Genomic DNA, 277565 nt, shown 5'->3' on the forward strand with positions numbered 1-277565 from the left:
CTTCTGATGAGGGCCTCAGAAAGCTTCCAATCATGGTGGAAGGTTAAGGCGGGGCATGCATGTCACATGGTGAGAGAGAGAAAAAGAGAGAGATGGGGGAGGTCCCAGACTCTCTTTAAGAATCAGATCTGGCTGGGTGCGGTGGCTCATGCCTGTAGTCCTAGCACTGTGGGAGGCCAAGGCGGGTGGATCACCTGAGGTTAGGAGTTTGAGAGCAGCCTTGCCAACATGCTGAAACCCATCTCTACTAAAAATACAAAAGTTAGCTGGGCATGGTGCCTGTAATCCCAGCTACTCAGGAAGTTGAGGCAGGAGAATCGCTTGAACCTGGGAGGTGGAGGTTGCAGTGAGCCAAGATCGTGGCATTGCATGGGCCTGGCACCAGGCAAGAAAGAGTGATCAAATAAAAGTTTTCTGTACCCCGGCCAGGTGTGGCTCACATCTACAATCCCAGCACTTTGGGAGGCCATGGCGGGCAGATCACAGGGTCAGGAGTTCGAGACCAGCCTGGCCAACATGGTGAAACCCCCATCTCTACTAAAAATACAAAATTTAGCCAGGCATGGTGGCTCACACCTTTAATCCCAGCTACTATGGAGGCTGAGGCAGGAGAATCACTTGAACTCGGGAGGCAGAAGTTGCAGTGAGCTGAGATCACGCCACTACACTCCAGCCTGGGCGACAGACTGAGACTCCATTTCAAAAAAAGAATCAGATCCTGCAGCAACTTATGACCACAGAGAGGGCACCAAGCCATTCATGAGGGAACCAAGCCCCCATGACTCAAACACCTCCCATAAGGCCCACCTCCAACATTGGGGATCATATTTCAATGTGAAATTTGGAGGGACAAATACCCAAACCATATCATGCTATAATTAGATGTCCGAATCCCCCTCTACACATAATCCCCTCCTAAGCTGTACACTTCACGAGTGCAGAAACATTGTCTGTCTGGCTCACTAATACGCCATCAGCACTTGGCATGTGTGTTCTTAAATATCTGATGAATGAGCGAACACCTCTACTGAGCTCCCAGTGTTTTTCTTATTGATTTTTGCAAATTCTTTATATGTTAAAGATATTAACGCATTGCCATTGCCTGGGAACATTTTCCCCAAGTTATTTGCCTTTTAATTTTGGCTTTTTTTTTTTTTTTTTTGGCAGGGAGGAGCATAAAGAAGCTTTACATTTGAATGCGGACGGATCTATTGATCTTTTTCTGTTAAGATCTCTTCAAAATGTTTCCAAGTATAGAAAGTCTCTCCTTTGCTAGATGTGTAAAAAGTGTTCACTTCTATTTTTTATGCACACGGCTATCCATTTAATCTTCCCAAAGCAGGGCTCTGATCATTTCTCTCCTCTGCTCAAGAATGTTTAACCATCTCCTTGGAGCCTTTAGAATAAAGTCCAAATTCTTTAACTCGCCGCCAATGCTTTTCAGGATTTAATCTGAGGCTGCCTTTCCAGACTTTTTTTCCTGTCCCCCAAATGAGCCTGAGCTCCTGGCAAAGTGAGGGGTGTTCCTCTCTGTCTGTGTTGTGCCTTTGCACCTCCAGGCCTTTGTACCTGTTGGTCCCTCTGCAGGGAATGCCCATCCTTCAGTTCTATATGGACTTTTTTTTTTTTTTGAGACACAGTCTTGCTCTGTTGCCCAGGCTGGAGTGCAGTGGCATGATCTCTGCTCACTGCAGCCTCCACCTCCTGGGTTCAAGCAATTATCCTGCCTCAGCCTCCCGAGTAGCTGGGATTACAGGCGTGCACCACCACGCCTGGCTAATTTGTGTATTTTTAGTAGTGACAGGGTTTTTACCATGTTGGCCAGGCTGGTCTTGAACACCTGACCTCAAGTGATCCGCCCACCTCAGCCTCCCAAAGTGCTGGGAATTACAGGTGTGAACCACGGCACCCGGCTCTATATGGATATTTAAATCCTATTTATTCTTCAATCCCTACTTTCTTTAAAAAGCTTCACCTTACCCTTCCTTCCTCCTGAGGCAGTGAGTGGTGGAGCTTTGGAGTCAGACAAACCTGGGTTAAAATCCGAGTTCCTTTACTTGTTAGCCATTGGCCAAATCCTTGAACCTTTCCAAATCTCAGTTTCCTCATCTTTAAAATGGGAACAGAAAGCAATGAAGGACCACCAAGGACCGTGGGGCCTCTGCGAGGATGAACGGAGTCTGAGATTGCACGTAAAGATCCCAGCACAGTCTCCAGTTCACCCCACATTCTGCCACCTTGGAAGGGAGTCATCAGCTCTCTGGGGGTCACACCCTCCTTCACTGGTCATGTTTCCCCCTCAAGGTTTCTGGTGGATTATCTGTTCTCTAATAATTCCAGGAGGTGGCTGAGCTTTCCTTCTGAGGAGTTGAGAGTGGGCGAACAGGTTTCATCTCTAGGAATTCGGCTCAGGCCCCAGGCATCTTGGTTGGCCTCCCACGCCCATCTGGGCCCAAAGGAATCCCCTCCTTCCTTCCTTCCTTCCTTCTTCATTTGAGGTCAGTTTCATTACCGGGAAATGTTGAAATGTTGACATTTCCAAAGGGATTCACCAGCTCCTCCCGCCCCTCACCATCAGCACCCCACAATATGATAAGTCAAGTGGAACAAAGATAATCCTCCCAGGTTTAAGGTGGGTAAACTGAGGCTCAAACTAGCTTCCATATATTTGTGTCTAGAACTCGTGGGTCTTTGCAGCCAGAGAAGGGATTCGTTTCGCCTGAGGGGCCTGGGCAGCTGTGGTGGAGAACTAGGGGAGCTCTGGCCCCAGAGCAGGAGATGGACCAGGAATCCTGTCTCTCAGGGCCTCTGCCTTGTCCTCAAGTAGGTTAATGCCAGTCTCTCAGAGGCTGGCCTGGAGCTCAGTGTCGGTGCTTGCTTTGTGAACTGACTTTGGGAGTAGATTATTTTGCCTGCATCATTTGGGAAAGGAGCAAAGATGAAGACTCACTGGCTGGGGCTTTATCTCTGGGGCTGAGAGTGAGGATGGAGACTTCCTGGACAGTGAAAACAGCAAGTTTAGCTTCAGGAGGCCTGGCTGCCAGCCCAGCTCTTTTCCCAGCATGCTGTGCCACCTGGGACAAGTGCCTGCCCTCTCTGGACCCCAACTGCCCTCCCTATAACATGGAGATGGTGGTCGAAGGAGGTCTGTTGTGAATCTTAGTGTTCTCAAAGTCCTGGGCTGAGCCCCTCCCTGAGCCCAGACTGTCCCTGGGGCCTGGCTTCACCAGGTTGGCCTGACCAAAGCTGTGACCCCATTCGGTGCCTCCACGCCCTCTGTCCTGCCCTTCCCTGAGGGGCCTGGGTCTGGTCTTGGTCAGGCCTAGGGAGAGAGCAGGGAGCCTCCAGGCCCGAGTTTGACCTCCTGAGTCGCCTCCCCTCTCCCTGGAGCCAGAGCCAGCGTCCTCTTTCCCTCCTGCCTGAAATCTGAGCTCAGGGATCCAGGGAGGACTTTGGCTGCAAAACATTCCATCCCGCTGTCCAAACACGCTGCACAGCTGGCGGAGGGAGGGGCAGCCAGAACCGGCTTTCAGGAGCCCTGGGGCTGTTGTGTTCATGGAAATGGGGGAACCCTCACTCTGAGGACCAGCGCTGGCTGACCTGAGGAGGTTCACAGGGTCAAGGAAGGGTCCACCTGCACACATGTTCCTGGGGCTTACTGCAGTGCCCAGCCCTGCAGGGGAAAATCCAGTTGCTTCAAAGTCTGCCAAGCCAGGTGTGCGTGGCTGCCTCGAGCCTGCCAGCCGGGAGGTGTCTGGGCCACAGGCAGGCGGATGGTGGCCTTGTGAGCCTCCCCTCGTGACTGAGCTCTGTGCAGAGGCAGGGGAAGGGCAGGCAGGAATGACGCTGAGATAGCAAGCAGGGGAGGTGACTTCAGGCAGCAGCTTTTACTGACGAGATGTCCCAGACTCAGCTGCTTCTTGCTGTGACTCACCAGTGACCCTGAATGAGCCTCTGAGCCTCAGTTTCCTCATCTGCAAGAAGAGAGGATTGGGCCTTTTCTGGCTCTGCCTTTTTTCTAAGAAGTTACAGCCAAAGACAAGATCCTCACAGCTTCTCATCCAGTCCAAGCTGTGTCTAAATGTCCAAAAACATAACAGTTTTTCCATACAGTCTCCAGCAACTCTGACTCAGTTTCCCCTCTCCCCCCAACAAGAGGCTTGTGGGGCCTTGGCAGGGAGGGAACAAGTCCCACCTACATTGCCACCAGTCAGGCCAAGCCCCTTCCCCTCCTGCCTTGTTGGGGTGATGGGGAGATGCCCCCCTTCACACATCCTGTTTTCCATTAATTGTTTCCAGGTGGGCCCAGAGGTTGCCCAGCAGAGGAAGGTGGGGACACAGGAGAATTGAGCAGGGGGATCAGAGAGGAGCAAAAACAGGAAGGGGGTGGGAGCAGGCCATGGAAAATTCATTGCCAGGAAAGGGAGGCCAGCATCTGGTTTGCATTAGGCTGAGAGAGCTTCGAAGCCCAAAGCCCAAGTGGGAGATACTGTTATCCGCTGGGCGGGGCGGGCCGGGGTGTGAGGAACTGGCAGCTTCTCCCCAGCAGGGACTCAGAGGCTACCAAGAAAGAAGAGGGAAGTCCAGGGAGAAGGGAATAGGAAACACTTCTTTCAGTCCACACTGTGGCAGACACTTCACAAATGTTATCTTCTTTTTTTTTTTTTGAGACAGAGTTTTGCTCTTGTTGGCCAGGCTGGAGTGCAATGGCAGGATCTCGGCTCACCGCAACCTCTGCCAACTGGGTTCAAGCAATTCTCCTGCCTCAGCCTCCCCAGTAGCTGGGATTACAGGCATGCGCCACCACGCCCAGCTAATTTTGTATTTTTAGTAGAGACAGGGTTTCTCCATGTTGGTCAGGCAGGCTGGTCTCAAACTCCCAACCTCAGATGATCCACCCGCCTTGGCCTCCTAGAGTGCTGGGATTACAGGCATGAGCCAACCCCTGTGGCTTTCTTCTTTTTTTAAACCTTTTTTTTTTTTTGAGACGGAGTCTCACTCTGTCGCCCAGGCTGGAGTGCAGTGGTGCAATCTCGGCTCACTGCAAGCTCTGCCTCCCAGGTTCATGCCATTCTCCGGCCTCAGCCTCCCAAGTAGCTGGGACTACAGGTGCCCTCCACCACACCCGGCTAATATTTTGTGTTTTTAGTAGAGACGGGTTTTTGTTTGTTTGTTTGTTTTTAATAATAGAGATGAGGTCTCAGTTTGTTGCCTAGGCTGGTCTCAAACTCCTGGGCTCAAGCGATCCTCCCACCTCGGCCTCCCAGAGTGCTGGCATTACAGGCGTGAGCCACTGCACCTGGCCACAAATGTTATCTGCTTTAATACTCACTACTTCACAGGGGAGAACTGTTCCCATTTTATATAGATGAGGAAACTGAGTCCCAGAGAGGTTAAGTGACTTGCCTGAGGCCACACAGCCAGCGAGTGGCAGAACTAGGATGAGAATTCGGGCCAAATGAAGACAGGGTGGCACATTCACACCATCCCACAGATGGATGGGGTCTGTGTACCAGGCAAGGGGACACTGAGAAGGGTGACGAGGATGGCCCAGCCTCTGCGCAGAGGGCCACTCAGTTCTTGCGGGAGTGTGCACCAGTTCCGTGGGGTGTTTGTCATGTGCAGGGCTAACCATGTGTCTGAGGGCTCTGGTGTCTGCAGAGGAAAAAAGTAACCCACAGGGGAGGGCTTCCTAGAGGAGGGGGTATGAACAAAAGAGAAACTTACCAGCAGAGGCAGGATGCAGTGGAGATTGCAGACAGGTGGGATAGTATGTGGAAAGAAGAGGAATGGGCACATCTGGGCAGTGGCAACTGACCTGGTGTGCTTTGGAGGGTGAGAATCCATTTCATAGTTGGAGAAACTGAGGCACAAAGAGGCTAACGTGCTCAAAGGCACACCGTCTGAAAGTGGGGTTGAATCCAGCCTGTCTGACCCTGGGCCTGTGCTCCCAGCTGCTACCACTGAGTTGTTCCTGGGTGGTGGCGGTGAAAAGTTTTAAGGGTAGCGAGACCCCGTCTCTCCAAGCAAAAAAAAAAATTTAAGAATTAGCCAAGCATGGTGACACATGCCTGGAGTCGCAGCTGCTCAGGAGGCTGAGGTGGGAGGATGGCTTGAGCCGGGGAGTTTGAGGCTGCCTTCCAGCCTGGGTGACAGAGTGAGACCCTGCCTTAAAAAATTAAAAAAAAAAAAAAAAAAAAAAAAAAAAGACAAAACTAGGAATCTCAAATCTAAGAAAAAGAATTAAAAAATAATAATAATAACAGTTTTTTGTTTGTTTGTTTGTTTTGTTTTTTGAGATGGAGTTTCGCTCTTGTTGCCTAGGCTGGAATGCAATAGCACGATCTCGGCTCACCGCAACCTCCGCCTCCCAGGTTCAAGCAATTCTCCTGCCTCAGGCTCCCGAGTAGCTGGGATGACAGGCATGCGCCACCATGCCTGGCTAATTTTGTATTTTTAGTAGAGACGGGGTTTCACCATGTTGGTCAGGCTGGTCTTGAACTGCTGACTTCAGGTGATCTGCCCGCCTCGGCCTCCCAAAGTGCTGGGATTACAGGCGTGAGTCTCCGTGCCCGGCCAATAACAAAGTTTTAAGTGGATATTCAGGCTTGTGGTCACAGTCGGGAGGGCCTGTCAGGGCTCCACAGCCAGCTTACGACAGCTATGACAGGGTCAAGGCTGGACAGGCAGTTTCCAACGCCCCAGCCTGTGTGGCGAGGGGACAAGTAGACCATCTGGGAGCCTGGCTGAAACACGGGGCCTCCTCTTGAGGTGTCTCATCTCCCCTGGCCCAGAGCCCAGGAAGGAGGGCCCAGTGTCTTCTGCTGCCTGAGGAGCCACAGGAGTTAATAATTACGGGGTTGAAGGAGATAGCGGCTGTCCTGGGAGGTGGTGCCTCCCTCCCAGGCTGCTGCTCTGAGGAGATAGCAAAGGTTAGTGTGAGGCCCAGCCTAGTGGGGGGAAGAAGGCTCCTGCTACCTCCCTTCCCAGCACCCTCCAGAGGGACCCTCAGTCTGGCCTTCCAAGCATGGACTCTTCTGAGGAGCACGCCAGGTGCCCCGCCCGAGGGACATGCCCCGTGTTCCTGGCCATGAGTGCAGGGACTGTCCGCTACGCCCCATTAGGCCTGTGCCCTGCACTTGAGGGGAGCTTGAGAGAAGAGCCCTGGGGCACAGAAAGGTGAGCTCAGGACCTGCGGCATGGAGGGGAGGGGGAATCTTGGCGAGCTTCAGGGCAGCCGGTGTGAGAAGCTGGGCTCAGAGAGTCCTAGGGAATGGCTCTGACTATCTTGTCCAATTTGGTGGCTGTAGAGAGGTGGAGACTGAAGCTCAGATAGGGCAAGACACTCGTCCTGGGTCACACAGTGAGCTGAGGTCAGACCTGTAAGTCCAGAATCAGGGCCTGGGTCATCCAGGCTGACTGTCTCCTACTCCTCAGCTGCCTTCAGCCAAGGGTCTGTGGTCAAGGCTGTCAGGCTTGGGATGTAGCAGGCAGAGGGGGATAGAGGGAGGGAGGGTCAGGAGGGCAGTGGCTTGTGGGCAGAGGACACAACTTTTTTTTTTTTTTTTTTTTTGAGATGGAGTTTCGCTCTTGTTGCCCAGGCTGGAGTGCAATGGTGCGATCTCGGCTTACAGCAACCTCTGCCTCCCGGGTTCAAGCGATTCTCCTGCCTCAGCCTCCTGAGCAGCTGGGATTACAGGCATGCACCACCACGCCCAGCTAATTTTGTATTTTTTAATAGAGACAGGGTTTCTTCATGTTGGTTAGGCTGGTCTCAAACTCCCGACCTCAGGTGATCCGCCTGTCCTGGCCTCCCAAAGTGCTGGGATTACAGACGTGAGCCACCGCGCCTGGCCCAGACACAACTTTTATTTCTCCCTTCCCTGCCACTGGCCAGGAACCCATAGCCTGTGCTCAGGAACCTCTTGCTGCCTGGCTGCACACAGCTGCAGCTGCCAGTGAGCTTCTAGTTTCTGGATGGTCTTTTTGGAAAACTGGTGTAAGAGGACTCAGCCCCACTGCCCCTGGCTGTGTGATATCTGGCAAGTTCCTTAACTTCTCTGAGCCCATCCTTTTTGGCTGAGGAGCAAGTTCAGCTGAGCAGTAGGGTCCTCCCTACTGGGGGAGGCAGTGAGGCCTAGGAGTCCATGGTAGCAGGAAGCATGGATGACAGGCTATTTTTGGTTAGAAATTGAGTGTCGATGCTTTCTGAGTGGTGACCACACACTTGTCCTTCGAGACCTCGCTCAAGGGCCTCCCCAGTCCACCAGCTGTCCCAGGCTGAGTACTCTTCCTCCAGGGACATAGCCCTGAGCTGACGCCTCCTCCACCCACTTTATCTCCCACTGGTCTGGGTTGCCATGACTTATCTCCTCCCGGTGCTTGTGAAGACTTGAGGGCAAGGGCCCTGTGCTGGGTTCCTTTTGTGTCATTTTCTCCTCCTTCTCTAAATAGTGAACAAAACAAGGCCAGGAAGACAACAGTTGCTCAAGACCTACTGATGAGGGATTCAAGCCAGCAAACACATGTGGACATCTGCTTTGGGTGGGCCAGACCCTGAGCTGGGCTGGGGGCGGGGTGAGGGAACACAGCTCCAAGAAAGAGAGAATCCCTGCCCTCTGGAAGCCATGGCCATGGAAACAACTGCCCTGCTGCGTGATGGCTATGGGACGCCTGGGCTGAATGATTCTAGAAAGTTGGAAGGGATGCTATGGAGAACTGCCAAGGTTGTTCACTGCACAAAATGCTGGCCAAGGGAGCAAGCAAGGCATAGAATCCAGCCTCGCCTCCACTCTCCAGATTCCCTACCTTGTTGTGCACTATGCCCAGTGGGGAAAGAGCACTGTTGTCTATTTGTACTCTGGACATGGAGGTCTTAGAGAATACCTCCCTCATCCTCCATCCTCCATCATGGAGCCCCAGGAGGGCAGAGCCTATGTCTGCACAGTTTCCTTCTGGGTCACCAGCCCTTGCATGGCCCATAGACTATGCTCAGATGGAGTGGCTGAATGTATGAATGAGTTGAATGAATGAATAAAATGTGTCCTCAAATGAAGATCTGACTAACTTGAGCCTGGGGCCTGAGTCAGTGGGCCTGGAGGGGTTCAGCACTAGGACCTCTGGTAGCACCTAGAAGGGCAAGTACCTCCCCCCAAGCTCCCAGTCCTCCCCCAGACAGGGAAGGTGGGAGCCATGGTTCCTGGTGGGAGAGAAGAGGGGTTCTGCTCTTACTGGTCCAGTCCCAGGCTGAAGTTGAGAACAATGATCAGGACTCAGAATGGGTGGGACAGAGGAACTGAGGGACAGGTAGACCAGTGGTCTGGGATTCAGGGAAAGGTTTCACGGAGGATGAGGAACCAGACAGGTGTGCGTATGTGTGTGTGTTGGTGGGGGTGGGGTGGGGAATACTATCCAGAGGGCAGATGGTGGATAAAGGCAGGGATGGGTACAGTGTGTTAAGAGGCAGGAGGCTGGGTGAGGAGAGTTGAACCAGAAGTGGAAACTCCTTCGGGGTAAAACTCAGAGAGTAGGACTCAGAAAACTTGTTTCGGGTTTGTCCCCTCCCCTTCCCAGCAGGCAGGATGTTGCACAGGGACAGGCACTAAGTAGATAGACTAGGGAAGGAGTGCCGGTGAGGATGGGGGAGGGTGTCTGCTGGCCTTAAGTGACAATCTGTGTGAGAATCCAAGAGCTGAGAGCCCGGGAGCCATTGTAGGTTCTTGAGCAGGGGTGGCCCAAAGTGGGTGGTGCAGAGGGCGATTGGAGAGGACGAGTCAGCTAGGGAGTCTGAGCGCGGCGCGGGCCGCGGGATGTTGGGGGCCGGGTTCCTTCCCCGCGCCGCGGTCTCCTTGTCCCGGCGCGGCGGGCCGGGTGGGGCCGGGCCCTGGGAGCGCGCGCCCGATCCCAGCGCCCGGCCGGCGAGGGGCGGGGCCGGGCACGTGTCCTCGGGCCGCCCCCCTCCGCCACGTGACCCGCCCAGGGCAGGGTCGGGGCTGGGCTGGGGGCCGCGAGCCCAGGCAGCTGAGACCTACTGACCGGCCGCGGGCTGGGCTGACAGGCGGTGGGGCGGCTCGGCCCCGGGAGGAGTCGGCGGCGAGCGGGGACGCGGCGCGGGGAGGACGCGGCGGCGGCGCTGGGAACAAACGCCCGGGCGCCCCGAGGCGCCGGGATGTGGAGCGGGTAGGTCCGCGCGCGCTCGCGGTCCCGCGCCGGGTCTGGGCCGCGGCTGCCTCCCGGGACAGAATGATTGGGGGGGGGGGTCCCCGCCGGATCTGCGCCGCCACCCAGAGGTGCTGTGCGCCCCCGCCCTGCCTGCAGGCGAGCCGACTTGCGGCCGGGAGACTCCGGGGGAGGGGTCGGGAGTCTCTCTCGGGGTGCAGGATGCGAAGGGTGGGCAGCCGACCGTCCCGGGGTGACAGCGTCAACTCCTCCTAGATCATCAGGAGCGCAAGTGAGAAGAGTCGGGGTATGGGGAAGAGTGTGCACGACTCTGGGGCATGCACCTAGAGGAGAGACCCCCAGTCCACCCTCGCAACCCGTCCCTCAACCCCCTCGGCTGGATGAACTCTTGGAAAGCAGTGTAGCTGGGAAAGAGGGGCTGGGTCTCTGCCAGGGCGGCTCCCAAGTTGAGGGCAGAACCTCCTTGTGGGGCTCCCGAAGTGCGGAGGCTCTCAGAGGTGTGGAGTGGGATCGCCCTGCAGCCTGGAGTGGGGTAGCACAGATTCCGGGTTCTGGATTAGTGGCCCCTGTGGCTATGTCTGTTCAGGCCATTGGTTCTCAGGGGCAGTTGCAGTTCCTGGCCCATCTGATGTGGCACCCCCTCCCTGTATGTGCAGAAAGGTTGTGTTTTTGTGGAGTTGGCCAAACACTCCCCAGTGGCCTGGAAAGACCAGGTCCTGGAGGAAATGTGGCCCGAATGGGTGACAGGTTGTATTCCTGTGCCCCCTGGGTCAGATGAGTGGTCCCAGGAGAGGGCTACTGCCCAGCTACAGCTGGGGAGTGAGCAAAGTCCCCCCTGGAAAGGCAGGCAGGATCCACTTCACTCCATGGCACCTAGCAAAGGCTGAGCTGCGATGCTAGGGGAGAGATGGCCTTTCATCCCCAGCAGGGGTTGCAGAAGAGAGTGGGCTCCTGGTAGGGGTGAGGTGTTTTTGAGACGGAGTCTTTCTCTGTCACCTAGGCTGGAGTGCAGTGGCGAGATCTCAGCTCACTGCAACCTCTGCCGCCCAAGTACAAGCAATTCACCTGTCTCAGCCTCCTGAGTAGCTGGGACTACAGGTGCACGCCACCACACCTGGCTAATTTTTGTATTTTTAGTAGAGACAGGGTTTCATAATATTGATTGGGCTGGTCTCGAACTCCTGACCTTAGGTGATCCACCTGCCTCAGCCTCCCAAAGTGCTAGAATTACAGGCTTTCACCACCACGCCCTGCCCTAAGGCTTGAGACTCTTAAAGGGAGAGAGTTGAAGGCCACCAGTGTATTCCTTGGCATTGTGCTGGGAGGAAGGAGGCTGGCTTAGGAGAAAGTGCTTGATGTGGGTTTGTGATACCTGGAGAAGTTAGGGCAGTCCTGCCTGGGGTGAATTGTGTTTGGGGAGTAGCTTCCTCTGCAGGAAGCCTGTGTCTTGTGCCGGGTGGACTCAGGCAACACAGCCACTGAGTTAGTTGCTGTGTGACCTTGAGAATGTGGACTTCCTTCTCTGGGCCTTTAGGTAAAATAAGTGGTTTCTGGGGGTGGGAATGATCTCAGGTCAGAGAATGTCCTTCCCTGGAGGCATCCAGGCCAAGGCCAGACACAGCTGAGAGCCATGAGTAGATGGATGGTTGCTTCGAGGAGAGTAGGAGAGCCTTAAATCCTGGGCAAGGACCCCTCCCCCCCATCCAGCCCCCCTGCCATATTCCCAGCGCCACTCTGGATGAGCCAGCTGCCAGGCTGACCCCCACAGAATCCTCAATGTGGCTCACTTCCTGCATGCACCCCTGCACCCCCGGGGGCCTAGCTGGGTGCTGAGCTCATATCATAATAGGTGCTTCATAAATGCAGATGGAAAGGATGAGGGGCAGTGAAGAGCTGGGGGAAGGGGTGAGGCAGAGCTTGGGGGTTATCTTGAGCTCTGTATTTCAATGGCCCCCTATATGGGTGTGGAAACAGGAATTTAGAGTCAGGGGCCAAGCCGCCAGCCCCCACTGGGTGCTTGGTGTCCTAGGAGCTCACCCAGACCCCAGCAGCAGTTGGGAGGGGTCCTGTTCAGAGTCGTACTTGCCAGGTGACTGACCAAGCGATGACAGCTCTGGCAGGTGTATATTTGGAACTGCTGATCTAGAATAGGAGGAGCTGGGATTAAGAGTTGGTGACCAGGGCGGGGTCAGTGATGTTTCTGGGCTTGGTTTCCTCACCTGTGAAATGAGCTGAGCTCTGTCTCTTGGTGGCTGTGCTTTGTTAATGGCCGGGTCCTGGTCATGGCCCCAGCCCTGGGCTGCTCTTCTGGGGTGGGTGGCAGTGGCTGGGCTCTGCAGCAGCCTGGGTGAGTTCTCCTCCTTGGGACTCCTGAGCCTGGGCCCTGAACTCCAAACCCAGAGGCAGCTCCAGTCTGACTTTAGGTGCTCCCCAAACTGGGCTGCTCCCCTTCCAATTCCCCACAGTTTCACACATTCATAGTTTTGGGTGCCAAGCCTGCTCCAAGGTGACGAGTTGAGGACAGCGTCTTGAGTACTTCTGTATCTAACACAGTGCTGGGCACTTGGGACTTGGCCAGCGGAAGCCAGCGTTCGAGTTCCCACATGACAGTGTTGCAGCCCCCTCCCCCCCGGTCTCAGTTTCCCCAGAGACAGGGCTCATCATGCCTATCTCCAGCCTCCCAGGGGTTGGGGAGCATGGTTTTGTGGCAGGCAGAGCTGCAGCGGCCACCAACTGGCTCTGTGATCCTGAGCAAGTCACTTCCCTGCCCTGGGCCTTGGCTATTCTAAGGGCATGGATCTGTGAGCTCCTGCCTGTAAGGCCTAAGTCACGGGGGACTAGAGGCCATGAGACAGAGTCTGAAGTATGGCCCGAGGGCTCCAGGGTCAGACATGCAGGCCTCTTCATTGGGAAGGGGTTGTATAACCCTTGCTGTTGCTGCTCCCTGGAAGCCCTCCATGATCTAACTGCCTGCCCTACCCCTCAACAGGTGGAGATCTTTCCTGCTGTTCTGTAATCAGGACATGGGTGTTGGGGGCAGACATCCTCATTAGAATCCTGCTTGTCCTAGACCCTTCGAGCTCTGCACAGGAATTATGCCCAGTAGGTCTTGGGAAATGAGGTAGCGGGAGGGAGATGCAAACCAAAATAGGATGTGGTAAGAAGGGGGCCGCCTGGTTGTGCAGATTGGATGGATCACGGCTGGTGGGGTGCCTGGCACATAATGGGTGCTCAGTATACACGCTAGCTGTTGGAGGCCTTCGGTGTCAATTCTTGGACTGAATGGGCAGGGTCACCACAGGCAGATTTGAGGATGTACTGCGTGCCCGGCCCTGTAGCCGAAGAGTAGTGAGATGCGCCCCCACCTAGGCCCTGTGCTGGCTCCGGTGGAGAGACAGGGCTGGATTCCCCTGCCAGGGCTGGGCTGGGCTGGCCTGGCGGCCTGACTCACCTGCTTTGGATGTTCTGGTCTGCCTCCCATCCCCCGCTGTTCCTGACCTTCTCTCCCCCTCCTCCATGGTCTCTACTAGGACATGCTGTTGTGCCCTTCTGCCCACTCTGGCTCCCCCTTCCCCTGTGGCCCAGGCCCTCCTTGGTTCCCACCTGTCCGTTTGTCCCCTCCTTGCTTTGAGCTCATTGGATCCTGGCCCAACTCAGTGAGACTCATGACGATCTCTTTCATCCCCGGGTCCTGGATACTCTTCAGCTCCAGTGTCCAACACTCTCGTCTGTTCTTCCGGCTGGCTCTCAAGCCCTTGTCTCCACTGACAGCCCATCATCCAGGCTCAGGTTGCGGCTGCTTTCCCAAGCCAGTGCCACTCGACAGCGTCACCCCATCCTGCCTATTCCCCCTCAGCTGCCTACGGGACGTGCCACTTCCCAAATGCCTCAGCCACCCACTTTCCTGTCCCTGAAAGACCCCCTCCCAGTTCCTCTTTCCCAGCATGGGCACCACTGTTCTCAACTTTCACCTTTTCCTTAGTTTTGAATTATCTTAATTAATGACTGCTTTTTCCTGCCCCCTATCCAGCTGCTGGTCCTCCCACAATTCCCCCTGCCCATCTTTTGTTTCTGTGTGTCCCCTCTGCTGTCCCCTCCTAGGCCAGGTCCTGCCTGGCTGTACAGCAGTCTTGGGTGGCACCCCTAGTACTTGGGCACTGTCTCAGACTTCCTCAAACCCCATCTGCCTCCTGCCTCACTTCTCCGAAACCGCCATTCATCCCCTTTCCTCTGGGTGACAGGCCACGTGATGCGCTATGCCTGTACTCGGAGTTCAGTTCCCATCCTGCCGCTTCCTTGCTGTGTTTTCTGGCCAGGTTACCATCCCTCTCTGAACCTCAGGGGCCTCATCTGGAAACCAGATGGAGGAGCACATCTCCCTGCAATTGTCCCGAGCTTCCAGGCCCACGACACCTGTGGAGTGGTGTGCTGGAGCGGATGTGGCCAAGCATTTGGGAACCTGACATGCTTGTGGGTTGGGGGCTGAAGACTTGGCTGCTCTTTAGGGGAGCTGAGCTTTGCTGGGCTTGCAGGCTGGCTTGAGAGCTAGCCCACCAACTCTTTCCTGGGACTCCCTTGGTCCCTGGATATGAGTCACATGGCTGTCAGCCTCCATCCCCTCAGCCTCACTGCACAGGCGGAGTGTGAGTCTGAATAGGCCCCTGTGCCATGGTTACGCCCCCAGGAGCCAGGCCCTGTGTCGGGGTTTCTGCAGCCTCCCTCGAGGCCTGGGCCCTGGCAGCACGCTGAGTGGTCCCAGTGTGCCCTCCCAGCCCTCTCCTTGGCCCATTTTCAGAGCCACCCGTGCTGTCCCCTCCCCTGCTTATTTAATGAATCCACTGTGCCCATGACCAACAGGGGTCTTTAGTTCCAGGAGGTAACTGGACAGGGTCATCTTGGGCACTGGTTGAGGGATAGGCTGGTCTGGCCTCTGGCCAGGCCCTGCTGGCTCAGGGAGATACTGAGGGCCGCGGAGTCTAGGTCTCCTTCTTATTTTGTGGGTCGGGGCAAAAGCCCTGCTGGCCGTCCTAGGGCGGGCCTGGTGGGGTGAGGATTGTGGTTGCTGCGTTTTCTCTTAGCTGTGTGTTTCCTGGGGAAGTGACCCAGGGGGCCTTTCCTGTATGAACTGCCCGGGGCCCTCTCGGCGGTGGGAGCTGGCTCTGGGATGGGGGATGTTGGCTGCCCCATCTACCTCTGATCTTGACTCCTACCCTCTGAGCAGGCCCCTTTCCAGAGGCATCTGTGGCTCATCTCAGATGCTGGGCTCTGTTTCCGCAGGGAACGGGGACTGAGGAGGTTTGTACAGAGAGGGGTGGACCGGGACTGAGGAGGGTAGGGACGTTGGGCAGCAGAAACCTAAGTGGTCCCTGCTTGTCCCAGGACTGAGTTCGCCACTGACTTGGGTGTTCACAGCCGGGTTTCCAGGCCTCTGCTCTGGGAGGCCGCAGTGTGTGTGATATCGGAGATTCTGGCTTCGGCTGGACCTGAGGAGCCCAGGGTCCCCTCTTTGAAATTTCTGAGTCTCAGGAGTGGGCCTTGCAGCCCGGAAATGAGGGGGAGGAAGGTCTGCAGATTCCGGCTACCCTCCAAGGGCAGGTCAGGCCCTTCTTCCCCTCCTGCTCCTGCCATCTTTGGCGTTGGGGAGTTGGTGGCTACCAGGTGGTCCCACTGTTCCCGTGTCCCACCCTTCCTGCCATTAGGATTGGGCTTTGGGCTCTTCTACTGGGGGGGATGGGAAGGGTGTCACAGACTCTGTCTCAGGCCTCCTGGACCACTGTTTCCTCTGGCTGCAAAATTGGGCCCTGTCCCCACTCCGCCCCACAAGGCAAAAGTGAGTGCCTGTTGGGAAAATGGCGAGGACAGCCAGCCACACCTCCAGACCGTGTGCTTGGGACCAGCAGGAGAGAGAGTTAGTCTTTCACTGTGGCCAGAGGCCCAGACCACACTGGTGGATGAAGCCCGGCCCCCCGGGGAGGGCCATCAGTCTGCTTCTCCTCGGTCAGGGCGTAGGCAATGGTGAGAGTCTTCTGTCCTGTCCTGTGCTGTCGCTTCTTGCCCTTGGCCTGCAGTGAGCAGCCTCCAGCCCAGCCTGAGTGACTATGGCCATCCTGTCCCACCTGAGGGCTTGGGCCGTGATGATTAAGGTGGGGACACATATCTGTCTCTCCATCGACAGTGTCTATGCCACCCAGGGCTCTCTCCTAACACCCTTGTTTGGGGAAGTCTTGTTGGCAGGGGTCCCCAGGCCTCCAGTTTAAGCCGCGGGACCCAGAGGCCAGGCGGGCTTCGTGGGCGTCTCAGCCAAACATGGCTGTGGATTGAACACGATTCACCCAGCGCCAGGTTGGGACTGCTCTTAGAGCTCTTGATTCTTAGAGCCCCTCCTGCAGGATTTTAGCTCCTATCCCTCAGGTGCGGAAGCAGGTTCAGAGAATTTCAGAAGCATTCTCAGGGGCTCATGTGTACCCCAGCTCAGAGGCTGACGTGGACCCCAGGCTTGCCCCATCTGGCCTGTTCTCTCTGCCACAGCTCCCCCTGCCCAGGCCTTCCCTTCTGGAAAGGGGGTTTCTGGGCCTGCGCAGAGTCTGAGAAGCCAGTTCGGGCCAGAAGTGGGTCAGATTTCCCTACTGCAGCCAAAGAGGAGCCTCCGAGTCCCCCTGGGCCCAGCAGCCCTTCATCTTGAAGCAGATGTGCGGATTCCAACACTCATACTCCCCGCCCACCTGCCCTTCCCCTGCAGTGGGGAAGCTTTGGGCCTGGGCTGAAGACCTGGCCAGCTGTCCCAGCACTGTCACTGACCAGCCGCATGACCCCCAGCAAGTGCCTTCACTCTGTGAGTCTCTGTCCCCTCATCTGTAGAACGGAATGATGCCACGAGGGCCGATCAGAGAGTTTTTTGTTTGTTTGTTTGTTTGTTTTGAGACAGTTTTGCTCTGTCGCCCAGGCTGGAGTGCAGTGGCACAATCTCGGCCCGGCTAATTTTTGTGTTTTTAGCAGAGACGGGGTTTCACCATATTGGCCAGGCTGGTCTCGAACTCCTGACCTCAGGTGATCCACCTGCCTCAGCCTCCCAAAGTGCTGGGATTACAGGCGTGAGCCACTGCGCCTGGTGACTGTTGAGAGAATTTTAAAGGAGACAGCGTGGTTAGAGACCTGGTAGAATCTGGCAGTGTGAGTCCCTAGGGCACAGACCCCAGCCCAGGGCACCACCGTAGCTCTCAGGCTGCGGGGGACCGTTGCCAACAAGACTTCCCCAAACAAGAGTATTAGGAGAGAGCCCTGCCTGGCATAGACACTGTTGATGGAGTGATGGATATGTGTCCCCACCTTAATCCTCAAACCCACATCCCTGTCAGGCAAGACCCAGCCTGAGGAGCCAGAGCGGAGGGCAGGTGGAGCCGGGCAGCTGGACGGATCTGTGTGAAGGGACTCACTGCTGGAAGTGGGCTCCTTGCTGGAGTCTCTGGGGACCCATTTTCTGTGTGTTAACCAAGGGAGAAACTGAGGCTCAGGGGCTGCTTGGTGACCTTCCCAAGGTCCTGAGGACAGGGAGGGGAGACTGGTCCACAGACTTGCCTCTCACTACTCCCTCTGCCTCAGCTGTCCTGAGTCCCACATTCTCCTTGGCCTTGCCTTCCCCCTCTGGTGCAGCCTCCCTGAGCCCCTCCCCCCAACTTCCCTCACTGATATCAGCGGCCTGCCCAGCCCCCCAGCCCCAGCCCTGGCTGCTGCGGCTCAGAAGCTGCTGGCTCAGGAGCCTCCAGCTTTTGCTGAGTGAGCGAGTCCAGAGGTGCTGTCTTGGCACAAAACACCGCTGGCCGGGCCTTCGCCCTCCCTTCCTTCTCCAGGGTCCACTTTGGAGTGGGGGGTGTGGATGGGGGGAGTGAGGCCCCACACCACCTTCAGGGTCTGCAGCTTCAGGGAAGGGAGGGTCCTGAGGCCCAGAGAAGTGGGTGTTTGCCTGAGGTCACACGGCAGGCCAGGGGAGAGCTGGGACTGCTCCCCACCAAGTCCAGGGGGACAGGAAGTGGGTCTGTCTTGCCTAAGATGTTTGCAGAATCTTCCTGCCTCAGCCCTGCCTGCCCTGGCCTCATCCTTCCTCTCGGGTCCACCCCGAAAGGGGCAGAATTCGCATTAACTGTATCAGTGAAGGCAGCTCCTGCTTGAGTGCATCCGAGGTGCCAAGGTTTTACGCACACCTCCTCTGATCATTCAGTGGCCTTTGAGGTAGGACCATCGGCATAGGCTTCACTTTATACAGGTGGGACTCACGCCTGATGCATTTACAGTCGTCCGTTAGACAAACAGGCTGCGCACCTGCTGTGTGCTGCACACCTACTGTGTGCTGAACACCTACTGCATGTGCCAAACGCAGCCCTCAGCCCTGGGCTGGAGGGGGTGGTTGACAAAGAGGAATGAGCCTCTTGCCCCAGGAGACTTTGTGCTTGGACATTTGCCCTTGTAACAACCCTGATGATAGCTGGTAGTGTCCCAGTTTTCAGATGGAAAGGCTGAGGCTCAAGTGGTAGGCACATTGCCCCGGAGTGGTTTCTGGGCTCAGCTCTCCAAGCCTCAGGACCCCACCCTGAACCTGCGGATGCCCTTGTTTGTCTCCAGCCCACCCCAGCCAGACCAGGGCCTCCCGCCACCCCTTGCAGCTGTCCCGGTCCCCTGGAAGAGCACGGACCCCTGCCAAGGCCACAGGGAGTCCCCAGGAGCCCTGGTGGAGACCTCTGCAGGGGAGGAGGCCCAAGGCCAGGAGGGCTCTGCAGCCACCCAGCTGGACGTGTTGCGCCTGCGCAGCTCTTCCATGGAGATCCGAGAGAAGGGCTCTGAGTTCCTGAAGGAGGAGCTGCACAGAGCGCAGAAGGTGGGTGCCTGTAGCAGGCTTGGGGGGCTTTGGTGGGAAGAAATCCGCTTGGGAGAGCTGTGGGCTCTCAGGTGCCCAGAGATGTGCCCAAAGGAGAGGGATGTGCCCTCGCTGAGGCCAACTGCAGGCCAGGCCTGTGCTGGGCACACCGATGGTGGTCTTGACTGCAAACCTGCCCTGAGCTCTGATGAACTGGCAGGCAGGGCTTCAGCTTCATGCTGCGGCTAAACAGAAAAAGCATCATCAACTGTCAGGCACCAGAGGAAGTAAGCTCTGGGCCCCACATCAAATAACCAGGGGATGGAGCCTGGTCAGGTGGGCCTGGTCCCTCCCGTGCCAGGCCTGGGGATGCCGAGGGCCTCAAGTGCCTGCGTCTTTTCCTCCAGGAGCTGAAGCTAAAGGACGAGGAATGTGAGCGGCTCTCCAAGGTGCGGGAGCAGCTAGAACAGGAGCTGGAGGAGCTGACGGCCAGCCTGTTCGAGGTACACGGGCTGAGCAGCAGGAACAACTTGGGGAATGGGTCACCTGGGCGTCCATCAGCTCTTCGCCACTCATGCAGGGACTGCCTTCTTCCTAGGAAGCTCACAAGATGGTTCGAGAAGCCAACATGAAGCAGGCGGCATCAGAAAAGCAGCTGAAGGAGGCTCGGGGCAAGGTGAGGCCCGTCCCCGCCTGCCCAGGCCAGCCCAGGCACCCGCCCTGCCTCCCGGCTCAGCGAACAGTGAGCTTCACTGCCTGAGTGGACGCTCGCCTGGCCCAGTGGGGCCAGCAGGAATGGGTGAACCCAGGCCCAGGGAGGGAAGGGAAGGGTGGGGGTCTGAGATCACAGGGCCCAGTGCCCCGGGACTCCACCAGTGATTCTGCTGCAAGGCAGAGGCTTTTCTGGGGTCGTGCTGGGGCTGGGAGGACCCTGTGATTATTGTACCTTCTTCCCTGTCCTCCCAGCCCCACTTCACAAAGCAGAAAGCTCACTCAGTGTGGCTGTCTGAGCCTGGGCAAGTTGCTTCCTCTCTCCAAGCCTGGTTGCCCATCTGCAAAATGTGAGGCCTGGGCCTTTCCTGGCTCGTGGGGGCCCCAAGAATTCTCATGGGAGGCCTAGCCAGCTCCCAGACACTTGTTCCTAACAGAATCCTGCTCACAGCATGACCTTGGGCAGACCATGTCGCCTCTGTGAGCCTCAGTTTCCCTATGTGTAAAATGAGTGTCTGGGTCTCTGCCACGAAGGCTGTTCTGAGGGTGTCAGGAGGGACTAGGTGCTCATCGCTGCAGGGGTGCATTGTCCTGAGTTGGGCTGATAGGCGGTGGCAGCCAGGATGGCATCCAGCCTGGGTGAGGGTTGACAGCCATCCCATCCCATGCAGATCGACATGCTGCAGGCAGAGGTGACAGCCTTGAAGACACTGGTCATCACATCCACACCAGCCTCTCCCAACCGCGAGCTTCACCCCCAGCTGCTGAGCCCCACCAAGGCTGGGCCCCGAAAAGGCCACTCTCGCCACAAGAGCACCAGCAGCGCCCTCTGCCCCGCCGTGTGCCCCGCTGCGGGACACACCCTCACCCCAGACAGAGAGGGCAAGGAGGTGAGGGCGGGAGGCGGGCTCTGGGTACGGGGAAGGGTGGCAGTGCCTGTGGTAGGCAGGGCCAGAGCCCAGTGAGGACCAGCCTGCCCCACGCTGTGTGACCTGGAGCCTGTCCTGCGACTCTTTGGGATGTGAGGGCTGGGCAGGTCCTTTCTCTCCAACCTCCTGTGATCCGAGGCACTTGGCCTGCAGCCTCCAGGGTGCACCATCTGGGGACCTGAGGCCCCCTCCCTGCCCTGCTGACTCCAAGCAGTAGGTAGTGGTCTCTGCACCTGAGCCTGGCTTTGGCCCTGAGGATCTGGGGCTTCCACTGAGACACACATTTCCTTGGCCTTAAGAGGCCAAGCAGCAGCCACTGGGCCTCAGCGGGGAGGCTGCCTGAACCCCGTGTGGCCACAGCCTTGAGCCCCAGGACCACCTGGTTACAGCCCTGTGCTCAGGGGGTTCCTGGCGCCCTCTGACTGTCGGGCGGAGACAAGCATGGCCTTTGGATGGTGTCTCCATCCCACCTCAGCTGGCCACACCAGTTGCTGGGTCCAGGCTGGGCTGGACTCATGGTCATGGTCCGTAGGCAAATGCGGCCACCCGTCAGCACCTCAGCTTCCTCACCTGATAAATGGGGCCTCCTGGGGCTGCCAGAGGAACCAAAGAGACAGGGACGTCAAGAGCTGAGTTCAGGGCTGCACTCAGAGGGCTGTGGTGCCTTCAGCTTCCTGGGTCCCTGGCACCAGCCCACTCAACTCCATCCTGGCTTCCACCTCTGTCTCCAGGGCCTCCAGGGAAGACGAGCAGGCCCTCATCTACCTCCTGAGCTCTGAGCTTCTGAATGTACATTAACTTCTCCCCTTCCTCCTGTTCTGTCTCTGTGCACCTGTCTACCTGTCTGTCTGCCTGTCTGTCCGTCCATCTGTCTGTCCATCCGGCCCAGCCCGGGCTGGCCCCGCTGCTCTCCCTGCTCCTCTGCGTGGTCCCCAGCAAGGCGGTTCACCTCACCTACGAGCCGGCCTGGCAGCTCCCTCTTGGGGAGCCCCCAGCCCCCGCCTCCACTCCCTCTCCCTCCTTTTCCCGACAGGTAAATGACCCCAGAGAAGGGCCTCCCACTTTGCCCCCTCCCAGCCTCCCTCCCTCTGCATGCGGCCTGGGGTAGGCCAGCAGTCGCCTCCGAGGCGTGGGCCCTGGGCAGCCTGTGTGTGTCCCCTCCTGTGTGCATGTGCCTGTGTACCTGCTGGTACCTGTAGCCTCCTGCCAGTTGCTCTTTGACTTTTCCTCCTCAAGGAGGCAGTGATGGTCTTCAGGACAAAGCCCTGCACCCCACTCTAAAATCCTATTGCACCAAGAAATTTAACGCCGACCTGGAAACAAAACTTGTAGTTCTAAATTCTTTGGTGCAAAGGGCAGAAGGGAGTTCTGCTGCCGCTGGACTTGGCTTCCCTGCACGTCTGCTGGGGACTGACCTGCTGGCTTGCTGGGCCTGCCCCACGCCCTCCCTCGCTCCCCTTCAGCTCAGCCTGCATCTTCTGTGCTGGCCCTAGTCCCCTGACTGCCCCCACCCCGCTTGCCCTCCCCCACAGGTGGACACAATCCTGTTTGCAGAGTTCCAGGCCTGGAGGGAAGCCCCCACCCTGGACAAGACCTGCCCCTTCCTGGAAAGGGTGCACCGGGAGGATGTGGGCCCCTGCCTGGACTTCACCATGCAGGAGGTGAGGCATGGCAGAGGCAGGGCCAGCTGGGGGACCCGCCCCTCCGCCAGGGCCCAGCCCCTTACCACCCTGCCTGCCACCCTGGTCTGCCGCAGCTCTCAACGCTGGTACGGGCCGCCGTGGAGGACAACACGCTCACCATTGAGCCGGTGGCTTCGCAGACACTGCCTGCAGTGAAGGTGGCCGAGGTTGAGTGCAGCAGCACCAAGTAAGCTGAGGGTCTTAGCTCCTTCCTGCCCATGCAGGAAAGCTCTGCCAAGCTGTGTGCTCGCTGCGCCGAGGGGCGGTCAGGATGCAGCAACGCCAATGGGACAGGGACAGTTGCTGCCCTCACAGGGCAAGGAGGCAGTTTGGCAGGTTTTCTGTGAACCTGCAGGCTCTCCAGAGAGGCTGGGAGCTGGGGTCTGCCTCTTCCTGACTGGCCTGCCCTGTGCCCTCCCTTTCTTCTTGAACCATGATTGTCAGTTGCTGGCTCTGCCCCTGCCAATAAATAATGCAGTAGCCCTGGCATTTGTCCTCCAGCTACTCACCTGGCATTGAGCAGGGGAGCAGCGGAACAAAATAGCCAGGGGGAGCAAGGGGCAGAAATTGGGGAGGATTTCACCTTGGCAGCCAAGAGCTGGCTGGGGATGGCTGGTACCCTGGTGGGAGGCTCATCATGGAGAGGGAGCATTTGAGCCAGGTTTTGAAGGATTAATAGAAGTTTGCCAAGCAGGGAAGGGCATTTCTGGCAGAGGGAACAGAATGTGCAAAGGTATGAGAAGCTGGGATATTAACAGAAGCACCACTGGGGCATCTGGCTAAGCAGTGGGGGGACAGGGAATTGGGGTGGAGGCTGCAGAGGCTGTTGGAGCCAGAGTGTAAAGAGCCTTCACAGGTTTGGGCTTTAACCCACCAGCCAGTGCGGCAAAAGTCATCAATAGGCCTGGTGCAGTGGCTCACGCCTGCACTCTGGGAGGTTGAGGCTGGTGGATCACCTGAGGTCAGGAGTTCGAGACCAGCCTGGCCAACATGGAGAAAATCCCATCTCTACTAAAAATACAAAAGATAGCCAGGTGTGGTGGCACATGGCTGTAATCTCAGCTACTCTGGAGGCTGAGTCAGAAGAATTCCTTGAGCCTGGGAGACGGAGGTTGCAGTGAGCTGAGATCGCACCACTGCATTCCAGTCTGGGTGATAGAGTGAGACCCTGCCTCAAAAAAGAAAAAATGTCATCAGTAGCTGCCACCTGAAAAGAGGCTCTCCGGTCCATCAGAGTCCCAGTGAACCAGGAGGCAACAAATGCTCTGATAAGTCCTGCAGCCAAGGAGCTTTTTAAACCTTCTTTTATTTGGGTTTCTCCCTATGTCTTGGGAATTAGGAAAGCAAGAGGGAAAGATGATGGGTTAGACGTGGGTTTTTGGAGGAGCCCCTGGCTCTGATGTGGAGAAGAAAGAGAGCAATGAGGCAGAGAGTTGGCCAGAAGGAGCCGAGGGGATGCAGGCCAAAAGCCCTGCTGCTGTGCCCTGACCTGGGGACCTGGTGAGCAAGCGGAGGGTGAGGAAGAGAGAGCTGAGCAGATCATGGCCAGCAAAGAGCAGATTTGGGGAGTGGGGCCCAGATGGGGGTTGCTCAGGGCCCACAGAGACCCTGCGTGTGGGTGGCTGAAGATGCTGAGCGCAGTCAGGCAGGACTGGGGGAGGAGAGAAGAGGGTATGCGAGAAGGCTCTTAGACGGAGTTGGTTGGCACACAGCTGAGAACCATGGGGGTTAATGGGGTCAGAAGGCCTGGATGGATAAAGCAGGGGAGCCGCTGAGTGTTGGGAAGGGGGAGGCAGCCAGACCTCAACCCTGGCCTAGCTGTGGGGAGGAGTGCCTGGTCTGAGTCCCCAGAAGTGGAGGGAGAGGCATTTGCAGAGCCTGCAGAGGGTGGGGCTCTGTACACCTGGTATGAGATTAACCAATTATCTTGCCCAGTAGGGGCAAAACAAGGGTTCTAGGGGTAGAGCTCAGCTTAGTTCGAGGACTGTCTCGGGGACGGCTGGGGCCAGCTCCCTTCTCTGCCTGGCTCTGGGCTCCTTTAGAAGCCTGGTGGGGGAAGGGAGGCCTGCCCCTCCCCATGTATCCTCTTGGCTGCTGCATCTTCCCTGCATGCAGGAGGGGGGGGAGGGGGGCGAGCCCCAGCCAGCCCTCATGACCCGTTTTGCTTTCCCCCAGCACATGTGCCCTGAGCGGACTGACCCGCACCTGCCGCCACCGAATCCGGCTCGGAGACTCCGAAAGCCACTACTACATCTCGCCATCTTCCCGGGCCAGGGTGAGTCAGCCTTTGCAAGCGTTACTTGGCTCCTTTGGGGCCACCTGGGTGCTGGGACTCTGGGCCCTGGGCCTGGGAGTTATGAATAGCACTACACCTTGATTTACTTATTTTTACTGATTTATTTTTTTGAGACGGAGTCTTACTCTGCCACCCAGGCTGGAGTGCAGTGGCACAATCTCGGCTCACTGCAACGTCTGCCTCCCAGGTTAAGCAATTCTCCTGCCTCAGCCTCCCAAATAGCTGGGATTACAGGCATGCGCCACCACGCCCAGCTAATTTTGTATTTTTATTAGAGATGGGGTTCCACCATGTTGGCCAGACTGATCTTGAACTCCTGACCTCAGGTGATTTGCCTGCCTTGGCCTCCCAAAGTGCTGGGATTACAGGTGTGAGCCACCACACCCAGCCTTACATCTTGATTTACAGAGCAGGGTACAGGCTCAGAGAGGCACAGAGACTGACTTGGGCCACACAGCCAAGCCATGGGCAGTGGTTTGATAGCACGCAGTTCCCCGTGTCGGGAGTCTAAGCGCTACTTACTGGATTCTCTGCTCAGGGACTCGCAAGGTCGCAGTAAGCTGTCAGGGGACTGTGTTCCTTTCTGGAAGTCAGGGTCCTCCTCAAAACTCACACTGTTGGCAGCATTCAGTTCCTTGTGTTTGAAGGACTGAGGTCCCTGTTTTCTTGCTGGCTGCTGGCAGGGGATACCCTCAGCTTCTAGAGGACACCCACAGTCCCCTGCCACATGGCCTTGTTGCACAGGGCAGCTGACTTCAGAGCCATTAGGAGGGCCACTCTCCAGTTGGCTCAGACGCAGCCTTATATATGAAATGTGGTCGTGGGATGACATCGCCCCCCTCTGTCATTCAGTGTCACCTAAGCCAGGAGCGATGCTAGAGTTCCGGGTGAGTGCAGGGCTCCTGACACCCAGACTCAGGTGCTGGCCAAGGCTTTGGAGAAGGTTCAGAGGTGCATCTGGTGCACCAGCCTTATGTCGGCCGTGAGTGCCAAGGGGCCTCTGGGAATCCCAGCTCCCACCCTCCCCTGCCGAGTGACCCAGACCAGGACACGGGTCCTCACCGAGCTGGGGATTGAGGACAGGGATTCCTCTTCCTCTGTCCCGCTGTTGACTCTTAAGAGCATTGAGGAGAATGAGAGAACATGCTTGGAAACACGTTTCCAGTGACACAGTTCGAGCAACCATCTCAGGCCTGCTAGAGGCTCCTCGCGGGGGAGCAGGTCTAAAGGGGACAAACGGTCCCTTTGCTGGCAGCAGACTGTACTGTCCTTGCCAGACTCCACAAGGCCTCTGAGCGTGAGTCCTCCCAGCGTTGTGCTGAGCACCCATTTACTGAAAGGGAGGCTGAGCCTTGGCCAAGGAAAGGGGTGTGCTCAGGGCCACACGGCCGAGACCTGGGATCCTGGCTCTGAGTCCACTGTAGCCCCTACCCTGTGGATTTGTGCCCACTGAGCCTTGTTCACTGGCCACATGTCTCCATCACCCCTTTCCAGGCCCAACCAGGGCTCAACAGCAGGCCACACGAAAGATATTCCCATGCTCAACAGAGTCACCTCTAGCACTTTAAGTCCCTGGCCTGGGTGTCCTGCTGCACTGGGTGAAGCTGGGGGAGGGAAATGAGGTGAGGGTCTGAAGTTTTAGGATGTGGTCCCTGCCCTGAAAGACCAAGACGTGTGGGGTCTACAGGGAGAAGTGTTTCCTCCCCAGCACACTCCCTGGAGAGAGAAAGCCCCCGTCCCTGCTATTCCCTGCTCATGAGCCTCTGTGGGCATCCACTGTCCCTGCTCCTGTCCTGAGCTCTGCCCTGCCCAACCCTCCTGCCGCAGCCTCTCCTCAACCCTCCCTGTGCAGCACTGTCCCTGCCACAACAGGCTGATCCCCCAACCTCGCCCCGCTCTCTCACACCTCCCTATCTTTGCCAGGCCACCACCGTCCTGCCCCTCCCCAAAGCTTCTCCGCTCCCCAGCCTGTGGGTGCCCCTCTCACTCGACGTCCCTCCCCGGGAGTGTTGGACATTCAGTAGGGGCTGTTGCGGGCAGGCACAGCTGCCAGCTACCTTCCACCCTGTCTTAGGCTGGGTTCCATAGAGGCAGAGCCTCACCAGGAGATTGTGTGCAGCTCTCAGGAGAATGAGGGAAGGGATGGGGGAGTCCAGCTAGGACGTGGCCTCAGCCGCAGCCCAGCTTCAGCCCCATCCACCGGGCTCTTAGCAGAGTTCCACCCTGAGGCAAGGGGACTGTGTGACTTCTATCTCCACACAAGTCAGTCATCGACTGAGGTCTACAGGAGGTGGAGGTACGGGGGGGGGCACCTCGGAGCCATTAGTGCCCAGCAGCTGGGAGATGGGGCCCAGGCCTGGGAAGGGGCCCTGGGCCAGGCACCAACAGTACCCTCTCCATGGTATGAATCCTCATAGCAGTGTCTGAGCCAACACAGGGTGCCCAGGGCCTGGCATGGAGCAGGCCTGAGGCTCCAGGGGCCCCGGGCAGCCCAGGTGAGCGGCTTCTGACCCCCTTTCCTTTCCTAATGTTATGAGTAGCACTGGACTGAGGCCTGGCTGGCCCAGACCTCCAGCATCTGGAGCAAGCCGGCCTGTGAGAAGGGTGAGCATAGACTCTGGGACAGGCTGCCCGGTTCATCTCGCAGCTCTGCTGCACGCTGGTTCATTAGCTCCGCCATCTCCGTGATGGATATCAGCAGCTTCCCCTAGGTGGTTCCGCATTCCCCCATGTAAAATGGAATAATAAGCGCGTCTGCTTCATTCGCTGCAGGCGCTTGATGAAATGGTTGCTGCTATTGTTATTATAACGGTGCTAGTCATGCTGTTGTTGATTACTACTTGAAAGCCCAGTCCCAGCTGAGTCAGGGAGCACTGCCTGGCTTTGCGGGGACCTGGGGCCTCCTGCTCTGGGCTCAGATCCGCCTGTCAGGGGATCCTGTGTGCGGGTCTGGCAGGTCACACCGTCCCCGCCTCTGCCCACAGATCACCGCAGTGTGCAACTTCTTCACCTACATCCGCTACATCCAGCAAGGCCTGGTGCGGCAGGACGGTGAGCGCCCCCTGGTGGCCGGTGCAGGGATGGCACACGGGAGTGGGGCTGGGTGGGGAAGCGGCCTCTGGGCCCAGCTGCCCCTAGTGGAGGCGAGACTCAGCTAAGAGGCTGCGGAGCGGGGAGGGCTGTGGGTTAGTAAAGGGTTCACACCATCCTCCTGGGTGCTGAGCTGTGTACCTGAGTCCGTCCGGCTGGTCTTTCTTCCGCCACCAAACCTCTCTCGGTCCTGCACAAGGGGTCACCCCTGTGAATCTCTCCCTGGCCCTGGTGTGGCCGTCTCCTCCTGGTCACCTGAACACAGGCTCGCCCGCCTCCAGCCTTTGATCCCACTCTACTCCATGCTGGACAGGGCCTCCCTCCACCCCCTTCCCCCACAGCCCATTCTGCAAGGCCTGGCTCCCTGCTCCTCCACCAACCTTTGCTCCCTGCTGAGTCTTCTGAACCAGTCTGGCCCCACCCTCTGAGTAAGGAGCCGTCTTCTCTCCATCCTGGGGGTCAAGTCCCCTTGGAGGCCAAGGCACGCTGGGTGTTGACGCCTGTTAGATCCCCGGATGGCCACTGTGGTCCCCCCTTCACTGTGCAGGGTCCTTGTGAGAGGGTCCCAGGGAGGCATCTGTGCCTTGTCTAATGTAGTTCCCAGGTCTGGACCACCGCTGTTGCATGTGACAGCGTGTGCCTGCGTGTCTGCATCGGGCTGTGGGGGTGGCCGTCAATGTGGTGCAGACAGATCCCTCGAGTGTGGTCGACACGCAGCAGTTTCCAAGGCTCAAGAGTGGAGCCTCAGAGAGATCCAGCCACTCGCTGAGGTCATCTGTTTTGGGGGCTGGGGACCCTAGGGTGCTGTGCCAGCTGCCCCGTTCAAAGCCACAGGAGGGGACCTGGCCATCTGCCCGGGGTGACCCTGAGCTGTCCCTGACCTGTTCACCCTCTCTCTGCCTGCAGCAGAGCCCATGTTCTGGGAGATCATGAGGCTGCGGAAGGAGATGTCACTGGCCAAGCTCGGCTTCTTCCCCCAGGAGGCTTAGGGCACAGCCCAGGCCTGAAGGGGAGCTCTGAGACAGAGCAAACACCCATCCCAGAACAAGCCGACACACAGGGAGACGGGCCTGGAGCCAGCCCTGAGCCAGAGGCAGAACGGATGGACAGACAGGCCATGGAGGCAGCACTGAGCCAGCACCACATGTCCATCCTGGGACAGACAGAGGGACAGACGGGCCTGGACTTCACAGCAAGACCCCTCTCTCTTCCCCACTGGGTTCTGCCACCACCAGGAGGATTTCAAGAAAGCACCAAAGACCAGGGAGCTCGGATCCATACTCAGGGGGCCTCAGCCCTTGGGAGGGGACACCTGAGGCAGCCAGCGCCCCCTCCCCAGTCCCCAGAACCGCCTGCAGGTGCCTTGTTGCCGGCATGTCTTCAGAAGGGGACTGTTCGGGGTGGCTGGATCTCCAGGGTACCCTCCGCCCCAGCTGCCAAGCCCTGGGCCAGCGGCGCCCCCTTGTGGCCATCCCATGCCTTGTTCCCGGTGGCCTCCCTATTGGACTGCTGGGAGGGGCTGGCAGGGCCTCCGGAGCACAGAACTGCCCCAAAGCCTTGTTAAGATGAGTCAGGCCCCCCCTCCCTCCCTCCCCTCCTTTCCCCCTTCCTCCCTCCCCCTTCATAAAGGCCTCCCTTGTCACCTTCCCTCCCACCCCATCTCAGCCCTGTGCTCCTGGAGGCCCTGCTCCCAAAACCGCTGGAAGGATTGGGGCAGTTTCTCCCACAGTAGAACACAGACAGGGCTTCCGATCGCCCACGCCTGTTTTCAGCTGTGGGTGGCCATGCAGACACGCGCCCTGGCACGTGGGGCCTGGGTGGGCAGGCAGGACTGGGCCCTACCACCCATCAGAGCCCACTCGGGACCAGGGTTCAGGGCGCCCACCTGGACACATCCCTCACCACGTCCGGATTTCCTTCTTTGGATGGAATGTAACGCGATCTCTATTTAATAAAGGAAGGCTTTGTTGGTACAGGCTGGGTGGCCACGCGCCCTCACTCCTGCACCCTGGGGCTCTGGCCAAGGCTTGGGCATCTGAAGGAATGAAACCAAATCCTTTCCCTGCCCACCCTCGTGCTTGGGATTAAACCCAAATCCTGAAGCCACCCCACCTCCGCCATCACCACTTACTTGCTGTGGGGAGGACTATTTGAGTCCTCCCTTAGTATTCAGAGGGCTGTGGGTTACTGGGGGATGAGCCAGGCCTCCCTCTCCCCGTGGCTGGTGGCCTGCTGTCGGGAAGAATGGCACCAAGGCTGGCTCTCCCGCTGCCTCACTGTGGCACCTTGGGCAGGTCCTCCCCTGGGTCTCCTTGCCTCCAGCAGTGGCCTCCTCCAGTCTCGTAGAAGCCTGCAGCTCAGAGGCAAAGCATCCAGGCCGCCTGGTGCTCAGGGGGACAGTGACAGGATGGATTGGTGATATCTGCTGGAAGTACAGGCAGGGACCATGGAAGCTCTGGGTTTCCCAGCCCAGGTCTTAGGTGGGCTCTCACCAAGGGGCAGCAGTCATAGTTGGAAGAGGTGGGGGTGGCCAGGACCTCTGAGGACCCGGAGTGGGGCTGGGAAGGTGTCTTGTGGTGGCTGAGCCCCTCCCGACCTGTAGGGATGTGGGCCCAGGCCAGTAGGTGCCTTCCTGGGGTGGCGGAGAGCACAGCAGCTTCTGAGTCGGATCAGTGTGTACTGGGCTGGTGACACCTTGTGGGGACTTCCCTATTGGCCTGAGGCTTTGGTGCCACTCAGCTGGTAGGTCAGGCTGGCTATGGACTGGCCGGGACCGCATGAAGCCCTCCACCCATGCTGGGGACACCTGTGCTTGAGCTGAAAGTGTCCGGGGGAAGACTGGCAATCACAAAACATACCAGAACATGCACAGTCAGATGGAAGAGAGGAAAGCAGGCAGGCAAAGGAGGGTGTCAGAAAAGGGCACAAGAGGCTGTGTTCACTGCTGTGATCCCCACAGCCTCTCTTGAGTGGCAGTCACTTTCTTTCCTCTCTGTCAGTCCTGGGTCAGCTGGAGGCCAAAGGAAGTTGGAAGTCTGGGCCCTGGAGCTGTCTAACCTACCCCCAGCTTCTGTGCTCCTGGCCCAGCCATACCCAAGACAGGAGACACCAGGCCACACTCCGGGAGCCAGGCAGACGGTCCCACATCCCAGACCCACGCTGCCTCCCCTGCAATGGCATAGCCTACTGTCAGACCCCAGGTGGGGTCATAAACAGAGAACTGAAATGCCTGAAGCATGGACGCACACTCTCAGCATCTCTCAACGAGAGCTAATAGCTGAGCACTGACTGGGCCAGGCATGATTCTAAAGCCTTTATTTTTTTTTTATTTTTTTTTTTTTTGAGATGGAGTCTCGCTCTGTCGCCCAGGCTGGAGTGCAGTGGCGCAATCTCGGCTCACTACAAGCTCCGCCTCCCGGGTTCCCGCCATTCTCCTGCCTCAGCCTCCCGAGTAGCTGGGACTACAGGCGCCCGCCACCTCACCCGGCTAGTTTTTTGTATTTTTTATTAGAGACGGGGTTTCACCGTGTTAGCCAGGATGGTCTTGATCTCCTGACCTCGTGATCCACCTGTCTCGGCCTCCCAAAGTGCTGGGATTACAGGCTTGAGCCACCGCGCCCGGCTCCCTTAACCATTTTTAAGTGTATAGTTCAGTAGTGCTAAGTCCATTTACAGTGTTCTGAAATATCTCCAGAACATTTTCATTTCACAAAACTGAGACTCTATACCCATTAATCAACCCTCTATTTCTACCTCCTCCCACACCAGGCAACCCCCATTCTACTTTCTATGAATTTCACTGCACGAGGGCCCTCATTTAAGTGGATGATACAGTATTTGTCCTCTCGTGACTGGCTCCTTTCACTTCACATCGTCATATCCTCAGTGCCCATCTGTTGTAGCATGTGACAGGATTTCCTTCCTTTTTAAGACTGAATAATATTCCATTGTATGCGTAGACCACGTTTTATTTTTTATTATTTATTTATTATTATTATTTTTTTGGAGATGGAGTTTCGTTCTTGTTGCCCAGGCTGGAGTGCAGTGGCGTGATCTCAGCTCACCGCAACCTCCACCTCCTGGGTTCAAGCAATTCTCCTGCCTCAGCCTCCTGAGTAGCTGGGATTACAGGCATGTGCCACCATGCCCGGCTAATTTTTGTATTTTTAGTAGAGACGAGGTTTCTCCATGTTGGCCAGGCTGGTCTCAAACTCGTGACCTCAGATGATCCGCTCGCCTCAGCCTCCCAAAGTGCTGGGATTACAGGCGTGAGCCACCGCGCCTGGCCTGACCACGTTTTATTTATCCAGCATCTGTGGATGGACAGTTGTGCTGCCTCTATCTCTTGGCCATTGTGAATAATGCTGCTAAGAACATAGATGTACAAATATCTCCTTAAGACTCTGCTTTCGGTTCTTTTGGGTATATGCCCAGAAGTGGAATTGCTGAATCATAGGGTAGTTTTATCTTTATTTTTTAAGGCATTTTCATACTCTTTTCTATAGTTGGCTGTAGCACTTCACATTCCTACCAACCATGTACAAGGTTCTGCATCATTGCCAACATGTGTGATTTTGTTTATTTTTTGAGATGAGGTCTCCCTCTGTCGCCCAGGCTGGAGTACAGTGGCATGATCTCGGTGCAGTACACCCTCTGCTTCCCAGGCACAAGCGATCCTCCTACCTCAGCCTCCTAAGTAGCTGGGACTACAGATGCATGCACCACCATGCCCTGCTAGTTTTCGTATTTTTTTGTAGAAATGGGGTTTTGTCACGTTGCCCAGGCTAGTCTCGAACTCCTAGGCTCAAGAGATTTGCTCACCCTGGCCTCCCAAAGTGCTGGGATGCCTGGCATGATTTTTTCATTTATGTATTTATTTATTTAGTAAAGACAGGGTTCCTGCTATGTTGCCGAGGCTTGTCTTGAACTCCAGCGCTCAAGCAATCCTCCTGCCTCGGCCTCCCAAAATGGTGGGATTCGAGGCCTTTTTATTTTTTACAGGAGCCCTCCTAACAAGTGTGAGGCGGTACTTCATTGTGGTTTCATTTGCAGCTCTCTGATGGTTAGCAGTGCTGAGCGCCTTTTCCTGTGCGTTGGCCCTTTGTGTGCAGCTCCTCTTTCCCGAGGAGCATTCTGAGGAGCTCCACCTGGCCTCCACAGTGATCCCTTCAAGGAGGACTTGGCCAACAGGACTGTGGTCCCTGCCCTCACTCACAGCTCTTGCACGATTCTGTGGCCCCCTCCTTCATCTTCCCCATCTCTTCTGGGGGCAGCTGGGGAAAGTGGAGGTTCTAACCTATCACAACCCCCAACCACCTCACACACAGGGGCTGAGACCAGGCCAGGGCTGGCCCCGAAGAAGGAGCCCCTGGGATGGCCGCCTCTGACCACTAAGGGCTGCTGAAGGTGGGGCCAGGGCCATGCCCCCAGTGGATGGGGCTGGATTTTGGTGCAGGGGATGCATTCCTCCAAGAGTCTGCCTTCTCCATTCCTGTGCTGTGTGAACATGGCGGGGACCAGGGCCACCAGCCATGCTCTTGCACCCCCACACACATGTGCCAGGTTGGGGTTCCAGGATATGGTCAGTGGGTGCCTCAGTGGAGAGGGGTCCAGGCAGCCCCGGTGCCTGATGACATCATGCACCTTGCTGGATGTCCTGACAAGCAAAGGCAGGAGCTCCTGGTACCAGGGAGACCTCAGAGGCCCCCTCTGCCCTTCTGGGGATACTGGTCCTCTTTAGACCAAGACAAAATATTAGCTTATCAGAGAAATATACTTAGGGTTTTCTAAGTGCATTTCCCCAACCAGCCAGTCAGCTATCGCCTGTGAACTGGCCATGTAAGTCTCTGCCTCCACACCAGACCCACCGATTGACCCCCGGGGTGGTTCTGCTGGAAGCCTTTCAGGTGGTTCTGATGGAAGTCTGACAACCAGTGCTCTGGAAGTAACCTTAGCCTGATTTGAATTCCTTGTTGGTGTGAACGCTTAACTTTTAGGAACAGGTATATTTATCACAAAGAAATCCAAAGCAATAGGGGAGGTACCTATACTTTCAAAAGGACTTGAATTTATGTAAATTTAAAAAGGGGGTGGGGCTCAGGTGCAGTGGCTCATGCCTGTAATCCCAGCATTTTGGGAGGCCGAGGCGGGAGGGTCACTTGAGTCCAGGAGCTCGAGACCAGCCTGGGCAACATGACAAGACCTCATTTCTACAAAAATAAAATAACACCAAAAATTAGCCAGGTATGATGGCGCGCGCCTGTGGTCCCAGCTACTCCTGAAGCTGAGGTGAGGGTATCTCCTGAGCTCAGGATGTGGAGGCTGCAGTGAGCTGAGATCATGCCACTACACTGCAGCCTGGGCGACAGAGTGAGACCCCTGTCTCAAAACAAAAAAACAGAGGCGTGGGGAAGCAGTAACAAGCACAGGTGTCCTCAGCCCGTGGATGGCAGCGCCCACCTCCACCCGCCAGTGCCCTCCTGCTCCCCTTCCTCCCCCCTGGCCACCCCTGGGCATTCCCAGCCCTGCAGCGCCGACGCTGGCTGGGAGGCCACCCGCCCCCAGCGGAGGGCTCCGCGATAGCTGCAGCGGCGGTGGGGGTCCCGCAGACTTTGGGGCCCATGGTTTGAAGGCTGTTCACAGGCACCCCGAGACAGCATCCCCCCTCCGGGCGCACTGGATTTGACATTGCAGGACGCGCTGCTGGAAGCCCCCCAGGCCCCGCAGCTCACAGACCCGGACTCCGCCTCGGGTTCCCGAGGGCGCGGGGAGGCGCTGCGGGACGCCCAACAGGTGCGTGTTATGTCCCCAGGCCCCGCGCTCCGGGCGGAGTAGAGAGCTCGGGAGCCCGCAGCCCGGGGAGAGGGGGCGGGACGGTGCCCCGGGGCAGGGCTGGGTGGCGGCCACCGTCCTCCCGGGCGGGGCGGGCCGCCTCGACGCCGCCCTCCCGGGCGGCCAATGGAGGCCGAGGCCCCGCGCCTGGATTGGAGCGGGCGCGGGGGGTCAGCCAGCCTCGGGGGCCGGGGCCCGGCCGGGGGCGGGGGGCAGGCGAGGCGAGGCGAGGCGAGGCGGGCGCCGTCCGCGCGGTTATAAGGCGGGGAGTTCCCTGCGCCGCGAGCCGGGAGGCGCACGCTCGCTCGTACGGCGGCCGCGGCGGCAGGGCGGGGCCGGAGCAGCGGGCGGCGGCGGAGGCGGCCCCCGGGAGCGCTCCTCGCTTCCCTCGGGGTCTCGCTCGGACCTCGGCCACCGCCTGGGATCCCCAGGACTCGTGCGTGCAGCATGGGCGGCGTCGGGGAGCCCGGTCCGCGGGAGGGATCCGCGCAGCCGGGGGCACCGCTGCCCACCTTCTGCTGGGAGCAGATCCGCGCGCACGACCAGCCCGGCGACAAGTGGCTGGTCATCGAGCGCCGCGTCTACGACATCAGCCGCTGGGCACAGCGGCACCCAGGGGGCAGCCGCCTCATCGGCCACCACGGCGCTGAGGACGCCACGGTAAGGAAGCCGTAAGGAAGCCACCCACCGGCGGGTGGAGCCTGGAGCTCGGTCGTGGGCGTGATGTCCCGCTCCACCTGTGGGGCCTTAGCATCCTCCCTCCCCTCGCTGACCTTTGACCTCCACGCCGGGACCCAGAGTTGGGGTGGACTAGCCAGGGTCAGATGTGGGGTAGGGAGGCCAGTTCCCTGTGTGGAGGACCCGCAGCTGTCCATGGAGCAGGTCTGCGGGGGAGGAGGGGGCCTCAGAGGTGGGTGTGTCATGCTGCAGAGCCTGTCCTCGGTGACGGGCTGCCCTGTTGCTCGCAGGTCCCTGTTTCAGTTCTGCGTCCCCATGCTGGGTGCTTGCTGAGTGCTAGGGGTGGGGCAGGGCAGGGTCCCCAGGGGCCGGTAAGGAGCTGCCATTAGAGGCTGGGGGCTGGGCCGGCCTGAGGTCTGTGGCTTTCCCAAGAGCTTCTGTAAAGGGCTCAGGGACAGTGACTCACCTCTTCGGGCTAGCAGCTGCACGTGGGAGGGCTTTGCCAGCCAGGCTGGGTGGGCCTCTCCGGGAAGCACAGTCACCCCAGGAACAGGCTGGCCCCTGGGGACCCCAACTTCCCAACCCCAGCCCCTGTCTAGACAGGGAGGGATGTAGCCTGGTCCCAGGGTACTGTCTGGCTGGAGTCCGGTGGTGGAGCAGCCGGACCAGCCCCTTTTCCTCAGTTCCCCACCTGGATAATAGGGGTTGGGGCCACGATGCCCTGTCCTGACCATCCAAATTTCTAGGTTGGCCACACTGAGTACCAGGAAGGTCTTCAAGACCCGAGACATGAATTCTGAATGCTGGCGCTTTGGGCAGCAGAGGAGATTCTGTCCGGTCCCAGGACTATCGGTGTCCGTCTTGCCAGGGCCACCTGCTCTCTGCTGATTGCCATCTCCAGCACATTGTACAATCTTCACTGGACTCTTTGAGGAAGAAAGCCCCTCTTTTCCCCTCCACTCCATGAGGCTGAGGAGTGAGAATAAGAATCCTCCTGAAATTCTTAAAAAAAAAAATGAGAAAGCCTTATCCCTGGGTGCTCAGGGGCCAGACGCTGGCCCGAGGGGACAGCACAGCCGTGGGATGAAGCAGCCCAGGGGCAGTGTTTGAGTGTGCAGGTGTTTGCATGTCTGGGTGAGTGTGGGGGGGTGTGCCTGCCTTTCTTCCAGGGCATGGCGAGATGAGGGGCACGGCTTCTCCCCATTGGCCTGGCTGAGCCCTGGCCTCCCTTCAAGGAGTCTTGTGGATGCCTGCTCTGGTCTGTTTTAAAAAAATATGTTTTATTTATCATTTATTATTTGTTTAAAAATAGAGACAGGGTCTCACTATGTTGCTCAGGTTGGACTCAAAGTCCTGGGTTCAAGCATTCCTCCTGCCTCAGCCTCCCAAAGTTCTGGGATTAAAGGCATGAGCAACCACTTCCGGCCTGCTCTGGTCTTTTGTAACCTGGAGGACAGTATAGATACAGAAAACTTTACTCCCCGCACCCCCCACCAACCGCTGGAGAGAGAGGAGTCTTGCTCTGTCACCCAGACTGGAGTGCAATGGCGCCATCTTGGCTCACTGCAACCTCCACCTCCCAGGTTCAAGTGATTCTCCTGCCTCAGGCTCTGAGTAGCTGGGATTACGGGCACGTGCCACCATGTCTGGCGTATTGTATTTTTAGTAGAGATGGGGTTTCACCATGTTGGCCAAGCTGGTCTTGAACTCCTGACCTCGTGATCCACCCACCTCCGCCTCCCAAAGTGCTGGGATTATAGGCGTGAGCCACCACACCCAGCCGGGATATAGAAAGCTTTTATTTCATCACTTTCCTGCCTGATGCCAGGCCCATGCTGGGGTTCCTCCCAAGTGGAATTACTGACTTAACATTTAGCTTGGGATGCTGAGACTTCCATCACACAGTTTTCTCATTGATTCGCAGCCAAGAATATCTGTTTTAAAAACGTCTCAGGCCGGGAGCGGTGGCTCACGCCTGTAATCCCAGCACTTTGGGAGGCTGAAGTGGGCAGATCACCTGAGGTCGGGAGTTTGAGACCAGCCTGACCAACATGGAGAAACCCTGTCTCTACTAAAAAAATACAAAATTAGCCAGGCATGGTGGCGCATGCCTGTCATCCAAGCACTTTGGGAGGCTGAGGCAGGAGAATCCCTTGAACCCAGGAGACGGAGGTTCCGGTGCGCCGAGGTCGCGCCATTGCACTTGGGCAACAAGAGCGAAACTCTGTCTCAAACGAACAAACAAATAAACAAAAAATATCTCTCTGCTCCTTGGGGCTGGGTCCCAGCTCTGCTGTTGGAGGCGCTGAGTGACCCTGAAGCAAAGCAGGCATGTCACGCCTCTTTGCCTCAGTTTACTCATCTGTAAAGTGGGGCGAGCTGGGGCAGACAGTGAGCTGGCTGAGGGCAGGATCATGTCTTCTCAAGTCCATGGCCCAGGGCTGCCATGTAGTAGTTTGTATTCGGTAAATGCTGCTGGCCCCTAAGTATGACTGTGCCCTGCAAACTGCAGTGTACGGTGGGACAGCCCTGCACGGCTACCCCTTTCCTGGGTGTCCTTAGCTGGTTTCGGTCCTATCTGTAGTAGGAAGGGAACACTTTAGGCTGTCTCTTAGCTCCCTCAAGGCCCCACAGCCTGGACTAGAGTTGCCAGAAACACTTGGTCCAATCAGGACAAAGGGACTGAGGTTGCTGGGGCGGAGCAATCAGCCTTTGTCCATGACGAATCCTCAGGGCAGACCAGGGGTTGGGCCAGCCCAGTGCCCTGTGTAGTTGAGCCCAGGCCCCAGGCATCCCATCCTGGGCGGTGGCCTCAGGTGGAGGTGGGGCAGCCAGTTGCCAGGGCTGTGTTCCGGCCGTCACCTCTCACCAGCCCCGGCTGCCCATCAGCTGTTCTCATGTCCAGGCAATGAAGCCTTCCTGCCAGGAAATTCCCAGAGTTTCTATGCCATGAAGTCAGCCTGTGACCATCTTGGGACACAAGGCCGGGTGCCCTGGGGAGAGTACTCTGGGCCCTTGGCCAGGTTTGTCTGAGAGTCATAGGCAGCCTGATACTAGTGGAGCCAGCCAGGGAGATGAGGCCCAGCCGCTGCTGGCCATAAGTATACAAGGGCCATGTGCTGAGCGCCTACTGTGTGCCAGGTTTTGAATTCAGTACTTGATTTATTGAAACTGTCTCTTTTAATCCTCAAAGTGCCCCTATGAGGCAGGTGCCATTTGTTGTTATTGCCACTTGACAGATGAGAAAACAAAGGCTCAGAGAGGCAGAGTGGCTTGAAATTCAGTGATTGGTCCGGGATTTGAATCCACAGCCATGTTCTTAAGTGCATGCTATGCTGCCACCTAGCCTGTTTATTTCCAGCACTCATTCGTTCTTCAATGATTGACTCATTAAATCCATCAGTGAGCATCTTATCTGTGTCACGTACAGTTCTCACCTCTGAAGCTGTGAGCAAAACTTCTACAGGGAATGAGTTCACAGCAGAGGGATCAGCTAGAGCAAAGGCTCAGAGGTGGGACCGTGTGTCCTGTGTTCCAGGAATACAGTGTGGCTGCAGCAGAGAGCAGTGGAGAGAGAGCCTGGCAGTGAGGTCTAGAGGCAGCCGGGCTGGCTCATGCTGGATGTTTGTGTCCTCGGAAGGACTTTGGCTTTATTCTAAAGAGGATGGGGAGCCTCAGAGAGCAGAGCAGGGAAGCCTGGGGAGTCTGATGGACATTTAAAAGGATCCTTAATGGAGAGAGCGAAGGCAGAGCCTTCCAGAAGGGCAAGAGAAGGGAGGATGGAGACCTGCCCTCCCCCAGGGGAGACCACTTAGAAGAGGTAGAGTGTGGCCAGGGCAGAGAGCAGGAGAGGCTGTGGACACAGGCACACTGGTCCAGTGCGAGCCATTAGACATTAGATTTAGCTGCATGTTGTCTTTAGAGAGGGAGCCAGCCTGGCCTCGCTCTATGATCTTGGACACATCCTTTCACTTCTGTTTCTCAGTTTCCCCATTAGTGTGATGAGGATGAGAATGCTTGTGTCCTGGGCACACTGTGAGGGTGGTGCTGGGCACCTGGGTGCCTGGTTACCATGGGCAACAAAGCTGTATTCATGGGTGTGGTGAACGCATTGCCCACAGCTCCTCAGGGCAGATGGGTTTCCCAGCAGCCCCTGGTGCCCTTTCGGCTGAAGCCCTAACTGGGAAAATCCAAGTTCCAGCAGACCCCTGAGCCCTCTGCCTTCGGGCCCTCCTTCTAGGCGGTCCTCTGAGCCTGGCCTGAGCTGGAGGAGGTAGTGGCCAGTGCTGCGCCGGAGGCTGCATCATAGCAATTGCAGCCAACAGTTACTGACTAGGCACTGTTCTGAGGGGTTTAGATGTGGTAACTGATTGAATTTGCCTAACAACTTTATGAGGTATGTCCTATTGTTAACCCATTTTGTAGATGAGAGTTTGAAACTGGGTGGTGTAATGGAACCTTCTTGGGACCCTTGAAGGGTAGGGCCTTCATACTTGGGCCATGAGGGTAGGGTTTGTGTCTGGGTGGGAGCTGGGGAGGGACAGGACTAGGACCGGGCAGATTTGAGGACACGGGAGTTGAGGGGGGTGGCTCCAGAGCCACTCCACTCCCTCCTACCACACTGACTGCCTTGAAAGTCCCCTAATGGCCACTCCCATGAAGTGGGACTGCTCTGGGCCTCTCGCAGGCATTTTCTGCAAGGCCACCGCCCACCCAGGCCCCTTCCCCAGAGGAGTTGCAGTGCCCTGCCCCTTCCTTGTGGAAGAGTTGGCGTCAGCAGGATACTGCCCCTGGGCGTCCCTCTCGGTCTCTTCCTGCGGGTTTCTGATGAAACAGCCAGGCTCCAGTAGTGGAGCCAGAGGTCAGTGGTGGAGAGAGGACCAGGAGCCAGAGGGTGTAGCTGCTTTGGGGCTACTGTGGGGTCAGGGACACCTGTGAGGCCAAACATCCTGGCTGCAAAAGACTTCACATATATGCCCACCCCTCGCCAGGACATTGAGGGGTGCTGGGGGACAGGGATGGCTTCCTGGGGACGTCTGCTTTCGAGTTGGGCTCCGCTACACAGGCCAAATTTGGATGTCCCATGTTTAGAGCTGTGTTTCTTTTGGACGTCTTTGGGCCTCAGTTTCCTCATCTGTAAAATGGGATATTGATAGTGCTTATGGAGCATGGTGTGCTGGGCATGCTCCTGCTCTACCCACCCACCTGGGAGAGGAGAGAGGCAGGAATGTCCTGGGGGTATCCTTTGAGGCATAGCCCTGTCACCCCAACCTCCTACAAAGGCATGAGAAGGCAGGAAGGACAGACCCCGACCACCTGAGCCCTCAGCAGCCCTGCCACACTCCCTGCTTCACCCCCTTCCTGACTGATCTGGAACATTCTGGATTCTTCTAGGGAGTGACCAAAAATCCCTCCCTGCTGTGTCTCTGGGGTGGAAGGAGGCTCCCAGCCCCTGCTCTATCCCAGCCTCAGGCTTGGCCAGGACTTAACAGGCAGGCAGAGAAGCAGCTTCTCCACTCTCTTCCCCGACACCTACAGGCCCCTCCTGCAGGCACTTACCTCTAAGTGGACTCTCAGGAGGAGGCGCATCAGGGCTGCAGGGCTAGGAAAGAGCTGGGCTATGGAGCTCTTGCCAACCACCAGGCCCCTTCTAAGTGCTTTAGTGCCACCGACTCCATCCTCCCAGCAGCCTTGTGAGATGGGGATTTGTGGTTCTCAGTTTACTGATGAGAAATACTGATGAGAGAGGGGTGTGGTCTTGTCTGGGGCTCCCTAGCTCCTGGGTAGCAGCTCAGGTTCCATCCTGGGCAGGCCGGCTCTGGGATCCCTCCCCTTACCAGCTGCTGTGTGGGCTTCATGGTGGGGCTGGGGCAGGGCATGAGCTCTTGGGACCAACTGAGCCACTCTAGGCTTCCAGGGACTAAGGCCAGGCCGAGCTGTCTCTGCGTCCTGAAGGAGCATGAACGTCACAGAAGATAGGCCTGGGTTCGAATCCCAGCTCTGCCACTACTAACTGTGACCTGGGCAGGTGTCCCTTCCCGCTGAGCCTTCATTTCCTCACCAGCAAAATGGTTCGTGCCCCTGCTTTGGGGGCTGTGGAGGGTTGGCTCTTGTTTACTTGTTCGTACCTGCTGTTGAGCAGCTGCTCTGTGCCGGCCTCAGAGGATGCTGCTGTGAACAGAGCCGGTCGCTGCCTGCGGGAGTTTGTGTTTAGGGGTGCCGTGTTGATTCCAGCGCTTTCACCCAGCTCTGCTTCGGTACCCAGTGAAAGACCTCGAGTTCCGCTTTCCCCTCACTTGGGTGTGTGTGGGGGTTGGGGGGACAGGGCTTGGTGCACATACCCCTGGGTGGATGTTCCTGGGTGCACTTAGGGTGGGTGAGGGTGGGACCTCCCACAATTCCCTGAGGCTCCATTGATGAGGCCCAAGAACCAACCACCCTCCTGCGCCCGCAGCCCACGCTCCCAGCAGCTGGCCCTTGGCTTCTTGAGATAGTGACTGGCCTCATGGCAAGGACCCCCGCACCCCACCTAGGAAAACTGCTGCCTCCCCCTCTGGTCCAGGAGTGGCCACAAGCACAGTTTTTCATTTTTTTCACTTTAAGTTCTGGAATACATGTGCAGAATGTGCAGGTCTGTTACATAGGTATTCATGTGCCATGGTGGTTGGCTGCACCTGTCAACCCGTCATCTAGGTTTTAAGCTCCACATGCATTAGGCATTTGTCCTAATGTTCTCCCTTCCCTTGTCCCTCAACCCCCCAACAGGCCCCGGTGTGTGATGTTCCCCTCCCTGTGTCCATGTGTTCTCATTATTCAGCTCCCACTTATGAGTGAGAAGAGACCTGGGCTCTGATCTAACCTCAGTCAAATGGAACTGTGTGACCTTGAAGAAGTAGCTTAACCTCTCTAAGTCTTAGTTTCTGCATGGCCCCCCCACCCATCCTTAAGGAGAGGCCCAGAGAGGACCAGGTCACATGACCTCAGCCAGTTCCAGAAAAGGCTGTTTGCTGGTCTGTCAGGTTTCAGCCTGAGTCCAGGCCCCTGCCCTACTCGCACTCCCTGACAGCATGAGAAGCACAGCCCTGGGGTGCCCACCCAGCCCTGAGAGCCCAGCCTGCTTCTCAGGGAACTGTCACAGCCCCACCTGTCCCTCCCCCAACTGGAGCCCTGTCAATGGCTTTGGGGTTCTCTGACACAGCCTTGAGGGGGCTCATACCTCCCCTTATCATTGCAAGGGATAGATCTGGCTTGAAGACCCTTGGGTGGGCTTGGCTCTGTCCTCCCTGTCAGTGCCTCGACAGGGCTGGCCTGGGTGAATCAGGACCAACGGGAAAGGAGGCGAGAAGACCAGTCTGGACCCAAGATCCTCAGCTCAAGAAGGTGTCCCCAGAACTGACACGGGATGAGAGAGGGAAGGGCTGGGAGGGAGGAGATTCTGGGGCCGCAGCCACAGCTAGCATGTTGTACCGGGTGCGTCTGTGCTTGCCGGCTGCATCTTTGCGTACCTTGTATGCAAGGCTGTGTTTGGCTGAGTGTTCATGTGGGCCGTGATTGTGGGTATGTTTCTGAGTGATGTCTGCTGGGGTGGGCTGGTGGGTGTGTCTGCATGTGTGTGTGCGTCTGGGGAGTCGCAAAGGAGAGAGAGAGACCCGGCATCACGCCGGCTCAGCCTGCAAAAGATAGGACATCCTGGCATGTGCTGCAACATGGATGGACTGTAAGGACACTGTGCTGAGTGAAACAAGCCAGAGGCAAAGGGACAAATGTGATTTCTCCCAGATGAGGTTCCTGGAGGAGGCAGATCTGTATGGACAGAAGTTAGCATGGTGGTTGCCAGGGGCAGGGGGAGGAGAGAATGGAGAATTGGTATTTAATGGGGACCGAGTTTCAGTTGCGGAAGGTGAAAAGGTTCTGGAGCTGGATGATGGTGATGGTTGGGTAACGCTGTGCATGCACTTAATACCACTGAGCTGTACACCTAAGCATGCTTACAATGGTGAATTTCATGTATATTTTACTACAATTGTTTAAAAATTGGCTGGGTGTGGTGGCTTACGCCTGTAGTCCCAACACTTTAGGAGGCCAAGGCAGGAGGATTGCTTGAGCTCAGGAGTTCAACACCAGCCTGGGCAATATGGTGAAACCCCGACTCTACAAAATATATAAAAATTAGCCTGGTGTGGTGGTTTGTACCTGTAATCCCACCTACTCAGTAGGCTAAGGCACAAGAATCTCTTGAACCTGGGAGGCAGAGGTTACAGTAAGCTGAGATCACGCCACTGCCCCCCAGTCTGGGCGACAGAGCAAGACTCTGTCTCAACAAATAAAAAATAAATTAAAAAATTAGAGGCTAGGTGTGGCTCACACCTGTAATCTCAGCACTTTGGGAAGCTGAGATGGGGGGGATTGCTTGAAGTCGGGTGTTTAAGACATACCTGTGCAACATAGTGAAATCCTGACTCTATAAAAAAAACTCAAAAGTTAATGAGACACGGTGGCATGTGCCTGTAGTCCCAGCTGCTGGGGAGGCTGAGGTGGGAGGATCACTTATGACCAGGATTTCAATGCTGCAGTGAGCTGTGATTGCACCACTGCACTCCAGCCTGGTGACAGAGCGAGGCCCTGTCTCAAATAAATTTTTCAGTGTTTTTGTGGGCTGGGCGTGGTGGCTCATTCCTGTAATTCCAACACTTTGGGAGGCTGAGGTGGGGTGGATTGCTTGAGCCCAGGAGTTTAAGACCAGCTGGGCAACATTGCAAACCTCATCTCTACAAAATAATTAAAAATTAGCTGGCCCCAGTGGTATGCACCTGTACCAACAACTACGGGAGAGGCTGAGGTGGGAGGATCACCTGAGCCCGGGAGGTTGAGGCTGCGGTGAGCCGTGATTGCACCACTGCACTCTAGCCTGGGCGATACAGCAAGACCCTGTCTCAAAAAAAAAAAAAAAAGTCACCCAGTGGGGTCAGCAGAACCCCAAGAGTCTTCTTCCCTCCCAGCTTCCCTGTACACCAGCCCCAGCTCCGCAGGTAGCCGGGGGCCCAGACAGCTTCCTGGGGACCCCGCAGCCTTCCCTCTGCCCCTTTTTCTACGAGTTTTGCTGCCCCTGTTTCAGGATTCATGTCCAGAGTGGGTGAGATCTGCACTTATACAGCCCCTCCTCTGTGATGAAGGAGCCAAGTCAGCCCAGGTTATTCTAGAAGGGGCACCCTACCAGCCCCCCAGTCCGCATGCTGCCCTGGGCCTCTAAAAGCAGGCAAGGGGACCCCTAGCAGATCATGTCGGTGTTACCTCTTAGTGGGTGCTGGAGGGACCTGAAGTGCTTTCTTCCCCCAGGGTTGTAGGAGAATGTCCTGGCAGTGACTTCAGGGCCCCGCTGTCACTTCCGTTTTAACCTACACCAGCTGGTAGGCTCATTAGCAAGAGGACAATAGGAGGCCCCTGTCCTCAGTCAGCTTTCTGCAAAGGTGTTTCCTTTAGCAACCGGGAGGCCTCCCTTCTCCAGACCCGTGGGGACAACACCACCCAGCTGCTGGTTCTATAGTCGAGGCTGCTGTATGGCTCTGGCTAGCCCATTCAGAGAGAGACTCTGAAGGTACAAGGAAAAACATCTGTCCAAGACCTGTGAGCAATTAGTGAGCTGATTACAATACCACGACCACTGGCAGACCCGGAGGGCTACAGGAGCCCAGGTGTGAAGTTCAAGCTTGCTGAACTTCTGGGGCCATTTCCTGGCTGGTCTCTTTCCCTGGCCCTTATCTTTTCTTCTGGTCTGTCTTTTCCTCTCACCCTCTTTCTTTACTCTTTCTTCCTTCTGCATTGTATTCCTTCCAGCTATTACACAGAATGGCAAGAATGTTAGATTATTCATTTTATTTATTATTTTTTCTTTTTTGTAAAAACAGAGACAAGGTCTCACTATGTGGCCCAGGCTGGTCTTGAACTCCTAGCCTCAAGTAATTTTTGTGCCTCGGCCTCTTACAGTGCTGGGATTACAGATGTGAACCACCATGCCTGGCCCATTTTATTTACTTAAAAAAATTAGGCTGGGCACGGCGGCTCACGCCTATAATTCCAGCACTTTGGGAGGCAAAGGCGGGCAGATCACCTGAGGTCAGGAATTAAAGACCAGCTTGGCCACCTGGGGTCAGGAGTTTGAGACCAGCTACTTGGAAGGCTGAGACAGGAGAATCACTTGAACCCAGGAGGTAGAGGATGCAGTGAACTGAGATCGTGCCATTGCACGCCAGCCTGGGCAACAGAGCAAGACTCTGTCTCAAAAAAAAAAAAAAATTATATTTTCTACTCCTGCTTCCTGCTTTGTAAGTCAAATGAGTTTAACTGTTCAAGTGTCTTCCTTGCAAACCCCCAAGGACTCAATGTGTGTGGCCCTTGACTGATCCCCCCACCCCATGACCCAGTGATCCTCAAGTTTTCCCACGTACCCTTCACCCACTGCTTATGTTTGTAAAAACGGGGTGAATCAAATGTTTGTGACCGAGATCTTATTCTACATGCAGTGGAAACATGTATGACTTACAGAAAGCTTTTTGAAAAAGTAGAACCTTTCTTCGTGGTTCAAGAAATCGGAGTCTTCCAGGGAGGTCTTTCTGTAAATCCAGAGCTGTAGATGTTTGACCATGTTCAGAGAGGGGCCCTTGTGCTGGGTAAAGCAGATGGAGCACAGCAGGCAATGGGTGAAAAGCAGGACAACCTGGGGCCCTGGGAGGACCAGGGAGGGCCCATGGGCAAGGCGGACCCACTTGGTCCCATGTCTTTGACTATTCATCAGCCGGCTGACTTTCTGTCCACCTGTCATCTGCTCTGCCCATCCATCCATGGTCCTTCCGCCCGTCTCTGCTGGCTGCTACTGTGCTACTCAGCTGTGTCTGTCTGTCTGCCTGACTGTCTGCTCTCCTTCAGGATGCCTTCCGTGCCTTCCATCAAGATCTCAATTTCGTGCGCAAGTTCCTACAGCCCCTGTTGATTGGAGAGCTGGCACCAGAGGAACCCAGCCAGGATGGACCCCTGAATGTGAGCAGGGCCCTAGAGGAGCCTCAGCCTCTGAGGGAGGGGGATGGCTGGAGGGCTGGGAGATATTGTCACATGGCCAGGAGCAGCTCCCTCGGCATTCGCCCAAGGGGATGCAGGGTCAGGGCTGGGCCTCCCCTCCCCTCCCAGGGGGCAGGCAGTTGAAAGTGAAGCTGTAGGGATGCCCTGAGAAGTCCAGGGCTTCAGATCTGGTTTAGCCAGGCACTCATTTGGATCCCGAGGCAAGCTGCCTCCCTCTTGTCACCTAGCATCCCCATCTACAAGGAGGATTTTAATGAGCTGGTTTCCCTCCTGGCTCTAGCGTCTTACCCACCCCATACCTTCTTGGGGGGGAGAGGCGGCTTTGCCACCAGCCAGTGCTCCAGCTCACACCCCGGGCTGGGTACTCTCGACACTTCATTCCCCTTTGCCCACACCCCTTGGGCCTGGTGCTGGGAGGAGTGACTGGGGCTCCAGGAGAATGGGGGTGGGGAGGAATTTCTTCCTTGGCTGATCGACCCTTCTGCTATGGCAGGCACAGCTGGTCGAGGACTTCCGAGCCCTGCACCAGGCAGCCGAGGACATGAAGCTGTTTGATGCCAGTCCCACCTTCTTTGCTTTCCTACTGGGCCACATCCTGGCCATGGAGGTGCTGGCCTGGCTCCTCATCTACCTCCTGGGTCCTGGCTGGGTGCCCAGTGCCCTGGCCGCCTTCATCCTGGCCATCTCCCAGGTGACCCCGGCTCTGTGTTGCAGCCACCCTAACTGCCCAACAGACGTGGGCCCCCATGCACGCGGGCATTGTGAACATATTTGCTAAATGAACGAATGAACCTATGAAAGGATGAATGGATGAATAAACGGATGAATGAGTGAACAGCCTGAAGGCCCATCACGCGTGTCTGTGGGTCAAGCTGCGTTCCAGATGAGCCGAGAAGTTCCTTCTTTAACAAATCCTGATCAAGCACAGGGCCACTGAGCCACAGGCTGCTGCCCTGCAGCTTCGTGACACTTACAAGCCCCCTCCACTTCCCTGGGACTCAGTTCTCACCTGTAAAAAGAGAACACTGGCCCACAAGGATCTTGCAATGGAGCATTAGCACAGGGGTACCCTGCAAGCTGAAAGGATTCGCTGGGGCCCCAGGCCCTGGTGGGCTCCGTCCTTCCCAACAGCTTCTGACCCTGCCTCTCTCCCCAGGCTCAGTCCTGGTGTCTGCAACATGATCTGGGCCATGCCTCCATCTTCAAGAAGTCCCGGTGGAACCATGTGGCCCAGAAGTTTGTGATGGGGCAGCTAAAGGTGAGGGTGGGGTGGGTGGGCAGCCAGGTGCTGAGTGGCGCTGGGTCTGCCCAAGTGTGTGGGCACAGAGTGGGGGGCACAGCCTGCTCCTGAGAGCCCCCTCCTCCTCCACAGGGTTTCTCCGCCCACTGGTGGAACTTCCGCCACTTCCAGCACCACGCCAAGCCCAACATCTTCCACAAAGACCCAGATGTGACGGTGGCGCCCGTCTTCCTACTGGGGGAGTCATCCGTCGAGGTGGGTGGGGAGGGATGTGGACACCCTCTGGCTGGGCCTGCAGCTGAGGGGGAACTGATGCACTGGGTCCCCACTCTGTCCCTGACCTAGCCCCTGATCTAGCCTCCACTCTGGCTGAACCAACCCCTGCCCCCACGTCTTTCCTTCCCACCTGCCGTAGCTGCTGGGGACGACCAGCCCAGTTGTTAGAATCTAGAATTGCCTTTGACCCTTGGCCCCAGCCAGCCCCGTGACCTTGCCCAGGAGGAGGAGGTGGCCTGGAGAGCTGCCGTCTCCAGCCACTGCCTGTCTCCACAGTACGGCAAGAAGAAACGCAGATACCTACCCTACAACCAGCAGCATCTGTACTTCTTCCTGAGTGAGTGTCCATCTGTCCTTCTGGGATGGGGGAGTGCCTGGGCCTGCACTGTCCTCCCTGCTATCCTGGACCACTCCCCGCCACTTCCTGGGGCAGGGGCATGCCTGTCAAGTCTCCCTTGTCATGGCACCCTCCCAGCCTCTGCAGCCTGTACACACTCTCCCAGCACCATGCCTTTGCCCCAGCTGTCTCCCGTGCCTGGGACACCTTGCAGCCACGGGCCATCACAGCCCTGCTGGGAGCTTCCCCAAGCCCCACGAAGAATTTCTTCCTGCCCTCACACTAGAGTGGTCTGGAGCCCTAGAGTCTTTGGGCAGTTGTTGGGGTGGACAGAGCGAGGACTCAAGGCTGGCCCTGACCTGCGGTGAAGGGTGGTGGGAGGTGGTGGGGTAAGGGCAGCCTGAGGAGGCTTAGACACAGGGTTGGGAGTGATAGGGGTCATTCTAGCTGGACGTGACCAGCACCAACATCCCAGGGACATTCCTGGAGTAACAGAGCCCCTCACTCTGCGGCCCACCCACCTGGGCAGTCCAGCCCCACTCCTGAGCGCTCTCGTGCCTCTTCCTGCAGTCGGCCCGCCGCTGCTCACCCTGGTGAACTTTGAAGTGGAAAATCTGGCGTACATGCTGGTGTGCATGCAGTGGGCGGTGAGTGGGGTTGCCCAGGACCCCGGGCATACGGCTGCCGTGGCAGGAGGTGGTGCCTCGGGGGACAGTACCTGCCCATGAAGGCAAACAGGGTGCACATGTGCGTGCAACAGTGGGGCTCACATGTGTGCGCGCAGCAGGAGAGCGAGTGTGCCCGTCACCGTACGTGTGTGTGGGGGTTGAGGAATGGGGGGTGTGTGGGTCTCTCTCGGTGAGGGTGTCTTCCCAGGAGGAATTGCTGGGCCGACTCTGCCAGGCATCTGTGTCCCTGGCAGGGTCTTCCCCAACACACCCTGCGTGACACCTTTGTCACTAAAGTCAGCCTCGTGAGCTGGCAGGGAAAGGACCCTGTTCCTTTACTCAACTGAGAAAACCAGAGGGGGTGGTGGCCTGTCCTGGGCTCTGAGGCAAATCAGGCAGAAGGGTTGGATGCTGAGGTCCCCCTCCCACCCACCAGGCCTCCAGACCTCGGGGCGCCTGGAGACCTCTCGGTATTGCCTCTGCCCTCCTCTGCAGGATTTGCTCTGGGCCGCCAGCTTCTATGCCCGCTTCTTCTTATCCTACCTCCCCTTCTACGGTGTCCCTGGGGTGCTGCTCTTCTTTGTTGCTGTCAGGTATGGCAGGGGGTTCACACACAGGCAACAGGTGACCCCACTGCACCCCCCAACCAGAGCTCCCCTTTCCCGGTCTGCAGAATGGGGCCAGTGGCACTGCCTCCCTGGCTTGCTGGCGGAATCACGTGAACACAAGCGTGACAGGAGCCCAGGGTCAGTGGGTTTAGGGAGCGTTGCCTGGCTTGTAAGTGGCCCCGTGGGGGTCAGAGCTGCTCTGGGCTCAGCCTCACAGTGGACACTGCTCCATTCAGATTCTTTAAACACTGGCAAGGGGGCGGTGACCACACTCCTATTGTATAGATAAGGAAGTCGAGGCCACTTGGAGACAGCTGCCCTCCAGCCTCCACTCAGGGTGCCTAAGTGGTGAGCTGGACCTAGGGCAGTGCCCGAGCCTCCCCACAGGGTCCTGGAGAGCCACTGGTTCGTGTGGATCACACAGATGAACCACATCCCCAAGGAGATCGGCCATGAGAAGCACCGGGACTGGGCCAGCTCTCAGGTGGGCAGCAGGGGTGGGGCTGGGTGAGGCCCGTCCTGGGTGGGGTGGAGGATCCCTGCTAGGAGCCAACTGGCAAAGGAGGGATGAGGCCCTGACGGGGCCGCCAGGTGGAGGATGGCGGGGTCAGGGATCTGCAGCGGCTTTCTCACCTGTGCCCCGCCGGCTTCCGGCAGCTGGCAGCCACCTGCAACGTGGAGCCCTCACTTTTCACCAACTGGTTCAGCGGGCACCTCAACTTCCAGATCGAGCACCAGTGAGTGTGGGTGCTGGGGGCCAGTGGGAGGTGGGGAGTGGGTCCTGGGAGGGGTCCTGGGAGGGGACCCGTGGGTGGGGCCTGTCTCTGGAAGCCTCCCACTTCAGGTGCCAGCACACGCTCCCCACCCCCAGCCTCTTCCCCAGGATGCCGAGACACAACTACAGCCGGGTGGCCCCACTGGTCAAGTCACTGTGTGCCAAGCACGGCCTCAGCTACGAAGTGAAGCCCTTCCTCACTGCGCTGGTGGACATCGTCAGGTGAGGCCGCAGCCTGGCCCCTCTGCTCTGGTGGCTTCCCCAGGGCCTATGCCTGCCCTTGTCCAGGTCAGCTTCCTGCTGAGCCCCCGGGGCCCCTGAGCCTTTCTGTCCGTGTCCCATGCCCTTCCTCCCTTCCCCAGCCTTCATGCACACAGCGAGAATTTCTGGAACACCTGCTGCAGACTCACAAACACAGCAGCGCCTGCGGTGAGCAGGTCTCTGCAAACCTGCCTCCAAAGGCTGAGGGAAAGAAGCTAACAGATCCAGTTTCTCAGAAAGAAACACTTAATAGGGACTTATAAACAGAAGCCATGTCTCAGGGCCGGGCGCGGTGGCTCATGCCTGTAATTCCAGTACTTGGGGAGGCTGAGGTGGGCGGATCACTTGAGGTCAGGAGTTTGAGACCAGCCTGGCCAACGTGGTGAAACCCCGTCTCTACTAAAAAAAATACAAAAATTAGCTGGGTGTGGTGGCGGGCACCTTTAATCCCAGCTACTTGGGAGGCTGAGGGAGGAGAATCATTTGAAACCACAAGGCGGAGGTTGTAATGAACTGAGATTACGCCACTGCCCTCCAGCCTGGGCAACAGAGCAAGACTCTGTCAAAAACAAACAAAAAACCGTATCTCAAGCAGCCAAGAGTTGGTACCTCCCCTCACATGCCCTCCAAAAAGAACCCTCTGTATAGCAAGCTTTTAGGGTGAGCCCCATGCAGGTGGTTCTTATGAACCTGGTGATCACTGGAGACAAGCGTCTACAGGAGGAGGTTATCTATGCCATGAGCTTGGCATTCTGGGTCAAGCATCGGTTATCAGATTTGCTTGAAGATGGCATTGCCCTTGCCATTCGACAGGCTGTTTTCCTACAATCGGAGCAAAACAGGCTCCAGGGAGCTTCCTGCCCTCTTGGAGCTGATGTTCCTTCTAGCAGAGGAAAAGGCAAGCAGTTAAAATAACAAATAAGTACATTACAGGAGATGGGCAAAAGAACAATGAAGAGCCCCTCAGGGTGGAGACAGGGGAGGGGAGGGGGCGGCCAGGCAGGGGCTGCCGTTTTTAATAATGTGGTAGGGTGGGCGGTATTGACAGGCTGACCTGTGAGCAGGGACAGGGAGGAGGGGAGAGGCCTCGACGAGGGACGTTTAGGCAGAAAGCAGAAAGCGCTTGGCCCCGAATGCCAAGCTCATGGCATGGATAACCGAGGCGGGCATGCAGGCGCTCAGGGAAGGGACACGCCCGGCTTGCATCTTGGAAAGCTGCCCCTACTGGGAATGACTGATGGGCGGGAGTCGAAGTGGAAAAGTAGAGCAAAGGACACTGCAGCCATGCAGGCGAGGGGTGATGGGGCTCAGCCCTTGCGGTCACCTTGGAGGTGGGGAACAGAGGCCAGATTCCAGGTCTTTGCACACGCTGTTCCCCTTACTTGGGTGCCCTTCCTTCCTATGCTGGGATTCAGACGCCCACTTCTCCTTCATGATCCCTCCCAGCCTGATGCTGTGAGCCCCTGCCATTTGGCACAGCCCTTTAGAGCGCCTGGCACAGGGCTTCCTAGCAGGTTGTTGACATTTCTGGCTCCACCGCCTAATATCAGGCCCAAGATGGGGTGAGCAGGTTCCACATCCTCTCTGTCCCTGGGTTGCAGTGCCCAGCAGGAGGAGGCAATGGAGAACTCGATGCAGGAGGGACAGGCCCACCCAGGCCCATGCCTGGACTTGGCCTTGGCTGCCCTCCAGCTCCCCTACCCCACACCCCTCACCCCAGTCTAGATTCCATTCCAGAGAATGAGCATTCAGCTGTTCTCCCAACCCACCCTCCGGGCCCACATCACTGCCTGCCCCCAGGGAAGGGAACCCACAGGGAGTGGGGATATCTCCGCTCACACTTATCATGGGGGATACAGGGGTGTTAGGATCTTGCAACTGAGATCCGAACACCCACCGCCACTGCCACCCCCACCTCCCAGATCCCTGAAGAAGTCTGGTGACATCTGGCTGGATGCCTACCTCCATCAGTGAAGGCAACACCCAGGCGGGCAGAGAAGGGCTCAGGGCACCAGCAACCAAGCCAGCCCCTGGTGGGACCGACACCCCCACCCCTCCACTGGCCAGCCTGGCAGTGCCCTGCCTGCCCTCCTGGTACTGTGATCTTCCCCTCAGCCCCCTCACATGTGTATTCAGCAGCCCTACGGCCTTGGCTCTGAGCCTGATGGGACAGGGGTAGAGGGAAGGTGAGCGTAGCACATTTTCCTAGAGCAAGAATTGGGGGAAAGCTGTTATTTTTATATTAAAATGCATTCAGATGTATTATGGAGTGGAGTGGTGAATTTGCATGAGTTTTGAAGCTGGGGTCTGCCCAGACTCCCCTGCAGCATTCAGGCCCTCGGCCATCACTGTGTGTGTTGGGCTGGCGGCGGGGTGAGGGGGAGCGCTAAGGAGCTCCCTTCAGCTCTAGATGCTCTGGGCCTGGGAGCTCATGGCTGCCTGGACTCAGACCTGCCCGAGGGCCTATTCACTTCCTGTTCATGCTGGGCTTACAAGTCACTTGACCCCTCTGCATGATGGGATGAGCAGGCCCAGCAGATGAGGACCCAGGGCTGGGGGCCATGTCTGCAGACGCCTCTGGACATGGACTGGGGAAGATGGTTGTGCCTCTGGACCTGCACTGGCCTCCCACAGCCCTCCATGATGGGGGGCCTCAAAGGGCCCCATGCAGCGGGCCACCTGCTGATCTCAGCACCACACCTGGCATCACACCAGTGGTGGTGGTGCAGCCTGTGCCCAGTGGCCCAAGGAGGCAACGTCGATCTCCCTCAAGCCCACCTGGGACCAGGTGCTTGCCTGTAGTTACTGCAGTGAATAAGCTGGACCCCTGAGGCATGGCCATTCCTGTCCCTGAGTCCCTGGAGTCAGGTCTTAGGCTCCTCGTCTGGCAATGGGCTGGACTGTGCCTGTGGGTTTTGGACAGTTCTGGGGAGGGCTTTGAGTTGCTTCTTGTGGCGCCCAGAATTGAGAAGCAGATCTGGCTGGACCTCTCAGTCCCCAGCACCCACACAGCCTGACAGCTCCAAGCTGAGCTGAGGGTTTCATCTGAAATGTCGGCAGCTGGAGAAAGAAAGTTTTGAGCGAGGATTTCCGTGAGGCCTTTCTGGAGTGGGAGCCGGGGTCGCCCTACCAGCTGCAGGGGTTGCCCCACACTCTTTGGGCTTCCATTGGCCTGGACTGGGTTCTCTTTGGGAGGTGGAAAAGGTGCAAATTCTGCCAATTTTTCTTCAACCCCTCCCAGGCCCATCCTCTGTGGGACAGAGCTGGAGGGGAAGCCCTGCTGCCCCATCAACCCGCTCCCCACTCCACACACACACAAGGTGGCTCTGAGCGTTGCTGCCTATGAACTTCTCTTCCAAGACAGCCAGAAAGCTCCTCAGTGCTAAGGCTGATCACTGTAGTCTTGCACCTGCTTCCTCTCTGCGGGAAGGGGCCGTCACACGTTCCCATGGGCTCTTGCGGCTCTTCCCAGAGGCTCCCCTTCTAGAAAGTTCTCTCTGACCCGCAGGGCTCCTCCCCTTCCCTGCCCAGCCTGTGGCTGGGGTCTCCGTGACAGCACCTGGAATACTGACCTCATTTGCTGCTAGAGGCTGGTGGCAGCCCACAGCCTGGCCCAGGAGACCTTGGTGTGTGTTTTCTGAGAGGATGACAGACAGACAGACAGACAGACAGACAGACAGACAGGGTGTTTGGGTCCTGTTTCCCTCACCCTGACTCCTGGGGCAGGAGAGCACTGGGGACTGGGGGAGGTCCTCCTCAGCTCACATTATCTCCCAGGCCCAGGAGCAGACAGCCCAAAGCTCCCTATGGCCCCCAGCCCAGGACAGTGTCAGCAGAGGCCTCCTGGTAGGGCCAGGGAAGCAGAGGGTGGCAGCCCCTTCAGCTTGGTTGTGCGATACCTGCCCTCCTCCGGGTGCCACCCGGCCCCGCCCTGATTCACTCAAGTCAGACAGACTTGGGGCTGGGGTGGAGTCGGGGCAAGTCCTGTCTGCCAGGACGCAGGCTGTGTGACCTTGGGGGAGTTCCTTGACCCCTCTGAGCAGTAGTACCTAGGGTGGTGGAAGAAAGGCTCTTACCAAAGGGCACAGCAGCAGGCTCAGAAGTTTATTCACAAATTTCGTGCACACAACCCAATTCCCCAAGGTGACCATTTGCTCTGTCACCTGGGACAAGTTCTTTGCCTTCCCTGAGCCTCAGTTTTCAACCGAGGGTAAGACTGGATGCTCCTTGAAAGGTACTTCCTGCCTCAGACACACACACTTCTCATACCCAGGGCGCGCCTTGCATTCAGGGTCTCTGCACAGGCTGTTCCCTCTGCGGGGACTCCCCCTTCCTGTCACTGCCTGTTTAAATCCCGTTGGCTCCTGGTGCCACGCGGGTGCCCTGAGCCAGGGCAGGCTCCGAATGGCATTCCCTCCGTCCACACCCTGGTAGAGATCGCTGTGCGCTGGCTCCGAGGCACTCTCCAGGGAGATGCTAACACCGAGGACCCACAACAGCCGAGCCTGCAGCGCCACCCACGGGCGCCCGGAGCATCTGCGCCAGTGTGGGGCTGGCCGTGCTCCCTGCTGCCCCTGGTAACTTGCTTCGCGAACCCCTGGGAGGCCCCGCCCTCAGCAGCCACGCCTAGGTTTCTCTGGACTGCCTGGGATCCATCACTGGCAGGGGAATCTTTGCTCTTGCCCCACTGGCCCCCATGCTAGATCCCCTGGGAAAAGGTCACCCTCAGTCCTGAGTTGAAGTCCCCCTTCTCCATCTGTAGGTCTCTTAGACTCAGAACAAAGGCTTAGTGCACTGGGGCCAGGTTTGTAAAAGGAAAGAGGCTTTGGTGGAACCTCTGAGCCTCTGAGACCGTGTTCCTTTTTTATTGTCTGTACAAGAGGCATGGGCCCAGAGGAAAAACAGCTCCCGAGGGAAGCTGTAACTGCAGCGTTGGTTTGTTCCTTTGATCATTAACATTTCTTCGGGTCTCCCAGCCCAGGCAGATGTTGGAAATGATGATGCCCAAGAGCCAGCCCCTGCCTGGCATGTTGGGAGTAGCTGGTGGCGGGCAGGGGGTCAACAAACTCCTTTGTGACAGGACAGGCCGTGGGCTTCTCAAGGTTCCTCCCCCCACCGCACTATGTCCTCAGGCAGTGAGCCACCACGAGTACTGGGAGCTTGGCCTATTCCAAGCTCTTGGCTGCTGTCACTCTTTCTCTTGGATACTTGCTCTTGAATGGGACAATGGAGAAGAAAGACCTGAATGCCCTTAAAATCCAAAGCAAAGTGTGATGGTGGAGGACGATGGGGACGTGATCCTGAAATCTCAGCACGGTGGGTGGCTGCTTGTTCTGGATGTGCACTGGCCACATGAAGCCAGTCTGGTTCAGAAAAGGAAAACCAGTCCCAAGGGCAGTGGCGTTTCAGCCTGGGGCAGGCAGCCCCCACGGCACCCCATTTCCCTCTCAGATGTTGGAACAGGGACTCTTTGAGAGGCAGCTTCTTGTCCAGAGGGGCACACCTCAGGGGAGGGTGCAGCCAGGCCAGCTGAGGAGTCCCAATGGGCCCAAGGCACTGTGTCACACAAGCAATGACCAGCCGCTCCTGATGGCAGCCCAAGCCCAGCCCCAGGTGGGTAAACGCTTCCTCTCCCCTCCCAGTAGGCACAGAGGGCTTCAGAGTGTCCAGCCAGACACCCCAAGGATCCGCCTGTGGTGCCACAGCACCACCCCCCGTGCCCACACACACACAGCCTAGGCTTGGGGTGCTGCAGATGCCTCCACCACCCACAAAGCTGATACCCTTTTATCTGTGTAGCTACCCCGCTCTTATCTCCTCCACAGAGACTAACTGCCCTCCACTGCCCCCACCCCTCCAGCCAGCCGCTGGGCCTCCTGGGAGCTGTCTGACATTTGATATGATGGGGGTAGGGTCTGGGAACAGCCCTTTCTGTGCAGGAGAGGTGGCCAGGGGCCTGCGGGTTAGGAGCAGGATCCTGCTGCTGTGTGGCCTCAGACCAGTGCTGTCCTCTCTCTGGGCTCAGCCTCTTCGCCTGTGATGGAGGTGTTGGGGTTTGATCACCCAGGGCCTTGAATATTGGGGCACCATGACTTTGGCAGGGGACAGGGATTAGAAACTCACAGTTCTGGGTGTGTTAGCAAGGGGGTCAGCTGAGTACAGGGACAGGAGGGGGCGGTTAAGCAGAGAGAAGATATGAATGTTCTCAGCTTCTTGACCCAGGGAAGTATTCAAGGGCAAGGTGGGGCTGGGGAAGTCACAGAGAAGCTCCAAGTGCCCGGTGAGACTGGGTCAAGTTTTACCTGGTGTCCTCATAGCCCCAGCGTCCATCTGGCCTTCAGTATCCCCAACTCCAAGCCCCCTGGTTGTTATGGGTGAAGGACCCATAGATTTCCGACTGGCAGGGTTGGGAGGCCTGGGCTGGTCGCCATCCTGGAGGCGGGTCACAGGCACATGGCAGAGGGTGGGAGGCGTGCTTGCCAGGGTCTTGCAACCTTGAAGGCCACCGTCAGTGGGTCCACCAGAGTGAAAGGCCTAGGGTAGGTGGGTATTGAGAAAATGGCATCCTTGGGGCCCCTCTAGCTTGCCCCTGTGGACTGTGGCCCACAGGGCCAGGGAGGGCAAAGGACTCCCCAGAACCACTGTAATGCCAGGCCCTACTCAGGACACCCTATGACCACTGGGGAGCCATACATACCGCAACCCAGTCTGCTGGCTGTCCCTACCCGGCTGGGTTTCGGCCAGGCAAAGCAGGGGTTGGGGGAGCAGGCGGGGGCTGAGGTCTACTCAGGAGCCCTCCCCAGCCCTGCTGGGAGTAGCTACAAAGCCAAGGGGAGGCCCCGAGGTGTTGACTAGCCAGTGCCTCTTGGCCCTTCCTTAGCACACCTTCCCAGGCTCAGCCCTGCCAGGAGAGCCATCCCAGAGACGACAACGGAGCAGCATGGGGGTCCGTGGGAGACCGACTGTACAAGTACCCCTGGCATGTTACTTTGGACTCTTCCCAAGCTCTGGGGTCAGACAGACCTAGGACCCAATCTCTGTGCCCATGAACTGGTGACCCTGGGCTAGGATGATATCAGCCCCCCCACAGCCTGTGGGTTCTGAATGGGCCACTGCATATAGGGGCACGGGAGCCATAAGACAGAATCATCAGCCTCCAGAGCCTTCTTCAGCCCCTTTTAAATTTTATTTATTTATTTATTTTTGAGATGGAGTCTCGCTTTGTCGCTAGGCTGGAGTGCAGTGGCACCATCTCAGCTTACTGCAACCTCTGCCTCCCGGGTTCAAGCGATTCTCCTGTCTCAGCCTCCCAAGTAGCTGGGACTACAGTCACGCACCACCACGCCCAGCTAATTTTCGTATTTTTAGTAGAGACGGCGTTTCACCATGTTGGCCAGGATGGTCTCGATCTCTTGACCTCGTGATCTGCCCGCCTCGGCCTCCCAAAGTGCTGGGATTACAGGCCTGAGCCACCGCGCCCAGCCTTCTTCAGCGCCTTCCAAGGAGGCCAGGAATTGTGTTTGGCCTGGCACTCTGTGGAAGCCGGCTGGCCCAGGGCTGGGAGGGCAGACTGCACTTGGGGAGACGTCTGGGGAGTGAGGATGTTAGGAAGGGTCTCTGCGAACCCCTCCATGCCACCCTCCTCGGGTAGGGTTAGTTGCTGAGAGGTGGCTCCCAGCCCGGTTCTAGAATTGGGTTGGGGTCGGCTGCTGAGAGGAGGAGGACAGGCCAATGGTTTTGGGTCATTTCTACCAAGTTCTGGGCCCCAGAATGAACCTCAGAGGCAGCAGGGAGAGGCGGGTGGGATGGCCACCAGGGAGGGAGGGGATACAGAGAAATACAAGTGTGGGGACCCCTCCTGGTGCCCAGGCCCAGCTAGGAGGGCCTCCTCTATCACCCAATACCATGGCCTGGCATTTGCGTGCAGGAAACACAGGAAGTGAGAATAAAATTACTTATTTTATTTCAAAAAATTTAGGGGTGGGGAAGCAACATGATAAACATTACAATCAGCTCCCTGTGGGTTCATTCTGCCTCTGCGGGGGTCGGGGGCACACAGTAGCTGGGGGCATGCCATTGCCATGGCAACCCAGACGCTTAGATGCAGGTCCCTCCTGGCTGGTTAGAGCTGGGAGAACTAGGCGCCCTCCCCAAAGGCCCCCATTCTGAGTTGTTGGTGCCCACCCCTCCCCTGAATCTAAGAACTGATTAGTGGGTTAGACTCTGCAACAGCAGCTCAGGATCCCCCCAGGACTTCCCTCCCTCCCCTCTCACTTGCCCCTCCGCTCAGCTACCAACACTTCCAGCCCCCACCTCCTCCTCTTCTCAGCTCCACCCTGGTCCTCATGAGGTAACCCCCTCCCCAGCCCCTCAGGGCAGCCTCCTGCTGACACTCCCTCCTGCTCTGCCTCCCTGGCCCTCCCTGACAGTCAGGGCCACAGAGCCAAGGCCATGTGGTGAAAGGCAGATTGTCACAAGGCCCAGGCCTGCTGCCCACTCCTATCAGAACGCATCCTGGAGCAAAAGGTTAAACACAGTGAGGGCAGGTACAGGCAGGAGAGTGCCTGAGGCAGCGCCGTCCACACAGCAGCCCCAAGATGGGGAGGGCTGCAACGAGACCTCCCAGCTCCAGTGCCCTCCTGCAGCCTGCAGGGCCCACATCCCCTGGGGCCAAATGGCCAGGGATTGGCTGGCACTGCCCAGCTGGTAACGGAGCATTTGGAGAAGGGTCGGATTGCTCCAGAATCTTGGACCTCAGGACAACCTGAGGACAAGCTGCGGGTGGGGCTGAGCCTCCAGGCCAGCTGGCGCCTCCCTGAACCTGGCCACTGCCTCTGCTGAGCCACAAGAGACAAGGGACTCCCCTTTGGTCCCAAGGTCACAGGCTCAAGTTGGGGAGGCGGTGGAATGGGGCCCGTGAAAGCCCAGGGTCAGAGCACTCTAGTGATGGGGTGGAGGACTCTTCCAGGGCCTGAGGTTTGGGCTGGCTGTGCCCGCAGGCCCGGGGCCCTGGCCATCTTAAGAGAGGCCCGGGGTACTGATCCCGGCTGCGGGAGGGAGACCCGAGCTTTGTAACAAAGCAGGCCTCTCTACGAAGGGTGGACCAATGGCGGCCGTCAGGGAGAGTGAAGCCAGACCCAGAGGGTCATGGGCCCTGCCCGACTAGGACCTGCCCCCAGAAACCCCAAGAGCATCTGAAGAACTGAAGCAGGGGTGAGGCCTAGTGACCAGGCTGCAAGGGGAGGCTCACAGGCCAGACCCAGGGACCGCTGGTCTCCTCCCACCTTTAGGGGCAGAGAGTGGAGGTAGGACAGAGCCACCCGCCGTGGCCACCAATCTCTGCTCCTTGGAAGAAGGGGCTGGGAGGCCCTGGGAGGGTCATGGCTGACGGCTGAAGGAGGGCAGGCCCCATGAGGGCAGGGTGCTATGCGGGAGACGTGAAGGGAAAAAGGAGAGGAGAAAGGGAGAAAGATCCAACACGGAGTACGTGAGTGGTGCGTACACCAGCCTCTCAGACACCCCTCAGAACAGAAGCCCACCATTCCTCTGGCCATCACCCCACCTGCGCCCCTTCCCCACGGTGTCCGGGGCTGTGGCTTCATTTGTGAAGGTAGGCATCCAGCCACAGCTTCCCAGACTTCCTCAGGGACCTGCGAAGTTGGGGATGGACGAGGGTCAGGGACCAGGACGGGTCCAGCCCCAGGGAGTGCAGGGGCTGAGGAGGCCATCATTAAGGTGGAGGTCCACAGGGTGATCCCAGGGCCCAGCCCCTGTGGACCTCCACCCCTCACCTGATGATGTCCAGCAGGGCCCTCAGTAGCGGCTTCTCCTGGTATTCAATGCCATGCTTGGCACATAGAGACTTCACCAGCGGGGCGATCTTGTGTAAGTTGTGCCGGGGCATGGTGGGGAAGAGGCTGAGGAGTATGTGGGGTGGGCAGAACGTGAGGACTCCAGAGGGCCAGGCTGCTCCCGCCTCCTCCCACCACCTGCGCAGAGGCTGGCTGGGGCCCTCGGAAACCCTGTCCACAGCCAGGACCAGGCTCAAAGTGTGGCTCCTCGTGTGTGCCCAGTGGGGTGCCACGTGTGTGGAGGAGAGGGTGCAGCCCTCCATGAGCAGGAGGGCATTTGTGCTTTACGGAGCTGGGAAGATACTGGGTAGCCAGAGACAAAGTGTCATGTTTTTCAAAAAAGAAATGAAATAGCTGGAGGATGCTAGAAAAAGAGGCAGTGAGGTGGGGCACGGTGGCTCATGCCTGTAATCCCAGCATTTTGGGAGGCCGAGGCGGGCAGATCACTTGAGGTCAGAAGTTTTGAGATCAGCCTGGGCAACATGGCAAGACCCTTCCTCTACAAAAAATAAAAATAAAAAATTAGGCCGGGCACAGTGGCTCACACCTGTAATCCCAGCACTTTGGGAGGCCGAGGCGGGTGGATCACTTGAGGCCAGGAGTTTGAGACCAATCTGGCCAACATGGTGAAACCCCATCTCCATTAAAAATACAAAAATTAGCTGGGCGTGGTGGCACATACCTGTAATCCCAGCTATGTGGGAGGCTGAGGCATGAGAATTGCTTGAACCCGGTAGGTGGAACATGCAGTGAGCCGAGATGGCGCCACTGCACTCCGGTCTGGGCAACAGAGCGAGACTCTGTCTCAAAATAAATAAATAAAAGTAAAAAAATAAAAAACCAGCTGGACATGGTGGCATGCACCTGTAGTCCCAGCTACTCAGGAGGCTGAGGTGGGAGGATGGCTTTAACTCAGGCATTCCAGGCTGCAGTGAGCTAAGAAAGCACCACTGCACTCCAGCCCAGGAAACAGGGTGAGACCCTGTCTCTAAATTTTTTATTTTTTAATAAAAAAAAAAATGAGTGACAAGAGGTGAGGCAAGGACAAGGGGCAGCAGGGCAGTCCCTCGGCCAATGTTCCAGGCAAGCCCTGCCTTGCTAGCCTCACAGGGTCATGAGGTGCATGTGCAGGCTCCATAACTACAAAATCCCAGGCCCACGTAGAGGGAGGTGTTATCACTATGACCAAGTGGCACAGGACAAGGGGCACAGGACGCCCCTCCCGGAGATGGCACAGGGGAGCCCCTCTCCTGACCTCAGCGGGGCTGGCTGGGAGCCTCGCTCTAGATTGGGCAGAGACCTTGTCACAGAGACAAAGAGGTGGCCCCCACATTCTGCGCTCTGCCCAGACGGGGTAGCGGCCGCTTCCCTCCCGCTGTGGGTCTCCCCGCCTCCCCGCAGCCCCGCGCTCACTGGTGCTCAATCTGGAAGTTAAGGTGTCCACTGAACCAGTCGTTGAAGAAGGACTGCTCCACGTTGCAGGTGGCTGTCAGCTGTCAGTGGAGGAGATGCGTGTCAGGGAACAAAGGAAGGCCTAAGGGCCCGGCCTCATTCCCAGGGGGCCCAGCCTTACCCAGGGTCTCCAGGTCACCCCTCCACATCATACCGTCCTGCCTGATGGCCTCAGCCCATCCAGGTGCCCCACCTGTCCCTCCGGGGGACTCCTGCCACCCTTTCTTGCTTAGCCCTGAAGCTCCCAGCAGAAGGACACAGGCAGCCCCGGGAGGCCCAGCACAGCCCTGGATCGACAGATGCAGAGCATCTGGGGCCAGGACATGGACACCGGGACCAGGCTCTGCACAGCTCTGGTGACTGGCCCTGCCTTCCCTACCTGGCTACTGAACCAGTCGCGGTAGGCCTCCTGGTCAATCTCCATGACGATGTGATTCATCTGTGTGACCCACACGAACCAGTGGCTCTCCAGGAACCTGCAAGAGAACACAGCTCAGCGCAGGGGCCTCGGGGGGCCCGGTCATGGTGGGAACAGATGCACTCTCCCAACAGCCCAGGACAGCCCCTGCCAAGGGGCCAGGATGGGAGGTCCCTGGGCAAAGTGGAGCCGTCCAAGCCTCTTCTCATGCCAAAGCCCTCATCGGTGCCAGTGGAAGGCCCAGGGATGAACCAGCAAAGCCCAGGCACCTGATGAAGTTGAGGAAAAGGAGGGCTCCCAGGATGCCGTAGAAAGGGATGTAGGTGACGAAGAACCGGATGTAGTAGCTGATGGCCCAGGCCAGGTCCTGCGGGGAAAGATGAAGTTAGGTGCAGCCTGCCCTCTCCTCTGCCCGGGCACCATGTGCCTGCCCCAGATGTGCACACACCTCACACTCAGGCCTCTAGAAGCTGGACCGCAGCCCACTGAAGCACGATGGGCAATTACATGCAACCTGTTTGCTCCGGGTTTGCATGGCTGCCTTTGTTTCTAGGGAAATGCTGAGTGTTTTAGCATCAGGAAGTGACTGTGCCCTGTTCTTTGGGAGAGAAACGGACTCTCCTGCTGAGGGCAGTCATGGGGTAGGGGTGGGGGTCAGCAGCCCTCTCATGGGTCAGGGGTGATTCTGAAGGTGTGTCCCCAACCCTGGGCCAGGTCCCCAACCGTCCCCCAGTCCTGTCCCTGCGCCTTGCACCTGGGTCTCCTCCTGGCCTCTCCTTCCAGCAGGACAGAGGGCTTGGAGGGGCAGGGAAGGTCAGAGGCACCATCGTCCCTACCTCAGGGCTCTCGCAGCAGAGGCTGGCCTCCCCATGCCCCACTGTCGTCCTGTGCCCCTCCACTCTGCTCTCCTTGCTGCCCCTGGCTGGAGTGGTACCAGGGACTGGGCTTGGACATCTCCTCTCATGTACTGGGAGGGTGACTTCACGGCTCTGCCCTGTCCACTGCCTCTCTGCCACCCAACTCTTGTCTCAACTGGACCACAGCAGCAGCCTCCCACGGTCCCCTGCTTGTCCTCATGGCCACGGCAACCAGAGTGGCCTTCGCTCCAAGTAGGTCCCATCTCTCCCCTGCTAAAGCCTCCATCCCACCCAGAGTCACTCACGGAGCCTCGTGGGGTCAAGAACCTGTCTTTACTCAGCCCCCTGACCCAGCTCACTCCCTCCCCGGGGCCTCTGCACGGCCTGTTCCCACTGCCATGGCGCTCATCCTGCCGTGAGTTTAGGTATGGGGACACGTGCCACGGGCTCGGCACAGGTGTCCGAGGTGGAAGGTGAGGCCAAGGGACTGCCCTGTCTCACGTCGAACGGCTGAAGTACAAGGTCACATTTGAGTCTTAAAATAGATCCCCACTCCCCTGGAGAGGGGGAGACTAGGAGGTTATTCCAGCGGCTCAGACATGAAATGACAAAGGCCTAAACCAGAACCCACAGCGCTGACAAGGAGGTGACAGATTCCAGAACTGTCAGCGGCAACGGTGGCTGCATTTGCGCCTGCTTGGCTGTGGGGAATCTAGGCTGGTCCTAGGTGATAAGGGGTCGGGTGCCAGCAGCTGAACAGGAAAGGAGGAGGGGAGCGCTCAGGAGGGGCTGGAGATGGCTTCAGGGCCAACATTGGCTGAGGACAGGACCTCACGTTCTAATGAGGTGGCCTTCAAGGGGACGAGCGAGGCAGATGTAGCCAGTTCTGCTCCCACTTTCCATCACATTCCTTCTATTTTGTGTGTGGTGCAGTAGCGTGCAGTGTATCTACACATATATGGAAACAAAATGAGGATATGGTTATGGATTTTTTGTTTTTTGGAGACGGGGTCTTGCTCTATTGCCCAGGCTGGAGTGCAGTGGTGTGATCATGACTGTCCCAGGCTCAAGCCATACTTCCATCTCAGCCTCCCAAGTAGCTGGGACCACCACACATGGCTAATTTTTTTTTTTTTTTTTTTTTTTTTGAGATGGAGTCTTGCTCAGTCGCCCAGGCTAGAGTGCAGTGGTGTGATCTCGACTCACTGCAGGCTCCGCCTCCCGGGTTCACACCATTCTCCTGCCTCAGGCTCCCGAGTACCTGGGACTACAGGTGCCCACCACCACCCCTGGCTAACTTTTTGTATTTTTAGTAGAGATGGGGTGTCACCATGTTAGCCAAGATGGTCTCGATCTCCTGACCTCGTGATCCACCTGCCTTGGCCTCCCAAAGTGCTGGGATTACAGGCATGAGCCACCGTGTCCGGCCTCACCTGGCTAATTTTTTTAAAGTTTTTATAGAGATGGGTTGGGGGGGTGTCACTTATTTGTCCAGGCTGGTCTCAAACACCTGTGCTCAAGTGATCTTCCAGCCTTGGCCTCCCAAAGTGCTAGGATTAGAGGTGTGAACCATTGCCCCAGCCCAATTTTTATTTTTAAGAGACAGGGTCTCGCTCTGTTGCCCAGGCTTGAGTGCAGCAGTGTGTGATCACAGCTCACTGCAGCCTCAAACTCCTGGGCTCAAGCCATCCTCCTACCCCAGCCTCCCAAGTAGCTAGACTGCAGGCACGCATCACCATGCCCAGCTTTTTGTAGAGACAGGGTTTCTCCATGTTCCTCAGGCTGGTCTCAAACTCCTGGCTTCAAGTGATCCCTCCCACTTCGGCCTCCCAAAGTGCTGAGATCACAGGCATGAGCCACCATGCCTGGCCTGGACTCTTTTTGAGTGTAGAGGGCAACACATACTCAGAGACCGTTGGTTTCAGGGGCAGGGAGTGCAGGAGATCAGAAGCAGCTAGAGAGGTGGAGCGAGGGGGCTGGGAAGAAGCCAGCAGAGGTGGCTACCTGGAAGCCAACAGGAAGAACTGCAAGCGGGAGTGGCCAGTGGTGTCAGATACAGCAAAATTCCAGGAGGGTGAAGCCTGGGAGCATCTCAGGATCCAGGACGTGGCCCCGGGAACCAGGAAGCTTGCCAGAACATGTAAACCTCCCTAGGAAGCCTCCTTCAAAGATCTAAGGGTTTATCACCTCTTTCCTCTAAGCCAGGGTCCCCCAACCTCCACACTGTTGGCACCTGGGACAGGCTGCTTGTTGCCATGGGCGGTTCTCCAGGGCATGGCAGGGTGCTTAGCACCATCCTGGCTGGATGCCCACCAGATGCCAGTAGCACCCTCCTCTCCTGAAGTTGTAACAATCAGAAGTGTCTCCAGATACTGTCAAAGGGCAGAACAGCTCCCCTGAGAAACAGTGCCCTAGGTCATAGGTGCGCTCCTGGCTCTGAAAGCCCCATGGCTCATCACATTGTCCCCACTCTGCCATCTCCTTTTAGGAACACAGGGTGATTTCTTTTCCTGTTTAATGCTTTGTTCCTTAGGGAACAAGCACAGTCAAAAACAAAAAAAGAGGTTGCTCACTGCAACCTCTGCCTGCCAGGTTCAAGCAATTCTCCTGCCTCAGCCACCACCATGCCCAGCTAATTTTTTGTATTTTTAGTAGAGACGGGGTTTCACCATACTGGCCAGGCTGGTCTCGAACTCCTGACCTCATGATCTGCACGCCTCGGCCTCTGAAAGTGCTGGGATTACAGGCATGAGCGACTGTGCCCAGCAATAGGCCATTTATGAGTTAGAACAGGATTGGATGCTAGAGGCAAGGAGATGGTGTAACATGTATGAGGAAGGAAAAAACATAATGATGCTAGTCTCTAACTTGAGCCACTGGGTGGATGATGGAGCCATTCATTAACATGGAGACCATCAGAAAAGGATTAGGTTGTGGGAGAAGAGGAGAGGACTTATATTGAATATGTTGGATTTGAAATGGCTGCGACACCTCTAGATGGAGTTAGATTGGATATATGGGTCCAAGACTTGGAGATAAAATTTGACTTGGCTGCTCTTAAATTCACAGTCAAGGTGAAAAGGACAACTTCAGTTAGCAAGCGATAAAACAGTAATCAATAGGCCGGGCACAGTGGCTCATGCCTGTAATCCCAGCACTTTGGGAGGCTGAGGTGGGTGGATCACCTCAGGTCGGGAGTTTGAGACCAGCCTGACCAACATGGTGAAACCCTATCTCTACTGAAAATACAAAATTAGCCAGGCATGGTGGCACATGCCTGCAATCCCAGCTACTCAGGAGGCTGAGGCAGGAGAATCGCTTGAACCTGGAAGGCAGAGGTTTCAGTGAGCCGAGATTGCGCCATTGTACTCCAGCCTGGGCAACAAGAGCAAAACTCCATCTCAAAACCAACCAAACAAACAAAAAACAGTAATCAATAAACAAGCCCACATTTGGTTAAGAGAGGAAAAACTTTCCCATAGCTATTGGTTGGAGCATGAGGGGCAAATAGACTGCTTAGAAAGACTGGATTTCAGGCAAGCATTTCAGAAAGTGACAATATAGTCTTTGATAATTGTCAAATAAACAACTTATCGGCTGGGTGCAGTGGCTCACGCTTGTAATCCCAGCACTTTGGGAGGCTGAGGCGGGTGGATCACGAATCAGGAGTTCGAGACCAGCCTGGCCAACATGGTAAAACCCCATCTCTACTAAAAATACAAAAATTAGCCAGGCGTGGTGGCGGGTGCCTGTATTCCCAGCTACTCGGGAGGCTGAGGCAGGAGAATTGCTTGAACCCAGGAGGCAGAGGTTGCAGAGAGCCGAGATCGTGCCACTACACTCCAGCCTGGGCGACAGAACGAAACTCTGTCTCAAAAAAAAAAAAGAAGAAGAAGAAAAAAGATGACGTAATTACAATGGGCCCTAAAGCAATATGAGCAACGTCCCTAGTTTAAAAAAGGAAAATTTTCAAGTATCCACTTTTGGTGAAGAAAAAAGGAAAATAAAAAAATAGGCCGGGCATGGTGGCTCATGCCTGTAATCCCAGCACTTTGTGAGGCTGAGGCGGGCAGATCACTTGAGGCCAAGAGTTCGAGACCAGCCTGGCCAACATGGAAAAAACCCATCTCTACTAAAAATACAAAAATTAGCCGGGCGTGGTGGCCGATGCCTGTAATCTCGGGTACTTGGGAGGCTGAGGCACAAGAATTGCTTGAACCCAGGAGGTGGAGGTTGCAGTGAGCCGAGATCATGCTACTGCACTCCAGCCTGTGTGACACAGCGAGACTCTGTCTCAAGAAATAAATAAATAAACAAAATAATTTTTTAAAGAGGGAAATTTGGACACAGATACAGATACAGATATGCAAAGAGACGATGTACCAAGAGGGAGGGCGAAAACCATCAACCAGCCAAGGAGAAGCCCAGAACAGAGCCTTCCAGAGCCCTAAGGAATCCACCCTGCTAACACCTCGGTTTTGGACTTCCCGTCTCCGGAACTGGGAGAAAACACATCGCTGCTGCTTATGCCGCTCAGTTCGTGGTGCTTTGTCATACAGTCTTGGCAAACAAACACACCTCTCCTCTCGGCCAACGCCCAGCTGCTCCGATTTCTGACCAGGCTGTGGGGCGACCCCGTTCATGGGCCTCAGGGCCCGCAGGGAGTGGGGAAGGAAGATGGCTACACTTGCCTCTCATCATGCTGCCTTTGAGAACTTTCTGGGGGGCTCTACAAAAGCAGGGGCTGCCCCAGTGGACTCCCTGTGTCTGAGGGAGAGTAGAGATCTTTAGGACTGGGTCCTGGTGGCCTTAGGGGGAATCCTTTCCTGAGAGGCAGCTACCCCAGGGAGGAGATGCATAGGGCCCTGCAGGCTCCACTGAGGCACACGAGGAGGCAGCGTAGGGTCCCCAGGTCTACCTGTCCCAGTCACCCTCCTCCCCATGCCAAGCCAGCTGTGTCCCTGACTCACCACCCAGTTCTTGTGCACGATCATGGTCATGATGATCTGGTACTGGAAATACATGGGGATGAGCAGCGGCGGCCCAACTGCAAGAGAGAGACAGGCACTTAGAGGCATCCGTTCACCCCGCCTGTGCCGGAAGGTCGGGGGGACCCGGGCCCAGCACTGATCACAGGGGCCAGCCCTGCAGACGTGAGCAGAAGCAGCCAGGGACCCCGGGGCCTGCAGAGAAGGCTGGGAGCCCTCGAGGATGTGTGTCACCTCTGGTACTCTCTGAGCCTGTGTCCCCACCTGGCCTGTAACATGGGCTGAGGGGGTCTGCAGGGGATGGCTGCTGTGGCCCCTGCTTCTAACAAGTTTAGTGTCACTTTCTGGACCTGGAAAAGATGTCAGGTAGGAGGGAGAGAGACGCCACTCTGGGGGGAGGGGAGGGACCAGGAGTGGTTTCAGGGTGCTGAGCACTCACTCAGGAAGAAGTATTCGTGCTGGTGATTGTAGGGTAGGTATTTCAGCTTCTTCTTGCCGTACTGAGGAGAGAGGAGAGATCATGAGCGCCCAGCAGCCTCAGCTCCCAGCCTCCCATGCTCCTCGACCCGCCCTGCAGCCACCATCCCTTCTCTCTACTCAGGGCATACCACTGTCCCTTTCCTGTCAATCTGCACCCTGGGCCCACCAAGCCTGGGGCCCCTCCAGCCCTCTGGGCTCCCCATTCTGCAGCCAGCAGTGACCAACGCTTCCTCAGCCCTAGCTGAGTGCTGGCCCAATGGCATCAATCCTCCGCAAGGCCGGCGCTTCTGAGGCTGAGGCTCAGCATTAAGCCATGTCCCAAGGCCATGGGAAGTGGCCCTGGCTGGGATCAGAACCCAAAAAACTGACTCTGAGCCCATGTGACAGGCACTAAATAAATGTTTGTTGAATGAATAGGCAACAGAGCAACTCTCGGCGGGGCATAAGCACCCAGGGGAGCTGCTAGGTCACCATGGAGAGCTCCTGGAGCCCACTGTGGCAGGGAGAACCTAGGTAAGGGCCCCAGAATTGCTGCCAGTCATCAGGCTGGGAGCATCTTCCTCCTTGGAGCCTCCGTGTAATTTACAAGAGTGAATCACTCCTCCCCAGCTGGAGCCTAACCTTGAGGACAGAACAGAGGAGGCCATGGCACACACTCCTAGGCCACATCTGGCTACCTGAGGTCCCCATGAAGGCACCTGTTTCTTCCCCATCATAGCCTGCACTTTGGGCAGCCTGATGCCCAGAGGCTCTGATGGAGGAGGGCTGGGCTGGGTCCTGGGTATCGTCACTGTCCAAAGCTGCTCAGGCCACTCAGTGTGAGCCAGGCATAGGAACCACGGTTCCAGGGGACCTGGAGCCCTTAATTCCATGGTCCAGCCCCTAGGGACCAGCCCACCCTGCTCTTTCAGGACTGAGACCAAAAGATACTGCTCACTGAGTGGCACCTGCTCCTCTTGCTTGCAGTGTGGGGAGGCTGGGCTTGGAGCCAGAAGATGCGCTCGAGCCGACTCTGCCTCTCACCAGTGCTGAGACTGCGTGAGTCGCTTAGCCTTGCTGAGCCTTGTCTGGCATTCGAATCAGTGGTCGGTAAGAGGAGCCAATGAGAACATGGGCACAGGTGCTAAGTGCTCCCTATACGCCTGGATCCAAAGGCCACAGTTGCCTCCTCCAACAGTGTCCAGTCCTACTTATTGCAGTCAGGAGGTCCAAGTGAGTTACAGAGGGAAGGAACCTTGGATGGCGCCTAGGCCAGCGCCCCTGTCATCCAGGTGAGAACACAGAGGGAAGTGATTGTCCAAATCACAGGGAGAGCACAGACTCCTGAGGGAGGAGGCTGTGGGTGGGAACCAGGTCCACTCTGTCCCCAACACTTGCATCTTGGCACCAATGGCCGTGGACACAGCACGCCCAGCCGAAGAACCCCCAGAAACAGTCCCTTTGTTCTGTGTGGCCTCCTGGGCCTTGGCAAGGATCTCACCCATTCCCAGAAGGGACGGCCACTTGTAGGAAGACTATCATTAAGGCCAGGGCTGAGGCCGACCATGGGGAGGTCCGAGCCAGGAGGCCTCACAGGAGCCTTTCATGAGTCTCTGGTCGATGGAGGCGCTGGAGAAGCCAGCACTGCAGACCATGCCCTCGAGGTGGCCAGTCTCGGAGGCCTGCAGTGGCTCACAGAACAGGCCTCTGGGTCCTGCTCTAAGCTTCTCCCCGAGGAGAGGGAGCAGGCTCACAGCCCCAGCCTTAGCGTGCAGTGTCTCCAGCTCTGGCCAAGAGCTCCTCCCCACCGCATCTCTATCCCACACAGCGTCCCGTCCCTCTTGGGCTGGGCCGGCTGTACTCGGAAGTGAGCACAGAGGGCAACCCAGGCAGGTCAGCAGGGGCCAGGGCATCCTATGGAGGGACTGAGGGCTGGCCACGCTGCTGTGGGGGCCTGGGAGGCACCTGGGGAGTCTGTTTGGAGCTGCATGTGCACAGTAGGCACCCTGTTCTCATGGGTGATGGTGGCCTTTGGGTGGACAACAGAGGTTACAGGGGCTGCCTCCGCTGGTAAGCACTGCTGGCTCTAGTGTGCACCCCTTTAATGCCCCAGAATGACCCTCGGGAGCCAGGGGGCCCTGCTTGCCAGGCAGCAGCAGGCCTCAGAGTGGGCCTCTGTGGGACAGTGAGCGAAATGCTTATCATAGTCATGCGCGTGTATGTGCGTATGTATGGTGACATACCACTACACATCTGTCCCCATCTCGATGGCCTCAGCTGCAGCGGGTCTGCTGGGGGATGGCCAGTACTCCCCTCCCAAACCAGAAAGTACAACTGTGGGCTTGGGATACCAAGCCCTGCCCTGTGGCTAACTCTCTGCTCTCATCTTTCCCACGCTCGGTTCTTTGCCAGAGCTTTGCCATTTAAGTCATGGGAGCAGGGAAAGGAGGGAGAGGTATTTTAGAATGCACCAAGCTCGGGGCGGGGGGGGGGGGTGAGTGCCTGGCTGTTTAATTGATCAGAAAGCTGGGGCTACCCAACAAACGTATTTCGCAAGGGTCCCCGGGACTCCGAAGCTGTGGTGTGCAGCCAGACGGTTTGGGTTTGGACAGTGGTGTTGCCTTTTCCTAGCTGTTACCTTGAACAAGTCACTTCATGTCTCTAGGCCTTAGTTGTTCCATCCATGAAAGGGGTCGATGACAGCTCCTGCCTCACGGGTTAAGCAAGGACTAAGTGACGTTGGGCACGCACACTGCCCATCGCGCTGTCCAGCCCACAGACTCACTCAACAAGAGTCAGGCTTCTTCCCGACTGGGGGCTCAGAGCCCCAAGTGTGGGGAGTGGAGAACCCCACACATCTCCTCTTCCCGAGGAGTCCCCGTCACACACACAGAGAAAGCCCAAGAGGCAAGGAAGACACACGACTTTCACTTGGCTGGGCTGCGGCCAAGGGTGTGGGTGGCACACATGGACCTCCCCCTGACCAGGGACGGCGCCTTCCCAGGCTGCGGCTGATAGGCGGGGACTCAGGCCAGGGGCGAGGGAGGGAGTGCAGCCAACCCTGGCAGTGGGGCTGACTCTCCTGTCCTGGGTCTCTCTGCGCACCACAAGGCCAGGCTTGGATGAGGGCCTGGAGGATGCCGGGCCATGTGGAGAGGACCTTTCAGCTTTGGAACAAAATGTCTGAGGAATGACAAGGGCCCTCCTTGTCCATGGAGGGTTGGGGGAGGGGAGCTGTCGCAAAGCCCAGTCTCTTGACTCTGGGAACCTGCAAACTCACACACAGAGAGAAACGGGCAGCACGACCTCCCCAGCAGGAGCAGAATGGCAAGGTCCCAGTCCAAGGTCCCTGAGAGGGCGGCCTGTGTCTCCCAAGGTGGGATGGGTGGCTTAGGCCTGTTCATGAAGGTCTGCCTGAAGCAGGAAGCCCAGGAGGTTAGCTTCAGACCGGCAGGGCAGCAGAGGTGGTTTCCCGGATGGGAGGAGGAGGAGGAGGATCTCAGGCATGGCATGGCTTCTGAGGCCCATTTACACTGCTACCGGGATAATGGCCTCACCAACTCCCTCAGAAAACAAGGATATGGCAAAAGAAGAACAAAACAAGACTGCTGCCAATATCACCACTATTAAACTCAGCTCTGAAATTTCCCGTCAATGCAATAAAACCCAAAGCAGACAACAGAATGGAGCTATTAAAAGAAAGAGACTACACTAACATCCAGATTAGAAGGAAGGAAGGAGGGAGGGAGGGAGGGAAGGAGGGAAGGAAGGAAGGAAGGAGAAAGAAAAAGAAAAAGAAAGAAAGAGACTACACTAACATCCAGATTAGAAAGAAGGAAGGAGGGAGGGAGGGAAGGAGGGAAGGAAGGAGAAAGAAAAAGAAAAAGAAAGAAAGAGACTACACTAACATCCAGATTAGAAGGAAGGAAGGAGGGAGGGAGGGAAGGAGGGAAGGAAGGAGAAAGAAAAAGAAAAAGAAAAAGAAAGAAAGAAAGAGAAAGAAAGAAAGGAAGGAAGAAGGAGAAAGAAAAAGAAAAAGAAAGAAAGAGAAAGGAAGGAAGGAAGGAGAAAGAAAAAGAAAAAGAAAGAAAGAGACTACACTAACATCCAGATTAGAAGGAAGGAAGGAGGGAGGGAAGGAGGGAAGGAGGGAAGGAGGGAAGGAAGGAGAAAGAAAAAGAAAAAGAAAGAGACTACACTAACATCCAGATTAGAAGGAAGGAAGGAGGGAGGGAGGGAAGGAGGGAAGGAAGGAGAAAGAAAAAGAAAAAGAAAAAGAGGCCGGGCGCGGTGGCTCAAGCCTGTAATCCCAGCACTTTGGGAGGCTGAGACGGGCGGATCACGAGGTCAGGAGATCGAGACTATCCTGGCTAACACGGTGAAACCCCATCTCTACTAAAAAATACAAAAAACTAGCCGGGCGAAGTGGCGGGCGCCTGTGGTCCCAGCTCCTCGGGAGGCTGAGGCAGGAGAATGGCGTAAACCCGGGAGGCGGAGCTTGCAGTGAGCTGAGATCCGGCCACTGCACTCCAGCCTGGGTGACAGAGCCAGACTCAGTCTCAAAAAAAAAGAAAAAGAAAAAGAAAGAAAGAAAGAGAAAGAAAGAAAGGAAGGAAGAAGGAGAAAGAAAAGAAAAAGAAAGAAAGAGAAAGGAAGGAAGGAAGGAGAAAGAAAAAGAAAAAAGAAAAGAAAGAAAGAGAAGGAAGGAAGGAAAGAAAGAAAGAAAGAGAGAAAGAAAGAGAGAAAGAAAGAAAGAAAGAAAGAGGCAGGCAGGCAAGCAGGCAGGTAATCTAGCGTGACTATGTGTTTTTTTGGTTTGTTTTTATGTTGTTTTTGTTGTTGTTGTTGTTGTTGTCATTGTTGTTTTGAGACGGAGTCTCGCTCTGTCGCCCAGGCTGGAGTGCAGCGGTGCGATCTCAGCTCACTGCAACCTCTGCCTCCCAGGTTCAAGTGATTCTCTTGCCTCAGCCTCCAGAGTAGCTGGGACTACAGGTCTGTGCCACCACGCCCAGCTAAGTTTTTGTATTTTTAGTAGAGATGGGGTTTCACCGTGTTAGCCAGGATGGTCTTGATCTCCTGATCTCGTGATCTGCCTGTCTCGGCCTCCCAAAGTGCTGGGATTACAGACATGAGCCACCGCGCCCGGCCAAGAGACTACGTTTTCATTATTTTCAAGGATATGATCATCTACCCAGGAAACTCAAAAGAATCAACTGAAACACAACTAGAATTGTGAAGAGATATAAGTGGACACTGGTGGGACAAAAGATAACTATCCCATTCATGGGAAGGCCATGCAAATTAAAATTTAGAAAAAAAAAGAAAATGAAGATAACTACCGCAATATCCACTGCTTTCCTGAGTACCAGAGAACCCCCAATCATGAGGACAAAATACAAAACGGATAAGGATTGTGTTTTAAAAGAAACATCCATGAGACATATAAAGAAATATAGACCTTGGCCAGGCACAGTGGCTCATGCTGGTAATCCCAGCACTTTGGGAGGCTGAGGCAGGCAGATCACTGGAGGTCAGGAGTTCAAGACCAGCCTGGCCAACATGGTGAAACCCCATCTCTACTAAACATACAAGAATTATCCAGGCATGGTGGCACGCACCTGTAGTCCCAGCTACTCGGGAGGCTGAGGCGGAAGGATGGCTTGAGCCCAGGAGGTTGAGGCTGCAGTGAACCAAGATTGCACTACTACGCTCTAGCTGAGGTGACAGAGCAAGACCTTGTCTCAAAAAAAAAAAAAAAAAAAAAAAAAAAAAAAAAAAAAAGAAAAGAAAAGAAAAAAAAAAGAGAGAGAGAGAGAAAGAGAAGGGGAAAGGCACCCCACTATGAACTTCCAATGAGTTAAGTGCCAAGGATGAATGAGTGAGTGTGGCTCCCAAGTCATCCAGACGGTGGCCTGGGAGAGGACAGACAGCCCAGCCCAGGCCAAGCCCGGGCTCAGGAGCACTCACTACCTCAAATGGAGAAGCAATGCCACCTCATGGGGGTGCCGGGAAAACTGGCCGACTCTGGAGAAGAGTGAAGGCTGAACATCATCCTACCCATATCCCGTTTGGCAGAAGTTAAAGATTGAAACATGAAACCTTAAAGAACTGAAAATCGTATGTATGAAGAACTTTCTAAGCACACAAGAAATGAATCTCTGGGGGAAGTGAATATACTTTGCTGCATATGACAAAAAGAGTCCTCCTGGACAGCATCAATAAGACCAAAAGGTAGAAAACGAGGGAAAGGGCTCTACTGCCGAGCACATGCTATTCACAGTTCCACGTGCTGGAGCCGCCTGGCTGGGCTGCTTTGCTCATCTGTCCCCAGAGACAGGAGCTCTGGCCGGCGTCCTTGCTCTGGAGACTGGGATAGCGGCTTGAGACCCTGAGGCCTGGCCGCCCCACCTGGCCCTGCTGTGGTGTGTGGGACTGGCATGTGACAAGTCCCATCAGACCCACCGTCACTTCGGTCAAGAGACCAGAGTTCCCTCCAGGGCAGCCGGGTCCTCTGAGACCCAGCACAGGCCAAAAACCAGGAACCCGGGAAGCACCAGTCCTTTCCCTATGAGTGAGAGAGGGGATTTCCAGAACACTGCGGCACTGGCTGGGGACTTCCAAATGCCACTGGTAATTGGCCAACCAGATCCTCACAGCCTCCCACCCCCATCTCCTGCCCCAGAGCCAGCATTCCAGAAGTGTCAGCGGTGAGAAGATGTTGGGAAAGCAGAGGCTTCTCTGGCCACCACACACAAGAAAGACGCCTTCTTGCCAGTGCAGCTGGCGGGACTAGACTTCCTTTGTTAGAGACACAGAGAACATCTGTCAGGACAGCCAACAACTCTACACCACAAAGCCTCCCCGATACGGCGAAGCCTTTGTCCCCACTTATCAGAAGACCTCAAGTTCACCAGTTCCGTTATCTAGACACCTCTAATTAAAGCTGGCAAACGGTTTCCTAGAAGAATAACAATAGCCTGTACTTTGGCAGAAAATAGAATCCCTGGCAGCTTAGAGAGGCTTCCAAAGTACAGAACTGTGGCTAATTTCCTGCGAATTGGCCACGTTACAGAAAAATCCATGTTACTGCTCAGATCGCCTCACGGGTGGACATGAAATAAGAAGAGGGCATACAAACCAGAACTGGGGAACCAGGCTGTCTCTTCACCTCGTTCCAAGCCTTAGGCGCCAACGCTGTCGGGAATACTACTTCACTCAGGGCGCCACTCCTTAGTGAGAGAAAATTGGCCTCGCTTGGCAAATGCTGATGGAACCCTACTCTATGCATGGCTTTGTGGCTCCTGAGATCTGCATAAAAGCCACAAGGATCTTCTAAACTTTCATTTTCATTATTAATGTATTTCCAAAAAGCAGCGAATATATTTATTTTTTTTCTTGTAAATTAGGCCCTGAGATAGAGGCTGTACATTAAAAAAAAGAATGTATTAAATAAGAACATTTTTTGTGGGATGCATTGTTGGGGCTTTACTTCAAAAGAAATTATGGGCCGAGCACGATGGCTCACACCCGTAATCCCAGCACTTTGGGAGTCTGAGGCAGGTGGATCACGAGGTCAGGAGTTCAAGACCAGCCTGGCCAGCATGGTGAAACCCCGTCTCTACTAAAAATGAGAAAATTAGCCAGGCGTGGTGGTGTGCACCTGTAATCCCAGCTACTCAGGAGGCTGAGGCAGGAGAATCACTTGAACCTGGGAGGCGGAGGTTGCAGTGAGCCAAGATCGCGCCACTGCACTCCAGCCTGGGCAAGACAGTGAGACTCTGTCTCAAAAAAAATAAATAAATAAATAAAAGAAAAAAAGAAAGAAAAAAAAAGAAAGAAATTATGAATGACTAACACTCAGTTTTTCTGCCTTATAAAATAATATAGGTCCTGTTATGGTTCAGAAATACAACAGAATACTATATGGCTAGAGGGAGATGAGACCTGGCTACATGAACTGGTGGGGAAGGGCGTCCACATTCACAGAGGTGGCAAGTTGCAGGACACACGGTAGAACTTTTTTCTTTTTTCTTTTTTTGTTTTTGAGACAGAATCTTGCTCTTCTGTCCCCGCTAGAGTGCCGTGGTACAATCATAGCTCATTGCAGCCGTGAGCTCCCAGGCTCAAGTGATTCCCCCACCTCAGCCTCCCCTGCACGTGGGACCACAGACGCACAACACTACACCTGGCTAATCTTTTGTATTTTTTGCAGAGATGGGGTCTCACTTTGTGGCCCAGGCTGGTCTTGAACTCCTAGGCTCAAGCAATCCTCCCACTTCAGCCTCCCAAAGCACTGGGATTACAGGTGTGAGCCACTACAGCTGGCCTAAAATTTTTGTTTGTAAAGAAACAGATATATGCATGTTTATACATATATAAAAATATCTAGAAGACTATATAGCATCTTGTTAACAGTGGTTACCCTCAAGGGCATAAAATTTGGGGCAAAGAGGAGGTTTGAGAGACTCACTTTTTTTTTTTTTTTTGAGACAGGGCTTTGCTCTGTTACCCAGGCTGGAGTGCAGTGGTGTGATCATAGCTCACTGTAGCCTCAACCTCCTGGGCTCAGCTCAAGGGATCCTCCCACCTCAGCCTCCCCAATAACTGAGACTAGGCACATGCTACCATGCCTGGATTTTTTAGAGACGGGGTCTTGCTGTGTTGCCCAGGCTGAGACTCATGTCTTAATTCTGGATATTTCTATACTGCTTAAAAGTTTATACCAAGTGTGTTCTATATTTGTGGTAATACAATGAATTAATATGAAAATAAGATGATGTAGTAAATGGAAGGCAATGGCCTAGCAATCATAAGGTCTGGGGCCTCACCCTAGACTGGCCACTAAATTACATGACTCTCGGTTGGGTGCGGTAGCTCATGCCTGTAATACCAGCACTTTGGGAAGCTGAGGCAGGCGGATCATGAGGTCAGGAGTTCGAAACCAGCCTGGCCATAGTGAAACCCTATCTCTACTAAAAATGTAAAAATTAGTCGGCATGGTGGTGCATGTCTGTAATCCCAGCTACTTGGGAGGCTACTTAGGAGAATTGCTTGAACCCAGGAGGTGGAGGTTGCAGTGAGCCAAGATTGCGCCATTGCACTCCCGCTCTGGGCAACAGAGCAAGACTCCATCTCAGAAAAAAACAAATAAATTACTTGACCGTGAATGTGTTCCATCCTCTCGCCAACCTTCAATTTCACATCCACTGGTGAAGCAGATTGGACCAAGCCATGTTGAGGCTCCTCCCAGTGTACAGGATGATGATTCTCTGAATAAGGTTTTCTCAACATGAGCCAGTCGGTTGGCAACCAAGCTTGAGCCCCTGAAATCCTGCCTTCCTGCTGAACTGGAACAAGATTTCCCTCTACCCTGGGAAGAAACAAGACAGAAAATGCTCTTCCTGGCCTAAGGGCGGGCGGGAGGCATCTACCATTCTAATGAGGAGCTGAGTCCCGTATTTACAGGTGAGGCCATTCCACATACATTCCAGCCGGAACAATTCAGGGTACCTAGGAGAGGTGTCTGTGTAGCAGGAGATGCAGACCTGGCTGGCTGAATGTTGGCCCTCTAGGCTTCCTTCCCGGCTCCCTGCTCAGGCCAAACACTTCCTAGGTCAACACCATCCCCTTAGTCATACCCCAGTGGGCTGCCATTCACCCAGGCCAAACACTTCCTAGGTCAACACCATCCCCTTAGTCATACCCCAGTAGGCTGCCATTCACCCAGGCCAAACACTTCCTATGTCAACACCATCCCCTTAGTTGTACCTCAATGGGCTGCCATTCGCCCAGGACAAACACATGCAGCATGTTCACATCGGGATCCTTGTGGAAGATGTTAGGCTTGGCGTGGTGCTGGAAGTGGCGATGATTCCACCAGTTGGCAGAGGCACCCTGTGGGGAGACAGGGGTTGGGATGACCCATGCAGGCCACCAGAGAACCAAGCTCACCTGTGACAGGCCCTGCTTACGAGCAGTTCCCAGCACCTTCAACCCTCAGGGACAGCACCTCAGGCCCCCACAAGGTCAGAATCCAGCCCTGCCATGACTGAGCTCAGAGCATGGGCCAGCCCCAGATGGAGTGAAGTCACTTTATCTCTCTAGGCTTCAGTTTCCTGGATCATAAGACAATGATGGCGGGTGAGGCATGCTGCTGTGGGACCACATAATGAACGCTCCAGCAGGTGTGGGAGCTGGTCTCTGCCTCTCCGCCACCAGGTGTGGAGCCAGAGCTGTGCGAGGTGAAGCCGGGGTTTCAGGGATAGAGAGAACTGGTCCCTGCTATGTGGCCTAGAAATCTCCCTCCTGAGTGTATATCCAAGATAAATGAAAACATGTCCACACACTAACTCATAGAGGAGGTTCATAGCAGCATTCTTTAAAAGAACCAGAAGAGCAAAAACAACACAAGTGTCCATCAACAGATGAGTGGGTGAATGAAGTGCAGATTAGCCACACAATGGAATATTGTTTGGCTGTGCCATAAAACAGAACGAATCACTGACACTTGCTACAACACAGATGAGCCTGGAGAACATGCTAAGGGAAGGAAGGAGCCACAAAAGACCACATATCGCATGATTCCACCAACATGAAATGTCCAGAATAGGCAAATCTATAGAGACAGAAAGTTGAGCAGTTGTGTAGGGCTAGGATTGGGGTACGGGAGGGAGTGAGGGGGTTGGGATGTGATGGCTAAGAAACCTGGGATTTCTTTTGAGCATAGTGAAGACGCTCCAAAATTGACTATGACAATGGTTGCATAAATCCGTGAATATACTAAAAGTCATTGATTTGTCTACTTTAAATGGGAACACTGGCTGGGCGCAGTAGCTCACACCTGTAATCCCAGCACTTTGGGAGGCAGAGGCGGGTGGATCACTTGAGGTCAGGAGTTAAAAAGACCAGCCTGGGCAACATGGTGAAACCCCGTCCCTACTAAAAATACAAAAATTAGCCGGGTGTGGTTGTAGGCGCCTGTAATCCCAGCTACTCGGCAGGCTGAGGCAGGAGAATCACTTGAACTGGGGAGGCAGAGATCACACCACTGCACTCCAGCCTGGGCGACAGAGGAACGGGATAACTGTATCTCAATAAAGCATTTGGAGATTGCAGTTGTGCTGCTATGCTGAGGGTGGGTGCTGAGATTCATGTCACACCAGGAAGGCTGGAGGGAGGGCTTAACAAAAAACTGCTAACATGAACAAAAAGAACTTTCCTGTTTCTAATACTCAAATAGGATCCCATGAGACAAGATGCATAACATGGATATTTCTTTTGAGGCTGCAGATTTCCATCTCCTCAGCTCAGAGGCATGGCCCTCAGCAGTTGCCCAGCGACAGATGAAAGAAAACACACTTTCCTGACCCTTTAGCATCACGAGTATTCTGGTGAGCTCTTGCCAGATCAATGCTTTGGCTAAGGGTCTGCAAAAAATGCCTGTCTGCTAAACAAACATTTCACTTGGGAGATGCTTTTGGCACAAACACCGTCTATGGACAAATAGCCATGGGTGGGAACAGCAATGGACAGCTGCGACCTTTGCAGTGACCTCAGGCCCCTGGAAACAGGCAGGCCTCAAAACCCATGAGAGAGAGAGGAAAAAAAAAAAAAAAAAGTCAGAGTGAAAGCTTAGAGTCTTCACTTTGGGAGGCCGAGGTGGGTGGATCACTTAAGGTCAGGAGTTCTAGACCAGCCTGGCCAACATGGAGAAACCATCTCTACTAAAACTACAAAAATTATCTGGGTGTGGTGGCGGGCACCTGTAATCCCAACTACTCAGGAGTCTGAAGCAGGAGAATCCTGTGAACCCAGGAGGCAGAGGCTGCAGTGAGCCAAGATCGCACCAACGGCACTTTAGCCTGGGCAACAGAGCAAGAGTCCGTCTCAAAAAAAAAAAAAAAAAGAAAGAAAGAAAGAAAGAAAAAGAAAGCTTAGAGGCTTGAGGAATCAAATGACGCATTTGTGTTTGTTGTCAAAAGGAACAAAATTCCTGGGAAGAATCAAATGGAAAAATCTCTGGCACAAAGAAACCGAAGAGCAAGGCACGAAACGAGCAAGCTTGATGTTTGGAGGATACCAACCCAGAGATGTTTATTGAGCAAATAGATGGAGGAAAGCAAGACGGGCCGACAAGGAGCCAGTGAGGTGGGCCAGTCCCAGCTCTCCCTGGACTCGGGATGAGATGTAATGAAAGCATTTTTTGTTCATGCTACTCCTCTGCTGTGATTCTCTTCCATTCTTTTTTTTATTTTGAGATGGAGTTTCGCTCTTGTCTCCCAGGCTGGAGTGCAGTGGTACCATCTCACCTCACTGCAACCTCCGCCTCCCAGGTTCAAGCGATTCTCCCGCCTCAGCCTTCCGAGTAGCTGGGATTACAGGCGCCCGCCACCATGCCCAGCTAATTTTTGTATTTTTAGTAGAGATGGAGTTTCACCATGTTGGCCAGGCTGGTCTCGAACTCCTGAACCCAGGTGATCCACCCACCTCGGCCTCCCAAAGTGCTGGGATTACAGGCATGAGCCACTGCACCTGGCTTCTCTTCCATTCTTCTTCACCAGGTGAAGCCCTGCTTGTTCTTCAAGAGCCCCTCCTTCCGAGCACCGGGAAGCCCCCCTTGTCCTGGAACAATGGCCAGCTCCTAGTTTCCAGAATGTGGTGCAGGTATTGCCTACCCTAAGCCAGCTGCTATGCTCTGCCTGGGAGGTGAACCAAGAGACAAAGCTCTTGTCCTCAGGGAGCTGCGAGGGAGGGTCTGGCGTCATCACACCAAATCCAAACTGAGCTGGAGCCAGGAAAGCTAAGTGTCCACGCAGCTGGAGAAGTTGGCCAGGCAGAGTGAGGGGTGCTTTCCTGACAGAGGGAAGAGCCTAGGGGAGGCCCTGGGAGGGGAAGGGGGAGTGTGGAATGTTCCAGAAGCCAGAGGAAAGCTCCTTGGTATAACTGTGACCAGCAGTGCTAGGCGAAGCCATATCAGAGACTGAGGCAAAAAAAAAAAAAAAAAAAATGCACTCCTGGCTTCAATGGAAGCAAATTCATCGATAATATTTTCAAAGTCTACTTTTTGCCTCATTTCATTTTCTTCTTTTTTTTTTTTTTTTTTTTTTTGAGACGGAGTCTCGCTTTGTTGCCCAGGCTGGAGTGCAGTGGCCGGATCTCAGCTCACTGCAAGCTCCGCCTCCCGGGTTTACGCCATTCTCCTGCCTCAGCCTCCCGAGTAGCTGGGACTACAGGCGCCCACCACCTCGCCCGGCTAGTTTTTTGTATTTTTAGTAGAGACGGGGTTTCACCATATTAGCCAGGATGGTCTCGATCTCCTGACCTCGTGATCCGCCCGTCTCGGCCTCCCAAAGTGCTGGGATTACAGGCTTGAGCCACCGCGCCCGGCCTCTTTTTTTTTTTTTTGAGATGGAGTCTGGCTCTGTCGCCCAGCCTAGAGTGCAGTGGTGCGGTCTCAGCTCACTGCAACCTCTACCTCCCGGGTTCAAGTATTCTCCTGCCTCAGCCTCCCGAGCAGCTGGGACTACAGGCGCCCACCACCACACCCAGCTAATTTTTTGTATTTTTAGTAGAGACAGGGTTTCACCGTGTTAGTCAGGATGGTCTCGATCTTCTGACCTTGTGATCTGCCTGCCTCGACCTCCCAAAGTGCTGCGACTACAGGCCACCGCGCCTGGCCTCATTTCATTTTCGGTGGAAAGAATTGCTGAGTTTGATGGTTTCCGTTAACCAAGCGATTAGCTTAAATACTTTTTAATTTTATTTTTAATTTTTGAGATAGAGCCTCACTCTGTTGCCCAGGCTGGAGCGCAGTGGCACAATCTCTGTTCACTGCAACCTCCACCTCCCTGGTTCAAGTGATTCTCCTGTCTCAGCCTCCCAAGCCCCGGGATTACAGGCGCGCCATCTCGCCTGGCTAATTTTTGCATTTTTAGTAGAGACAGGGTTTCACCATGTTGGCCAGGCTGGTCTCGAACTCCTGACCTTAAGTGATCTACCTGCCTCAGCCTCCCAAAGTGCTGGGATTACAGGCTTGAGCCACCACACCCGGCCGAGCCAACATGCCCAGCCTTAACTGATTTTTGATTACATTCAAATGAAGCAAAAGTATAATAAACTCTGTTTTGGTATAAATAAAGCATTTTCACTTAGAATGTTATGACTTTTAATACGTCAACTTCTTCATTGTTAAATATTTTTTCAACTACTTTAATGCTCTGGAAAAAAAAACATCCGTTAAAAATTGACACACGAACATGTATAGAGGGGTGCATGCTTTTCCATTTGCCTCAGTTCATCCTGATCTTTATTTAAAATTTTGATATTTTGTTCATTGTGGATTGTTTTTGCATTAATTTTGTTTTTTAAAAAAAACAAATTGCAGGCCGGGCACCGTGGCTCATGCCTGTAATCTCAGCACTTTGGGAGGCTGAGGCAGGTGGATCACCTTAGGGCAGGAGTTCAAGACCAGTCTGGCCAACATGGGGAAACCCTGTCTCTACTGAATATACAAAAAAATTAGCTGGGCGTGGTGGCACACACCTGTAATCCCAGCTACTTGGGAGGCTGAGGCAGGAGAATCGCTTGAACCTGGGAGACGGAGGTTTCAGTGAGCTGAGATCACGCCATTGCACTCCAGCCTGGGTGACAAGAGTGAAACTCCATCTCAAAAAATAAAACCAAACCACGTTGCATTAAAACATCATTTTTCTTGAAAACTGAATTTGTCTGGTGTCCCGTTAGATTTTATACCCTAGGCGAATGTCTTACTTGCTTTACTCTAATCCTGGCCCTGGTGGCCTGAGATGAGGCTGCAGAAAGGCTAGTGATGTCCATTACAGATGCAGCGCCCAGATGGCACTGGGCCTTTCAGCTTGCATTTGTTTATTTAGAGACAGCATCTCACTCTGTCATCCACGCTGGAGTGCAGTGGTACCATCACAGCTCACTGCAGCCTTCAAATCCCAGGCTCAAGCCATCCTCCCACCTCAGCTGCCCCAGTAGCTGGGACTACAAGCATGCACCACCACCCCTGGCTAATTTTTTTATTTTTAGTACAGACAGGGTCTTGCTCTGTGGCCCAGGCTGGTCACAAACTCCTGGCTTCAAGCGATCCTCCCGCCTTGATCTCCCAAAGCGCTGAGGTTATAGGCGTGAGCCACTGTGCCTGGTCGAAGTTTGCATTTTATCCTAAGTACAGTGCTGAACTATGAAAGAGTTTTAACCTCAAAATAATCTTTGTAAAAGATCACACTCTGGAAGAAATGTCTGCTGGGCGTGACACGGGCTGAAGGCAAACAGAAGGTCAGGATGTGGAGAACTCCCATGAAATCCCATTAGCAGTGCAGCTAACAGGAAGAAGGGGGTCCCAGCCTCTCACAGCCCCTGGTAACCTACTTACAGGTCTCTCCAGCTTGTGATAAGACATCTGAGTTGGCAAGGCCCTGGAGGACCTCCCTGCAGCCAGTTCCCTTTTTCCCAGTGATGGGAAGAGACACAGACCTACAAGATTTTTCTCCATGGTTGTGCACCTGCTGAGTGTTGGAGCCAATTTTGAGCAAGCTTGACCTCCCTACTCTGGGGCACCCCTGAGCGAGCCGCATGTCCATGTCCTTGGCCTGGCTCTGTGACACAGCACCAAGGACATAGCCAGTGGGGGCTGCGGGCCATGAGTGGAGCCCACATCCCCAAACCCAAGGACCCTATTTGCTGTCATCCACGTTCTACCTAGAGACCAGTCCTCTCTCCTGGCCCCATCTCCCGCCTGACGCAAGAGCTGTGCTCTGGGGCCCCTCAAGGACCGAGGGCCATTGGATAGGAACGGTCCCCCCTGCCTGGCCCCTGCCCAGAATCTGGAAGCAGGACACAGCCCATCTTTGTTAAGTGTGTGAGGGCTAACGTGGGTCAGGAGTTAAATGTTACTTTGCCATACTGAGGAGGGTTTGATCCAACAGAGAAGAGTATAAAATGAAACAAAGCACTGCACTATGTGCACCCTCTCTCTTTGCCCCTGAGATTCTGGACAGAGACCAGGTTCTCAGGCCACTTCAGGCTCAGGGCCAGGCAAGCTGCTCGCTGCGAAACTGGTGACCAGCTCAGGGGTGGTTGGCCGCCAATGGGATCTGCAGCTGGCAAGCCAAGGGCCCCGTTGTGGTCTGGGTGGAAGAGGGGATCAGCAACACTCGACATGTAGCTGTTCCCTTGCCAGGGTGTGGAGGGATGGAGTCTTTAGGACCCCACTTTTCTCAGGAAGCAGGTACTGTTGGGTTGGGTTGGGATGGGGACGGTCTATTTCAGAGAGCAAGTCGGCAAAGACTAATTTTCAAAACTGAGGAGATAATGCCTATCAGATCAGAACAAGGCCATTGGCAATTCCAGCTCGTCTTTCTACAAACGTGCTGAGCCTCTGTGGTCTGCTTCCTCATCTAGGGGGAGGTGAGAGTGGAACTTCCTTAACTCCTGCGCTTCTAACGGCTTTTGTCCTTTGGGCCAGTTGATCATTCCATAGTTTGGTGTCCCCTATCTGAGGCCTTATAGGATGACATTTACTTTTTGTACCACGCTTATTTCCAAAGAGTATTTGAAGTGGCTTAACATAAAGGACTCATATATAACAGAAGGCTAAAATAAAGATAAAAGCATAAATGCCAGATGAGGAAGGAAAGAATGGGTGCACCAAAAACACAGACTAAAGATAGTTGCTGTTTCAAATGCTGCTTTGTACCTCTTGGCTTCTGAGGGGAAGAGAGGAACATAATGTGTTTCTTTTTTTTTTTTTTTTTTTTAAGAGATGGGGGTCTCACTATGTTGCCCAGGCTGGTCTCAAACTCCTGGGCTCAGGCAATTCTCCTGCCTCAGCCTCCCGGGTGGCTAGGATTACAGGTGTGTACCACTAGACCCAGCACAATGTATTAAAGAGCTCATATCCCCAGTGAAAGGAAGCATACCAACTCATCAAAAGAGACTGCTACTGGCTGGGCACGGTGGCTCACGCCTGTGATCCCAGCACTTTGGGAGACCAAGGCAGGTGGATCACAAGGTCAGGAGTTCGAGACCGGCCTGGCCAACATGGCAAAACTCCATCTCTACTAAAAATACAAAAATTAGTTGGTCATGGTGGCAGGTGCCTGTAATCCCAGCTACTCGGGAGGCTGAGGCAGGAGAATTGCTTGAACCTGGAGGTGGAGGTTGCAGTGAGCCAAGATCACACCATCGCACTCCAGCTTGGGTGACAAAAGCAGGACTCTGTCTCAAAAAAAAAAAAAAAAAAAAAAAAAAAACTGCTACTTTACTGTCCCCAAACGAAAACAGATTTGTTAGATGAGTCCTTAGCTAAGGAACATCAAACAATACAACCCGCTGAGCCAACAGACAAGAAAGGGTGTACCTGTCTTCACAGTGAGCAGTACACTGTGTCTTCATGGGTCGGAACTGATCCAGAGACGGGGCTCAGGAAGCCAGCAGAATAGAGAGTCACCATGGCCCACAGCATAGGCACACCTGCCTTGTCACCCTGCAGCCTCAGAGCACTGAGCAGAGAGGAATCCTGGTCCCTCTGTCTCAACTGCTGTCCAACAGGACAGATGCCCGGGCTGCTGACATTTACCTTTAAGTGGCCAATGACGAACTTGTGGACAAGGTGGTTCCACTTGGGTTTCCTGTAGACAGACAGGTGGCCATAGTCGTGTTGCAGCCATCCAGCTTGGGCCTGGGGAGACAGGGTCACACAAGCTGTCACAGCCTCAGCAAACAGGCACCAGGCCTCTGTTAGCTGGCAGAGGTGAGGGTGTCACGCCTCACCTGAGAGGTAGCAAGGACAAAGGCCGTGATGAGGGTAGGAATCCAGCCATTGCCAAAGTAAAAGACGGTGAACCACGCGATGCTCTCCAAGGCAATGATGTGGGCCAGGAGGAGGAGGAAGAACACGTGGTTGGTCTTGAACAGGTTCATGTCCTCAGCCGTCTTCTTCAGGGCCCGGAAGTCCTCAATGATCTTCGACTGTTGACCAAGAGCACAGGGAAAGGAGTCAGCCACCAGCCACTCTGGAGGGAACATATGTCTCGGGCTGCCATTTCAACAGCCAATGGACAACCCAGAGAAGCTGTGGCAAGAGGGGGCCAAGCCACAAGCCTCGACCCTGCAGGAGTCCCTACAATAGGTGCTGTTGCCACATGCCCCACACAGCCCTGAGCCCTGTATATTTGTCACAGCTAGGTAAGAGTGACCGAGAAAGGCTTTGACTCAAAAGCTTGCATTTTGTACACCCTGTGTTCATAGCAGCTCTATTCACATGGGAAAAAAGGTAGAAACAACCCAAAGATCTCATGACGGATGAATGGATCAACAACACCTGGTCTATCCATGCAATGGAATATTACTCAGCCTTGAAAAGGGAGGAAATTCTGACACATGCTACAATGTGGGTGAACTTTGAAGACATCATGCTAAGGGAAACAGGCCAGTCACCAAAGGACAAATATTGTATGATTCCATATACAGGAGGTCCTTGGAGAGGTCAAATTCAGAGACAGAAAGTAGAATGGTGCCTGCCAGGGGCTGAGGGGTGGGAGAATGAGGAGTGAGTGTTTAATGGATGTGGAATTTCAATTTGGAGAAGATGAGAACTGATGGCGGTGATGGTTACATAACAATGTAAATGTGCTTATTTAATGCCACTGAACTGTGCACTTCAAATGACTAAAATGGTTAACCACACTTTTTTAAAAAAGGAAAGTTTAATCCTAGCACTTTGGGTGGCCGAGGCGGGCAGATCACCTGAGGTCAGGAGTTTGAGACCAGCCTGGTCAACACGGTGAAACCCCATCTCTACTAAAAATACAAAAATTAGCCGGGCGTGGTGACAGGCGCCTGTAACCCCAGCTACTTGGGAGGCTGAGGCAGGAGCATGGCTTAAACCCGGAGGCAGAGGTTGTGGTGAGCTGAGACCGTGTCATTGCATTCCAGCCTGGGTAACAAGAGCAAAATTCCGTCTCAAAAAAAAAAAAAAGAAAAGAAAAGAAAAAGAAAAAGAAAAAGAAAACTTGCATTTTCCACCACCCAACAGAGCACCACTTGCTCTGTGCCCACTGTTGGGTCTTGAGGGGTTGAGTTGGGGCAACACAAACTAGTGCAGGAGGATGAGCTGAGGCAGGCAGGAGGGTGAGCTGAGGCAGGAGGCAGGAGGCTGAGCTGAGGCAGGAAGGAGGGCGAGCTGAGGCAGGAAGGAGGGCGAGCTGAGGCAGGAAGGCGGGCGAGCTGAGGTAGGAAGGAGGGCGAGCTGAGGTAGGAAGGCGGGCGAGCTGAGGTAGGAAGGAGGGCAAGCTGAGGTAGGAAGGAGGGCGAGCTGAGGCAGGAAGGAGGGGGCTGTGAGCCCCAGGCACATGGAGCCAGGGAGGTGAAGTGGAATCAAGGAGTGCCCTGGGAACACAATGGCATTGCGAGAAAGAAGGAACTTGGGACAAGAGGCAGGGGCAGGACTGGACAGGGAGGAGAGTGGATACTAGGAGAGGAGCGGTACCCACAGGGCATGACCAGGGTGCTATGAAAGGTGGTTCTGGTGGCACATGGTGGGAGCCTGGGTGCTAAGTGATGCAGGATCTGCAGCACAAAGGGAGAACAATGGACAGAGCCAAGGAGCAAGGCCATGGAGGAGGGAGCTACAGGGCAGGACAAGCAAAGCTGGGTAAGCTGCAGGCCAGGAGGTGCCGGGGGGTGAGAGTGGGAGATGGACTTGTGAAGGAGGCAGGAGGGGACAAGCATGGGTTGGCATGGGTACGGGGCAGGTGATCTCATATACCATGGAGGGAAATATGAGAGTAGGGGCATTGGCCTCTGGAGGACCCGCAGGGTGGCCTGCAGCTCATCAGGAAAGCCAGAGGCAATGGGGGCAGTGGGGGACTGGCCAAGAGTCCAGGCCAGCAGAGACCCTGGTCCTGGCCTGGCTCTGCTAAGCAGAGGGGTCCAGCCCAGGCTGGCAACAAGAGGAGGAAGGGCTCGCTGAGGCCAGGGTGGGACCTCCATGACCACCCTGGTCATGCCCTGTGGGTACCACTCCTCTCCTTGTAACCACTCTCCTCCCCGTCCTGCCCTGCCCCTGCCTCCTGTCCCAAGTTCCTTCTATACACTGCTCCACCATTTACATGGGGACTTCATTGTTGAACAAAACAGCCCGTGAAACCTCAGGGGTTGCTATTTTCACACGTCACTGTCCTGGAAACCCAGCACCCAGGAGAGTGTCTGACCTGCAGACGATGAAGAAATGACCAGGAAATGGCCATTCTTTCTCAAAGAGGTGCTCCCAGACCCCAAAGCCCCTCTTGTCATTAAATGACATTTTTCAGTGTTTCTGTCCTGTCTTTCCCCTAGATTGTCATCTGGCACCTTTCTGGAAAGGGATGGAGGAGAATGAAAGTGAAACTGGCTAGAAGAGAGGAGACGCCACTAGCTGTTGTCAAATCCCAGCTCCCAGGGAGGCTCTGAGGCCCTCCCTGACCACAGGTGATCCACAGTGGCTCCTCTAGGACAAAAGCACCCCTGCCTGCCCCAGCCCCAGTTACCAGTCCTGGGGTGAGGGGACCCTCTCTCAGACTCCCAGCCACCCCCAGCCTCTTCTCCACCCCCACCCAGGTTGCAAGCCCGACTCACGTTCTTGCCGTGGTCCTGGCTAGGCTCTTCTGGGGCCAGCTCACCAATCAGCAGGGGTTTCAAGAACTTGCCCACGAATTTCAGGTCAGGGTGGAAGGCGCGGAAGGCATCCTGGAGAGCAGAGGGCAGTGGTGAGGCTGAGACCCAACCTCTGTCTGCTCTCGGGCCCCAAGCAGGACAGTGCTCAACCAGCAGCAGCTCCATGTGTGCACCCAGACACCAAACAGGGTCTCCTGTGATCTGGCCCCAAATGCTGTCTCCAGCATTTTTCCAGGACAGAACCCTTAGTGCCCAATGCCAACAGCAATAGCCACCTGGACTTCTGTGCCGGCACAGGCATGCTAAACTCCCCAGGGGTTTGTGGATAGATGCACAGGCTGCCTTTGGGCAAGTCAGGAAATGGTGACCCTCCAGGAAGGCGCACCAGGAAGACATGGGGCTCAGGGAGGACTTGAGCCTCAACTGCGTGAGATGAGTGCCTTGCATGGTGCACAAACTGCACTACCCACCACCTCTTGTAAGTTCCTCACCTTCATATCCAGGGTTATCGATGAAAAGAACAAGACCGAATACTACCACGGCATTGGAAATGTGCTCAGATAAAGTAAACAAAAAATAAACACAGAGTTATGTAAAAAGCATTCCTGAAAAAAAGCCTGGGATGATCTAGGCTATTATTATACATGTTAAGATAGCTGGATTATGCCTTGCTTTATTTTCATTACTTTCTGAACTCTAACACTGCTATAATGATAAACGCTTTAATCTTTTTTTCCCCAATTATAACGTAAAAATGTGCTGAGTTTTGGTCAAGTTAGAAAAGGCACAGCAGAATAAAGAGGAAAATAAATATCACCCAGAAAGTAATCATTATTGCTAATATGTTAGCAGTTTTCCTTCCAGCTTTTTTTATACACATTATGCATATTACATTAATTATCTCATAAAAAATCTAGCATTTCTATTAGAGATGAGCTGGCACCAGGCGCGCCTGAGGGGATGCAATAGAATGTCCCAGTGGTGAACACTGTTTAATCTGCATCAAGTCAAGCTTCCAGACATTGGTAGGATTGGCAAACCAGTCAAGCTCCACCATGAGAAACAATCAGAAAAATCAATATAGCTGGGAAAAAAAATACAGGTTTGTGGAAAAAAAAAAAAAAGTATGGAAGCATGGTCTAGATTAAAAGAGACTAAAATGATATAAAAACTGCAACTTTTGTTCAGTTGCAGGGGCTCACACCTGTAATCCCAGCACTTTGGGAGGCAGAGGCAGGGGGATCACTTGAGGCCAGGAGTTCAAGACCAGCCTGAGTAACATAGCAAGACCCGTCTCTCTAAAAATAAACAAAATTAGCCAGGTGTGGTGACCTGCACCAATAACCTCAGCTACTCAGGAGGCTGAGGCAGGAAGATACAATAAGTAATGATGGTGCCACTGCACTCCAGTCTGGGCAAGAGAGTGAGACCCTGCCTCAAAAAACGAACAGGCCAGGCACAGTGGCTCATGCCTGTAATCCCAGCACTTTGGGAGGCCGAGACAGGGATCACCTGAGGTTAGGAGTTTGAGATCAGCCTGGGCAAAATGGTGATATACCGTCTCTACTAAAAATACAAAAATTAGTCAGGCATGGTGGCGCACGCATGTAATCCCAGCTACTCAGGAGGCTGAGGCACAAGAATCCCTTAAAACCAGGAGGCGGAGGTTGCAGTGAGCCAAGATTGCACCACTGCACTCCAGCCTGGGTGACAGAGTGAGACTCTTGCCTCAAAAAACAAACAACATCCTGCAATTCTTTAATGTGAAAGGCTCTCACTTGAAGGAAAAAATAAGTTATACAAGGGTTTTCGGGGGTTGAATGAGAAAAAATGAATATGGACCAGATATTCGATCGTATCAAGGAATTACTATTAATTTTCTTAAACGTGACAAAGGTACTGTGATTATGTTAGAGCATCTCTTCTTTTTTCTTAGGAAATGATGAAGACCTTACGGATATGATCACATAATGACACAGCATATTTTCAAAAGGAAACTGCACACGTGTAAAGAGGAAAAACGCGAAGGTGGCAAAATGTTAAGACTAGTGAATCTTGGTTGAGGATACACAGGTGTTTGCTTGCTCTTTCGACATTTCTGAATGTTGGGAAATTTTCAAAATTAAAAAGAAGAGGGGGCTGGGTGCGGTCATCTTAGCACTTTGGGAGTCCAAGGCGGCAGATTGCCTGAGGCCAGGAGTTTGAGACCAGCCTGGCCAACATGGTGAAACCCCGTCTCTACTAAAAATAACAACAACAAAAAAATTCGCCGGGCGTGGTAGCACACACCTGTAATCCCAGCTACTAGGGAGGTTGAGGCAGGGGAATTGCTTTAACCAGGGAGGTGGCAGGTTGCAGTGAGCCAAGATCATGCCATTGCACTCCAGCCTGCCGACAGAGATAGACTCCATCTCAAAAAAAAAAAAAAGAGCGTCGTGGGGAGGTGGAGAAGGTGCTAACCACTCCTGGAAATCTTTTCACCCCCACATGTAAGGATCTCCTAAGGGTAACTGCCAGTCTCCCATCATCTCTTTACTACATTCCTGGCATCAAGTCCTTTGCTTGGTCTTTGTTCTATTTGTGTCTAGAACAGACTGACAAAGCAACACTTCGTGCAGGAGAAAACTGGGCCCATGGTTTTTTAAAAAATGCCTACGACCCACTAGCCAAGCAGACAAGGGATAGTAGCAGGGGATCAGGTCAAGTGTATTTTCACGGAAAAGAGATGTGCTGTTCCAGGGCCCTGGGGACGCAGGGAAGAGGCCCAGGGGGCAGGCAGGGAGGAGGCCCTGGGTGGCGAGGAGGGAGGAGCCCCGGGTTGCAGTGGTGACCAGCTTTGCCGGCTCTGGGTGGGGTGAGCAGTCCCCACCAGAGCCTCAGCCACCTCTGCAAAATAAGCAAGGACCTGGGAGAGGCCTGGAGGAGCTGCCAAAGTCAGGGCCCAGGGCTGGGCCTGAAAAAGCCCCTTCATTGGTCCTCCTCACATCACACCACAGCCTTTGAGAAATGAACAGGAAGTCCCTGGTAAGGCAGTTTCCTAAGAAGCAGCTGCAGCGGCTGATAACTAATGGATTCCTCTTGTTTCATTGAAAGGCAAGATTCAGTGGCTTACAAATGGACTCATCTCTGCTCCTGCTGCCTCCCCAACACCCGAGACCTGCAGTCCAGGTTCCAGCTCCAAGGGAGCAGACAGATGACAGAGCCCTGCCTTGACCTGGGTTGCTCCTCAGCCATTTCCAGAAGGCTCACGGGCAGCCTCACCTCCCTGAGCCCAGGGGTAATAGGCATGTGCCAGGCAGGGAGCCAGGAGTGTTGTTCATATTACTCCCTTAGGCCTCAAGCCCCAACTTTTGAGATGAAGACGCAGGAAGCAAAGTCCTGGGCTCCAAGTGGCAGAGCCAGGATCAAATCCAGGTCCATCTGCCTTTAAGGACTCCTTTCTCAGGTGCCACACGCTTCCTGCCATTTCAGAAAATCGAGCAGTCTGTTGGATCGGCTCCTTGCCCATGGTCAATGTGGCAGCTTTCCGAGCAGGCCTGGTGTGGACCACCCTCGAACATACCACGCTCCTTTCCACACCAGGGCCGCCTCCACTCGGGACTCAGACTCAATATCACCTCCAAGAGGCTTTTCCCAACATCACATCCAAAAGAGCTCTCCCAGCCCTGGGCCTTCCCTGGGTCAATGTCCTATTAGATCTTCATAGCAGTCATCAAGGTTCGTCATCAGACCGTGTGACGTGCCCACTTGTTTATGGCCTGTGTCCCCCGCTGGAGCATAAGCCCCAGTTGGGAAGGCCTGCACCTGTCTTGTTTGCTGCAATAATCCCATTGCCTGGAACGGGGCCTCATAAGATGGCTCACGAGGGAATGAATGGACCCAGGACCCCACAGCTGAACACACTCTGATATCATACTTTTCCACTGTGCAGTCATGATCAGACACTTGTCCTCTTCCGCGTTTCACACAACTTAGCTTCTGCCTCTGGAACACCAAAAGCCTTCTCCGGCATCCCCACGCTGGTGGTTGCTACAGCTGCCACCTGCTGAGGTGACGCAGGCGAGACACAGAGCCCCGGGAGTGGCTTGCATACATCAGCCACGAATCTTTACCAAACTTCGTGAGGCAGGTCCTTTTTTAGAGATAAAAAATGAGGCGTAGGTTGGCAGAGCCACCTGCCCACTATCACACTCGGGGATGAGCTGAGCAGAGTTTGAGTCACATGTGGCTACCTTGAGTGTTATCTGCTGTTCAGACAAAGGCTTCCTTCGACATGAGCATCCTGCTCCCTGAGAGTGGATTATTTTTTGTCTCTCACTTCCCATTGCATAAATGTGTCTCACACGCTGGCAGAAGGTTCCCAGCACCTGCTGGGTTACAGGAATGTCTGGCAGGTATAAGGCAGACCAGGATTCAAGGCAAGGGAGGGCCAACCCAAACATTGTCTTTGGACCAAGAATTGGAACCGCGCTCTATCCTTGTGTAACAGGAGAGAAGCCAGAGACTTTCCAGAAAGAGGACCTGGAACATGGGGAAGAGAAAGGATTGGCAAACAAGTGAAGAAAGCAGAGCTGCACACACCCGGCAGGGCAGGTGTGTGAGGTGGGGATGTCAGAACACCCAGATTCCGAAGTGCATGTCACACTTCGCTCTTTGCCAGTTCCTGCTTCTGCCGTCACCCAGCTTTGATGCCAGTCAACTTCTCCACAGGGATATTTTCCCTGCCCCTGCCCAACTCCAGGTACAACTCACAGTTGCTCGCCATCCACTGAGCACCTGGTGCCAGGATTTGTTTATGGCTGTGCTCATGTCCTCTGCTGAGCAAGGCTAATCTCTGATCGAATGCTGCACAACTGGGCACTTGGCCCAGGACTTGGAAAGTGCAGGACGGGCAAGCTCAGGGCATACAGTGCAGTAGGTGGCAGCCCTGCGGACCAGAACTTTACGGAACAAGTGATCTAAGAGTGTGGAGATGCACAGGAGGGACCCTCGCATTCTCCAGTGGAAATGAAGAGCAAGACAGGGACGTTGACTTCCTTTCTGCAGCAGAGAGATGCAGGCAGGGCAGGAAGCCCCATGCCATGTCCCCTCCAAGAAAAGAAGAGGCTGGTAGGGCCGTGCTCTGTGGCCAAAGAGCCCTGCAGTGAGAGCCTCCCCCATAACACAGGGTCCATGCACTACCCTGAGGGCAGAAAGGCAGGGCTGTACAGGAGATAGGCCCATGCAAAGGCAACCTAGGCATGAAGAAATTGGTGCCATTCACCACTTCCATGGCAGAACTGCTTCCTGGGGATGCTGAGGCTGCAACCACAGGAATTGGACGGCTCCCACCCAGATCTCAGCTGGGGAGATGGAGCTGCCCTCCAGGCCTGGGAATTCATAAGGCTGGGACTGGAACCCAGGTCCCCTGCCTCTAAATACTACAACCCTCCTGCCTTGTCCAAAGGAGGCCAGAGTTCCACTTTAGATCTGTTGCCTTTTCACAAGAACAACATAAGAGCAGGTTGAAAGGTGGAACAAACCTCTGGTCTCTTCTCGCCTTCCCTTGATTCTAAGAGGTCACCAGTGCAGACCAGGCAGGAGCAGCTGCTGAGACAAGGGTTAAGGATGGGGGGCTGATGTCTGGAGGCAGAGGGTCCAGATCCAAGCCCCAGCTTGACAGAGAGCAAGGGGAGCACATCCCGCAGCTTCAGGTCTCTGTCTGTGGATAATTCATCTTTGTGTCTGGGCCCAGCTCAGAGCTACGGAGACACTCAATTAATGTTTGATGAATTGTTGCTGAAGATGAACAGTTCTGCAGTGGTGGGACTGCTGTGAAAAGAGCAGACACACTCTTAGGGCGTGGGTGAGGGTTCCTTTTGCCCACAGCAAGGAAAAGACGAGAGAAGCACCGCAGCAACAAAGGGAAGAGATCAGAGGTAGAAACAGGAAGAGAAGGAAGGTGAGCTGGGAAGACTTGAGGTCAGATCCTGATTTGAAGTCTGAGCACTGCCACTTGAGCCAGGTTTGATACCTCAGAGCAATGAGAGGTGCCTACGGGGCTGATCTGAGAATGAAATGAGGTGAAATATATGAATGTGCTTTGTAAGCTGCAAAAATCAAGCAACTTGTATTATTATAGGCAAGGCCAGGGTTTAACTTCTGTGGAAGGACCACGTAACAGTTGCCCCATCCTTCTAGGGAGATGGATCCTGACTACCTGGATATTTTCCTCTTCAGAAAAAAGAAAATGCCCTATTGAGGCCCCGAATTGTCCCCCTGATCTTCCGAGATTGTCCCGAGAATGACTTTGACTTCTGACCTGTTTCCAGGCTGGTGTTAGGAATGACTGCACTGTGATGGGCTCAGAACATTGCCTGGGAATGTTCCAGGGAATCCAAGCTGTCTTCTGATCAGTCTCTCCCCGGACTGTGCCTGGTCCATAAACTGTCACTCCGCTTGCTCTGGGGAACAAACCATCACCCAAAGGGGTAAAGCCACTTGCTCAACAGCCTAGACAAGGTGTCTCTGGATTTCAGTAGCCTGTTTCTGCCTCTCTCTTTAGGTCCTCTTTCCACATGCCCCACCCACCCTATGCTGCTCAAGGCCTTTTTCCAACCTGGTCCTGGACAGTTTAAACAAAACAAAACAAAACAAAACAAAACAAAACAAAAAGAACCCAGCTGCTCACTCCACCATCACCATCATTCAATTCTGTATCCCCAGTTCGTGTATTTCATGCCCCAAAAGTCTTATTTTAGAAGACAGGAAGCTCTGGGGACAGGGATTGTTTTTACGTGTTGCTACACCAAATAAAGCTAGCATAGATTTAAATTTTTTCTTCCAAATTCCTCTTTGCATACTTTCCATTCTAGCTGTTTCATAATCCTTGTTCTTATTCTCGTTTGCCTGAAAACACCCCATTGCATTCATCTGGTGGTTACAGTTGCTGGGGTGCTTTGCCACAAATCAGATTCGTTGAAACAGGTACAGGTGTACCTTATAGATGAGGAGAGGTGGCTCAGTCAAGTGACAACACTCAGTGAATGAGCCCAGTAATGACATCTTTCTTCAATTCTAGATCTGTTTGCAGCCCAGGTTGGCTCTCAGCTTATGAGAGTAACAAAGCAACTAACATCCAAGATGCCAGGTTTATAGTCCATGTAAGTTATACAGAAAGCGCTGGAGCAGGACCAGAAATGAAGAGACTATTACGTTTTTATGAGACAGAGAAAAGGTCAGGGAAGGGTAGGGCATCCTAGTCCTCTGCTAGGAGAGATGTAAGCACTGATTTTTGGAGGGAACTCAGTGTTAAGGTCAGGTAAGCACTGAGAACATCCAGAACAAGGATGAAATAAATCGATGTGATATGGTAATTAAACCAGAAAGGTCAAGGCAATTGCCAGACTGAGCGTTCATGTAAGAAAATATGTTTAACAATATGGAATAATCAGACCAAATCCATTGTATTTGACTTTTCCTTCTGGAAAGCTTTTGGTGAGGGCCTGGACAGGGCAGGAACCTTCTACAATTTACCTATACAATTAGAAACAGACCAGCCCAAGTCCAGCAACATAGAGTGGAAAGATCCCAGCCAGGATCCAGAAGGTCCTTTACTTAGGAATTACCTTTACCCAACCTCCTCACTGGGTTGTGGAAAGGTGCAGGTGAGATAGTGCTGAAGGTATGTGAAACATACCCACCTAAGTTCTAAATAGCATCACAAACCCCCTGGGCTTAAGCAATGTCCATAAGCAAGTAAAACAGGATGGGGCTGGAAGCTGTAGGGAATTTCAATATCGCTGACCTTCCCAATCTTAGATAAGCCCTGGCCCGGCTGGCCCACACCACCTGTCCACTGTCCAGCTTGGATTATGGCGGCCTGGTCTGGCCTTCCCCTGGAGATGCAAGAGGTGGGGAAGGTAAGGGTTGGGGCTACGCAGCTTAGAGAGCAAAAGCCCACAAACAGTTCCGCATCCTAGACCTCCAGGTGGAATGATCTACTTCAAGTTCATCCCTCCTTTCTGCCTCTCTCCTATACACCTTCCCCAATTTCTCTATCCCATCAGACCTTTTTTCTCTGCAGCCTATTCACTACCACCAAGAGCCGCCCTTTCTTCTCTCCTTGCCTCTACTCTTTTCCCTCTAGCCCATTGGAATCCATGGGATACCAGCTGCACCTTTAATAAACGCCAGGATTTCAGACTGGGGTCCCCGGTGCGGATGGCTGGTGCAGGGTAATCACTGAGCCATGCATTTGGTGCGGGTAAGGTGGGCAGCCCTGGCTCCAGAGAGGCCCACTGCCTTTAGGAGTGCAAGATGAGGAAAGGGCGTTCTTGGCAGGATTTAAAAACAGAGAGCCATTGAATTGAACGCCCGAGAGTAACCTCGAGTGCAGATGGACCTGTTGCCAAGCCAGTCTAGCGCTGCTAAATCCACCGGCTCAAGGCCTCACTCGACCTGGGCTTTGCAAACCCCAGCCCGTTCTCCTTCCACCAATCCCCGACGCCGGTCCCCAAGAAGGTCGACTCGAGCTTGGGGTGAGTCTAGATAATCCCTGGAGCGTGGGAACCTGAGCTATTGGGCGGTTTTTCCCAGGCGGCCACTGAGGGCCTTCTTAGACAAGAGTCCCAGCAGGAGCGATCCCCGGCCGGGGACGAGCTTTCCTTCTCGCCACCTAGTCTGGATGGAGAGTGCTGGACAAGCGCAGAGTCCCACACCTGGCTGCCTGCGCTCCCGCTCCTTTCAGCGGCGCGCAGGGGCGGCCATCTTCCACGCTGGGGGCGCCAGAGCCGTCGGGCCCGAGCGCCCCACTTGGAGAGTCCCTGCCTCCGGGCAAACCCCACTGAAGGGGAGGACGCGTGGGTCCCGGCGCGCGCGGTAGATGCTGCCCTGTTCTCCACCGCTGGGACTTTCACCGCAGCGCCGCCTCCCGGGGTCCCAGATCCGGTCTCCACCCCAGTCGGCCCAGAGGAGGAGGAGGATTGGGGCGGGGGTACGAGTGCCATAGATGCACTTTCCTTCCCTACAGGACGTCCCAAGCTCCATTCAGCGCCGGAGGTCTGTTTGGCGCCCGGGGAGCCAGGGCTCCTGACTCCGCCTGCAGCAGAGAAGGGTGGCTGGGGCGCCCCCAGACCCTTACCGTTGCATCTTCTCCAGCGTAGTGCCCGATGACCCGTTGGCCCCCCGGGTGCTGGGTGGACCATTTGGTGATGTTGTAAACCTTGCGGTCAATGACCAGCCACCTGTCGGTGCGCAGGTTATGCTTCTGAATCTCCTCCCAGCTGAAGGTGGGCATCGGCACCTCGCGCTCGGCGGCCCCCTCGCCCTGGTTACCCCCCTTCCCCATGCTGCCTGCCTATTGTGACGCCCGGTGCACTGAGGCCTCCCCGCGCCGGCTGCTCGCTGCACAGACGGCTGCCTCCCAGCCGGTGTGTGCAGCCCGGGCCCTCTTCGCTTTCGGCTTTTGTCTTCTCCTACTCCTCCCACCGCGCCCCCTCCCCCAGCCTCCTCGTCTGTGCTCGGGAGTGTCCCTGCCTTCCTGGCGGAGGATCCCTGGCTTCCCAGTGCCCCAAAGCGGTCCCCTTCCTCCGCCCCTCCCTCAGCCCGCCCGCTATGGACTTTTGCCTCCAGTAAAAACTCCCCGGGAGCTCAGGGCCTCGACACCTCCTCTGCCCGCCCCTCCGGCTCCCCCCGCCTCGGGTTCCTCATCCTCCCGCGTTCTCTGCCGCCCGGGTTTCCACAGCGATCAGCAGAGCGCCTGCACCAATCGGGTCGCGTCGCCCCGCCTGCCATTGGCCCAGGAGGATCTTTCGAAGGCCAGCGGGCTGGAGCGGCGGGTCCCCGGCTCCCCCGCCCTCCCGCGTGGAGTAGAGCCCTGCTGCGAGGCAGGCTACGTGTCCGACCTCCTCCCTCCCCCACGCTCCGGCCCCGGGCGCCGGAGGAGATCCCAGAGGAGATCCGGGTGGGAGCGACGAATGGGCTCTGCGCGCTCCGGGGCGCGTGCGCGCACGCCCGGCGCTCTGGGGTTTGCACCTGATGCCGGTACAAAGCCGGCGCGGCCACCAGGGTGCCAGCAAGCGGCCGGGCGGGCGGACTGGCGGGCTGCGGGGCACTCAACTCCAGGGCCGGCTTGGCTAGGTGACGCCCTTCCTTGGCGCGCGGCAGTCGAGACTCCAGTATCCCACATTGTCCGCACCATCCACATTCTGGCGCCTTCCTGCAACCTCCCTAGAGACACGAGCCGGCCTTGGGTTAGAGTGCTTTGAACCCTCTCATCAGACAGTCTTAGAAAAGAATTGCGGAACCTCTGCTCTGCTTTCTTGGGCTGGGCGTCATGGCTGCGGTGAGGGGGAAGGGAGGGGAAGGCAGAGGAAGGGGGCGACGAGGAACTGGCGCGGTCCTTGCCCTGGTCTCAGTAAGCTCAGTCTCTTTGGGAATCGTGGAAGCAGACGCATCACTGGGGAGTAATGTTGTACAGACTCCAGGAAATAAAGACCGCCGTATCAAAGGGATAGGGGGAGGCTTAGGATTTTTAGGCGTGGGGCGAGAGGCAGGCCCCTCAGACCCCAGCTGGATGAGGCGGCTTAGTGACGGTGTCCTGGGGAAATGGGCCTGACTGCATCCGGAGGGCTAACGGGACACGTGGGAAGTAAGCATGAACAGAGCAGGTGGGGTGCACGAGGCTTGGGAATCAGGAGAGGAGTTACAGGGCCCTGATTTCAATGGGATTTACAGGTGCCTGTGTGCTAGCACACCCTAATCATTAGATTCTCACCACAGGCTGACAGGTAAACAGGACCCATATTATGACATCTCACAGAGGCTGAGATTGAGAGAGATGGTCAAACAGGCCCTATCTAAACTTCACACTGACGCAGGGGTGGTGGGGAGATCACTCTGCCCAACTGGTGGAGTTGTACTGGGGGGCCAGATGGGCTCCCTTTCCTCACATTTACACAGTCCCCAACCTCCCCCATCGCATTTCATGCTGGTGTAAGCCCTGAGCACCCCTCATTCACTCCACAAACTGCAGACATAAAGACAGCAAGGCCTCTCTGTCTTTGAATGGAAGCAGACATCCCAAACAAAAGCCTTCCGTACCAGATAAGAGAATGAAGCAAGACCTCTGGAGAGTACAGTGGCCTTGATATCTGTCAAAGGTTGATGGAAATGGAACCAAGAAAATTATTTTTTCAGAAATGGATTAACACACCATATAGATAACTTCAATGAACATTTATAAAGGGTGTGGAGCTCCAAGCAGGGAGTGATATCTGAAAGGCAGAACCAGGGAATATCTCAGAGAGGAGCCTTTGAAGGTTCAGGCCCTAAAAGGCAGCACGTGTGGGTGGCCTGTGTAGGGTGGCTGAGAAGTATGGACAGGCCAGGGCCTGGGGTCCCCAGTGGCTCCCAGCACAACACTAGCCAGGGTAGGTCCTGAAAACACATAAAAACGTTGTGTTGAAGACACAAATGAATGAATGAAGCTCAAAGAATGGCTCCGGTGAGACCAGCGGTAGATGGGGCTCAGATTGGGCAAAGCCCCAGCTGCCTCAGTAAGGGGTAAGAATGGAGGACTTGACCATGGAGGGGGCTTGGACATCCATAAAGCAGGTGTGCTATGATCAGACCCATAATGTAGAGAGAGAACTTCAGAGGCTGGGGCTGGACTGGGATGTAAGGGAGAAACTGGGGAACAGCAATGAGTTCAAAGATGAGGGCAGTGCTCAAGGAGAGGGGAGGGGAGGCCTGAATTAAGAGAGAACTTTAGGCCGGGCGGGGTGGCTCACGCCTGTAATTCCAGCACTTTGGGAGGCCGAGGCGGGTGGATCACAAGGTCAGGAGATTGAGACCATCCTGACTAACACAGTGAAACCCCACCTCTACTAAAAATACAAAAAAATTAGCCGGGCGCTGTGGCGGGCGCCTGTAGTCCCAGCTACTCAGGAGGCTGAGGCAGGAGAATGGCGGGAACCCAGGACGCGGAGCTTGCAGTGAGCTGAGATTGCGCCACTGCCCTCCAGCCTAGGCAACAGGGCGAGACTCCGTCTCAAAAAAAAAAAAAGATAGAACTTTAGGGGGCTGACCCCACACCGGACACTGCCATGTGCCTCCCTGCCCTCTAATTTTTTAATTTTTTGTACAGACAGTGTCTCATTACGTTGCCCAAGCTGGTCTTGAAATCCTGCTCTTGTCTTATTTCTTGCGCTCTCTACTTGGAGAGACTGATGAGACTGTCCAGAGACAGTCTGCCCAGAGAAAACCTCATAGTATCCATACAACCCCAAAGTCGCTTGGGAAAAGGGGTGATCTCAGAGCAGAACGAGGTTCCCATGGCTTCCTCCTGCCCCACAGAATCCTCCCACCCTCCATCCCCAAGCAGCACCAAGGACTGCAGCTTCCTGGGGATCTTGCCAGGACCTTGTTGTGACCATCGTACTGTACTTGATCAGGGACAAAAGAGACTGGCCTGGGTGGCTTGGAGCCCAGACTCTTTCAGGCAGCCAAGTGGGTGAAAGGCTGGGCTGGGTGGGGGTGGTGCTTTGGGAGACGGGGCCTGGTGCGCTGGAGCCCATGCCACCAATCCCCACTGAATGGGTGAGGGAGGCTTTCCATCTTGTCCTCACAAGGAGTCTGAGGTCTACTGGGGGACTCGCAGGGTCATGGGAGCAAAGACACTGGCTGACTAGAGGCAGAGTGAAAGTGAAAGGCATCCTTCAGCCACCCAGCAGCCAGCAGGGGAACGAGAGGGACTGTGACACTGACACGGAGCACCTGGTGGGCAAAGGACCAGCAGAATACCTTTCCTGGCCTCTTCCTTCTCTTCTTTCCTCGGATAATAAATCATCTTTATCAACCAATCGTTAAAAAAATCTGAGTTGTGTCCTTCTCAAGCCATCACCCCTATCTATCGCAGTCAATTCATTGTCAAATTTTGTGAATAAATAGCTCTCTCTGGCTCTTTTTTCCCCTCCCTCCCTCCCTCCCTTCCTTTCTTCCTTCCTTCCTTCCTTCCTTCTTTCCTTCCAGTCAGGGTCTTGCTCTGTCACCCAGGGTGACTGCAGTAGCACAATCACAGCTCACTGCAGCCTCGACCTCCCAGGCTCAAGCGATCCTCCCACCTCAGCTTCCCTGGTAACTGGGACTACAGGCACGCACCATCATGCCTGGTTAATTTTTTAAGTTTTTGTAAACACAGGGTCTCGCTATGTTGACCAGGCTGGTCTTGGACTTCTGGACTCAAAGAATCCTCCCACCTTGGCCTCCCAAAGTGTTGGCGTGAGCCACTGTGCCTGGCCTCTGGGTCTACTTTCTGTCCCATCCATTTCTCAGATCATTGCAGTCTTCTCTGATTCTAATAGTAAAGATAACCATCCTTCTGATGGGCTTATCAATTTAGGTGTGCAAAGGACTTTCAAATAATGGACAAAAGCATTTGCATGCTGTCCGGGGCCGAGGAAGCATTCAGTAGGTGGTGATTCTTATCCTTCTTCCTCCTAGCTTCATCCTCATGACAAGGCATAAGGTAGGTATTGTTACTGTGTCTTTCCAGATGAAGACATGGGCGCTCATGGAGATAAGTCTGGCCCCTCCATCTGCCCATGATAGATTGAGTCTTGAAACACAAACCCCAGACCCTGAAGGCAGCCCTCTTGGCCTGCTCCCATCAAGCCTTCTGGAACCCTTTCTCAAAGGTCAGCAAATCCAGCTGTGCCTTCTCAGACCTCTTCGAGGCATCCAGCGGGCTGATGTCCTGAAATGCCATGCTTTCAGATTCTCTGACAATACACAGTTCCCAGTTTGCTGCTGGACCACCCCCTTCCTGCCTCCTCCATTTGTTTCCCCTCCCTCTCCTCCTCCTCCTCCTTCCCCTTCTCCTCCTCCTCCTCCTTCCCCTTCTCCTCCTCCTCCCCCTTCTCCTCCTCCTCCCCCCTCCTCCTCCCCCTCCTCCTCTCCCCTCCTCCTCCCCCTCCTCCTCCTCCCCCTTCTCCTCATCTCCCTCTTCCTCCTCTTCCTCCTCCCCTCCAAATGCTCCGGGCCCTTGACTCACTCGGCATTTTCTCCTTTTGGGAGATGACTGTGTCTCAAATGGACATCCACAGACCTTTCCCAGGGCCAGAGCAGATTTCTAGTCAGCTCTTGCACATGCAAAACTGAGTTTCCTGCTAGCAGCTCAAAGACAATACAGTCTCCTCAGGGCAAGGGAGAAGTCGCACCAGATGTGCTCTGGGACCTATCCAGGTCCAACCCTCACCGTTTCTGGCCCCAAACTGAGGTCATCATCGTCCCTTCAAAAAACCGCCTCTTCCTTTTAACTCCTTCATTTCTATTCATGGTACCACTGTTCCTCCTGTGATTTGGTCTCAGAATTCCAGAATGTCTTTTGCTGCTTCTCATCTCCCACTGCCCACCCTTAAAAAAAAATTGTGTTCAGCAGACTGTACCCCCAGTGGTGTTTTCTTCTGCCTCTGCTGCTGCCTGCGCTGGCCAAGGCTCCCTGGCAGACAGCTGTTGCACACACTGCTGCAGGGCCATCTCGCTGAGGCCAGATCTCACTGCACCCAAATTTTCAGTGGTTTCTTGTGGCCTAGAGAACTCAGTAGGGATGGGGGAGGAAGGAAAATACACAGGAGAATTGCCACAGAAGCAGGGGCACTGATTTTGCCCAGCCCTGATGGCTCCTGAAGACCCCTTGGGGAAAGAGCCCTATAACAGAAACTCAAAGACATAAACTCTAGTCCTGGCTCTGCAGCCACCCAGCTTTGAGATCAGTTTCATGTCTGGTCAAATCAGTTGATTAGATCAGATGCTAAGTTGTGGCCAGCTCCAACATCATAAATATGCATAGATGTCATATATATAGATAGGTGAGGGAAGCATTTAACTTGCATCGTATCAATTTTAAAAGTGCTTTTTCTATCAGTTATTTCAAATGATTGTCACAATAGCCCTTTGAGGCAAGCAGGATGTGTATGTTTCCCTTTTTTACAAATGGGGAAACAGCATTGAACAGGTTAAATGAGTAGCCAGAAGTAAGCCTAGTTAGAGAACAGAGTATACTTTGGAATCAGACCTAAAAAGTCAAACTCCAATGACTTAACTTTGCAGAGCTTCAATTTCCCTGATGTAAAATGGGGATCATAAAGTAGTGCCCACTTCTCCATATGTTGCCTTCTTTGGGTCACACCACATTTGGGCACCAGCAGTGAGAGTCAGCCATGCTGCAAACCAAAGGCTGGGAGGTAGGGGCTGGACACTAGCTTGGTAATACCCTGAGAGGGTCTCTCAACCTGAGACCCTCAACCCAAGAGGTTCTCTCAACCCTATCCCAGGCAAATTGTGGCCTCCTAATGCTGCATCTCTCAGCAAACACTAAGGTGAGAGGAGGGGGCCCAGACACAGCATAGGAGGACCACAGGGGGATCCCCCAGGATCCAGACTCTAAGACCCTTTGGAGCTCTTTGACCCAGTAAGCATCACCCTCCAATGCTTGCATTTGCTTGTGGTATTGGATCAGGTCTTATCATGCATATTTGTCTTGGCTGTTATCACTAAGGCACTGACCTCAGCTCTGAGAGAGGACAGATGTCTTCTGAGTCAAGTTGGTGTATGGCCAACTTTGAGAGGCTGGGGAGGGGCAGAGGAGATGCCACCAAGGAAAGAGAGCCTGTGGCAGCTAGGGGGGCAGCGCTGAAGCAGAGGGGGAATGTGGTCAAGGTGCCAGCAGGGCAGGAGCCCTTGAAAATACATAGCCGGAGGCACAGGCCAAGAGACCACAGGGTAGGAGTGCTGTACCTTGGGGCAGAGAGCAGCCTGGCAACTCTCTGGCTTTACCTTAAGACAGGGAAACTGAGGCCCAGAGATTGGCTTATCCAAAGTCACACAGAAGGAAATCTGAGAGGTTTCCTATTTCTAAGACTAGGATGGTCTAGACATCCGGATCCACCCTCTCACCAAAAACACATACAAAACCTCAATAAAATAAAGCATCACTGAAATGCAGCAGTCACTGACCAATTGCTTCATCTGTGCAAAGGTTTTTCAGATTTGGCTGACCTCTCTCTCTGATGAGCTAATGTGCTAATGAGCAACATCCTTTACCTTTGGGTCCTGCCCCCAAGGGAGATGACATCCTACCCTAGCACCACCACTTAATGTCGTTGGCCATCTCCATCTGAAGGCCAAGTCGAGCAGGGGGAAACCAGATGACAGCGCACTGTGGTAAGAAGGATGCCACATGGGGACAGGATAGGCTCAAGTTCACTGCCCTGGTTCTGTCTGCTTGGCTTTTCTGTTTCTTGTAAAGAAAATGGTTTTGAGTAGATAGCCTCTAAATTCCTCTCATCTGTGATTCTGCTTTCTCCAAGGGTGGTAGATTGCTTCAAGCCCAAGGCACCACCTCCTTTGTTCCAAGGTGGCCAACCTTCGGCGGTCAGTGTGCGCAGGAGTCAGCCCGCTCCAGTGCTGGCTACTAGAAGGAACCTCCTGCAGTCTGGAGGTCTCTGAGTCATCTGGGAATCCTGTCTGGACAGGCACCGGCAGACTGGCAAACACTAGAGACCTTCCTGCTTGTAGGAGTCTGTCCCGGAGTCAGGAGTAAAAGAGGGCTTTTACTGGGCTGCTGGTGTCACCTCTCCTCACCTCCTGTCCCAGGCCCTGACATTGGGTGTGGCACAGGGAGGGGCTTCCTCATCCATCTCTGCCATTGCTCTAAGCCCTCAGTGTCATACCTACACCTCTCACGCCCTCAAAGATATCCTCCAGGTCTGCCAAGTCAACTCCTCCCCCTAATTGTCTCAAAAGTATATTTTCTCTCACCAGCCCTAGGCACTGCCCAGGTCCAGCCATCTGCATGTTCCTGCCAGAGTTCTGCACCCAGCATTTAAGAGCCTTGGTGGTCTGGCACCTACCTCACTTTCCTGGCTCTATTCTTTCCTCCAGTCATCCTTCCCTCCGGCCATGCAGGGTGGGTCCCCGTTTCCCACGAACGGCCATGGCCTGCCAGTCCTCCTGGCCCTTGGTCCGTGCTCATCTCCTGGCCAGAGTGCCCTTCCTCACCTTGGCTGCCTGCACTCCAATTCCACCTTAAGATCCCCCTAGTGACTGGCCTCCACTGTGGCAAAGTCAGGAGTCCTCTCTTTTGGGCTCCCAAAGCACTTCTTATATACACAGCATCAAATTACGTGTGCATCTACCTCCACCAGCCAGCCTGGAAGTTCCCTGTAAGAAGCGGAGTCTGATCAGCATGGAGTCTTTGGTGTGGGTCACGTGCTGGATGCTTATTAAACACGTGTGGAATTCAACTCTAAAGAGAGCTCTGGGGAAAGTCTGAGCCACAGGCCTCACACCTGAGCAGTGGGTGTGTCCTCTGTGGTGACCCTGTGGCTGGGCTGAGCTTCCACTCCAGTAAAGCTGAGCTTCCGGAAGTAAACATGGTGCAGTGGAGCCCCCTCCACTCACCCCACATTACATTCCAGTTTTGCCTCTCAACTGCTTACTGCATGCCCCGGTACAAGTCACGTCATGCATTCATTCATTCATTCATTCATGTGTTCGTTCAGCATTTAATGGGCATCGGGGTGGCTTCATAGTGTGTCTACTTAGCTAAGCTGAACTACATTGCCCAGAATTCCCTTGCCCAGAGGGTCGTGGGCTGGGGTGGCGGGGGGTGGCCAGGAGAAAAACGTGCACAAGATTTGGAAAGTGGAAGGGGAGCACAGCTGTTTTTGCTGTGCTCTGAAGCTGTGCAGGGCAGGCGCGCGGCGGCACCTCCCCCACGCTGTTGCTGAACGCTGGCTTACCTTGTTGGCCCAGGGCAGCTGCGGGGCCTGCAGGTCATCCAGCTCCTGGACCAGGTGTGTGGCTCTGGAGTGAAAATCCCCAGTTTGTCCCTCAGGGCCCTGGCATCATGGAGATTGCAGGTGGTGAGAGCTAGATACCATTCCAGTTTGTTCTTTGTCTTTCCCCCTTCACATCCAGCCTCTCTCCCTGAGCCACACCAGCTGACCTCAGGCCCAGCAGAGACACAGAGATAACCCCTTACATAGATTAACCAACCAGCTCCCACCACTGAAGAGTTCTGAAACCCGGAGAAACTCCTTATTCTCTATGGCTCACTGGAGTTCGGCTTCTGATGGAACCCCAGTGGATCCTCTGTGACAGGCACCCTCCTTGTCCATGGAGATAGGAAAATAAGCAAGACATGACCTCCCTGGGCCTCAGGTTCCTCACTTTTACAATGAGGGTGGAGGGGCAATTGGATGATTCATCCCTAAAGTTCCCAGCTGCTCTGTCGAGGGTGTGATTGAACAAGCCCCCAAGTGAAAGGCACACAGAGCCACCGTTTGCACACCTATGGCTTAGGTAACTGCTACTCCCGGGACAGAACACCAAGAGTCCAGAAGCCACCCAGAGTCCGGGCACAGTGGCTCATACCTATAATCCCAGCACTTTGAGAGGCCGAGGCAGGCAGATCACCTGAGGTTAGGAATTCCAAACCTGCCTGGCCAACACGGTGAAACCCCGTCTCTACTAAAAATACAAAAATTAGCTAGGTGTGGTGGCAGGTGCCTGTAATTCCAGCTACTCAGGAGGCTGAAGCAGGAGAATCACCTGAACCTGGGAGGTGGCGGTTGCAGTGAGATCACACCACTGCACTCCACCCTGGGCAGCAAAGTCAGACTCCAAAAAAAAAAAAAAAAGGAGAAGCCACCCAGGAGCCAGGCTTTGATGACCTTGAGGCTGTGTCTGCCCCGGACAGAAGAGAGACCTTTGGGCTCTGACCACCTGTTAGTTTGGCCAAACCACCACTTGTTATTTTTCTTTCTGTTAATACTGAGGTCAAAGACCTTCCATGCTCTGTGCAGGAAGTGGGAGGTTTGCAACCTCTACACTGTGCTTTTTAAACTATCAGTAGTGAAGGAATAGCTTATTAAAAAGAAAAATCCAATCTGTCACAGACTGACACTCATAAAATACAATAAAAATGAGTCATTAGAAAAATAAAATGAAAAAAAGAAATACCTGAACCCAGATTTTTTTTTTTTTTTTGACAGAGTTTTCTCTTGTTGCCCAGGTTGAAGTGCAGTGGCGCGATCTCAGCTCACCGCAACCTCCATCTCCTGGGTTCAAGCAATTCTCCTGCCTCAGCCTCACGAGTAGCTGAGATTACAGGTGTGTGCCACCACACCCGGCTAATTTTGTATTTTTAGTAGAGGCAGGGTTTCTCCAGGTTGGACAGGCTGATCTCAAACTCCTGACTTCAGGTGATCCACCAGCCTTGGCCTCCCAAAGTGCTGGGATTCCAGGCATTGGCCACCATGCCCAGCCCCAGATTTTTTTAAAAATTGGAGCTAATAGGCATAAAATTACACCATCAAACTGCTAGAAACATTTCTAACTGCTTACTCCCAATTCCTGCACTTACCTCATCATGAACTGGCCACGAACAATCTGTGGAAAGTGCTGATGTGTGGACCACACCCCAAGTAGGACGTACCGGGGGCGACCATGGCTCCCTGATGTGTAGGCACTGCGGATGAGGTTTCTTGCATTCTAGTGCAGAACAAAGAACATAGGCCTTAGCCTCTTACCGTGTGACCTTGCTCCAAGACCAAACCTCTCTGGGTCTCCAGTTTGACATCTGTAAAGCGGGGCACTGGTGGACCGCTGGTGATGTAAGTGATAGCACATTGTACATGGTTTCCATCATGTGGTGAAGACCAGTTGAGTCTACACTGGGAACTGGCCGTGGCTGCTGATTGGTGGTTGGTAAAAGGGCTCTGCAAGGAACATATTTTGGGGGTCCTGGAAGCAGGGATGGAGAAGGATCATTGTCATATCTTTGTGAGACTAAGGAAGGCCACCCATGCTTTCTCCAGGCCCGGAGACACAGAAGGGGACAGAGCAGAGAAGGGAATGTGCCTCCTTTCTGGGAGATGCAGAGCACAATTTGGGGCAGTGAGGTCTACAGGAACCTTATGCCTTTAGTGCATCAAAGCTTCTGCTACTTTGGGAATGTGGACAGGCTGGCAAGTATGGGGTCTTCTGCAGTGCTTGCTAGTGGGGACAGCTGTGAGGCACGTTCTTAAAGGAGACCACAGTGGGCAGGTTGGTGAACCCAGATAAGATACTCTCTGCGGGCCCCCGTTATAACTGGGGGAGCCTTTAAACTACAGTATGCCTTCTCAGTGGGGCAGTATCACCCCCAGAGGGGTGAAAAAGTCTTGTTCTTTTAATATATGAAACACAGATATGCATACAATCTGTAAACATATATGGCATATCCATGGCTTCAACATTTCAAAGGGGTGGTTGCAATTAAGGAGGAAAATTTCTAAAATGGCTTCTTAGGGGTAAAATAATGGAAAAAGCATTTAGACACACTAACCTAGAAGGTCTAAAGTCCTGCTCTTATGTGAACAGATGCAACAAGCCAGTGAAATTCATTCACAGGTGCCACTGTGAGCTCAATGGCTCCCCGCCGGGTTGCTAAGACCCAGGGATATCCAAATTGTGTTATTTGTAACAAAAAACCCCAAACTCCCGACTCTCTGCAAACAGGGACACCACAGGAGTCTGCAGTCTCTCCTCTGCCCACTGTGCTTCCGTACCAGGCTGGTCTCTTCCAAAGCCCCGATCTGTCCACAGGTTGCTCCTTGGCTTACTGTTACCTCTGAGTCATCTTAAGAAGCTACCAGTTCACTCCAGGCGCTGAATGAGAGGATCCAGGAGGTTTAGTACAGATTGTGTTTAGCCCTAAGGAGCAAATCCCGTCTCTGATTGTGTCAGCTTCCAGAACAGTACTCCAAGCCTATGGCTGTTCTGGACACATTCACTGAATGGGGATCTCTTCCCTTTCTGGCCCCTGTCTCAATGGTCCCCATAGAGAGCCTGGCAGCCGTGGCACCAGCGACCTTCTTTTCCCTCTCCACTCCTCTCTTGTAGCCTCCTGATGATCCTCCGGCTTCCACTCTTAGCCTGCTCCATTCAGTTTGAGTGACCTTAAAATATAGGTTGGGTCCTGTCATTTCCTGGCTTAAAACTTTCCCATTGTACTTAGAGTAGTCCTAATGCCTCACGTCAAGGCTGCTTGATGGTTTTGAAAAGTCAAGTTCTTTCCTGTTTCATGGCCCTTGCCTAAACTGTTGCCTCTGCCCAAAATGTCCCTCCTCTCCTCCAACTCATGTCTGGCTCAAAAGTCATATCTCAGGTGAGTTTTCCCTAACCGCCTTGACCACTTTTTATTTTCTGCCACCCTGTTTGTTCTCTTCATACATACATTTGTTTGCTGATGGATTTATTGTCTTTCTTCCCACTGGAAAGGCTGGAAACTTCCTGAGGGCAGAACCCAGTCTATCTCGCTCACTGCTGTATACTCAGCCCCTTGCAGAGAGCCCAGGACATAGAAGGCATTCAATAATTAGTTGTTGGGTGAGTAAATGTATGCATGAGCAAACACTGTGCTGCAGGAAGGAGCGGGCTGGTGTGAACGTACATGGGAATGGTCAAGGAACTGGAAGACTGTCCCTCACTGGGCCTGCCACCCACACCCAAACCCCAGCACTGCTATTAAGGATCCACATGGGCCTGTGACAAGAGGGGACTGAGGTCAGAGAGGGTGCAGCCCAATATCTTCCAAGGTATAGTCCCGAGGGACCCTGGGGGACTTCATATTTTTTTTTTCTAATCCACGAGGCCTATTGGAAATTAACTCTGAGGTTAACTTTCAAGTTTCTACCGCCTCCTTGGTAGACCTGCTCTATAAGCGGGTAGGAAGGGTGGTTCCTCCTCTGCCTGCCCTAGTGAATATGTTCTAAAGGCTGGACAGGAAGGAAGAGAAGGCTTAGTCACCAATCTTACAGTGCCAGCATGTGAGCAACATCGATATTTTTCTAGGGTGCTTTTATTTTCAAGGAACTGTAATGACTTCTATACAATTTCCATGAAAAATGTCTCTTCCACTGACTCAGCCACGCTAATTCGTTGTGCTATTTGTAACGCCAGTGGGTTTATGTTTTCAAGGAATTGTCATGTTTCTAATCTTTCTGATTGACTTAGCTTAATCATCTACACCATTCTCTGGGGAAGAAAATAGAAAGAGTGTCAAATAACTTAGCGTATAGTAGAAATGTGCTTTACAGATTTTATCTCATTGATCAGTCACTATCTGAGAAGTAGGTTGTATTATTTCCATTGTACAGAAGAGGAAACATAGACTTGGAGACCATGAGTAATTTATCAAAACCACAAAGGTATTAACTGAAAAGCCATTAAGAGTTTTTCAAAAGAACAGGTTGTATTTTTCCGTCTTAAGGATGTGTGATAAAAGATTTGGATTAAATGCATATATCTACTGCGCAATCTATGATCAAGAGACATTTCCTTAGAGAAGATTCAATGTTAACAAAGTCAAATAACATCTGTTTATCAGCCAGCAAGTGAGTACTGGGAGATCTTGGCTGCAGGGAAGTGAGATTAGAGATCTTCCTGTGACACAGAATGAAAACTTCACTGGACCAGGAGGCCTGAGTTTAGGTCCAGTCTCATTTTTCACACATGATGTGCCTTTCACCATCCCCTTCACCTCTCTAAGCCTCAGTTTTTTCAACAATAAAGCAAAGAGGTTGAACTATATCTCACTAACAAAGTTTCTTCTTGCTCGAATGTTCTGTGAGTGAATCATTCATCTTCTTTAAGACTCAATTCAACCTTCCTGGACACAGCAGCAGATTTCCTGAATTATTTTCTGACCGGCTCTACCATGTTTCCTGGCAGCAAATTGTGAAAATTCAAGGTCCCCATTCCCCTCTCTAGCAAATAAGTATTACCTCCACAGCCAGTATTCTTTCTTTCATGTTATTCAGATTTCACTGCTTCCCCCCCACCCTGCCTCCCCTTTCCTGCCGCCACCATGCTGGTCCAGGTTGTAATTGCTTTCCAATTGGTTTCTCCCTCAGTGTCAGCTCTGGCCCAGCTTGTGGATGCCACCAGACTGAGCTTATTAAGAGATTGCAAAACTGTTCTCTCTGTTCTAAACCCTCAGTGACATCTCTGAAGACATGGCCTTTCCCTCCAGTCCCTCCCAGGTCTAATCCCAATCCATTCTCAGTGCCCTCTTAACTAGTCCCTTGGAAACGTGACTTCTCCTGGCCTCTTTCCTTGTCCCTAAAAAAACAGAGAGTAGATAAAGTCCTGCTCAAAGTCCCCTTTGATTGAGAATCCCCTAACTCTACCATAGCCAGGCTCTCATTTGTCAGCTGGCCCTAGCATTTCCAGCCCCTTGCCTGCCTACTCACTATTCTGTCTGAAATGTCTTGGGAGCAACTGAGAGTGTGACTGGTAGAGAGTACGGAAGGTCTAGGCCCATGATCTGGGCTAGTTCTATGATTCTGGATATAGTGTTTAACTCCCTGAGCCTATCTCTTCAACTGTGAAAAAGGCAAAGCTATCCTTTTCCTGTCTCCTTTACAGATTTGTTGAGAAGATCAAATGAAGGAATGATTATAAAAGTAGCACTTCCTTCTTTCCTTCCAAAAGTATTAATGCTAGGCACCAGGCACTTTGCTGGGCATTAGGTATGTTGTGGTACACTGGGCAGATTTGGTCTCTGCGCTCAGGAAAAGTTTTCAGTGTAGACCAGAGCTATCCAATAACACTTTCTGGGAGGTAGAAATATAGTAGCCGCTAATCACAGGTGGCTACTGAGCACTTGAAACACAGCAAGTATGACAGGGTCTGAATCTTTAACTTTATTTATTTTTATTTTATTTTAATTTTTTTTTTTAGATGGAGTCTTGCTCTGTCACCCAGACTGGAGTGCAGTGGCACGATCTCGGCTCACTACAACCTCTGCCTCCCAGGTTCGAGCAATTCTCCTGTCTCAGCCTCCCAAGTAGCTGGGATTACAGGCCCGTGCCACCACACCCAGCTAATTTTTGTGTTTTTAGTAGAGAAGGGGTTTTGCCATGTTGGCCAGGCTGGTCTCAAACTCCTGACCTCAGGTGATCCACCCAAAAAACCCAAAGCGCTGGGATTATAGGCATGAGCCACCACACCCGGCCAACTTCGTTTAATTTTTAACTAATTTCATTTTAAATAAGCACACAGGGGTAGTGGCTGCTATATTGCATGGTGCAGGCCTGGACATTTAGTGAGTAAAAGAGGTATTAAAAACAAGTTAATGGAAAGTCCTAGCCAGAGCAATCAGGCAAGAGAAAAAAATGAAGGGCATCCAAATTGGAAAAGAAGAAGTCAAATGATCTGTCTGCTGATGATATGATCTTGTATATAGAAAATCCTAAAGACTGCTCCAAAAGGTTCTTAGATTTGATAAGTGAATTCAGTAAAGTTTCAGGTTACAAAATCAATGTACACAAACCAGTAGCACTACTATAGACCCACAACAATCAAGCTGAGAATCAAACCAGGAACTCAATTGCTTTAACAACAGCTACCAAAAAAGTACCTAGGGATATACTTAACCAAGGAGGTGAAAGAGCTCTGTAAGGAGAACTACAAAACACTGCTGAAAGAAACCACAGATGACACAAACAAATGGAAAAACATTTCACGTTCATGGACTGGAAGGATCAACATCATGTAAATGACCATACTGCCTCAAAGCAATCTACAGATTCAACTCAAAGCAATCTACAGGTTCAACACAATTCCTATCAAAATACCAATTTCATTTTCCACAGAATTAGAAAAAAAAACCCTGAAATTCATATAGAACAACAACAACAAAAAAAGCCTGAACAGCCAAAGCAATCCTAAGCGAAAAGAACAAATTTGGAGGTATCACATTACTCGACTTCAAATTATACTACAACGCTATAGTTACCAAGACAGAATGATACTGGTATAAGAGTAGACACATAGACCAATGGAAGAGAATAGAGGATCCAGAAATACTTACAATCAACTTATCTTCAACAAAGCACACAAAAATATAGACTGGGGAAAGGACATCTTACTCAATCAGTGATGCTGGGAAAACTGGACAGTCACATGTAGAAAAATGAAACTGGATTCCTGTCTCTCACCACATACAAAAATTAACTCAAGATGGATTACAAACTTAAATCTAAGGCCTGAAATCATAAGTGTCCTAGAAGAAACCCCAGGAAAAACTCCTCTGGACATTGGCCTAGGCAAAGAAGTAGTGACTAAAGCCCCAAAAGCAAATGCAACAAAAACAAAAATAAATAAATGGGACTGAATTAAACTAAAAAGCCTGCAAACTAAACACAGCAAAACAAATGAGTAACAGAGTAAACAGACAACCTAAAGAGTAGGAGAAAGTATCTGCAAACTATGCATCTGACAAAGGACTAATATACAGAATCTACAAGGAACTCAAATCAGCAAGTGAAAAACAAATAATCCTATTTAAAAAGTGGACAAGACATGAATAGACATTTCTCAAAAGAAGATATACAAATGTTAAACATATGAAAAATGCTCAACCTCACTAATCATAAGGGAAATGCCAATTAAAACCACAATGAGATGAAAACTTACCCCAGCCAGAATGGCCATTATTTAAAACTCAAAAAAAAAAAAAAAAAAATAGCGGGGCACAGTGGCTTATGCCTGTAATCCCAGCACTTTGGGAGGCTGAGGCGGATGGATCATACCGGAGGTCAGGACCAGCCTGACTAACATAGTGAAACCCTGTCTCTACTAAAAATACAAAATTAGCCGGGCATGGTGGGGCATGCCTGTAATCCCAGCTACTTAGGAGACTGAGGCAGGAGAATGGCTTGAACCCAGGAGACGGAGGTTTCAGTCAGCTGAGATCGTGCCACTGCACTTCAGCCTGGGCAATAAGAATGAAACTCCTCCTCAAAAAACAAACAAACGAACAAATAAACAAAATGTTGGCAAGGATGTGGTGGAAAGGGAATGCTTATACACTGCTGGTGGGAATGTAAATTATTACAACCCCTGTGGAAAACAGTATGGAGATTTCTCAAAGAACTAAAAGGAGATCCACCATTCAATCTAGCAATCCCACTATAGGGTATCTACCCAAAGGAAAAGAAGTCATTATATCAAAAAGACACCTGCATATGTATGTTTATTGCAGCACAATTCACAATGACAAAGATATGGAATCAACCTAAGTGCCCATCAACCGATGAGTGGATAAAGAAAATGTGACACATATATATAACTACTATGCAGCCATCAAAATAACAAAATAATATATTTTGTACAACTTGGAACTGGAGGCCATTATCCTAAGTGAAGTAACTCAGACATGAAAAACTAAATACCACATGTTCTCATTTACAAGTTGGAACTAAACTATGGGTATGCAAAGGCATATAGGGTGGTACAATGGACACTGGAGATGTGTGAGAGGCATGGGGAAGTGGGGGAGGAATGAAAAAGAATGCACAGTATTCATGTGACCGGTACACTGAAATCCCAGACTTCACCGATATACAATTTGATATGGCTAGGCTTTGTGTCCCCACCCAAATCTCATCTTGAATTATAATCCCCATAATCCCCATATCCCTATATGTCAAGGGTAAGACCAGGTGGAGGTAATTGAATCACAGGGGCGGTTTCCCATGCTGTTCTGGTGATAATGAGTGAGTGCTCACAAGACCCGATGGTTTTCTAAGGGGCTTTCTCCCCTTCAAAAGGCACTCCTCCTTTCTGCCAACTTGTAAAGAAGGTTCCTTGCAGGCCGGGCACAGTGGCTCATGCCTGTAATCCCAACATTTTGGGAGGTCAAGGCGGGCAGATCACTCGAGGTCAGGAGTTCGAGACCAGCACAGCCAATGTGGTGAAACCCCATCTCTTTTTATAAAACTACAAAAATTAGCTGGGCATGGTGGCACACACCTATAGTGTCAGCTACTCAGGAGGCTGAGGCAGGAGAATTGCTTGAACCCAGGAGGTAGAGGTTACAGTGAGCCGAGATCTCACCACTGCATTCCAGCCTGGACGACAGAGCGAGACTCTCTCAAAAAAACAAACAAACAAACAAACAAACAAACAAACAAAAACCAGAAGATGCCTTGCTTCCTCTTCACCTTCTGCCATCATGATTGTAAGTTTCCTGAGGCCCCCCCAGCTATGCTGGACTGTGAGTCAATTAAACCTCTTTCCTTTATCAATTACCTAAGCTTGGGCAGTTCTTTATGGCAGTATGAAAATGAACTAATACACACTTCATCTCTGTAACCAAAAACTACTTATACCCTTAAAGCTACTGAAATTTTAAAAAGTTTAATAAATTCATGAATGATTTCTGAAAAAGTTAAACATAGACGTACTTTATGACTCAGCAATTCACTCCTGGGTATGTACCCCCCAGATTGAAAACAAGTACAGGCATTCCTTGTTTTCCTAAGCTTCACCGTATTACACCCTGCAGCTATTAAGTTTTTACAAACTGAAGGTTTGTGGCAACCCCGCGTCGAGCAAATCTATCTACACCATTTTTCCAACAGCATGTACTCACCTCCTGTCTCTGTCACATTTTGGCAGTTCCTGCCTCTGTTGTAGTGATCTGTGACCAGTAATCTTTAATGTCACTATTGTCATTGTTTTGGGGTGCCATGAACTGTACCTGTATAAGACAGCAAATTTAATTGATAAAAGTCATGTGCTTACTTGAGCCCTGGAGTTTCAGATCAGCCTGGGCAACATAGTGAGACTTCATCTCTACAAAAAAATTTTAAAAAATTAGCCAGACATGGTGGTGCATGTCTGTAGTCCCAGCTACTCAGGAGGGTGAGGCATGAGGACTGCTTGAGCCCAAGACGTCAAGGTTGCAGTGAGCTGTGAGCACCACTGCACTCCAGCCTGGGCAACAAAGCAAGATCCTGTCTCCAAAAAAAAAAAAAAAGTCGTGTGTGTCCCGACTGCTCCACTGACCAGCTGTTCTCCCATCTGTCTCCCTCTCCTCAGGCCTCCCTATTCCCTGAGACACAACAATATTAAAATTAGGCCAACCAATAACCCTCTAAGTGTTCAAGTGAAAGAGTCACATGTCTGTGACCTTACATCAAAAGATAGAAAGGATTAAGTTTAGTGAGGAAGACACGTCTCTACTAAAAACACAAAAATTAGCCTGATGTGGTGGCAGATACCTGTAATCCCAGCTACTTGGGAGGCTAAAGCAGGAGAATCACTTGAACCTGGGAGACAGAGGTTGCAGTGAGTCGAGATCACGCCACTGCACTCCAGCCTGGGCAACACAGCGAGACTCTTAAAAAAAAAAAAAAGTTATGCTAAGTGAAAGAAGCCAGATGTAAAAGAGCACATATTTTTTTATTCCATTTACATAAAATGGCCAGCAAGGTAAATCTTTAGAGATCAACTGGTGGTTGCCTTGAGCTGAGGGAAAGTGGGCACTGGGGAGTGATTGCTTAAGGATATGGAGTTTCCCTATGAGATGATGAAATGTTTTGGAACTAGATAGAAGTGATAATTGCACAACATTATAAATGTACTAAGTGATCCTGAATTATATACTTAAAATGATTAATTGCATGTTATGTAAATTTCACCTCAACGAAAGTAAATAAATGCAAATTAATACTTATTGTGACTGATATTTTAAAGGAAAAACTGGCATGCTTTGGTAGAGAATAATGGGGAACCGGGAGGGGACCTTGTATCCAAGGTTGATAAGGAAGGGCTATCCAGCTGATACCTGCAGGTAAGTAAGGACTTTGCTGTGGGAGAGTAGGTCACTGGTGAAAAGCTACAGATCCCCCCAGATAGAACTCCCATCTGTGCTCTGCTGGGGGGCCCGTGGCCTCCAGGAAAGAATGCCTGCCCTCTCCCCAGCCTGAACTTGTGCTGTCCCCCTGCCAGACTTGAGTTCAGTGAGGGAAAGGTTTCCAGTAACCACAGATCCTGACACTAATTTGTCATGTGATCTTTAGCAAGCCCCTTTCTTCTGTGTCCCTTTGTGTCTTTATCTGAGTAGTGAGATACCCAAGGCCCTCTTTACCTCCAAAATTCTCCAGGCTAGAGTGTCAGGGCAGTCAGCACTGAGCCATGTGCCTCTGTGTGTGAGGCTGGGAGGCCCAGGAAGTGTGCTGACATCCTACACCTGCAGGAAGGTCATGCCCACGACCTGGGCATTCGTGCCCCACCTCTTTTCTGGGCAGGACTGCCAAGGTAGAGAATCAGACATACTACCAGTGATCGAGGGGACCCAAACCAGGTGGGCTTTGCTGGTGTCCTCTGAGAGGGTGCTGCATCTGGGCCTGGGCCACCACTCCACTTCCACCCCTCCTCACTCCCCAATCACAAACATACACATCTCTCCTCCTGAGGCTTAATGATTAGCATAGGTGGTGGGGTCAATAGCCCCTGGACCCACAGGCCAGAGGCAGCGGGCCAGACTTGGTCACAAAGCACCTCCACCTACTTTATCTCCACATCAAAGCTTTATGGGAGGCATTATCTCTATCTGGATCAGATAAAAAAATATAGATTACAAGAACTATGAAATAAACAGCCCCAGATCACACTACAAATACTTGGTAGACCTGTGTCTGTGGCTTAGCTCTTATATCTTCTTTAGCAGGATTCCTTGTCTACACCTGTGGATGCCAACATTTGTCCTTGCAGCCACGCTAGGCTGGCTACACTGGGAATTAAGGACTTGCTTCTAGAGATGCTGATTCAAGAACACAGGAAGTCTGTGGTCTAAAGCAACAAAAGGCTTCACTTCTCTGCTACTCCCACATTTTGATATGGATTCTGGCTCCCTATATTCTCCTCAGCCCCGACTTTGGCCATCACCAATGGGGACGTCCATGTCTATGCCAAGTTCCATCTCATGTGGTAAATTGGTCTCACAGGGTCCACTGCCACGCCCCAACCACATACCGCAGTCTCTGTGTGAATTGCCGACGTCGGGGGTCTTCCTCCCTAACATGCTCCTCGATCATTGCTCCTTGCCTTACTGACAGGTGACAATGGGCTAGCAGCCCTCACTCTCAGTGCCTCTTCGGCCTCGGGCCTCGGCATCCACTCTGGCAGCGCTTGAGGAGCCCTTCAGCCCGCCGCGACACTGTGGGAGCCCCTCTCTGGGCTGGCTGAGGCCAGAGCCTCCTCTCTCTGTTTGTGGGGAGATGTGGAGGGAGAGGCACGGGCGGGCCGCGCACACCTAGTGGCCGGCTGGCACCACCGGCCCAGGGCAGTAAGGGGCTTAGCACCAGGGCCAGCAGCTGCGGAGGTTGCACCGGGTCCCCCAGCAGTGCTGGCCCGCCAGTGGCGCCGCACTCAAATTCTCCCTGGGCCTTAGCTGCCTCCCGGCCGGGCAGGGTTGGGAATCTGCAGCCTGCCATGTCTGAGCTCCTCCCCCTGCGATGGGCTCCCCCGTGGCCTGAGCCTCCCCAACGGGCGCCGCTCCCTGCTCCATGGCGCCTGGTCCCATCAACAGCCCCAGGGCTGAGGCGTGCAGGCGGGGCTCGGGACTGGGGCAGCTCTGCCTGCAGCCCCGGTGCAGGATCCACTGGGTGAAGCCAGCTGGGCTCCTGAACGGGATGGGGACTTGGAGAACTTTTATATCTAGCCAGAGGATTATATGTGCACCAATCAGCACTCTGTGTCTAGTTCAGGGTTTGTAAATACACCAATCAGCACTCTGTGTCTAGCTCAGGGTGTGTGAATACACCAATTGGTATTCTGTATCTACCTAACCTAGTGGAGACTTGGAAGACTAGCACTCTGTGACTCTGTGTCTAGTTCAATGATTGTAAATGCACCAATCAGCATTCTGTGTCTAGCTCAGGGTTTGTAAATACACCAATCAGCACTCTGTGTCTAGCTCAAGGTTTGTAAATACACCAATTGGTACTCTGTATCTAGCTAACTCTGTATCTAGCTAACTAGCACTCTGTGACTCTGTCTCTAGCTCAAGGATTGTAAACACACCAATCAGCACTCTGTCAAAACGGACCAATCAGCTGTCTGTAAAATAGACCAATCAGCTCTCTGTATAATGGACCAATCAGCAGGATGTGGGTGGGGCCGAGAGTCAGCCAGCGGCCCTTGGGTTCCATTCTGCGTTGTAGAAGGGTTATTTTTTGGCTCTTTGCAATAAATCATGCTGCTGCTCAGTCTTCAGGTCTATGCTGCGTTTATGAGCTGTAACACTCACCACGAAGGTCTGCCCCTTCAGTCCTGACAGAGAGACCATGAACCCACCAGAAGGAAGAAGCTCCAGATACATCTGAACATCTGAAGGAACAAACTCTGGACACACCATCTTTAAGAACTGTAACACTCACTGCGATGGTCCACAGCTTCATTCTTTTAAGTCACTGAGACCAAGTACCCACCAATTCCAGACGCATTACCCTGCAAAGCACACACAGAACTCACTCGGACCTCCGGTAGGGGGTTAGGCTGCTTGTTCATTCCCTAGCCTTCTAATTATTGTTTGTTTTTAAGGTATCACTGTCCATCTCTGTTTCATTTATGGCTCCATAGAACAGGCAATAGGAATGAATTACAAATAGTAAAATACACCATCTCAGCTGCCTGTAGGCCTGCTTATCAGGAAGCCGAGGCTGGAGGATCGTTTGAGCCAGGAGTTCAAGTCCAACCTGGACAACATATTGAGAACCCTCTTTAAAAAAAAGCAGTAGTTTGGTTGGGTGCGGTGGCTCAAGCCTGTAATCCCAGCAAATCACGAGGTCAGGAGATTGAGATTATCCTGGCTAACATGGTGAAACCTCGTCTCTACTAAAAATACACACACACACACACACACACACACACACACACACACACACACAAAAGCCGGGCGTGGTGGGAGGCGCCTGTAATCCCAGCTACTCAGGAGGCTGACACAGGAGAATGGCGTGAACCCGGGAGGCGGAGCTTGCAGTGAGCTGAGATCACGCCACTGCACTCCAGCCTGGTCAACAGAGCGAGAATTCGTCTCAAAAAAAAAAAAAAAAAATTGGAAGAAGTTTTATAAACAACAAAATGAAGGCCTCCAGGTGGCTCTGACGCCCAGGCAGGGTGGAAATAATGGCAGGGTCCCATCGCCATTGTCCCCCAGCCTGCCTCCCAGCGCCACCGCCACCACAGCTTCTACTTTCCACAGCCTCCAGTGTGTGCCTCACTACCCAGCCCTCTGTCCCCCAATTCCTGAAGCCCAGGCCCCCTTTGGGGCAGGCTGCCTCATCGTCTGTTTTCTGATATGTCTGCTTGGACAGCATGATCATTCAGTCTGCAGTGCTGGCCTTCCCTCGCTTAGAGAAGGCGGAAGCCATGCTGGGCCACAAAGGCTCTCCAGGGTGTCAGTCATCCTCCACATCTACATCTGCCTGGGCATAGTCTGCAGAGCCGCAGAGGCTGGTCAGCCCTCCCTAAGCCCCAGGCCTGGTTAGCCACCACCACGAAGGACCAAGGGCCAAGGACCAGCAGGAGCAGTGGAAGCAGCTCCCACAGTCATCTGGAAACCCCAGGGCTATGGTTGAGATGGGGCTTCCAGAAGGCCATGGCCTCTGCTAGGAGAACAAAATGCCACCTCTCAGCTATGGTTAGGAGGACAAGGAGAGAAGGCACGAAGAGGTTGGGGTTAATGTCACCCCACTGCCAAGGGCACAGGACCTGGGCTCTGTGATGCTAGATCCTGAGAGCCCCCCCAAACAGACAAAATGGCTGCAAAGCGTACTGAATGTCCTAGGGGCACATACAGCGCTAGGCTCAGTGCCACCTCTGCCTCCTCCGGTCCGCAAGTAGATGCAAACGCACTGCAGGGCCAGCCCTAAGGCAGAGATACCTGTGCCCTCAGGTGTTCACAGTCCTCAAAGAAGATAAGATCCTTGTAAAACTAGGAGCAAGAGCCATCAGGCTACAGGAGCTTGGGGCAGGCACTGCAGAGGAGGGCAGGAGGCCAGAGATGACAATCAAATTGGCTCTTTGAGGATGAGGACAATACTGCTAGCTAAAAGGGTGGGGAGAGAAGGCAGCATTCTAGACAGAGGGTATGTCATGGGCAAGTCACAGAAAACATCGTGGGACCCCAAAATCCTCATGGACAGTAGCCTGTTGTAGAGAACACCCTGAAATTCCTTCACTTGTCCGAGAATCCTACCCTAAGCCCTCACCACGTGGAAAGCTCTACCCTAGGTGATCAGGGGTATGGATCCAAGAAGAAACTCATCTCTGCCCTAAAGGACATCCGGTCTGCAGGAGAAACAAAAGGGAAATAGTAGCTGAGGATTATGGAGTTTTATCTATCAATGGAAATTTCCAGATGACTTGGCCTGAATTTTTTTTTTTTTTTTGTAAACATAAGAGAAAGAAGAGGTGGAGCGATATGTCCAAGACAAAAATCGTGCTGGTAGGAGGGCCCGAATGAGACTCAGGTCTTGAGATTTCCATTTCTTTTTCTTTTTCTTTTTTCTTTTTTTTTTTTTTTTGAGACAGAGTCTCACTCTTGTCGCCCGGGCTGGAGTGTAGTGGCACAATCTTGGCTCACTGCAACCTCCACCTCCCAGGTTCAAGCGATTCCCTGCCTCAGCATCCCAAGTAGCTGGGATTATAGGCACATGCTGCCATGCCCAGCTAATTTTTGTATTTTTAGTAGAGACATGGTTTGACTATGTTTGCCAGGCTGGTCTCGAACTCCTGACCTCAGGTGATCCGCCCACCTCGGCTTCCCAAAGTGCTGGGATTACAGGCGTGATCCACGGCGCCCGGCCCAGATTTCCATTTCACGCTCCTTTCCCTGTACCAGGCATGGCAGACACCACAGAAGAAAAGTTTAACTGGCTGTGGGAACTGGGAGGACAGTGGGAAGACTTCTGGTTGGGTGGTGTCTGAGCGAGGCACCCCGGAGCTGGACGTCAAAGGCGGGAAGGCCATACTGTATGTGCTCAGGAAATGTGTCCCGCGGCCATGAGACAAAGGGGATAGAAGGGGCCCACTGGAGCCAGGCATGGGAGGACCTTCCAGGGAGTTGATACTTTGTTTCTGAGCAATGAGGACGTGAAGAGGCATTGGAGGGTGTTGTGGGATTTGAGCTGTGTTTTTGAGATCATCTGGGGCACGTGGGGCGTGGGGTGATGGAAAGGGCAGAGACCTGAAGGAGAGGACCAAACAACTGTGGCTGCAAGGCTGAGGAAAAGATGACAAACACAAGGATGCTAGTGACTTTGAGGTGACAGAAACAACAAGACTGAAGGACTGAGGAGTGGGAAGGAACAGCTGGGACCAGCTAATCATTGTCCAGGAAGAGCACACAATGTAACACAGGACTCCGACTGCCACCTGCCTGCCATCACTAGTCCTCCCACAACACCCTCCAATGCCTCTTCACTTCCTCAGTGAAGGCAGACAGACCACCTGAGGTCAGGAGTTCGAGACCAGCCTGGCCAACACAGTGAAATCACATTCCTACTAAAAATACAAAAATTAGCCAGGCATGGTGGTGCACGCCTGTAATCCCAGCTATTCGGGAGGCTGAGGCAGGAGAATTGCTTGAACCCGGGAGGCAGAGGTTACAGTGAGCTGAGATCGTGCCACCGCACTCCAGCCTGGGCAACAAAGGTACACTCCACGTTTCTAGGCTTATGTCCCAGTGTTCCTGTGTGTATATACTGCTCCAACCAGAATTGACTCTGGTTTGAGCGCCATTTAATGGTATCAAGCCTCTGTTGCAGCTACACAACTACTCAACTCTGCCAGTTTAGCATGCAAGCAGCCATAGACAATAAATACACAAATGAGTATGGCTGGGTTTTAATAAAGCTTTATTATCAGAAACAAATAAGGGGCCATATTGGGGCTGTGGGCTATGGTTTGCAAACTTGATCTAGGGGTCTGCACCTCTATGTGACTTTCTGTTGACTACTGATTAAAGACTTCTGGGTCTGTGAAACTCCATGTTAACTTGTAGATTTTTGTCAGGCAGAGTGAAAATAATTTATCTCAGGTAGGAAAGATCATTCCAAAGGATTTTTGTCCTAGAGGACAATGCCAGTTTTGTATCTGACCTATCAATTTTATTCTAACATTCATTTTTTTAAATCTCTATACTTTCTTCCTCAAATTCTCCCTAGCGCCATCTTTATACCTGCTGAGTCCCTCGTTAATGAGTTAAATAAACCTCTAACCTATGTTATTTCTTTAAAAAAAAAAAAAACCTGGCCAGCCACAGTGGCTCACACTTGTAATCCCAACATTTTTGGAGGCCAAGGCAGGAGAATCGCTTGAGCCCAGAAGTTCAAGACAAGCCTGGGCAACAAAGTGAGACCCCCATCTCTACCGAAAAAAAAAAAATTAGGTGGGCATGGTACATACCTATAGTCCTAGCTACTCAGGAGGCTGAGGCAGGAGGATTGCTCCACAGTGGGGCGAACACCCCCATAAGGCAGTGTCAACCGCACTGTGCTGAAGAGCACGCTGTGGTGTGGAGGGAGAGTGGTTTACCCAGCACTCAACATGTTGCACGCAGGGCTGGGGCTTGAACTCTGTGGCCTGGGTTTTTATGACACTTTGGCCCAGGCCTTTCACTTCCGCCCACTCCTTTTATGTGAGCCCCAGGGGCTCTGCCAGAGACCCAGAGGCTATGCTGGATGCTACCAGGCTGATGACGCAAATGGAACAGTCTTAAACTGTTTACGGTCTGCTTCCAATGATGTTATGATGTGTCTGGTTGTAGGAAGGGCTTGCTATGAGTCATTTGCAGCTGCTGGTCTCTGGCATTCCAGGCTGCGCCCAGAGTGTGCACACGGAGCGCTGAGCATTTAAGGCTATCTCAGTCTGTTCGCTTGGGGATTGCTGCCTCTCTGCCTTAGGACATTGATTTGCTGGCCCTGGTGGTGCCACAGGCTGAGTTCCACAGGGGCACTGTCCTGCTGTGACAGGGGCATGTTGGTTTGTTCCTTGGCTTCTCACTAATTAGGACTCATTCTAAAAAACTCAAAATCCTCCTCTCGGCAGGCATGAACCCTGGGACCCTGGCCTGAGCCAGTGAGCCTCTCTGCAGCCACAAGGATGTGAGCTTATTCCCCCAGTCACTCATTGAGCTATAGGGCCGCATCAAGAAGCACAGGTAAACAGCCAGGGAGGTTCCTGAAATGCCTGCCTTGAAACAAGCTGCCCAGCCGTGCTCTGGGTTATGGGGATTAAGCAAGGTAAACTTTCTGCAGTCTTGAGGCTCTTCAGGTCAGCCTCTGGCTGCTGCCCCTTCCAGAGAGGGATGAGGTTGTCAGGCGCATGTGCTTTTCACCATCCCACATCACTAGAGCTCCTTCTGTCATGTCATTCATGGCCAAGACAAATCCCTGCAGATCCTTCTGTTTCCTTAACAAACAAATCATGAGCCAGCAGCTCCACTGCTAGGTGTAACCACAAGAGAAACGAGTGCATCTGCCCACCAAAAACACGTGCAAGATCCATCAGGGGAGCTTCACTCATAACAGTCCTAAATTGGAAGCATGCCAAATGTCCATTAGTAGTAAGAAAGGATAAGCATATTCAAACAATGAAATACTACTCAGCAGCAAAAAAGAACAAGTTACATGCAACAGCTTGGAGGACTCTCACAGACTCTATGATAAGCAAAGACGGTAGACATAAAATACCCCCTGTGTATGATTCCATTTAGATGAAGTTCAAGAACAGGCAAAACTACTCGATGGTGCTACAAGTCAGAAGAGTAGTTACCTTGGGGCAGGGTCAGGGAGGTACTGTATGGGAAGGGGAATAGGGAATTTTCAGGGTGTTGGAAACATTCTTGGTCTGAGTGGTGGTTGCATAAGGTTTGAGTGTGTGCATACAGGTGTGTAAAAATTCTTCAAGTTGTACACTTGAGATTTGTGCACTATACTGTATGCATGTTATGCCTCAATAAAAAACTGACCAAACACATTCAAAATTTGTCCTTTGAAATATACATTCCTGGCCAGGTGCAGCGGCTTATGCCTGTAACCCCAACACTTTGGGAGGCCAAGGTAGGAGGGTTGCTTGACCACAGGAGTTCAAGACTGGCCTGGGCAACACAGAGAGACCCCATCTCTACAAAAAATATGAAAGTTAGCAGGGCGGGTCGGGCACGGTGGCTTACACCTGTAATCCTAGCACTTTGGGAGGCCAAGGCAGGTGGATCACCTGAGGTCAGGAGTTTGAGACCAGCCTGGCCAACATAGTGAAACCCTGTCTCTCCTAAAAATACAAAAATTCGCTGGGTGTGGTGGCACGCACCTGTAGTCCCAGCTATTTGGGAGGCTGAGGCAGGAGAATCACTTGAACCTGGGAGGTGGAGGTTGCAGTGAACCAAGATCGCGCCACTGCACTCCAGCCTGGGCGACAGAGTGAGACTCCATCTCAAAAAAAAAAAAAAAAAATGTTAGCCAGGCGTGGTGGCAGATGCTTGTGGTGGCATATGCTTGTGGTGGCACATGCTTGTGGTCCCAGCTACTCAGAAGGCTGAGGTGGGAGGACCACCTGAGCCCAGAAGGCCAAGGCTCTAGTGAGCTATGATTGCACTACTGCATTCTGGCCTGGGCAACAGAATGAGACCCTGTCTTTAAAAAAAAAAAAAAAAAAGTTATACATTCCTACTCTCTTTTCCAACCAGCTGAAGCATCCCAGGAATACTTGCTGTCTCCGTCAGCTGGCTACTGGATTAGCTGCTTCCATAAGTGGCTCTTCAGAGGTTTCAGCTCTGAAGTGTGGAACACTGTGACCTGCTGCCCCCAGGACCTGCCTACATAAGCAGCTTCTTCTCTTTGCCATTTGTCTCCTAACCCTTTATGTTCCTGTATTAGTTCGTTCTCACGATGTTAATAAAGACATACCCAAGACTGGGTAATTTATAAAGAAAAGAGGTTTAATTGACTCATAGTTCCGTGTGGCTGGGGAAGCCTCAGGAAACTTACAATCATGGCAGAAGGCACCTCCTCACAGGATGTCGAGAGAATGAGAGCCAAGCAAAGGGGAAGTCCCTTATAAAACCATCAGATCTTATGAGAACTTACTATTATGAGACTAGCAGGGGGAAAACTGCCCCCCTTGATTCAGTTACCTCCCACCAGATCCCTCCCATGACATGTGGAGATTATGGGAACTACAATTCAAGATGAGATTTGGGCAGGGACACAGCCGCACCATATCAGTTCCTATATAAAGTGTCCCCAGGGGCAAAAACAGAAGAAAAAGAGGGATCCTGAGCAAGGATGTGGGATGTGGGGAGGCCTTAGGAAGGAGTGAAAATTTGAGCAGGGCTATGGTGGAAAAAGACCTGGAAGGGGCACGCTAGATTGGTAACTGTGGTCGTCTCTGCAGAGAAAATGGTGAGGGGGGTGTTCACAATTTACATATTTCTGCAATAGCTGAAGGTATTAAATGAATATGAATTTATGACTTCTGCATTTAAAAATAATAGCACATATTCATAACCTCATATAGTCCAACCTCCTCCATTTGCCAGTGGCAAGGTTGAGGGCAGAGATGAGAGGAATGCTTTGCCTGAGATGATGTGACTGTCCCATTGTGGGCCAGGGCTGGTCTCATGTCTCTGCCGACCAGGATCTTGTTCTTCGGAACTTGTTTTATACAGGAGCCAGCCTGGAATTACAGCTGACTGCTTTTGGTTGTACCCCTTGGTGACAAGCTGATTACATTAGCCTTGTTCAAACTGGAAAAGGTCAGCAATTCCTCTTCACTGTGATTGATACGCATATCAGTCTTTCCTGCCCACAGAGCCTCAGCCAGCACTGAGGGCTTGCGGTACTCAATATGACAACATGAGACCCCACATTGTCTAGCATGGGACTAAGCACACACTCAAGAGCAAAGGAGGTGTGGCAGTGGGTATGTGACCATGAAATCCACTGGCCCTATCTCACAGGGCTCCACTTAGATGCTGACAGCCTGGCAGAGTGATGGAATAACCTTTTGAAGGCACCAACATGGAGACCATAGCTTTCAAGGATGAGGTGGCATCTTCCAGGATGCAGTATTCACCCTAAGACAATGACTTTTATAAGATACCATGTCCTCAGTAGGTAGAATCCATGCCTGTCTCTAAGAACCAAAGGGCAGAAGTATGTATGAGAGGCCCTGCTCGCCATTACTCCTGGTGGCAGGGTTAATTGCCCTCTGATCATCATGAACAGGTAGGATTTCTGTTATACAATAAGGGCAGGGAAGAATATGTCTGGCATCTAAGTAATCCATGGAGGGCATCTTTTCATAGCCAGTTGTCTGTGTCAGCTTTATTGAGATAAAACTGACATACAATAAACTTCCCTATTAATAAGTGACCAATTTAATACGTTTTGGCAAACACATAGAAGCAATATAACCACTCCCACAATCATATTACAGAATATTTCTCTCTCTCATTGTATCATTTCTTTCTCTCTCAAAAAAAAAAAAAAAAAAAAAAAAAAAAAAAACCTAACCCAGGAGCCACATTGCATTTAGTCATCATGTCTCCTTAGGCTCCTCTGGTATGTGACAGTTTCTCAAACTTTCCTTATATTTTTAAGTAGTTTTTTAATTTTTATGTGGGTACACAGTAGGTGTATATATTTTGGGGTACATGAGATATTTTGACCATATTACAGAACATTTCTGTAATATGATTGTGGGAGTGGCTACATTACTTCCCAGAAAGTCTCTTGTGCCCCTTTGCAGTAAAATTTCTATTCCTACACCATAGTCCCTGGCAACTGCTGAGGTGCTTTTCCTGTCATTATAGTTTTGCCTTTCCTAGAGTGCATTAGAAGTGGACTCACACAGCATGTAGTTTTAGGTGTCTGGCCTTTTTCATTTAGCTTAATGCTTTCGAGATTCATCCATGCTGTTGCATGTAGCAGTAGTTTTTTCCTTTTTACTGCTGCATAGTATTCCATTTTATGGATATACCACAATTTGTTTCTCCATTCACCAGTTGATGGACATTTGAGTTGTTTCCAGTTTTCAGCTATTATGAATAAAACTGCTACGCACATTACAAGTCTTTGACCAAATATTTCCTTCTCTCTTGGGTAAATGCCTAGGAGTGGAATTGCTGGCTCACATAGTAAGTGTATGCCTAACTTTAAAAGAAACTCCAAACTATTTTCCAAAGCAGCTGGACCATTTTGGGTTCCCACCAACAATGCATAAGAGTTCCCAGTTGCTCAATAGCCTTGCCAATACTTGGTGTTTTCAGTGTTTTAAATTTTAGTCATTCTATTGGGTGCAGTGGTACCTTGCAGTGATCTCATTGTGGTTTTAATTTGAATTTCACTAATGACTAATGATGTTGTGATATACGGTTATAGAGGTAGATATATATAAAATACTTAGTGAAGTGCCTTATTTGCCACCCATATATATTGAGGAAGTGACTATTGAAATATTTTGCCACCTTTTATTGGGTTTTTGCTTTCCTATAAGTGGGTTGTCAGAGGTCTTTACATATTATGTGTACAAGCCCTTTGATGGATTTTTGTTTCACAAATATTTTTTCTCAGTCTGTGGCTTGACTTATTTTATTATTTTATTATCTGGGGAAGAAAACATTTTTAATTTTAATGAAATGCAATTTATTAATTTTTTCTTTTAGAGTTTTTGCTACTTTTGTGTATTCAAGAAATCTTTTCCTAACTCAAGGCCACTATGATTTTTTTCTTATGTTTTGTTCCAGGATTTTATCATTTTAGCTTCTAAATTTCTTACATTTAGGTTTATGATTCTTTCAGAGTTATTTTTATATGGGAATTATTTCTTCTTCTAATTTTGGAAGATTTATGTAGAACTGATGCTATTTTTTCCTTAAATGTTTGGTAGAATTCACCAGAGAAGCCATTTGGACGCAGAGTTTTCTTTGTGGGATTTTTTTGTTTGTTTGTTTTTTAAGTTTATACTTTGTTGAGCTTTCCCTAGTTTCAACCTAGTGTCCATTTTCTGCTCCAGAATCTAACCCAGGAGCCACATTGCATTTAGTCATCATGTCTCCTTAGGTTCCTCTTGTCTGTGACAGTTTCTCAAACTTTCCTTATATTTTTAAATAATGTTTTATTTTTATATGGGCACATGATAGGTATATATATTTTGGGGTACATGAGATATTTTGATACAGGCATCCAATGCATAATAATCACATCCTGGAGAATGGAGTATCTATCCCCTCAAGCATTTATTCTTTGTGTTACAGACAATCTAATTATATACTCTCTTAGTTATTTTTAAATGTTCAAGTAAATCGTTATTAACTATAGTCACCCTATTGTGCTATCAAATACTAGGTCTTATTCATTCATTCTTACTCTATTGTTTTGTACCCATTAACTGTCCCTAACTCCCCTCCACCCCCACCCGCAACTACCCTTCCTTGCCTCTGCTAACCATCCTTCTACACTCTATCTCCACGGGTTCAACTGTTTTGATTTTTAGATCCAACAAATAAGAGAGCATGCAATGGTTGTCTTTCTGTGCCTGGCTTATTTCACTTAATATAATGACCTCCAGTTCCATCCAGGTTGTTGCAAATGACAGGATCTCATTCTTTTTTGAAGGTACCAGCACGGAGACCATGGCTTTCAAGGATGAGGTGCCCTCTTCCAAGGTGAAGTATTCACCCTAAGAAAATGACTTTTTTAAGAGATTAATGTGGCTGAATAGTGCTCTATTGTGTGTATGTACCACATTTTCTTTATTCATTCATCTGTTGATGGACACTTAGGTTGCTCCCAAATCTTGGCTACTGTGAACAGAGGGGCAACAAATATGGGAGTGCAGATATCTCCTTAATATACTGATTTCCTTTCTCTTGGGTATACGCCTACCAATGGGATTGCTGGATCATATGGTAGCTCTATTTTTAGTTTTTGAGGAACCTCCAAACTGTTCTCCATAGTGGTTGTAAACTTTCCTTGTTTTTGATGACCTTGGCAGTTTTGAGAACTACTGGTTTGATAATTGTCAGATATCCCTCAATTGGGATTTATGTGATGTTTTTCTCATGATTAGATCCGGGCTATGACTTCTGGAGAGGAAGACCACATATAGATCAGTTATGGCAATAATTAGCAATGGCTTAAGTTTCTCCAATAAAAAGTCAAAGACTCAGACTAAAGATGAGAGTTAAATTATAGGTTGTTTACAGAGACTCACTAAAAACAAAATGACCCCAAACAGTTAAAAGTTAAGGCTATGGCAAATGCACACACAAAAGAAGCAAAAATTAATGTCAGATAAAGTAGAAACCTCTATTAAATGTCAAAGACACTGTTCTTTTGTTTTTTCAACTTTTATTTTATGTTTAAGGTTCATGTGCAGGTTTGTTATATAGGTAAATGCATGTTACGGGGGTTTATTGTTTCATATTCCAGGTACTAAACCTAGTACCTAATAGTTATTTTTTCCTGCTCTACCCCCTCCTCCCACCCTCTACCCTCGATTAGGCCCTAGTATCTGTTGTTCTCTTCTTTGTGTTCAACAGTTCTTATCATTTAGCTTCCACTTATAAATGAGAACATGTGGTATTTGGTTTTCTGTTCCTGGGTTAGTTTGCTAAGGATTATGGCCTCCAGTGCCATCCACGTTCCCATGAAAGACATTATCTTATTCTTCCTTATGGCTGCATAATATTCCATGATGTATATGTACCACATTTTCTTCACCCAGTCTTTCATTGATGGGGATTTAGGTTGATTCCATGTCTTTACAATTGTGAATAGTGCTGCAATAAACATTCATGTGCATGTGTCTTTATGGTAGAATGATATATATTCCTCTGGGTATATACCCAGTAATGGGATTGCTGAGTCGAATGGTAGTCTGTTTTTAGTTCTTTAAGGAATCACCACACTGCCTTCCACAATGGTCAAACTAATTAACACTCCTACCAACAGTGTATAAGTGTTCCCTTTTCTCCATAACCTCGCCAGCAACTGTTATTTTTTGACTTTTTAATAATAGTCATTCTGACTGGCTTGAGATTGTATCTCATTGTGGTTTTCATTTGCATTTCTCTAAAGATCAGTGATATCGAACTTTTTTTCATATGCTTATTGGCCACATGTAGGTCTTCGTTTTATATGTGTCTGTTTATTTCCTTTGCCCACTTTTTAATGGGGTTGTTTGGTTTCCCTTTTTTTTTTTTTTTGGAAATTTGTTCAAGTTCCTTATAGATGCTGGATATTAGACCTCTGTCAGATGCACAGTTTGAAAATATTTTCTCTAATTCTGTAGGCTGTCTGTTTATGTTGTTGACAATTTCTTTTACTGTGCCAAAGCCGTTAAGTTTAATTAGATTCCATGTATCAATTTCTGCTTTTGTTGCAATTGATTTTGGTGTCTTCATTATGAAATCTTTGTTCATTCCTGTGTCCAGGACGGTATTGCCTACGTTGTCTTCCAGGGTTTTTATGGTTCTAGGTTTTACATTTAAGTCTTTAATCCATCTCTTCCATGCCACTGCTCTTACTAAGGTCATCCTCATGGCCCCCAGTAACCTGGCCTCTGTCCACGGCCTCTCAGAAGCTTTTTGTTGTTGTTGTTTTGAGACAGAGTCTCGCTCTGTTGCCCAGGCTGGAGTGCAATGGTATGGTCTCACTCACTGCAACCTCCACCTCCCAGGTTCAAGTGATTCTCCTGCCTCAGCCTCCCAAGTAGCTGGGATTACAGGCACGGACCACTATGGTTAGCTAATTTTTAATTTTTTTAGTAGAGACAGGGTATCATCATGTTGGCCAGGCAGGTCTCAAACTCCTGACCTCAAGTGATCCATCTACCTTGCCTCCCAAAGTGCTGGGATTACAGACGTAAGCCACCGTGCCCGGCCTCTCAGAAGCTTTTGACAGTTGCACTCTTTCTCCTTCTTGAACCACACTTTTGCCCTGGCGGCCATGAGCCTGTCTTCTCCTGTTCCCTCTCCCATCCCGGATGCTCTTTCCAGGCTCCCTGGCCACCTCCTTTCCACTGCCCAGCACCCCGCTATGGACGTTCCTCAGGGCCCTTTCCCAGGACTCCCTTCTCACTCTCCCCAAGCGGCTTCCATCACCACCTAAGGGCCCGGGTCTCCCCAGACCTGAGTCTCTCCAGAGCTCTCTCTCCAGCGGCTGAGTGGACAGCTTTGCCAGTGTCATACACATTTCTCAGACTCAGAACACACAAACCTAAGCTCCTGTTCCCTCCACCTGCCCCTGCACCCCTCCTTCTTTCTCTTGGCCAGTGGTACCACTGTTTGCCCAAAACAGCAATCGCTTTTGGTTTCCCGTTGCCTCACCATGTTCAATCCACATAAGGCCGGTCTATCAATTTGATGCCACCCCACCCCGACCACACTGCATGGCAAGCCCGCTCATGCCCCTTTGCTGCTTAAAATGGGTCCAGGTTCTCACTCCCTTAGAATATCTAAGTCCAAACCGCTGACCATGGCCTCCACGCCCAGGCCCCTATCTGCATGTCTAGCTTCCTTCTTACCACTCCCCATCTCACCTCCAGCCCTCTCTACTACACATGCTATCCCAGAGCCTTCCCTCTAGGTTCTCCAGGGTCCTCCCCTTCTCCCACCCTCGCGGTCCTGTGCCCCATCCTGCTTTCCAGAAGATGGGAAAACTGCCAGGACAAGCGCTGAGTCCCATGCACCCCTAGATGGACAAAAAAGACCCACATTTCTCCAGAAGTTCATCGACACAGCAAAGAGCGAAAGAGAGAGGGAAGAGAGAGACAGGAAAAGAGAGAGAGAAAGAACAAAAGACAGGGGGAGAGAGAGACCTCCTCCATGGCAGGAAATCCAGGGCTATTCATTCATGGAGGTAGGCAAACAGAGACCCACTGGGCATCAGGGCTCCCGGCTCCCCTTCCCTTGTGGGGGTGAGCTCCAGAGATGGACCCAAGGCTTGGGAAGTGGTTCCTCAGTCACTGATGACACCCACCCTGCAGACCTTGTTTATTCTGTAAGGCAAGGATCTGCTGCCTTTCAGGGAGACTAATGGGGGTGCCTTGCTTAGTCTTCTGGTTAAGAGCCATCAGTGGGCTGTGGGCCTACCTGCCAAAAAATAGTGGGGAAGTTATTATAGAATTTTGACAAGATTTCAAGAAACCGCAATGAAAGGGGGAACTCCAAAACTCACACTGGAAGTTCCTCACCCTGGATCTAGCCAAGTGGATCCACTTCCTCTTCCCTGACCCCTAAGAAACCTAGGTCTGCTCTCCCTGAACCTATGAAATCCAGCAAACCCTGTCCTCTGAATAAGTCACAGCTCCTCTGAGTCCTGGATCCCTGAGAACTACATTCTATTTATTTATTTATTTATTTATTTATTTATTTATTTATTTAGAGATAGGGTCTCACTCTTGTTACCCAGGCTGGAGTGCAGTGGTGCAATCATGACTCACTGCATCCTTAGCCTCCTGGCTCAAGCCATCCTCCCACCTCAGCCTCCCCAGTAGCTGGGACCACAGGTACATACCACTACACCTGGCTAATTTTTTTTTTTTTTTTTTTTTGTAGAGGTGAGGTTTCGCCATGTTGCCCAGGCTGGTCTTGAACTCCTGGGCTCAGGAGATCCTGCCGCATCAGCCTCCCAGAGTGCTGGAATTACAGGCGTAAGCCACTGCACCCAACCCCAAGAACTACATTCTTTTTTTTTTTTTTTTTTTTGAGGCAGAGTCTTCACTCTGTCGCCCAGGCTGGAGTGCAGTGGCGCGATCTCGGCTCACTGCAAGCTCCGCCTCCCGGAGAACTACATTCTTGAGACTCTACCAGCATTAGAGGAACAGGCTCCATCTCACTCCAACTCCAGGAGCCCTCCCCTTATTAGGACTCACATTAGCAGGTCGGGTTGTGTCTCACTGGCCATTGGGACTAGAAACAACTCCCTTGTCTGGATGCAAGAAGCCAGATTCCATCATGCCCAGGAGTTCAAGAGGCCCACAGTCCCTCCGCCTGACTCAGCTATGCCCAGAAAAGCCTTGGAAAACAGCCAGTTCTGTATTCACCCTGAGACACCTGGGTTTGCTAAGACTTAGCTAGCTGCTAGGTCTTCTGGGAAGTTGCTCACTTGCCAGGGACCCCAAAGCCCTTGTCAGTTTATTCTTCCAGCCTGGAAGCCTGGAAGCCTGGGACCAGATTGTCCTTAACCTTCAGAATCCACTTACAGCATTCACAGGAGTTCCAGAAAAGCTTGGAAGGAAGTGACATTAGCCCAACTTGAGACTTGGAGAGATTAAGAGACTGCTCCAGGATCACGCAGGTAAGTTTCAAGGCTGGCTTTTGATCCTGGCCCTGTCTGCCCCTAAAGCCTATGTATGCTCTTTGCCCCATGCCTCAAAGCCCTTTAGAGAAGATATTCTTAGTGCCAACTCTGGCACTTAGAAACCTTATGTGGAAAAAAAAAAAAAAAAAAAAAAAAGGACTTCTCCCAGGGGCTGGGGAAGATGGGGAACGACTGCCTCTGGGTACAAGATTTCCTTTCAGGGTGATAAAAATGTTTTGGAACTAGATAGAGGCATTGTTGCACAACATTGTGAATGTCCTAAACACCATGAACTGTGCACTTTAAAAATGGTTAATTTTCTGTTGCAGGAATTTTTATCTCAATTTAAAGAAGAAATTGTAAATAAAAAGGCTTCTCTTTAACAGGATGGGCATCGTGGCTCCCACCTCTGCTAAGACAGCAAGGGATTTGGCTTTTGAGTACAGATAGCCTTCCTGTTAATTTTCCTCAATAATCAGGCTCTAGACATTTCTGACACATCAATCTGAACCACTTTTCAATAACCTTGTCTGCTAATTCCATTATTTGTCAACACTGAGTCTGTTTCTATTCATCATATTTTCCCTAAGTCTTAGTGTTCCAGAACATCCAGCATGAAGTTCACATATTCTCACACATGACTGAATTCCACAGATTTTATTCAGGGCAAGTGAGAAAAGCAGATTCCATTGTTCTTACAGGCACCAAGGATCAGAAGTCAAAAGTCGGCTTGTGGGTTCAGGCTCAGGGAATAATTCCAGGACAAAACTGCAGAGGTCACCCATTAGACCAGGATTACATAGGCCTTTTGTTGTTGTTGTTGTTGTTACACCTTAGCAATATTACTCCTTTTTTTTTTTTTTTTTGAGACGGAGTCTTGCTCTGTTGCCCAGGCTGAAGTGCAGTGGCCGGATCTCAGCTCACTGCAAGCTCCGCCTCCCGGGTTTATGCCATTCTCCTGCCTCAGCCTCCCGAGTAGCTGGGACTACAGGCGCCCGCCACCTCGCCCGGCTAGTTTTTTTTTGTGTGTTTAGTAGAGACAGGGTTTCACCATGTTAGCCAGGATGGTCTCGATCTCCTGACCTTGTGATCCGCCCGCCTAGGCCTCCCAAAGTGCTGGGATTACAGGCTTGAGCCACCGCTCCCGGCCTACTCCATTTTTAAAAAAGCTTTCATGAACCACAGTATCTCATTCCTAGAAACCCTTACCTTCTTGCTGAAATGAGAGCATGAGCAGAGGACCAGGGATAAGAGCCAATGTGCCTGGGTCAGGCCAAGGCCTCTGAGCAGAAGGGCAGCCAGCAACACCGTTTCCATCCTTAGCTCATCTTGACTGTCTTAGTCCATTTGGGCTGCTGTGACAAAATACTATAGACTGGGTGGCTTCTAAACAACAAACATGTGCTTCTAAGTCCTGATGGTGGGGAAGTCCAAGTCACCATCAGATTCAATGTCGGACAGCCCATTTCCTGGTTCATAGATGATATCTTTTCATTGTAGCCTCATGTGGCGGAAGGGACAGGAAGCTCTCTCTGGCTTCTTTTATGAGAACACTTCCTGTCCTCATAAGGAATGAGGTCCTCATGAGGACCATTCCTGAGGGCTCAGCTCCCAAGACCTAATCACCCCCCTAAAGTCCCCACTTCCAAGTACTATCACCTTGAGGGTTAAGCTTTCAATATAAAAATTTTGGGGGGACACACACATTCAGGCCATAGCACTGAACAAGACACAGGAGAGTCTCAAGTCAGGAGGACTGCACAGAGAACTGCAGGAGGATCTGCTCAAGTCTCTGGCTGAGTGGTGGTATGAACACACACGAGCGGAAATGACTCAAGGCCAGGGGAAGAGCCACCAGCCAGCTGGAAACCAAATGATTTCTGGAGCACACATAAAGCCAAGATGGTTCTAGTAGCTGAGTGGAAAGACCTTACAAACACACAGGGCAGTGCCATAGTAGTGGGAATGAGTTAACCCTGGATTAAAGGCTGCTATGGATCCACCATAACAAAGCTTAAAAACAAGTCTCAAAAGCATCAATCAGATTCCAAGTCACTTATTGCATGCCAGAACAAAGGCCAACATCATTTAAGTGAATACAACAAATCCATCATCCAACAGTATAAAACTGACACTGTCTGGCAGCCAATCAAGTATTACTACACATGCAAAGAGTCAGCAAGTATGGCTCATATCCTGGGCCATACTTAAAAAACTTTCATGAACCACAGTATCTCATTCCTAGGAACCTCTACCTTCCTGGAGAAAAATTGATGAATAGAAACAGACTCAGTGTTAACAAATAATGGAATTAGCAGACAAGAGTATTGAAAGAGCTATCAAAAATATGCTCCATATTTTCAAGAAGTTAGAGGAAAATGGGAACAAGATGAAAGAAATGAAAGATATGTTTTTAAAGATCCAAATGGAATTTCTAGAATGGAAACTACAACATCTGAGATGAACACTAGATTCGATGGGATAAACAGCAGACTAGACATTGTAGAAGAAAAGATCAGCGAGCTTGAAGGCATAGCAATAGAAACTACCCAAAATGAAGAATGGAAAGAAAAAAGACTGACAAAATATGAACAGATCATCAGTGAACCATTCTAACATACGTGCTATTAGAGTCACAGAAGGAGGGGAGAGAAGAGGGGCAAAATAGAAAAATAGCTGAAGAAATAATCAGGCCACTTTTTGCTGAAAACCCTTCAATAATTTTCCGTGTGCCTTAAAGCAGTGCCCACAGTCCTTACGTTGACCTGCAAGATCCTACTAGCCTCCCTGCTGCCTCTCCAATCTGAGCTCCACCACTCACTCCTTCACCCACTTCACTCCAGCCACGCCAGGCTTCTCTCGACTCTGTGAAATTCCTCCTCTCCTGGGCTTTCCCACATGCTGTTCCCTCTACCAGCAGGCTCTCTTGACTCTCAGTTGACTTATACCCCTCCTTTGGATTTCAGCTAAATACCACTTCCTCAGAGAAGCCCTCCCGGACTTCCCAACCAGACATGGTCCTCTCAGCACCCTTAACACCCACACGTCTCCATGGCAGCATTTGGTACCTTTCAGATGAATTAATTATGGTTTTAATCTCTTCTTCCTTAGAGTCTTGTTCATGGCCATATTCTCAGTGCTTAGCCTAGTGCCCCAGCCCTCCAGCTAGAAAGTGAAAGAGATGAAACTTCTTTTCCTTGGTTTGTCTCTCTCTTAAATTATGTTTGCAGTGGCAATTACCTGGTGGGACTTCTGCCTCCTCAGCATGGAGCGGCTGTCTCAATGCAGTCCATGGTAGCCCCTCTTCTATCTGCTGGCAAATACTGTCTTTTCTATGAGCAAATGGGCCAAGGGAGCCCTTGGAGAGGGCCACAGATATCCATCTGTATTAGTAAGAGCTCTCCAGGTAAAACGGAACCAATGGGATTGGGGGAGGGCACGGGGAGAAAATTGGCTCACAGCATTATAGAGGCTGACAAGTTCAAAGTCTGCAGGGTGATGGCTGGGCGCAGTGGCTCACGCCTGTAATCCCAACACTTTGGGAGGCCAAGACTGGCTGACCACCTGAGGTCAGGAGTTCAAGACCAGCCTGGCTAACATGGTGAAACCCGTTAACTACTAAAAATACAAAAATTAGCCAGGCGTGGTGGCAGGTGCCTGTAATCTCAGCTACTCGGGAGTCTGAGGCAGGAGAATTGCTTGAACCCAGGAGGTGGAGGTTGCAGTGAGCCCAGATCGTGCCACTGCACTCCAGCTTGGGCAATAAGAGCAAAACTCCATCTCAAAAAAAAAAAAAAAGTCTGCAGGGTGGACAGGCTGGAGACCCAGGGAAGGGCTGATGTTGCTGTTCAAGTCTGAGGTCCTGTCTGCTGACAGAATTCCTTCCTGCTCAGGGGAGGTCAGTCTTTGTTCTATTAAGACCTTCAACTGATTGGATGAGGGGTATCTCCTTAATGGAGGGCAATCTGCTTTACTCAAATACCACTAGCCTAAATATTAATTCATCCAAAAAACACCTTTATGGAAACATTCAGAATAATGTTTGACCTGATGTCTTGGGCACTGCGACCCAGCCAAACTGACACACAAAATTAACCCTCATACCATTTAAGAATGGACGCTTCTCTGCACAGTAAAGGAAACTATCATCAGCATGTACAGGCAACATACAGAATAGGAGAACATTTTTGCAATCTACCCATCTGACAAAGGTCTTATATCCAGAATCTACAAGGAATTTAAGCAAATTTACAAGAAAAAAACAAACAACCCCATCAAAAAGTGGGAGAAGGATATGAACAGACACTTCTCAAAAGAAGACAATTTATGAGGCCAACAAACACATGAAAAAAAGCTCATCATCACTGGTCATTAGAGAAATGCAAATCAAAACCACAATGAGATACCATCTCACGCCAGTTAGAATGGCAATTATTAAAAAGTCAAGAAACAACAGATGTTGGCAGGGCTGTGGAGAAATAGGAATGCTTTTATACTGTTGGTGGGAGTGTAAATTAGTTCAACCATTGTGGAAGACAGTGTGGCGATTCCTCAAGGATCTAGAACCAGAAATACTATTTGACCCAGCAATCCCATTACTGGGTATGTACCCAAAGGATTATAAATCATTCTACTATAAAGACTCGTGCACACGTATGTTTATTGCAGCACTATTTACAATAACAAAGGCATGGAACTAACCCAAATGCCCATCAATGATAGACTGGATAAAGAAAATGTGGCATATATACACCATGGAATACTATGCAGCCATAAAAAAGAATGAGTTCATGTCCTTTGCAGGGACATGGTTGAAGGTGGAAGCCATCATTCTCGCAAACTAACACAGGAATGGAAAACCAAACACTGCATGTTCTCACTTATAAGTGAGGGTTGAAAAATGAGAACACATGGACACAGGGAGGGGAACATCACACACCAGGGTCTGTCAGGGATTGGGGAGCAAGGGGAGGGAGAGCATTAGGACAAATACCAAATGCATGCAGGGCTTAAAACCTAGATGATGGGTTGATAGGTGCAGCAAACCACCATGGCACATGTATACCTATGTAACAAACCTGCACGTTCTGCACATGTATCCCAGAACTTAAAGTAAAATTAAAAAAAAAATTAGAGTGAGGACTGCTTTATGTTAGCTTTATACATTCAGAAAAAAAAAAAGAGAAAGAGAACGAATGCTTCAGACACACCCTGCCCGTGCAACCTCTCCCATTCCCATGAATTCTCCCAAAACACTTTGGGTCTTTGTTATGGAAATTATACTCTACTTGCATCTGTCTCCCTCTATGCAAATGGAGTGAGGGGTCAATATTACTCATTTCTGTGTCCCCAAAGGCTTTTCTTGGTATCTGACTCACAGTAGACACTTGTCTACACAGGCAAACACTTGCTAAGTTGAATGGCATGAATTAACATCAGGGAACATGCTTAGAGGAGCTCTTTCTAAACTCGCCAACCTAAACCCAGGGCTCACATTTACCTGGAGAAGCAAAGGGAAGGCAAAGGAGCCAGGTGAGGCTGGAGAGCTGGGTCCAGACCCCTTACAATGCCTTGTGGAGGCTGAAGCTACTCTGTGGTGGATGCTGATTTGCCATGTTGACTTCTGATTAACCCCATCTCTGGGAAGGCCTCTAAGATTTCCAGTTCCTTGTGTAAGAGCACATACTTTCCATGAATCCTGACCTTAGGTCTAAACCTTAATGTTATTGTACTTTGATTATCTTACACATTCCTTCTGAATCACACGTACTGTTCCCCTGTGGTATATAAGCCCTGGATCTGGGAGTAATGGCACAGGATCCACCATATTGTCTTGCTGCCGCCAGAGACACAAACATGGCTTCTGTTCCTAAGTGTCTATTAAATCTTTCTAAAAAACTGGATCTGTTAGCCTCTTTCTTTGGCCTCTCAGCTCCCTCAGACTTTTGGGGGTAGGCTTGCATAAACCTGCCCACAACAAAACACACCTGCCCAACCAACCCCAACTGGCTTTGGGGCCTTAACAGCTGATGGAGACACTCATTAATCCCTGCTTCACTGATTCCATGATTAAGGACACAAGCCTTCACCATAAGGCAATAGACACAGGGCACGGGCTTTGGAGTCCACATAATAGGAGTTGAATACCAGTGTCTATCTTAAAAAAAAAAAAAAAAAAAGACAGAGAAAGACGAATGATACAATGGAACAATGGCTAAGGAATGTAAGTCAAACAGCCAAAAATATGCTTGATTTCATTAGTAATTAAAGAAATATATATTAAGCAGGACACAACTTTTCATCTAAGAGATGAACAGAGATATAAAAGAATGATAATATACAATGTTGGGTGAGCTGTAAGTTGCAAGGAAACAAAAAACCCTGCACAGAGGAGCATCAATGAAATGTGTATACCCTTTGAATGAGTAAGTCCACTTCTAGGAACTTATTTTATAGAAATTAGCAAAGATATGCCTATAAGTATGTTCAAAGAAGTACCAGTTTTGAGTACATATAATTTAAAAATACTCATAAAGTGATATATGCAGCTATTTTTTAAATGGCACAGAGCCATATGCTCTAATCTAAAATGATATACAATTATATAAGTGACCACAAGCAAGTTACAAAACATGTAATCTAATCTTTGTTTAAAAATTTAAGATAAGGCTGGGCACAGTGGCTCATGCCTGTAATCCCAGCACTTTGGGAGACCGAAGTGGGCGGATCACCTGAGGTCAGGAGTTCAAGACCAGCCTAGCCAATGTGGTGAAACTCCATCTCTACTAACAATACAAAAAATTAGCTGGGTGTGGTGGTGGGTGCCTGTAATCCCAGCTACTTGGAAGGCTGAGGCAGGAGAATCGCTTGAGCCCAGGAGGCAGAGGTTGTGGTGAGCTGAGTTTGCGCCATTGCAGTGAAGCCTGGGCAACAAGAGCAAAACTCCATCTCAAAAAATAATAATAATAAATAAATAAATAAGATAAATATGTCGAGCCTGTTGCTGCCACCATCGCCTGAAGGGAGCAAGAAGAGGTTGCAACCAGGGAGAAAACACAGGAGAAGAGTCAACTCCCTAGCCGCAGCCACTGCCAGAAAGGCCCATGCACCCATTTCCCCATCCCCCTGTCCCCTTTACAATGCCACCTGCTTCTGCAAAGTGGTACAATCAATCGAAGGGACCATGTCTTCACTGAATTTTCTGTTGAAGACAGTAAAGCTGCTCATGTACATTTTGAAAAATCCAAACGTACATTCAGTTGTCTTGGAGGAAATGATCATTTTAAGCATTTAAATGAAATTGATCTTTTTCACTGTATTGATCCAAATGATTCTGAGCCTAAAAGAATGGACAGATCAATTTTATGTTGTTTATGAAAAGGAGAATCTGGCAGTCATGGCCAAGGTTAACAAACAAAAAAAAAAGGGCAAAGCTTAACTGGCTTAGTGTGGACTTCAACAATTGGAAAGACGGAAGATGATTCAGATGAAGACATGTCTAATTTTGATCATTTCTCTGAGGTAATAAACAGCATGGGTGGTGGTGTGGATGTAGATTTACCAGAAGTAGATGGAGCAGATGATGACTCATGAGAAAGTGATGATGAAAAAATGCTAGAGCTAAAGAATATTGTCATCACTTGGATTTTGAGAAAGAAAAATAACTGCTCTGCAAGATTTCAGAACGGAGAGAACTCCTGAATTGATTGCTCAAAAGGCATGCTCTATTTGCCTACTTTAACCCATTTTTCAACCTGTTTTGTTTTTGAAAAGGCTTCACAGAGGGTTGATATGTACCATTGTATGGGGCAATTTTAAGGTCAGCTAAGGCAATAACCTGATGTATGAAGACATCCCAGATTTCCAGGAAGCTGTTGAGGTCCTAGGCAATGGATGCAGCAGTTGGAATAAATACAAACATCTCACCTAAGTCTCCTTTTCTTCATAGCATAGATACTGACATGATAGAAAGCTCTCAGCTTAGGGAAACAGAACTAAATTTTAGGTTATAGAACATGGATTCAGAAGTGGCTGGAACAAATTGGCTGACACCTTACTGGTAACCTACTATTCTTCTGGTATTATCCTTCAGGATTTTTCACTAAAGTTTATTTTTCAAAAAATTTACTTCACATGATTCTTGTCAGTGTTCCAGATGTATCTTAGCTAAAACTAGTGAATGCCTTAACTTAGATGGTTTTTTAAAATTATTCATTTGGGCCGGTTGCAGTGGCTCACACCTGTAATCCCAGCACTCTGGGGGGCCAAGGCAGGTGGATCACCTGAGGTCAGAAGTTCGAGACCAGTCTGGCCAACATGGGGAAACCCTATCTCTACAAAAATTAGCTGGGCGTGTTGGCAGGCACCTGTAATACCAGCTGCTCAGGAGGCTGAGGCAGGAGAATCACTTGAACCCGGGAGGCGGAGGTTGCAGTGAGCCGAGATCGCGCCATTGTACTCCAGCCTGGGTAACAGAGTGAGACTCTGTCTTTAAAAAAAAAAAAAAAAATTATACATTTGGTATTGTTTGACCCTTAAGCTTTTACATCTCTTAGCATGGAGGACAAAGAAAGCTGTACATTGTTGTATGAGAGTGTGTACATTTAGACCAGATTTGTAGTTGCACTGTCAATATGACAAATGAGTGAAAAAAATGTTTAATACTTTTTTTTTAATTTCTTTTTTTGATTCAGCTTATACCAGAGCTGAAAACCTCAAGTTAAGTTCATGACAGTGGGGATTTTTAAAAACATCTACATTCTTTCTAATAAACTGTTGGAAGACTTAAGAAAAAATAAGATACATATCTACTGGCATACGTGTAGAAAAAGTCTGGAGAAACAGAAATAGAAGCTCTTTCTGGGGATGCTTTTACTCTGGTTTGTTTAAATTTGTTAGAATAAGCATGCATCCTGCATACCATCTTCATAATAAAATAAAAGCAATCAAGACTTTAACAACAAATGGGCATCTGGGGCAGGTCCCTTCTAAAGTGCCTGTAGGTGCCAGGAGTCGCACAGCCCACTCTCCATGCCTGACCCCGCTCTGTGCACTCTGCACGCCAACCCAGGTCACTGCTGAGCAGCTGGAAGGAAGATGGTGCCTGATGGACACCAAAGGCTTTGATGAAGACATGAAAGAACTGGCAGTGGGAATAGCTCTGCAAAACATGGGTGCAATGGCCAGACCAGATTGTATCATCTCTCATGATAGCAACAACCTCACCATAAAAACTGAGAGCACTTTGAAGACAACAGTTTTCTTCTTACACCCTGGTTAGAGAAGTTAGAAGAAACTACAGCTGATGGCAGAAAAACTCTGACTGTCTGCACTTACAGATGGCGCATTGGTTCAACATTGGGAGAGGGATGGGAAGGAAAAACACAACAACAAGAAAATCAAAAGATGGGAAATTAGTGATGGACTGTGTCATGAACAATGTCACCTGTACTCAGATCTAGGAAAAAGTAGAATATTACACCATGGAATACTATGCAGCCATAAAAAAGGATGAGTTCATGTCCTTTGCAGGGACATGGATGAAGCTAGAAATCATCATTCTCAGCAAGCTAACACAGGAACAGAAAACCAAACACTGCATGTTCTCACTCATAATTGGGAGTTAAACAATGAGAACACATGGACACAGGGAGGGGAACATCACACACCGGGGACTGTCGAGGGGTGGGGGGCAAGGGGAGGGATAGCATTAGGAGAAATACTTTTTTTTTTTTTTTTTTTTTTTGAGACGGAGTCTCGCTCTGTCACCCAGGCTGGAGTGCAGTGGCCGGATCTCAGCTCACTGCAAGCTCTGCCTCCCGGGTTCACGCCATTCTCCTGCCTCAGCCTCCCGAGTAGCTGGGACTACAGGCGCCCGCCACCTCGCCCGGCTAGTTTTTTGTATTTTTTAGTAGAGACGGGGTTTCACCGTGTTAACCAGGATGGTCTCGATCTCCCGACCTCGTGATCCGCCCGTCTCGGCCTCCCAAAGTGCTGGGATTACAGGCTTGAGCCACCGCGCCCGGCAGGAGAAATACTTAATGTAGATGATAGGTTGATGGGTGCAACAAACCACCATGGCACGTGTATACCTATGTAAGAAACCTGTACATTCTGCACATGTACCTCAGAACTTAACGTATAATTTAAGAAAAAAGGAAATGAAAAAAAAAAGTAGAATAAAAATTCCACCATCACTTTGGACAGGAATTAGCTACGAAAATAAACAGGCTCAGTTCAATGAGCAGATCTCCATACTGCTGGGTTTGTTTTTTTTTCTTCATTACTGTGTTCAATTATCTTATCACAAACATTTTACATGCAACTATTTCAAAGTGTTGATTTGGTTAGGATCATCCCTTTGGTTAATAAATGTGTCCACGCTAAGAACAAAAACAAATATAAAACAAACAAAACAAAGAATGCAGTGTGTTTCCTTTAGCAGCTGTATGACCTCAGGATAAGTTATTGACTTCTCTGACTCACAGCTTCTTCATTTGTAAAATGGTCAACAAGAATATTGTCAATCTCAGAAAGTCGTTGGCAGAGTTAAATGAGGAAATATATGTGAACGCTTGAGCACAGGACTTAGCCGATGTCCGTGCCTAATAAATGATCCCCTGTCTCTTCTTTACTCCTTCTATCCCTGTAGCCATGTTCTGTCCCCCTAGGACGTTAGTCTTGAGTGAATGGCCAATTTTGGTTCTCTGTACAGGAACAGTTTGTCTTTCTCTTCCATGTCGCTGGTTTTCATCCTTGGATTGTCATTTTGTGTTTATTAACGACGGCGAGGTTGACTATTCTAGTAGCCAGTGGGCATGTCCTGTTTCCCGAGTCTCCTTCTGGCTTGGCCCATCTGTGTACCTGGGTAGGGCTTGCTGATTTGTGTGTGTCACATTAGGACGAATGGGTTGGGAGCTGGCCTTTGGATTGTGGGAAACTGAAGTGGCAGAACGGAGGGGCTCTCCTCTGGGTTGCCAACTCACCGTAACTGTCAAAGCTCTCCTTTAGCAGTTCCTTCATCTAGAGCTAAATGGCTGGTGTCTACCAGCACAGGGTGAGGGGACAGGGAGAGGGTGCGAGAGTGTTAAAGAGTGTGAGCAGCCGACAGATGGAGCTGTTTAGTAGGCAGACTTTCAGGAATCCCTGGCATGGCCCCGCTGGCTCACTCCCATCCCCCGCCATCCTCCTGTCCAGGACTGACACTGTGCAATGGGATAGCTGTATCCTCCCGCATTCTTTATTTATTTATTTTTTTTGAGATGGAGTTTCAGCTCTGTCACCCAGGCTGGAGTACAATGGCACGGTCTCAGTTTACTGCAACCTCTGCCTCCTGGGTTCAAGCGATTGTCCTGCCTCAGACTCCCAAGTAGCTGGGATTACAGGCGCCCACCACTTCACCTGGCAAATTTTTGTGTTTTTAGTAGAGACAGGGTTTCGCAATGTTCGCCAGGCTGGCCTAGAACTCCTGACCTCAGATGATCCGCCTGCCTTGGTCTCCCAAAGTGCCCGCCCACGCTCATTCTTGGCTGTGGTTTTCTACATTCCACTGAAATTCATTTAACTCCCTTGTCCACTGAAGGGCCATCCTATTTTCTTCAGTTTTATGAGCTTAGTTTTCCTTCCTTCCTTCCTTCCTTCCTTCCTTCCTTCCTTCCTTCCTCCCTCTCTCCCTCCCTCCCTTCCTCCCTTCCTTCCTCCCTTTTTCTTCTATCCTTCCATTTTTCTTTCTTTTGCTCTCTCTTTCCTCTTCTCCTTTTTCTTCTCTTCTCTTCTGTCTTTTCTCTTTTCTTTTCTTCTTTTCTTTCCAGGATCTTGCTCTGTCACCCAGACCGGAGTGCAGTGGTGCAATCACAGCTCACTGCAGCCTTGAATTCCTGGGCTTAAGTGATCCTTCAGCCTCAGCTTCCCATTGTTTCTTTGCTTAATTTTAATGGCAAATCAGGAGGGGAGAAAGACAAACACGTGTTTGGTTTGCTACACTGCAAAGAAGTCCGGACTAGCCTTTTAAAAGGCTGACTTCTTTTCTGACTTCTTTTCATTTGAAGGTTTTGATCCACGCCAAAGTTCCCATGTCCCAGAAGAGGTACTACTTGCTGTTATGAACATTGATGCCCTTATGTAAATGCGGGCTGTGAGCACACCTTCTGATCCACCTCGATGGATCAGTCTAGATGTCATGCACCGTAGGAGTTGCTGTGCATGCATAACTCGCTTACTCCTCATGGGAACCCAGTGAAGCGGGTATTACAATCCCCACCTTAAAGATGAGGTAATTGGGGCTTAGAAAGGAAACTAACTTGTGTGAGAATTTTTACAATATTCATTTATTCAAGAAATATTTACCAAAAGCCTTCTATGTGGCAGTCACTATTCTAGGTGCTGGGGTTAGAGAAGTAAACAAGACAAAGTCTGCCCCCCAGAGCTTATATTCTAGTTGGCAGAGATGGACAATACAGGAACTAACAAACAAACAAATATATGGCGTGTCAGGTGGTGATTGTGCTATGGAGAAGAACAAGGCAGGAAAGGGAGCGGGGACAGGAATTGAAGTAGGGCACCCTCTTAGACTAGATGAGAAGGCCTCACTGAAAAGGTAGCGTCAAGACCCAAATGGGGACAATACAAGCTCCCTCTCTGATAAATGACAACCACAAAATGAGTCTTTTTTCAAGAAGGGAATCAACTCTAATTAAATAGAGACTATGAGGCCCGGGTGCGGTGGCTCACGTCTGTAGTCCCAGCTACTCGGGAGGCCGAAGCAAGAGGATCTCTTGAACCAAGGAGTTCAAGACCAGCTTGGACAACGCAATGAGACCTCTGTCTCTTCAAAAATAAATAAACAAATGGAGACTATAAAGCAAGGTACTTTATTTGGGTACTATACAGGCATTTCTCTGGGAAGCTGACTTTCCAACTGTAAATGACTACATAAAGATACTGGATGAGCTGAGGTAGGAGCTCAGGTGAAGGTCCCAGTGAGCTCTGCTCTGTTCTCTATCATAGGTTACAGGTTCCTCCACTTCATCTTCCTACTATTTGACATAAAGAGATAAGAACTCTCCCATCGAACTGTTTGATTGTAATATGCCTTTACTACCTAAAATATAAACTTTCATGTTTGGTAGACATCAAGGATTGTGAATCAGGTTTTAGCTATAAGAAGCCATAAGACGGTATGCCACCACTTATGTAAAAAACAGGAAAAGGTGCATATGCACACACATGAGTACATACATGCACTCATCTTCACACACATGTGCTGTCATAGACAGCAGAGAATGCCCTTAATTCTTCTCCTCTCTAAATTGTGCCCTCTTGCAATGAGACTTTACACTTCTTTCCACCATGATGTGGGGTCTATTTCTCCATCCCTTGATCCTGGACGTGGCCATATGAGGTTCATTAGCAAATATAATGAAAGCAGAAACTTGATACGGCTTGTGTGTTGGAGTATAACCCCTTTCGCTGCTGGGAACTCTTCTGTCATCACATGAGTCGGAGCTAGTCTCCCAGATGATGGGAGGCATGTGGCCATCACTTCAGTTGACATAAGCCAACTTCCAGACATGCAAGGATCTTCTGGTCCACCCAGCCTGACAATTCCAGACATGTGACTGAGGGTATCCTCTACCACCTAGCCTTGCTGAGCAAGCCCAGACTAGAAGTGCTCCACAGGCCCATAGACTCCCAAGCTTGTTTTTTTCTTAACTCACTAAGCTTTGAAGTGTCTTGTCATGCAGCAAAAGCCAACATATATGTGCAGAGAATATCTCTGGAAAGATTTTCTTAACTGCTGACATTGGTTGGCTGCTGGGAAAGGTGGGTGTGGTCAGAGGCAGGGATCACAGGGAAACTTCGTTCACTGCATTATACTTTTTTTGGTATCTTTTGAATTTTGAACCCTATGTATTAACCTGTCCTAAAAAACACACACACAATTGTAAAATGTTACAGTCATAAAACATGACTGATGGAGAAGAGAGTTTTCATCCATAAATTGTACATTTTGCTGTTACTTCAAAAATACAGTAGGTCATCATTTAAGGATGCTGATAGGTTCTTGGGAACTGCAACTTTAAATGAAACGACGTATAACAAAACCAATTTGACCACAGGCTAATTGACAGAAACAAGAGTTAGGTTCCTACAGCATATTTCTGTCACAAAAGCATCAACAAACTTCTAGATAAAGACCAGAACACTCCCAATATATTAACATTGAAATAAATGTGAACTACACATACATTTATGAAAGATTGGTAAAAACAAATAAGATAATTAGTTACCCAATTGTTTCAGTTCAAGTGGCCGGAGTCTATCTCTGCAACTCAGGGCATAAGGTGGGATCCAACCCCGGGCAGGACACCATCCTGTCGCAGGGCACACATTCACACCACACACACACACACACACCTCTGTCTCTCTCCCACACACACACTCACACACACACGCACTCACACACATATACAGTGACACACACTCTTACACATTTACACTCACTCTCTCCCACACACACAAACACACACACACTCTCACACAAACTCACACAGACACACTCATACTCACACACACTCACACATTTTAACACACACACTCACACTGTCTCACACACACTCTCACACAGCCTCTCACACTCTCTCTCACACACACACATATCCCCACACTCACATCCTCACTCTCCCTCACACGCTCACACTCACATCCACACATACACCCACACTCACTAACACACACCCACACTCCCACACACACACTCACCTCCCCACACTCATACATGCACAGTCACGTACCCACTCACATCCCACACTTACCCACACCCTCACACACACCTACGCTCACTCACATATCCACACTCACTCAAACTGGGACAGTCTAAACACAGTGTAGACAATTTAGATGTGCAATTCACATCTTTGCACATCTTTGGGATGTGGGAGGAAGTCGGGGGACCTGGAGAAAACCCTGCAACACAAGCTCAGACACCCAAGGAGAACATGCAAACTTCACTCAGAAAGTGGCCCCGGCAGGGAATCGATTTTTCCTCTCAGCAGCGTTATAATGAAATGACGTTAATCGAGGACCCGCTGTAACTGAACTGAAAACGAACATGCACGGCTTTTTCTTTTGTTTCCCTTTCTCAGATGCATCTAAGACCTTTGTCCTCAACACAAGCCTCAGCGTACTATCTGGTGTTCCAGACAATAGCCCAGGCTGCAGTGGCTGAATGTGAGTGCTTCTGACAGTTTCTAAGCCTGTAACACCATGCGGTATTGTTTTGTTCACATCTTGCCAAAGTTCTTATTCCGAGGTCCACTTTCTTTCCACTGTAGTGTGCTACCTCCTTACTGGGGAAGAAGGATGAGAGCACTGGGACCTGAGCTAAACTGGTTGCATCTGATTAAACTTGAATTGGCTTAGAAAATAGGAGGGGGCTGGGCGCAGTGGCTCACGCCTGTAATCCCAGCACTTTGGGAGGCCAAGGTGGGAGGATTGCTTGAGCTCAGCAGTTTGAGATCCATCTGGGCAACATAGTGAGGCCCCATCCCTACTAAAAACTTAAAAAATTAGCCAGGAGGGCCAGGCGCGGTGGCTCAAGCCTGTAATCCCAACACTTTGGGAGGCCGAGATGGGCGGATCACGAGGTCAGGAGATCGAGACCATCCTGGCTAACACAGTGAAACCCCGTCTCTACTAAGAAATACAAAAAAACTAGCCGGGCGAGGTGGCGGGCGCCTGTAGTCCCAGCTACTCGGGAGGCTGAGGCAGGAGAATGGCATGAACCCGGGAGGCGGAGCTTGCAGTGAGCTGAGATCCGGCCACTGCACTCCAGCCTGGGCTACAGAGCGAGACTCCGTCTCAAAAAAAAAAAAAAAAAAAAAAAAAAAAAATTAGCCAGGTGTGTTGGCACGTGCCTGTAGTACCAGCAACTCGGGAGCCTGGGGTGGGAAGATTGCTTGAGTCTGAGAGGTTGAGGCCGCAATGGGCCATGACCACGCCACTGCCCTCTAACCTGGGCTACAGAGTGAGACCTTGTCTCAAAAAAAAAAGAGAACAAGAAAAGAGAAGGATTTATTCCCTTGCTCAATTCAGGGGAAGGCTGAATAATCTAACCGTGGGAAATGTGGGGATGGGACAGCCTCGGGAACAATTGGATCCCGGGACTTGAATGCTGCCAGGTTCTCTCTCCTGTTTCACCTTGAGGTGGCCTCATTCCCTCTTCCTGACGACAGTTTCTGGCAACAACTCTTGTTTTCTGGCAACAAGACAGTTCTGAAAACAACTGAGTCAGCATTTATGGCTTGCTGCATTAGAACATAACACCTTCTAATCTCTGGAGGTATAAGGTCAGACACCCGAGGAAGATCTCTGACTGGTACTCCCTCCTTGGGTCAAGTTCCCATGACTGGATGGATCAACCATGGCCTGGAAATCAACCTCCCTTGAGCTCAGTCTACACGCTAGAGTAGGAGAAGAAGCCATTTTCAGAAGAGGTGGCTGCTTCCAGGAGAAAAGTAACTGCTAGACATAATACTAGAATCTGGGTGCAGAAAACTATGGGCTTTGGAGTCAAGATTAAGCAAGCCACCCAAAGTCACACTGTGGTGGTGGCCACTCCACTACAGTGTGACTTTGGGTAGTTTAATCTTTCCAAGCCTCAGTTTTGCCATCAGTAATACCTACCCCATAGGATTGCCTTAGGTGTTGACGATAGCATGCCCGGTGCGCATAGTACGGGCGTCCGCACAGGTAAAAACTCTTCACTGTGTCTGCTCAGCCCCAGCACCAAATAGACCTACTGGGGACCCTTCTGCAACATGGAAACTACTTGTGAATAAAGTCTCAGAATATTAGGTTGGAAGAGACCTGAGATATCATTCAGTCATCCCCAAGAGCTGGTCCACAAACTGGTCCGAGATATGACAGAGTTTTCAACAGCTAATGAAAACACTAGAAAAATAAAAAAGAATGTAGAGTATTCCATAAAATTAAGGTTATTCCATTTAAATGTTGGCCTTTTATGAAAAAATTATGTCCTAATTTTTTGGTACTAAAATGGTTTTTGTTTTTTTATTTTGTGCTGTGTGTTTTTGTGGGGATTTTCTGTTTGTTTTTTGAGATAGGATCTTGCTCTGTCACCCAGGTTAGAGTGCAGTGGCACAAACACAGCTCACTGAAGCCTCGACCTCCTAGGCTCAAGCAACCAGCCCTGACTCCAGTTTTGAGCATCTGAAAGAAGTTCAGTAGGTCTGGAACACAGAAGCAGCCAAGGGATGGGGAAGTGGAAGGGAGAGTTTCAGGCAAGAGGAAAATTGAGAGACAAGGCTGGAGGGGCAGGCAGGCTCAGGCTGCAAGGGCCTGGCAGGACACACTGAGGAGCTGGACTTTATCTTCAGGTTAGGGAGAAGCCAGGAGATTGACTGGCTACAGATGGAGAGGAAAGTAGAGGGTGGCAAGACTGGAGGTAGGAGGTAATCTACTCACTCATTCAACAAATATTTATGGAGTATCTACCCTATGCCAAGCACTGTTCTAAGAAATGGAAGTACAGCTGTGTGCAAGCATTTGCTCCCACGCTACTCGTATTTTAGTCGGGGAGACAGATAACCACCAAATAATTTCCGAGAGTCGTCAGTGTGCTGGGAGGAAACAAAAATAATAGATAGAAACTGATAGAGGGCAGGAAGAGATGGGGCACCACGGGAGACAGGTTATGAGGAATATTGAAGAGCTAGAAGGAAAGACATGGTTCGTCTCCTAGATGAAGATGGAGTCTTGTCAGTGCTGAGTACAGTTAAGGACTAGCAGATCCCAGTATTTATAAAAGCTGCCCTTAAATGGAAGCATACAGATTGTTAGTGTAGTCTTCCCACTTAGTGATGTAAGCCTGAGTTTTAAAAAGCAGTAACGTGGCAAGAATCTGGTTTCCTTCTCAGTTCTGGCAGGAGCTTTCTTGTGCAAAAGGATTAGAAGCAAGGGAAAAGCTGAGACAGATGTGTAGCCTTGCTCATAGCCATCTCTCTTCCTGCAAGTCCAGTACCATTGGCTATGTAAAGTCGGAACTTAGAGTAGGAGTGCGTGTCTCTGTGTTTTTGTATGCGTGTTCTCTTCTTGCCAATCTCTAACCTAATCTGACACTGCAGGAAGGCAAGAAAGCCTCTATTGAAGCTAAGAACTGATTACTCCTGTAATCCCAGCACTTCGGGAGGCTGAGGCAGGAGGATGGCTTGAGGCCAGAAGTTCTAGACCAATCTGGGCATTATGGCGAGACTGCATCTCTACTAAAAAAATTAGCCAGACCTGGGGGTGCATGCCTGTAGTTCAAGCTACTCAGGAGGCTGAGGTGGGAGGATCACTTGAGCCCAGGAGGTCAAGGCTGCCGTGAGCCATGATGGTGCCACTGCATTTCAGCGTGGGCAACACAGTAAGACTCTGTCTCAAAAACAAAAACTAACTGAACCCTAAGGAGCCAGGCTAACAAAGATCTGAAGGAAAAGTACTACAAGAAGGCAGAACAAGAGAGTGGTGAATTTGGCATGTTCAAAGCATAGAATGAGAGGTGGTGTGGCTAAAGTATGTAGTGCCTGAGGGGGCACCAATAGAAATGAGGTTTGTGGTTTGAGAGGGAAGCAGTGGCCAGATCACCAGAGATCTTGAAGGTCTTGGTAAGGTATTTTTAAGTACACTCAGAACTCCTGTAAGTTCTGAGCAAGAGAAAGAAATTATCTGACATATTTTTTAAAAGATTAGTTTATTTGTAAAGAATCTGTTGTAAAGGGGAAAGAAGGAAAACAGAGCCCAGTTAGGCGACTATTGTAGCAGTCCAGGCAAAGACAGATGTCGCTTCAATCAGTGGCAAAAGTGATGGAGATTGAGAGAAGCAGATACTTTTAGAATGTCTTTTCTTTCTTTCCTTCTTTCTTTCTTCCCTTTCTTTTTCTTTCTTTCCTTTTTCTCCTTCTTTCCTTCCTTCCCCTTTCCTTTCTCTTTCTTTCTCTTTTCTTTCTTTCCCTTTCTTTGTCTTTCTTTCTTTTTCTTTTTCTTTTCTTTCTTTCTCTTTCTTCCCTCCCTCTCTCCCTTCCTCCCTCCCTTCCTTCCTTCCTTCTGACCGAGTTTCGCTCTTGTCGCCCAGGCTGGAGTGCAATGGTGCAGTCTCGGCTCACCGCAACTTTCATCTCCTGTGTTCAAGCAATTCTCCTGCCTCAGCCTCCTGCGTAGCTGGGATTACAAGCGCCCGCCACCATGCCCAGCTAATTTTTATATTTTTAGTACAGATAGTGTTTCGCCATGTTGGCCAGGCTGGTCTCGAACTCCTCACCTCAGGTGATCTGCCCACCTTTGCCTCCCAGAGTGCTGGGATTACAGGCGTGAGCCACTGTGCCCAGCCTAGAATATCCTTTGGAAGTAGAATAAAGACCTCATTAGTTGGAGGTACAGGGGCAGGGGTGATGGTAGAGATGAAGGAATAAGAGAAATAAATCTGATTCTAGCATTTGAGTTGAGCAAATAAATAGATAATGGGACCATTTACCAAGATGAGGGAACAGAGTGAGTACAGGGGTGAAAAATTAAAAATTCTATTTTAATGTTATGTTTGAAACACCTCAGCTGGGAGCAGTAGCTTATGCTTATAATCCCAGCACTTTAGGAGGCCGTGGTGGACGGCACCATGCCCAGATAATTTTTGTATTTTTAGTAGAGACAGGGTTTCACCATGTTGGCCAGGATGGTTTCGACCTCATGATCTGCCCACCTTGGCCTCCCACAGTGCTGGGATTACAGGCGTGAGCCACCGCACCCAGCCAAGGCCTGATTCTTACTGCAGAAGGGTCTCCTCCATGTGACAAAAAAATATGACTGTATTTGCTAAGCAACATTAGCAGAAACAACTCTCCCCCATTCCCTGCTCCCAAGGATTAATTCCAGTTTAATGGGCTCTGCAGCAGCTGCTAATCATTGGGTCATTGTTATCAGAGGGTTGAGTTACTCTATTCGGTGTAGGTCATAAGCCAGGCAGCAGACCTGGGCTTTGGGAAACAGGGTCTGTTCCTTTTTGTAGGAAGTCACAAACCAAAAGCAATCACAGACCTCTACAGTATTCCTTTTCCATACCTACCACGTGATGTTAGACCTCTGTCTCTGACCTTCCGTTTCCTCATGATAAAAAGGAAATAGTGACTTCTTTTCCTTCCTCCCCTTCCTCCCTCCCTCCCTTTATTCCTTCCTTCCTTCCTTCCTTCCTCCCTCCCTCCCTCTTTCCCTCCCTCTCTCCCTCTCTCTCTCTCTCTCTCTCTTTCTTTCTTTCTCTTTCATGAGATGGAGTCTCACTCTGTCCCCCAGGCTAGAGTGCAGTGGTGCAATCTTGGCTTACCGCAGCCTCTGCCTCCCAGGTTCAAGCGATACTTCTGCCTCAGCCTCCCGAGTAGCTGGGATTACATGGCATGCGCCATCACGCCCGGCTAATTTTGTATTTTTAGTAGAGACAGGGTTTCTCCATGTTGGTCAGGTTGGTCTCGAACTCCCGACCTCAGGTGATCTGCCCACCTCAGCCTCCGAAAGTGCTGGGATTACAGGCATGAGCCACTGCACCCAGCAGAAATAGTGATTTCTAACCTATCTCATCTATTTTAATAACGAGGCTTAAAGGACACCAGGTATGTTAAAGTGCCATACATGTATTTTCTTAGCTAGCAATATTGGTGAGGTCAAACTTTAACCAAGCTCACTAGATAATGATTTATTAATATGTGGTGAAAGTCATAACTATTTTTTTAAATAAATAATTTTCTACAGCAAAAATGGCATCAACTTAGTAAGTGCATCAAATTTAGATGACTTAAACGACAGGCTGGGGAACCTATCTAAGAAACTGGGTTAGGCCAGGCATGGTGGCTCACGCCTGTAATCCCAACACTTTGGGAAGCCAAGGTGGGAGGATCACTTGAGCCTAGGAATTTGAGACCAGCCTGGGCAACACAGTGAGACCCTGTCTCTACAAAAAATAAAAAATTAGCTGGATACAATGGTGCATGCCTATAGTCCCAGCTACTTGGGAGGCTGAGGTGGGAGGAACGCTTGAACCTCAGAGGTGGAGACTTCAGTGATCCATGATTGTGCCACTGCACTCCAGCCTGGAATGCAAGACAGAGCAAGACCCTGTCTCAAAACTCAAATAAAATAAGGTGGGTTGTTATCTGCAGGTGGACATTGATAAAAAGTATGGTATGTTAGGTAAAACTTTAATTTAAAGCACAGATTCCTAGTGCTGGAAAGCATCTGGCCAATCTCTTCACTTTACAGATAAAGGATCCAAAACCCATAGAGGTGGACATAATTGTCCAAGATTACACAGCAGTAGGTGGACTAGCAGGTCCAGGTTGCAGGTGTCTCAACTACAATCCTTATTCTTTCTATTCTACCACATTGCCTCCCTTCCTTGGTACATTCTACTGAAACGTGATGGATCCTTCTCCAACTCTGAAGTGCACAGAGAATAGAATTTGAGATCTTCATATCCCAGAGTCTAGTGCTTTGTTCCTGCATCTTTAGTGTGCACAGTATTAGTGGAGAGGTACTTGGTCAAGGAGCTGTAGGACACAATTCCTTTCCTGTTCTGGTGACAAGAAGTGCAGTAAAACTAAGGAATGCATACTAAGTGCTCGAGGAATACCTGTGAAATAATTTGGCAGCAGGCCGGGCGCAGTGGCTCAAGCCTGTAATCCTAGCACTTTGGGAGGCCGAGACGGGCGGATAACGAGATCAGGAGATCGAGACCATCCTGGCTAACACGGTGAAACCCCGTCTCTACTAAAAAACACACAAAAAAAACTAGCTGGGCGTGGTGGCGGGCGGCTGTAGTCCCAGCTACTCGGGAGGCTGAGGCAGAATGGCGTAAACCTGGGAGGCGGGGCTTGCAGTGAGCTGAGATCGCGCCACTGCACTCCAGCCTGGGCGACAGAGCAAGACTGCATTAAGGAAATCCCATGAATTCCTCTATGAGCCTACCTCCACCCCATCCCAATCTCCATTCTTAGAATGCAGCAAAATGAAAGAGTCCTGTTTCTAGCTCTCGCTCTGCCTCCAATAGAGGTATGACTGGGATTCTCCCTTTAGTTTAAGCACTGTATGTCATAAATTATTTGTAATATTACTTGACATTAATCTGCAGAATTATTATAGATGACTTTTCTTAAAACAAAGACTGGTTCGGTTAACTTTAGTGCCTACTGTGTGCCTACTGTGTTGTAGTCACTACACCCCCATAAGTTATCCAATTTCACAGAAATCCAGATTTTTCAAAAATGGTTTTGGTCTTTAATGGCCTGAGGGACTGCGACTGAGGGGAGGCTGCAGCAGAGGCAGAGCACAACCAGTATTGCTCCTCCTATGCGTGTTGACTTTGTAAAGGATACAGGCTATTGGAAAAACTATTATGTTTAGGATCTTTTGTTAAAATGAATCAAAATTTGAATTCACAACGCAGGCTATTCCAACAGCCACTGGCAGTTAGGTTATTCAATTATGGCTTCACTACAATTGGCATTAAGGTCTTTTTTTTTTTTCTTCTTTAGAGAGAAAATGGTGGGGCAGTGGGGAAGGGGTCTCACTATGTTATCTAGGCTGGTCCTTCAACTCCTGGGCTCCAGTAATCCTCCCACCTCAGCTTCCCAAAGCACTAGGATTATAGGCACGAGTCACTGTGCCTGACCTGGCATTAGGATCTTAAGCTCATTTCGTTCTCTTCCTTGAGGATTAATTTGGCTAGAACAAGTAGTATTCTTAAGTGGCAACCTAAAATTAAGCATGTGATTCATATCCAGGATAAGGCAAGTTCTCTTAGGATCAACAGGGCCCACAAGGCAAACGTTTCCTTTAGTTGGCCTGGATATGGGTTTATTGCAGTCTGCATGACCACATGTGTAGGTGGATAAGGAGATGAGAGGGCAATACAACATTTGCCTAGTAGCCTATATGCTTACTCACCTGTATTTTTTCAGGTTGATATCATCAGTTAATTCAGCAAATTATTTATTTATTCATTCATTCATTCATTCATTCATTCATTCATTCATTCATTCAATTTTGAGACAGAATCTGGCTCTGTCGCCCAAACTGGAGTGCAGTGGCTCAATCTCGGTTCAATGCAACCTCTGCCTCCTGGGTTCAAGCAATTCTCCTGCCTCAGCCTCCCAAGTACCTGAGATTACAGGCACCCCCCACCACGCCTGGCTCATTTTTGTATTTTAGTAGAGAGAGGGTTTCACCATGTTGGCCAGGTGGGTCTAGAGCTCCTGACCTCAGGTGATCTGCCCTCCTCGGCCTCCCAAAATGCTGGGATTACAGGCATGAGCTACCACGCCTGGCCAACTCCACAAATTTATGTGGGATTCCACCTAGAACTCCAAACCAAGGTGCTCTGAACATGCATCGGTAGTATAAACAGAATCCACAGTCCTATCCTGAATTATAACCTCGTTAGGGAGGTGGCAAAATACATGACACTGACCTAAGAACATGAATGGCCAAGAAACATGAATGCAAATTCATGTCATATAAGCTGTTTAAATCCTGAGCAAGATGCATTTAATTTGCATCTATAATACTGACCTATTATCCATGATTCTCTTGTCTCTCTCCTCCCACAGACATGGCTAGGCATGACCCATATAGTACTGAACTTTGGATTCCCAGCACCTTACCAAAGTAGCTGCTGGGAATACAAAGAGAAGACACCCCACAAATGCTGAATAAAACATTTAATGAATGGTTCTAGGTAGGTGGGGTTAATCAAGGAATTATCCTACAACTGGTACGGGTTTTTTGGCTTTTTCTGAGATGTGGTCTCACCATGTTGCCCAGGCGATTCTCCTGCCTCTACCTCCCAAGTAGCTGGGATTACAGGCATTAATTTTTATATTTTAGTAGAGACAGGGTTTCACCATGTTGGCCAGGTGGGTGTCGAGCTCCTGGCCTCAGGTGGTCCACCTGCCTCTGCCTCCCAAAGTTCTGGGATTACAAGTGTGAGCCACCGCACCCAACCTAGTCTTTTTTAATGAACAGTTATCTCTACAGTCAAACTTACATCACATTATTTTATTTAATTTTCCTTGATTCTGTATTAAAGGAAAGATGATATTATTTTTAATGTCTGCAAAGTATTTCACTGATGGGCATTTACAGTGTTTCCATTTCCTGCTATCATAGATACTGCTTTAATGAATATTTTTTCTTTATAGTTTTTTTTTTTTTTTTTTGTAGAGACAGAATCTTGCTCTGTCGCCCAGGCTGGAGTGCAGTGGCACAATCTCGGCTCAATGCAACCTCTGCCTCCCAGGTTCAAGCAATTCTCCTGTCTCAGCCTCCCGAGTAGCTGTGACTACAGGCGCACACCGCCACACCTGGCTCATTTGTTTTGTTCAGGCTAGTCTTGAACTCCTGAGCTCAGGCAATCCTGAGGCACCCTGCCTGATCTATAAATATTTTTCTAAGAACATTTCTTTAGGCTATATTCCTAAACATGGAATTATTGGGAATATTTTTTTTCTAATTTTTTTTCATCTCTTCAGTATTCAAAACATTCCTAAATTCAGGCCAGGCACGGTGGCTCACGCCTGTAATCCCAGCACTTTGGGAGGCTGAGGCGGACGGACCATGAGGTCAGGAGATTGAGACCATCCTGGCTAACATGGTGAAACCCCATCTCTACTAAAAATACAAAAACAAAATTAGCCTGGTGGGGTGTTGGGCGCCTGTAGTCCCAGCTACCTGGGAGGCTGAGGCAGGAGAATGGCATGAACCTGGGAGGTGGAGCTTGCAGGGAGCTGAGATCGCGCCACTGCACTCCAGCCTGGGCTACAGAGTGAGACTCCATCTCAAAAAAACAAAAACAAAAACAAAAAAAAACTTAAAATTTTGATATAAAGTTGTCAAAACTATTTTTTTCCAGATTAATCAACTTACACTTCTACCAGCAGTATGACACCTTTTATCCCACTGCACCATCACTATAGGGAAAATGGTTTATGTAAAGGACCTCTCTTCTGTTATTTAATACCCCTGAATTTCTTACATAGTTGTAATCAGTGAACCCATACTACTTTGGGTTCTGCTTATTTCACGGGGAAGGATTCTGTATCTATCAATATAGTTAACATTCTGGCCATTCAAAATCATTCTTTAATTCTTCATTGTGCTAACAGATCCCAATAAGCTTGGTGATTTTCTTATTGTCAGAACTCAGGGTTGTTTCCAGTTTTTGCTATTAAATTGGCTATTTCTGCAACTTTGCACAGTCTCCCCAACTTTATCAAGAGTGAAACTGCTTGATCAAAGAATAGAAAATGTTTTGTAGCTCTCATTAGACGTTGCCAAGTTTTGGGCAAGGTGTTTTAAAAAGGAGTACTGGCTGTACAGAAGTGCAGCTGTGTGGACCATCATTCTTGAGCAGGGTCCAATAGCCTGGCATCTTACCTGGAAGTCAGGACATCTAAACTTCCCTATGGGAACTTGGGAAGTCCCTTCCCCATTTCGAACCTCAGTTTTCTTATCTATAAAATGAAGAATTTGGATGGAATGAATGAAATCCTTTTCTACCAGAAATCTAGCCATATTTCACCTAGTCTGTTTTGTATCACCCTCTCCTGACTCCTAGGGGCTCAGAATCTAGCTCAGTGCTTGGGACAGTTATGTTTCCTTTCCCTTTCAAGTGCCCAAATACCAGTGTAATCAGAAAGATGGCAGAGCCTGGGAGTTCAGAGCACAGGCCAGGGTCAAATCTCAGCCCTCCACTTACAAGCTGTGTGACAAAATAACCTCTCTCCGGCTCAGTTTCTTCACTGTAAATGAGGTTAATAGTTCCTACCTCATAGGGTTGTTAGGAGAATTAAATGGACTTAAGGTTTGCAAAACGCAGTAAGTGCTTTATAGTGTTTGTTGAAATAAATAAAATTTTAGACCTAAACTATGGGTCTCTTTAGAACTGCAACAGCTTCGTAACTGGCATCCCCACTTTTGGGTGCGTTCCCACTCCTCTTTCTAAAACTCAGATATCTAAATGCCAAATCTCTTTGCTTAAAATGTCTCCCAGGCCTCCCAGGCACCTCCAGGCTAGAACAGAAATGCCTCAGCTTGAAGACCCAGGTTTTTCAGGTGAAACACCTAAGGGTCAGGAGATGCTAGGATCATCACTGAAGGATCTCAGTGTTTTTTTTCAAAATATATATTTAAAAAAAAGGCCAACAGGGTTATAAAAATTGTGGGGTATTTAACAGCCCTCCCCCAACCACCACCAAGCCCAAGAAACCCTAAATATGTTGTTCACAAGATAACTGCAACTTTCAAGGGCTCTCAGGCTTCTACTTCGGGCGGCACAATTGGCGGGACGACGTGGCGAGCAGGCAACAGTTTCCATGACTGGAGGGTCAGCGTCTGGAGACCCCGGCGACGGCATCCACAGCCTAAAGATGATGTCCGCGACCGCCCGGGCAGCCTCGTGCACAGAAAAGCCTCGGCCCCGGCCCCGACCACCCTTCCTGCGGCTACCCCGCAGCCCTGGACCCTCCGTCCATCCACTCCTGGAGCGCGGTCCCGCCAGACCCGGTCCGGCCAGGCCCCGCACCGAAGGCCTGCACGGGAACCGCGATTCCCACCGCGGCGCCTCTGGGAGCCAACGCCGCGACGCCCGCCTGACGTCAGGAAGTGGAATCCGGCGGCGACGCCTTTAGGGAGCCCGCGAGGGGGCGCGTGTTGGCCGCCCCGCTGTGAGTTGCCCAAGACCCGCCGGGGGGCGGGGTCTCGCTCCCCGCGCCACGAGGCTCGGCCAATGGGAACGCGCGCTGCGAGGACCGGAGGTCCGCGCCGCGGTGCTGAAAACCCCGCGCGCAAGCGGCTGGCTCTGGGCGCGCGCCAGCAAACCCACTCCCGGAGCCCGCGGACCCCGAGCACGCGCTTGACAGCCCCTGCTGAGCCGGCGCCCGGCGTCGCCAGGCCAGCTATGGCCCCCGACCCGGTGGCCGCCGAGACCCCGGTTCAGGGACCTACCCCGCGCTACTTCACCTGGGACGAGGTGGCGCAGCGCTCGGGGTGCGAAGAGCGGTGGCTAGTGATCGACCGTAAGGTGTACGACGTCAGCGAGTTCACCCGCCGGCATCCAGGGGGCTCCCGGGTCATCAGCCACTACGCCGGGCAGGATGCCACGGTGAGCGCAGCCAGGCGGGGGCACAAGAGAGGGCGGGACCGGAGGCAGAGTGCAGGCGAGACAGAGTTACGCACCCCGAGCCAAACACCGACTAATTCGGAGGAAAGCCCGGAGGCGCCTGAACATACCTGTTGCCCGGTGATTGGGTGTCCTACGGATGCGGGATGCAAAGGCGGGAGAGAGGCCCTGAGAAGTGGAGTCTGGGGAGTGGGGATGGAGGCCAGCAACACGCACACACAAAGGGCCCCGCCGCCCAGTCGTGCATTCCGTCTGCAGCCCCGAGCCTCAGGTCTCCGGGCGAGGACAGGACCCCGAGCTGGGTGGGCTAGGAGGAAGGAGAGCAAGGATGCAGGCCGCCTGGGGAGGGAGGGAGTCAGTGGCCAGGGGAGGGAGTCATATCCTGTCTCGATGGCTAGGAGGTGCAGCGCAGCCGCGTCTGGACCTAGATGCGGGTCTCCACTCGCCAGCAGGAGCGGAAAGGGAGCAGGAAAGGAGCCCATTCTCGAGGATGGGGCTGAAACGGGAAGCTTGGGGAGACCGCTGCCTTGGGGACCGCTGCGTCGTGTGAAGACTGGAGGACGCGAAAGGGACAGTACTGTTCGGGGAGGGCAAGCGTCGGCAGGCGCACATAAGGGATTGGGAATGGCATACACTTAGCGAGGACCCCCAGAGCTGTCCTCGATTCGCCGGGGAGGCCACTGAGCCGCAGGCTAGAGAGGTCTTCAGCTATTCCGCGGAGCGGGCCGCTGTTTACGCTCTGGGGCCGTAGGCCCTTCGCGGGGTCCCGTCCCTTCTTCCCTTGGTCTCACTGTGGGGTCGGCGCGCGCCCCAGCCCCGGGTCTGCTGCTTCTCTTTCTAGACCACAGCCCTCAGAGCTAAGGCCCCGGCGCCTCTGCTGGGTTGGAATGCTGGGGACTCAGCCCTGGGAACTCGAAAGTCCGGGCGTTCGCTTCACCACGTTTCCCCCTTGGCGGCCAGAATGGCGTCCCCTCCTCTTGCATCCCTTTCTGATCTCGTGCCCTGCAGCGTGACGCCCTCCACTGTCCCTATCCACTACCCTGGCGTCCCAGAGTGTGCCGCGGGTCACCAGGGTGCCCATAACGTCGCAGCAGAGCTTAGACGCTGCGGGGCGAAGACCCGCCCCACCCTCTGACGCGACCAGCCTACAAGGCGAGGCCAGAGCTTGCGCGGCTCAACCAGAGCGACCACTCGGGAACACTGACGGCGGCCGAGGGCGCAGGCGTGGGCCAGCGCATGCGCAGACGAAACAGGCACCAACGCTGGGGCTTCCCGCAGTGTGATTTGGGGCGCGGGATACCGCGGCGGGGACGGCGATTGGTCCGGATGTGTGGTGCCACCGGCCGCCGGCTCCGCCCCACACGCTGAATCGCTTACAGGGCCTGGGGCTGCTTGACCGGTGGACGTGAATCTTACGGCTATGGACCTTACCTTGCACAACCCAAATTAGCTGCCTTGGGGCAGGAGGTGGCCACAGTGCTTAGGGAAAAGGAAGAAATGCAAGTGCCCCAGTTCGGACATAGGGCAGTCTTTCTCTTTGTGGTTTTTGGAGAACTCCAGCTAAGAGAGGAAAGGGACTTATTAAAAGACCCGCAAGAAGAGACGGAAGTCTCATAGCCCTGAGAGGTGAAACCAGCTGAACTTCCTGGGTCTAGTAGGGACCTAGAGAACTTTTCTGTAGCTAGCTAGAGGTTTGTAAAATGCACCAATCAGTGCTCTGTAAAATCGCACCAATCGACGCTCTGTAGCTAGCTAGAGGTTTGTAAAATGGGCCAATCAGTGCTCTGTAAAATGGACCAATCAGCAGGACATGGGCAGGGGCAACTAAGAGAATAAAAGCTGGCCACCCCAGCCAGCTGCGGCAACCCGCTGGGTCCCCTTCAGCACCGTGGAAGCTTTGTTCTTTTGTTCTTCATACTAAATTTTGCTGCTGCTCACTCTTTGGGTCTGTGCCACCTTTAAGAGCTGTAACACCGCAAAGGTCCACGGCTTCATTCTTGGTCAGTGAGAGGAACCCACCTGAAGGAACCAACTCCCGATACAGCCCCACCCATCCCTCCTGTTTCTCACCTATACTGAAATTCTTGGGCAAAAACTCTCTGTGGACACACCCAGGAGAAAGGCCAGCCCAGGCAGGTGTTCCTTGGTGGTCCCCCTCAGCCAATGCTTCCCATTCCTTGATGCACCCTTCTAACTAGAGCAGATGCTGGGTGATCTTAAACTGTGGACACCTGGGAAGGGTATGAGCACCCTCAAAAGGCAGCTGGGCCAAGGGAGATGGCCTGTGCTTCTGTGTCGGGAGTTGGTTCCTTCGGGTAGGTTCGTGGTCTCGCTGACTTCAAGAATGAAGCCACAGACCTTCGTGGTCAGTGTTACAGCTCTTACAGGTGGCACAGACCCAAAGAGTGAGCAGCAGCAAGATTTACTGTGAAGAGCAAAGAACAAAGATTCCACAGCATGGAAGGGGACCACAGCAGGTTGCCGCTGCTGGGGGCGGGCGCGGCGAACGGGGTGGGAGCAGCTTTTATTCCCTTATTTGTCCCCGCCCATGTCCTACTGATTGGTCCATTTTACTAAACCTCTAGCTAGCTACAGAGCGTGGATTGGTGTGTTTTTACAGAGCACTGATTGGTGCATTTTATAAAACTCTAGCTACAGAAAAGTTCTTCAAGTCCCCACTCGACCCAGGAAGTCCATCTGGCTTCACCTCTCACTTCAACTTGGGTACAGCCTTCCGGCAGGCAGGAGAATGGCCTTTGGTGTGAACACTGCCGGAGTCCAGGGGGCTGGCTCCCTCACTTTTCATCTTCTCCCCGCACTTGCAGGATCCCTTTGTGGCCTTCCACAGCAACAAGGGCCTTGTGAAGAAGTATATGAACTCTCTTCTGATTGGAGAACTGTCTCCGGAGCAGCCCAGCTTTGAGCCCACCAAGAATGTGAGACCCTGTGTTTGCTATGTGGCAACTCTTGGTTGTTGAGAGGGACAGAGAGGAGATAGGACAGTCTAGATAGGATCACAGTCATAGTAGTCATAGTCAGTAGTAGCTCTGGGGAATCTTGAGGTCCCTGCTTCTTTTGCATAGTCCTGAGGTCACAGGGCCAAGGGAGCATGACTTTGCAACCTATGGCTCCCTCAAGGCTGCCACTACCATGGCTTCCATCGTTATCATCATCATCAGTATGAGCACTTACTATGCGCCAAGCATAAACTCATAACTCTCACACATTTACAGATGAGATAACAGGCTCAGGGAGGTTAAGCAACACAGCCAAGGATCACACAGTTAGTAAATGGCAGAGCAAGGACTTAAGTCCTCTGAACTCTTAGGCACTATCCCATAGCACCTCCTTCTGTCATCCTCATTGTCGTGGTATCTTTGCCTAGGACTGTGGACTTCCTACAGCTACCTCAGTGGGAGGTCCTTGAGCCTGAGAGGGCCCTTGTCTCCAGTAGTGTTGGGGTGCAGATGAGAATAACAGCTCCTCCTCCTCTTCTGCAGAAAGAGCTGACTGATGAGTTCCGGGAGCTGCGGGCCACAGTGGAGCGGATGGGGCTCATGAAGGCCAACCATGTGTTCTTCCTGCTGTACCTGCTGCACATCTTGCTGCTGGATGGTGCAGCCTGGCTCACCCTTTGGATCTTTGGGACATCCTTTTTGCCCTTCCTTCTCTGTGCCGTGCTGCTCACTGCAGCTCAGGTGAGAGCCTTTGGCTTGTCAGGTGCACTCAGTATCCCTGGGGAAAGCTCCTTTGGTGTTTGAGGAAGGCCAAGAATTCCTGCCCTCCAAGTAGGGTAGATCTGAAGGTATGCGGGAGAGTGCAGGAACATGCATTCCACTGTCTTGGCCTGTCTGCTCTTTAGCCACATGGGCATCTTCATTTCTCTCACTGCCTTTTTAGCTGCTTCTCCGAGGGTTCCCTTATTTCTACATGGTTTGTCCTCTGCCACAGCCCACCTGTGCCAAGAACCAAATTTCTGGTTTTTTAGCAAAGCCTGGCTCCCTCCCCACCACTGACATTGCCCAACATGTTAATAATGATTGAGCACTAATTCTTGACTGTCAGGACCCATTTGGCAAGCCTTCTGCTCATGTTTGAGTCCTTTCTGTATTCCAGATGTCAGTCCATCATAGGTCATGGGCTTCAGGCCGGGCGTGGTGGTTCATGCCTGTAATCCCAGCACTTTCAGAGGCCAAGGTGGTCGGATCACTTGAGACCAGTTCAAGACCAGCCTGGCCAACATGGTGAAACTCCACCTCTACTAAACATACAAAAAGGCGCGGTGGCTCACGCCTGTAATACCAGTACCTTGGGAGGCCAAGGTGGGCAGATCATTTGCGGTGAGGAGTTTGAGACCACCTGGCCAACATGGTGAAACCCCATCTCTATTAAAATACAACAAGTAGTTGGGAGTGGTGGCGGGTGCCTGTAATCCCAGTTACATGGGAGGCCGAGGCAGGAGAATTGCTTGAACCTGAGAAGCAGAGGTTGCAGTGAGCCGAGATGGCACCACTGCACTCCAGCCTGGGCAACAGAGCGGGACTCGCTCTCAAAACAGGCCAGGTGTGGTGGCTCACGCCTGTTATCCCAGCAGTTTGGGAGGCCGAGGTGGGCAGATTACCTGAGGTTGGGAGTTCGAGACCAGTCTGGCGAACATGGTGAAACCCCCAACTCTACTAAAAATACAAAAAAATTAGCCAGGCATGGTGACGGGCACCTGTAATCCCAGCTACTTGGGAGGCTGAGGCAGGAGAATTACTTGAATCCAAGAGGTGGAAGTTGCAGTGATCTGAAACTGCACCACTGCACTCCGGCCTGGGCAACAAGAACAAAACTGTCTCAAAAAAAAAAAAAAAAAAAAGTCATGAGCTTTGGAGCTGGCGAAACTGAAGAACAGAAGGGATGGTGATTTGCTCCAACTCACGTGTGAGTCAGTGGCAGAGGCAGAACTAGGCCCCATGTTTCCTGACTCCTGAGGTGCATCATAGGCCTTAGCAGATGAAGGAAGTGGGAGAGGCTGAAGGAGGCACAGAGGTCAGTGAAGGGGACACTGGGTCTGGTGGGCTGCTCTCAGCATTGACTCTTCTCACCTAGATCCAGGCTGGCTGGCTGCAGCATGACTTGGGGCACCTGTCGGTCTTCAGCACCTCAAAGTGGAACCATCTGGTACATCATTTTGTGATTGGCCACCTGAAGGTCAGTGGGATGGGGAGGGGCTCTCTGAAACTCCAGGCAATGAAGGGCTGCCTTGGCGGAAGGTTTTCATACTCGTGTCCCTGCTTTTCTGTAGGGGGTCCCTGCCAGTTGGTGGAACCACTTGCACTTCCAGCACCATGCCAAGCCCAACTGCTTCGGCAAAGACCCAGACATCAACATGCATCCCTTCTTCTTTGCCTTGGGGAAGATCCTGTCTGTAGAGGTAAGTGGAGGTATCAGTGGAAAGGTCTTGGGGAATAGGAGGCAGCCAACATAGGGGGGTTGGGGAAGGTGCCCACAATGTCAATGTGGGCAAGACACTGGAGCTGGGCTAGCTGGGGCTTTTGCGATTTTGGAAGTTCTAGAAGGCAACAGGCAATAAATGGGGGCTGCCCAGAAGGGAATCACCATCTTCCCTAGACCGTTCAGTCAGCAAACCGTTACTGCATAAAAGGCACCTCATTTTGCAAAGGATCCAGAGGATGACCAGAAGCATCCAAAGGATGAGATGGCCTATCCTTGAAGGTGCTGATGGCACCTCCTGGAGGTGATTTTTTGACTTTGTCCCAGGCAAGCATTTCCCTTGCACTATGTATTTCTCTCCCACACTTAGGTAGCCTTCTTGTCACAGTCTTCTCTGTCTAGGGTTGGATTGTCTGACTCTTCTTTGATGTCCAGTTATCTGGAACATTCATTCACTGAGTACTTCTTCTCACCCTGCTGATCCCCAGCCTGACTTCCTGGGTGGTCAGCGTTGGGTTTGAGTTGTCATCTGAGATTGTGAGCAGAAATAATGTAGCCGCTGAAGGAATAATGCCTGGGGGTGGAGATCTGGTGAACTTTTAGTGAGCATTAGGCAATGGAAGGTTCTGAAAGGCCAGCAGAGATCTTTGGAAAGTTAATTTAAAGCCCTTTGTCCCAAGCCTCTAGGCTGCAGAGTTCTTCCAGGTCCCCTCCTCCACTTTATGATGTTTCAGCTTGCCAGGAATTAATTTGTCGTTAAAACATTTCAGTTCTAGGCATGAGTCCAAGGTAGCCTGGCTCTCATCTCGCCGTGAGAACTTTGAAAGGGCTTTGGCAGCACTGGCTGGCCTGGCATGAGGAGCTCATAGCTTGAGGCTCATGCCCCACCTGTCCATAATGCTCTTATTTTCCCATCTCATGAGCATGGACTTGGGCTTGTTATATGTCCGATACCATTACGGTCAGTACTGTGTGGATGATGAAGCAGCCCTGCCCACCGTCTGACTCCCATGGCTGCTTCAAGGGCAGTGTGGTTATTTGCTGGGCAGTAGCATGGGGCTTGTGCATTTCTACTGTCACTACAGAGGGTTTAAAAAAAGACACGGGCAGGTTAAGTGGAGAGGAACCGTCTCACACCACCACCTTTACTGCTTCCTGGTACTTGGGTTTTCAGGAAATCCCTATCAGCAGACATAAAAAATAGAGAATGAAGGGACGCGACTGGCACGTGCCAGTGGTCCCAGCTACTTGGGAGGCTGAGGTGGGAGCATCGCTTGAGCCCAGGAGGTGAAGGCTGCAGTATGATCATGCCACTGCACTCCAGCCTGGATAACAGCGTGACCCTGTGTGTAAAAAAAATAATAATTTTTTAAAAAGATTAAAACCAAAAAATATTGTAAACAGAGCTCAAGGTGACTTACAGATTTAAAAAAGTAAAATATGACAGAAACTGAGAGGTAGTCATGACCAGATATGGCCTCCTTCAGGTGCTGACATCTGAACTGAGACCTGAATGATGAAAAGGGCCAGCACTGCAAAAATTCAGGGAAGGAACATTTGGAACAGAGAGAACAGTCAAGTACAAAGGCTCCTGGATGTTCAGAGACAGTAAGCAATGAGAAAATGAGAAGACCAGAAAACTAGGGAGGGGCCAGATCATGTAGGGCCTTAGAAAGCCATGGAAATGGTGTGGTAAGAAGTTTGGGTTTTATTCCAATAGCAATGGGAAGTCACTGGAGGGTTTCTGGTGGGTATAGCAATCTGCTTTGCACTTTAAAAGGCTTGCTCTGGCTGGAGGTGGAGAGGATGAATTATAGAAGGTAGATATAATCACAGATATAACCTCAGAGAGGAGGCTGGAGCGAGTCCAGACCAGACCAGGGAGGAGCAGGTGAAGCCAGTGGATTTGGGATATGTTTTGGAGGCAGTGTAAACAAGGCTTGCTGAGGACCTGGATGTGGTGGTGAGAATCACCCCATCTTCAGCAACATTAACTGAGGGAAAATTGAAAGAGGGGCACCCTTGTTTGGTGGGATGAGTGGGGCAGAGCCCCACCCCACCAGGGTGGCCTCCTATTGTGGAACTGTTACGGAAAGGAGCCCCATCCATTGCTTCCTCCTTGAATGGCAAATGCCTTTATGACCCCTATAACTTGCCCCATTATGTTTAGACCCTTGGTGGTCAGAAGGGTTCTATTTAGGTCAGTGTCCCCTGCCCCTCCTTGTCCTCCAGGAATTTTTGAGAGGCACTGATGTGGATGTCATGGGGTCAGCACAGGCATCAATATCCCCAAAGGGATGGAACCAAGCAGCCTATTGCCCAGGCATTCACTAACAGGCAGCCCATCCTCAGCCTCATAGCTGGCAGGGGTGAAGAAAGGCTACTTTGAGTCCCAATTTTTTTTTTTTTTTTTTGAGACAGAGTCTCGCTCTGTCACCCAGGTTGGAGTGCAATGGTGCGGCCTCAGCTCACTACAACCTCCACCTCCCAAGTTCAAGAGATTCTCCTGCCTCAGCTTCCTGACTAGCTGTGACTACAGGTGTATGCCACCAAGCCTGGCTAATTTTTGTGTTTTTAGTAGAGATGTGGTTTTGCCATGTTGCCCAGGCTGGTCTCGAACTCCTGGGCTCATGCAGTCCACCCACCTCAGCCTCCCAAAGTGCTGGGATTACAGGTGTGAGCCACTGCACCCGGTCTCTGTTTACAAATTTATCACTAGCTTCATCCCCTAAGGTTATAAGCTCCAAGAGGGTGGGAAGTCTATATTGTTCACCTCTGTATCCTGAGCATCTAAAACATAGCTTGGCACACAGTAGGTGCTCAAGTACTTGAATCTGTTAATGTAGAAAGCATGCTTCATCTAGCTGAAGTGCCTTGCACAGAATAAGCTCTCAATAAATGAACTGTGGACACATGGAAGGGTGAGCTAGAGCTCTGCTCAGGGGTTGAATGCTCCTCTTATACCCTTGTGGTTGTCTGGTTACCTGAACTAATTGGAGTGCGATACAGACAGTCATGGAGTGAGACAGCAGAACTTTGCTGTCTGGTTTGTGAGCCCACACCAGGGGTTCTAGGCTGGCTGGTTGACATGGTGGCCCCAGCCCGTCTCTTCAGCAGCTCGGCTTATAAAAAATAACCACCACCTACTGGGGAAAACTGCTGGAACCTTCAGATTGCCAAATTGTTCTTGGTGTCTTTTCCAGAAATATTTGCCAAACTAGCCTTCAGGGGATTTGATAAAATCCCCTGAAGTCAAGAGACCATGTTGAAGTCAAGAGACCAAAAGATTTTGATGGGGAGGGTTAGAGGCTGGATATAGAGGGAATTCTTAACCTGTATAGGGGCAGATATGGTTGTCCATGGACATTCTGATGTCAAAAAGTACGATGGCGGCTGGGCACAGTGGCTCACACCTGTAATCCCAGCACTTTGGGAGGCCGAGGTGGGTGGATCACCTGAGGTCAGGACTTCGAGACCAGCCTGAACAACATGGAGAAACCCCATCTCTACTAAAAATACAAAATTAGCTGGGTGTGGTGGCAAATGCCTGTAATCCTAGCTACTCGGGAGGCTGAGGCAGGAGAATCACTTGAACCCAGGGAGGCGGAAGTTGTGGTGAGCCAAGATCGTGCCATTGCTCTCGAGCCTGGGCAACAGTGAGACTCCGTCTAAAAAGTAAATAAATAAATAAGCACGATGGGAGAAAGGGGAGAGGGTAGTGGGGCCTGGAAACCTTATGACAAAGAGAATGAACACAAGAGGGCCTGTGGTCCTGTAGACTGTGCTGGACACATCCCTCATGTGAGCATGGGCCATCCAGCTGCAGGCCATGGTGTGACACGCTCTGCAGATTACAGCCTAGGGCTTCATGTTCCATGTGCTGCAGGTAAGGCTGGGCCTCTTGGAGCTTTCCAATAGCACCAACAAACTGTCAGCCCTGGAGGAGGCCTAAACTTCCAAGCAGGGAAAGGTCAAGGTCACAGAGGGAGGAATCACTGGTCTCTGAATGCTCATGTGTTTGCTTTTCTTCACAGCTTGGGAAACAGAAGAAAAAATACATGCCGTACAACCACCAGCACAAATACTTCTTCCTAAGTGAGTGTCCCCATCCAACACAGGGGAGCTGCCTCAGGAGGGAATGCTGAGGGAATGAGGAGGATGTGGCTCTCCAAGAGATTATGGTATTTTAAGGAAAGAGGCTACAGGAAGTACCCCACCCCCACCCCCAGTTACTCCCTGCTTGAAAGCAGTTTGCCATTTCAACTGAGTGAAGTGAAGTTAGGCTGATGATTGGCTGAAGGTTATTTGGTTGGGGGCAAACTAGTTCCTCCCATCCAACCCCAGTTTCCACTAGGAAGCTGGGTGTTTGGAGTGTAGAGAGGCCTTTTGCTTTACCCTCAACCTTATCTTAAACTTTGTCAAGATGGGCCAAGGTAACCTGGTAGAGCCCAGTCCAACCCCCAGAGGAACAAAGGTACGGATAGTTCTGGAAGGATGGGTCTGGAGGAGACAGGAATTGCTGTTAGAACTGAGAAGATCTTTCTGATGATTCCATATATTCCCAGCTTTAAAAGTCTGTCCCACCTACTAGGGAAACTGAGGTGGGAGCATCCTTTGAGCCCAGGAGTTTGAGGCTGCAGTAAGCTCTGATTGTGCCACTGCACTCCAGCCTGGGCAATGGAGTGAGATCCTGTTTCTTAAAACAACAACTCTGCTCCATAATGCCTAAAATGAGCTTTAAACACCTTTAAATTTTCAAATTTTTTAAAGAAGGGAGGGAAGGAGTCCACTGATCTTATTTTAGTTTGAAGGAATTCATCCTAACTGCCTATCACCAACTATCACTAATAGAGAAAGGTGGATGGGGCAGAAGGGTAGAGCAGAGACCTCTGGAAGAAATGATTTTAGAATCCATGGCACATCAAGATGGAGGAGCCATGGGTGGTCATTGTCATACTAGGAGTTATGGGTAGCATCAGGTGCCACAGAGAAGGGCTACAGAAAAGGAAATGAGGCAGCGTGTAGAATGCAACACTTCTTCAACTCCCAGTTTTCTTTCAAGAGAGACCCTTCCCACGACTGACCTCCAGGGCTTCAGATTGGGGTGGCACAAGCCCATCTCCCTAGTCTAAGGAAGTGAGCTTCACAGCCTGTGAAGGATCCATAGGGTCCTTCCCAACACACACACACTTTCCTGCTTCTGCCCCTTCACCTGCATGGTGGAGCTGCCAGGAACAAAGGGCAGATGACTGTAGGGACAGGACTGTGGCCAAGGTAAGTAAGAGAGTATTGGCACCCTTTTAAAGGTGTGGGATCCATGAAGTGTGTATATAGGAAAGTGAAGAAAAATGAAAAATAATAAAGGTGTGGGAGCAGAGCAAGTCCCATGCGTGAGGCCTGAGTTCCCAGGCTGCCTGTCACTGAAGAGTGCCACTCACGCCCCTCACCTTCCCTGGCATCCTCTTAAGAGTTTTTGCCCTCCCCATACTTGGATTTATGCCCACCTTCGGTGCCTGCTGGTTCCAGTGGATTGCAGAGCACTCAAGCAGCTGGAGGGGAGACAGAAGGGATGATCGGAAGAGGCAGTCCCCTGCTAGAGGCCATCTCTCCAGCATCAACTGGCCCTTTCATGACCGTCTTGTGCTCACGCCTCCTCTTTGTCTTGGTTTCCTCCCCAGTTGGGCCCCCAGCCTTGGTGCCTTTCTTCTTCCAGTGGTATGTTTTCTATTTTGTTATCCAGCGAAAGAAGTGGGTGGTGAGTATCCATGACCCAAGAAGCCCACATCCTTGTCTCCAGCACCCAGAGTAGGGCATAGGGATTCCCCAGGGGAAACTGAGGCTGACTCCAGGCCTAATTTAGAGCAAACTAATAGAAGCAGACACAGATCCTTGCCTTCTCTAAGTGGGACAAAATGATTTGAGCTTAGCAGGCAGCCTGATTCCCAATGTGCAATTTCATGCAGCCAGTGTCTCCAGAGGTTCTTGTACTGGACATAATGCCAGGGGGTTGAGTTGGGAATGGGCAAGATGAATGATAATACCTACTTTCAAGGAAACTTCTGATGAAGCAGAATGTGGTTGTTAAATCGGAAAAGAGGTACAGGCAATAGGTTCTGGGGACTCCAAAAGGGGCCTGACTGCACCTGGCTTTGTAAAGTCACTTTTCTAGCTGGCCTTGAGGCTGGGCGGGGTTTCTGACAGGCAGAGGTGGGGCAGTGGGGATGAACTTCAAGCAGAAAAGCTGGAAATGAGGGGTAAGTTTGACAACCAGACATATTGTGGAGGACTAGTGTCAGGGGAAGAGTATGGTGCTTGGTTCAGTGTACAGAAAAGCAATGAGAGATTTCATCAGGGCACTGGCATGGACTGAGCCATGGTCCTGGAAGATTCATTTGGCAGCATGCTGAAGGATTTAAATTGGCTGGGAAGAGCTAGAGGCAAGGAGACCTTGTAGGCCTTGGTACTTTTGAAGGGGACAGCAAGAAGAGCTGGGGGGTGCCAATGGGAATGGAAGAAAGGAGCAGTGGCACTAGATATTGCAGGATTGGACCCCTGAGAAGCTGAAGACGACTGAGTCTGGATACCCAGGAGAATGGCTGCACCATACAAAGAAAGAGCTGGTGACAGGAAGAGAAGAGCTGTTCGTGACTGTTATGCTCACTGCTTTCCTCACTATAGGACTTGGCCTGGATGATCACCTTCTACATCCGCTTACTCCTCACTTATGTGCCACTATTGGGACTGAAAGCCTTCCTGGGCCTTTTCTTCATAGTCAGGTAGTATTTGGTGGGGGCGGGTAGGGACTGGTGAAAGAAATGTTGGGGAGTGACCAGTCTGGTCTAGGGGCCGTGCTGGGGCTTTGGGTAACAGTGGGTGTTTCAGGAGTTGGCTTGGGAAAGTAGATAGGCTGGAGCAGTTATCTGAGGGGGAAATCCGAATTCTGGGCTCTGTGTATACTGTTTTTGTCTGTGTAACATTCAACAGGTTCCTGGAAAGCAACTGGTTTGTGTGGGTGACACAGATGAACCATATACCCATGCACATTGATCATGACCGGAACATGGACTGGGTTTCCACCCAGGTAAGGGACAGTCACTCAGAAGACTGGAGCATAACATAACTATTGAAAAGGGTGGGTAGGTGAAAATAGCAAAAACAAAAAGTCCCCCAAACAGCATTTTCTCATTAGCCTGAGGCTCTTGTTACCATGTGAAGGGAGTGACCAAGACAGTCTCACGTCCCTGCCTCACCCAGCTTTACCTGGAGAATGCTGGGCTGGCCTTTCCATCTGATACTCAACATGCTCTCCCCTGACCTTTTCCTCCAGCTCCAGGCCACATGCAATGTCCACAAGTCTGCCTTCAATGACTGGTTCAGTGGACACCTCAACTTCCAGATTGAGCACCAGTGAGTAGGGAGCCTGGGGAAGCAGGGTCCTGGGGAGGGTATAAGTGTAGGGTACAGGTGGAAGCAGAGAAGCAGGAACCACTGACTCCCTGCTGTTCGTTCTCCCTGAAGTCTTTTTCCCATGATGCCTCGACACAATTACCACAAAGTGGCTCCCCTGGTGCAGTCCTTGTGTGCCAAGCATGGCATAGAGTACCAGTCCAAGCCCCTGCTATCAGCCTTCGCCGACATCATCCAGTGAGTATCTGAGCCCAAGAAGATGGCCGGTAGGGAGGGAAGAGGGCAGGGCAATGGAAATGATGACATGTAGGGTGGGGAGTGAACAGAAGGTATTCCCAGTCGTGTGGGATGGAGTTCACCATGGCAAAGGCAGGATTCTTTATTGGTCCTGTGGCCAGGTCAGGCCTTTGCCCTCACTGGGGTTCCCCTCAGTACCATGGCCCAAGCTAGCTTTCTCTAAAGTAGAGGGGAGGAAAGCCTCCAGCTGGAAGAAGGCCTTAACCTCACTGCTGCATCTCTGGTGGGTTCAGCTCCGCTTGCCTCCCTCACTGTCTGCCCCCATTTTGTTCCTGCAGCTCACTAAAGGAGTCAGGGCAGCTCTGGCTAGATGCCTATCTTCACCAATAACAACAGCCACCCTGTCCAGTCTGAAAGAAGAGGAGGAAGACTCTGGAGCCAAAGCAGAGGGGAGTTTGAGGGACAATGCCACTGTAGTTTAATACTCAGAGGGGGGTGGGTTTGGGGACATAAAGGCTCTGACTCAAACTCCTCCCTTTTATCTTCTAGCCACAGTTCTAAGACCCAAAGTTTGGTGGACACAGAAGCCCCCAGAAGGAGGGAAGGAGCTGTTGGGGCAGGGGTGTAAATTATTTCCTTTTTCTAGTTTGGCACACACAGGTGGTTGGTGAGCAGAGAGAACCAGGAGGGTAACAGAAGAGGAGGGACCTACTGAACCCAGAGTCAGGAAGAGATTTAACACTAAAATTCCACTCATGCCAGGCATGGCGGCTCACACCTGTAATCCCAGCACTTCGGGAGGCCGAGGCAGGCAGATCACAAGGTCAGGAGTTCGAGACCAGCCTGACGTAGTGAAACCCTGTCTCTACTAAAAAGAGAAAAATTAGCCGGGTATGGTGGCGCACGCCTGTAATCCCAGCTACCCAGGAGGCTGAGGCAGGATCATCTCTTGAACCGAGGAGGTGGAGGTTGCAGTGAGCTGAGATCACGCCATTGTACCCCAGCCTGGGCGACACAGCAAGACTCCATCTCAAAAAAAAAAAAAAACCAAAAATCCACTCATACAAAGGGTGAGCTCAGCTCACTGGTCCACTTCTCAGTGCCTTCTCCATCCTCATTTGCAAACCTCAGAGGGATAAAGCAGTTGAACCTGATGAGCAAGAATTATAACAGCAAGGAATCATTAATGCTTAGAATTCTGAGGTCCAGCACAACTCAGTCTCTAGGAGCTCAGCTCACTGCCCAGGGATAGGTATGACCTACGTCTGCCTTAGGCTGCTGGTAGAAGCCATTCTCCAGTTTCAGAAGCAGGAAGGGCAAAGGTCAAGACTGTGGTATTGGAGTCTTTTGGCTCTGAAGGATCCTGGAACCACTGATTTTGTTTTATTCCCTCCAGGGTCTAAAGAGAACAAGAGGTGCTAGCTCTTACCAAAACAGATGGTAGAGAGTTGCTGGCTATTTAAAAGCCCTTTCATCTTTTAATTCACTTCTTTTCACTTCTTAACCATCCAACAGGAACAGAACACTCCTAGGACTGGGAGTCTTACTTTTAGCTTCATAAGCAAATGAGCAGATGGGACAAGTTAGTCTTTTCTCCCTAGAAACAAAGGGGATGCCTGGTGGTTTCCCTTTGCTTCCCAACCTAAAATTTCAAGTTTAATAAAATAGCAGTTAGCATAAGTGACCAAATTGGGAGATAATTATCAGTCATGAGGAAAGATACACATTTCAGTCATAAAGAATGTAAGGGCTATAAGCACAAACTTTCTATAACCTAAATGATGTTATAGCATTAGTATTTTTTAGCAGGAGCAGAAAGATTAAATATGATCACTTCATACTTCTAAATCAGAGATAGGAAGATTAAAACCACAGAACAGTTTGTGACTGCCGTTGCTATAGCTAGGTATCTTACTCTGTCCACTCTTGTTCAAGTATCTAACTCTTCTGGAGACCAAATAGGCTTTAGAAGAGATTATCCTAAATTCCTATCAGTGTAATACTAAAATATAACTTTTTAATCACCTGGTTTTTAAAAGATAAACAATTTAGCCCATCTCTCCAGAGAGCAAACATAGGAATATGCCTCAGGAGCCTTTACTTCCTGGGTTTATCATCAGCCCTCATACCCGTTTCCCCCTCCAACCCACAGCCTTTGCTTCCAGGTGGGGGGATTACTTCTTTGCCTCTTCAGCAGCATCTACTCTAGGCGTATTGATCACTTTGGACACTGGGAGAAGAACCTCAAACTAGGAAGAAAAGACAGAGCCTACATTTAGTTTTGGGAGGGGATGGCAGACAGCAAGGAGATGAGCATCCTAAGGCATGCTGGGATAGGGTCAGAGGCACCACCCATGGAGAGGTTTGTCAACACAAAGACGTGGAAGGTTAGAGGTTTGTCAACACAAAGACACAGGAAGAATGGGCAGCAGAAGATTTAGATGTTTTCCATTTGGGCACATTTAACTTAGCTGGATAACTTGGTTTAAAACAGCCTGGGTAGGAAAATTAGAAGCAAGCTGGGTGCAGTGGCTCATGCCTGTAATCCCAACACTTTTGGGAGGTCCAGGCAGGAGGATCACTTGGGCCCCGGAGGTCAAGCCTGCAGTGAGCTGAGATCACCACTGCACTCCAGCCTAGGGTGACAGAACAAGACCCTGTCTCAAAAAAAAAAAAAAAATAGAAGCAGAATTGAGGAGCTGTACCTCATTGGCTTCCTGACTCCAAAATAGGTGCTGATCCTTCCTATTTGCCGCCTAAAGTTTGTGTGTGGTGTCACCAGCCTGTTTAGCCAAATGGCTTTGGGCCCAGGCTGCCCAATCTGAGCGAACACCAGTGAGGCTCTATCAAGCCAAGACCAGGTCCTCAAAGCACCTGAACCACTGTGGCCTTCTCAGCCTACAGCACGGTGGTCTTTCACATGGCCACAAAGGGACACACAGTGACAAAAGGCTCAGAATGTTACAGTGGTAAAATGAGTGATCTCAAATCTACTGACAGACGTAAAATAGGCTTAGAGAGGAAAAGCTGCCTCTGGTCAAATAGATCATGGCAGAACGAATTCCAACTCACGTTTTTACAACTCCAACTTCTATGTTTATCTTGGTTCATTTTTTTTACAACCTGGCCAGAGGCATTTTTTTTAATCAGGCCCAATATCAGTATCCTTTTTGTGTGTGCCAATTTTGTTATCATATCCCTGTGAAGTTGAAAAATAAAGTTAATTTTGACCAAAAGACTTCATTTGTAACCCATGATGTTCCTCTGTGTGTGCAGGATTCCTGAGTGCCTCTGCTACAAGTTACTGTTCACCTCTCTGTGCTCTTTAATCACTAGACTCCCCTTTGTATAAGCTCCTTGGGCAGAGGAAGGAACATCAGGACCCTCGAGAAAACACCAAGACAAGGGTGGAGTATAGCAAGGAAGAGGAAGGCAAACTCCTTCTGATGACTCCCGTGTTCAAATGTGAGATTGTCAGTAATCTCACCAAGTTTCACATGTATCAATTCCTCCTATTCATGAGGCAATGCCCTTGCCCTTTTGTCCTTCAGCTTTCCATTCTGAATTATTTTCTCTTTATTTTTACTTACTTGTTTTGAGACAAGGTCTAGCTCTATGACCCAGGCTGGAGTGCAGTGGTGCTGCCATCTCAGTTCACTGCAATCTCTGCCTCCCAGCCTCAAGTCATCTTCCTACCTCAGGCTAATCGTTTTTGTTTTGTTTTGTTTTTGAGACCAGAGTTTCACTCTTGTTGCCCAGGCTGGAGTGCAGTGGCATGATCTCAGCTGATTGCAGCCTCTGCCTCCTGGGTCCAAGCAATTCTGCTTCAGCCTCCCGGGTAGTTGGGATTACAAGCATGTACCACCACGCCCAGCTAATTTTTTATTTTTGGTAGAGACAGGGTTTCACCATGGTGGCCAGGCTGGTCTTGAACTCCTGACCTCAGGTGATCCACCCACCTCAGCCTCCCAAAGTGCTGGGATTACAGGCGTGAGCCACTGTGCCTGGCCTCTCTTTACTTTTAAACTCATTTCTAGTTTCCAAATAGTCTCCCTAAGTCCTATCTGCCTAAATTCTTTCTCTGCAAGTGTGATCCCTCAGAGCTGGACTGCAGAGCAATGCCTCTTAACCATCCAACTAAGACAGCTCTCCTGAGCAAAAACATTTGTAGGCATCATTAATCTTCCCTGCAGTGTGCACACAGAAAGTTAGATAGCAAAATTCTATAGGAGACAAACTTACCTTCAAAAGACAAAAGAAAACCACTACAATCTTGACTACCACAGGGTATAAGCCCTTAATTATCAAGAGTTACTGCACTGAGGCAATAACTCCTAAGAAATCTTAACATTTCACCAGGCAAGGTGGCTCATCCTGTAATCCCAGCACTGGGAGAGGATGGCACACGCAATCCTAGCCTTTAGGAGGCCGAGGCAGGAGGATTGCTTGAGCCCAGGAGTTCAAGACCAGCCTGGGCAACAGTGAGATCCCAGCTCTACAAAAAATTGAAAAATTATCTAGACATGGTGGCCTGAGACTGTAATCACAGCTGCTTGGGAGGCTGAGGTGGGAGAATCGCTTGAGCCCAGGAGGTTAAGGCCAAGATCACACTACTGAACTCCAGCCTGGGTGACAAGAGAGACTCTGTCTCAAAAAAAAAAAAAAAAAAAAAAAAAAGGGCCAGGCACAGTGGCTCACGCCTGTAATCCCAGCACTTTGGAAGGCCAAGGTGAGCAGATCACGAGGTCAGGAGTTCGAGACCGTCCTGGCTAACACAGTGAAACCCTGTCTCTACTAAAAATACAAAAAAATTAGCCAGGTGTGGTGGCAGGAGCCTGTCGTCCCAGCTACTCGGTAGGCTGAGGCAGGAGAATTGCTTTAACCCAGGAGGCGGAGTTTGCAGTGAGCGGAGATCGCACCACTGCACTCCAGCCTGGGCGACAGAGTGAGACTCCATCTCAAAAAAAAAAAAAAAAAAAAAAGAAATCTTACCATCTTTACATCTTTAGTTCCTATCACTACTACTGCAGACTTAGAAGCAATCTACCTGAATCAGAAAATAGAGCTCAAATAAGTTGTGTGGCTTGGTATAATCTGGGAAAATCAGTTTCAAAAGTTACCTGCCCTTGGGATAGAACTTTTTGTCAGCATCAGAGTTTTCAAAAAGTACCCTAGTTATGAAGCCATTGTTGGGTAAACTTTATCCCATTCCAGCTTCAACCAGAGGCACTTGTATATCCTGAAATTTCACATAAGATTACACTTGAAGAATAGGTTTCTCCATTAAAAAACTTGAAAACTACTGGTCTTCAGGCTCCCTGTTTAATCTGTCAAGACATTGCCAGCTTAAATTTCGGACAGTTACATAAGTGTCCATGTTAACTTCAAATGGCCCTGACAGGAATGCTAAAACATCGGACATTCAAATGGGCCAGTTCCCCACCAAGCTTTCTCAGGATTATAAAACTTTCAAAGTTCAAAAACATGCGATCTCTATGGGAAACAATACCTTGGATTTCAGTTTACAAAAGGAACAAGAAAATGGTTTCTGAATGGCAGCTTTCAGTTTACAAGTAGTGGCAAAGTAAATGCTTGGATGTTATGACGTAGATGATCTAACTTGTGAGACTTTCTTAAAGGCACTCCTTTGATCTCACATGAGAGATCTAGAAATCTATTCAAGGTATTAAAACTCCTCTCCCAGCAAGATGAAATAAAGCATCCTCCTCCTAATGGCTGAAGTTCCATCTGCTATGGCCATTTTATGGAGCATGGTGCCATCTTGTGGACACTCTCAAACCACCCATTGTTAATCGGGTGCAATTACACAGCATGTTGAGTGAAAAGGAAAACTATTTGGAGTCATGGTCACTTGGGATATTTTCAAATGTTCTCAAAGAACATGACATTTTGGTCACTTTTATAATTTTATTGACCTTTTTTCTTCATAACTTTAAATCAAAAACAGCGCATGAAAACCAGTGTCTTATCCCAGTCTCAACTCAGCTGATTGCCAGATGAACATCACCATCTTACTCCTCTGAATAACCAGACACAAATTACATAGCAAGTTCGAGTTTCTGCCCACCCAAGACATAGCCAATAATCAGTCACAAACACAGACACAGTCAACTCCAGGGGCTCCAGCTCTCTGCCTATCTTCTCTCAGCAGTTCCTCCCATCTGCTAAGAAGCACCTTCCTGATGGCTCTCTCTCAAGGTAAGTCAAGGCTGAACAAGACAGAAAAGCACAGTCTAGGTCCACCATCACCTCCCACTGGCCACCAGTTGGCCAGCCAGGAAATCATTTCTGTACATCTTTTGTCTCCCCCTTTTATCTCCTCTCTTCTGCAAAACTTGTTGCTATCTATCACTTTCATGTAACAATGGACTTAGTGTCCATTAAACTGCCTGAGAAGTGGTTTGAGCCTGATATATTTTCCTGAGCTAAAAAAGGAAAAGTACCTCTGTGGCCTTCTTGCCATTAAGATCAAGTAAAAAAGGGACTAGCACTACTGAAAAGGGTCACACTAGAAAAGCCTTAGAATCCTCTCTCCACTCCTGTGAAGGTTTCTCTAGTTGTAGCTCTTAAGGGTACAAGAGGGCAAATATTCTGGGGTCAAGGAGGTATAATGGGGAAACATTTATTTTCCCCTTTTAAACTTCCCTGCTGCCCCAGTCTTTGCCTTCTTCTTAGTGGATCCCTTGGGTTCTGGCTCCTTGCGCTTAGCTGAAGAGAGTGAGCCGGTCACCTTGAAGAAATCATCCAGGCGGCCCTGGGTGCTGCCTTGGCGGCTCTTACTCAGCCTCTTGACCCCACTGCGGATTCGCTCCTCAGAGAACTGCTTTTCACCACACATGAACTTAACCAGCTCTTCTTCATTTGGCTCGCTCCACTTCAGCTCCACAGACTCTGGGTCCAGCACCTCAGGTTTCAAGAAGAGCTGGTGAGCCTCCTTGTGGAGCCAATTTTCTGGCACAGGGTACTTGCTGGGGTCAAGTCGCCGCACAATCTCCTCGATGCTCTTGTGCTTCTGGATGAGGTCCACAGCCCGCTTGGGCCCAATACCCCGGATACTCTCACAGTAGTCACTGCCTAGCAGGATGCACAGATCCACAAACTGTTCCTGGTTCAGGCCCAGCTCCTGAAGAATCCGGCTCAGGTGGAATTCCTGGATTGGCAGCTTTTTGGCTTCACTGGCAGTCAGGTGTCGCATTAGCACAGGGCTGCCGAAGGTGAGGCAGTCCATGTCCTCGGTAGCCGCAGCATAGACTTTGCCAGCCTTCACCAGGGCAGCACAGCTGGCCTCTGCCTCGCTGGGTGCATCAAGATAAGGGATGCCCATGAGGCTCAGCAGATGTTTGCACTCATCGTTGTGCTGCTTAGTGACCTTCACCAGTCGCTTAGTGAATTTTTCCACCTCCTGCTCGGCCCCAGCAGCCTGAGCCTGCTGCAGCTGCTTCTCTGCCTCAGCCCGCCGCTCACTGCGTTTCGCCAGCTCACCTGACTTGAGCTGTGGCGGCTTGCCATCAAAGACATACACGGGCTTGATGCCATTCTCCATCATGCGAATGGTGCGGTAGAACATGCCCATCAGGTGGCTGGTGGTCTCACCCTCCTCGTTCTGCAGCACATCCCCACCCTGACGAACAGCAATCAGGAACTGATAAATGCTCATAGAGGCATCAATGGCCACCTTACGGCCAAAGTAGCTCTTGATGTCATTCTCCCGGATGGCACTGGGGGCCACATCAGCAATTAGTTTGGCCAGGCCTTGAATTCCCATGGCAACACAGAGGAGGAATGACTAAAAAAGAAAGGCAAGTCAGAGACGGAGGAAAGGAGAAGGGTTATAATTGGTGTTATCTCACCAACTTCATGCCTTCAACTAAATTCCACACAACAAAAAGGACAAGTCAGCACTGCTAAAGACGAACAAGACAAAGTCCTCATTCTCAAAAAACTCAGTCTAGCAGAATTTACTCAATAGTAAGGCTTAATGAGTACCAGAAATAGAACCAGGTGCTTAGAGAAATAAGATATTGTTGATATTCTAAGGTAGCAGCATTATTTATTATACAAAAAAACCCTACAACATGGGTCTCTATCAAGGACCACAGAAGGCCAGGGTGCCCAGCCCAGCTTGAGGAGTCCAGGGACCATAATGGCAGACCTGAAAGGCAAATACCAGCTAAACAAATAGATCTGATTTGTTTTGAGTCTCTGGAGAACCCTGACTGATAAGGCAGTCTTGAAAAAGGATTGCAAACATATCTGAATGGAGGTGATGTGGCTTTCTCACAAGCTTCTCTAAACTCTCTTCATCATCGCCTCAGCACATAAGAGTTTCTACTTTTATTATGATGTTACTAGAGTTTCAAGTCTTTCCCTTTGCGTTTTCTCTCCACTACTCAGTCTGAAATGTTAACTCCATGGCTCCTCCCCAGGTCCTGATTTAGGGGTCTGGCATGCTATAGTCACTGGGCTCAAAAGAGTATTGCACGTCAGAGTTCAGTGTTTCCCAGATAGCAGTGTTTCCCAAATCACCCTCACGATTTTTGCCACTTCCAACTAAAACCTGTACTTTCATTCACTTAGAATTTTTTTTAAAAAACTAAACTGGAAAACTCATAAGCAATAATATTTGTGTTCTATTAGTTATATTTTAATATGTGTTAAATATATAACTATTAAAAAGGATTTTTAGGAGGTGCAATTTAAAATCATCTTGCCATCCTGGCCAACACGGTGAAACCCCCTCTCTACTAAAAATACAAAAAAAAAAAAATTAGCTGGGTGTTGTGGCGCACACCTGTAATCCCAGCTACTAGGGAGGCTGAAGCAGGAGAATCACTTGAACCCAGGAGGCAGAGACTGCAGTGAGCCGAGATTGTGCCACTGCACTCCAGCCTAGTGACATAGTGAGACTCCGTCTCAAAAAACAAAAACTCATCCTGTACCCACTGGCAGTATGTGTCCAATACTCCAAGAAATATTCTACCAGGGCCAGGCAAAGAGGCGCTGGCCAGTAATCCCAGCACTTTGGGAGGCCATCATGGGAGAATCACATAAGCCTAGGAGTAACAAGCTGCAGTGAGCTATGATTGTGCCACCACACTCCAGCCTGGGCAACAGAGCAAGACCTTGTCAAGAAAAGAAGAAAAGACAAAACAAAACAAAAGAGAAAGAAGAAATGGAAGACTCCACCAGGACTTTTCATTGTTCCCATTCTTCCTTCACAGGGTTCTTTCTAGATCATCAATGACTGTTCAATTCTTCCTTCTAATTCAGTCCAAACACTTCAGCATGGCATCACGATCTTTCATGTTCTGGTTCCCAACCTAACCTTACATTCTGGGATCTCAACAGAAAGCTGGAATAAGGCCCGCCTTTTTCCACTTTTCCTTAGCTGTGCCCTCCTCTCGCCATCCTCTCACGCGTCCTTCCAGGTCCATCCCTGGATTATTAATCAATTAATAATTAATCGATAATGAATTATTCATTTGATTAATATGAATAATTCCCCTGTGAATTGCAACGGCGAAAGCTCTGGCCTTGAATCCAGGCGCGGCATTTTCCATCCTGTGACATTACCAAGCCACTGAGGTTTATGAAGAACGATTACCATGATTGTCTCTCAGGGCTGCTACCAGGGTTAACTGAGACAACAGACGGAAACCCCTAATGTCCCCTCTCCAGGCCTGTTCAACCCTTCGGCTCTTGCCTCAAGCCGGCGGCCCTGCTGGAATGTTGACTGAGGACCAGGCCGTGTAGCCCTTGATCCCCTTGCGGCGTCCCACAGACAGGCAGGCAGGCAGGCATGCAGGCAGGAAAGGGGCTAAACAACTCAAGTGTCAGAACTCTTTCTCGTCCAAGGTCTTAGGAAAAATACAACACGACCCCATAAGGTGGAACTTATTACCGCCTTTCTACAATGGAGGAAAGAGAGGCTCGGAGCTTACGCGACTGGCCCACGGCTCACAGGGGGAAAAGTGGCCGGACCGCTTGACTGCATATCACGCGCACTCCAGACCCCGGCTCCCCACGGCCCCAGCGCCAAGCGGACCCCGTCGCTCCCGGAGGCGCTTCCCATGGGGTCTCACCTGGCCTTTGAGACACGAGGCCTCGGCAGCTAAAGCTTTGTTCGGGGTTGGCCCGGACAGGCGGTTCCTAAACCTGATCTCCCTCCTCAGCTTAGCGGCGGGTCGCCTGACGCTCAGCCGCCTTCCAAAGCCCGCGCTCCCATCACGTGACCTGCCCGCCACGCACAGCCTCTTGGGGAGTGTAGTGCAGGCTGCGTCCCCTCAGACGGCTACTCTCATGGCAACCAGTCCCTCCAGGGAGAACAGAGTCTCTCAGCGACCGTGGCGTACTCTTCTCCACCGCTTGTCCCTACTCCACCCACACCAGGTCCCCGCAGGCCCCTGCTCCCGCTACACCCGAAATCGCAGGACTACAAGTCCCCCAATGCCACTTGCGCCGGAGGCACTTCCTTTTCCGGTTGTGCTAGGCGCCTGCTCCTGCGGACGTGTGCTTCCGGTGGCGGAGCGGCGGATTAGCCTGCGCGGGGCAAAATGGTGAGAGGGTTAAGGGGAGTTCCCGATGGAGATGCGAGGACCCCTCGGGGTCTGACCCACACCGCGCTTCTCTCCTCAGACGCCAGAGATCCAGAGGGCTAGACGCTCCTGGAAACTCCGGCTTGGGCTGAAGGGTGGGGAAGGGGGAAACCCCTTGTCATGAACTCCTTAGGTTTCTGAGCTCGCGATTTCTAAGAATGAGAGGCGTGGGGCGTATTTTGAATACCTTCCAGTTTGTATGTCTGTTATCTGTGGTGTGTTATCTTTATCTGGAAAGTTCTTCTGCTGAACCCGTGCCCATGCTACAATGCCCTGGGCAAATGTTGTTTCTTGGTGAGGCACTTCCAACTCTGAGGCACTTGGCCAGACTCTCCTAGGAGCGCCCACAGCCTCTGTACACGTTCCATAGACTCCTTTGTTTGCGGCCGCGCCTCCTAGTGACCACCGTCTGACGCGCATCTAGCTCTGGGATGATGTCTATTCATCTTTGTGTTCCCAGTGCCAAACAGAGGGGCTGTAATTGGAAGCTCAATAAATGGCAGTGATTGTCTTTATCATTTTGGGGGAAGGGGGCCGTGATTGTTTACTGAATTGAATTCCAGTGTCTCAGAACAATGGGGGCAGTTTACTTCTCTAGAGTTGTTATGTTCTGGATTTTAGAAGCGTTGGCTGACGGGTGACAATGAAGTTAACATTTGTACAGATCTTTACGTTTACAGCCCTCTTTCATAGGCATTATGTCATCACGTTCCCTACAACCTTAGGAAGGAAGCAAATACCTATTGAGCAAAATCCTCCCTGCCAGGCACTAGAGTTTTGATTCATCATCTTTCTTATACATCAGTCCTGTGAAATAGATAATACAATCACTTTACTCAGACTCAGATTACTCAGTAGAACCAGAACTTGAATGCCTTCCCTGTAGATCACAAGATTCCATAATAGTATAGGTAGTGAGGAAAATACTGAATTAGAAATTGAGGGCCAGGCTCGGTGGCTCACGCCTGTAATCCCAGCACTTTGGGAAGCTGAGGCGGGCGGATCATGAGATCAGAAGTTCGAGACCAGCCTGGCCAGCATGGTGGAACCCCGTGTCTACCAAAAATACAAAAAATTAGCCGGGCATGGTGGTTCACGCGTGTAATCCCAGCTGCTCCGGAGGCTAAGGCAGGAGAATCACTTGAACCCAGAAGGCAGAGCTTGCAGTGAGCCGAGTTGGTACCACTGCACTCCAGGCACTTCAGCCTGGGCGATAGAGCAAGACTCTGTCTCAAAAAAAAAAGAAATTGGGGCCGGGCGCGGTGGCTCAAGCCTGTAATCCCAGCACTTTGGGAGGCCGCGACGGGCGGATCATGAGGTCAGGAGATCGAGACCATCCTGGCTAACACGGTGAAACTCCGTCTCTACTAAAAAATACAAAAAACTAGCCGGGCGAGGTGGCGGGCGCCTGTAGTTCCAGCTACTCGGGAGGCTGAGGCAGGAGAATGGTGGGAACCCGGGAGGCGGAGCTTGCAGTGAGCTGAGATCCGGCAACTGCACTCCAGCCTGGGCGACAGAGCGAGACTCAGTCTCAAAAAAAAAAAAAAAAAAGAAAGAAATTGAGGCTGTGTGCGGCAATTCACACCTGTAATCTCACTACTTTAGGAGGCTGAGGCAGGCAGATCACCTGAGGTCAGGAGTTTGAGACCATCCTGGCCAACAGCAAAACGCATCTCTAGTAAAAATACAAAAATTAGCCAGGTGTGGTGGCGCGCACCTGTAATCCTATAGTCCCAGCTACTCAAGAGGCCGAGGTATGAGAATCTCTAGAACCCAGGAGGCAGAGGTTACAGTAAGCCGAGATCGTGCCCCTGCCCTCCAGCCTGGGTGACAGTGAGACTCCGTCAAAAAAAAAAAAAAAAAAAATTGAGATCTGGGTACCACCAGTGACTTATAGCAGGCGTTCTCAGCTTGGTGTCTATAGACACTGGTCCACAAAGCTCCAGAAATTGTAGGCAAACTTTTTCTTGTATGTGGTTTTTCTCAGGCAGAGAGTTCGTACCTTTAGTCACATATTCATAGTGGTCAGATCATTGGCCTCAGAAAATGATAAGGACCATTGATCTGCAGCTACATTTCCAGGCCAAAATCAGCCTCTGTTTCACAGCAGCACCAGGCTCCTTGATAACCCCATGTTCTCTCCAGGCTGAAATGGAATTCTTTGATAACTCTGATCTCTTGCCTTCCCCTAGGAGCTTGAGGCCATGAGCAGATACACCAGCCCAGTGAACCCGGCTGTCTTCCCCCATCTGACCGTGGTGCTTTTGGCCATCGGCATGTTCTTCACCGCCTGGTTCTTCGTGTATCCTTTCACTGAGCAGCCAGAGGACCAGTGATTAGTGATTTGGGAGGCTAAGGGAGAAACCATGCTAAGTACATGGACCCCGCCAGTTTTGTACATTGGATTGGGGCTGGGAGAAGGTAAGGAGGGCTGGTTATGCCCAGGAGCAGGTTATGGCCTTATTTCCGAAGTTCAGGTGAGCTCAGTTTGTCCTTTGGATTTTCAGGACAGTGAGCAGGGAGGGGGCCTGGCTGGAGTGGAGGTGGGGAATAGGGGTGCTACAGTTGGAAAGGTGGCATAAGGAAGGGTGCACTCAGGTGTCGGGAGGTCTGAGGGATAGTCCCAGCTCCGGCCCTCATGAGCTATGTGACGTGGGGCAAGTGACCTAACTCCTCTGGGTCTTATTTTCTTCATGGCAGTGGAGCACCAGAGTCCAAAGCATCTCTTAGGCCCCTCTGCCTGGCTGCTCTGGGCTGGATATGCCTCCCAGAAGGCATTGAGCCAATACCTTTCTCCTCAGAGTGCCACTGGCTGGGCTCTCTGCACTCCACAGTCCATCCCTTCACTTTGCCTTAACTGCTGTGCCCAGTTACGAGGTCACCTCTACCAAGTACACTCGTGATATCTATAAAGAGCTCCTCATCTCTTTGGTGGCCTCACTCTTCATGGGCTTTGGAGTCCTTTTCCTGCTGCTCTGGGTTGGCATCTACGTGTGAGCGCCCAAGGGTAAGAGCTGCAATGGGATGGACGCATGAGCCAGGGAAGCCTCCCCATAGGCAGGTCAGCAGGGTCCTTAAAGCTCTTGCCAGCATGACCCCTTGGTTGATGGAGACAGACTCAGTGGAATGGGTAGGGACACTAGACATTTGTGCCTCTTTCCCTGCCCCTCATACAGACTTGAGCCAAATGTGACTTTGTCAATTCTGAGCTCACATGGCCCAAGGCCTCGATCTGCCTTTGGGATGTACCACGTAGGAGTGTGAATGCAGGCTTCCCATGGTTGTACATTTATGCTCTTAGAAGTCAGACCCCAGTGACTTGGAGAGGCTGCTGGGAAGTTGGCTGGCTGAAAGGGGGTCAAGATCCGGGGCTTAAAACTTGCTGCAGACAATCCACCAAACAGGCCACTGGGAATCAGCTCTGGTGGCTCATCCTCAAAGGCATGTGCTCGACAGCCTTTGCCCCAGGAGCACAGGGGTGCAGGGAGAGAAGGTAGAAAGAAGGGCCATTGGTCTCATTTTGATACCACTCTCCTCTTTTAGGTAACAACCAGATGGCTTCACTGAACCCCTGCTTTTGTAAATTACTGTTGCTGGAAGTGTCCCACCTGCTGCTCATAATAAAGGCAGATGTATGGCAGTTCTGTCTGGGGTCCATTCTGCAGGGGTGGCGGGGTGCTGGGACCTACATTCCTTCCCCAATCTCTTCCCTTTCCCATTTCTCATCTGCCTTTCGCAGTTCCTGCTGCTGATCTACTTCAGGGGGATGAGATTTGTGTGGCACGGGTGTTTTGTCATTGGAATTTAAGGCTCACTTGAGGATAGGAAGGGTCTGGGCCTACCCTTTTCTGTTGTTTCTAGGACAGACTTCTCTAGGAACCCACATCAGTCCTTTCTGCCCTAGGCCAGTCCCTGCCATAAACATAGCTACCCTTCTCTGTGCTGGGGCATCCTCACCAGGCTCGGCTTGTCCCCCTAAGAAGGCTTTTCCCCTCGGTGGCTACTTTTAACACAGGTGGGCAGCAGCGGGTGTGCGGGAGGGGAAGGTGTGGCCACGGGAGGGGCTGCTGAATCCACTCCTAACTCCAGTATGAAGCTAAGAGGATAAGGGGTATGAAGCATCCATTTGGCCCTCTGGCTCAGGAGCTCAGAGATTCCAGGCTTCTCAGGAAGAACTTTGAATTCCAGTTGGCCCTCGCCTCATAGGTGACTCCTCTCCCACCAGACCAATCCCAAGAAGAGACAAGGAGGCAAGCTCAGATACAAAGCAGTATTTATACATTTATTTATATATGTATATTTACTTCAGAAGAAAAGAACATTTCAGGGACAGGAAGCAAGCAGGCCCGGGGCTGCTTCCCTCACTGCCCACCTCAGAGTCAGAGTTGGCACACGATAAATACCAAGCTCAGGGAGAACTGGGAGTTAACTGGAAGGTAGGGGGCGCTCTATGCACACGCAGGCTTCTAAGGGGGCACAGAATGGGCAGGAGGATTTGCACTGGGAGGCCCTATGTACAGCTTGAAGCTAGGGGGAGATTAGCCCAGTGGCTACAGGAACAAACACCAAAGGAGAGAGGAGAAGGGAGGGATGACCTGCTGGACCCCAGGGCAGGGTTGGGGCCAAGACACACCATTGCCAGCCGGGCAGCTGGCAGCTTCTAGCAGGTGGCCCACTGACCTTCCCTGAAGCCCTTTTACCACAGGCTTAAGGCAACTTTGGTCCAAGGTTGACCCCCTCAAGCAGCTCGGAGCCCCAGCCTGGCCCCAACTCCTGCACTGAGGAACCCCTCCCCAGGCATGGAAACAGAGCCAGCTGCTAACAGGTTTGGGACTGTGCTGTGTCCAGATGGGCTCCAGGGAGCAGTGGACGGTCACTTTCCAGTTAAGGACTGAGGGGCCGCAGTCCCGTTGAGGAAGCCCAGGAATCCTATTAAATGGAGTGGGGCTCGGCAGTTTTAAGGCATAGGGAGGATTCCCCTAGTGGGAGGGAGAACAAAGTCATCCTAAAGAAGGCTCAGCCCCTGCATGGTATGGGAATCATAAAATTCCTATGTCAGCGGAACCAAATTGGGAAGGGGGCTGGGAGGAAGCTATCCCTGCTATTCCTGCATTCCCCCTGCTGTTCCCTATCCTGAGGACAAGTGCTTTGAGATCAGTGGCAAAAGGGGGCCTGCAGTTCATAGGCTTCAAGGACTCGGCTCCACTATAGAAAGGCCTCCCATTCAAAGCTGAGAATGAGTGGTGGTACAGGGGCAAGGCCTGCTTCCCAAAGAGGTGGCAGCATACCACAGGGCAAGGACAGCAATTCCCTTTCCCATTTCTGGACCCATGGCAGACATGGCTAAATGAATACCACACTCCTTCCATGAGCCTGGGTGTAGCCTCAGAATGTACCAGGCACCACTAAGAAACTTGAAGTTAGCACTTAAGATACAACTTCTTCCCTAACCCAGGGTCTTGGTGGTTGGGAGTGGGATGGGTGTCTGAGGCTCCCTGGGAGGGATCAGAGTCAGAGCCCTGTCTTTGCAAGTGTCACACCCCTGCTCTGGCCCACTCGGAGCTTTCTAGCTCCATCCTTCCACTCCTTCCTGCCCTGGTTTAAGTGCATTTAGTAATTACTTCATTAATAACAGCAAAAGCTATTTGCATTTGCCCACCAGCCAAGACCAGGCTGCTGCTTGAGGGATTCCTGCTCCTCTGCTCAGAGAGAATGATGTGGTCACTGATCACTGTGAGCTCTGGACGCTCCCAGGAACGCAGGCAATGAAGCTGCAACACCATCTGGGTGCTCAAAAGGGAATTTCCTCTTCCCCGATATTCCTGGTTCAAGGCTCTAGGGCTTACCTGGCCCACTGGCCCCTACTGGTTCAGGCCTGTGAAGGGCTGAGGGTGGCTTCATCAGGCACTGAGTAGACTTAAGGCACAAAGTCAGTTTCTCCAACCCATCCAGGGCTGGCCTTGGCTGCCCTGGGACTTCTTGGGAGCCAAGCTCTCCCAGGGAGAAGAAACCTCCTGGGCCACACTTAAAGCTTAGAAATCCGAGTCTGGCGTAACAGGCAAACCCCAGAAAGTCCACTACCAAGCCATCCCCCAGGGAACAGCTTTAAGGGGGAGAGCCGTCTGCCCTCCATTGACTCATGGGAGTCCACCCAAGTCTCTTAGGGCTGGATCCAAGTCCCCTGCTGATCTCAAAGGTGGGCAGGTCCTCTCTCCAAGAGGGTTGGCCCCAGTCTCAAAAGGGGAGGCAGGGAGAGTGGGCTCTGAACAAATCAGGGCCACAGGCTTCCCCTTCCCTCCAGGGTACCTGAACCAGCCCTCCAACCACCATATCTGGAAAGAGGTAAACTGGTCCTGTCCTGGCCCCTAGGGGGTGGCAGGCAGGAAGGCCCAGGAAGTCTCCGGCTCTCAGGTTCCCTCTGTGCTGTGAGGGACGACCAGCTGGAACAGTAACTCCAGTGTGAAGACTTCCAGTTTCACCAGTCTTGGGTAGGGCCAGTGAACAGCAGAGCTGGCCTACAGCAGGCTCCAGTGTAACACCATTGCATCCAGTATTGGGGGGTGCCTGGGCACCCCAGTCCCTGGTGCGGTGCTGCCTCAGGAGGGCAGCTCAGTTACACAGGCGGTAGAAGTGGAAGTAGTAGTCTGTGGCTGGCTGGACGAGAGCCTCCGAACTGCAGTTGGCCTGACCCTGGGTGGAAGGGCAGTGGGAAGGTGAGGCAGCTCTGGGGGTGTGAGACAGACGGCACTCCCTGCTGACGTTGCTTAACACTGTGCCCCCAGTGCTACCACATACTGTGCAAATCCCCCATTCCTCAAGCCCCACGTCGCAGATGGGTACCCAGACCTCCGGGGTAGGTGGGATGCCCCTGCTCACCAGCAGTGCCACCCGGAAGTGGTAGGTGAATTCGCGGAAGGACAGGATGGTTATTGGCCACTGGTGAGAGGTGCCCTGGAGAGAAGAGAGACGGGTCAGGACAGACGGCTGCCCTTATCCCAACCAGCATCTCTCACCACAGCCGTCACAGTTCTGGGGTCTGTGGGGAGTTTTATGAAGGAAAAAAGCAGAGAACTTTGAAGAAATGGGAAGGAGCATGTTCTGCTTTGGCAGAAGGAGCAATGGCAGCTACTCCATGCAGACTGTGCCTGGGACTGGCAGGTCCACGGCCACCTCTGCCTGGCCCCTGCCTCCTTCCCAGTCCTGTTGTGCTGGGTTCCCTCACCCGCTATGCTCTGGGCACATCAAAGTATTTCATTAGCCCCATCCTCAGGACAATCCAATGACACAGTGCTGCTACTAGCCCCATCTTCTGGATGAGGAAACTGAGCCACTTGCCTAAAAATCACAGTGTGGCAAAATCACACAGCTGGGATTCAAACCCAGGTCTGTCTGGCTGTCTCCCTCAGGGTGGCATGCAGCCTGCCCATCTACCTGAGGCTTTGGCTGTGCGTCTGTGATGTGGTTTCAGGCCCAAGCACCATGTCTGCTGCATGTCTAGCTGGGCTCTCCGTCTCTCTCAGACACTGGCTCTTCTGCAGGGCCACAGGGCTCGAGCCTCCCCGAGAAGCACCCCCTCCTCTGTTGCAGGAGCTTCCTGTACGTCTTTTCTCCCTCACTATAGAGTACGTTCTTAGAAATCAACACCTGTGTCTGCTCCACCTCTCTCCCCTGCAGCTGGGCCCACCCAGCACAGGGCCTGGGACAGATGGGGCCCCAGTCAATATTTTCTGAGTAAACACATGAATGGGCGAGAACAAAAAATCACTACTTCCCTTAATTTGGCCTGAGAGTCTTCTCCCGTGGCCTCTTAGGCCCAAGGAGAAACTGGGGGTCCATCGGCCCCAGGGACAGCTATAACTTCCGGTTACTTGGCCAGGGAGGAGCTGGCCATCCAGTTCTCCCAGAAGAGGTGGCCAAACATGGAGCCTGAGGGGTCCTGTAATGCTGCACATCTAGCTGTGCCACTTCCCCAACCTGAGCATGAGGTCAGCTCCTTCCTGCTTCTGCAGACACCTCCAGTGAGCCACAGCCCTCCCCGCCATGGGCTTCCAGACACCCACCTGTTTCCATCATTGCACTCTTCCACATTAGCCCCTGTGATCTGCTTTCTTCCCCAGGTCTCCAGCATGGCAGGGCCAGGAGATGCTCAGCAGAGTGAAAGGAACAAACACGGGCACGCGTGCCCCTCCCTGGGACACAGAGGCCCAGGCCCCAGAGTGTCCCTTGTGGAGATGGCTTCACTCTGTAACTCCCAGCTCCTGCTCCTTGCCCATTTGGGGGCCCAGTTGTGCCAGGAGAGAAGCAGCTCGGGCCTGGCCAGCCCACAGCTTCCCAGTCCCACCTACCTGGGTGTCCTGGTGGGTGTGGAGACTCTGTGGAAGGCTCCCTTCCTCACACGGCTCCTCCTTTAACCTCAGGCTGCACAGCATCACAGACACGGGGGAGGAGGAACTGGAGACAGGCCCAGATAGCAGAGAAATGAGGTTTTGGAGTCCCTCAACCTCAGCCCCCTTCCAGCCAGCCTGCCTCTGAATCTCCACCCAGCCTGAAACACCACATAATAACCAGGGCCCTCGAACAAAACCTTTCCCATCGACCATCCCACGTGGTCCTCAGGCCATGAGATCAGGTCATTTAGCCAATTAACCACGAAGCAGGCAATGAAGTCAGCACTCATCCCACCATGTAGGAAATACCAGAAACTCTCCAGCTATCCTCAGACTTGGCTGTTCTGAGGCTCTGCAGGAGATTCTCCCTGGCTCCCCTCCTGCCTCCCGCTTCCCCGTGCTGGCACTCACTTCATCTGCAGAGTCAGGCTGAGGTGCAGTGGGGTGCCGCTGCTGACAGGGATGTGGTAGGTGAAGTTCCCAGGCCTGCAGGGGCAAAACTGGCACCTTAGCCTGAGGGCACCCTGCCACCACCCCCCACCCGTGGACTCCTCAGCCCCCAATCTGTACTGGAGCCCTGCAGAGGCCTGGAAAGGGGCTGCCCTGCCTTATGGGAGAGGCTTCTCACTGAGGGGGCAAGTTCTGGGCAATCTGTACCACCTGGGCTCAGGTCACCTGAAGGGACCTCCCTGGGTGAAGGGAGGGAGCCCAGCCCACCTGCAGGCATCCCCTGGAGCACAGTACTGGGAGGTGATGGGCATCGAATTCTCCAGCACCTGGATGGAGGTCAGGGAGGGCACTGGCTCTGCAAGGAGAGAGGCTGTTGGGGCAGGAGTAAGGTGACAAGGCAGGACACAAGTGAGAAGCAGGCAAGTCTTTCCTTGCCAGACTTGGATCAGTCACTCACACCTTAGTATGAATAAGTTCCAAGTTATTTTTTTCCAGACCTCCACAATGGCCAGAATCACACTACACTGTTCCCTCAGCAGCCCTAGGACTACCCAGTTCCCATGAACCTGACATCTGCCTCCTCAAAAGAACTGGAACACCTAGAAGGAGGGATGGGTCTTCACATCCCTTGCCAGGTATGCAGGAGCCCGCTCAAGGCCTCCGTTCCTGACTGCGGGCATCTCTCCCAATTCTGGGTTCAGAAACATCAGTTACACTGGTAGCTTGAAATCGGCGGTTGTGACAGCATCACACAAATCAGGCTCCCCCCGCCCCGAGGCAGCACGCTGCTCCTCGCAGCCTCCCTGAACAGACCCACTGCAGGCTGGCTGGCTGGGTAGGGTGGGACTGAAGTGTGACAAGCCAGATGGGGAGACAGGCCTTCTTGCTCATCTAGTTCACGTACAGTCTTGTTGCTGCCTGACTATCCACCCAGGAAGGGGGAAGCTGGGGCCACTCAACATTTGCTGGACCTGGTATGTTTTCAGCTCTGAGGCATGACCCAGGGACCCAAGGACCCCAACAGGATCCAGGACACCCTGTGTGGCCAGGACAGGTATCAGATACAGATGAGATGGAAGGTGCCCTTCCCACATCCCTTCTGGGCAAATTCCAAAGATCCTTTAAAGAGTCAGCTCAAATGTCACCAACTCCAGAGAAGTTTTCCCTGATCCTCCCCACCTGTGTCCAGATTAAGTGTCCTCCCCAGTCCCAAAGCTACCGGCATGTCCCCTCAGAGCCTCATCACACTGCTGTGTTTTCATCTCTGTGAGGTCTTTGGGGACAGGAGCATATCCGTCTTCATCACCCCCAGTCCCCTGTACAGAGCCGGCCACAGAGTGGCAGGCAGCTCAGTAAATGGGTGCCTGGTAAACATCTCCCCCATGGGGTTCCCCCATCACTTTGAATTTCCATCTCTGTAAGCCACATTATGTTCCAGGGTTTCTTTTTCTTGAAGCCACAAAGCCCATCAAATGAAAGTTAGTGAGAGCAGAGCTGCCTGGTTGAAGCCAGGAAGCCTCCCACCCTCCCCTTCAACCCCCAGGGCAGCCCCCAGGGTGCCTCAGAGGAACCCAGTTTGAAAACTGAATAAAAGGTTCTGTAGCTTTGTTAAAACCAAAGATAAGAGTTTGGGAAATAATAGGCGAGACCCGGTATAGCACCCTCCTAGTGCTGGCATGGTGAAGGAGGCATCAGGCTCGGGATCAAATATAAGCCCCGCCTCAGAGGGGCTGTATAACCCTGGGCAGGTCACTTCACCTTAGTCTCCATCCCATTTCTTCAGCTGAACAATAGGAACAACAATTCCTTTCTTGCAGGAGTGCTGTGAGGACTAAATGAGATGATTTATGTAAGGCTGCGGGCCTGATTCCTGACCCTTACTCTATGCTCAGCAAATGTCTATTGACTGACAAGTCTGAACCCAGACAGTCACATGACTGGGCTGAGGTGGGCCCTAGCCAGTGAGCCTTGCCAGGCTGGGCTGGGTATTATCAGGGGTGCAGCAAGTACCTGACTGGCCCTGGCCCCAGGTGGGCTGAGCAGGGCCCACGCTGGACTGGGGGGCCCCTCGGCGGGCCCGGCCATGGAAACCAAGGCTGGGACTGTTCTTGGCTTTGCCCAGCCCCCCAGGGAAGGGGACTGCAGGGCTGGCCAGAGGCTCCAGGCTCTTGTGATGCTTGGAGTGGCCAATGCCATTGACTGAAAGACCCCAGGACTTGGCTCTGATGTTGGTGACTGGCAGAAGGGCCATCTGGCTGGGGCCTGTGGATAGAACCAGGGACAGGCTGAGAAGCAGGGAGCTGGCTGCTTCCTGTCCAGCTGTCTCTAGGGCCCCATAAGACTGAGTGAACCCCATGTGTCTCTTGGTCCTCTCAGGGGAACTTCCCAGTCATTGTCCAGAGCCCCTTTCTGGGCTCCAGGAGACCCTCCCACCAATGAGTATTTGGGCCTTTCTCTCTACTCAGGTAGCCCTCGCCCCAGGCTCCAGCCCAGAGAAAGCCTTACCTGAACGGTTGGTGCTGGGGCTGGGACTTGGGCTGAGAACATGGCCAGGGTTAAAGCTGGGGCCAAGACTAGGACCAGTGGTAGGGTTGGTGGTGGGTGAGGAACAGCAGACGACAGGGCAGGGGTGGCTGGAACATAGGTCCAGGGTGCGGATGGCAGAACCTGGGGCCGAGCTGGTGAGGCTGGTGGTCACTGAGGAGGCCAGAGGCTGTGTGAGCCGGAGGAGCCCCCAAGAGAGAACATAGCAACCTCCCCGTCCCACCCCAGACCTGCCCAGACACGCACCCAGCAGCAAAGTGGGCTGTATGCCTGGTAGCCCAGTGGTTATGGGGGACTGTCGGAGCTGCGTGGTCCCAAAGCTCTGGCTGGACCTGCTGGGGAAGGATGAGCTGAGCTCAGAGGGGCTGGGAGAGCCTGAGGGGAGAGGGCCTGGCAGTCCTGGAGAGGCAGGCGGGCAGGAGAAGGCAGAGAGGGAGGGGAGGGAGGCAGGAAGAGGGGCAGCAGGAGCCAGAGGAGAGGGGTGCCGGTCAGCACGTACCATGGGCACAAGGCCTCACTCCCCCCAGGGGGCTGGGGCCGGAGCAGGGCCAGGAGACAGGAAGTGGACACGGCAAAAGAGCTAAGGGGCAGCAAAGAGGCAAAGGGTGAGACAGGCAAAGGGGAAGAGAGAAGAGAAGACACAGTCAGAGGTGGCCCCAGGAGCTGGGGGTGACAGTGGGCTCACAGAGCCCAAGGCCCTGCCCTGGCCCTCCTTCTGCCTACCCCATGTTCCAACCCCAGCCCCTCAGACAGCCCTGACTGGCAGGCCCAGCTACCTGCAGGGGCACTAAACAGGCCAGACACAAACATTGGCGTCAGCAGGGACTGGCAAAGGCTGCCCACCCTCCAAGGAGGCCCTCCCTGGACCCCCACAGCACCCCAGCAGGCTGAGAGGCTAAGGATGAACTCCTTTAGAGAAGACAGTCTCATGGCTCTCTGACCTGGGCCTGCCCACTGAAGCCCCACCTGGCCTGGAGGCTTGGCATGGCATCCAGGAACCTACCCGTCAGTGTCTACCAGGTCCTCCTCTGTGCGCAGGCTCAGCACGTACAGTGTGGACATGGACACCACGCTGGAGCCACGGAAAAGGGTGACTGTTAGAGCTGGAGCCACCAGCCAGTGCCCTCTCTCCAGGACAAGGCTGTGGTCCTTGCTCCTGAAGCTGCGCTCCCAGGTGATGCCTGCAAAATGGGTCACCCCAGAGGGGAGGAGGCAGAAAGGCCCACCTCACTGAGACCTCAGCTGCCTGATCTCCCAAGCTACGTCCTCCTCTTCCCCTAGGCCTGAGCCCATGGGCAGGTGACTCCACTGGGTAGCTCCACTCCCCTAGTCAACCACCCTGAGAGCCCAGGGGACAAGTCACCTGAAGGCCATGACCACCACCAGGGCAATGATGGTTCCCTGCAGGAAGCGCTGGCTGATGCAGGCCTGGTCCGGAACCACGGACGATGACTGAGGACCAAGAGGAAAAGTGCAAATGCAAAGAGGGCCAGGCTGAGGCTGCCCGCAGTGAGCTCTGCTGGAGGTCGGGCGGGGGGTGGTGGTTAAGGGGGTGCCCCATTCCTCCAGGGGGCAAAGGGAGAAGAAAGAGAAACTGGGGACTAGGAGGGCTACAGAGTCACAAGGAGAGGGAAGCACCAGAGGCCATGAGGCTGGAGAACTGCAACCTGGAAAGGGAGGCAACAAGGGGTGGGGAACTCCCCATCCAACCCACCTGCCATGCCTGCTCACCCTTACCTTGCTGGCCACCTTGGGGGGCCTCTTCTTGTGGGGGACACTGCCTGCCCGGCTGAACTGGCTCCCTGCATGACTGCAGCAAGAGGGCCAGGATCAGGGGTGTCCCCGGGAAGAAGGGTCTCACCTTCCCCCACCCCGCACCCCTACCTGAAGGCGCCCGAGCTGCCGGTGGATTTGAGGCTGTCGAGCCGCCGCAGCTTGGCCAGCTTGTGGCTCCAGCGCTCCAGCTCATCAATGCGCGTCTCCAGGTTGTCCGTCAGCTTGCACAACTCCTTCACAGCCCCCACGTTCTCCATGAAGATGCGCTCCTGCCATGGGCCATAGGCCAACACAGAGGGCCCAGTCAGGCCTGGGAGCCCCAGACTGCCAGACCTCCGGGGGCAGGAGGGGCGGCCACTGTCCTTGGCCACCGGGAGGCCCTCAAAGCCTCCCTACCTGGGCGGGCCCCTCCAGTCCAGCCTCAGCACCCACAGCTCCTGTGCCTGTCTCCAAGCAACACCCCCACCTCTGCACCTTCACCTGGGCTGTCCCACCTGCCTGAATGGCCCTCCCCACTCCCTGCCAGAGCTCTCCTCCCCTAAGCCTGAAGGCTGCAGCCCCGGGATCTGCCCCCTCTGATGACTGCTGTCTCAGATGTCAGCATTTCACTATTCAACTGGGGTGGAGACCCATTACATGCCTCCTTGGCGCCCAGACTAAGGACAGGTGACAAAAGTCATCCTCACAAGAAATCACGTATTTCAGCGTGGAGGTAACCATACGAGGATGTCTGCAGTTCTATTACTGCCCTCATTTTACTGGGGGTGGAAGGCCATGGCCCTCCCCAGGGTTTCTCTTGCCCTTGATCACACAGGCTCCAGGGGCCAAATCCCTACCCACTCATCTCCTTGAACACTCACCCCTTCCCTGTGGGGTGCAGAGGGCACTCTGGAAGCAGCATGAGAGCTGAGGTTGCTCCTGCAGTGCCCCCCCCCAGTATCTATGGAGGTGATGAGTGTCCCCCAGCTGGCTCCCCCCTTGCCTCTGGGCCCCTTCCCATTGCCTCACCCACAGACCTTGTTCACCACCAGGAAGTTCTCTATGGTTTTCCCATTGGCAAAGACCATGTCTCCGGTGTCTTTCACAGCCTCAGGCAAGATCTCCTTCACCTCCTGAGCGATGACACCTGGAGGTGGGGGACAAGCCAAAGATGGGTGGGGGGGTGGGAAAGGGCAGGATTGGAGAGGGTAAAGTTCTGGAACCCAGAGATTTGGATTCCAAGGAGCCCTGGAGCAGGGGGATCCCCGAACAAGTGTTCACAGAATTGCAATTCCAGGGCTCAGGTGTAAGGTTCCCGGGCTGGTGTGGGGCGGATTCCTGGGGGTAAGGATCCCAGGGGGAGTGGGTAGTATTCCGGCAGGTTAAAGGTAGGATTCATCTAGCGAAGGACGAGGGTCCCTGGGCCGCGATTCTCGGATTTCCACTGACAAATGGGGCGAGGTTCCGGGGACGTGGAGAGGTGCGATTTTCCAAGGTCTGAGGGGCGGGACTTCTAGAAGGCATGATTCCCAGGGGCGCAGTTCCAGGAGTCAAGAGGAGGGGTTTCTGGGAGTAGGATTTCCAGGTGACGAGGCGAGGTCACTGAGACCCGTGGTTTCTGGGTTCCCGGACCCCAGTCCGCGCCAGCCCGGTCCCTACCTGTCTCTGGCGCAGTGGCCTCGATGCCCGCGCTGGCGGCGAACTCGGGCTTGTATCTGTAGTGCACCAGCCGCATGCGCGAGATCCTCTTCAATTGCTCGGTGGTGTCCACCTGCGGGGAGCCAGGCCCGGGAATGAACCCCTCCCCTCCTGCGGCGGTCCCGGAGCAGGCCCCGGAGCCCAGGAGGGCGGCAACCTGGAGGCTGCAGTGTGGAGAGGAGATCCTACTACTGGAGTCGTTAGATCGGGATTGGAGGCCAGCCTCCCTCCCTTCCTTCCCCGGCAGCCCCGCCTTTCCGCGTGGTCACGCCCCCTCCCCAGCAGCCCCGCCCCCGCGACCCGCCCCAGCCTCTAGCCCCGCTCGGCCCCCACAGCCCCGTCCCCACCTCCTGCACGTGTTCCTTGGCGCGCAGGTCGGAGGGGTGCATAAGCGAGCCCATGACCTTGACATTCCCGTGCACAACCAGCGCCTCGTCCGGCCGGTCAGTGTTGATGCCCACGCGGCCGTGGTGGAAGACGGTGTCGGGCACCTGTGCCCGCTGCCACAACACATCGCTGTCGCTCTCGAACTGGCCTGGGTTGGAGGCCTACCGCGAGTTGGGGCTGGATCAGTCCTGGGGGATAGGGAGGGGACCTGCAGGGCCCTGGGAGCAGGGGAAACTCCACAGCAGCCCCTCCCCTTCCAGCCAGAGCTTCTCACTGCACCAAGCCCAACTTGAACTATCCCTCCCATTGTGACAACTTTTTCTCACTTGTGGGATCCCAGAAGCTACCAGGTCTTTGTCCACCTCCCTGCTTTACTGTGGAGACCCTGCAGCCCAGAGAGGGTGGGAGCCTTGCCCAAGGCCACACAGCCAGTGCCTAGCAGGATGAGCATGCCCACTCTTGACTCTCAGGACCTGGGTACTTCTGCTTGCTGTTTCTCCCAGCCCTAGGGAGGGCTGTCTACGCCCTGGGAGAAGGTGGCCCTCACCCGCACGATGATGCGCTCTGAGATCTGGGCAGCCAGCGTGTAGTTCTGGTTCTGTGCGTGGGCCTGGAGGGCCACGACCAGCATGAAGTACCTGGGACACACAGGGGTCTCAGAAGTATTCAGGGCCTGCCCCCTCCCCAGGGCTGGCCTACCCTTTCCCTGGCCAGATGCATGTTCATCTCACCCATCCTACAGAGGAGGAACCCGAGCCTCCACCAGGGGGCAGAAATTCCCCAGGGCCCACAGCAAGAAGCCAGGGCTGTTTCTCAACACAGAAGCCAGGCTTCTGCTCTTCCCACCCTTAAGTCAATGAAGGGCTCTAAATCTCAAGTCTCTCATCTGTGAAATGGCTCAGCCTGTAGGGCTGTGTGCCTGGTGTGCCACACAGGGCGGTGTCTTCCTGCCTCAGAAATGGAGGGCTCGGGGCAGGCTCCCACCTGCTCACCTCTGGTCAGGGTTGGGCTTGCCCTTCTTACGCATGTTGTTAGCGGTGGTCTCGCTGAAGTGCAGCCGCCCCACAGTCACCTTCGTGACCTGCTCAGGGGGCAGATTGACCCTGCAGAGGAGAGGCAGGGTGCTCAGGGGGCATGGAGGGAGGCTGCAAGAGCCACGCCGCTCAGGGGCACCCAGGCCAGCAACGTAGGCAAGGCGGACACCCTGGGTGCCTCCCTGGCCCCTCCATTCCCAAACCAGCTTTAGTGTGGGTCCTTCTAGGTACCACCCCCAACAGGGTCAAACACTCACGTGACCGGGTTGAAGGGCCGCTTGCTCCGGTCTGACTGGGACTGCTCGATGTTAATGGACTGGTTCAGGGCCTCCAGCTGTGGGGAGTGAAGCCAGTGGCACCTCAGGATGGGGCTACCCAGGTGGTCCTGCCCTGCTGCCCCCTCTCAGCCAGGCCTGGCCCAGCTAGAGCTCACCAGGAAACAGGGCAGCACCCAGCCCTCAGCCGTGTTTCCCACAAGCTCAGATGCCTTCTGCATGGTCACACCCCCTCACACCCTACTTCACACCCACACCCTCCTCACCCCCTCACAGCATAACACTCCCCCAACTTCTGCACAGCTGCGCATGCACAGTCACTCCCCAAACACCCACACCCCCATTCCACACCCACACACTCCCCCCACCTCTGCATGTGTGCACACACACACACACACACTCACAGCCCCACCCTCCCTCACGTCCATACCCACACACCTCACAGCAGCCTCCAAGCCCATCCACTTGCACCCAGGCCCACTCACTCCCCAGATCCTCTCCATATCCACGTCTCCTCTACTCCTCCATGTGCACTGGCAGAGCCATGCCAAGGTGCCATGCCTGGCTCACTTATGACACCGAAGTCGACAGACCCAGCCATGTTCCCAGGGAGCTCATAGACTCAAAATCAGCCACTACTGGGGTTGTTTTGTGGTGCCTCCCAATAGGCCTCAGGGGAGGGGCCCTGGGGAAAGGACTAGCATGGAGTCTGCCCAGAGAGGAGGGATGTGTGTTGGGAAGGGCATCCAAGGCAAAGGGAGCTGCAGGGTGGAGGGCAGGGGCTGTGATGGGCACGAGAGGTTTGGGGTACCACACGTGGCAGAGCTGGATTGGAGAGCAGGGCCCCCAAGGCCCCCGTGGTGCAGCTTGGAAGCCGGGGCTTTGATGGGAAGACACTGGGGGCCTTGGAAGGATAGGGAGTGCCGTGGCCCCCTGAGTCTCAAGTGGGCCAGGAGTTGGGGGTCCCAGCTGCCATGGACATTCTGACAAGGAATGGAGGTAACCCAGACCAGGGGATGGACAGGAAAGAGGCAAGGACCGGACCAGGTACAGGGATCTTCCAGGGCAATAGCAGGGCCAGATGCATGATGAGAGGGGAAAGAGGGCCCTGACCCAGATTTGTGGCTCAGGTAACTAAGGCCCTGCACCCCATTCCCTGAGAGGGGAGCCCAGGGTGGGAGGCAAGTGTGCAGGGAGTTTAGTTTGGGACCTGGAGCTGAGGCACCTGGTACAGGGCTCGGGAGATGGGTCTTGACTGGGGTTGCAGACTTGGGAATCACAGGCTGGAGCAGGAAACGGGGTGAGAGGGAGGCAGGGAGGCAGAGAGGCAGGGAGGCAGGCTAGGGAGCCCAACGAGAGGGAAGCAGGCTGAGAAGCCTAACATTTAAGGGGCAGGCACAGGGCGAAAGGGAGGCAGGGAGGCAGGAATGCAGGTTGAGGAGCCCAACAAGAGGGAGGCAGGCTCAGGAACCCAATGTTTAAGAGGCAGGCGCAGGGCGAGAGGGAGGCAGGCTGAGGGGCAGGCACAGGGAGAAAAGGAGGGAGGGCGGGGTGGCAGTGGCAGGGCAGGATCTGGTTTACACACACAAACACACACACACATTCGCACACATGCTTGCCTTTTTTTTTTTTTTTTTTTTTTGAGATGAAGTCTCACTCTGTTGCCAGACTGGAGTGCAGTGGCACGATCTCAGCACCCTACAACCTCCGCCTCCCAGGTTCAAACGATTTTCCTGCCTGCCTCAGCCTCCCGAGTACTGAGATTACAGGCCCGCACCACCACGCCCAGCTAATTTTTGTATTTTTAGCAGAGATAGGGTTTCACCATGTTGGCCAGGCTGGTCTTGAACTCCTGACCTCAAGTGATCTACCCGCCTCCCAAAGTGCTGGGATTACAGGCGTGAGCCACAGCACCCAGCCAACCCTTGCTTTTTCTGGGGTCTTTCAGTGCCCCCCAAAGGGCCCTCCTGCCCTCCCTTCCTTGCCGAGCCCCAAACTTGCCTTCACTCCATGCAGCTTCAGATAGAAGCAGTCGAGGGGCTTGAGGCCCTCAGGCGTCTTGACGAACTTGGGCTCGCCCAGCATGCCGATGTACACCGTCACCTGGAAGTGGTTCTTCTTCTGGCACACAAAGGCATCATCGCCCACCGAAAAGTTGAAGCCCTTGTCCGCGTCCACACGGTAGGTGAGCATGGGCCTGGGGACGGGTAAGGGCACTCCCCTGAAGCCCCAGAGCCAGGCCTGGAACATCGGTTCCTCCCACCTGCTAGGTTGCAAAACCGTTTCCCACCCCACACCCCTGCATCCTCAAACCACCATTGCAGCTGCCCCCACTCCTGAGAAATGGAAACTGAGTCCCGGAAAGGATTCTAGTACAGGGTTGCAAACTCCTTAGACAACATTATCTCCTCTACCCCATGCCTCAGGCCACCGCCCTGTCCTGGTGATGGGGGAAGCAGGGCCAGACCCTGAGGCCCACCAGATGGGAGGGAACTCCTGAGCCAGGGAGGGCTTGACTGCCCTCTCCACACTTGGCTCCTTCCCAGAAGGCTGCCTGAAGCCCCCTCACTCACCCAAGAGGGACTGTGTCTGCAGAGCCTCACAGAGCCTGACAGCTAGTTGCCCTGGAAACGGTGGAACCAGGCGCCTGCTCTGCTGCAGACCCAGCCCCTGCCCACCGGCTTGCTCAAGTCTCCAGACACCCTCATTCGCACTCCCTCCTCATTCCTACTCCCTCCATCTGCCCGGGGAGGGAAGGGGCACTCCTGGACTCTCCCTCAGACTCAGCCTCAGTTTGCCCATCTGTTGTTGGGTTTAGTGTCCCACGTTTGGCCCCTTTGGGACACCTCTAGTTGACAGTAAAAAGAGCAACTGGGCCAGGCTCGGGCTCACGCCTGTAATCCCAGCACTTTGGGAGGCCGAGACAGGCAAATCACGAGGTCAAGAGTTCGAGACTAGCCTGGCCAACATGGTGAAACCCCGCCTCTACTAAAAATACAAAAATTAGCCGTCTGTAATCCCAGCTACTCGGGAGGCTGAGGCAGGAAAATCTCTTGAGCCCAGGAGGCGGAGGTTGCAATGAGCCGAGATCACACCACTGCACTCCAGCCTGGGCAACAGAGCAAGACCCCGTCTCAAAAAAAAAACAGCAACTGTTGGCCTGTGGCTTAGCGCACCCTCACTCAGGTCCCCAGGCACAAGAGTGGTCACAGGAATGCCCAGTGCCAGCCCGGAGGAAGCTGGGCAGGGAGAATGCTTCCAAACTTGTGGGAAGAGGCCTCTGGGCCTGGCCATTGTTGTCAAAGGCCTGGGCTCACCACCTCTTCCCTCCCGGAGCTCCACCCACCTGCCTGACCTAGCAAAGCACCCAGGAAGTGCCTGGGCCACTTCTGGGGCTGCAGCTGCCAAGCTTCCTGGCCTTAGGGCCTTGGGTGGCAAGGGTGGCCCAGAGTATGGGGGTGAGAGTAGGAGGCTTCCTCCCCATGCCAGAGAGGCTGGAGTGCCATACGACTGCAGCCCCACCTGGCAGGACTTCACGGGACCCTCCAGCCACCCAGCAGCCAGATGCCCCCAGCCCTGGGGCTGCTGGCTAAGAATTCCCCCAGAGCCTGCAGCACCCAACTCCATGCAGCTGTTCTCATCTGCTGGCCCAGGCCTGGCCATATCCACGCTACCCTGTCACCGGCCCACTGGCCTTCTGGGGGAGCCACGGGAGTAGTCCCCACAGGGCTCCCGGCCTGGGGCCTGGAAAGATGGAGCCATCTGGTGTTGAGGGGGCACTAGGAATGCTCAGGCAGCCTCTGACCTGATCCTCCCCAGCCCCTCCTCCCTCCCTCTAGGGAGGGGCTGCCGGGAGGGTCCCGCTTGGGCTCAGCTTCCGGCTACCTTCCTGGAATGCAGGGGGAGGAGGCGGGGAAGGAGGAGCCGGGAAAAAGCACCCATCTGCCCACTTCTCCCTGACTTGGTTCCCAGCTGCCCCTCCCTGGCAGTCATCACCTTCTCAGGGAGGCCTGGGGCTGGCCTAGGAGTCAGGAGCCCTGAGTGCCAGTCCTGGCTCTTCCCTGAGCCTGTTTGCTCTTCTGTGAAATGAGTGCTTCCAGGCCCTGCTCTAGGACCTTGATGGGGTCCTGGGCTGGGGCATCCCAAGATGGGGTGGGCTGGAGGAGTGGGCATTGTCGCGAGGCACTCACAGCTCCTTGTAGTTAGCGTCGTACAGGGTCGCCCACTTGTTCTGCTGATGGGGCTGCCACTTGATGGACTGGTAGTTGGGGTCCAGGTAGGAGCCACTGAGGCTGTCACTGTCCTGCAGGAGGCCTGGAGGGAGGGAACGCCCATGTGGGCCCTGCACATTGGGCCCCACACCCCACCTTGAAGGGCTGGCCAGCCATGTACCTGGGGAGGGGGCACCTGGCGGGTGCCAAGGTGGTGTCTGGACACGGGCAATGCTGAGAGGCAAAGAACCAGGGCCTGGGGAGAGCGGACCCTGGGGAGGCCAGGGTGGGGATGGGGCTCGAGTGGGGTGCAGAGGCAGGGCTGTCACCGTCCCGGGCTCCTGTTTGATCATTCCATTCAGCATCTGGGCATTGAGGGTGCTGGGGGGGGATTCGGAGTGCTTCCTCTTCTTGGAGGGGTGTGTGGGGAGCCTGGGGGGACAGAAGTGTGCACCATGGGGGCTGGCTTTCCCTGAGCCCCTCCCACTGGGTAGTATCCACCTCTCTCCCCTCTCTAGCCTGTTTGGGCCAGGATATGCCCCGCCCAGAGGACACCTCCTGCAGGAAGCCCTCAGGCTTTGCCTCCTCCTACTCCCCATTGCTCTGTACTGTCATTTTCTGCTTCCATCACTCTTTGCTTCCCCTAGACTGTGGACAGGAGCCACACCTGACTTGGTGTCTCCATCATGCCCAGCAACTGGGCTGGCTCACGGAATCACAGCAATCGCTTGAGGAATGAATGAGTTTGTCCCTGCCTGCAGTGTCACACTCAAGGTCACCCTTTATAGTAGGGGCTCTACGGAGAGCAGGCCCCGTGATCAGAAACAAGCCACAGAGGGCCTGGGTGACAAAAGCCAGGGAAGGGGAGCTTCCTGGGGCAGGGAATTTAAAGGGGACTGCACAGCACTCCTTCCCCTTCTGGTTTACAAAATGCTTTGACAGCAGAACCTTCCTTTGAACTAAACCTTTCATGGAATCTCCGTGTAAAACAGAAGACAAGACAATCATGCAGGTTGAATCAGAGTGGGGGCTTGGGCTTGGGTCTAGGAAGAAGACTCCTCGGAAACCTGAGGGTTCCATGAGACAGCTGCAAAATCACTGGGGTGTGGGTAAGAGCACAGCCCCGGGCCCAGTCCTGACTCATGATCTGGGCGGGACGTTTCCCCCATCAGAACCTCAGTTTACCTACCTGTGCCCACCAGATAAGGTAGTTGTGAGCAATTAGCCATGGCTGTAAACCCCTCAAGGTATTGCTGGGCAAACGTGTGTAAATATGTTGACCCCCATCTGCCCTGCAGAGCCTTCTGCCCTCCCTGGGCACATCCCGGTCCCTGCCTCCCTCTCTGGCCTGCCCGTCGCCCTGCCCACCCTGGTTCCTGCACCCCACCTTCCCACCCCAGGGAGCCAGCCGCCCACGTCTTACTCAGCTCCGTGCTGCTGCAGGAGCTGGTGCAGCATCTGGGACTGCTGGGTGTGGTGGAGATCAGTGGGCACCAGCCCCTGCCCCATGGCAGCGTAGGGGGGGACCGGGGGCTCAGCCTTCATGTACAGGTCCCGCTGCAGGACAGGGTAATGAGGTGGAGGTGGTGGGGGTGGCGGGGGGCCTGGCAAGTGGGCTGGAGGTGGGGGCGGATGCTCCAGGCGGGAGGGCACTCCCACGTGGCACAACGTCTCAGGGGTTATCGTGCGCAGGAGATGGGGTTCTGCAGGAGAGATGGGGGAGCGGACATCTGAGACCAACCGCACCGTCCTCCCCAAGGCAGAGTCTCCTGCTTCTACTGCGTCCTGAGCCAAGCCCGGGGACTGCCCCCCACCTACCCTAGGTGGGAGGGCCATTGGTCAGCCACCTACTAGAGGCCTGAGCAGGGAGGCGCAACCCTGTCCAAGGAGGGGCAGCTCTTCACCCCATCCTAGCCACCTCCTGCCCCCAGGCTGGGCCAGGAGGATCCAAGTCAAATCTAAAGGTCCCCCTCCGTCCCCATCTCCTCTGAGGCCTGCTCCTCCTCTGGGCCTCAGGAAGGAGTCTCTGGAGACCCCCAGCCCAAGCCTGCCCAGTGCTCCTCCCTCCGGCAGGCAGCCCCTCTTCTGGGCTCTCAGGGGCCAGCCCCCCGGCCTGAGTGGGGAGGCCCCAGCTCCCTTTGTTCCCCAGGAGGCATTCCAGGGATGTTTTTGGTAAGATAAACAGAACTCTTGACCCCAATCCGGACTGCGGGGAGCCTGCTCCCGCGGTGGTTCTGCTCTTGACCACCTGGGGGCCGGGGCACCCCTGAGCACCCTCTAAGGTGAGGTGGGCCCGGCCTGGGAAGCCTGCGCCCAGGCTGCACCCGCGGCCACGGCCTTCCCCAGCCACCCACTTACCGCTGAAGGGTGCGTCCATGATGGCGCAGGCAGCCAGGCGGGTGGCATCACCGCGGGGATACTTGCTCAGAGGCAGGGCCAGGCTCCCCACCCGCCCGTGGGGAAACAATAGCCAAGCGCCAGGGAGTATTTGACCAGCGATAATCTCAGCCCGTTGTGCAGCCGCTGGCCCCCTCCCTCCTCCCCTACCTCCCTGATAAGGCCGCCCCAACCACTTGCCCGAACCCTGGAGCAGGAGGGCGGTGCCCGCTGGACTCACCATTCACCTGCTGGGGGGAGTAGGCCTCGGAGCCCGAGTCTGGGGGAGAGTCCGGCAGTGTGCTGTGAGAGCCAGGGGAAGGGGCCGGGGGGTGAGCAGCCGAGCCCCCGCCTTCCAGCTGGGCAGCTCCTCTGCATGGTAGGGTCCCAGAGCCCCCCAGAAGCTGGGGACACAGGTTTCCTCACATCCACCCTTAGGGGCATTTCTCTGCACCACCCACATAGGGGTGCCTGGCAGGGCCTGGGGCCGAATTGTGGGTAGGGGGCTGCCCCTTAGACCTACAAGGCACTTAGGGGGCAGTTACTAGTGTCCTTGATGATGGCACAGGGACTCAAAGACTCCCGCCCCAGACCGAGGGCCAGGCCTTCTTCTCTCTTCCTGCACCCACGGAAGCCCCACAGCTTCCTGGAAACGCAGGGCCCTAGGGGGCTGGGCCTTGGGGCATTCAGCAGGTCGCGGGGGGCTGCCCCACCAGAGGCAGGTGTGAACTGGGAAGGGAGCCAGCACCACCAGGCCTGGGTTTATTTTTTTCTTGCAGGTTTCACTTTATCAGTGTTCAGGAAAAAGAACAAACTCAACCTAAGAGGTCAACACGTCCTGCGTGAACCCTGAGCTCGCCCAGCAAGTGGGAGGCTGTGGCCATATGGGATCCAGCTCTTTGGCCATCCCTGGTCCCCACATCTGGAGCAACTCCCCATTCCCATGCCCAGGGAACTGCCAGAGGCTATGGCCCTGTTGTGGACACAGCCCCAGGACTGGTTCCAGAGTCCCCTTGCACCCTGTGCCAGCCACCCACCCACCTTCGGGGCCTCGTGTAGAGACCTATACAACTATTCAAGAAGACAGACTCTGCAGGTTTTGTGTGAATGATACAAAAACATGGATGGGACTCAAACCCATACTCCTCGCCACAGCCTCAGGCACCCTGCGCTACCACTCCATCCTGCACTTCCCTGACAATGCCCGGGCCTTCTGTAATGTGTGAAGGGCTTTCACACCCTGCAGTCCCTGCAGTCCCATGCCCCAAGTCCACAGCACCTTGTGTCTCTCCTGTTAAGTTCCTCTGGCATCTGATTATTACTCTACTTGGGGATGCAGTGGTGAATACCTCTCCCCACTTAGGCTTCAGGATCCACTGCAGAGCCGTGTGTCTGTATTTTTTTTTTTTTTTTTTTTTGAGACAGAGTCTTGCTCTGTGCCCAGGCTGGAGTTCAGTGACGCAATCACCGCTCACTGCAACCTCCACCTCCCGGGTTCAAGCGATCCTTGTGCTTCAGCCTCCCAAGTAGCTGGGATTACAGGCATGCACCACCACACCCGGCTAATTTTTGTATTTTTAACACAGACTGGGTTTCGCCATGTTGCCCAGGCCAGTCTCGAACTCCAGGCCTCAAGTGATCTGCCCACCTCAGCCTCCCAAAGTGCTGGGATGCGTGAGCCACCGTGCCCAGCCTTTTTTTTTTTTTTTTTTTTTTTTTTGAGAGGGACTTTCTCTCTTTTTTTGCCCGGGCTAGAGTGCAATGGCGCGATCTCGGCTCACTGCAACCTCCGCCTCCCAGGTTCAAGTAATTCTCCTGCCTCAGCCTCCTGCATAGCTGGGATTACAGGCATGCACTACCACACCTGGACCGTGATCTCGGCTCACCGCAACCTCCGCCTCCCAGGTTCAAGTAATTCTCCTGCCTTAGCCTCCCGAGTAGCTGGGATTACAGGCATGCACCACCACACCTGGATCATTTTGTATTTTTAGTAGAGGTGGGGTTTCTCCATGTTGAGGCTGGTCTCGAACTCCTGACCTCAGGTGATCCGCCTGCCTCGGTCTCCCAAAGTGCTGGGATTATAGGCGTGAGCCACCGTGCTCGGCCTTTTTTTTTTTTTTTTTTTTTTTTGAGACAGGGTCTTACTCTGTCCCCAGCAGTGGCAGGCGAGATCACAGCTCACTATAGCCTCTACCTCGCTGGCTGAAACTATTATCTCACCTCAGCCTCAGGAGTAACTGGGACTACAGGCACATGCCACCACACCCAGATAATTTTTGTAATTTTTGTAGAGATGGGGTTTCATCATGTTGCAGGCTGGTCTTGAACTCCTGGGCTCAAGCAATCTGCCTACCTTGGCCTTCCAAAGTGCTGGGATTACAGGTGTGCGCCACCACGCCCAGCCTCATGTCTCTTGTTTATCACCTAGACCCAGGCCTGGCCCTGGGTCCCTCCCTAGAGTGGCCCTGGCCACAGAGTCCCTGTGTGGCTCTGGACAAGCCGCTTTCCCTCTCTGAGCCTCAGTGTGCCATTAAAATCCTGACAGGAGCAGTGGCCAGGGCTCCTTGTGGGGTCTCCCAGGAGCTGGATACCTGGGAAGGCTGATGAGCTCACACAACCATAGGCACGTGATACAGCAGCGGGCACCAGCAGGCGCTCACCAAATGTTAGTTCTTCTCCCTCTGCCCCCAGGGGCCTGTAGTTTAGGAACAGCCTCACCACCTCAAGCAAACAGTTTGCCTTCTGCAGCAAAGGTTCACCCCTGGCACCCCAAGCCTGGCCTCCACTCCCTTCCCCGCAGAAGCCAGGGAGCTCAGGAAGCATGGCCGGCCATGTGTCCATGGCCACCATGCACCCAGGGCTTCCTCTGTGCCCTTGCTTACTTCCCACGATAATCTTGAGGGGTAAGCATTTGGGGGCTCACTTCGCAGGAAACTGAGGCCATGGGTTAGATGGCTGGTACATGGGAAAGCTGAAGTTGGAGCCAGGCTGTCTGAACACAGTGTTCATGCACCTAGTGTTTTAATGCTTTTCTACCCAGAGACAGGGGCCCCTATGTTTGCCCTGAGCTCCCCTGCAGACCCACGCTCCCAGCCTCCCACTGTGAACATGTGCCCCGGGGGCTGCCCTGGCATCTGGCTGGGCGGGTGGCTGCCTGGAACCTTTGGTCAAAGCCAGTCCCAAGGTTCAGCCCTGGGTCAGACCCCTGGTGTGGACTCCTCAGAAAGATGGGGGGAAGGGCCTGGGTTCTGGGCTCCATGAGGCTTGCTTTGGTAGGGCGGAGCTAAGGTGCCACATCTGAGCCGTGGTCCAACTCCTGTGGCCATAGTACACGTCCGCTGGATGCGTGAGTGAGTGGGCCCGGCATGTGTGCACAGGTATGCAGGTGTTCTCATGAAGGTAAACAGTCACAGCCTCCAGTCCCGCCACCTCCTGTCCACTCTCCACACAGCACCGAGATTTTTCTAGCACTTACGTCAGCCCTCATCACTCCCCTGCTTAGAAGCTTCATGGCTGCCCAGTGCCTCAGAACAAAGCCCAGGAGCCCCCCCTCGGCCTGGACCCAACCTTCCTTCCCTCACCTGCCCACACACAGCCGGTCACCGAACCCATCCCATGCCAGGCCAGTGTCCAGGACCTCCCAGGCCATGGCCACAGCCCTGCTCCCTGCCTGCACCTAGGCCTCTGTATCCCCCTACTCCCTGCCCTCACTCACCCTGGGGCATAGGGAGCCTTGGGCTCGGCCTTGATGGGGGGCCCGGCGCCCCCCGGGAAGGGCTTGGGGGCAGCGCCCATGCCGTTGTTGTTGTTGCAGTTCAGCGGGGGGCCGTAGCTCGGGGGTGGGAGGGGACCATGGCGTCCCGGGGAGGGTCCACCCCCAGGGGGGCTCAGGTGGTGAACCCCGCTGGAGCCGGGCATCGCAGGCTGCCCGTGAGAGTAGGAGGCCGAGCTGGCTGGAGCAGAGATGTCAGGGAAGCAGCTGCGGGGAAGGGTAGCGGCTCAGCTCCAGCCAGGACCCCGGCCCCAGCAGGGAAGTAGCCGCCCCCTCCCCGCAGGGAACTCTGGAGATTTCGGAGGAGTCAGTGGCTGGGAAAGGACGAGGAGCAGCTTTCAGAGGTGGGACCACAGGTGGGACCACGGGAGACCCCAGGTCCGGCCCTCAGACCTCCCTGGTGACAGAAGAGAGACAAAGGGCTGGGGGCTGGGCAGGTGCAGGGCAGGCAAGGGGGCCACTTACAGGTCGGAGGCATCCTCCTTGCTGATGTACTCCTCCAGGATGCTGGTGTCTATGTTGGAGGGCTCCAGGGCACCGTTGATGTCGTGGCCTGCAGGGCAGGAGAGGTGGGCTAGGGAAGGGGCCCGGCTCCCTGCAGACCCTGGGCATCTGGGACCAGCCCTCCATCCCTGCCCAGGCTAGCCATCCAAAACAGACGCCCCTGCTCCTTTCCACCCAAGTATCCATGTGGGGGCCAGCTCTCACCCCCACTGCCTGGCACCCCTCCAGGAAGCGCTGATAATGACCCCCGCCCCAGCACAAGGCCCCCTTGAGTCTCAGAGGAGAGGGGCCCAGGGCATGGATCTGGGTACAGAGAGGCCGATCCTGCCACGCCCCTTTCTAGCTGTGTGACAGGGAGCAAGTCCTTTCCGCTCATCTGTCAAATGGGGTCACTGTCCCTCTCTCTTATGGGGTGCTGTGAGGCACAAATGAGGTGCTTACTGAGTTGAGAGCCCCATCAGTGCCCACTGCCCTCGATGGGATGGCTCGGACCCAACAGGCACTGTCCTGCCCTGTCCTCCAGGGGTCAGTTCCAGATGGCCTAGCTCCAGGCACGCAGGAGCACGAGGCCTGGCTGAGTGGGACCGTATATCCTGGGGGCCCACAGGGCTGTGGGAGCCTCCTGCACCCAGGCCCTGGCTGCAGCGGGGAGTGGGGATCAGGATCAGGAGAGCTCCCTGCACCCTCACTGGATATGCCCATCACCCTCTGGGGCACGGGCTGGGGAACTTAGCCCCCTTTTTCCAGAGGAGGCAGAAGCCTAGAGAGGGAAGGGCTTGCCCCGGGCTCCCAGCAGGGAATGATGGCCGCCAGAGCTCCACTCCTCTGCCTGCTGCCCTCTCCTGGGCCCTCTGCGCTGGCCCCGGCCCCACCAAGGGGAGGGGCCCCTAGAGGAAAGGCAGCCAGGGCTCTTGGGCATCATGAGGGAGGACGGGGGAGGTGCCGGCCTTTCCCCTCCCAGGGTCACCTTGCGGGGGGAGCCAGAGGGCGGGGTGATAAGGGGGCTGACGTGGGAGATGCGTCAACCCCGATAATGGAGGACAGCCCCACCTACACAGCTGACCCAGGCTGGCCAGCCCCACTGAGGCAGGAGGGCTCCTCCCACAGGCCTCTGAAGCCTGAGTCTGGGGTCTGCCCTCTTCTGTTGAGCTCAGACAGGTCCAGGAGCAAATCCTGGCTCAGCCACTCCCTGCTGAGTGATCTTGGGCAGGTCACACGCACTCTCTGAGCCTCAGTCTCCTCATTCGTGCAATGGGGACACGTACAGCTAGGGCTTCATGGGGCTGTTTTGAGTATGAAATGAGATGAGGTGTGTGAAGTGCTGGCCACTTAGTGGGTGCTCAGCGGTCAGAATAGCCGTCCTCACTTCCCAGCCCCAGAGCCCTGGGGTCCCTGGGAGCCCCCCGCCCAGGCCCCTCCCTGGCCCCAGCCGGCATTTCAAGAATGCTGAGCCCCGCTTAGGTGATTAATGAGCGGCTAAGCCCTCCTAGGAGTCACGCGCTGCCTGCGACAGGCCAGGGCCCTCCTGCTGACCCCCACCCCCAGCTCACCCAGCTAGGAACAAGGGACACCCACCACGCACCACCAATGGCTGTTCAGGGCGGTGCGGCCCGGGGCAAGAGCAGCTTCTCCAGCTGGGCGTGGCCACTGCGCGTGCCTGGGTTCCAGGACCCTGCCTCTGCTCAGGCCCCACCCTGCCGTAACCACAGGTCCTATTTATTGAGTGCCTACTGTGTGCCAGGCACTTTGTGAGTCAAATACATTAATAATCACAGGAGTTTCTTGTCTTTACTTTTTTTTTTTTTTTTTTGAGACGGAGTCTTGCTCAGTTTCCCGGGCTGAAGTGCAGTGGCGCAATCCCGGTTCACTGCAACCTCCGCCTCCCTCCCAGGTTCCAGCAATTCTCCCACCTCAGCCTCCCGAGTTGCTGGGATTACAGGCGCCCGCCAGCACACACGGCTAATTTTTTGTATTTTTAGCAGAGATGGGGTTTCACCATGTTGGCCAGGCTGGTCTGGAACTCCTGACCTCAGATGATCTGCCCGCCTCAGCCTCCCAAAGTGCTGGGATTACAGGCCTGAGCCACCGTCCCCAGCCTAATCACAGGAGTTTCTTATGCACAAGGCATCCTGCAGGCTCTTCACCTGCAGCGTGTTACTCAACCCTACCAGCCCAGAATGGTGACCATGACAGAGACAAGTGACTTGATAGTGACAGAGACAGTGACTTGACAGTGACTCACAGTGAGTATCTCCCAGTGCTTCTCAACTCATCATGGTGATGATGACAAAGACAGTAGCAGTGACAGTGACTGCAGCTCACACTGACTGCCTACCAGGCCCAGCACGATTCTAAGTGCTTTATGCATTTTCCCTCTCTAAACAGTGGGAATGTTCAAATAGGTACATGATCACCATCCCCACGGTTCAGAGAGGTCAAGTCTCTTACCCTAGGCAACACAGCAAGGAGGATTCCAGCCAGGTGCAGGGGCCTGACTCCAAGGGGGAGGGTGTGGCTAGCGGTTGCTGTGCCTTCCCCACCCCACCTGGAGCATCACCCCCACTCTGGCCGCTGAAGCTGCAAGTTTTTGAGCCTGAACTTGGAATCTACAGTGAATGATGGGCTGATGCAGCCATAGTGTTGCTATTTATAACAGACCCAGCCCCCTCCTCTCCTGGCCAGGAGCACTCCTAATCGCCCCTAATCCTCCTGCCCACCTCCCTCGGGATAGGGGGCCTCAGGCAGAGGCATCCTGGGAGACCCTAACGAGAACCAGATGTGCTTTGGGGGAGGAGGGACCCTCCCGTGCCAGGGTCCGGGCGGACGGAGGACGGAGGAAGGAGGTGGGAGGAGGGAACTGATGGGGCAGCGTTGCGGGGAGGCCAGTGGGTGGGGAAGAAGTTTGAGGGTTGGGGGCTCGGAGGGCCTCCTGAGGAACGCTGACCCCACACCTTCTCCTGGAAGCCCTGGAGGCCACATCGTCTCTTCCCCACGCTGCTCGGCCCCCAGCCCGCCCGTGAACCACACTGGAGATTTCTAACAGACATTCCAGGTGGACAAGACGAGGGTGGGGGCTTGCCAAAGCCCAGGGATTGCTGAGGCTGGGATACAGCCCCTAAGAACCCAGGACGGGGGCAGGGTCCCATGGGCACCCTCTTGGGAGCACCTCTCCCCACTGCTCCCAAAAGAGCCCCAGAATATCACTGGAGCCCAGCCAGGGGTACCTGCCAGGCAGAACGTGGAACATGGGCCACATGGCTCACTCTGATCCTCAAGACCCCTCTGAGAGAAGGGAAGCCGGGCCCGCCAGACGCCGCCCAGGGCCCAATAACCCGAAAACAGCACCATGAGCTCACAAACCAGCATCTCTGTCCTTCGCTTCTCAAACCCTTCAACAGCTTCCCACTGCTTGGGAGAAATCTGGAGCCCTCTGGCAGTCCAAGGCCTGACATGGTCTCCTGCCTGCCCCCGACTGCCTTTTCTCCTTCCCCAGGTCCCCTCCCTCCCCTCCTCTCAGTGGTCGGCCCCTGCGGTCGGCCCCTGCCTCCTTTCCATCCTCCATCCCACATCAAGGCCTTCACATGTGCCGTTCCACGCTGTTCCTATTCACGCTTTAGGTTTTGTCTTAAATGTAAATTCCCCCAAGAGGCCATCTCTGACTCTCCCATTCTCTTTAGCAAGGGATGGGCAGGGGCGTTGTAATTCCTTATCAGCTCTTTACCCTCCCGCCTACACACACCCTGTTGGGCAGGATGGGTGTCTGTCCACCACCCACCCACCACCCACAGCTCACTCGCCCAGTGGCTGCTCTGTGCCCAGCCGTGTGCCATGCACTTTACATGGCTCATATTGAATTCTCATCCCAACCCTACAAGGTAGGTGATTTTCTTTTTCTTCATTTTACAGATGAGGAAACTGAGGCTCAGAAAGGATAGGCATGTGCCCACAGCTTACAGGGGCAGGTGCTGGGCTATGAGCGCTGCCCTGTTCTGTCTCTCTGGGATATAGTATGCCAGCACACAACAGGCACCTAGGAAATGTTCACAGAGTGGATGAGCCAAGTGGCCAGTGAGGGACCTCAGCCAGGCCATGCTGTGGTCAGGGCTGGGGCTACCCTCCAGGTCCTGCCCCTGCCCTGCTGAGCTATGCGCCTCAGCTGCTCCTCATTAATTAGGCCCTTTATTACCTGCCTGGAACAGGAGCCAGACGCTGCCCCTTCCCAGGCAGGCTGTGATCCAGACTATGGGAAGGCACCCCCTCCTCTCCCCTCTCCTCTTCTCTCCTCCTCTCCTTAAGGCCACCCAGCTGGCCACGAAAGGAATGGAGGCCACCCAAGCCAGGTGCAGGATGAGAGCAGGCAGGGGCCCAGGTGGTCCCTCCACCCAGGACCCCTCCCTTCCGCCCCTCCTCGTGCTCATGTGCCCCCTCCGCCCCCCACCAGCTGTGGCCGCTGGCTGAGTCTCGGCCATTGTCCCAGGGAACGGGGGAGGGTGGGGACACGGCACAGTGGGAGGCTTGTGCCCTGCCCACCCCCTCCCCTGCCCCGTCAATGGGGCACTTGTCAATTCATGCCCCAAACATGGCGGAAATCCCGTCAGCCACGTGGCTGTGGGTAGGGTGGGCCGGGTCCCGAGGATGCTGGCCAGGCCTGGTCGATCCGAACCTGGGGTGCAGAGGGCACCAGGGCCCAGGCGCATTCCCAAAGACCCCAGTTGCTCTGAGTGTCCACTCGGGGCATCTGAACCTGAGGGGTACCCTAGCTTCAGGCAGCAGCTGAGGGCCAGGGTGGTAGCGGTCAGGGGACAGCCCATCTGGGCATAACTGCGATGCCCAGAGAGATCCCCAGAGTCAAAGAGGCCTGGTTGCTAATGTGGACTCCCCACTTCATGGCTATGACCCTCAGCAAACGACCTGAGACCTGGCTTCCTTCTCCATCAGATGGAGCACGAATCCCTGCCATGGAGTGAGCCTTAAACGAGGTGACCCCCAGGAGGCCATTCCGAAGTCAGGGTGAACCGCCCTCTTTCCATCTCTCTTGGGACTCCCATCTCCTTTCCTGCCCTCACGCCTCCACCCAGGCTGTCCCCTCTCTCCCAGGCCCCTCCACCTTGCTGCACACCTGCTCCGGAGCCTCCGAGGGGCCTCCGTGCCTTCTCCTAAGTCCCTCTGAGGCATGGCCAGCACTCTGCTGCTATTCTTACACACGCACAGCATAATCCAGCCTGTCAGCCTCGGCCCCAGTCATCCCTTCCAGTGGGTCAGCCTTCTGCGACTGCCTCCCTGCCTGCCCAGGCAGCCCCTCCCGTCCTCCCAGTCACAGAGAGCCCCTAGTGCTGCGGCTCATCTCCCAACCAGTTTACATGAGGGCAAGGCACTGTAGGCCTCAGCTCCTTTGGTTTGGACTTTGTCTTCTTACTAATATGATCTATAGCCAGGCACGTTGGCTCACACCTGTAATCCCAGCACTTTGGGAGGCCAAGATGGGCAGATCACGAGGTCAGGGGTTTGAGACCAGCTTGATCAATATGGTGAAACCCCGTCTCTACTAAAAATACAAAAATTAGACAGGCTTGGTGGTGCATGCCTGTAATCCCAGCTACTCAGGAGGCTGAGGCAGGAGAATCACTTGAACCCGGGAGGCAGAGGTTGCAGTGAGCCGAGATCGTGCCACTGCACTCCAGCCTGGGTGACAGAGCGAGACTTTGTCTCAAAAAAAAGAAAAAAAAAGATCTATAACTGCTAGCTGTCCTGCTTTAGGCTTCAACTTGTGACCAGAGCCTTCTTAGTCAAAATGCCTTCAGGTCAAATGTTTGCTTGTGTAAGCAACCCTTTGCCTCTCCGAATCAAATCCTCAGTCAGCTTGGGCCCAGTAGCCACACCTGACAAAGATGGGGCTCTTGAGCCATTTTTCTATCAGGTTCTTCAATCTGAGTCACAGTAGTCTTTGTTCTCTCCCAACTTCTTACCAAAAATGCAGAAGAGCCCCCACAGGCTGCCTACAGAGACCCCTCTCTTTTTTTACTTTTTTTTTTTTTTTTTTTTTTGAGACAAAGTTTCACTCTATTGCCCAGGCGGGAATGCAGTGGCGCGATCTCGGCTCACTGCAACTTCCGCCTCCCGAGTTCAAGTGATTCTCCCACCTCAGCCTTGCAAGGAGCTGGGATTACAGGTGCGTGCCACCATGCCTGGCTAATTGTTGCATTTTTTGTAGAGACGGGATTTCATTATGTTGGCCAGGCTGGTCTTGAACTCCTGACTGGTGTTCAAGATCCACCCGCCTCAGTCTCCCAAAGTGCTGGGATTACAGGCATGAGCCACCGGCCCAGCCGGAGAACCTTCTCTTCTAGGAGACCCAGAATCTTTTTTTTTTTTTTTTCTTTTGAGACAGAGTCTCATCTCCAGGCTGGAGTGCAGTGGCTCAGTCTCGGCTCACTGCAAGCTCTGCCTCCCGGGTTCACACCATTCTCCTGCCTCAGCCTCCCAAGTAGCTGGGACTGCAGGCGCCCACCACCACGCCCGGCTAATTTTTTATATTTTTAGTAGAGATGGGGTTTCACCACGCTAGCCAGGATGTTCTCAATCTTCTGACCTTGTGATCCACCCACCTCGGCCTCCCAAAGTGCTGGGATTACAGGCGTGAGCCACCGCACCCAGCCCGAGTCCCAGAAATCTTTAGCCACCCTTGGGCTATGGCTACATCCACTCCAAGTCCCCACGAAGCTGCCACCCTGTCCTCAGGTCAACACAAGGCTGAACTCACAGCCCCAACATGCTCCAAAGCCAGGTCCAACAGCACCAAGGCCAGCGGCTAGGACCTGTTCCTACTCTCTCCCACAGGGACCAGAGCAGGCAGGCCACCAGGTGCCAGGTAGAGACCCTGCAGCTTGGGGTGGACACAGGTCTCCACCAGGGTCACCTGTGCCCATCTGTGCCTACGCACTGGTATGGCCCCAGGCAGGCACACTGCAACACACACACGTGTACATAAGAGTACACTCTGCAGTCAGGTATCCACTGACATGCACATGATCACGTACCACATGCCCCCTACTCACGCATACACAGTACTGACACACACAGCGGCATGCCCCACTCACATACCCACACACATGTGCACACCCACATTCATCTGTGTGCCTTCATTCATTCGGCAGTTATTTACTGAGCACCTGTTGTGTGTCAGGCAAGCATAGTGGCCAGCTTTGGGGCTACAGCAGTGAGCAAAAGGGACAAAAGCCTTGCCCACATGGAGCTGACGTTCTAGGGAGCACAGTCAGATGACAAGAGCAGTAAAATGCCTAGCATTCTAGAAGGTTCCAGATGGTGGGGACAGCCGGTGCAAAAGCCCTGAGGTACGAGCTTGCCTGTGCATGTTCACACCTCAGCAGACTTCACAGGCATGTATGCCAGGATACGCATGTACACAAGTGCTCACTGACCCGACGGCAGGCCCAGGGCCACAGGCACAGCATCCTATGTGTGGGTTAGGTTAGTGGCCACCCAGGAAGAGCTCCCGCCGCCTCTTCTTCCCTCCAAGCCCCCTCCCGACCTGCTGTCAGACCCTCCCTAAGCAGCTCCGGCTGAAGCCAGGCCCCACTCAGTGAACTCAGTGTCACAGATGCAGCTCCACTCCCTAAAGGCAGCCCCCTGCCTCCAAGCTAGCAGGGCAGGGGATGGGGATCCCCTTCCCCCAGCCATGGAGGGAGACGAGAGGAGAAGTGAGGGAGGCCAGAGGGAGATAGGATCCTCAAACTCCACAAAGGAGAGACAGATGCTGTGGGTGTGCCCTCCGGGGGCTGCAGGGACCCGGGTCGGCTGGAGGGAGAACTTCCCTCACTGATGTGACCTGGGGCACAGGGAGGACAGAATGCCCGGGAACCCCCTCCATAATCTAGGCCGGCAGGGGGCTCCGGACCCAACTGTACTCCCCATCCCGGGGCTTTGCCCCTCCCCCTGCACTCCAGGCCCTGGCACTCATGGGGTCTAACTGCTCACGTCATGCAACCTTGACCATGTGAGTGAGGGCTCTGAGGTCTTAGAGAGGTCAAAGAGGCTGCATGGATGTCATCTGGTGTGGCCACCCATGCTGGAGCCACTCCTCAGCAAGTCAGGAGGAGAGGCCCCTTCCCTACCCACCCCAGGCTGGTACCCAGCTGGGACCCAGGCTCCAGTCCCAGCTCTGCTGTGGCCACCTTGAGGGAGCCTGATACATCATCGCCTTCCTCTCCTGCCTCACAGCATGCCTCAGAAATGGGAGGACATCACCCACCCTTCCACTGCACCCCAGGACTCCAGGAAGACAACATGCAAAGAGCCTGGGTGCGGCAGATGAAGCCACAATATAGTCAAGCCCCTCCCCCTTGCTGGCAGCAAGAACAGGACCCAAATCTCAGAGGGGGAGGTGGGGTGGGCCTACTGGATGTGCCAGGCACCAGGACCAGGTCACGCTGGGCCAAAGCTGTCATGGTGCAGGCCCTGTGCACAGAACCACCGAACATGCTCAACAAGCCCCCTAAGCTTAGCGGCACTGACCTATCCTAGGGACCAGTAATCTTCAAGGTAGGACGCAGAACACCTGCCATGGGCCAATGGAGTGTTCAGCAGGCCAGGCACTATCTTACCTAATCACCCCAGAAACCCTGGGACGCAGGCCCTGCCGTTACAACTGCATTCCCATTTTACAGATGAGAAAGCGGAGGCACAGCGGTGCCCTGACACGGCCAAGAGAAGGACTGTGGGTAAGCAGCAGAGCTAGGAACAGACCCCAGCTGCCCCCGCTGGCAAATGCACAGAACCATTACATCATCCCACTCCGAGACCCAACCAAGAGGTACCCACACCCTGTGGCAGCAGGGGCTGAAGGCCTGGAAATAGGAGAGGAGGCCCCCACATACTCCAGCACCCAAGGCCATGAGAGAAACTGAGGCCCAGAAATGTGCTAGGTCCGTAAGGAGGAAGGTGGGAAGGTAAGGCAGGCTGCCTGGGCAGGGCGGGGCCACCCGGTTAATGATTCAGTTAATAATTTCTGCTCCCTGCTCCTTATCAGGGAGGGCAAAGTCCAAGGGTGACAGCCAATCAGCAGCCCCGCTGGGCTGTTACCCAGCAGCCTCCGCTACCAGGGCCCTCCAGTCTGTAACCCCTTGGGAGTTTGTAAGTGGGGAGCCAGGCCCCCAGGGAAAAGGCCATTCTGCCCTCAAATGCCCTCCTTGGTTCTACCTAAGATGCCAAGGAGCATTCTGTCCAGCTTTCCAGTCTCAGGAGAGTCCCTGAGGCCAAAGGGTTAGTAACTGCCTGCTTCGTACCCCTGCACTGACCCCAAGCCCTCCAGAGAGGTGCTTTCTGGGGTGCGTCCCCCACCCCCACTGCCTCTGTTCACATACCCATTGTTGCCTCCATTGACCCTGAGAACACTTCCTGCCCACTCCCCACCCCTGCCCTGCACTGGGTGCTGGGGACACAGGGATGAGTCAGACCCCCCACTACCATTTCCTCCCCTGCCAGGCTCAGGGCCTGGGGCAGGTCTGGCAATCAGCTCCATGCACTGGGGCTAGGACCGGAGTCCTCAGCGGGGCTCTGGATGGACCCAGGAGGCAGGTCCTCTCCCTGGGAGTCAGGGGTCAGGAAACCCTGTGCCTGGCCACCCCTCCCATCTACTTACTCCCTGGGTGCACCAGGGACAGACAGAGACAGACAGGCTGACACGGGCCACAGTGCCACCTCCATCACACAGCCCAGCTCAGCCCCGGATTCCTGTCCAGGTGGGGGTCCTCTCTTCCAAATCGTCAGGTAGTCTCTACCTGGGACCTCTTCCTGCCCTCCAGAGGCAGAGATGTTTGTACCTGACAGGTAGCCCCCCACACCAAGGTACTGGTGGCAGGGTAGGGAGCTGGGGGCTAGGTGTCCGCTCTGGCTAACTCTGGCCAACTCCCTTCTCTCTGAGCCTCAGCCAGCACCATTCCCCTCCCCTCACCCATCCCACAGCTGGGAAGGGTGGCTTTTGAACCAGTATCCTGGTGCTCCAGGGGCTGTGGGGAGCCCAGCCCCCCTTATCCACTGTATCTGCCCTATCAGGAGACTATGAGTTTGTTTGATGGTTAAAAAAAATTACATTGGAAGCCCCTGCTCTGGTCCAACGCACTTACTTACCCTAGGAGGGGAATGAGGCCAGAGAAGGAAGTCACTAGTCCAGGCCACCCATCAGCTTCAGAAGGGGCGAAATCCCAGGCCTCCCTCCTCTAGCCTTAGTGAGGCTCCAGAGGCCCCACTAAACTCCAAGTGGTCTCTCCAGCACCTGCTGGAAGGCGATGTCCCTCCATCCTCCAAGGCTCCCTGCACACCCACCTGCTTTCTGGGGGGCACTGGGCTGCTCACTCCAGCCTCATGTGCCCCTACAATCTGGGGCCAGCAGCCACCCCTTCCAGGCTCGGCCATTCATACTCTAACATGTCCCTCCTCCCCAGGGCTGGGTGGTGAGCTTCTTCAGAGCTGAGGTTCTTCTCTGCCACCCTCTCCTGTCTTGCAGGTGAGGAAAAAGGACCTAGAGAGGGCAAGAGCTCTTTGGGGGTTCCCTGCCAGGCACAGACAGTCACCCCGCTCTCAGTGGTCCAGCCTGCACTAGAACTCTGAGGTCCTGGCCAGATTCTCAGACGCTGCCCTGTCCCGTGCCTGCCCTGGCTCTGGGGTCCAAGGCCCCCTTACACTGTGGCCCGGTTACCTGCTGGGAGCCAGTGCATCCTGCCCGGTGGGTCCCCTCTCTGCAGGCCCTGTGCCCGCCAATCTGGGCTGCCTTGCCTCTCTCTAGGGGATTAGCCAGGCGGTCACGGGGGCCCGGCTGTACCAGCCTCGAGGGGGCCGCCCTGTCCCGGCCTCCCACCCGAGGTCCAAAGCGCCTTAGCCCCCAGCCCACCACCGGCACAGGGCAGGACCCAGCACCTATGCTTGGTGTGCCCAGGGAGGGGCACCACGTCAAGTGAGGGGGCGCGCTGTGCTGCAGCCCCTTCAGTAAAACCCTTTCCCAGTCTCCCAGCACAGAGCCGAGATCACAGGGTCCGCTATCAACTGTCCAGAGGGATGACCAAGGCCAAGTGGGGACCAGGAGGAGAGCTCAGGTGTCCCCAGCCCCAGTCCCGAGTGTGAGAGCACTCAAGAGTGACGCAGCCACGGCTCAGAAGCACAACTTCCCGCTCCCTCGCACTTTACACTCACACTCACAAGCACACCAGGCCCTGCCGCTCCCAGGCCCGCTCACACCTACAGTGGGTCCTCCACATGGGCCTTCCCCTCCCAAGTGGCCCAGAGACCCTAGCCCTCAGGGCCCACCCACACCTTCCCCCATCGCAGAGGCTGGGAGCTGTTTCCAGCCCAGCCCTCCTAGGCGGGCAGCTTCACACCCCTCCCCTGCTCCCCACAGACATTCTTGAGTCTCCTCTTATCTCTCTGGAGGGAGCAGCGCAGCCTCCCCCCGCCAGGCTGCCAGGCCGCTGCATGGCTAAGCCGTGGCGTCAGCCCCCACCCCCCAACCCATGGTCAGGAGAGAGCCAGGGAGTCCAGGCCAGCCAGGCCCACCCCTCTGCTCTCTGTCCAGGTCCAGGGTCCTGAGGAAGGCAGTGTGGAAGTCAAGGGAGCCTGGCCTACGGGTCCTCTGGGTACCCAGCAGGCTTAAGGCCCCCCAAACAGTAACCCAAGCAGGCACGAATGTCTGGTCCCCTCTTCCCTGAAGGCCTCAAACCGCGTCAGGCCCCTTGAGAGCTCCTATGGATCAACAGTGTCTGGGGAGAGCCAGAGCCCCGGGACAGATGGGGGGCTGCCTAAGACCCTCAGATGGCCCAGCTGGCACAGAGTCAACCGTTCAATCTAGTCCAAGCCTGAATTATTGGGGTCTGGGTCTGTGGGGTGTCCAGAATCCTGAAGTGGGATGACTGAGGCTTGGGGGTGCCCCTGCCTGGGCTGCTCAGCCAGTAGGCGTGAATAAGGGTTCCCACCTCCCAAGTCACAGAGGGAGAGAAACTGAGGCACTGGAAGAGCTGCTTCTCTCTTCCACAGGACTCCACAGGAATCTGGGGCTTGAAACTTCGGCCCTGGTTCCCTGCCCTGCAGCCCTGATAGGTTCACACATGAAGGAATGTTCTCAGTGCACCAAGCAGCAGGATGTGGCCTTAGGGACTAGAGGGAGCTCGGGGCAGGGGCTGGGCTCGCTACATTGGTAGACAGGGGCACAAAAGGGGGCCAGAGGGTCTGGCTAGATGTTCCAGGGAAGTTCTGAGAAGTGGAGAGAGCTGGGAGGCGCCAGCCTGCACTTCCCCTCCCCCTCCCATGGCTGTCCCATCCCTCCAGAACCCACCACCAGGAGGAGTGGCGGACCGCAGGAGGGGCAGGGGCTGTCCAGGAAAAGACAGGGAGTTGGTTAGATGTAGGAGCAGACCTCCAAAACCAATGTAGGGATGGGGGCAGAAGAAGATATTATGGAGTGTATGTCAATTCCACCCCAGAGGGCTCCTTTCAGGGTCAAGGGGGGGTGAGGTCACTCTTTGAGGGGGTGAGGTCAGAGAGGCGCAGCTCCAGGGTTGGGGGGACACAGTGCTGAGGAGCCTCAGAGGGCTGGTGGGACAGAGTTCACAGCACTAGAAGGGTCTCGGAGAGCAGAGGTAACTGGTGGCAGGGATGTCAGCTTCAAGAAGGTTCCAGCCCTAGGAGAGCATGCTAGGGAGGGGGGTCCCAGCCCCAAACAGCAGAGGAGTCACTAGAGGCAGCATTGTGGAAAACAGGTGGCAGTCTCCAAGGGGTCCCAGTCTCTAAAGTGGTCCTACCCTCATGGAAGCACAGTGGGGAGGTCCCAGCTCCTCCTAGAAGTCAAGGGTGATGGCGCCAACCTGAAGGGCACACAGGGGGTCTTGGTCTCTAGGTGGGGGTCACAGATTCTGGGAAGCAGGCTGGAGTCCAGCCTCAAGAAGTATGGAAGGTCCTAGAAGGCACGCTGGGGGTCTGGGCCTTGAAGGGGGTTCTAGCCCGCTTGGGGTCTGGGGAAGAACAGTGGAGGGTCCCCAGACTCGGGAAGTTTGCTGGGGGCGGGAGTGTCACAATTTAGGGAAAGTTCCGGGTCCTGGAAGGCTCAAAGGAGGTCCGGACCTGGAAGGGGACACAGTCCCAAGGAAGCTGCGAGTTGAGGAGCGGGGAGGGGGAGCCCAACTTCAGCGGCGGCGGGTGGTAACCGCCAAGGGACTTCCAGCCCCGGCAGCCTGTCTTGGCGGGCTGGTGCCAGCCTGAAGGAGGGTCCCAGCCAGAGGAGGCGGAAGCACAGCGGGGGGCCCCAGCCCCCGGGGAGATCAGCAGGGGGTTCCCAGAGCCAGAGGGTCGCCGCCGCCAGCCGGCGGTCTCTCACCTTCGAAGAAGCGCTGCAGCGCCTCCGTCTCGTCCACCACCTCCATGTCCCGCCTGCCCGGCGCGCACTCCAGCCGCGCACTCCAGCCGCGGCCCCGCTACAGCCCGGCCCGGGGGCGCGGCATCGCCGGCGCGGCCCGCGCGATAGTCCCGGCTAGGCTCCGGCTGCGGTCCCGCCCGGTCCGCAGCCGCGCTCGCCCCCCGCGCGGCCCTGGCCCGGCCCCTGCCCGCCCCACACGCCCCGCCCGCCGCGCCCAGCGCCCCCTGCCGGCCCGCGCCGCGCCCAGCCCGGTCGCGGGCACCACGCTCCCGACTCCTGCAGGCGGCGCTCAGCTCTGGGCCGTCCCAGGCTTGCGGGGCCTGGGGCCGTCCCGGCGCGGGACCGTCCCGGGTCGGGGGGCGTGGGGCCGTCCCAGGCTTGCGGGTCGAGGGGCCTTCTCGGATCCGGGTGGCGCGGGGCAGTCCCAGGTTTGCGGGGCGCGGGGCCGTCTCGGGTCGGGGGAGCGGGGCCATCCCAGGTTTGCAGGGCTTTGGGCCTTCCCGGGTCGGGATGGGGGCGAAGGGCCACCTGGCTTCTGTGGGGTCGGGACTGGAAGGGTGTGCCCTCGCCGTCCTCGCCTTCGTCTTGCACAGGACAAGATGTCACGATTCCGAATCCAAACCTCAGAGACAGCCCCCATCCCTCTCATTAGCCACCCACCCAGCTCAGCAACAATAACAGCCTGCATTTAGGGAACGTGTGTTATACGCCAGGCCACACAGGCGTTATCTCATGTAGTCCTCACAGGCACCCTATCAAGGAGACGTTGTTGTTACCTGCATTTTACAGATGTGGAAACTGAGGCTTAATGCATTAAGGACTGCCAGGAAGTCCTGTCCTGTGGCTGTGATGATGGAAATGTTCCCTGGGTTGTCCAGTATGGTAGTCACTGGCCACAAGTGAGTACTGGAAATGTGCCTACTGAGACTGAAGAACTGATTTTTTCATTTTGTTTAATTGTAATTAAACAGTTAACGTGTGGCTGTGGTATTGGACAATGCAGGTCTAAAAGCTTCTTTTTTTTTTTTGAGATGGAGTTCAGCTCTGTCACCCAGGCTGGAGTGCAATGGCGCGATCTCAGCTCACTGCAACCTTCGCCTCCTGGGTTCAAGCGATTCTCCTGCCTCAGCCTCCTGAGTAACTGGGATTACAGGCACCTGCCACCATGCCTGGCTAATTTTTGTATTTTTAGTAGAGACGGGGTTTCCTCATGTTGGCCAGGCTGGCCTTGAACTCCTGACCTCAGGTGATCCGCCCACCTTGGCCTTCCAAAGTGCTGGGATTACAGACATGAGCCACGGCTCCCGGCCCTGGCCAAGAGTTTCGAGGTCATTAAAGTTCAGAGTCAAATCCTGGCTGTCCCGAGAATCCAAGCTCTCCTTTACCGTGGCCCTGTCTGGTATAATGAAACCTGGAGATTCTAACTCGATATAAGTCCAGAATAAAGCCATTGTCCTTGTGCCCCTGCCTTCACCCTTATGACTGACTGCCTCCGCATCTCTGTCCCACCCAACTTGCACAGCCTCTTGTCTCAATGATTTCCCCTTCAGTCCTCCCAAATCACCCTTTCTGAAACATACATCCAATCATGTCATTCCTTTGCAAAACTAAGTTTCCCTTTGCACTCAAAACAACATCTGAATGTCTTGCTCTGGTTTCTCAGGCCCCACCTCTACCACTGACCTCAGCTCTTCCCTTCTCTACATTGCTCACCGAATAACAGCTACTAAGGCCTCCTTGCCATTGCTCAAACATGCAAGGTCCACACCTGCCACAGGGCCTTGGCACATGCTATTCCATCTGTTTACAATGCTTGTCTCCACATGGCTAGTTCTTTGCAGCAGTTGGTCTCAGCTCAAATGTCATGTCCCCAACCACCCTACCTAAAGCAGTTCTCCCTACCTAGGCATTTCTTGCTCACCATGTAAATGATTCCTATTTAGTTTCTGTTATTATCCTTCTTGCTCTAGAACGGAAGCCCTATGAGGGCAAGATATTTTTCTGTATCAGTCACTGCTATAACTTCAACACCAAGAACATGACCTGGCACGCAGTAGGTGCTCAATAAATGTGTTGAATGAATGGATGGTGGCATCTTCAAACTACCGAATCCAGTCAGGCTCCAGTGGCTCACACCTGTAATCCCAGCACTTTGGGAGGTTGAGGCAGGAGGATCGCTTGAGGTCAGGAGTTCAAGACCAGCCTGGGCAACATGGCAAGATCCTGTCTCTACAAAAAATTAAAAAATTAACTAGGCATGGTGGCACATGCCTGTGATCCCAGCTACTCAGGAGGCTGAGGCAGGAGGATCACTTAAGCCCAGGAGGTTGAGGCTGCAGTGAGCCATGTTTGCAGCACTGCACTCCAGCCTGGGCAACAGAGCAAAATCCTGTCTCCAAACACAAACAAACAAACAAAAATCTACAGAATCCCAGACCTCTGAAACCTTGGGAGCAGATAATTCTGGAATCCCCAACCTAGAGAATCATCCCACTTCAGAGTGGCTTAACTTGAAGCCTCTCAGGACCCTTCAAGGCAGCACGTAAAAGCTGGAAAAACCTACCTCACCCAACCACTGTTTGACAAGCCACTAAACAGAGGCCAGAGGTGTGGGGGACTGCTGGCAGATCAAGATGCCAACCTAGCCCACCTCGGACTCTCACCTCTGCCTTGCAGCATCCCTGGGGAGGGCGGGGCACAAGCCAGGCCGCCCCGTGGGGATGGGGTGAGAGGCCTGGAAGCCGCTCCCACCCCAGCCTCCCTGTCAGTCCTCAGTGGCCAGCCGTGGGGGAGGGGCAGCCAGTGCCTGAGTCCCAGATGTGGCCCAGTCAGCAGGCCCGTGGTGGCCCGCCGAGGGGGGTCAATGCCACGACAGTTCTGGGGTTGGGGGAGGGGGTGCTGAGGCCGGCGGGTGCCTCACAATGAGGTTTTGTCCCTCTGGGGGCCGCTCTCGGAGCTGTTGCTCTTAGATATATAGAATGGGATTTTGCTGGAGGCCCCAGCTGTGTGTGCTGACCGCAGCTCCCCCACCGCCTGCGCAGGGGCTGGGCTGAGAGGGGGGAGAGGGGCCACACTGAGACTCCTATTCTTTTCCAGCTGATGCACCCAGAGGTTTTTCTCCCTCCGCAGACTCCCTTAAGACAATTGTTATTCTCCACCCTGCCCCTCCTCCACCCGGGGTCAGGCCTGCCTTCGGACAAAGTAGACACCCGCCTACACCATGCGATTCTTAAAAATGGATTTACATTATGAATTGCCTGGGACCAGCCACAGAACCAGCTTCTCTATAAGCCTCCACGTAGCCATGGATCTTTCCTCCATATCCCACGTGCTACATAACTGACCATCATCTAAGTTCTCACCACCATCCATTGAGCTACACATTGTCCCCGTCCTGGTCAGCAAGGGCTGGAGGTAGGAGGGAAGACTCGCACTTTGTCCCTAACACTCCAACTCCACTGAATTATAATCAATTAAGATTATAGATTATTCATTTTCTGGGGTAGCCTTGAAGTTGGAAGGGGTGGAATGGAGCCTCCTGTTAACCCCATAGGAGCTGATCTGGCCAAGGGAGCTCAGGCCTTGCCATCTCCCCTGTTCAACTAGGTCACTGAGCAAAGGAGCAACTGTCCCAGGGATTTTCATCTCTGGACTGGAGGAAAGAGGTGACTGAAATGTCCCAGACTCAAGGGCTCAGCCAAGAGTCGAGGCTGCCATCTGCCAACTCCATAATGAAGTTGGGGCCCAAGCATCGCTGGGGCAGGAAGGTGGCTAGGCTGGTGAAAGGGGCCCAGGGGACTTGCACACCAGGACCTAGGGAGCCCATCAACGGAGATGAGTCCCCATCTGTGCCCCTGGCTTCCCTACCGAGCCACAATGAGTGAGGGGCTGAGATTTCAGCCCTGGCCCAGAAGACATGGCTGTCCCCTGTGGCCAGCTCCACTTGGTCCCCAACGCCTGCCCTCTGTCCTCAGAGGCCTCATCTATAAAGGATGCTCAGTGTCCCTGCCTCACAATGGAGGTAAAGTGCCAGGTCAGTGATGAGTAAATGGTGCCCTCTCCAGTTCCAATCAGCTCCCAGCACCCATCACTGGGCCTTGAGTGGGAGCAGGGCCAGGAGGAGGTGGGAGACAGAAGGCAGCACTGGGGAGAGGGATGCTGGGACCTGAGGGTTAATGGGTAATGGGTGTAGAAGCCAGCCCAGGAGAAGGTAGAGAGCCCTGTCCTCCCCACCCCGAGACTCTCCTGCTCTCCCATGGACCCACACAGCACTGGCATCAGGCCATTTCACAGAGGAAGAGGAGGGCTGAAAGTGGGGTGAGTGTCAATCCAGCAAGCCATGAGGCTGGGGGTCCAGCTTCCCTGGACTAGGGCCCAAGTGTGCACCTGAGTGTGGAGACCTGCGGGGTAGATCCCCTTCCTGACTGCAGCGGCACCAGGACAGGAGGCAGCTGCTGCAGGTACTGAGTGGAGCTCCAGGCAGAGTGCCTCTCTAGCCCTTCCCAGCACTGACCTCTCAAGACCCTCCCCATGCCACACCCTGGCTGCGGCCCTGGGCAAGCCACAGAGCCTCCCTGGCCTTCAGTTTCTTCTGCTTGTGCTGTGCTCACTGGACAGGATAATTTGCAGACCAATGAGACCACTGAGGGCAAAGAACCTCTGAAAATCATCAGGTGTGGTGGAGGCTGGAGTCCTAGGCTGGGAGGCCCTGATTCTGGTCCCCAGTCTGTCCCCACCTCCCAGGCGACCTTGGGCAGGTCTTCACCCTTGTTTGGCCCGTTTCTTCTTCTGTTCAGTAGCTGTGGGTGAAGACAGGCTCTAAGGCCGAGGGCATTCTTCTATCACCCTCCCCAGCCCCTCACCAAGTAGGGTCACTGCACACTGGGGGCTGAGATGGGGGCAGGGTAGGGGGAAGGGAAAGGTCCGGTCAGCTTGGCTGGGTCAGTGCCTGTGACTTGACTCTGCGGTCAAGGCAGGACTGACTGGATGAACAGCGCCACCTGCTGTGTGGAGGGGGCAGGCCCCACCACCTGGGCCTTCCAGCCACTCCCCAGGCCTCACTGCCCCGAAGCTAGGCTGGGCTGGGGTTCCTGGGCTGTGCTGGCCCTGGCCAGGTATTTTGTGCCCTCTTAGGAAAGCCCTCAGCAAAGACGTCTGGTGGGCCCTGCATTTCAGTGCTGTCCCACTGGGATCTCCCACCTCTGCCTGCCCTAGCTGTCCGCATTGTTGGGGAGGGAGGTGGGCATGGTCAGACCAGCCCGATCCCCCAATCGCTGGCTCAGCAGTCTTGGCCAGCTTATCCTCTCTGAGCCTCAGACCCCTCAGGGAGGAAGGGGTGGCCAGCAAGCTATATCTCTCCAGGCTGCAGTATGAACGTGCACCCGCTGGCACATCTCTCACACAGGCAGGACTCCGCAAGTGGCTGCCCTCATTCACAGGGGGCTTCGAGGGTCTTCTACTCCCTCTCTGCAACTCAAAGTGTGGCCCTGGGCCAGGGCACTGGCCGAGCAGGAGCAGGTTAGAAATCTATACCTGGGCTCCATCCCGGACCTCTGAACCCGCACCTGCATTTAGCAAGCGCCCCAGTGAGTCATGAGCACCGTGAACTCTGAGAAGCAAAGCTCTAACCCAGTACAGACAAAGGGCTGAACCTGAGCCACCCAAACACACCTTGCATCTTGGGGTGAAACGGGCTCTGGTCCCAAGGAATCTGTTTCCCCCTTAGGCCTTCTGTTCCATCCAAGGAACAGTGGCAGAGGCCCTCCTGGCCCCCCGCCCCATGCCCACCCCCTCCTCTGCTGCAACCTCAACATCAAGTTTCTACACAGTCCCCACCTGAAGCAAAGACATTCGAGGCAGCCAGCGTGCTTCTACATCCGGTTTATACACAGCTCTATACAATATACAGAAACCTTTATATACAGATATATTTATAGAATAAGCTATATTAATTTCTCTTCTTTTTACAGCAATATTAGTTTGGATCTTTCATACATTAAGTACAAAAAAAGTCTGGGGAGAATGGCACGTAAAGTGCGTGAGGGTCTGTGGGGCCCGGCTGCTCGCTACTGATTGCATATGGAGTCGCCTAGGCCCCTGGGCGGACAGGCCCGCATACTTGTGCTGCAGGTCTGGGGATGGAATGGGGGTCGGTCTGAGCCGAACCGGGCTGAGGGGGGTGGCTCAGATCCCCCAGTGTGGTATGGGGTGGAGGAGGGAGACGTGCAGCAGGCCCATCCTTCAGGGGCAAGGTGGGTAGGAGGCAGATTAGGGGTGGGCTGCCCCTGGTGGCCCAGGACTAAGCCCAAGCCTGCCCCAGCCCCAAGCCTGAAGGTGTGGCTGCAGCCTTGGGGGTGGGGGGTCTGTCCCTGATGGCTCAGTCCTGGGGTGGGCGACATGCCCACATTAGAGGTCCCAGGACCCACCCTGGCAGAGGAGGAATTAAAAGACCAGACATCAAGTCTCTCCCTGTGACTGGCCGGGGTACTTGTCAGATCTTTCCTCTGAGAGTCTATCTTGTTTGCTAAACTCTCAAAAGCCACTATTTTGTCTTGTTTCTGTGCTGGGCTGAAGCTATGCCTCAGCAGGGCCAGGGTGTCCTTGAATCTGGTGAAGGTGGGAGTTCCACAGGATGAGGGGAGGCCCAGCTCCCTCTGTCAGGGTGGGCAGGGGTTCCCAGGACAGCCATCCGGGCCAGTCCCAGCTGTGTGGGGAGCCGGGGGCCAGGATCCAGGCCCCCAGGTACCAGTGATCATGAGATGGGGGGCTCTTCGTCAGGGGAGCCTAGGCCACTCAGGGAGGCTGCGGGTGGGGCCAGAGTGGGAGGGACCATGCCACCGCAGAATGAAGGCACGAGCAGGCGGTCAGCCGTGCAGTCAGCGCCTCGGTACACACCAGTTTTCCAAACCAGGGGTCAGAGCAGCAGGCGCGATAGGAACAGATGGTGTCTAAAGCTGAGCTTGTCCCTGCAGCCCTGCCTCGAAGGCCCCATCATGCTCCCTGACCATTTCCTTGGCAGGCTGGGAGGGACAGCAGGCAGGCAGGGCAGGTAGGGTAGGCGGCCCCAGCAGCCCCTTCCTCAGGAACGGTGCACACTCATGCACATGCACACGCGCTGACACTAGCATGCACACCCTCCCACCCCGCTTCTGGGGAAACACCGGGTCGCTACCTCCCTAACTGCTTCCCAAACCCAGCAGGGAAGGAACCCCTATGGGGACCTCAGGCTAAACCAGGACTGCTCCCAGCCCTAGGCCCCTCCCTGGGCAGTAGACAGAGGTCTCCAGCCAATGCCCACCATACCCCACTCTTGGCCCCACCTCCTAACAACATGACATTGAGGGTGGGAGGAAGGAAGGCCTGCTCCCAAGAGGGTGCCCAGGCCAGCGAGGAGGGAAAGCTGAGGGGGACCAGGGTGTGATGGTTCCAGATCCCCGGGCCCAGAGCTGCCTAGGCATGGTGGGGGTGACACCAAGGGGTCAGGTGGGGCCCTCAGAGGAAGGGAGCTCTCGGTGCCTTCCTTCTGCCCAGGGCACTGACTCTGCAGCTGGGGTGGTCACAGCAGTGCCCAGCACCCTTTGGGTGGCCAGGATCCTTGGGGGTAGAAGGTAAGCCAGGAAGTAGCCAGCAGGCAGGGCAGGCCTGGGTGCCCAGGACCCATGAGCAGAGGAGGCAGCATGAGAGGCACAAGGCAGAGAAGGGGCGGCCCTGACCCCACCCTCCTCTGGCCCCTCCAGGCCCCTGGCTGCCTTGGGCCCTGCGCGGAGGAGGGCTACTGAACACGAGTGGGCAGGGGGCTTGCAAGCCCAGAACACGTCCTGGGCCAAGCCCAGCAGCTTCTGTAAACAGGTACAGCACTGCAGGCCACCTTGGCAGGGGCACCCCAGGGGGCTGGCCAGCAGGCACCAGATCTGGGGGGTGGCCAGGGCAGATGCCAGCCTGGACCACAGATAAGAATACATGTGTGCGGGACACTGCTCTCCCCCCCGCCCCCGGCCCCCGGCCCCTGGGAGAGCAGCCAGCAGGCAGTGATGGGAGGCAGCTTGCCCATGGCCTGTCCTGGAGCAGGGGGTGCCAGAATGCCCCCATGGAGGCCAGTCAGGCTGAGTGTGGCCCACCCAGCAGGCTGCCCAGGCTCCTCCCCACTCCACACCCTTTCCCATCTTTCCCCATCTGCAGGGCCAGATCCCAGCCACCTTGGCTCTGGGGGTCCTAAGCTGAGGTAGGGATGCGGACCCCCAGCTCAGCAGCGATGCCTGTGCCCGAAGCTAAACTGCCCCTGCGGGGTCTGTCCTCAAAGCTGCCTGGCAGGGGACAGGCACCAGGTGCCCACGGGGCCACCTGCTCCTGCCTGGGCCCGGCTGGCCACACAACAAGGGTGCTAGCGTGCTGAGATGACCAGCTCATCTTGCTTGGCAGGGCTGGCTCCGTGGCCAGTGGGGGTAGAAGTCCGGATCTTGTCAGCTGCCAGGCATTCCTGGCTACTGAGGCCCGTGGGCGTCAGGTCCATGAGCTCACCCGAGGAGCTGAGCGGGAAGGAGGGCGAGAGCGAGATGCCCGAGGAGGGGTCGGCCGAGCCGGCAAAGAGCCGTGGGGGCTTGGGCACCAAGTTGGGCTCAAACTGGGCACGGAGCAGGATCTCTTGCTGGCTGGGGGACTTGGGGCCCTCGGCATAGTCGCTGGTGGGACTCTCAGGCACCACCATGCAGTAGAGGTCCTGGAAGGAGCTGCTCTTGCTGTCCAGGTTGAAGAGGCTGTCGATAAACTCGGCGAATTCCAGCACCTGAGGACTGGGCGAGTCCCCCAGGCGCCCGTTGTACAGCGCCAGCTCCCCGCGGGAGGCCAGTCCGCCACCCCCACCCCCAACCTCTTCCTCCTCGTCATTGGCCGAGGCACTGGGGGGCCGCTCAGGAGTGACGCCCCCGCTGCCCAGGGCCGCCTCCAGGGGCTGCGTGTCCTGCGAGTGCTTGGACAGGCTGTCAGCCGCCAGCAGCTCGGTGCGCGAGCTCAGGGATGGGTTTTCCTCAGGGATGGCAGGGTCAATGTAGAAGAGGTGGCCTTCATCACGCTCCAGCACAGCGTGGAGGCTGGGCGAGCCGCGGATGCTGCGGAAGCCCGAGGAGCGGCGCGAGTCGAAGCTGTACAGGGACTCCGTGTCCGAGAGGCTCTCCATGGTGGCCAGTGGTGCCCGCCGGGCCTGGAGCTCTGCTGCCAGCCGCTCCTGGGTGGACAGCAGCAGCAGCTCCACCGGGTCCTGGCGGGCTGCCGCTGCCGCAACCACCGGCGACAGCAGCCGTCCCTCTGAGAAGCCCTCCAGGCTCATCTCAGACTGGGACTTGCTCCTGCAGAGGGAGGGGAGAGCAGGGGGTATGAGACTCAGAAGGGAGAGGAGACTGAATTCCAGCTCCCTGGCTAAAAAGAACTTGCAGGGAATAAAGGATACAGTTAATTTAGCAGTTGTTGATGGTTTGGGGCAGGGAATGCTTATTTTTTTATTTTTATTTTTGAGACGGAGTCTCGCTGTCGCTCAGGCTGGAGTGTAATAGTGCAATCTCGGCTCACTGCAACCTCCGCCTCCCAGGCAGGTTCAAGCGATTCTCCTGTCTCAGCCTCCTGAGTAGATGGGATCACAGGCATGCGCCACCACATCCGGCTAATTTTTATATTTTTAGTAGAGACCGAGTTTCACCACATTGGCCAGGCTGGTCTTGAACTCCTGACCTCAGGCGATCCACCCACTTTGGCCTCCCAAAGTGCTGGGATTATAGGCGTGAGCCACCGCGCCTGGCCAGGAATGATTACTTTTTAAAAACAACTCACAAGAATCCAAGATAGAAGACAAAATAGTTGATGCTGGGTTGAGCCGTGGTGGGGGGTCCCTAAGGGGCTAAGGCCCTGCTGGCAGCACTAGGACTTCAGGAGTGCCGCTGGGGTTCTCTGCACCAGAACCCCTGTCGTTGTACCGATGCGAGAATGAGGCTCCAAGAGACTGGCTGCTCCAGGTCACTCATGAGGCCACAGTGGAATGAGAGAGACAATGGGAGGGAGGGAAGGAGGGAAGGAAGGACAGAGGGCAGCAGGGAGGAGACAGGGAAGGGAGAGAGCCCTGCCCAGAGCTGCCCGACTGGTTCCATGCCAATCTCAGAGCCAGCACCCCTGGGTGCCACTCCCAGGGATCTCATCACTTCCTTCCTCATCCGGGTCTCCTCCTGGTCTCTCCCATGGGCTGCAGGCCTCTGCTGGGTGGGGAGCCTGGGGCTCCGCAGACCAGCCTGCAGGGAGTGAGTGATGAGGCAGGAAGTGGGTGGCTTGCAGCAGTTACTGCAGCCGGAAATGGACACTGGCTCCTTCATCTGGTTGTGCAGCTGCCACAGGAAATGCACAAATGGCAGGGAGAAACGTCCAGGTGTCCCTACCAAGGGCCAGGAAGCAGCCTCTTGACCAGATCTGTGACCAAGCACGCAGGGTCTATGTGGGAAGGTCCTAGAAAGGCAGGACAATCCTCCCCTGGAAAGACTACCACTTAAGAGCCTTGCAACCCTCAAAGAGTGTGTGAATAGGAAGGGTGCTGTGGCCCGCACGTGCGCGCCCCTGTGAGCATGTGTGTGTGCCCCTGCATGTGTGCACGCCCCTTTAAGCACGTGTGCATGCCCCTGTGAGCATGTGTGCACACTCCTGTATGTGTGCACACCCCTGTAAGCACGTGTACATGCCCCTGTGAGCACGTGTGCACGCCCCTGTGAGCATGTGTGCACGCCCCTGTATGTGTGCACACCTCTGTTCATGTGTATGACTGTGTAGACCAGATGTCTGTGTATGTCAGCTGGCCTGTGTGTCTGGGTCTGCGCACGGGTGTATTCATGCATTTCCATGAGTGGCTGCCTGTCCACATGTGTCCTTGTATATGTGTCTCCACCTTTGTCTTGGTGTGTGTCTTGTACATGTGCATGTCTACAGGGGGTAGCATGTGTAATTATAACTAATAATGTATGTGTGTAAGCTTCGATACAAATATGGAAGTAAATGCGTGTCCATCTGTTTGGGTCTAAGTGTGAAAGAGTGAATCTGTGCAGGCCAGGCACGGTGGCTCACGCCTGTAATCCCAGCACTTTGGGAGGCTGAGGCAGGCGGATCACCTGAGGTCAGGAGTTTGAGACCAGCCTGGCCAACATGGTGAAACCCCATCTCTACTAAAAATACAAAAATTAGCTGGGCATGGTGGCAGGTGCCTGTAATCCCAGCTATGTGGGAGGCTGAGGCAGGAGAATCGCTTGAACCCAGGAGGCAGAGGTGGCAGTGAGCCAAGATTGCGCCACTGCACTCCAGCCTAGGGGAGAAGAGCGAGACTTCATCTCAAAAAAAAAAAAGGAAAAAGAAAAAAAGAGTGAATCTGTGCTTTTGTGGCCCAGGGTTTGTGGGTCTGTGTGCCTCCCCTGGCCCATGTGGGATTCAGGGACAGCAGGCTGGGGGACAGTTGGAGCACAGCAAGAGAGCTCTGGAGCACAGAGGGGGAGTTTGACCCCTCCTGGGCACGTGTGCAGAGCTGAGCCCAGTGCATGCACAAAATGCACATGCATACAAATTTATGTGCTCTGAACCACACTCACCCTGGGGTGGGGCTGGGAGTAGCCAAGGCTCACCTGACGCTGCTGTTGCGGTGGTCTGCAGTTGGCAGCTCCAGGGCGAGGCCAGCGGGCATGGGTGGCCCCGTGGGGAGTGGCTGCTGCTGGAAGATGAGCTCAGGAGTTAGGTCCACCTCGGTAGGGCTCACCATGACCTTGGCAGCAGAGAGCAGAGCGGTCTTCCCCTTATTGTAGTTCTCCAGCACCTGAGGACAGGACAGAGGAGGCTGGGGGTGGTGGAGGGACACCAGGCCCCATTCTGGGGCCAATGTGGAGCCAGGGCCCAGGCCTCTCAGGCTAAGCAGAGCCTCATGGAGTCACCTGGGTCCCACTCTCCTCCTCCCGAGGGCACCACTCCCCAAGGCCTGAGACTTGCCCATCTGGTCACAACTTGCCCCACAGCCCAGCGAGTGCTCCTGCCCTGCCTGCCTTCAGCCTTTCCGCAGACGGGGAGTGGCTGTGGCTGTCGCTGCTTGCCCATGCATCTGTTAAGTGCCAGGTGGCCTTCAGGGCCTCTGAGCTGAGCCTGCCTAAGGGACAGGCCCCTGGGAGTCTCTTTATCTCCTCCCCACCATGGGGCAACGTGGTGATGTGGAGAGAGCCAGGGGTGTGAGGTTGAAGTATTTGAGTGGGGCTTTCTGGCCCAGCTACCTACTTCTCTGAGCCCCAGCACCCATGTCTGTAAAATGGGGCAGTGATCCGACAGTGCTTACGGGGTTCTGATGGGGTGACAGTGCCTTGTTCCCTGGTGACACCCTGCTGGGAACTGCCTCACCTTGTTGAGCCCCTCCATGACCACATAGGGCAGGTGCTCGTGCAGCATGGCTGGCGAGATGATCACCTCATTGAAGGCCTTGTTGTCGCCCCAGATGGCGAAGTACGTGGGCTCCTCCTGCTCACAGCAGCTGAGAGGGACGTGGGCAGAGGGGAGTTAAGGATAGGGTGGTGGCCTGGCCCTCAGCTCCTGGCTCTGCTCTCTGCCCTGCTCAGCAGGGCTGGTATGGTTTGGAGGCCCCTGGCCTGCCTGGCAGCAGGGCTCTGTTCCCTGGCCTGGCTCCTGCCCTGCCCTCAGCCTGGGAAAGGCTGACCTTGAGCCTCAGCCATGGTCCCTCCACAGCCTTCGACCAGCTTTTGGCCTGGGTCACACCCGTTCCACCTGCTGCAGGGCCCAGCTCACCAGCTTTGTGTCAGGCGAGGAAGCGGACCCTGGAGGGAGGAGCCAGAGCCCAGCTGTCTGAAGGAGCGCAGTGGGAAAGGTCTGCCCACTTGTCTGCTCCTGTTCTCTTTCCTGGCGTGGCCCCCACCTTGCTTACAGCTGTCTTCGAGGAATCCCCTTGATGAAGCCAAGTGACAACTGAGGTGTGAGCTGGCCAGGGCCTGAGGGGTGAGCCCTCCAGGGCACCTACTTTTAAATGGACCATGAGTGGGGAGAGTTGCCCTGGGGGACACCAGGGAAGGGCTGACACTGGAGGCGAAGCCAAACTATGGAGAGAGACGCCTGGAGTCCTGCTCAGGGCTGGCCTTTTGTTCCATTTCCAGAGCCCGATGCTGGGGAAATCCCGCCATGGAAGCCCTGGGCCATCTTCTCCCAGCCCCCACCCCCAGCCCCGAGGGGTGACTAAGCCAAGGCCGGCCCTGCCCTCCACGGCCGCTACCCCCTGCAGCAGCAGACCCTGGCAGAACCTACCAGCACTGCTCCGCAGGGTGGTTGTGGACCACGTGGATGATGCGGCCAGGCGGGTAGAGTGGAGTGCTGGCTGAGAGGGCGATAGTTAGATCGCTGGGGTGGGTCCAGAGCCGCGTGCTGGCCAGGGTGGTCACCTCTACCTCCTCGGGCAGTTCCGACTTGGGGATGCATTTGGTGGCCCCCACGATAATCCGCCACTGTGTGGGGTGGAGTGGGAGAGATGGGGACAGAGCTAAGTGGCACTGGTTGGGGGGCAGGGGCAGGGGGACTGAGAAGGAGGGCTCAGCAGGTGAGAGGTGGGTGGTGAGATGGCAAAGGGGCAGGGGAAGGGCAGTGGCCGGAGCATTAAAGGTCGGTGCCCACCTGAAGAGGCAGTGGCTGAGGTGCACGGTGGCCAGACGGCCAATAAGGTGCCAAGGACAGATGACATGGAATTGTTGAATTTCAGGGCTGGCAAGGGGCTGGAAGCCCAGCCAACCCCTAATCTAGTAGATGGGGAGACAGGCCCAGTGAGGGGAAGGGACTTATTCTGGGTCACTCAGCAAGTCCAAGACAAAACACACCCTGGAGTTGAGTCCAGCTGGACCTGCCAGGCCTGGCCTGACGAAAGCCCAGGACTAATCTGGTGGGAGCAGTTCCACCTCCCCAGAACCAGGCTCCTCCAGGCAGGCACAGTCCCACAAAGCTTTGCTGCCCTGCTCACCGCCTGGCACCTGGTACCTGGCCCAGGGCCCTGCCTGCCACAGGGTCTAGGGCACCAAAGCTGGGAACGGTCCAGACGGGGCTGAGACAGTGAATGGGCGGAGGGCTCGCCCAGGGCAGGGGGTGGGGGGCGGGGGCCGAGGAGGGGTGACCACACAGAGGACCCTCTCCTCCTGCGCCTGGCCTGCTTCAGTGTGCCTGGCCACCACGTCCCCACCCCCACCTGGCCAACCCGCCCGCCAGTGTCCTCCAGAGACCTGATGCGGATTAGGAAGGGCTGACCCTCTCCTCTTGGCCACAGCAGAAAATGAGAACAAACTGTACCCAAATCCTCTCCACAGGTCATTCCCAGCCCTCTCTGAGCCTGGGGAATCTCAGTCTTCAGCAGAGGCCTTTCCTCACCGCTCAAAGTCTCCAGATCGCTTTCTCCTGACTGTGGGCAGCTCCCAGTTCCGTGTGATGGAAGCCTCTCGCTTCCCATCCTGATTCTGTTCTAACTTGTTATCTGAGCAAATGCAAGTCCCTCCCACTCTGGGTCTCAGTTTCCCTATCTGCACAATGACAGGGGTTGTATGGGTTGAGCCTAGGGAATGCTGAGGGTCTGACATCCTAAAGTTCCCATGACACCAGCCACACCCTGCCCTGGCCTCCCATGGCAGGGCCTTTTGTGCTTTGTCCCAAGAAACCAGTGGGGGTCAAGGGCAGGGACAGATGAGGCTGCACAGAGGCAGGGTGCCCAGGCGGGGGCTCACTTTGGGCTTGGTGCTTCGCTGCAGGACGTCCAGGAGCTGTCTGCGGAAGCCTTCCAGCTGGGAGAGGCCAATCCTGGGGAGGGAGCGAGACAGGGCCGTCAGCCAGGCCTGGTCAGGGGCTATGAGAGGTACAGGGCGAGGGGCGGAGGAGCAGGCACACGCCTAGCCCCTGGAACAAGAAGACACATCAGCCAGGGTCATGGGGTGGAGAGGCATCCACAGAGCAGCTCCCCAGAGCAGAGCCGAGGAGTGGAAGGACAGGCAGGGAGGGCACCAGCACGTGCGTTCACCTGGGCTTCTCACCACTGGGCAGCTAAGGGTGGGGAGGGGCATGGAGTCCCTTGAGAGACAGGAATCAGAGTGAGAGAGACACAGGGGCTGGGGGGTGGGGAGAGGCCTGGAGGAGAGAGGAACAGCCTGGCAAGGGACCGTGGAGTCGGGGGAAGGACTCACCTGGGGACGAGGTCTTTGCCCAGAACCACAGCAGTCACGAACTCCTTGGAATACTCCATCGCATCCTCACTGCAAGGGAAGCCGAAGCAGAAGCTAAGGCCAAGGGGGAGGGGTGGTGGCGTTCCGGAATCGGGGGGCCCAGCCACGAGCAAGCCCTGTTCTTGCACTCCTGGGTTGGGTCCCGGGGAGCTGGCTGGTGGCAGGCTGGGCTGCCTGCCCCCTACGCTGTCTTTCCCGCTGGTAAGGCTTTGCTGGTAGATCCTGGGGGGCGCACGGCATTTCAGAGCCCCCACCCTCCACTCTCCAAGCCACTCCCAGACCTCCATGTGACTAGAAGTCAGACTCCCAGTCCAGCCCCTAGCACCAGCCAACCCTCAGCCTCCACTGGTCCCAACTGCCCCAGACAACTCTGAGGCCCCAGATGGCTCACCTCAGCAGGCCCCCTGGCGGGGAGTAGGCAAAGCACTTGAGGGTTGGGTACTGTGGGCGCAGAAGGAAGGAGAGGATGGCAGCGGTGCCCGCACCCAGGGAGTGGCCCACCACAATCAGGCCGTAGTGTTTGGTTCCGCGGCCCTGGAGACCGAGAGAAGCCTGAGAGCCCTGCCCCGCTGCCTGCCAAGTGACTGTCTTAGCCAACCCAAGGGAGGCAGAGGGTCTTCCCACCTTCCCAGAGTCCTGGGATCATGTCTGTGCTGTCTATGCTGTCATGTCTATGCTGGGGCACAGAGAACCAAGCTACGTCCCCGCAGAGCGACTGCTTAGGCTGACTGTTCTAATAAACTCTTACTTATGCTTCCAAACCTTGCTCAGAGGTTACATCCTTAGGGAAGCTCTCCTGATTTTCCAGGAGTGGCTCGCTCCCTCTAGTCATTGCATCTGTACCTGGGATGGAGTTTTTTTTATCACTACAGTGATTACTCTGCTATAAACATGTGGTTACCTGACCCCACCTCTCTACCATTTCACTACTAGACTGAAGTCTCCTGAGGCCAGAGCCTGCTTTGCTTTGGAAAGGGCAGCTGGTGGCACCTCAGGAGCTACCTGCACAGACCGTGGCCAGTGGGCAGGACTCAGTTCCCGCCCCTCCCTCAGTTCCCCACTTCTCTCTGCTCTGTATTTTGAGCCTCTCCATGTTTCCTTCTGACAAATGATTCTGCAGCTAGGAAGCTTAAAAGCCGCCTGCCCTGAATCATCTTTGTGCCGCTGGTGTCTGGCATGAATCAGGTGCCCAATGACTGTAGGTGGGGCGGAGCAGGACGCCCACGGGACCTGGCACAAAAGAGGAGGGGTTGGGAGCCAGGCTCGAAGAGGTTGCAGGAGCCTGGCTTGTGTGGGAGGTGCGAGGCTCCATCACCCATCCATCCTCTCCTCTCTGCTGCCTTGGAGGAGGGGGACCCAGGTGTGACAAGGGCTTGGTGTCATGGAAAATGCCTCACCAGGTCTCGCCCAAAGGCCTGGGAGAGGACCATCTCCTGCTCCAGTTTCTTCTTGATGTACTCAGCTGAGAGGACCATTCCCTGGGTGGGCAGGAACAGAAGCAGGTGTTGGTGGGAGGCCTCCCAGTGACCAGCAAACCCACAGTGACCTGCAGCTCAGGAACTCCGCCCCATCCATTTTTCCCTTTGGGCCTCGTGACAACCCGGCTGGCAGACATGCTGACCGTGTCACTTCCATTTCACAGGTGGGAACTGAGGCTCAGAGGGGTGGTGTGGCTAATGAAGCTGCTATGATCACTTCCCAGCTGCCTCTCAGGTTCTTCCATGGACAGGCTCTGGGCTGGGCAGGGCAGTGGGGGTCGCAGCAGTGGGCCGCATAGGCCTTCCAGACTAATCCATGCCTCTCTGACCAATCTCTTCTAGTGAGCCCAGCAGGCAGGGAGGAACCCCCAACAATACACGCCTCTGCATGCTGGCAGGGGAGGAAAGAAGCTCAGGGACTCTGGGGTCCATGATGTGGGGTACCTTGTGGCCTAGCCAGGTGCCGTGGTGCCCCTCCACGGGGAGGCGCTCAGCGTCACCCGTCAGGTCAGTCAGGGCATCCTTGGGGAGAGAGGAGACAGGTAAGGGGTGGGCTAAAGAGGATAGGAAGAGGGAGGCAGGCACCCCCGGGGGCTGGAAGCCACGGGCAGCGTACCTTGGGGGACAGGGTCCCCCGGATACTGATCACCACCTTCTTCTTGTCATGGTCCACCGCCACGTAGAAGGGCGTTTCGTAGACCTAGGAGGTGGGCAGCTCGTGAGCCTGAGCGGCCCCGGTGGGGCCAGACTCGGGGAAAGTGACCTAGGCAGGTCTCCTTCCCGGCCAGGAACTCTGGCTCCACCAGCCACGGGGCCTCTGCCGCTGGAAAGGGTCACTGGGGATCTCCTCCCGACCCCAGTCACAGGCCTGCCCTGCCCTCCCAGCTCCTTGCTGGCTCTGGCAGCCCTGAGTGCCACCACTTGCCCCTCAGTCCAGGTGATGTCTGCCCCTCCCTGCTTCTGCCCTCACTTCCTTTCCCCAAAGGGCTAGGGCCCGGCAACCCAAACACTGGGTGTGGGGTTGATGTCAGATTTCCCAGCCCCAGAGGTGGTGCAGGTAGGCCAGGGTCCGGGGAGGAGGGGGCCACCTCTGGTCTGCCCAGCTAGGGATGCCTGGAAGCTGCAGCCAGCCAGCGCCAGCCAAGCGAGGGCTCCTGCTGGCCTGGAAGGACAGCCTCAGCACCCTAGGCCCTCAGCTGCCTGCTCCAGACACGAAGCTCCCGCCCTGCCTGGCCTCACCGCATCGTGGCAGGAGGTATAGACGATGTCCACCGCAGTCATGTTCTCATCCAGGAAGTGGCGCCGGATGGCAATGGCGTTACAGCCACAGCAGTTGTCTTCCTCGATGGTGACTCCAGGGGCGAACCGCGGCCTCGCAGGACACAGGCAACACCTGGGGTAGGGTGACAGAGAGTTCAGGGCCAGGGAGTCCCTGAGGGAACAACTGTCTCCTGCCACCATCCCTGGAACCAGTTCCAGTTGGGCGTTCAGCCCCACTGCCTCTCCCAAATCACCCTTGCTAAGTCCTGGTGACCCCCACGTCACCAAATCCACTGGACACTCTTAGCCTTCCTCTTAACTGAGCTCTTGGCAGCACCTGACCCTGTGGGCCCTTCCCTCTCCCCACCTGGCTGGGGCCCCCTCCCCTCTGGGATCTCCCCTCTGGGCAGGGCCTACTCAGCGATGCCCCCAACACTGAGGTCCTGGGGTCCCTCTGGGGGCACTGGCTCCTCCATGCACTCATGCAGTCTTATGTTTCAGACACCATCTGCATGCTCAGGAATCCATCCCAGGCCTGCCCCAACCCCCAGATGCTTCCATCCAATGGCCTAGCCAACACCTCCCTCGGAGGCCTGACAACCTGCCAGCTCTCAAACCCCTTCCCTGCTTGTGTACCCCAACCCTCCTGAGGTCTTCCCAAGGCCCCTTGGTTGCTTGGCCTCTGGCTTGCAGCTGTCTGTGGCTCCTCAGCCCTCACCCCCACGGCCATGCTACTTGGTCAGTACACGTGCTCGGCTTCCCTTCACACTCAGAGCTGGACTCCAGGCGTTCCCTCACCTCCCCTACCCCCGTCCTGGAAGCTCTGCCTGGGACCGCCATAGTGGCCTTGACTGGCCTCCTTGCACTTGCCCCTATGCTCTCAGCTCAGCAACAGAGTGGCCCTTTTAAGAGAAGTCGAGCCACATCATTTTCTTTTTAAGACCCCACAGCAACACCCTGTGTACCCCACCTGGCCCTGGTCTCTCTGATCTGCCGCCGGCATGTTCAGCAGCACCTGAGACAGCGTGGCCTGGCCCTTGCTCCTCTGGGCCTCTGTTCAAATGTCCTGTCACAGTGAGGTCTCTCCTGCTACCTCATCTAACAGCGAGGGCTCCCCAGGCCCCCAGGCACCTGGCTTCATGTGGGTCCAAAGCGCCCATCTGCTCCACCATGTGCCCTATTCGCCTTGTCTATGTGCTGTCCACCTCCCTGCTGGGCAGTGATCACCACAGAGAGGTCCACGGCTGTATCCCCAGCACCCAAACAGTGCCAGGCACACAGCAGCCTCCCCTGTGAGGATGAGGCAGCCTGGGAGCTGGGCACCCGACTAGGTGCAGCTGCGCCTCAGGCCACCAGAGGGAGCCAGCACCCAATGGCTAGGGCACCAGGCGCTGGAGCCCACGTGACTGAGCCTGCCAGCTGTCACGGGATGACAGCTGAGATTTTATTAAGAAGCTTGGATTCTGGCGATGCTGGGAGGTTTGTCTTCACTTGGAACATCACCTGAGTGACTATTACACACTTTCCAATGGGGAGAGGATTCGCTGAGAAATCCACAGTGTTTGCAGAGGGGACAACCCCAATGTACAATGGGACAGCATGGTCTCCCCCACTGCAGGTCAAGTGGTGGCGGGCCAGGGTCTAGGGGCTGAGCTCCTGTGCTCGGCAGCTGTTCCCTCTTCAACCTCAGCTGAGCATGAAGCTGTAACAGTGTGGCCTTTGGAGACTGGAAGCTTGAGTTTGAACCCTTGCAGTGTCACCTCCTGACTGTAAGGGCCTGGAGGTCATTCAGCCATTCTAAGCTTCAGTTTCCTCTTCTGTAAGAGCAGGTGCTGACAGCTACTTCACAAGGGTGGTGTGAGATCAACGGTCCAAGATGCAGAAATGGTCTGGCCTATTATAAGTTCTTAATAACGGGTGGCTCCTCCCTTCTCTGGTGACAGGGCTGCCTCTGAGTCAGTGATCTGCAGGCCAGGGGGACCAGTCAGGGGAGCAGGGCCAGCACCCTGGAAGGCAGGGCCCTGGGGCTCATCCAGGGCAGGGCTGGGGCCCAGCCAGAAGCAGGCCTGGCTTGCTGTGCTCTGCATGGGCTGAGAACTGCTGCCAGGGGAGAGGCCTGGGCCTGAGGCAGATGGGCAGCCCTTCTCCCTCTGGCCAGGCTGCTATGGACAGGCTGGGGCACTGAGAAGGACACTGGACTCTGGCCTCCTCCTACCACCCTGGGCTGCAGGCCTGCCTCTCTCAGCCCCACAGGTACCTGGTTCTTCCAGGCAGGGGCCTGGCTGGGCCCTCATGAGTCTAGGGACTCTGCTCTCTCTGCAGCACGAAGGCACCTAATGCAGATACCAGCATCCCTCCTGTCTGCAGAGCACCAAAGAGCCCTGCCTGCCAGTGACGCCCTGGGTTCTGAAACACCCTATGGGCAGGCAGGACAGATACCACCTGTTACAATTTAGGAAACTGAGGCTCCAAGAGATGTCCTCACACTGACAGCGAGTAATGGAGCCTGGTGCTCATTTTGAGAAGTTCTCTGCCATCGCTGGGACTCCCAGGGATGCAGGCAAGAATGCCAGGCACGTGCAGCTGACAAAGATGGGAAGTGGGCATGAGGTGATCTAGTCCTCTCTGATCAGTTGCTGGAGGGATGATGAGATTCGGCCCCGAGAGCCACTCAGCTTTCTGAGGACAGGGAGGGCATTGCAGAGTAGGTGTGGCTGCTGTGGGTCCCAAGGGCAGAGGTGTCAAGGAAAGAAGCTGCTGCCCAGAATGCCAGTCTTTCCAGAACGGGAGCCCAGGGAGCTGTCCTCCTTCTGCCTGGCATGAGCTGAGGGCGGAGACACCCAGGACAGGGAGGGCTTCCTCCTGGAGCAGGTGCCCTTCTCTGGCCCACTTAGGAAAGCAGAGTCCACCCAGTCCCCAAGCGGTGGGCTGAGGGCGGAGCCAGGCTGCAGGCCAGGTCTGGGGCTAAGGCCTTTCCCAGATCCCTACGAAGAAGGTTGGAGCCTTTAAGTAACAGGCCTTCTTGGTGCCTTTCCAGAGACCTCTATGGATGGGGCCTCCCTACCAGGAAAGTCCTTTCTTCTAGAAAGGCAGAGCACATGAGGGGAGCTGAGAGAAGGGAAGATGTGGGCAGAAGGGAATGGCTGAGGGGGCAGAGAGAGAACGCCAGAAGGGGAGGGAAGGCAGCAGTATGGGTGTTATGCAATATCTCATCTAGCCCTCTCCAAAAAATTCCACGAGGTATGTATCAACATCTTCACTTCGCAGATAAAGAAACCAAGTCTCAAAGAGGTAGACCCACTTGCCCAAGGCTGCAAGTGACAACATCTGGATTCAAACCCATAACTGTGTGACTCCGAAGCCCACAACTTCACTGCTCAGGGATAACACAGAACTAGAAAGGCTGAGGCCCACAGAGGCGCAGAAAAGAAGCCATTCAGGGCAAAGCAGCGGGTGCAGCCCCTTAGCCCTTCCTCACATACCACCCGGGAGGAGAGGCGCAATCGCCAGGAGACGGGACGGGGTACTCACGAGCAAGACCGAGCCAGCTGGCAGAGGCCGCAGGCGGGCTTCCGCATCAGGTACATGGGCCACCCATAGGCAGCCAGGGCAAAGAGCATGTAGTAGCAGACCTCTTTGTAGCGGAGCATCTCTTGCTAGAAGAGAGGAGGCAGAGGGCAGTCACCTCCTGCCCTTCCTGCCTGCAGCCTCAGGGCCCAGCAGTTCCCAGGGTGGGAGACTGCAGACCCACCCCCAGGCAGGGAGGCGCTGCTGGTCCCCTGCTGAGGTGTGGGGCCCAGGCCGTGGAGGAAGGCCACTCCTCCAGGTGATAATTGCATTTCCCTAATTATCTCCATGCAACCAGAACACGAATCCTCAGAGATCTGTCCTGTTGCTCCAGTCTCAGAATTAATGATTTGGGGACAGAAAATCACTTGGTCCATTTCCTTGCCTGTTTTTCAGAGAAGGGAAGAGTTGAGGGGCGTGAGGAGTAATCCCCCCAACTCAGCAATCAGTGCTGGGAAAATGTAGCCCTGAGAGGCCCCGGCCCTCTAGCTGGGCGGGGTGTGTGGGCCTTGAGCAACAGGGCAGCCACGCTGGGCCAGGAGACCAATCACCAAATCTCTGGCCCTCCTGTTCTTTGACTGCAAATATCGGGAGCCTTCAACTTGACTCAGCCAGCTGCAGGTTCCCAGGGCTCCGGGCAGGGGCTGCGGTGGTGGGAGATTGGGATCTCTCCGGAGAAAGGCGCCAGTTTGAAAGTCAGTGTGTCTGAGGCCCGGCGGCCACTGTTGACACTGAGGAGGTTATTGGCTGCTGGGGTGGAGGGAGGAAGAGGCAGGGGTGTCCCAGCAAAGTGTCTGCCAGCTTCCAGTCTTTCCCGAGTGCCCCAGGCACTGGGAGAGGGAATTAGTCACCTTGTAAAAGTTAAGGAGGGTGATTAGTCACCTTGTGAAGTGAAATAGGTAGCACCTTGATCAGGGCCCGGAGGGGTGGAAACATCCCTGGCCAGCTCAGCTGCTCTTCAGGAACGAGAGTGGGAAGGAGGTAATTATCCTCTCCCTGTCGGGAGCTCCCGGCAGCCCTGGGGATGGGGTGGGCCCTGGCAGCCTCTGCCAGGTGGCAGGTGTGACCCTGGCACCTCAATGGGAGTCACTTGATGGGAGTCACAGCTGTCTGCCCTGCCCGCTCCCTGTGAGGAGTGGGAGGGAGAGGGTGGTGAGAATACCCAGGACAGAGCCTGGCAAGCAGAAATGGGCTGGTTTGGGGCACCTACTATGGATATGGTTGTTTTCAGAGAGGATACAAATGCCTGCTTTAGTGGGGAGTAGGGACAGGCAGGGAGGACTGAGGCTTTTCTTTTTTTTTTTTTTTTTTTTTTGAGACGGAGTCTGGCTCTGTCACCCAGGCTGGAGTGCAGTGGCGCGATCTCGGCTCACTGCAAGCTCCGCCTCCCGGGTTTACGCCATTCTCCTGCCTCAGCCTCCCGAGTAGCTGGGACTACAGGTGCCCGCCACCTCGCCCGGCTAGTTTTTTGTATTTTTTAGTAGAGACGGGGTTTCACTGTGTTAGCCAGGATGGTCTCGATCTCCTGACCTCGTGATCCGCCCGTCTCGGCCTCCCAAAGTGCTGGGATTACAGGCTTGAGCCACCGCGCCCGGCCTGGACTGAGGCTTTTCTAGAGGATTGAGTGTTGGGGGCTTTTTTCCTCTTTTTAAGGGACAGTGCAGCTGGAGTGCAGTGGCAATCATAGCTCACTGCAGCCCTGATCTCCTGGGCTCAAGCAATCCTCCTACCTCAGTATCCCAAGTAGCTGGGGTCACAGGCATGTGCCACCATGCTTGGCTATTTTTATTTTTTATTTATTTATTTTTTTTTACAGAGACAGGGTCTCACTATGTGGCCCAGGCTGGTCTCAAACTCCTGGCCTCAAGCAATCCTCCCACTTTGGCCTCCCAAAGTGCTAGGATTGCAGGTGCAAGACAGCACATGTGGCCTAAAGGACTGAGACTTCTAAGAGATGGAATCCTTTCCATTAGCATCCTGGCTGGCACTGAGGTTTCCTGGCACTGTGATGGGAATGGCTCGCATCCTCTCAGCACAGCTCTGGTAGAAGGTGTGCCCAGCGTCATTTCACAGATACAGGATCAGGCTCAGAGGCGATGAGGGGCCTGCTGGAGGTCGCAGAGACAGGCATCAGAGCAGATACATGCTCCAATCGTTTGCTTCCTAAGGTAGGGCCTGTTTCTCCTGGCTGCCAGCTGTGGTTTCAGCCTGGGCTGTGCTGGGCCCTGGGCTGTGCTGGGCCCTGGGCTGGGGCCCTCCCACCATGGTACTGGTACCACCTTTCCCTATAACACACTGAATTTCTACGAAAGACGATTGAGAAAAGGTTCCACTATAAAAAAGCTCGGAAACCCAAGTACTACGCCCCTTGTGTTTCATAACAGCAGCAGGAGCAGCAAAAATCCTAGCAGCTCACCCTGGTGAAGCACTCTGTCATCTCAAGAGGCCAGGACCAAACACTTCTGAACTTGGTAAAGGAATTCAGGGGATTTGTTTGTAGAATCGGTGTGAGGTGGGTGGTTCTCGTGAGGGGCATGATCTGAGCAGAGAGGCTCTCCGGAGAGCCTGGAGGAGGGGGACAGGGCGGGGGCAATGTGGCTGGCACTGCGAGGGCAGCTGGGAGGAGTTTGCTTAGGTCATTGTGGCAGAGTGCGAGGGATGGGGATGGGGATGGGGTGGGGTAAGAGCTGATCTCTGACTCACCGAATTCTTGAGGTCGAGGTACTTGGTGTTTCTGGTCACCGGCATCCCAGACAGGAAGGCCAAGATGTCATTGTTTGCCTGTAAGACAGGCAGGTGAAGAGGGACAATCACTGGCCCAGGCCCAGCTGCACGGCCGGGAAAGGGGGCCCAGGCCCTGGTGTCCACCTGCTTCCCAAAGGCCAAGAAGCCCAAAGGGCATGCAGCTTCTAGTTCTTCCAGGATTCAGCCACTTTTCCAAAATCTGAGGTATCCCCATATTTCCAGATGCTCTCCTTCTACCCAAAACACCAAGCCCCTGAGGACATTCCTGGCCCACAGCAGGGGGAGGGTATTTTGTATGAGACACTGAGAAACCCTAACTGGGGTTGGTGTGCTGGGGGGGATGTGGGGTGGGCAGAGCAGCCATATAGAAGACCAACTCGGGAGCTCACAGCGTCCACTAAGCCTGCGGTTAGAAGTCCTTTGAGAGCCAGCCCCAGAGGCAGCCATGCATGGCCCGGAAAGTCCCTTGAATAGTAGTCACGGAAAGCCTGGCCAAAGGACAAGCTCAGGAAGGCAGGGGGAGCCAGAGGAAAAGGTGACCTCCAGGGTGCAAGAGGGTGCATGGTCACTGGGGAGCGGCATGGGAGCCGAGTCCTCTGCTGCAGGGGCTGCAGGGAAGGGGCTTGGAAGGAGGGTGGTGTGGAGAGGTGACCTGGAGAGGGCCTGGCAGTGCTCACCTCGTCCAGCACGGCATTGCGCTTGGCCCGCTGCCGCTGCCGGAGCAGCACCAGGCCAGCAATGATGTCGGACGGCACAATGTCAAGGTCCCGGAAGAACTCCGCAAAGAGGTAGGCAATTTCTGAGTAGGCATCCTATGAGGTCCAGGAAGGCAGGAGGCAGTGGCAGGGGAGCAGGAGAGAGGACGAGAGGCCAGGAGTAAATCCCCCAGGACTGGGACGCTGCAGAAGCAGGTGTCTGCTCGGGGATCCCCTGGGCAGGTTCTCCCTGGCACCTCCACAGCGCCCGCTGAGCCTGACCCCATGTGGCCCTGTGCGCCTGTGACCCTGAGGGCCCTGCCCAGGGCTCTGGGCTCCTAGACCTGGCAGTAGCCTCCCAGCCCTCTCCTCTCCTTGGAATTTGCACGGTGCCCACTGTCTACCAAGAGCAGGCACCTACTTGAGTCACTCCTTTCTGCTTTCCCAGATGCTAGGATCAAGGCCGGGCGGCTCTGGCTCATTTCTCCTCTAGCCAGCTCCTGGCTGCCTTCGCCCCACCAGCTGGGACCTTGGAAGTCCCTCTTAAGGCCTCTGTGGAGCCTGCTAGGTCTCAGGTCCCCTCCCCCAGCTACCCACAGGCTGCTGGCTCAGTGATCCCCACAATGTGCCCTAGAAGGGGGGTGTTCTCTCTGGTCCAGTGGCCCCCCTGTGGCTTCTCTCCAGGTCCTTGGCCTGAGGACAGCGCATGTCTGGGCCTCAGGCCAGGAGGCGAGCCCTGCTGGCTGATGCACTCTTAGTCTTCCCTTCCTGGCCCCACGCTGCAGCCCCAGCCCCAAGCCTCTTCCCTAACTTGTCAGGAGACGCTGAGGTGGGAACCACCACATGGCCAGGTCTCACCGGGTCTCGCCCCTGGATGTTTGGTACTCGTAAGTGAATCAATCAAGGGCTGCAAATTCAAATGCCGAATGGAGCCAAACAGAGCCAGCTACTGCTCAGCTCCAGCTGACCGGAGGCCCTCCAGGACCCACTTCACCAGATTTAGAAATACAGAAGTTTATGGAGACACCCCTGATTTTTAAATACTGGCATCCAATTAAAGTGTAAGCAACACAACACAGGCTGATTAAAACGTGCTTGGGACCGGACCTGGCCCCTGAGGCCATCAGTGTCTATCGGGACCTTTGCCCTGGGACTCCGCTGTGATGTGCTTGCTATCTTTTCCCCAGACTCTGACAACAGCCCCAGCTCTGCCCGTGCACCCGGAGGGGCGGGCGTGCCCTCCACGCAGCAGCCCCAGCCTCCATCCGCCAGGGGCCAGCTCTCTGCCCTCTGCATGGCCTGCCTACAGCCCAGACCCCTCAGACCGCCCCAGAGAGACGCAAGGGGGTGCTCCCCGCCCACCAGGGAACTCGGGGGCTTTCTTACACTTGATTACTCACTCTACGGCTCACCAGGGGACGCTGGTGGGCAGGAGCCACTCGAGGCTTCCCGGTGGCTTCCGTGGAAGGCACTTGGCTGTCTGCCTCAGGGAGGAGTGGTCTCCTGACCTCACTGGCTCTGCTACTAACTAGCTGTGGGACGCTGAGCAAGTCACTCCACCTCTCTGGGCCTCAGCTGCCTGATCTGTAAAATGAGGGGTGGGACTAGATGATCTCTAAGGTCCCTGCTCGCTGCGGGGCGCCCCTGGAGGATCCCGGGGCCTGCTTCCCTTCCCTCCCCTTGGGGGCCACCCCCAGCTGGCCGTGTCTTCCTTCTGCAGTGCCCTGGCATTAAGTCTGACCCTCTGGCCACTCCTCCGAGCTCCCAGGTGCTGAAGGCTATGTGTCCCCATCTAAGACCGTGCTAAATGCCTATCGGCTTTGCCAGGCCCTCTTGATTAATTTGCTGCTGGTGAAATGCTACTTTTCTTTGTCTTTAGGTCACCCTGACTCTGCATTATTTCTTCTCCTAAACTACAGTGTAAGTTCCAAGGGAGTCGATGCAGTCTTCACAGCTTTCTGTTCCCTTGACAAAGCAAGTGGACGCGGTCTTGCACGCTGGAGCGAGTGGCTCAGTGAATAACAGGCCCTGTGTGAGCAGGCTGTACTTGCTGCTGGAAACCCAGCTCCTTCCCACCAGCCCTGCCCCATCCTGCTTTGCCAAAGGAGCAAACAGCCCCTTAATCACCTGACCACAGGATGTGAGCCAGAGGGAAGCGACCTCCCAGTACTTACTGACTGGGAGTCCTTCGTCCGCGTGCAGCAGAGGAACACTTTGAGCCGGCGCGACCAGCTGGTGGCTTGACCCTCCTCTAAGCGGTGCCTGCAAAGCAGGAGAGGCGGTATGTGTGAGGTCAGAGGGCTGGACCAGAAGAGCTGGGACCCAGACATTCTGGAAACAGGGCAGCCTGTTCCCAGGACCTTACCAAAGGGTTCCCACAGGGGGTTCTTGGGGGTAACAGGGCCCAGGCCCTGTCAGAGCTGGTGGCCAGTGGCCTGGCTGCTGGCCAGCAGCGGCACTGCCTGACGGACTCCTGCTAGCCTAAGATGGTGTGTGCTGTTGGCCAAAGGTGGGTGGGTGGAAGAGGGAGTGCTGGAGAGACCTGGCTTTTGGAAGACCGAACACAGGCAGGCTCTGGGGCTTCAGAGCTGGGAGCCCAAAGTGGGGGCTACCCTGCAGCTCAGGTGTCCAAAGACTCAAACCCTGGGAGAGGTCAGCAGGGTACTGGGCCTCTCTGTCGTCTTGTTCTAAAGCCTGGAACAGACCTTCCAGAAAGACCTGCTTTTCCCCAGAAAGGATTTCAGACACTTACATATTCTACTTACAGGAAATTTATGGGGCTAAATGAGGCTCTGCATTTCCCAATTCCTCGGATCTGATACCTAGGCAGAGGGGTCCATCCCTCACCCACATGGTTGCCCTTGTCTATTCTCACCCCCCAACCCCACCCCCAGTGGGTCTGGCTGCTCGGATGGAGATTCAGGGTCTCCAGGAATCTGTACCCAAAGGCAGAGCAATGCGCCAGTTATTCACAGAGGTTCCTCCTAGGCTGGATGTCTGCAGTCGGTGTGTTTTGAGCGTAAAGACAACAGATCCAACGTTAAAAGTGCAGACCTCCAAACCGAGCAAGAAGGGGCTGGCTTGCTTTTGTGCCATGTGCTGGCCCCTTAAAAGCCTGATGCTGGGTGGTCAGGAGAGGAAGGTAAGGGTGGCCCTCAGATGCATTCAAGGCACTTAACATCCATCTGGAGTGACAGGCCAGGCCATTTTTGAGCCTCTTGGCTCCTCCGTCTCTCTAAGGACCGCTTCCTGCTCTCCAACCCTGGCTCCATAAGGCAGATGGCCACGAGGAGGGCAACAGGGTCTTCCAGGGCTAAAGAAGGTGGGTAGGAAGGGTGCAGGGAATTGCTGCTCTGGGGACCTGCTGGATCTTAGGGACTTGGACAGCTGTATATCCAAAACCAATGTCCCACTTTCCAGGGCTTGATGAAGGGACAGTGTGCTGGCCAAGCAGGATTCCCCAGAGCACTGTGGGATGGGTGGTGGTGGCCAGCTGGGCTGGGAGGGAAAATGGGCTATGGGGCCTTGGCTCCTAGACCTGACATTTTGGGCTGGGACGTGGCCAGAGCAGGCACGGGTGTGGCTCTGGCTGCAGTGCTGAGCTGACGTGGAAGGTCCACGGGGAGCCGAACACAGCAGCGCAGGAGGGTGGGATGGGCAGAATTCCTGCCGGGCGGGGGCGTCCAGGCAGCCTGCTCCCCAGGTGAGGGCGCTTGAGCTGCTGCTCTGGGCTGCAGGTGTGGTGCCAGCTCTGCACCTCAGCAGCTCGACCCGGGGCAGGTGACCTGCCCTCTCTGGGACAGGGATTCCTCATCTGTGAAATGGATCTCACAACCATGCCGGGGTTCACAAAGGGATTAAATGGATGAATTGTGTGAAGGGCTCGGCATGGGGAGCTCCTTACATAATGCACTGTAGAAGCCCCATTAACAGGAGGTACTGGGACCCACCCTGGAAGCCCCTGTCTTTTTCTTTCAACAAACAGAAATTACTGTGACACTGCCTGGATGCCCTCTCTCATTTTGTCTGCCATGGCACACTTTCCCCATCTTTAAAACATCATGCAAAATTCATGCCCTCTAGGAAGCTTTCCTTGACTTACCTCTCCCAATCTCTGAATCCTAGAGGCAGCCTAGCCTAATTTAACAGTTAGTTAAGCAAGGACTCTAAAGCCAGACAGCCTGGGCTAGTTCCCAGTGTTACCATTTTCGAGCTGTGCCACCTCGGGCCAGTCCCATCATCTCTCTGTATGTCAGTTTCTCCACCCATATGATGGGGAAGATGACAGCTGTCTGTCTGCTGGACTTGTAACTTACTACACGCAATGCTTGGTTTCACTGTTATTATCATTGTTATTATCAGCAGTGACAACGATGACAACAGTTACTATTAACTGAGCACTTACCCCGTGTGAGCACTGTGTTAGTCACTCTGCAGGTATCATCTCGGTTAAATCTCACAACAACATCACGAGACAAGAATTGTTATTCCCACTTTATAGACAAGGAAACTGAGGCAGGGAGCAGTTAAGCCCTTTGACTAATGCCCATGGCTCACACGAGGTTGGCATGCAGTCTGGGAGGCCTGGGATAGCCTCCTGGAGAATGGAGACCTCTGCCCACCAGTCAGCAAAGCCCACCCTGGGACTGCCCACCCAGCCCGCTGACTGACCGCAGGTTGTAGGTCCGCAGGTTACGCTGCCTCCTCTTGGTGGCTCTCAGCTTGACAAAGGTGCGGCCCGTGGGGTCAAAGACGCACAGGACAGTGATGCACACGCTGAGGATGACTACCCAGTTGCAGACAACCATTCCTGCGGGCAGCAGTGGGAGGCAATAGGCAGAGGCGCTGGGGACACTTCTCTGGCTCACCCGCTCTGAAGAAAGGGACATTGGAGGCTCCCTAACCCCAAATGCTGCTGAGGACAAAAGCCAGGCTCCAAAGCCCCTGGTCCCAGTCTCTGGCCACATACGTGGCCACCCTCTTGCCCACCCACAACCCCGAGGGCCACTCTTGGCTCAGAGCAGGCAGCTTTGTGGGTTTCCAAGGAGGTGTTGAGGAGCCTTGACTTGACCTGAGCAGCTCTGTGCCTGCCGCAGCCCACCCCAGACCAGGGTCCCCCAAGGGTAGTTGGCAGGCCTCAAGGGTGAGGGAAGCAGCCTCGCCCAGTCAACCTGCTGGTGCCCCCAGAGAAGCCACTTCCCTCTGGCAATACCCAAGCTTCTTCCTCTCTAAACTGATCCTGTCCCCTGTGCCCCTGGGGCTGCTGAGGCTCCAGCAGGCCTCACCCAGACATACCGAGGGTGACATTCTTGGCAGTGAGGTCGTTGCAGGAGGTGTAGTACTGAGTGAGCCAGACGATGCCCACGATGGCATAGATGAACTCGATCACCAGGATGGCTGCAAGGAGAGCAGGCCTGGCTGAAGGATGGCTGCCACTTGCCCCCCAGGGAAGGGCCTAGAACCCTGGCCTGGCCTTTCCTATTGTGGGGCTTTCAGCCAGCTCAGTAGCAAAGGCAGAGGCAGTGGGCCAGCAGCACTCCCCCACCCCACCTCCCAGGCCCAAGCCTGTCCTGTCACCATTTGGTCCTGTTGGCCCCTGCCCGATCGCTTGCAATGGGCCCACCATCTCTCCGAGCTTCTGTGCTCTCAGGTCCCCAGGGCCTCCCTGATGGAGTTTTGCTCTTGTTGCCCAGGCTGGAGTGCAATGGTGCGATCTTGACTCACTGCAACTCCTGCCTCCTGGGTTCAAGCGATTCTCCTGCTTCAGCCTCCAGGGTAGCTGGGATTACACGCACCTGCCACCAGGCCCAGCTAATTTTTGTATTTTCAGTAGAGACGGAGTTTTGACATGTTGGCCAGGCTGGTCTTGAACTCCTGAACTCAAGTGATCCACCCGCCTCGGCCTCCCAAAGTGCTGGGATTACAGGCGTGAGCCGCCGTGCCCGGCCCATTTCCTCATTCTCTCAGGATTTCAGAATCATATGTCCAGACTCTGGAATCAGACATATCTTAGGCAAGTTACCTATACTCTCTGAGCCTCCGTTTCCTCATCTGTAAAATGGGAGTGACAACATCTATGTCATAGGACTGTGCAAAAATTAGATGAGAGCATGTTCACTTCATGGAAACTATTTCCCAGCAAGAGGCCTCTGGAACCTGATGGAGGAGAAGGGAAGGGTCCAGCAGCCGGTCTGCAGCCGGTCTGCATCCAGCTCAGGCCCCTCAGGGGCCAAGACTGGAGGGGAGGGGTATGGAGTGGTGGCTGAGGAGATCTGCTGGCCTCAGGAGGGCAGCCTGGGAAGCCCCAGCTCTGTGGGCAGCAGTGTGGCAGCTCAGAGACCAGACTTTGGAGCCAGACAGCGTGGGTTCAAATCCCAGTTCCAATATTTACATGCTTACTAGTTGTGTGACCTTGAGGGGGGCTAAGTCTGGGCCCCAGTTTCCTCATCTATAAACGGAGAACAGTAACACCCGCTCCCTGTGAGTTAACACAGGAAAAAGGGCTTAGCCCAGTGCACAGAAGCACAAGAGCAGTGTTCACTAGAAATGACCAGAAGAAGGGGCTGCAACCTAAGCCCAGGAAGAGGACACAGGCTGGTCCCCTGGCGAGCTGGCCCAGACCCCTGAGGGGGTTCCCAGGAAGCAGGGGGCCTGTTTTGAGAAGGATCACAAGGAAGACGTGCTTTGAAGAGATGCACATGGTTTGGGATGGGGTCAGCACCTTTTTCTGAAAAGGGTCAGAGATTAAACATCTTGGACTCTGGGACTCCTCAACTCGGCTGTTGTAAGGCAAAGCAGCTGGAGACAATACCTAACTGAAAGGATATGTTCCAATAAAACCTTATTTTCTCTTCTTTTGAGATGGAGTCTTGCTCTGTCACCCAGGCTGGAGTGCAGTGGCACGATCTTGGCTCACTGCAACCTCCGCCTCCGCCTCACTGCAACCTCTGCCTCCCGGGTTCAAGTGATTCTCCTGCCTCAGCCTCTCAAGTAGCTGGGATTACAGGCGTGTGCCACCACACCTGGCTAATTTTTGTATTTTTAGTAGAGACAGGGTTTCCCCATGTTCGCCAGGCTGGTCTCGAACTCCTGACCTTGTGATCCACCTGCCTCGGCCTCCCAAAGTGCTGGGATTACAGGCATGAGCCACCGCACCTGGCCCAAAACCTTATTTAATAACACATACAGCAGGCTGGATTTGGCCCTCAGGCTGCAGTTTGCTGACCCCTAGTCTAGAATGTAAGCCATAGAAGGCCTTAGTTCACTGCTGTACCCCAGTGCTAAAACAAGGCCCGGCTCACAACAAGTGCCCAGTAAATACTGGCTGAATGAATGGAGAGGTGGGAGTTGTCTGGGGCACCACCCCAGGGTGGGTGGCCCTTACCCAGGCGCACGTAGAGCACGTACTGCATGGAGTCGCGGGGCTCCGTGTAGAGGATGCCCCCGCGCATGCTCAGCCAGATGATGGCCATCTCAGCAATCATGCAGCTCAGCAGGATGCCCAGGTAGCCGCGGCCGTGGTCCACCAGGTTCAGGGAGCAGGCCTCGTGCGGGTTATAGACCAGGCCGAAGAGCACCACGGACAGGATCACAAACCTGTCACAGGAATGCCCATGTGAGCGAGGCCAGGAGGCCCCTGCACCTCAAGATGCCACTAGCAGGCAGGCCCTTCCCCAGCCCGGATTCAGGGGAAGGTGGGGTGGCAGCAGGCGCCTCCTCCATAAGACCATAGTCCACCTGGCATCGAATGCCTAGAAGGGCATGGGCAGCCAATAAAAGACTCAGGGTTAGCCATGGGGAGACAGCGGCAGCAACTCCCCCCAGTGTTGAGGGCAGGTCCAGCAAAGGTAGCAGGGGTCTCGGCTCCATGTGGGTATTGCCCTAAGGGGCTCGATGTTTCAGGCACCTCCTCCAGGCAGCTGGGGGCATGACAGGGTCAGGACTTGGGCCCAAGCAGGGAGGAACAAATGGCCAGAAAGCTTCCTTCCAGGCCTTTCTCCCCAAACCCAGGCCTGTGCCCCTGGGCCTGGGGACTCACCAGGTGGTATGCAGGAGGAAGAGGAAGATGGCCGGTAGGACGAGGTCATCGCTGCCCACAGACCAACGCCGCCGGAACACCACGATCCCGGGCATGGCTGGCGGCTCTGCAGAGGCTCAGCGGACCTGGTGCTCACCTCCTGAAAGAAAGCAGAGGACCTTGTAGCTGCCTGAGGAGGTGAAAGCACCCAGGGCCACTGCATTCCTGGGCCACGGGACCAGTCCCTGGTGTGGCCAGAAGCACAGGCATTTTTGGAGCTGGCCACTGGAAGTGCTGACCCATCTCCGGGCAGGAGCCAACACAAAGGACCTTAGCAGCAGGACACAGACTTCAGCCTTCCCTCTGGGGTCTCTCCTGTCCCCCGAGACTGGCACTAGCCCCTAGGGATTGGTTTCTACCTGGGGTTACCCCAACAGTCACTGTTTAGCTCTATTAAAGACCCCCTTTCTCCTCCTTCATGGGATCAGTGGGACCCTCAGCCCAGCCCTCAAACCCTATAATCTTTAGACCTGGCCCAGTGCACACTGCCCTTGGAGTCAAGGGAGGGGCTTCCCAGACCAAGAACAAGCCCATCCAATAGCACAAAGCCTGGCAGTGAAGGAGGAAAGCTGACGGCCTTGGGAAGGTGGGGGCAAGGGACCCTGTATAGCTGGCAGCTGGGACTGACAAACATGGAGGGTGAGGAGTGCCTGGCATAGAGCAGGTGCTCAGTAAGCATTTCTTGAATGAGGGCTTCAGTTTCCTGCTTTGCTAGAAGCCAAGAGCATGCTCTATGAGTTGGTTTTGAACCCATCAGACAGAAGTCCCCACCACAGCTATGCCTCCAGGAAGGGAAGGGCACGGTTGAGGTGCAGGGTCAGGAGTAGGGCTTGGGACACCTTCCACCCCACACTGCTAGAAGGATGGGGTGAGCCCTTTGGGGTAACAACCCTCCCGGCAACCATACCTCCCAAGCCCACCCTGAGCCATGCAGCTTTTACAGCTGGATTTCCAACTCTCTGAAGTAGCTGAATTCAAATCAGCCTCGAGCAAGCTCAGGAAAGAGTGCCCAGGAACTCAGGGCCCCCACTCCTCAGCACCCCGAACAGAAAGGAGGCAGCACGGGTGGGAGGCGACCCAAGAGGGAGTTAGGTCCCCAGAGATGCCCCTAAAGGAATTTAGGGTAGCCCTACACTAAACTGTGGAGAGGGAGCCTTGCTGCAGGGGGCTGGGGACCAAGTTGGTGGGCAGCTGCCCCCTGAGGCCAGTAGAGGCTTACATGGCACCTGGTCCGGGGCAGGCGGCAGATCCTCCTCTCCCCAGTGGCGGCTCCGGGAAAAATGTGTGTCCGAGGAGCCCGGCATCATTTGGGGAGAAAGCAGCCAAGTCTCCCTTGGCCAGTGGGCATAGCCCTCAGGGTGGGCGAGAGGGCGTGGGGCCGGGTGGCCAGCCCGCATGTCCGCCCGGCCCGCCTCCCTATCCCCGGTGCAGTCACTTGGCGAGCTGTGGCCTGGCGCGGGCTGGCGGGCTAGCCTGCCGGGGTCGTGCCTACTCCTCCCCCCACCCTCAGGAAGTGACATCATCCCACTCTCTCTCCAAGGAGGAGTCGGAGCTCAGCTTCTGGGAAGCGGGGAGAAGGGAGGAGAGTGAGGGAGCGTGGTGGTGGGGTGGCTGGGCTTGGAAGGGGGTGGTCTGTGGACTGCAGGGGGCCGGGGCTTCAGCAGTGCCTGTGACATGTGGCTGACAGCACCAGCTTCAGATTAGGGTTGGACATGATAGGACAGGAGGGGGCCAGAGCACCACGGGTGGCAGTTGGGCTGGGGCAGAACAGAGCTGCCAACAGCTGGTCTTGCCGCCTCCTCCCCACCTCCAGGTGGCTCAGAGGGTGAGGCGCAGTGCCGGGTCGGGCTCAGGGGGCTGTCGGGGCTCCCAGGAGCCCCTCACATGAATGGAATGGAATGGAATGAATGTAGAGATGGGGGAGCAGCACGCCCCTGCAGGTGCTGTGGCTCTGCATCCTGCTCTGATCTGGCCAGACCGGTGGAGAAGGGGGCAGTGCTGTCCCAGAGGGGCTAGCTGGAGGGCTAGGGTCTGGCTCTACCCAGCCTGCCCCCAGGCCTGCCCCTGCCAGCAGCCCAGAATATCTCCTTCTCAGGTCCACCCCATGGATGGCCCCTCTCAGTCACCCTGGGAGGCCCCTCCTCTCACTCCCACCCTTGGCTCCATGGAGCCCAGGACAGCTAACACTCCTCGAGATCACACACCATCCACCCAACATGCTCACACTCACTCTGCACTCCCCTCCTCTGCCCGAACCATGCCCGCTCGCCCCAGCTCTCAGGCTGGAAGGAGTGAGCCGAACCTGGCACTGGGCCCTGCAGAGGTAGCTGCAGGACTGTCAAGACGCTGGAGGGATATGACCAGTGGTAACCACTGCCCCCACCTCGGCGTGACCAGCCTTAGGCTAACTGCCATGGTCAATGCCAGTGCCTACCTAGAGCATGAGGCAGGGCTCATGGGGCCAACCCTGCTGGGTACCCAGTGACAGGCCTGCACCCGTGGCTGGCCCACCACCACAGAATCCGAGGCACAGGGGCTGGGACGCAAGAGCCAGGCTCGCTGGTTTTGAACCCGGGCTCTACCACATACCCACTGCGTGACTTATGAGTTGTGCCTCAGTTTCCTCAACTGTAAAATGTCAATTTGTAAAATGTCGATTATCCCTACCTCCAAAAGTCCTGGTGAGAATCACATGAGAGAAGGTCTGCAGAGGCCCTAACTGTCTGAGCTGGGGCGGGCAAGGCGGAGGGAGTGCAGGGAACCCTTTGCTGGACCAGCCACCCCGCCCCCCTGGGCTGGTGGAATGTCCAGCTGGTCACCAACAAGTCAAGGTCTGGGGTGGGGGTGGCAGGGCCTGTGCTGCATGGGGCTTGGGGGTGGGCCGCACCACTCTCCAAGTCAATTCATACATCTCTTGGGGCTGCTATTTTTAAGGGCCTGAATGGTGCCCTTTCTCTAGAGACCCCGGCCCATCACAATAAGGGCCTGTTCCCCTGCTGGGGATGTGATTTCATCTGGAGGAAATGTCTCAGGAGTGGGGAGGGCAGAGGCTACTTCCTGGTCTGGGGCTGCCACAAAGCACCTCTTCTGGCTCTCCTCCCCTGAGGCATGGGGTCCTCCCCTCTAACAGCCACAGTGGGGCGGGGGTGGGCGCTGCCTGCCCTTTCTATCCCACACCAGCGGGGCTTCCAGGGTAGGCACGGCACACCTTCCAGCAGGGGCCACAGGGGCATTGCTGGGGGCTCCTCCTGCCTCTGGTTGGACCCCCAGCACGGGCAAGTGTGAATGGGGTGCCGGGAACCCTCTCACATGGATGGAATGACTTAAGCAGCCCAAGGAAGCCTCGTTCTTCCCCCACCCACACAGCCCCATTTTCCTGCTGGTGATTCAGGCCCCTGGACTAAGTACTAACCATTCTGGGAGTTCCTCTTTCTAAAAATGCAAACTCTTTTTAAAAATGCACATGCTGCCCCCTACTTTAAAAACCTTCCTGGCTCCCCATGGCCTGCAGGACAAAGTCCAAGTCCTTGGGGCGACAGCTAAAGGCTTCCGTTACCCTTCCACTGACAGGCAGTGCAACCTCAGGCACATGCCTCGCCCTCTCTGAATCCATGCATTCCCTTCTCCCCTGGGCAGAAAGGGATCCCAGTGCAGACAGACGCCAGCACAGAGCCCACCCTCAGCTGACAAGTCCTTCTGGCTGGGAAGGCTCTCCAGCACCTTCTTACACTGCCACATCCTTCTTTCTCAACACCCCCCAAACGTGCTGCTCCCCAGAAACACATCACTGGAATAGTCCATGCTTTGCTTACTCCAGTTCTGATGGGTGAAATCCAACTCATCTCTCTAGGTCAGTTAAAAGTCACCTCCTCTTTGAAGCCCTCCCTGACAGGCCCCATGCATTCCTCCTGGAGGAATGGCTACTCCCTTATGGGAACCCCGGACCCCTTCCCCCAGTGTGGCCCTGGTTACACTGTGTTACCGTTAACCTGCTGACTCCTTGCTGCCCAGCTCAACAAACAGTCTCTGGGGCCAGGGTCTCACAGCATCCATCGCCACACCTCCGGGTGCCAGCTGCAATGCCTGGCTCAAGCGCCTCAGCCCCACCCCATGGCCTCCTCAGCACAGCTTCCCTCCCAGTCACAAGGGCTGAGACAGTGGCTCCTTCCCCCTCTGAGCTCACACCCTTCCCTTCTGGGGAAATGTCCCTCCCTTCCTGACTGCCAGGCTGGGCTCCCACCCCAGTGCCTTCCCTGACAGCTCAGGGAGAACCCTCTCCCCCTCCTCTAGCTAGATGAACTGTTCCAGGACCTCAGTTTCTTCTCTTGTAAAATGGGGCTAACAACACCCCTCTCAAGGCTGTGGTCAGAACGGGCTGGGATGACGTCACTACAGGACCCTGCACAGGCCCTGCACACCCCAAGGATCTGCTGATGGCTGCCGTTGCATTAGCAGACACCTGAAGGGCTTTGTGGGGACCTCCTGTGATGTGACCTGTGACTGGGTGCTGGGGTCTGGAAGGTGCTGCTGATGCCCAGCTGGTCAGAAAGGGCTGGAATAAGCAAACAGAAGCCCTGCCGGAAGAGCCTGCCCCCACCGTGAGTGCTCCGGTGCTGCTGGGAAAAGCACCCCAGGCTGGGTCTCGGCCCCTCGTCCTAAGGCACCCTGTGGGCTTGGCTCTGGGAGCAGATTTTAGGGAGCAGAGTCCCTTGGCAGCCGGGCTCCCAGCAGATGGGGCTCCAAGAGCTCCCAGGGGGGTGAGGGGTGGGAAGAACGTGCTGGCTCAGCCCTCTGGAGTGTCCACAGGGAACTGGACAATGAGCTTGGGAACCCCAGCTCTTGGTCCAGCCATAGGGATCCATCTGACATTAGCTGAGCACCTTCTGTGTCCCAAGTCCTAGACTAACTGCCTTCAGTCCTCACAGCAGTAACACAGGGTCGCAGTGTCGCTCTCATTCCACAGAGTGTGCAAGGGGTGGTTAAGACCCTGTACTCTAAAACAGGCTGCATCTGAGTCTTGGCTCTGCCACTTACTGGCTGTGTGACCTTGGACAAGGTACTTAACCTCTCTGTGCTTCAGTCTCCTCACTTCTAAACCAGGGATAAGAAGAGTATCTACCTCCGAATTATCAGGAGGGTTAAATCAGTCAACACTTCAAACAGCACCTGTCATCTGGTAACTGCTCAGCAAATGCTGCCACTGCCATTACTATTACTACTGAAGAATGAGATTGACATGCAGAGACTGCCTGACACCATCCTAGGATCAAGAGGACAGGCAGGCAGGAGGTGCAGGTCATTCCTGCTGCCATCCAAAGCCCACACCTAACAAAGGTCAGAGTTAAAAGGAGTCTCAGAACAGTCCCACTGTCCCCTTTTAAAATGGGAGAGGAACCTGAGGTTCAGAAAGAACACAGAGGCCCCAGCTCTTCCCATGATATCCATCCCTGCAGCGTCACTGCCAGGTGCTGGACACACAGCCTGAGCCCCCAGGCCAGCCTGCTCCCTACCTCACTACATCCCCCACTCAAACTCCTCATTGACAACAGCATTAGCAGCCTGTCACCCCAGGGAGCCTGGGCTGAGATCCTCTCTTTCACGCTCTTGGAGATGCCTAACCTCCCAGAAGCCTGCAAAATCTGCAGGAGCTCCCTCACTGGAGATAAATCTGCAGGGAGGCATCAGCCATGTGCCTACTTCAGTCACCTGTGACTGGCTCTCCTGCCTCCAGCGGTGGAGTCCCTGTTGCTCTGCAGCAGCTGTGGTGACAGAGAGGAAACTCTCAGACAGATCCAGAGAGCCACCTTCCCCGGGCCTCCATTTTACTCCTGCCTCCTGGGGCTGGTGATGGGGACCAGATCCAGCCACATCCTAGGGCTGCCTAGTGCTGGACCAAGAGCAGTGTCCCCAGGACAGAAAGTCCCAATCCCTCTAGGCCCCAGTAAATCAAAATAGAGGGCCGGGAGGATGAGTCCATTGCACACGTGTGAGACATAAGGGCCCCCACAGTTGCTATATGTAAAACTAGCACTGGACGCCACACTTCCTGGTGGCCAAAGTAAATGCGGAAACTGGCAAGTCTGTAAGGGCTCTTTTTCGCTCTGCAGGGTTTTTTGACCCTTGGTGTCCTGAAGGGAGAGCCCAGGACTCCCACTTCCATGATGAATGGGATTTCTATGTGAAAGGGCTTTGAAATTGGAAGGTGGTCCAAAATAGTTGAGAGGAACTGATGCCTGCTGCCTGCTATCCTCTTGTGGTCATCTGATTCTGAATGTGCCTTGTTGGGCAGGAGCTTATCTGGTCTGGGGGACTTAGCACAGTGAGGCTGGGTCCCCCGGTGGCCCCCGCAGGACACTGGTGACCCACCCCCCAGCAGAAGCGTTGTGTTCAGAGGCTCCACCCCAGCTAGGGCAGGCTCACCAGCAGGTCACTGTCTGGCCGCGCTGGGCTGGCAGACAGGTCCTGCTCTCTTTAGCACAGGCTTTGGCGGTGGTGAGATTCCAGCTGTTCACTCTGCGGCTGCAGGACTATGGGAGCGAGTTAACCTCTCTGCACTGGCGAAACTGTAGGCTCCAGGATCCTGGGTGGTGACAGGGACAGAATGATCTCAGCCACCTATAAGTCGGGTGCTTCGGTTCTCCTAACATTTACGAATTGCCTACAAGGTCTTGGCGCACGTATATGCCCTTTACAAACATGAACTCACCTAGTCCTCATAACAGCTCTGTGAGGTAAGTACTACCCTTCCTCTTATTTGACAGATGAGCTGAAGTGACTTGCCCACAGCCACACAGCCTAGGCCCAGAACCCAGGTCTTAACCTCTGCATGCTGCTTCTGAGAAGCAGGATTCACCTTAGCGCCTGTTTCTGAACTCAAAAGCTGGCTCTAAACCTCTTCTTACAGACTGAGGAGTTCTCTGGGTCTTCATCTGGCTTCAGACTCACAATCGTGTGGGACAGCATGGGACCTGTTCTGCAGATGAGGAAAACCGAGCCCAGAGGAACTCCACAGAGCAGGCTGCGGAGTCAGGAGAGAGCACGGCGCTAGAAACACTATGTGTCATCCAACTCCAGCCTCATCAGGCTGCAGGGTATTACCCCAGCTTTACAGATGAAGACACCAAGGCTCAGAGAGGCAAAATGGTTTGCCTGAAGATCCCTCCACGAGGACATCGCAGAGCTGGGATTTCAAGCAGCCTCCTTGAATTACTTGCAAGAAAAAAAAAAAAAAAAAAAAAACCTTCTCCACCTGTCAGTCTGACTCCTTATTTTCACAAACACAGACACAGAAGGACCCACAGGTCCCACCCTGGGCTCCCGGGGCTGCAGTGCCTTCCCCTTCTTCCCAGTGGCCGAGTGGCTGGCCTCTGAAAGCACAGGAGGGGGAAGGTGACAAGGGAGACGATGGAGAGAAAGCACATGTGGGCTGGGGGCCGCGTGCGCCACCAGCCTGTACCCGGGTGTGTGCAACCCAAGTTAGGGGCCTGAAAGCTGTCGCTTTTCACACGTCAGCTGTGCAGGAGCAGAAGGCAGAGCGGAGCCTGCCCAGGGCTGGGGCCAGATTTCAGCGTGAGATAGGTCCTCACACGCCCAGGCCTAGGGATGAAAACAGTGTGCCTGGTGCAGCCGGGGGCAGGAGTGGGAGGCCACTGACATTTGTCCCCTCCTACCCGCCACCCAGGGTCTTAGGCTAACAAACGCCTTTCCCACTCTCCTCCAGGATGGCCTGGAAGGACCAGGGGAGGCACCTCCTCCACCCCTCGCCATGTGCCAGCCACATAACCATCCTCACTCAACTCCAGGGGTGGGTCTAGCTGTTTGCATGTCGTGGATGGGGAAACCGAGGCTCCAAGAGTTTAAAGACCTAGTGAGTGAGTGGCCGAGTCAGGCTCTGAAGCCAGGTCGACCTGCTGTGTTCTCTCTGTGCCCTCGTCGTGCCTCTTGGCCAGAGACCCCTCCCTATAAAACAGTAGTCAGGGAGCTGGGCACAGAGTTCAGGGAGGAGGATGGAAAGAGAAGTCCCAACGACTTGGGGGCAATGCCATCCTGCTGGACCCAGAAATAGTTCTAACAATTATTCAATCGTGTTTACTTAAAAACAACTCTTACATAGCATTTACTACACGCCGGCTACTTTAACAAGCAGTTCACAAGGATTACCTCTTTCAATGTAATCTGTTAACAACCTCTTATGCCCTGTATTATGGATGAAGAAATGGAGGCCCAGAAAGGCTAAGTAACTTGCCCAAGGCCACTCAGCTCTTCAGCGGCAGAGCCAGGCCTGAGGTTGCAGAACCTGTGCTCCAGGCCTCTCCCCAGAAGGCTTCACCAGGGCTCCATTTATTACCAAGGCTCCAGCTACTCGTTCTCACGCTAATTATTTTCTACTTGTCTACAATGAGCAGAATTTGCCATCTGCCACCAGCCCTGCTACTGACACCAGCCAACTCCCTGGGAATCAATTGGGGCCTTTCGTTTCCTGCTGGTTGTTTTGGAAGGATGGCTGGCTGCTGGGGAGCGGGGAGTGAGGGCCAGGAGGGCAGCAGGACCCTTCCCTGGTGGCCAGGCTGGGCCCTCCTCCTGCCCCCAGCCTCCCTCTGACCTCTCCTCCCAGGGGGATTCCTACCAGAGCCCACTCAGTTCTGGGCTCCGACGATGTTTTCCAATAATGAAAGGAGTCCCTCAGGCTCTGGCCAGGCCAGGTCTGGCTTCTAGATTCTTCCTTGGAGATTATTCATTTTTCTGAAACTCGGAACAAGCCCACATCCCATACGTCCATGTCCCCTCTGGAGAGGCCCAGACAGGCTCTGCTGGCCTCTGGGATGGTCGCGGCCGGGCAGCCTGGTTCTCCAAGCCCTCACGCAAAGGCCGACACTGCCCCACAATGGGTGGCACCAGGCTGTTTTCTCCTGCCTGTCTGTGGGGAAGGGTGTCCGTGGTTTGCGTCCTTTCTACCTGCCCCCGTGGTCTTCTCAGTCCCCTCATGCCCTAACACGTCTTTACCCCACTCTCCCGGGAATGTGACTCTCAAAGGCATTGACTTGGAGGGTGTGGCCATCCAATGAGCCTACCGAGGGCTGCCTCCTGGCCTCGGAGCGGGGCAGCCCTGGATTTGAATCTTACTTCCATCACTTCTAGTTGTCTATGACTGCCACTTCTCTAAGCGTCAGTCTCCTCATCTGTAAGATGGAATAATGAAGGTACTCACTTCATAGGGACTGAGTCATGAGGAGTCAATGAAATAATGCACATAAAGTGCTCAGCTCTTAGAAAACAGGAGCTGCCATTACTGTGATTCAGTAACTATCTCTCCCCAATGTGTGCAGAACCTTTTCTTCACCTTGCATGGCAGGGGCAATAACTCTCAACTCTCTGCAATCTAAGTCAACCCTCCCAAACAGACAGGTGAGCAGTCTGACCCACACCTGCCCTCACCCTTCCAGCCTGCGTAATCCTCTGACCTGCCTTCTTGGGCAGGGAGGGCTCCATCTCCTAGGAGCCAGCACAGCCGTACTGGCACTGCCTCCTTTAATCCATAACCACCCAGGGAGAGGGGACTCAACACCCCTGGACCAGCTTGAACCACAGAGCTCTCACCCAAGGCCACAAGACTCTAGAACACTCCAAAGCCTGAGATCCTGCCAGGATGCCCCGCATCTATCTGCTTGCATGTCTGAGTTTCAGGGTGTCTCGTTGCAGGCCCCTTCCCAGCTCAGACACAGGATGCCCTGAGAGGTAGAGGTCCCCCCTCCTTTTAAGCCCATCTGCCCTTCCAGCTTTCCACTGGCCCCACCCTCTGCTCCTCCCCCGAGAGACACCCCCTCTCCTAGGAGCCACTTGCTGGGAGCTCACTCCCCAGATGGCCGCCCTGCCAGGCAGTTCATCAGCTCCCAGCACGAATCCCAGTGCTCTGGCTTCTCAGAGCTTCCTCTCAGAGCTTCCTCGAGAGGAGACTCCGTCTGGGTGCTGGCAATGCCTCAGTGAAGAATTAGCACCTTCCACTTCATTAGGGGGCCCCCTAACGAAGCTGTTAATGATATGCTAAGTGGGCACACCTAACCTGACACCTCCCCTCTTGGGGCCCCCGCCCCCTTGCCCAGCCTACCCTGAGCCCTGGTCCTGCCGCCTCCTTTCCTCAGGCTGTGGGTTGGCCCTCGGGGTCTGGCTGGAGTGGGTGCATGCTGCTCAAAGGTGGGGACGCTTCATGGGCCACCTCCTTAAGCTGCATGGCCATCTAGGGCACAGGTTGGCCACTTGGGCTATTGGGTTTCCCTTCGACTGTTTCCCGGGCATCTCAGAAGCAAGCACAGATCAAGTGACTTTGTAACAGGAGCTCTTTCCCCAGGGGAGGAGGTCTGCAGAGCTCTAGTATGTGACAGGAAGGGCCAACATCCCCTGCCCCCATGAAGGCTGGAGAGGGAGGTGGCATCTGCTGCCACCAATGGCACACAGGCTCTGGCCCCGTCCCCTCCCTGTCACCCTCCTCTCCTTCTGTGCTCAATGAGGGGGATCTCAGGGCTCTTCAGTGGGTTTCCGGAAGCCCTCAGGGACCCCAGATGAGGGGAGATGGCCATAGTGGGCGGGCTTCAGCGGGCTTGCAGGCAATGTCAATCAGAGCAGCTTTCAGCGGCTATACATATTGGGATTCCTTGTAACATTGTGTTTGAACAAAATAATTTCAGTGCTTAAAAATGTCTGAAGGCCAGGCGCGGTGGCTCACGCCTGTAATCCCAGCACTTTGGGAGGCCAAGGTGGGTGGATCACCTGAGGTCAGGAGTTCGAGACCAGCCTGGTCAACATGGTGAAACCCCATCTCTACAAAAAATTAGCCGGGCATGGTGGTGCACGCCTGTAATCCCAGCTACTTGGAAGGCTGTGGCAGGAGAATTGCTTGAACCTGGGAGGTGGAGGTTGCAGTGAGCGAAGATCGCACCATTGGACTCCAGCCCACCTCAGCCTCCCAAACTAGCTCAGAGCTTTTGAGACTCTGTCTTAAAAAAAAAAAAAAAAAAAAAAAAAAGTTTGAAAGCCACTGAACAGGATGTGCTCTCAGGTCCATTCTAGCCTTGACTTTTAGAGTTTTACTTGCAGAATGGCCAAGGAGAGAGTCTGGGGGCTCCATACAGGTATCTGAGCTCACACAATGATCACAGCATCTCCTCCCCTCGCCTAAGCCAGGAGGGCAAAAGGGGCCACAGAAAAAAGTCACTGACCCAGAAGCTTAGACACCTGGGCCTAGAGCTGACAATTCTGTCCTTGAGACCTTCCTATTCCCTCCCATCACCCCAGCCAGGGCAAAACGGGACCCAAGCACAAGGCCTCCAGTAAAGGGCAGGGGCTCAGAAGGCCCCCTGCTGCTGGGTGGAGGACAGGACTGGACCCAGCTTTGGTCTCAGTGCCTTGATTTACTCAAACGGCAACAGAGTTATGACCTTCGATATACAATGCAGCCCTCTCCTTGTCTATAAAATAGGATGAGGATGATGACAGTGCCTCCCTCTTGGGGTGGCTGGGAGGACAAAGTGAGTTAACAGTTGTAAAGTGTTAGGCCGGGCGCGGTGGCTCACACCTGTAATCCCAGCACTTTGGGAGGCCGAGGTGGGTGGATCACGAGGTCAGGAGATCAAGACCATCCTGGCTAACATGGTGAAACCCCAACTACTAAAAATATAAAAAAAAATTAGCCAGGCATGGTGGTGGGCACCTATAGTCCCAGCTACTCGGGAGGCTGAGGCAGGAGAATGGCGTGAACCCGGGAGGTGGAGCTTGCAGTAAGCCGAGATCACACCACTGCACTGGAGCCTGGGCGACAGAGCAAGACTCCGTCTCAAATAAATAAATAAATAAATAAATAAATAAATAAATAAAAGTTGTAAAGTGTTGAGAGCAGGCTCCAGCTCAGAGGAGGCGATTGGTGACATACAGCTTTAATTAAATCAACCCCCAAGCCGGGCGCAGTGGCTCACGCCTGTAATCCTAACATTTTGGGAGGCCTAAGCAGGCGGACGACTTGAGGCCAGAAGATCAAGACCAGCCTGGCCAACATGGCGAAACTGCATCTCTACTAAAAACACAAAACCTAGCCAGGTATGGTAGGGGGCACCTACCATATGGTAGGGGGCACCATATGGTAGGGGGCACCATATGGGGGCACCATATGGTAGGGGGCACCTCCCAAGTCCTAGTTACTTGGGAGGCTAAAGCAGGAGAATCGCTTGAACCAGGGAGGCAGAGGTTGCAGTGAGCAGAGATCGCATCACTGCACTCTAGCCTGGGCAACAGAGCAAGACTCAGCCTCAAAATGATAAAATAAATAAATAAATACATACATACATAAATTCCCTTCTCAAGAGCATATTATGACTCCTAAATGCCCTTTAAATAAAATTAAAACTCCCAACCATTAGCTATAAAGTTCTACACCAACCGCACCCCTACCCTGCCCTGCCCAGCTGTGCTGTAAGCACCCACACCATCCACCTCATCTGACTCTGTCCCTGCCAGCCAGGCACGCCCACTCTCAGCTCCTGTCTTTCCACCTGCTCAGCCACTGAGTGCACCCCATGCCCAGGCATTTCCTCCTCTCCAGATAGCCCCGTTTGCTTCGGGCACTCCTCCCCGACATGGCCTCCACAGCCTCCGAGGCCTGCTTGGGTGTCTGTCCCAGCTGGCCTTCAGCCCCAGCCCTGGCAAACCAGCCCACAAATGACCAGGTAAGCCTGTGACCCACTTTCTTGCATGTTTCTGTTGTGCCTGCCTCGCCTCCTCCGTTACACTGTAGGTCCCAGGAAGACCCTGGCCTCCACCTGCCTCTCTCCCGGCCTGTGGGGGAGTAAGCCAGGAGGCTCTGGGCAACACGGAGACTCGAAAGGGGAGGGGAGCACAGGCCTCCGCGATGAGGGCAACCCCATCAGACCCCTGAAAAGTGCCAGCCTCTGCCTGCCCATGCCTGAGCAGGGCCATGGACCCACTCTGTTCTGGGTAGGTAAGGACTCATCTGCTCGACCTCTAATCCCGGAGTTTGGCATCACTTTCCTTCCCAAGGGACTCACCCTCAGGAGCTTGGGGCCCCAGCCTTGTCACGCTGTCACTTCTGTGGCCTCTGCTTCCCGACCTGCTCAGGGTGTGGTGGGAGGTGGAGCTGGGGCCACATGTTCGGCACAGCCCCTCTGGCCCCAGTGGCACTCCACTCCCACTTAACGAGGACATGGCAGAGAGGTGGCGGGAGTGCAGGGCTTCATCCCAGTCAACCAGGGGCTGGTGCCCTCGGCCCCCTTAACCATCTGCAGTGGGGAGGAGACAGGCTCCCGCTAATGCCTACTGGCCCAGGGGAGGTCAGTGAAGCTGCTGTAACTCCAAGGCATGAACCTTTCTAAGAAGGAGCTGACGGCAATGTCTGAGAGAGACCAGCAGTGCTAATGGGACGCCCAGCTGGGGTTGTCAAGCCAGACAACGTCCTGGTGAGATCGGCAGAGGCCAAGGCTCCTGCCAGGCAGAAAGTGGCACCTCGTCTCCTCCAGGGTTTGGGGACGCAATGTGACAATGCCTGCTTCCTCGGCAGGCCCAGTCCTAGGAAGACTCTGGGGTGGGGGTGGCGGTAAGGGAGTCAGCAAGAGCTAGGGGACCTCAGCGGGGTCAGCCTGCGTCACAGCTCATGCTGACTCCTCCACCTTCAGTGGCCGCCGGCTGCTATAAATACCACTCCTGTCTCTGGATGTTGCAGGAGGTGACCTAGAATCATGGGCTCTGAGGCCTCCTGGGTGCACCCCCCGCCTGTTTTAGACAGAGCCTGCCTGACCAGAAAATCCTTGCAGGTTAGAGCCCACCCCCAATCACAAGCAGGTTCCCTCGGCCAGGAGATAAAACCCCAACACTGAGGGGAGATGGCTTCCAAACCTAGAGCTTCCCCCAACTTGCACCTCGACATGTTCATGGGCAGGGTGCAGATACCAGGTCCCTAGGAGCAGAGCCCTGGCCAGCCCAAGAGACCCGAAAGAGACATGGCACCCAGGACCACTGGTTCAGCCTGAGACCCGCTGCTAGTCATTCTCCTCCACGCCCACCCCCGTCTGGACTCCAGCTCAAGGGTGAAGGCTCCAAAGCCATTTGATCCCAAGTCCCTTCCCCGCCCCCAACTTCTCAGTCCTATGGTTGTCCTCGATTCTTGATTCAGCCTGGTTTCCAAACTCGTCACCACCCTGGCAGCCTCCCTGGGGTATACTCTGCTTCGAAAGCGGCCCTGTGAGGCTGTTCTGCAGTTCTCAGATGAGTCCTTGACAGTTTCATTCTTCCATTTGGTAGCACGCTTCTGAGTGAGCCCTTCCCTCCTCTAGCGGTCCCAGCCAGGCCCAGGCCTCAAACCCCAGGCTGGGCTGGCCCAGGAGCAAGGACAGGAGGTGGTACTGGCCCCAGCAGGTGTGAGGACACCAACACCCACAGATGGCCAGGGTTTGGTTCCAGGCTCCCTGGCTTAGGGCAGGGGCAGGCTCTCAGAGTAGAAAAGGCTGGAAACAGCTCTGGGGGTGGACCCTGGGTGGTGTGAACACATTTGAAATCTGGTTAAAGTCAAACTAGTGCATGCAGCCATTCTCCATCCGTCCACAAATCACCAGAGTGCCTACTACGTGTCAGGGATTGGGTGGATGGTGACAAATAAAAACCGACACGGTGCCAGCCCTTATGGAGCCTGCAGTCCAGGAGGAAAGAAACTTCAAGTGAACCTTCACATACAACAAAGAAAAATCCTCTGATGCGTGCTCAGATGGGGAGGCTGCCTGCAGAGCTCGGAGCTGGAGCTGTTTCGGAAGGACTAGAAGAGGGAAGCGACCACAGGAGAGGGCGGCGGAGAACACGCACTGGCGCACTGGAGGATACCCTTGGCAGCAGGGCCCAGATGTGAGGACAGTGGAGGCCTGGAGGATGGAGCCAAGTCCAGGGCCAGGCCAGCGAGAGGAGGCCGAGGCAGGCAGGCTGGCAGGGCCAGGCCCTGGGTTCTGAGCCTGGGAACAAGCCAAGGTGGGCGCGAGGGTGAAGAGAAGTGGGTGGCCCAGATGGAGATTCAGCAGACAAAATGGGGACAGACAGGGCGGGTATTAAGGATGTTTACTGCCCACTGTAACACTGGCACTGTCAAAGACAACCCCAGCTGTCTGTCCTGTGCAATCGGGCAGGCAGAGGGGGCACCCGATCCCAGAAGAACGCCTTGAGAACGGAGGCCTGGGGCTGCCCACCCCAACCTCAGAGCAACAGCTCCAGGAGTCGGCCCTGGGCTCTGTGAACACAGGTGAAGTCTGTGTCCTCCCCCTCCCCGCAGTCTCAGCTCAGCCCAGACTCGAGCTCAGGCGAGCCCGGGCACAGCAGGTCAGGACACCAGTCCAGGAGTCCCACTCAGGGGCAGTCAGTGGGCTCTGCCCCCACCGCCGAGGGTCCCCAATCATGCGCTTGAGGGGATTTGAGGCATTCTCCTGAACATTCAGCTCCCCGCTCTTCCTGCCATCTAGCCCCGACCATGAATAGGACTCCGCAGAGGAGCTCTCAGAGCTAATTCAACCTACTACAGGAGGGGAATGGAGGGAGGGTCTCTGCATGCCAGTCACCCACTCCTCCAACCATGTGTTGGGGCTCAGAAAATGGTACCCCAAAGTGAAGGCCTCACAAACAGCCTCAGAAGCAAAGCTTTCCTCTGGCCTTCTCCTGCCTTCCTGTCTACCCTTCACTCTCCCGACACAAACCATAGAAACTAGAATTCTCTTCCCCACCCCTCACTCTCCCCAGAGGCAAGCCATAGAAACTAGAATTCCTCTTTCCAAGGCAGCTCAAAGAAACCAGAACTCCTTTCCCCTAAAGCCACCCACAAAACCTAAAAGTATTAGCCTTTCCCTGCCTTTCTGTGTAAGAGTTGGCCATAAAGAAATTCTCTGGCTGGGCACAGTGGCTCACGCCTGTAATCCCAGCACTTTGAGAGGCCAAGGCAGGCAGATCACCTCAGGTCAGGAGTTCAAGACCAGCCTGGCCAACATGGTGAAACCCCGTCTCTAACAAAAATATAAAAAATTAGCTGGGCATGGTGGCACGCGCCTGTAATCCTAGCTACTTGGGAGGCTGAGGCAGGAGAATCGCTTGAACCTGGGAGGCGGAGGTTGCTGTGAGCCGAGATCACACCACGGCACTCTAGCCTGGGTGACAGAGTGAGACTCCAACTCAAAAAAAAAAAAAAAAAAAGAAATTCTCTGACCTACTTTGTTTGATAGGAGATCATGAGACCCCCACTCGGAATCCTGCCGCATGCCCTGAAGGAAGGAATGCAGCACACAGAGGCCAAGAAAAATCTGAGGGCAGGCCTTGCTGGGTTTCCCCACTCGGTCTGCTCCCATGGTGTCTTACTCCTTTCGTCCCATCACAGCTCTTCCTGGCTGTCCATTCCACCTCAAACTTAAGTGTAAAAATGGAGTTTTCCCTGGATCTTTGGGTCTTCATTCTGAAGGCTCCCATGTCACGTAAAACTTTGAATAAACACATTTGTTATGCTTTCCTCTTGTTAACCTGCCTTTTGTTATAGGAGTGTTGGCTATGACGCTCATGACGGGGAGAAAAGGGATCACCCTATAGCTGTGCCTACAATCCATTCATCCATCAATCCATCCATCCATCCATCCATCCATCCATCCATCCATCCATTCCTCCATCCTCCATCCTCCATCCACTCACCCACCATTTCCAGTCATTCGACGCTATTCATCATACTTAGAAAGCCCTCTCCCTCTCACGCTGGCCTGCCAGCCCTGTGGCCTGGCCTCTGCCTGCCCTCACCCACCTCCCAGGCACCCTGGCCTTCTCTCTGTTCTTACAACAGGCCAGGCGTGCCGAACGCCTTTGTCCTCACTCCTCCTCTAGCCTGGACAGAACCGCCACCCCCACCCCCACCCCCAGAGCTCTGCATGGCTGGCTCCCTCCTGTCATTCAGCTCCTAGCTCAAACATCCCCTCCTGGGACCTGCCTGCCAAATCTCAGGTACCCCAAGCGCCCCCATCATAGGACTCTGTTTTCCCATCAGCACTTCTCACCATCTAAAATTCTGGTTAATGTGTTTACTGTCTGGCTCCCTTCACCAGAGTGTGGCTTCTCATGGGAGGGGTCTCGCCTGTTTTCTTCCTTGCCAGGTTCCCTGCACTGAGTAAAGGTTTGGCAGGTTGGGGGAGCTCATCACATCCCTGCTGCCTGAAACAGAAACCATTTCTGAGCACAGCCTGAGAAGGACAGAAATAGGAGATTACAGGAGCCAAGGCAGAGCTGCACCCAGAACCCAGGGCTCCTGACTCCCAGCCCCGGCCTCTTTCCACACCATCTGCTGGCCATGCCTGGGATCCAAAGCCCTATCCTGAACTGCC

At 53.7% G+C, this 277565-nt stretch overlaps 8 protein-coding genes, 4 long non-coding RNA genes, 1 other non-coding gene and 2 pseudogenes across 95 annotated transcripts in view; 10 read left to right on the top strand and 5 right to left on the bottom strand.

The window, feature by feature from the left end:
• Positions 1 to 6856: 6856 nt before the first annotated feature.
• On the top strand, positions 6857 to 29708 carry RAB3IL1 (RAB3A interacting protein like 1). Of its 5 annotated transcripts, none has more exons than XM_015113984.3 (10): positions 6857 to 7179; positions 18796 to 19048; positions 19435 to 19530; positions 19626 to 19703; positions 20410 to 20628; positions 22200 to 22328; positions 22424 to 22536; positions 24525 to 24624; positions 27630 to 27696; positions 28642 to 29708. In XM_015113984.3, the coding sequence occupies exons 1-10, from the start codon at positions 7028 to 7030 to the stop codon at positions 28722 to 28724; spliced, it is 1290 nt and encodes a 429-aa protein (XP_014969470.2). In that variant the 5' UTR covers positions 6857 to 7027; the 3' UTR covers positions 28725 to 29708. The 5 variants fall into 5 exon arrangements, with proteins under 5 accessions (XP_014969470.2, XP_014969471.2, XP_077818746.1 ...); XM_015113985.3 differs by having other exon boundaries at positions 6863 to 7179; positions 28645 to 29708; XM_001116609.5 differs by lacking the exon at positions 6857 to 7179 and adding an exon at positions 9954 to 10179.
• A 5128-nt stretch (positions 29709 to 34836) lies between these two features.
• FADS3 (fatty acid desaturase 3) lies at positions 34837 to 52744 on the top strand. 2 transcript variants are annotated; one of them, XM_002799527.4, is made up of 12 exons: positions 34837 to 35226; positions 46168 to 46278; positions 46811 to 47008; positions 47474 to 47575; positions 47690 to 47812; positions 48110 to 48170; positions 48741 to 48817; positions 49334 to 49431; positions 49834 to 49930; positions 50104 to 50183; positions 50318 to 50443; positions 52405 to 52744. In XM_002799527.4, exons 1-12 carry the CDS (start codon positions 35014 to 35016, stop codon positions 52454 to 52456), a joined length of 1338 nt encoding a protein of 445 aa, XP_002799573.2. In that variant the 5' UTR covers positions 34837 to 35013; the 3' UTR covers positions 52457 to 52744. The 2 variants fall into 2 exon arrangements, with proteins under 2 accessions (XP_002799573.2, XP_014969475.1); XM_015113989.3 differs by having other exon boundaries at positions 46811 to 46924.
• Positions 52745 to 54566: 1822 nt separating this feature from the next.
• On the bottom strand, positions 54567 to 163811 carry FADS2 (fatty acid desaturase 2). Of its 11 annotated transcripts, none has more exons than XM_077961379.1 (13): positions 108670 to 108719; positions 106973 to 107071; positions 89151 to 89261; positions 86307 to 86504; positions 86113 to 86214; positions 78276 to 78401; positions 68488 to 68548; positions 68031 to 68107; positions 62473 to 62570; positions 62165 to 62261; positions 61747 to 61826; positions 60274 to 60399; positions 58423 to 60132 (listed from the first exon to the last, which is right to left on the bottom strand). In XM_077961379.1, exons 4-13 carry the CDS (start codon positions 86454 to 86456, stop codon positions 60081 to 60083), a joined length of 969 nt encoding a protein of 322 aa, XP_077817505.1. In that variant the 5' UTR covers positions 86457 to 86504; positions 89151 to 89261; positions 106973 to 107071; positions 108670 to 108719; the 3' UTR covers positions 58423 to 60080. The 11 variants fall into 11 exon arrangements, 7 of the variants coding, with proteins under 7 accessions (XP_028688696.1, XP_077817505.1, XP_077817501.1 ...); XM_077961375.1 differs by lacking the exon at positions 108670 to 108719 and adding an exon at positions 107289 to 107404; XR_013403324.1 differs by lacking the exons at positions 58423 to 60132; positions 106973 to 107071; positions 108670 to 108719 and adding exons at positions 54567 to 57016; positions 98311 to 98607 and having other exon boundaries at positions 60274 to 60471; positions 61659 to 61826.
• LOC144334185 (uncharacterized) lies at positions 84684 to 96002 on the top strand. Its single transcript, XR_013403702.1, has 3 exons — positions 84684 to 84762; positions 88872 to 89003; positions 91126 to 96002. It is a non-coding gene; the product is annotated as an uncharacterized LOC144334185 (long non-coding RNA).
• LOC144334183 (uncharacterized) lies at positions 96011 to 150747 on the top strand. Of its 4 annotated transcripts, XR_013403699.1 has the most exons (4): positions 97586 to 97708; positions 130691 to 130740; positions 135284 to 135376; positions 150523 to 150611. It is a non-coding gene; the product is annotated as an uncharacterized LOC144334183 (long non-coding RNA). The 4 variants fall into 4 exon arrangements; XR_013403698.1 differs by lacking the exon at positions 135284 to 135376 and having other exon boundaries at positions 96011 to 97708; positions 150523 to 150747; XR_013403700.1 differs by lacking the exon at positions 130691 to 130740 and having other exon boundaries at positions 97559 to 97708; positions 150523 to 150607.
• On the bottom strand, positions 132254 to 151269 carry LOC144334186 (uncharacterized). Its single transcript, XR_013403703.1, has 3 exons — positions 151115 to 151269; positions 148402 to 150833; positions 132254 to 132748 (listed from the first exon to the last, which is right to left on the bottom strand). It is a non-coding gene; the product is annotated as an uncharacterized LOC144334186 (long non-coding RNA).
• On the top strand, positions 142519 to 143080 carry LOC144334522 (prostaglandin E synthase 3 pseudogene; annotated as a pseudogene).
• On the top strand, positions 144041 to 146067 carry LOC100427244 (fatty acid-binding protein 5 pseudogene; annotated as a pseudogene).
• Positions 161584 to 178912, top strand: FADS1 (fatty acid desaturase 1). 4 transcript variants are annotated; one of them, XR_013403695.1, is made up of 12 exons: positions 161584 to 162575; positions 165419 to 165529; positions 166094 to 166291; positions 167688 to 167789; positions 167884 to 168012; positions 172067 to 172127; positions 173711 to 173787; positions 174711 to 174808; positions 175017 to 175113; positions 175360 to 175439; positions 175551 to 175768; positions 175970 to 176730. XR_013403695.1 is itself a non-coding variant. In XM_077962621.1 (12 exons), exons 1-11 carry the CDS (start codon positions 162201 to 162203, stop codon positions 175678 to 175680), a joined length of 1458 nt encoding a protein of 485 aa, XP_077818747.1. In that variant the 5' UTR covers positions 161584 to 162200; the 3' UTR covers positions 175681 to 175705; positions 175970 to 178912. The 4 variants fall into 4 exon arrangements, 2 of the variants coding, with proteins under 2 accessions (XP_077818747.1, XP_014969476.1); XR_013403697.1 differs by having other exon boundaries at positions 175551 to 175745; XM_077962621.1 differs by having other exon boundaries at positions 175551 to 175705; positions 175970 to 178912.
• Positions 178913 to 181614: 2702 nt separating this feature from the next.
• FEN1 (flap structure-specific endonuclease 1) lies at positions 181615 to 185912 on the bottom strand. The gene is given in 2 exon segments (NM_001265950.1): positions 181615 to 183483; positions 185780 to 185912. A coding segment is annotated over 1 exon segment (1143 nt). The 5' UTR covers positions 183463 to 183483; positions 185780 to 185912; the 3' UTR covers positions 181615 to 182319.
• Positions 185913 to 186198: 286 nt separating this feature from the next.
• TMEM258 (transmembrane protein 258) lies at positions 186199 to 189932 on the top strand. The gene is made up of 4 exons (XM_077962623.1): positions 186199 to 186253; positions 188485 to 188594; positions 189163 to 189299; positions 189836 to 189932. Exons 1-3 carry the CDS (start codon positions 186251 to 186253, stop codon positions 189287 to 189289), a joined length of 240 nt encoding a protein of 79 aa, XP_077818749.1. The 5' UTR covers positions 186199 to 186250; the 3' UTR covers positions 189290 to 189299; positions 189836 to 189932.
• MIR611 (microRNA mir-611) lies at positions 186248 to 186314 on the top strand. The gene is given in 1 exon segment (NR_032645.1): positions 186248 to 186314. It is a non-coding gene; the product is annotated as a microRNA mir-611 (primary transcript).
• A 616-nt stretch (positions 189933 to 190548) lies between the features above and the next one.
• On the bottom strand, positions 190549 to 227231 carry MYRF (myelin regulatory factor). 50 transcript variants are annotated; one of them, XR_013403331.1, is made up of 29 exons: positions 227064 to 227231; positions 213647 to 213734; positions 213125 to 213388; positions 209651 to 209712; positions 208457 to 208736; positions 207215 to 207465; positions 207013 to 207136; positions 204824 to 205019; positions 202805 to 202881; positions 202506 to 202616; positions 202061 to 202151; positions 201474 to 201674; positions 201088 to 201199; positions 200466 to 200575; positions 199558 to 199718; positions 199411 to 199483; positions 199037 to 199125; positions 198677 to 198745; positions 198173 to 198253; positions 197920 to 198008; positions 197635 to 197826; positions 197140 to 197391; positions 196888 to 196960; positions 195397 to 195499; positions 195091 to 195165; positions 194638 to 194743; positions 194353 to 194481; positions 193169 to 193243; positions 190549 to 192982 (listed from the first exon to the last, which is right to left on the bottom strand). XR_013403331.1 is itself a non-coding variant. In XM_077961384.1 (27 exons), exons 1-27 carry the CDS (start codon positions 227107 to 227109, stop codon positions 192902 to 192904), a joined length of 3288 nt encoding a protein of 1095 aa, XP_077817510.1. In that variant the 5' UTR covers positions 227110 to 227231; the 3' UTR covers positions 190549 to 192901.
• LOC144334187 (uncharacterized) lies at positions 222070 to 225820 on the top strand. Its single transcript, XR_013403704.1, has 4 exons — positions 222070 to 222244; positions 222370 to 222651; positions 224146 to 224207; positions 225405 to 225820. It is a non-coding gene; the product is annotated as an uncharacterized LOC144334187 (long non-coding RNA).
• A 5736-nt stretch (positions 227232 to 232967) lies between the features above and the next one.
• The window catches only part of DAGLA (diacylglycerol lipase alpha), a 68188-nt gene continuing 23590 nt past the window's right edge, over positions 232968 to 277565 (bottom strand). For 3 of the 13 annotated variants that reach the window (XM_015113991.3, XM_077962624.1, XM_077962626.1), the window contains 19 exons: positions 260140 to 260278; positions 259486 to 259697; positions 257397 to 257498; positions 256773 to 256911; positions 254276 to 254363; positions 252084 to 252218; positions 251365 to 251442; positions 248626 to 248750; positions 245074 to 245227; positions 244451 to 244534; positions 244279 to 244356; positions 243754 to 243834; positions 242748 to 242890; positions 242318 to 242386; positions 241865 to 241937; positions 240411 to 240607; positions 239499 to 239628; positions 238742 to 238929; positions 232968 to 236443 (listed from right to left, as the gene is read on the bottom strand). In XM_015113991.3, the coding sequence (XP_014969477.1) occupies positions 235483 to 236443; positions 238742 to 238929; positions 239499 to 239628; positions 240411 to 240607; positions 241865 to 241937; positions 242318 to 242386; positions 242748 to 242890; positions 243754 to 243834; positions 244279 to 244356; positions 244451 to 244534; positions 245074 to 245227; positions 248626 to 248750; positions 251365 to 251442; positions 252084 to 252218; positions 254276 to 254363; positions 256773 to 256911; positions 257397 to 257498; positions 259486 to 259697; positions 260140 to 260234 (3132 nt within the window). In that variant the 5' untranslated portion in view covers positions 260235 to 260278 and the 3' untranslated portion in view covers positions 232968 to 235482. Of the gene's footprint in view, positions 236444 to 238741; positions 238930 to 239498; positions 239629 to 240410; positions 240608 to 241864; positions 241938 to 242317; positions 242387 to 242747; positions 242891 to 243753; positions 243835 to 244278; positions 244357 to 244450; positions 244535 to 245073; positions 245228 to 248625; positions 248751 to 251364; positions 251443 to 252083; positions 252219 to 254275; positions 254364 to 256772; positions 256912 to 257396; positions 257499 to 259485; positions 259698 to 260139; positions 260309 to 261397; positions 261636 to 263641; positions 263685 to 264160; positions 264323 to 277565 lie in introns of those variants that run through there. The other 10 variants (XR_013403708.1, XR_013403705.1, XM_077962625.1 and 7 more) reach the window with 10 other exon arrangements.

This window comes from Macaca mulatta, chromosome 14, assembly GCF_049350105.2.
Source record: "Macaca mulatta isolate MMU2019108-1 chromosome 14, T2T-MMU8v2.0, whole genome shotgun sequence".
NCBI classification, from domain to species: Eukaryota; Metazoa; Chordata; class Mammalia; order Primates; family Cercopithecidae; genus Macaca; species Macaca mulatta.

Bases quoted from the DNA above. Each gene is read 5' to 3' on its own strand.
- FADS3 (XM_002799527.4), top strand. From the start codon at position 35,014: ATGGGCGGCGTCGGGGAGCCCGGTCCGCGGGAGGGATCCGCGCAGCCG. The intron at 35,227-46,167 runs GTAAGGAAGCCG...GCTCTCCTTCAG, and splicing joins ACGGCGCTGAGGACGCCACG to GATGCCTTCCGTGCCTTCCA. The intron at 49,931-50,103 runs GTGGGCAGCAGG...GGCTTCCGGCAG, and splicing joins GGGACTGGGCCAGCTCTCAG to CTGGCAGCCACCTGCAACGT.
- RAB3IL1 (XM_015113984.3), top strand. From the start codon at position 7,028: ATGGACTCTTCTGAGGAGCACGCCAGGTGCCCCGCCCGAGGGACATGC. The intron at 7,180-18,795 runs GTGAGCTCAGGA...GTTTGTCTCCAG, and splicing joins GAGCCCTGGGGCACAGAAAG to CCCACCCCAGCCAGACCAGG. The intron at 22,537-24,524 runs GTAAGCTGAGGG...GCTTTCCCCCAG, and splicing joins GTTGAGTGCAGCAGCACCAA to CACATGTGCCCTGAGCGGAC.
- FADS1 (XM_015113990.3), top strand. From the start codon at position 162,201: ATGGGAACGCGCGCTGCGAGGACCGGAGGTCCGCGCCGCGGTGCTGAA. The intron at 167,790-167,883 runs GTCAGTGGGATG...GCTTTTCTGTAG, and splicing joins TTGTGATTGGCCACCTGAAG to GGGGTCCCTGCCAGTTGGTG. The intron at 168,013-172,066 runs GTAAGTGGAGGT...TTTTCTTCACAG, and splicing joins GGAAGATCCTGTCTGTAGAG to CTTGGGAAACAGAAGAAAAA.
- FADS2 (XM_077961374.1), bottom strand. From the start codon at position 163,075: ATGGGCTCCTTTCCTGCTCCCTTTCCGCTCCTGCTGGCGAGTGGAGAC. The intron at 86,215-86,306 runs GTGAGGCGTGAC...CTGTCTCCCCAG, and splicing joins TTGTCCTTGCTACCTCTCAG to GCCCAAGCTGGATGGCTGCA. The intron at 78,402-86,112 runs GTAAATGTCAGC...GTCTCCCCACAG, and splicing joins TCGTCATTGGCCACTTAAAG to GGTGCCTCTGCCAACTGGTG.
- MYRF (XM_077961380.1), bottom strand. From the start codon at position 227,109: ATGGAGGTGGTGGACGAGACGGAGGCGCTGCAGCGCTTCTTCGAAG. The intron at 207,137-207,214 runs GTACATGGCTGG...CCCTCCCTCCAG, and splicing joins GCCAGGTGCCCCCTCCCCAG to GCCTCCTGCAGGACAGTGAC. The intron at 202,152-202,505 runs GTGAGCAGGTGG...TGTGTGTCCCAG, and splicing joins AAGCCCAACCCTGACCAGAG to GTACTTCATGCTGGTCGTGG.
- TMEM258 (XM_077962623.1), top strand. The intron at 188,595-189,162 runs GTATCCTTTCAC...TGCTGTGCCCAG, and splicing joins TTCACCGCCTGGTTCTTCGT to TTACGAGGTCACCTCTACCA.